This window comes from Rhynchophorus ferrugineus, unplaced genomic scaffold (genome assembly GCF_030347505.1).
Source record: "Rhynchophorus ferrugineus isolate W39M unplaced genomic scaffold, kcgeb_rfMv2 rfM4, whole genome shotgun sequence".
Taxonomy (NCBI): Eukaryota; Metazoa; Arthropoda; class Insecta; order Coleoptera; family Curculionidae; genus Rhynchophorus; species Rhynchophorus ferrugineus.
Window position 1 is genome coordinate 20,527,869 of NW_027472583.1, and position 251,245 is coordinate 20,779,113.

Genomic DNA, 251,245 nt, shown 5'->3' on the forward strand with positions numbered 1-251,245 from the left:
TATATATATATATATATATATATATATATATATATATATATATATATATATATATATATATATATATATATATATATATATATATCCATTTGAGATTTACGTAATTTTACACATATTTTCACGTTATCCTGCATAAATAGCATATTGTTGAGTATTATTATCAAAATGTATTTGATGAAACAATCAGTGACAATATCTAAATCTTGCTCTATGAGTACTTTACACACATGGAGATTATTTTTGTGACATGCAAATTTTAGATTTTCAGTATCATTTCACATAGTTCCTGATTGCTAAGAAGAAATGAGCGATTGAATGAATTGAAATTGACGAAGAATGGAGAGGGGAACAGGTTCTTTTTTTTTAATATTTCGGAATGAGAGCAAAATATATCTAATATATTTTGCTTTTTACATGGCGATTCCAGGAGATCATATTTTGCTATTTACTCCCAAAAAGGATAAAATACAGCACAAACTTATCGAAAATAGTGTGGGTTTTATAACACTGCTGAAATTAACACAAATGTTTGATGAATGCGAACCTCAACACTATTCCATTTCCATTTAGGTACAGGTACATTTTTTTCTTGAAACTCTAAATATTATTTCTCTTTTATTTTACATTACTTTATTGATTCATTTTAGTTACTACGAAAAATATCATTTTGCTATTATTTAGTTTATATTATTATAAAAAAATAGCATAGATGGAGATGTGGAGATGGCAAATATTGTTCAATGAACCATATTAAAAACAAAATAAATATGCAGCATTTTAATCAACTTATTCATAAAACGCTAAAAATGCTAGTTTATTGGTTCAACTTACCCATTCGTAATATAATCAAATTCCTACTATACTAGTCAGAATATAGGGCGTTTACCTATAGAGCGCTTAAAAGAAATGAAGGGAGCTTCTAAAGACGTAGAGAAAAACTGACTAAAATTAAATTAACATCAAAATTATAATTTTATATAGATAATATTTAACATAGGTGCTCAGTCTAATATGAATAAAACTTTTGGAATGAAATATTGTCTTTCAGAACTTATTTTAATTTATTTAAAATAACTACAAGACGCTCATCTGCTAATTATAACGCTACCAAATACTTTATAAACTAAAGGAGAATTTTGAAACAAAGATTTAAGAGTTATAAATAATGCAATTCTATTATATTGCTTATTATCACAAACTACTCAAGCGATGAATAAATATTGTCTGTAATTTACAATTAAGGGTTGGAATAAATTCGTAACGTTTTACTACCCTCCAACTATTTCCCGCAAAAAAAGTAATTAAACCTCTATTTCAATACATTTTATTTTTTTAGCTATATTAAATATAATATTTTTAGCAGTTTTTTTTACTAATTTAATATGATATATAAAAGATGATCAAGAAAAACAGGCTAAGTTCAGTAATAAAGAATTGGAGGAATCCCTAGAACACTGGCATCACAGATTTGGATGTAGTTCATTTATTAGTAGCAAACAAATGCCTAAAAGGACGGGATTAATAAATAACTTAAAGGAAAGACTCCCTTGTGATTTTTTTAAAATTTTTTTCATTATATTTTAAAATCTCCTTTTACCAACTATGAATTTATCTGGACTGAACCTACAGTTTAACGTGGGCTCCGAACCACCGTCCTCAGCATTAAACCTACCGACTAGCGTGTGACCAACTTATCCCAGAAAACGTTCCGTCTTACCCAGCCTGGTTACTGGCGTTAATGGGATCATTTTCCTTGTCGTATTTTACACTCTTGCCTAGGACAATCACAAATTTTAAACAACCACAAACATAAATTTACGACCATGTCTAAGCAAGATTCGAACCCGCGGCTATCGTAACGGTAGGAGGACCGTCCTATCGCCTTTACCATTGCGCCACCAAGCCGACTCCCTTGTGAATTGAAACAAGAACAAAATTGTTTGACTGAAAATTATTTTAATAATGAAAAATGAATCTATTACAGCAATCCCAAATATAGGAATCATGTCCAGCAAACCAAAACCAATTACAAATCTAACATGTCTATTTGATAGGTTGTAATTGATTATGAAATGTTGAAGTCAAATCAAATTGTCACTGTGAAATCCTATCCACCACTGGCATTTATTGCGAATGAACCGCGCATTGATGAATAATAAGCCAAAATACTCCGAAAGACGGTACTTAATCCGATACAATATAGTCCGCCTGAAAAATTCATTTCTGAATGATGAAGAGGTCTCTGAGGAGATGAATAGACAATACTCATTTCAAATAAACTCTTTACTCATTATTAAAAATGCTACAAATTAATCCTAATGCCTCCTAAATATATTTCTAATAGAAAAAATAAACCCTATTATAGATCCCCTTAAATCGTCTAATCTTTTATATTTAACACACCCCTTAACGCGTGATTTAAGCTTAATCACTATCTGGACAAGGTTATTGAGTGGCCAGCACCCGATTTAAACCCCTTTGTAAAGTCATCATCGATTACTCATTCTGTTTAGACATCAGGTGGTATCATCGCCAATAATAGAATTAACCTAAATAAATACAAACATTGTTCAATTGATGTCAGTTTTACATTACAGACACTTTAGATATTTGTAAAAAGTAGTTTTGTTATATTTCAAAATTGGTATAATCCATAATATCAGTATATATAACATCGATTTACAATTTGTATAGTCGATATAAACATCTTCGTTGTTACTTAAATATGTACATTTACATATTTGTCTAAAAATGGCGCCAGACATTAACAAAATTTATCTTTATATAAATAAAATTAGTAAATTAACGAAAGATAGCAGAAGATCATTACTTATTTTTATAAATACGTTATGTAACACTAATTTATTAATATATTAAATTGTAATTAAGGGAATATTCATTTTCTACCACAATTCACATAAGAAAATGTATTTTTCGTAACAGACAGTATTTATTCCACGGGGATCGTTATTTTCATTCACACTTACAACTTGATGAAATATTGATCCACTCTTTTACGAATAGGGGAGAATTCTTTGGGTTTTCCGATTGATTGCAAACCATTGTTGTTTTTAACGTTGAGCAGTAGTAAACTAAAGGAATATATTAAGTTCTACTTAGAAGAAATCAATTTCAATCTTCACGATATATTAAACATATCAAAAATCTTATCAACTACGATTATAAATAATTTACTAACATTAATAATAAAGTAGAATCAAGAGCAATACCTGATAAACATATGAAGGATATAACCTTATGAGGTTTTAAGTAAATTTATTGATTGCTATTTCTAATTTTAGTGTTTTAACTTAAGATTAGATCATTGAATTAAAGAATAGCACACTTCTGATTTCAAATCAGATAAAATTAAAACACAAAAAACTACTTACTAAACTTTATATAAATAAATATTATTAAGTAAATCTTAAATTAGTGTGTTTTATCATATATCATTTTATTTATTTTAATGAAACTATACAGTATTTATTAAACAGTCAACAAAGATCAAACCTATAACGTGTTTTTTTTTGGCTGCTCATGTATATACATTTTGTTTTGTTTCTACTGTAAAAATAAATATACTGGGGTTTAAGTTAGTACACAGAAATAAATTAAGTTCTGTTACATAGAGAGAGGTAAAATAAACATCTTGAAAGAAACTCGACCATTACTTTGTTCGTGAAAAATGTTTTTAAAATCTCAGTCATTATTAAATAATCATGTAAGAATGGTATCAGTTCAGTTTCTTAACAGCTGCCATATTAAATCAAATAAAATAAATGGCTTTTTATACTTATGTTTATTTTGAAGCAGCATCAGATATACATTTTATACAAAAATATGGGTAAGCCTATTTAAAACTACTGTGTACTTCAATGTACCGTTTAATAAAATGCATGCACAAAAATCCGTGTATACTAGAAAATAATTAATCAAAACTTATAAGATCTACTCATTCTATTACTTAGTGAACTATGAAAGGAAAAAGAGTTTAACATTGTGTTTTACTTAATTATAGATATTTAATTAAGAAAGAAAAGTATCTGAAGAATATTGACAAAATATTTCCAGACACTATACAATTCAGAAAACCTCCAGGAAACTTAATGAAACTAAGAGCTCTCCAAAAAATTCCAAAAAATCGCTTTTATTAGAAATGTATAGATAAAGTAATTAAAGTTACAGCACAAATAATGCAAACTAAAATGTAAATAAAGCTAAAAGTAATAGAAGAAAAGCAGATAATATAAAATAACCTTTTAATCTGACAAACGAAAGAAAAATCAACAAAAGAAATGATTAAACTATGAATAGAATTATGGTACGGGTTTGTATATACCTATATTTCTAGGCATCGAGATATTACTTATATATGTTGTTTTTTGTCCAGCATTACTACAAACATATTGAAACGTGCATATAACAAAACAGATCTTACGTCCTTATAAAGAATATTTTAGTTGTAATAATAGTTCACACATTTAAAATCTTTATACAAACTTTTTGAAATCATAAAAAAATTACTTTTAGATAAAAAATAAATATCGTATTGTATTCTCTCATAGTTTGGTGTAATAAAATTACTCAAGACACGGAATATCCAGGCTTTGGTTTATTATTTATTCATATTGATGTCCAAGTAGCACAAGTAATTAATAAAATACTGAAATTTCGACCAATATTGCTACAAATCAATGATACAAGTAAAAGTATACTTTGGTTTTTTTATTTATGTTATATGGCATTTGGAAAATATATTAATAGACCATTCTCTATATAATAATGAATAAGTAATGAGGGAAGACTCTTAGTAAGAGCTAGAACAGTTCAATAAAAATACCCATCCAATGAATTAAATATATTGATTAACATTTTTTAGGGCTAGCATCCATATGTACTGAAATAAGTACAACTAGTATGTATATACTGAGTCTTATGTCAGAGATAATGCTACTAAAGCTTTAAAAATGTTTTTATACATATAAGTAAATATTTCTCAACATTAACATCATAAATTTCAACTCATTTTGTGGCACAATTTGTGATAAGTAATAATGAGACATTAATATTGAGCTGTGATAATATACTTATGTTTCTTGGAAAAAAATCATGAGATTAAGACAAATTAGGATTTATTTTGGCTATTGACATGTGATGGATATCACATAAAAATAAAACATCATAAAATGATAACATAATAAACAATGGTGGTATGAGATTTTGGACACTTCGGCAAAATATTCTAACAGCTTTTGTACTAAAGATGGCTACAACTATTGCTATATATCATATAACTGTGAAATATTCTAAATGAAGTTAAACTAGCGCTGAATATATGAATAAATCATTAGTAACTAAGTTTCGAATTCAAAAACAATCTAACAAGTATAATGTAAATTATGTCACTTGTATTTTTTATAAAGTCCTATTTTAATTATACAAAAAATATTTAATCTGTGATTACCTCCCACGATAGACAATACAGGAAAGGTTATACTAGACGAGTGTTATTATCTATTATAATGAACAATCTTCAAAATAGACAGGAATAAAATCAAAACTTTTTATTGACTAGTTTATATCAAATTATAACAAATACAATAAATGGTAATGATAATAAAAAATTTCAGATAATTAAACAAACGGTAATATTTTAAATAAAACACTAGGTAACAGATATAAACTATAATTTATTAAACATTCAGTATACACTCGCGCTAGTCATTCATCCATCCTTTCCTGCTTCTTAATACTGTGTACATGTATATAAGAAAAAATATGATATATAATGATAAATCACATTAATAATATTTTAACATTTAGTCAAAAAAAAACAAAAACAATAAATAAATATTCCCTTTATTACTGCCTCATCTACATTGATGTAGGTGACCAAAAATTCATCTCTCTCAGTTCCGATGGTTTCGCTTTGAACGCTTGATTCTTCAGTTTAGAGGCTTCGTCCACACTAACCGTCGATGATGCCCTTTCCAGATCTTCCCTCTTTTCTTCACCGATAAAACCCATCGACTGAGATATCTCTCTTTTGGCTAACAGTCCCGATAGAATCCATCCTTTTGACTTATCGCTTTCAACGTAGGGGCTGGTGAAGTATCTGTTCATCCTTCTTTTTGATTTAGGAGAGGCCAAAGGTGAGGCGGGTAAGGATTTGCTTCCTCGACGACGATACGGATCGAATTTTGCTAATAACTGTTCGCATTCCTCTTCGGGCTGTGGAGTATTCTGCGATACCGATTTACCGGAGATGATCTGACTGGCAACGCGCAAGATCGAGTTTCCTACTTGAGCCGTTTCGCTCTTAAAACCGTCGTCGGTGCCCTTGGGCCGGGTTTTGATGGTAGCGTTGGGACTGGTGGTGCCTGTTGATTGTGGATAAGACAACTTCACTTGTGCCGGTGTAGTCACGATTTTGACTTCTGTCACGGGTTTTTTATCGTTCTTGGCCGATGGGTAACGGTAGTAGTACATAAAACTGTCATCAATGTCCGATGGAGATATATTGCTCTGGTCCAAATCAAATCTGTAACAAAAAATAACGGAAATTAACACACCGTAAGAACCAATAACATTAACAGTACTTGATATATCAAGTGTTACAATAAACTGATTAGTTTTGAATTGTTTTTCCTTGGGAAAATTCCCGTAGCGCTCAATTGAAAACTAAATACACGTCTCCCGTTCAAACCAGATAGGAACTTATCGAAAAAAATCTTATGTCAAACAAATAATGTTTATATGAACTATTGATAAGCAATGGAGCTCATATGACTGATAAACATACAAAAAACTGCCATCAGGTTACAGAAGGCGTACCAGCGTACAATGCAACACCAACTACGACAGATAAACAACCTAATGCAATCAATATAAAGTGAAGTAATTACTGATAATAAAAATATAAATCATTTCGTAACCTATTGACAATAATATGTAAGACATAAGCAACTAAAGATACTCCAATCACTAATTGGCGTCGATTAGTGTTAGTTATTACAAATAAATAAATTCCTATTATTACCGTAACCGTTTGGACTGATTGATTTGATGCAAAAACTGTCAAATGCTAAAAAAACAGTTGCAAGAGAAATACAATCATTTTTCATTAAAATTCACCTGTCCACCTAACTCCAAAAAATGTAGCTAAAAGAGGTGTGAATTAAAATTAACGAATTGTTTCAATATTCAACTTATTCAACAGATTTAGCCTCATCTGATTTCTAGCTTTTACCATTAATAGACAACACCCCGGAAATCAGAAAATTAAAGAACACGAACTTGTATAGCCTATAAGTATTAATTGTAGCTTTGGTTAATGTGGTCTAATTTAATTTTAATTTGAGAACATGTATTTATTTATCTCGCCCTCGTTTCTGCCTGTGTATTTTGGCAAGTACAACAAAACAATGACAATAAATTAATTTGTAAATTAGTATTCTACTACCATAAACATCTATAATGAAAGATGTGATAAAAAATATATAGATAGCATGATACCGAAAAATTGGATATATTCGTATTACTAGAGGTAGACAATATTAAACAATATTTCATCAAATGTTTCGTCTAAAATTGACCGGTATAGTTTCTCAGGAAAACATATTTAGCACATTTTTGACGTTAGCGCTATATTTTTTATTATTTCTATTTAGGTAGTCGTATTTTTCAATCAATTTTGATCCAGATGCTTTATTTTAAGTTTAACTAAAAGATGAGACTTTTTTGGATTCGTACGACTGCGGTCTATAGACAACGTGAACAACGAAGGTGACGTGAAAATGGTATGCTCGATGTTATTGTATGCAGAATATAAATATCAATACAAAATTGTACCAAAGTAATGAGAAAGTCAAAAAATTTAGGACACATTTAATTGAACAGTTTAATGTATAGTCAATTAACATTTCCATTCATTTTATTCAATCAATTAATATTAAATTGTTTTCTAATTAGTTTTCCACCAAACCTTGTAGATATATTGGTCAAATTAATCCATATATCATCCTTAATATATTCTCTCTCACTAATCAGACAACGACTACTATTTGTTTACCTAAGAATTAGGAAAGCATCGAATAATCGAGTTACCTTTATCAGTTCCGTTGGAAACTCTCAAACAGTTGCTATCAACAAGTCAAGTCAAAGTTTAAACACAATTCTGGGATTCCGCGTGATCAACGAATGACCATATCAGCGTTAAGTAACATAATGGGAGCAAAGATTATAATGCAATTAAGTTAATAGTACGAAAACAAATTTTGAGAGCCAATCCACCAACCGATAAAAAATATATTCGCCCGTATTGTAATTTCGTTTTAATACGAACGAGACTGTGAAACGAAATATGATAAAGTAATATATATCATAGGGGGTCACATAAAATGATAAAAGAAATCTTTTGGCATGTTGCCTCAGAACTGTTCCAAAATAATAAATCAAAATATAAAAAGTAGGTAATTACGTCGAATACTGGGAAATTCTACGCCACTAAAAACCAATAAAGGTAATTTCTTCTTTTATTTATTTTTATTGATCAGAACAATCATGATTTTATTGATAATCATAAAAAACCTAATATGGCACAAAAAAAAACAAAACTAATATTACCCAATTTTCCCGATTTTCCACGATTATTAAGAAATTCAATGTTTATTGTCTTAGATCTCAGATGACCACAAAATATTTATAATCAGGCATCAATAAAACAAATCAGAATACTACCAATGGAAATTTTTGGCCCGATAATGGCCTGAGAGCTTGGGGAATTATTTGTAAACAAAATGTATCAACAAATAATATTAATTATATATATGCATTAAAAACATAAACATTATTTGATCTTATGATAATACGAATCATTTTTGTTGTTAACAAAAAAAAACAAGCATCTTTAGTAAACACTACTCCCACAAGATATTTAACACGCACTTACATGAAAAATGGTAAATATAATCAGGTTTCAGCATCGTCACTATTCGCTAATTTAATATATCATTGTTTGTGATCAATAAACACGAGTAAATGAACACAAACTTGATGAATAATTTTAAACAATAGCTGGATTACGGCTACTGTATTTCTTATATTAATTACAATTACTTATATTAATTACAAACATAATAAGATTATGTATCAGATAAGTGACCTTATAATAATAACAATATTTTATATATAATTCATGTAAAGTTGATATTTTTTCATACAAAACATATCTGCAAAATATCAGAGTCTTTAAAAAATGCTCTCTATCACTTGTAGAGATATTACGACAAAAGAAAAAACACTGTGTGAAATCGGTTTGATTGCTTTCAGCCATCCAATAATTGAGAAAGCTAATGAAATTCTTGAAACAACTCAGCAACGTTGATATTACTGTATAGCCAGGAATTTAACTATTCTGAAATATTTACACACAGCTGGCTACTAAAAGAAACTCGATCTATGAAGTATCCTCAAAGGAAGCAAAAAACAATACAGTTATATGCCCCAAACATTACCAAAACCAAGCAATTTGGTTGATACAAATTATCTGTCATACAAGAAATCCGGTAGAATTTTACCTCAAAAAATGAAAGACATTTTTCCTATACCTAATATATATTATGAAATCACGCCGAAATAAACTGAAATATCTTCAATAATCTAGGCTGCTTACAAGTTTACTTAAAACGCGCGAGTTTTCACTTTTGGTGATATATAAGTTAGAGCTTCGCATTTTAGATAGGACATGAACATATTTGGCTGCTTTAAACATATATGTGAAATATGTGCACTAGTTTCTATTAAAACAAATTGGCCGAAAGCCCAGCTAATAATAACATGAACGAAATTTATATCTTGGTACAGTAGGTCTTTCAAACTGAGTTTTAGTATGTTTAGCTGTCACCTGCTGGAAACATCATCAATCGAATTGTTCAAAAATTGGTTCAGTGAAGAACATATAGTTTTGGTATACGAAAGTCACAGAAACATCCGTAACATATTAGATTGATTGAATTCATAGTGACGACTACAAGATTTTTTATATATACGGTTCAAACAACACAAAAAAAGTAAAAGACTGACAAAATTCTAAATGTTTCCTTGGCACCGTTAGACTATGTTCCCAAAGGTTACATGAAAAGCAGGTATGTAGAAATCACAATTGATTGATCGATCAAACTTATTCTAATCAAACTGAAATGACGAAAACACGACAAAAATATTAAGCTACAAAGCAGTATAATTAATTACTCCAAATTTTAGACATACGTTGACAATAAACCAAATATATCTAGTTGATATTCATTGTTCGTGGAAGATGTTAGATCAATTCGATTAAAATTGAATCAAACTCTGATCTAGCAATCAAAAAGAATAAGAAATATATTAATAACAATCGAAGTATATCAAATACAAGTAAAAATAAAGTTCAAATCGTGGCAAATAAAACTACAACCAACCTAAAGAAAACATACCTGCGAGTTACAGTTGTATAACTGGGAAACCAAACCATGATGAACCAAAACAAAACTCTTCTTCACTCGGAAAAAAGCACAACAAAATAAAACGACACTGCTGAGTAAACTGATCCAAAAATCGAGCAGGCGCACCTTATATTAAGGACGCCACTATCACATCGTAACGAATCAACAACCAGCTACGTCACAGTGACATCATAAACCTCGTGCCATTGGCTGTTCGAGAAAGGCTCGGCGTTCGAGCGACGTTGCCGTGTTCCTCGATTTTCGAAATGTTCCCAGCTGTTATTACCGGAAGTTATTTTTGTATTTTTCACAGACCAGGACAATGTGATTAAGGCAGATGTAGTTTAATTTTTGTCCATCATCCGGGGGAAATCTATAAAGTATGGTAATGAAAAATAAATAAAAAATTTGTAAAAACAGTTTATAAAGAAAATAATAAATAGAAAACTAATATTAGAAGAATACCTTAGTGTTTTATTTTGGGATTTACATTTTTATTTATACACTGATGGATTGCATAACTACTGTTTTTCGATTTTAACTTAAATTCTGAATAATCTTTAAAACTACAACGGTTCATTTTAACGTACTATTAAAGTGACATTGACTAGTGTGTTAATCGTATATTTAATTACATTAATTTAGGAAGGGAAAAGATTATGCATTTTCGTCATTACGAAACCATATATTTAAAAGTTTCGCATCTAAAAAATTAACCCTGGTATGCAAGGTTCAAGTTAAACGACCCCAAAAAAAAACTCCCAACCATGTTTCGACTTTAATTGATTTTAAAATCCAGGATCCAGGTTAATCCAAGTAAAAAAAAATTGAAGACGAGGATTTGAAGGCGTTACTCGATGAAACCGTCAATAGGGATCGCTATCGACTACTATGAGAGCGGAAATACGAGACACGACAATGTTACAAATATTGCAAATCGATCAAAACAAACTTGGAACATTAAAATGGAAAGCGCTACCCCATCCACCATAATCTCCAGACCTTGCTCCTACTGATTACTACTTGTTCTGACATATGATTCATTGACTCGTCTGAGCAGCGCTTCACTTCTTATGATGATAAAAAATGAATCGATTACCTCAAAAGACACATCGTTCTTTCGATATGAAATCCATAAATTGTCTGAAAAATGAAAAAAAGTAGCCAGTAGCCATGGACAATACTTTGAATATAATACATTGTGCCGATATTTCACTTCACAAGGCTTTAAATTTAAAAAAAAACGATCCTTTAAAACCAATTTATAGACCCTTATGTAGAAATACGCACTAATTTTATCCATATTTATTTACTTTTATGTATAAAAATCACACAGTATATTATATTAGGGAGGTATTAAATAATAAAAAGTTTAAGAATTTTTTAAAAAGTGTTTGATGTCATATATATTTGCATGCCTGTTTTATATATCTGCAAAATACATGTAGACTGTCTTTAAACAACTCTGATAACAAAATCCCACAATATGCTCTTAATTTTTTAAATTATCGCTAAAATGCCATGGAAATGTTTTAAGAGAAATCAAATATTTTGTCATATTGTTCTAGCAATCTGCTTAAATATTATCTTTTGCAAAATATATATTTTAATACGCAGATTGGATTGACGCAGGGTTGTTAAAAAATAAAAAATGCAAATATTTATCATTTAGAAAAGATTTTGCATAAGCCAAAATGCAAAAAGTTCCAACATATACAAGCTTATAGTCTTCCTTTTAATATTAGGGTGAAAGAATTTGTTTTAAAAACAATTTCAAGTAAATGTAGATAACGTAATACTACAAAAAAAAAAAAACAACATATCACGGTCAACTTCAGTTATTCTATCACACAGGTATGTTAACCACTATTTTATCTAGCATAAAGATAAAAGTTTGCCCGAAAAAGACCGTAGTCTGTTATTATTATTATTTCCATTAATTCAAAATTAATTAAAAATGAACTTCTTTTTGTAGTTGTAATAACCAATTTAAGAACGTTATTCGATGAACAAAGCTTTGCATATAGCCAAGATATTTAAAAGTAAAATCTAAAACATACAAATTGATTCAATGGGTTCTATCATATTTTGCTAGCATGATAAATAAGACATATTCAGAATGGTGATGAACTCGACAAGACTACAATGGCAACAAAATTTAAACTATGTACCTCATCACTTCAGGAAGCTTTTCCTATTCTTACATAATATGCTGACAACACTGAATTATCTTAGACAACATTGGGAGAAAAAATTATTGAAAAAAATCAAACTGACTTGAACAAAGCATTTCAATATCAACGTTAATATCGAAGTAGTTCGAAAAAGCGATAGTGAAAATCCAGAAACATTTGCAATTCATGTCGTCTATAAGAATTGTGTAATTGTAAAGAAACTGTTTACGGCATAAAATTGAATTGGCACAAATACATAGCGAAAAGGGTTCGTTTAAATGGATTAAACATCAACAACTGGAGGCTAATATTTCGCACGAAACCAGCATGTCTTGATGATTTCGTTAATCGTCAAAATTGCCATATTTGATAAAACGGTGCCACAAACCTTAAAACATGTGAAGTTGTATTGTTGCTTCCCTATATGTTATAATTTAATAGAAATTCTATTTACGGGGTTGTTAAATCACACATCTACGAAATTACTACAGCTACCTTTATACAAAATAGTAATGGAATATTTCCTCAAAAGAGTACCTCGGTGACATACATAACCGTCCGTACCTTTATACTTTATAATTCAATAAAAAAACAATTTTCATAAAAAAAAACTGTATTTTAACCTATCTTGAGTGAATTATACTTTCTAACTACATCTTGTATAAATTCAAAAAATAAATTACTAACGAAATTTACTAATAAAAAAAATTGTATATCCGAAAAAAGAATACACAATTCTGTGATAGAGCTAGTGCCATAAATACATTTCAAAATAAAGAATAAGGGTAGGTCAAATAATACCACAATAAAGTTCCAGGAAAGAACCAATAGAATTCATGGAGGCTATACAATTCTACGACACCAATACATAATCTATTCGTATTTGTTTTGTCACAAATAACTGCATTTCCTTCTCTACCTGAGCCTAATTTAGGGTAAAATATACCTGAGTACACACATCTCTTTCCACTTTTCTCAAATAAGAATTCCCAATAACGATAGCGAATACATAATATTTCCATTAAAATAATATTAGAATAAAAGCACCTTCATATCAACGACCTTTGACCATTTGTATTGCAATGAACGGATTTACTTATGATAAAATCGAGTTGACTATTGAAACTACGATAAAAAGCGCCATTCAAAGGTCAGCAAATGCGCCAAGCCTACATAGTTATATAAAATATCCAACTGCATTGCATCAGAAAACAACGGTAAAATTTCATTTTCAAACCGAGTCATTGTGAACTAATTTATTCGAACCTTGAATTTTTGGGAGGAATTAGAAAATAACCTCATTGTTAAAATAGTTTACCTGTAGAAACATTAACTAAAACTAAGGTGTTCCACATTTCGATTTGGAGCACTTCTATTGTCGGCACCTGCATGAAGCAGAGGTTCGTACGTTTACGCCATTGCGATTTAACTTTATCGATGACCTTGAAAAGTTGCTTCGCAGCGTCCTCAATCCAGACGAAACTACACCTTTCAAGCCGTTTGATTGATTTGTTTGAACAGTCATACCAAAAACCGAGAAGGTATTTGACTGACACATATATTTTTTGATTAAGTAAGTTAGTAATTTAAGATTAGTAAGTTTAGAAATTCTATCAGATATCACAGTTTGTTTGCCATATATTTTTTTAATTAAGAATTTTAAACAGGATAAAATGTTAAAAACAATACACATTAGTTCAATATATTTTTGGATTAAACATCCTAGAGTTTTAACAAGGAAATACTCAAATATTTTGTGTTAGGAAACAAAAACATAGAAGTTAAAATTCCATTAAATTGATGACACTAAAGAAATATGAAAAGGGAAACTGATTGAAATTAAATTATATTTACCGCGCAGCTATATTGTTTATTTTTGTAATTGACCGTATATATTTATTTTTAGAATATTATATTTATATTTTATGATTTTAATTATATTTATTCTACCTTCTTATATTTATTTGTAGATATTTTTATATTACCTTCAAATAAAATGTAGTTTTTTAATTCAATTTTATTAGTTCAATTAACAAAACACTATTAACCCCTCATAGTCACGTACTAAGGCATCACGTGACCCATGGCAGTCCCAATATAATCTCTTCACAGGAATATATTTTATTTACAAATGCCGGTAATGGAAATTTAAAGGCAATCAAATTCCTACAATGGCGATTAAAGTGCCATCTAGTTTTTGAATACTTCCCCACCCTCCCCCAGAACTGATCCCCCGCTATTGAGAATGTCTCTCTGTTACTCCATGATTTATACAAAATTTGTTACAACGCTCTAAAATATTTGAAACTATTTTTCAAACCATGGAAATAAGAATTCTGAATAAGATAAGTCGGCCTTGGAAATAACATCAAGAAAACGTCATAAAGTCAGAAAAAAACAAAGCGTACGTGAAATAAAATTAGATTAGTGACGAACCAATTTGCGCGGATATGTCGATATACAACCACACGTGTTATTAATAGAGTTCGCTAAAATTTATTACGATAATTAAACTAAATGATATATTGATAATAAGGGTAGGAAAATTTGCTGTTATATAGCTACAGAGTATATTAGATTTTCGAATTAATTCGTAATATGGTTTTACCGAATGTGAGAATGGGAAAAGATAGGAAAAGGTTGACGAACAATATATTTTTATATTAGATTTTAAATAAACCTATGCCTAATAATATTGAATAATTATTTACAATGTGCCTATTGTAATCTATAAATGGAGTTTTCATGTTCTCCATTAAATTTAAATGTCTATTCTTATTTAGTTAAAACATAATTTTGTGAAAATTGGGGTATTCTTTATGCACAGTAATGAACTGATACATATATAATCTTATTCTGATCTTAATCTCAAAACTACACAAGTTACGTTCTACCAAAATAACAGCGTTATAGATTTATACATTTTAGAAAATGTTGAGTTCTGTGTCTGAAAATCTGCCTTTGCACGCAAATCATTTTTTTCGCACCTTTTTTCATCAAAGTCAGAAACAAAAATTCCACCGAAAATCAGTTTGCTGATAGACGGTGAGCCATTAGAACATATAAAACGCTGTTTAGACAATGCAAACATGGCAATTTCAAAATTCAAATGCTGGTAGGCTGCAAATGTTTGAAGAAGCGAAATCGCAAGAGTTATTGGGTGAAGACCAAAAGAAATATCCAAAAAATTGGAAAATGGGTGCCATATGAATTGAATGACTGAATAACACGTCTAAATGAGGCTTCGAAGGTATAAAAGGAAGCCAATTCTGCATTGAATATCAATAGGTGATGAAAAACGGATCTATTTCTAAAATCCCAAGCGAACAAATCATGGTTATCACCTGGAGAACCTGAAACCGGCTTATCAATTGCAAGGCCAAATCACTTTAGTGGTAAGACCATGTTCTGTGTATGGTGGGACTAGGTAGGTATGGTATATTGTGAACTATTGAAACCTGGAGAAATAGCTAATACTGATCTTTTGTATCGATCGAAAAATGTCCACAATATGCCCAGATGTAAAAAGGTGATTTTGCAACATGACACCGCAATCTGCAATAACAAAACCAGCCAGAGAAGTGAAGAAATCACTTGCATAGGATGTCCTTTCGCACCTACGAAAATTTCCAGACCTGGCTCCATCCGACTACCACATTTTTGCTATCAATGGCGTATATGCTTGTACAGCAGCACATAGTCTATTTAAACATCTTAAAAGAATGCTCAATGAATGGTTTAGCTCAAAAGAACAACTGCCCTTTTGAAATGGTATCCATATGTGTAGAATCAAATGGCCAATACGTCCAATAAATAAACCTTAACTATCCATTGTAAATAACGTGCTTTCTTTGGCGAAAAAAAGCAGAAAGGAAACTGGTACACCTGGTATATATTAAAACATACAGTTTAGAATAATTATGGGCATATTTGTTGAATGGAAAGCGAATTAACTCCTCCCAGATTTGGAAACGACCTCCTGAAACTAAATGGGTCTCCTGGGTGGATGACAAAACGATCATACCAAGAAAAATCATGAATTGAGATAACATAGAACGATCCGAAGTAATCTTCATTATTAGAAGAATTAACATTAGATATTGAGGGCATCAAAGACTAGATTGTCAGCAGTAGCGAGACTTGGTAAAGTATGATCGGAGTCTTGTAGCCCCTTGATAGTCATAAAAATTGTTTGAAACTCTCATTCATAACACCGTTATCATCTATTAACAAAACTTCTATATATATAACTCCTGCTTAAATAGATAATACATTTTTCAAATCAAGTCCGCTCATAAAGCGGAACCCATACAATAACAACACGAATATGTACATTTATCAAATATATTTTTAGTTAAATTTCCGCTTATTCCCAACCAAATACTCGACACTATTGATTTATCTCTCGATTAAATAAACGTCTACAAATTAATCGCGAGGATGATCAGTAGAAAAACCAGATTTTTAAATAATGATGCAATAACAACATATACGACTACGACATACAACAAAACCCAATATATATATATATATATATATATATATATATATATATATATATATATATATATATATATATATATACTTATTGGTAAACTTTATATATTTTTAAATAACTGAACAATAGAAAGTCCCACCTGTCACAGAAAAAAAATCATGGATATCTACGCGAGTTCGAATGTTGTTCACGTGATTTAATAAATTATCATATCAATAAAAACGTAATTAAACCTGTCTGATGAGATTGTATTAATACGTTTGTCTGATCCGAACGTGTTTACCTGATAAGTACAATCTTTCTACGACAAAGAAAAAGGAACCTTTAACCTGAATTTTGGGGTTAAAGGGGTTAAATCATAACTTCACTAATTACGGAAAATGTGATGTCACTAGTAATATATGCCTTTGGAGATAGACCATCAACCCCGATCCCAAAAGGCAACAGTTCTTGGAACCGTTCTTTCATATAATAGGTCCATTGGAAAGTCCCCGGCCTACCATAGTAAAACACATTTTTTTGCCAAATTAGTTTTTTTATTCACCATAATTCCCTCCAATGGTGATACACTGATTATAGCAACTCTCCAACTTTCAGATACCATCTTTGTAGTACAATTTGTCCTTTGCTTCAAAATAGGAATTAGTTTCGGCTCACCTCACCTCTTCATTCGACGAACATTTCTTCCCAGCAAGCATTCTTTTGAGATCTGACAACAGGAAATAGTCAGATCTGGAGAATACGGTGGATGAGCAACTCAAAGCCCTATTAATGGATTTTTGCCATCGTTTTCACTGACTTGTGACATGGTGCATTGTCTTGGTGAAGCAGCACTTTCTTTTTCTTCAAACGCGGCCGTTTTTTTTGGCGATTTCGTCTTTCAAACGGTCCAATAACGCTATGTAATAGTCGCTGTTGATGGTCCTTCCTTTTTCAAGGTAGTCAATGAAAATTATTCCACGCGCATTCTACAATACAGACGCCATAACCTTGCCAGCTGATTGATGCATTTTCCCACGCTTCGGAGCGGATTCATCGTGTGCAGTCGACTCGGATGACTGTCGATTGGACTCCGGAGTGAAATGATGGAGCCATGTTCTATCCGTTGTCACATACCGACAAAAATTCGGGTTTATTACGCTTGATCATCTTCAAACACTGCTCCGAATCAAGTCGTCGTTGTTTTTGGTCAAAAATGAGCTTTCTCATAGCCAAATATTCGTGAATGATATGATGTATAGTGTAACTTATGGTGATGCTACTCCATCATATATTAATTGTCGGTTTTGGTTTCAACGATTTAAAACTAGTGATTGTGACGTCAATGACAAAGAAGAGCTTGGAATCCCAAAACAGTTTGAGACTTATTGAACAAAAATCCATCACAAACTATCAAATAATTTTCAGACGACTTAAAAAATAATAGCGAGTAACAAACTCAAAGTCAGCATTCTTGCATGAAAAGACTAGGCCACATGTTACCAGGGAGAGATACTGTTGCAGCTTGTATGGGAAGTTCTGCCTGATCCGGCGTACTCACCAGACATAGCCATTTCAGATTTCCACTTGTTCAAATCGATGCAGCATAATTTGGCTAGCATACGATTTCAAAATGTTGAAGAAGTGCGAAAATGGATCATCATGGAACATTGTTCTTTCGATCTTATATATTTATCAAAATATTTATATTAATATATATTTACTTACCCATTACACCAATTTTTCTCAATAAATACCTTTTAATATGAACAAATAATGATGAAAAATATTATCATACATACTTTTCTTGTTAAAGTTTCAAAGCTAAATAAGCGTCATTTGTGGGAACTTTTTATCTATTTCTTTAATTTGTAGAAATATCCACATGATCTGCATCGATTGTAGTATGACTGAGTTTAATTAAAAAATGTTGTAGCTGGTATAAAAAGTTTTTAAAACGGTGATTTTGATGTCAGGCACTCAGAGAATGTACCGTAAACTCGTAAATATACAAAGACTGAGAATAAAACTCTTAAATAAATGTAACAATGACGGTAGGTTGTTATACCTTGCAATTGGTACTTCGAACAGTAAAAGTACAATCGAACACTGGAAGAAAAATTTTCAAAAAAAAAGTAAAACTGCGATCAAGAGTACCTAAATATTGCTCCTGCGACATCTGTCTAACAACATCTAAAAAAATGAAATATCCCTTTGGTGTGATACCGTAAGTGGTAAAATTAGTTATTAAATTATTAATTATTTAATTAAATTATTATTATTTAAATTAGTTATTAAGACTAATACTGCATTAGATTAATCAGAGGCCAATAATAGCAAGAATAATAAATTGAAATTAATAATATTTTCTAGTCAGAATTATTTTCACATATTTATTATCACATCACACTTTTTCCAAGCCAATGTGTTAAAAATATAAACTAAAAATAGATAATAATATGCTCATACAAACATAAACAAAGTATTACGTGATTGAATATTATTTTTAAAAAGCTTGCACCACACCATTACGCTTAAAATATGAAGAAATTGTTAGTAATACGAAATGTTTTTTCGAAATATGAAAATAAGATAATATATGTATGATTCTAATATATTTTTCGATATGGTTATAGAATATGCTTTCAGAAAATGAACACAAGCATAAACAAAAACCTATATAGTAAAAACTGTTAATTCAATGACCTATTCACAAAATAATTGCCTAAAAGTCTCAAAAAAAAATAACTTAAACTATTCTAGACCCCAATTCAAAGCACTAGTAATGAGACTCTAATACTTGCCAAAATCATGATGTGCAGCCTTTGCCAACAGAATTACCAAATTCAACAATGTATAGCAGTCAGTTACGATGATGTATTAAAACGCGTGTATCTTTTTGTGTGGGTCTATAAAGGTTGAAAATACTAAAAGGTTAAACTGTTGCATATCTATTACCAATATGATAATACAGATAACATGATAACGATTAAAATTTAAATTAGTACTACCGAACGAATGCTCTAGCATTTATGGCTGTCTAGACTAGCATTTATTCATCAATAGTGGAACTGAACATTCGACGCTATTTTAATATTTCATTTAATAAGGATATAACCAAAAGTTCACCATTAAATCAAACTTAATTTGCAAATGATTAAAACAAAAGATTAAGAAAAGCACATCAACCTTTGTACATAATCGGTGCCGATAATAACAAAAAAAAAACCTTCGCTATAAACGATCTCAATTATTGTTTGACAATATTTAACTCCCTCTAACTTCTACTTCCTGACACTTCTAAACACTCTTTCATCTAAAGCGATTTTCATCAACCGAAGAGGTATATTTTATTAAACAATCTTATATAGCCAAAATAATGACATTATATTCATATTGTCATCCGGCATGTCATATTGTTTTGTGATTTTGTAATTTATAACAAAAATTGATTTTGATAAAAGATTGATAATAAACAATACATTATTTTATTTATATATATGTTATGGCCTCATTAGCCTCTTACTATTATTAGGACCGAGTACAATTTTAGTTACAATTCATAGGAATAATAATAAAGGAGTATAAACAAAATATAACAATTAATAACAGAACGCAAAATGTATAACCAAATGGAATAATAACGTATAAACAAATAATAATAAATAGAATATATAAATAAATAAAAATAAAATTATGTAAACAGGCAATGCATTTAACATGATTTTTTGGCAAAATTAGTTTTTTTTATTCAACGTAATACCCTTCAAGGGTGATACACTGATTATAGCGACTCTCCAACTTTTCGATGCCATTTTTGTAGTATGATTTGTCCTTTGCTTCAAAAAAGCGTCTCAGTTTCAGCGATCACCTCTTCATTCAACGAAAATGTCTTCCCAGCGATCATTCTTTTGAAATCTGAGAACAGGAAATAGTTGCTGGGGCCCAGATCTGGAGAATACGGTGGATGAGAAAGCAATTCAAAGCCCAATTAATGAATTTTTGCCATTGTTTTCACTGACTTGTGATAAGGTGCATTGTTTTGGCGAAGCAGCACTTTCTTTTTCTTCAAATGCGGCCGTTTTCGGCGATTTTGTCCTTCAAAGTGTCCAGTAATGATATGTAATAGTGGCTGTTGATGGTCCTTCCTTTTTCAAAGCAATGAATGAAAATTACGCTATAGACGCTATAACCTTGCCAAGCGACTGTTGCGTTTTCCCGCTTCGGAGCGGGTTAATCGTGTGTAGTCCACTCGGATGACTGTCGATTGAACTTCGGAGTGAAATGATGTTTGGCCATGTTTCATCCACTGTCACATATCGACACAAAAACTCGGGTTTATTACGCTTGATCATTTTCAAACAGTGCTCCGAATCATCAACTCGTCGTTGTTTTTGGTCAAAAGTGAGCTCTCGCGGCACCCACTTTGCATAGAGCTTTCTCATACCCAAATATTCGTGAATGATATGATGTACACGTTCAGTTTATATCTTTAGAGTGTCTGCTATTTTATTCAATTTCAATTTACGGTCATTCAAAATCATTTTGTGGATTTTTTAAATGTTTTCGTCGGTAACAACCACTTTTGGGCGTCTACTGCGTTCACCGTCTTCGGTGCTCATTTCACCACGTCTAAACTTAACTGCGGCGAACTGAGACTCTCCAGAGAACTCATGGAGTCCGTGACAATCACTACTTATCTACTATCTGGCTCATTTTGAATGGACAATAAATCTTTATATATTGCTAATAGTTCAGCTGTGAAAATACTAGAGAATGAAGATGAATAACTAATACATTAAATTCAACAACTATTCGCCATACTTTGCGCCCTGTATTTTCTTTTTAACACTAATAATATACGAAAATTATAATTGAATCGAAGTAAAACTTAAAAAGCGTGGATAAAGACAATCACGAAATGTAAATATAAATGTGTTAATCATTTACTTAAAATTAAAATACAAAATAGGAATTATTATAGTAAACGGCCAATAGTTTTTCCAATATCCAATGTAAAAAGAAAAATAATTTAAACGAGGTCATCACTAGGCCAACATGGCAACACGACAATTAGAAGTAGAGATGAGCTTAGCACCGACTTTTATATCACCAGTATACCAGTGACGATCGCTTATTTTTATAGCAACCCAAATCATCACTTTCTTTGGTACTTGGTACCAACTTCTGTATCGCAGCTTGTGCATTCTTTCAAAAGAGTATTAATTAATTATTAATTACGATACTACGGTTTTCATTAATATATAAATAAAATAGGACATGTATTTCCTTTACAACATTAGTTTCTCGTTCTAGTTCTTATATATCCTTATATCTTCATATCTTATATATAAAATATCTTTTTAGATCATTACAATTTAACAAAAGTATTTTTCAACACATTTCAAAAGATTCAACAATTGACCAGTTGCATAGAATCACAGGCATTATTTAAAAGCCTACAAAGAGAAAAAAGTTTTAATTCAGTCATGGGGATGTTCTACGAGAAGTAGCATCAACATAATACAAGTATTTCAGAATAAAATTCTGAGAAGAACAGTGGATGCACGCAAATACGCAACAAGACATTAGGAAAGACTCCACTCTCATGTAAAACCGAAGTGCTGCAGCTCTTAGACAATATTGAACTTGGACGCAGAAAAATGCTACTAAGATTTATTTTATTAAAAACCAAATGGTAAGGCTAATTGGTCATTGTAGACTCATTTTAGAGTTTTGTAGTAATTGTAGATAGAAATTTTAATTTAGTCTCCAGAAACGATAGTTATGACTTATATAATAACGAAACACTTATAACTAGCAGAACTTAATATTATATATCTCTATAATATTATATTTACACATCTCTAGTAAAATTACATTAAAATAAATGAAATAAATGCGAAAACTGAAACCGTATAATCCAAAATTTGCACAAATCACGGCAATTTTATTTTTAGGTTTTTTCTATGTTTACCGAACGAATTATTTTTCGAACGTTAGTGGAAATGTATGCAAATATTTGCAAGCTTCGTTGGAGACATCAATATTTATATAATAATTTAGTTGAAATCATTTAGTACAGTGTCACTAATATAATTTCGCTCAAATTATTAAAATATAAACAATTATCTGTACTGACATGAAATCATAACAAAAGTTTATAAAACATACAGAATACGAATCGGTTCATTGCTCTAACATAATGGTAATGGGTATATGATGACTCGAAACTAATCTGACGGCTTGGTTTTTGTTTTTTTGACTTGACATTGACTTCCCATTTCAGAGCTCTGGAAAACACTGTTCCATCGCCTACCTCAGAAAATATTTTAATCGATATTCGCTACCACTTGTCGAATATGTCAAAAGGTAACTTTAACAATAACAACTTTGTCTTGCTTTTATGTCTAGTCGTCTCACTCAAACTGCAAGATTATTATCATAATTATACGCCTGGCTACGAAGACTGTCGATTCGAAGGAACGAGGCGGTGTCTTTATGTTAAGACTGAATGGTGTGATGAGTGAAACGTCTACAGATAGGATAGTATTGTCTTATTTCCCCTCAATATTGTTTTATGGTGATGTCGAACAGTCGCAACTTCTTTTCGTAAAATAAAATAGTCTTTAAAGTAAAATAGAAGTTTTGTCATTTTAAACGCTTCACAGTTCATAACTGAAGCAGTCGATAGAATTCCGGGGAGATTATAGACTGCTCTCTTTTGAATTCATTGAATTAACTGCAATCGAAATAATGATAATACTGTAATCATAATTATTATGTTTAATAAATAATGCATCAATATTTAACATAATCGACAGAAACGGTATTAGATATGACCACTAATGATGTATGGCGGCTATATGTATATTAATTAATATTAATAACGAGAAAATAAATAAAGGAGAACAAAATAATATATAATCTAAAATATTTTTAATAAAAATTTAAAAAGAAACAACATCCAATATTACCAGCAATACTATTAGTAATTATATAACGCTAAATATGTCAAATTTTCGCATCCAAACAAAAGACTGTTTTTAATTAAATGCATAGTACCAATAGGATGCATTTACTATTATTCTAATTAACACAAATACTAATCAACATGTTCATTAGAAAACAATAATAAAAACTACGATATCTTATTTCTTGGAATATAGCTGTGTAATTTTTGTTTACATACAATTATAAATAAATCAGTAGACCCACAAATTGAGACGTTTTATAGAGGCAAGACAATATCTCGTGCCCCAGACTCTAACAAAATTGAATTATTATACTGTCAGTAGGTCTTTGAGATATGTTCTATTTTATTCAGCGATTTTGCCACGTCGATAATATAACAAAATTTTTGTCAAATGTTTAAAAAAAAGTGTACATTCCATAATGGTATTTCGGATAAAAAAATAAATATTAAAAGTACTAACAAGGTGTGCTATATATTTTTGAGTAAAACAAGTGAACAGAATATTAAGAGGGTAAGACTCAAATTTTGCTTTCGGTATAAGAAAACAAAAAGACAGAACTCTGATAGATCCTATTAAAGTGATGGCATTAAACAAATATGAAAAAGGAAAAAGAGCGAAAAGATAATTTTGATTTGCAATGCACCAAAATGTTTTTCTTATGGTTATATATATATATATATATATATATATATATATATATATATATATATATATATATATATATATATATATAATATTTATATTTTATAGATATATCTATTTTTATATTATATTTTTTATTTTCATTCACTTGTCGAATATGTCAAAAGATAACTTTAACAATAACAACTTTGTCTTGCCTCCAGGTATAGTCGTCGTCTCACTCAAACTGCAAGATTATTATCATAATTATATGCCTGGCTACGAAGACTGTAGATTCGAAGGAACAAGGCGGTGTCTTATGTTAAGACTGAATGGTGTGATGAGTGAAACGTCTACGGATCGGAAGTATTGTATATTAAGTATTATATAAATATTCTTTTCGTAAAATAAAATAGTTTTTAAAGTAAAATAGATTTTTTATCATTTTAAACGCTTCACAGTTTATAACTGAAGCAGTCGGTAGGATTCCGCGGAGATTATCGGCTGCTCTCTTTTGAATTCAATGAATTAACCGGAATCGAAAGAATGATTATACGGTAATCATAATTATTATGTTTAATAAATGTAATTAAATGCATACTACCAATAGAATGCATTTACTATTATTCTAATTAACACAAATAATAATCAACATGTTCATTAGAAAACAATAATAAAAACTACATCTTATTTCTTGGAATATAGCTGTGTGATTTTTGTTTACATACAATTATAAATAAATCAGTAGACCCACAAATTGAGACGTTTTATAGAGGCAAGACAACATCTCGTGCCCTAGACTCTAACAAAATTGAATTATTATACTGTCAGTAGGTCTTTGAGATATGTTCTATTTTATTCAGCGATTTTGCCACGTCGATAATATAACAAAATTTTTGTCAAATGTTTAAAAAAAAGTGTACATTCCATAATGGTATTTCGGATAAAAAAATAAATATTAAAAGTACTAACAAGGTGTGCTATATACTTTTGAGTAAAACGAGTGAACAGAATATTAAGAGGGTAAGACTCAAATTTTGCTTTCGGTATAAGAAAACAAAAAGACAGAACTCTGATAGATCCTATTAAAGTTATGGCACTAAACAAATATGAAAAAGGAAAAAGAGCGAAAAGATAATTTTGATTTGCAATTCACCAAAATGTTTTTCTTATGGTTATATATATATATATATATAATATTTATATTTTATAGATATATCTATTTTTATATTATATTTTTTAATTTTCATTCACTTGTCGAATATATCAAAAGATAACTTTAACAATAACAACTTTGTCTTGCCTCCAGGTATAGTCGTCGTCTCACTCAAACTGCAAGATTATTATCATAATTATATGCCTGGCTACAAAGACTGTAGATTCGAAGGAACAAGGCGATGTCTTTATGTTATGACTGAATGGTGTGATGAGTGAAACGTCTACAGATCGGAAGTATTGTATATTAAGTATTATATAAATATTCTTTTCGCAAAATGAAATAGTTTTTAAAGTAAAATAGAAGTTTTTGTTATTTTAAACGCTTCACAGTTTATAACTGAAACAGTCGGTAGGATTCCGCGGAGATTATCGGCTGCTCTCTTTTGAATTCATTGAATTAACTTGAATCGAAAGAATGATTATACGGTAATCATAATTATTATGTTTAATAAATTTATAAATGCATACTACCAATAGAATGCATTTACTATTATTCTAATTAACACAAATAATAATCAACATGTTCATTAGAAAACAATAATAAAAACTACGACATCTTATTTCTTGGAATATGGCTGTCAAATGTTAAATATTTGCTGATTATATTAAATAAAACTCATCTTCGTGTTGGTCTGAACAATATTTGCGCTTTATTGGCAAAGTCAATATATAGATAACCAATTAGCTGGTACCTGAAAGTGGTACTGTGGGGTACTTAACGCCTTATTAAAATATGTTTTCAAAAAAGGTTGGTATTAATACTTAAAATATTTAAATTTTCAAGTCTGTTCATACGTTTTAGTAGGTAGCTAATTAATTATTCAATTCGGGTATTAAGAGTGAAAATTAGTTACGCTTTATAAAAGAAATCGCAAGGTGCATAAAGAAATTCTTAAAAAGGTTTAGTTCAGTTTTGTTTTATATCGCCGATTAAAAAGTCGCGACTTCTTTCCATGAAATAAAATAGTTTTGTAAATAATAGTTTCGTTTGTTTTAAACCCTTCTCATTTCATAACAGGTGCAATCGGTAGGATTCCGGGGAGATTATAAGGCTGTTTTCTTTTAAATCTATTTAATTAACTAGAATCAAATTAATTATGATGATGATACGTTAACGTTGGATTGACAATTGTTCAGTAGTTACTCGAACCATTCCTTGATGTAGTTAAGTGAAGCTTGGACGGAAAGCATCGCAGCTAAAGCTCTAAGATGACAACGGAGTGAAGGTACTCAAAGACCTCTAGCCAGAAACATAACAAGCTATGAAAAGCAGCCTGAGTCCTCGAATTCTCGGTACAAGCATCACAATTCAGGATATAAGCCCACCAGGACGGCCCTCTTGACGTGGCCCTGGGATCGCCTGTTGTAAACATGGTAACTGGGATTTGGACACAGCTTATTACGCTTGAAAAAATACCTAACAATTGTGTCACTAAACTCTGAATATCTTATACCGTTAACAGTTAAAGCAAAAGTAACAGAAAAAGTTTCTTTTTATGATTTATATGGAGTAATACTCAACTACTTTTATTATTTATTTGCAGAATCCAGAAGGTAACTCTACGTAAAGATATTCATCTTGTATGAAATGTCAATGATGCAACAAGAACCTGACGTGTTAAAACAAATATTTTTTATTAGTTATAATAAGAATCAATATTTTCGATCGATATATTTCTTGCAACGTAATTACATTTATGTATATTCATGAAAATTGTTTAATTTTAAGTTTACGAAAATTATAATGTTTTTTATTTTATATAGTTTAGCGGTCTAATCTATTAGACCATTTAACTGTTTTTGTAATATTTGTGATTTGTGAAAAGGGTTACGACTTGAAACGGTAGAAAATATGGCATGGTATTAAATGTCTGGGGAAGCTAGGCCAAGATAAAAAAAAAGGCACCGAGAAAAAAGAAAACAGGTGTCTCACAAAAAAGGATCTCGAATTCTCAGCACAAGCACCACAATTGGAGTCCACCAAGACGGCTTGAAGTTACTGTGAACATATTCACTGGAATTTGGACAGCACTTGTAATCGAAGGTATACCGCCCTCAATAGCCGATTATAATCACCAACCGAGTTTCACTTTCAGCGAAATAAAGTAGTGTTTGAAGTAAAATAAACAACAATTTATTCAGAATCAGAATTTCCATCGCTGAAACCAAATAAAATCATGTTAGAGGTCACTAGGCAACTCAAGCGAAGGAAAAATCACAAGAATATGGTGAATTTTAACTAATTACATAAATGAACTAGTATAAAAAAATTTAAATTAGTGTCGACACCTAATCAAATCTAGAAATTAAAGTAAAAGTTTAGTTTAAAAGCAATAAACTGATTTATTTTTTAATTGCGATAGTTCTACTCTAGTTCTGTAGAAAAAAACTGAATTAAAATGAAACAATTAAAAACATAATTAAAATGAAATTAAGGTTCTTCGCGATAGTAGCTATTACAAGGCTACAACATTCCATTCATTAAAGATTACAAGGTTTTGTAGAACTAAAATAAACCTCTACGTACTCTCAACACTGTTACAAGGATACAACGGCTGAAAAATTATCGGTCTGACCACTATTGCCCCCCATAAATAATTAGAAATTAAATCAGAATACCATTTATAAGAGAGAAAGAAATAAATGCTTAATAATTAACGTGAAAACTCCGTTAGAAGAAAAAAACATAAATAGTATGTTGAGTTTATCGATCGGTCCACCATTTTTACCATCTTTCTGGGAATATTTGAACCTCAACTCGAAAAAAAAACCAATAACAGGTCAATTGAAAATTCCCCGGCCTGACATATATATGGCGCCTCGTCCATGTTTTTTAGTTAGACCTATCACTCAAAAGATGCGTGTATAAATTGAACAGCTGTCGGATCGTTAGTTTGTGAATTATAGCATTTTGAGTGAAGCAACTTTTATTATTGTGAAAAAAATGGATAAAAAGGAATTTCGCGTCTTGATAAAATATTGCTTTTTGAAGGGAAGGAATACAGTTGAAGCAAAAACTTTTAGTTTAGACGTGGTGAAATGAGCACCGAAGACTGTCAACGCATTGGACGCCCAAATGAGGTTATTACCGACGAAAACATTTAAAAAACCCACAAAATGATTTTGAATAACCGTAAATTGAAATTGAATGAAATAGTAGACACTCTAAAGATATCAACTTCACGTGTACATAATATCATTTACGAATATTTGGGTATGAGAAAGCTCTGTGCAAAGTGGGTGCCGCGTGAGCTCACTTTTGACCAAAAACAACGACGAGTTGATGATTCGGAACAGTGTTTGAAGATCATCAAGCGTAATAAACCCGAGTTTTTGCGTCGATATGTGACAATAGATGAAACATGGCTCCATCATTTCAGTCATCCGAGTGGACTGCACACGATGAACCGCTCCAAAGCGTGGGAAAACGCAACAGTCGGCTGGCAAGGTTATGGCGTCTGTATTTTGGGATGCGCATAGAATAATTTTCATTGATTACCTTGAGAAAGGAAGGTTCATCAACAGCTACTATTACATAGCGTTATTGGACCGTTTGAAGGACGAAATCGCCGAAAAACGGCCGCATTAGAAGAAAAAGAAAGTGCTTCGTCACCAAGACAATGCACCGTGTCAAAAATCCATGAATTGGGCTTCGAATTGCTTCCTCATCCACCGTATTCTCCAGATCTGGCTCCCAGCGACTATTTCCTGTTCTCAGATCTCAAAAGAATGCTCGCTGGGAAGAGTGTTTCGTCGAATGAAGAGATGATCGACGAAACTGAGGCCTATTTTGAAGCAAAGGACAAATCGTACTACAAAAATGGTATCAAAAAGTTGGAGGATCGCTATAATAAGTGTATCACCCTTGAAGGGAATTATGTTGAAAAAAAATATGTTTTAGCATGGTTGACCGGGAACTTTTCAATTGATTTGTTACATCAAAAATAGTATTATATAATTATATATATATATATATATATATATATATACAATATAATTAATTGAATTTTATTTAATAAATTTATTTCAGAAAAAAATTGTTTTTTATTTAAATTTCATTGGTCAATTAAACATGACGTCAAGGCTGTCACGTGCCAAACGTTACTAATGAGCCAATCAAATGTCTTCACAGTAAATTATTTTTCTTACAGGTGCCTATAATGGATATTTAAATTGGCCTATCAAATTACTTGAATGGCCCGTTATGGCGCCCTCTGGATGTTGGGCAAAGCAAAACTTTGCACCAGAGTCCCAGAGATTGGGTTGCATCTCTATTACTCTAAGGAATCTAAGTCCTAATAAGCATTTTTTAAAATATAAATCAACTACGCATACACCTGATCAATTTAAAACTAATAATACGAAAATGCGATTTTAAATAACACATTTTCTAAAAACGAAACACTTTTTATGTTCTAAATATCCGGGGCATTGGCGACAATCCAAACTCGAGAACGGAAAGGTCAGTCGCCACATGATTGCTCGTCATCGTCATTTATTATCGGCTTTCTTTATTAAAGCACGGGTTCGGCAAAGGCATGCATTCTTTCCGCGTATCCAATAAATAAACAGCAAAAAATGGGTAGTATAAAGTTCAAGATAGTTCATCAGCTGATGAAACCAGGCAGACAGACCTTCACATTTAACCGACTGTTAAAGCCGTAGAGTCTATTAAAACAAGTCAATTAGATAAAGTGGTCGAGACATTTTTTCGGATCATTCAACAGAGATACGACTTCAATCCGGTTCGAGCTGGTTGCGTACAGAACGACGATGCGAAATCACCTCAGGCAAGGTGGCAGGGTCAGGGCGATTGCGAATATTTAAAAAAACCACCAAAACGATGCATGTTTGTGACGATTACCTAACTACCTCACCTCTGAACCTGATTGACAAAGCCGGGCGTTTGTTTCGGCAAACGACAGTAAACACAACCTCGTGTATGTAAACATAGCTATCTACAATTCTCCGAATCGACTCAGAAAAAAACAAAAACATCTGTCAGTATCGTATTTGGATTCTCGCCCTCTCAAAATTAATTATGGCAATGATATTCTTATCACAATTTGATGTTATTCAAACATGCATTTAAAAATTGCACTAATTAACAGAACGGACAATAGCGATGACGTTTATACTCATAACTTTCAAATTCCTATATAGTTTATGAAACAGAATAAAAATAAAGAGAAATATAAAAATACAAGTATTGATCAAATATAGGCATACATCAAAGTATTAAGATGATCAATAATTGGTGATTTATTTTGTTAAAATAAAAATAAATCAGAATTAATAACCTAACTAGCAATATTTCACATAAAATCAACAAATTATCAAATATATATCACTCAATTGGAACAATACTCCCAATAAAAATATGTTTGATTAATGCTGGCAAATTTAACGCGTGTTCAGACGTCAGGCTCATTAAATGACTCCATAAAAAATATATCTTTTGACAGAATTTCATCGCTGAATCCGGTTAAAACCAGAATTGAATTATAAATGTTATCTTAAATGACAGGCATGTAATTATAGTTAATTTAACCTTCAAATAAACCTAATATATACTTTTAATTGGCTAAAAAATTGGTTAAATATACAGTTTTTGAAAAATAAAAATAGCTTCATTATTACTACATATATGTTAAGACATTACACTGATAGTATTTTATTTGGAATAATACATGCAATAATAAGACAATATTAACCACATAAAGTATAAAAATATGAATTAGCCACAAATAAGTAAGTAACTTAATTATAGTCTTAGAAATAATAGCCCTATTTGATAATACTATAATAAATCAACATAGACTATTTGACATCAACATAAACAAAACTGTTCATATACAACAATAGTTTAACAGTTAGAGATTTTAAATAAATATGCAAATTTGAAAATATAAGCAGTTCGATGGATATAAATTGTAAGTATATAAAATTCAATGTCTAATTAATTTTAAAAATACTCCACTCACCTGTCTGACATTTTATTCTTCATCCATTTTGGTAATGACATTCCAGCAGACAATGATCGGTCCTCTTGGGTGGCCATTGTTTTTAACAAGCAGCAGCAAAATTAAAATTAGCTAAACTAAATTTAGATATTTTTCTTTCCGTTAAGAATAGTTTACTTATATATTATTGCTATTACTTAAAGTTATTTAAATTGTTTTGTTAAAATATCAGTAAAATTGTATTAAACATTTACTAACTAGTAATTATTGCTAGATTTTCAGGAGTATGCTTTAGCCATGGTTGAAATCTGAAATATAAATAGATTATATCAATGCATTGAATTTGGCAACTATAAATTTAATACGTAATTACAGTATAAAAAATAATGTAACTAATTGTGACGTTAGTTAAATGCTTTGATATTTAATAAGAATCACAACATTGGTTAATTACAAAACATTTTAGGATCTTTAAGATTTTTAAGATGTTATTAAAACTACTGCTTCAAACAATGAATACTCTCGATAATTCGGTTTCATGATGAATATTAAAATAACTGATTCGTACCTTTAATATCCTGTTAAATAGAGAAAATTTGATCAAAACCGTACCCATCTTAACCATATGATAATATAACGAAAACTGAGACAAGATGGCGATCTATAAGGTTGGCAATAGTTTTTTATTCCATATTTTAATGTGCAAGCATTATATTAATTAAATTAAATGCTAAGTATTATATACCCTATATTAAATTAATTATAATACGTTGTAACATATTTGTCATTGCACATCTTTGTTATTTACGATAATGAAGTACTGATACGCTTTTAGTTTTAAACGCTCTTTAATAGATGGCTCTCGGTACTCCCAATCTGATTCCAATCACGCTATTTAAAATATAGCTTTAAAGGTTATGTCTTTTTTTCTATGGTTCTGTATATTTTTTTAATTTATATAAGAATTAAATATATTTTATGAAATAAATTATAATTTGGAAATGGCGATAAACATGGAATGTGCCGATTTTAGCGAGTTCCAGGTAAAAATTAAATGACTTTTATAGATTGTCGTTAAATTTTGATGCGATGCTTCAAATATTTCAGGATGCCCTGAAAGCAATGCGAAAATCTGACGATATAATAGTAAATACAATAAATTCCGTAGTTCCTACCGGTTCTTTCCGTGCTGACGAATCAGCTGCATGTAAAGCTATTTACGAACAAATTCAAGATGGTCATTTAAAAAGGGAAAATTTAATAAAAAACTGCATTACCTTTACTACAAATAATGTTAAAAGACTTAAAAATGAAAGAGAGGCAAAGGCTGATGATATCCAATTGTCAAAAATATTAAGGGCAGAACAAACAAAAGTGAGTTTTGTTGTGGTTTCCAAATCTTTTGTCTAATGTAACATATTTTTCAGCTAAGAATGTTACAAGTGGAACTTTCTGTTGAAGATCTCATAAAAGAAAGATCTTTGAAGGTCTTTAATGAGAAATGTAGGAAATACTTTAAACCTTCCTCTTGATAGGATATAATTTTATACAATTTGTTAGTAGTTTTTTTTAAATATAGTTATACTATAAATAAACTTGTTGAAGTTAAATATTTAGCTTAATTGTAAAAACACATTTTGTATATTTGAGCCCAAGATGGTAAATTTTATATAATTATTTTCTTTTAATTAAAATATCTAATTACATTAATAGAATATAAATTATCATTTGACTATACATTACACTAGGCACTCTTACATTCAATAACATTACCTACAAAGTACTTGAGATGATGTAATTTTTTCTGTGGCAGACTTACTTGATTGTAACAAAAACTAAGATAATGTTATTTGGACAAGTACTACTAAGTTAATATCTCTGGACATTTATACAAAGATGGCAATACTTGCAATGTTATAAAAACATTATTATAACTCTTAAAAAACTAGTAAGAAATGTTAATCGAAGCCATTTAATCTGAAAACTCAATCTATTAAAACTATCGAATAAGTATACTCCTTGTTAGTGTAAACTGGTTAAGAGAACTTTTTTGTTAAAATAGTTCTAGGTTTATACTTAAATAAGAGTTATAACATTTGAGAATTGAAATGATTGCTATTAATCTTTACCATTCATTGTACTGTATGATTATAAATTTATTTTGATATATTATTATTTTATTTAATCAATATATAAAATAAATATATTCTAAACTAAAACAATCAAACAAATGTACAAATCAGCTGATTCATATAAAAACTTTGGTCCATATAATATAAATACTATTAACAGGCAATAAATAACAAAAATTATTATATAAAATATAAACTAAATGCTACAATGACCGTAAGCTCAGCGGATAGAGCGCTAATCTTAATGATATTATTTGGACGGCGCAGGTTCGAATCCTACCAAATGGGCTGTGTTTACGTTTTATAAACGAAAAGTATTTCTTTGTTAATTAATATGTTAAAATCACATCCGTTTTCTAGAATAAATTTTTACAGGAAATATCATTTTACTAGGAATTCATAATTTTATTAAATACAACGTAAACTTTAAATCGGATAAAAATTATTGTATTGACTGAAAAAAAAACTTATTCGTTTTTAAATTCATCAAAGAGAAGGTTAAATATAGTAAATACAGATAAAACCTTACATGGCCCGTTAGCTCAGTGGTTAGAGCGCCAGTCTGATCGATTCAATTTGGAGGTCGTAGGTTCGAATCCTACATGGGCTGTTTTTTTTATTGTATAAGAATTATTCTTTTAATTATAATGGTTGCAACATTTTAGTATTAGTAACCTTAACTGTTAATTAATTTCTTATACATCTAATTAAGTAAAATTTCTTCAACAAGTATGTCTTTAGTTTTAGAAACAAAATATATCATCTAAGCTAGGTTTATTGAGAATAATAAGCCTTTATACCTCTAGTACGAGCTTCTGCATTTATTATATGATATTATGATGCATATCATCTCCAAAAGTCGGAGTCCTTCAAGGTCTCTCCTTGCACCAGCCCTATTCAAGTTAGTTATTCATGACCAATCTCCCAATGAGTAAAAAAGTTAAGATGGAACTCTTCGTTCTAATCACTCGATTACAAAATGTCACATATCTTGGTTTACACTTCGACACTAGAATCAAGTGATCAAACAACCAATTTGTACATGAAATGGCGTTAATCTTAACCTATTCTAATATAATGTAATCTGTAACGTGATTACTACACGCATTTCTTAGAACATGGCAAAGTAGTAGTTAGTAAAAAAATTATTTGTAAGTATCGACTGTATCTTCGCTCACCAGTTTACCAATCATGATTTTATGAATTGCACGTTTTAACTTCATAGTATAGCTTGTGCGGAATGGTTTCCTAAGTCTTGACGTCACCAAATTTCAATTGGCCATGGTTAAGGAATTGAACTTCTATAATCCGCCTTTGATAGTTGTACACCTTAAACTACACGCTTCTCTGGTATTTTCGGCGTCCTATGCCTATCCATCGTTAATATCGCTCTAGTTAAGGCATTGTTTGGCTATCAGTACTTGTATCAGTATAACTTGTAATTTTGTTAATAATATATCTTTTGGACAATGATATCAAGAACAAAAAAAATTAAATTTCAAGACAGGGTTGCAGGCTTTGCATCGTTATCAATAATCTCACATATCATAGAAAATAAATAACACTTAAATCATACATAATATGTCATCAATGGGAGCAAACTGAAGATCGTATTCAAATTTGGGGAAGTGAGATTTCCAAAAATTAGAACATATTAATAATTATGAAAGAACTTCGATATGTTAAATGGTGAAGAATATTAAATAATTGCAACAGTTGCAAAATGTCTGGCCCAGAGTTTTAAATAAGGATATATAAAAAAGTAGCGGCAATAAAGTTAGGCTTGCAGTATTTTTTAGTGGATAACTGAATGGATAAAGAAATTGTAAGAGAAGGCAGTTAACATTAAAAGAATGCTCAAAATTGCCAAACTATGTTCAGTATACGACCAAAAGAACCTATTATTTAAAACAAAATAAAATTACTTATATTATAGCCCATTCCACTTATTCAAGGAGTTTGACATTGTACAGTGGTTCAATAAAGGATTTTCATACTACTCTTAAAATTTTTATGGAATGAACAGTAAGTCATATAAAAAAAAAATTTACTTATTATTTCCCTCAATAATCCTAGTATGATCATTATGTAATTCACAACTGTTTACTAGTCAGGAATAATTAAATCTGAAGATTTACATGTACGTTACAACTTGTTTATACCTTACAGACTATTCTATACCTTTCAATTCTAATAAAGAAGATATTTAATCTAATTCTAATATTTCCAAAATGAATATCATAGGGTACAATGAATTTGACATAATGGTATACTTAAATGATAAACATCAATATTTTTAATTTTTATTCTTATAATCAAAAGATAAAAAATACATAACTTAACGCTTTCTGCGTAGTTGAAGAGAGTTCCTTCTGAGCCAAGCTGCTCTTCTGGAACCACCCTTGGTTTGGGAGAATCTGTGTCCTTTTCCTAAACCACGAGATGACCTGCCAGAAGATGTCTTTCCACGGAGCTCACGGTGTTTATGTACAGCATTTACTATCCAGTTAACTTTAGGGTCACGTCTAATAGCCTAAAAAAATTAAAAAGTATTTTTAGACTGTTTAAATAGCATTACAAATAATTTACTTACATTATGAGATGGATCAATTAAGATAATTTCATAATATTTATAAGAAGAGTCTTGGCCCACCCAGTATGAGTTGAGGACTCTCAATCCTCCACAACGTCTTCCAACGCGTTCCTCGGCAATAGATTGAAGGTTGCGAACAGGCTTCAATTCATTTACACCATGGCTCTTTGGTTTGCCATAAGTTGCACCTTTAGGAACTGGACGCTTACGACCTCCACGTCGTACACGAATACGGAAGATAACGAAACCTAAAAGTACAAAAATTTTTAATTAAAACATAACATGAACACAAAAGTATTATAACACTGTTTACAAAAATTATTATAAAAATGTAGCAGAGTTCTAGATAGTTTTTAACAAGGATTATTAAAAACATGCTGGCCAATGCATATAATTTTGCACCATTGCAAAAGTTTAAACAATTATAGGACTCAATTGGAAACTGATCTATGGTGCTTCAGTACAATAACTACAGAATATTTACATACCTTGTTTGGCCCTGTAGCCTAACCTGCGAGCTTTATCTGGGCGACTTGGTCTAGGAGCTCTATGAAGTTTAGTAAGTTGACGGTATTGCCATACTCTAACTCTCAATAAAAAGCGAAGGACATCACTTTGTTTCTTCCTATAAAGTTCTTGAATGTATTTGTAAGCTCCCATGGCGGAAACCTAAAACGATTATAAACTTACTATCAATAATAACCTTAAAATATATTAGTAGAAAAAAACATTTCTCAAATATTGGCACAAAAATATTATACACTAAATATAACTAATATCACAGAGATACCTTTAGGAGTATATAAAACTATTTTAAAACAAAGATGGTCGAGAAATTATAAAGAAAAACAAGAATTACTCGCTTCTACCTACCTACAATTCTTGATTCAACTTGGAAAAGAAATTGGACAGCTGACAACTGACATTACTTCAATTACAGCCCGAAAAAGGAACAAGCTTGATTTTATGATTGGCTCGTGGTACGCATGCGCATTTAGTTGAAACGAATTACTTGGTTAGAAGTTTGGTTATGTTTTATGGTTTATTTTTTTCTATGGTTTTATTTTCATAAGTTTTTATCCTCCATATTTCATGAATTTTATAAAGTAATATTTCAAAAATCAGTTAATTAACCATGTTGATTACATTATTATTTATCTCTCTCTTTTAAGTGAGATTACATTCATTAATATTGGATACCTCATAACATACTATGCGAAATATTATTGGATTACTTTTGAATCAAAGTGTAAACAGGTTATTTATTTTTTCAAATGTGGTTTGTCCACTTTCAAGTAATGTTGTTTAGGAACAATGCATTTATGTTAATGTTTTTTCTGGTCTTAGTAAGAGTTGCGAATTCCATTCATAGAAAATATTTTCGGATTGGTCATTATAGGGTTTGATTTAATTTTCAATTTCCAAAATATATTCAAAATATTTTAAATCAACTATATCAGAAGAACAATGTTGCACAATAATTATGATATCATGATTGTAAAAAGTTTACTGTTGCAAATAGTTTCGCTTAAGTGACATTCAAATTGTTTTGATTGACAGTCATAGAGTATTTTGTAATATTGCTCTATGCTGATAGTCTGTTCTGATGGAAAGAAATTTTTATTATAACTTCTTCATAGTAGTATACAAGCATACAGTATAGTAAACTTATTTTAATATACATTTAAAATAAAATAGTAGACAATTATTTCACTTTCCTTTAAATATATATAATTCTATAATTAGATAATATTTACAATACAGATTCATAACCAGTATTCCATTTTCTCCGTAAATTTCTTCTCAGTGTATCACCGTCCATTCTTTCTGGTAATTTTGAAAACTCCTCAGTAAGTTGTAACTGTTTCTCAATAGGTTGAATAGTTTTAATTATCCGTAATTGTCCTCTTTCAGTTAAATAAGTTCTATCACTTTCTTTTGGAAAGCCATCAGGAAAAGTAATTGGAAGTATTTCAACTAAATGTTTCACCTTCCATAAGCGAGCATTATTTTCAGGAATATTCTTAACAATAGCATAGTCATTTTTCTGTAATAAATTAATTGTTAATAGTTGATATTCCATCCACCAATCCATTATTTAATAAACCTTTCCAAGTAAACCAAAGCCTTGTAAAATATCTTTCTCCCACTTAGACAATCCTTTTAAAGGTGTCAGTCGTGATATTCTAAACAATTTTGAAGGTTCGTATGGATTATCTTTAAAATTCTCATGCCTAAAAACAATCTGATTATTGGATACGTCTAGAAACACAATGAAACAGGAATACCTAGGATAATATTTAAAGCCAGGATACTGAATTCCTTCATTATACCAGTTATATCGGAACTTCGCTATACTACGCTGATTAACAGTAAAAGACTTGGAAATTTGTAGCAATTTTTTCGCCAACATATTCGAAACTTTTACTCTTAGTGAGGTTATATTCTATGTTTGTTCTAAAAGGCAACTTAAAAAATTAGCGATGGGAAAAATCGAATGAACGATATTAAACAGTCGATATTTGAATGTAAACGGTAATTATCAAATTATAATTTTCTATAAAACAAATTCATGCCTTAACTATTTGCTTACAAGAATTAGATGAAAGTTATGGGCTTTCTTTATTTGTAAGTTTTCTTTCATTCCATTTTTAATTTTTATATAGAGTTGTATTTAGGTTACCCCTGAGAGGATATTTCTCGGATCGTTAATAATTTTACCATTCGACATAAAAAATAATAAGTATTTTCAAAAACTAAGGATAGTACAAATAGCATAACTAAGAAAATTTTCGCTACATTTGATTTTGATATAGTTTTTGGACATTCCGGTTTTTTCAGCTAAAAAACTGACAAATCAAAATTGGGCCCTTTAAAGTTTTTCTTTGAAATTTATGTAAAATATGTAAATAAAAGAAACCAGGTCCAGCTAATCTTTAATATAGGTAAATTTAAATATCTGAAACGTTCAGGATAACGGCAAAGCAAATATATGTATGTCAATGTCAGTTTGACAACACTTTTATGCGCTATAACCTAAATTTGTTTTATCTCTACTAGAAATTATTATAGCCTTTTAAATATTATAGTAGTTGTAATATGAATACTGTGTTATTAATTATTGCACTATGATTCTTTCTTTGTTATTTGCTAAATTAAAAGGTCTATTTCTTTTTATTATAAACTTATTTAGAAGGGCTTTATGTTGTATACGAAAAAGAAAACGGAACTGTTCGGAGTCAGGGGTCCCTTTAACGCAGGTAGTGTCTAGTGTTGAACTACCTAATGATATACAAGATTGGACTGATTGGGGTAATGATGCACTAATCGATAAAAAACCAAAAACTGTTCAAGATTACATTGCTCTTTATCGCCAACAAACCTTTAAACCACACAATAATGAAGTGGAAGAAAATGTAGAAGAGCAATTGAATTTTTTTGAAGATATGACACCTCAAATTACAAAACAAACAAAAGTACTGATTAGAAATAAGAATGATGAGGGTAGTTCAAAAATTTTAAATAATAGGTTGAATGCAATAGATGATTCAGTAAATGTCATTGTATGTATGGTGCTGTTTTCATGTTGTCTTGTTGTACATATTGATTTTTTAGCCTTCTGCAGAATTAGGAGAATGGAATGAAAACAGTGGTTGGGATGGAGAACAATTATTGGATCATGAGGCTCAAAGAATTTTAAGGGAACAGAAAAAATTAGATAGGGAAAAGCGATTATGGGAACAGAACCAGAAAAAAATTGAAAAACACCCTAGGTTGTTGGGCTCAAAGCTAATGACGTAAACTTAATTTAGTTTTTATTTAATTTTAATTTATAAATTATTGTTTTAATTATTTGGAATAGATATAATAATAATAAACAAATGAACTGTGAAAATATTCAGGATACACATTGTACTTGATACATGATATCTATAATAAATATTTTAAAGATAGTACTTTATCTTTAAGAGATTCAACATTATATATTATGCATTTTTGGATGAGTTTATTGACGGATGCAACGCTGCTTCTTGGTAGATCTATCAATTTCACATTTTTCATATGAATTGCATTTAACATTGCCACAATAACTACCAGTAGCTGATTCTAAAAAAAAATATACATAAACAAAACAAGCTTAGTATGAAATTATTTTGTACACTACTTGAGTTTTGATTTTTATATCCATCATACTTGCTATTTGATTCACGAAGATGATCTGGTACACATGATTTTGCATTGCAAATGTTTGGACAACATTTTTTTCCAAAACATTCGCTGTCGTCCTTGCATTTAGGTGAACATGATGTCATCTTGCTTGAGAGGGGACAATTATCTGAAAATTAGGCACACAGTGGCAATCTCACAGCAATTTATATATTAAATTTACTTACTGTCAACAGCAATTACTACATTTAAAACAATAAATGCTATCACTATAGTGCAATAGAATTTACCTAAAATATAATGTGTAATGGGGATTACGTAAAATAAAATAATTAAATGCATTATACATACTCATTTTGAACTTATTCTAACTTGTACCAAGCTACTAAACACACGTAACTGAATAATGTTACTGTGGTACCTCTTGTTTTAAGTAATTTGTTAACGTCCAGAATAGATACGTATCGCAAATTTTATATTCTTCAAGAACGCTATTAGGTAAATACTTACCGTTCTTGCGGTTATTGAGCAAAACATAATATAAAACGCTTCTGTGTATTTAATAGTCACGTTAACAATATTAAGTTAAGACATATTATTTTACAACAACATTTTAATATATTAATATTAATTAACAAGATATAATTTAAATATACTGAACAGTTTTATATGGAAAGTGGTAATTGCCAGTTGAAGCGATAAGTGTCTAAGGTATTTTATGATTATCGATTTAAGTTTCTTATAACTATCTTGTATCAAGCTGTCTAACAGGTTTTAATTATGTTTGACGTATTACAGTTCTTAATGTTAATGCACCAGTACGAGTTATTTTTTAACTTTTACTATTTGCTATATTCTCAAGTTGTTTACACATATGAGTACCTTAATTTAGCTACTTGATACATCTTATTAGTTACGCATAGTTTGTAGTGTTTAATGCACCTTCGATGAAATGATAATTAGTATGTGTTATGTAATTTTGCTCTATACATTTAAAGTCGCTTAACTTGCGATAACTACCTAATATGCTTTATTATCCACATAAGACCTATTAATATTTCTTGTAAATCAGTAAAACTTGTTTTACTGGAACTTTTTTATATGATTCGTGATAAATATAAACTGCATTATTTTAAATTGAATATGAGAAATACTAAGCGGAAACATTAATATGTTCTAAGAATTTCAATTTTCTATTTATATTTTTTTTAACACTCCTTCATAATCATTTCATTTATGTGTTTAAGTTTATGGTATGCAATGGAATCATGAGCAATGCTAATTATTGCTTTTAGATCTTTTGGACCTTGCTGCCTTTCTGCTAATGAAATAATTTACTAATATTGAATTAAAACTAGTTAGCACAATTCAACACGACTCACATAATAAAATACAGTATTACTTTACAACACGTTATTTAATTGTATAAAAATGTACAAAATATATATTTAAAAAACTATTGTGTTACACACAGCGAACAAAAAATAAATAAATAAGGTACATATACTTAGTTTTAGTTATAAAACATAAACTTAGAAGATAAATATATTTGTAAAAGATAACAAATCTTCAAGTTACAATCAGAAAATGGCAATGTTGTCCATTTAAAAATAATGGGACATTGCCAATGGTATGTATATACACTTGGGCTTTCGCACAATTCTTGACCTTGTTCATCGAACATGAGTATTGAGATCTGGTACTACATTAATAAGGGCAATCACGGGGATGCGGGAGCCTTATAGTTGATGTATTCATGGTTATCGCTTGTCGTGGGCAAATTCATATATTCATTTTTTGAGGAATCAGCAAAGTCTTTAGAGTCTTTTTCATCAATCAAACCTGGAAATAAAAATATAATTTAATAAATTACACGGATATAGTACAATTTGATTTTATGAAATAATGATAAAAAATTATGTAGATCAGTACTATGCATATAGAAATGACTGTGGATGATGTAATTCCATCATGACATGAATTTTAACAATATATTATGATTTTTTAGAATTTTATTTATATTCAATAATAAAAATTAAGCAAGTTTACCAGCTATTGGTTGACCATTTGGTGGAAATTGAATGTAGAACTGATCATGTTCCAGTGGAAGTGAGTCTGGTCTTTGGGATGGTTTGTTTTCTTCGATAGTTTCAAAGTGGTGCATTCCTGAAAACTTTACTGGTTTTGGTACAGGTACAGGAGTATAATTGAGCTGTAAAATGGCCTTTGTTAGCTCATCTTTGAAGTCATCATTTTGGCTACCTCCTAACATCATCTATAAGAAAATATATTAATACCATGATTTGACTCTATTCAGCTTATGTTACCTTCCTCTCTTCATTATCTGAATGGGTACCGCTATCGCCAATACTACAGCCACTGATAGTGCTCATTCTTCCGCTAGAGCCACTTGATGAAGTACTTAGGCTACTGATAGGTCTAGAGCTTTGATTTAGAGCAATTGCAGGTCCAGAAATCACCGCCAACGTCGTTACCTCTTCTGTTCTCTCGTCATTAACACCGTTCTTGTTCCGTGAGAACAATCGTCGCACTCTTTCAAAAGGCGTGGGTTTTTTAGTTGCTGCTTTAATCTCCTGCTGGATCTTTTCGTATCGTTGACGCATCTCCGATAATTGTTCCCGCTTTTCCTTGAAAGATTTCTGTACATCATTGCGATTTTTCCAGTCTTCCACTAACTTTTCCACTTGAGACAACGAGTGAACGTTGTTTTTGAAGTCCATTATTATTTCAGCAAGCTCTTTCTGTACTTTGTCTTCTACGAACTCGATTTGGCTTTTTGAATCCGACTTTTTGTGGCTGGGCGATGGATCACGAGAATGATGCCTGTGTAGCGGTTGTTTTTTCCGTTCTTGCTCTTCGGGTTTCTTGTGGAGGTCTTCGCGGGAAAGAGCGATAGCTGTTCGGTCCATTGCTAAATAGAGCGAACTGCCGCATTCACTGGAGGGCGTAATTGGCGTTGGAGATACTCTGGTCAATTCGGGATTGACAGGTCGAGGCGGTGGACACATTTTGTAAAATTGCTCGACGATTTCTTTCGGTTTTAGATAACCCTCTTCATCTGAAAACGATTTTGATTTTAAACAGGAACCTTTTACAATGTCGATAATTCTACCTTCTTCAGTTTTCTCTTGTAAACTGAACTCTTTTAATTTGGCGTATACGGTAGAGACTTCGTTCATTTTCATATAACCCCTTAACAGATTTGATAGTTCGTGGTGGCCATTAGACTCGGCAATTTCCGGAGGTGTCATATCGAAAATGTTTCTCACTTCGTAGGCCACATCAGCTCCAGGACAATCTACTAATTGAACCGCTAACTTTTCTAAGCCGAATTTAGCAGCAAAATGAAGCAACGTCGGAAACTCTTCGTTACCTGAAGGTGAAATCAATTATTTTACGATCATACATGGAAGAAAATTAAACTTACTGTGCTTGTGAACTTGAACAGTCGCGGCGAATGGTGTGGAGTTATTCGATAGCAGATTGAAGTTTGGTGGTAAATTTTTTTGGAAACTGTGCACCAACCAATTGTCGAGGTGGTCTCGGTCAGCGGGACTAAATCCGAGGGTCTAGAAAAGAAACAACGAACATGCTGTTATATTGAATGAGTGAATAGCTAGCGGGATAACAATTTAGTTAATATTGTTATCGAGTTTTATTGGATTCCAGTTTTTCGTGAACATGTGTTCTCCATTATAGTATAATAAAATACATTACTTTAGCATAGTATAAATTAAAGAATGATAAACGTAATGAACTATTGATTAATATATTGTATCTCACTTATATTTAGCCCACATTTTAACAAATTCATATAGTATATATTTCTAAATATTACTATCATGATTTAAAAACGATCAAATTATTTGAAGTCACAGATAGTTGGGCGGAGAAAGTGTTATTTGTTGGACTGATATAGGTTTTGAAGGAAAGATAGAAATAAAATTAAGTTTTCGGAAAATGAATAGTCCAGTTATATGAAATTGTTCGGCGAACAATAGGCTAGATGGCTATTGCTGAAAAACTACTTCATGACAACTCTATGTATTTACTTTACTTAGAATAAAAATTATTAAAAAAATGAATTTGAAAGAACAATTGACGTTTGAAATAGTGTAGTTTTACTTTTTGTGTTGTAGTTACTACCGACTATGCAAAATGAACATTTTGGTAGCCCTGTCAAATACACTTGCATCTATAAAATCTTTCATTTAGTTTGTCATCAATACAAGAGTGATTTGTCTTAGCACATATAGACTTGATTTCTATAATACTATTCTCACATTTCCCATATGGTGATTGTGCTATTAATGGGTACTCTTTAGTGTTATTAGCTACATTTATTAATTTTTGCCAAGTCTTATATGATAACATATTTATATATTTAATGTTTTTCAATACTCTACCATATTTCATGTTAGTATCTGGAATACTCATTCAATTATGTAAAACTTATAGTATTCTATTTCCACTATGGTCTCATAGTACATTCATTATTGACATATATTGTGAAGTTTTAGATTTGGTATTTAATTATTTAGGCTTTATAATATATTCTGTAACGAATATTTTGTTAACATCTAAAGAAGTTAAATGTTGCTAAACATATAAATACTGATAATTTTATTATTATTTCCGTTAAGAATTCAAAGCTTGGATTTTCTTAAAAACCATCATTTGAAATATTTTTCTGAAGTGTTTGTTAAAATGCATAACAATGGTAAATTACTGGATATATATTTTGAGTTGACCATATTTGTTTTGAACTTGAATAAATAAGGTACATATAATTAGTCAAGGTACATATATTTGTAAAAGATAATAAATTTCCAAGTTACAATCAGAAAAAATGGCAATACGGTAAATTTGAAAATAATGTAACATTGCGAATTCTTAATTTTATTAATTGAACATGAGTGTCGAGATCTGGTAGTACTTTGATAAGGTAATCGTGGGGATTCAGGAGCCAGATCGTTGATGTATTCGTGGTTGCTGCTTGTCAAATAGTCAAAAAAAGCCGCTGTAGTCAAATTCATACATTAATTCTTTGAAGAAGCCTTTTTTGTCAGTTATGCTTGCGTGCATCAACAAATATTGATAAATTAACTCATTAATAGAAAAAAGTAAAAGGCTTGAATTGTTTAAAATCTTTTGAAAGTTTTGTTTGAACAGTATTTGTTAAAATGTATAGTGACTGTAAATTATTGGATAAATATTTTGAGTTGAAAATGCTGAATTGTTTTGAGCTTTACCATTAATTGTCAGTTGAGAAACTTAAGTAGACAAATAAGGAAGTATTTTTTTAAACGTGTAGATTATATTCCGCACTAATATTATAGCCCTATTGAAACGAAACATTCACTCTATATTGGAGGTATAAAAAAGGTCTTTGCTGGAAGGATAATAATTCATTCTGTCAAACCAAATAATGAAGTGGAAATGTCGTGAATCTGTTAGAGAAGAATAATCGAAACAATTGACTTCCTACTTTAAATGTTAGGAAGATATTTAATTTATTTGCTGCGAATTACATTTATAGGCATATGTGAATTGAGCAGAAAAAATATCAGGGTAAATTTTATTCTCTAGAAAATTAAATACCATACCCAAAAATTGTAAAATATTTTTGTATCCTTACCTGACACATAAAGTCGACTGGATTATTGGTAGATCGTAGTATCTGTTCGAGTTCTCTCAGTTTACTTTCGCATTTGATTGGTCTACTGCCGATGATGCTGCCGTTTTTCTCGACTAGAATATTGACTATGGCGGTAACATCAGTCAGGTTATCCGGTACGGTAATTTTTATTATATACGGATTGCGCTTCTTGATCGATTTTACCTCCTGCAGCTCGCCGTTACGCTCAATTGATATTTTTACGATGTCTTCCTTTTGTAGCGGGTACGTCAGCAGAATGAAAACGCTGTTTTGGCCCTAAAGATATAGATCGTTGAGGTAATGCTGGATTTCGGTTTTCGTGCTGTTTTAAATTACCTGTCTGATTTTCTTTGGGGTTACGGAAAAGTATGACTTTTCTTGGGCTATGACTGAGCTCTGTTGTTTCCATATTTTGGATAGGATAGTCATGGCCTGTGCTAAGAATTCCTTGGTGAAGGTTTCGTCTTGATCTTGACCGACGCTTTGTCTTTGCCATTGGTAATAAGACGGAAGTGCTAAAAAAGGTAATTAATTAATTAATTAAAAATGCAGAGAACTGGTAGGTACAGAGAAATCAGTTGAAAAAGAAAACCCGTATATTGCAGTACGAAAAGTGAATGAATATTAGAAAGTTTTTGGGTGCCAGAAGTGTAACAATTATTTTTTTAGTCTTTAATGTCAGTTTTTGTCAAAGCTAATTCAAAAAAAAACTGCAGCTAAAACGTCTTAGGTCTATAAATTAATTTTAAATGATTAAAAAAAATGTTACTGTGCATTACATCACATCAAACAAAACAAAAATGTATTGTGTTGAATGTCTACCTAGTAAATTGTATTTTTGGGAAATTTTACTTTTTTACTTCAATTTGATTCAACATTATAAAAGTGGTTATTTGGACGTATTGCTGCAACTTATTGTTACTGGTGATGAAAAATGGATCCATTACGAGAATACAAAGTGAAAAAAATCATGGGGACTACCTGGTGATGCATCAATATCAACGGTAAAGCCGAATATCTATGGTTTCAAGCTCATGCTCTGTACTTGGCGGGATCAGCAAAATCGGTGAAGATATAATAAACGTAAATTGTTTGAAAAACGAGAAAAAGTAGTGTCTATACTTTGAATAAAATATATTGCCGTACAAATTTTGTATTAAAAAATATCCTTTAAAACTAATTTTTAGGCCATATATCCTTGTTAAACTGCTTTCTCTAAAAATACTCTAATGGGCTGAATAGTATTATAATAAATAATTATTTGATCAAATATAACCAGAAAATATAAATAAATGACAATAAATTCAATCTAAAACGTTTTAACACGAATATAAATATTAAAATAGAGAGATTCTTTATTTCCTGTAGAAGTACAACCATATAATGTTTTTTTTAATCAGTCATTATTCCAACTGTGTTCACCCCTCGGTACTGCTTTTAAGTATGATTAGTAGAATTTCTTTTAGACAAATCATTAGTTTCGACAAAAAATAGCGTAAACTTATTCCAATACGGAACAAATACGCTTCAAGCTTTTTCTTATTACGATTACGAACCTTTTTTATGTATATCATTCAAATCACTGTCGTTTACACCCAAAAGAAGAGACAGGGTTCTGTCTGGTAGCAATATCTTCGATAATATGCTGACTTCTTCAGGATGTTCTGCGATAAACTCCAAAAAAGCAGGACACAGAACGACCAGTTGAAGCTTCACACCGGTGGCGCCTTCAACGAATTTAGGTTCTTCGATTTTGGGTGTTAGTGCATCTTCCAGGAATAAATTCTGGATTCTACGAAACGAAACATAAATAAATTCAATAATTTAAATAATAATACTATTAATTATATATTTTTTAATAAAAAAAAAGAAAAATGAAGCGGCCCTAATGATTTGTGTCCCTGTATACTCACTTGAACGATTTCCTGTTGGCCGTTTTGCTAATTTGCTGGAAATAGGAGACGAAGTATTCCACCCAGAGGTTGGCCGGTTCGCTACCTTTCAGCGATACAATCAGGATGTCGTCCATGTTGGCGTGTTGTTTTGACAGTGTGCCTGGAAAGCGAAAACAAAGCTATAGTCGCCGACTCATTCCGGATTCCGGAAATTCTGTTCATCGCCAGAGTTTAGATACACGTCTAGAACATTTGCCGTCACTTTTACACGAAAACACCTTGTGTCTTTCTTTTATCTTGGTTTTTGACAATATTCATACCACGTTAATGTGGTATGGATGGTATATTTTATTTTTTAAATAATGTATTTACTATTATATTTATTTATTATCTTTTTAGTAGCTGTATCAGTCATCTATCTGACTGAAATTAGATTGATTATATGATTATATGATTGATTAATATGGGTATAATATTATTATGTCTAAAACAAAGTCATTTAATTAAATATTTATAAGCATTCATTATTTCACTATTGTTGTTAACAGGTCAATTGAAAAGTCCCCGGTCTACCATAGTAAAACACATTTTTTTGGAAAAATTAGTTTTTTTTTATTCAACATGCAGGACAGTGTTCGGAAACTCAGCATCAAGCCAAGTTTTTGCTTCAACTGTATGTTTTCCCTTCAAAAAGCAATATTCTATCAACACGCGAAGTTCCTTTTTATTCATTTTTTTCACAATAACAAAAGTTGCTTCAGTCAAAATGCTATAATTCACAAACTAATGATCCGACAGCTGTCAAATTTATACACGCATCTTTTGAGGGTTAGGGATAACTAAAAAATGGATTTAATTCTAGTAGCCCTATATATGTGTCAGGTCGGGGACTTTTCAATTGACCTGTTAGAGTATCTGATATCAAAATTTATATTCTAGAGAAAAATGTTATATTGTAGGTAATTATATTGTAATATATTAATTAATAAAAAAAATTAATGAATTAAGGAAACAAAATATTTAAAAATACATTTAAATTCAACAATAATATTTACTGTTCAATATGTCTACGATACTGACCTTCAAACGCACATGTCAAAATTTAATGTTATTCCAATTATAAATTGATAGGTTACAGTAGTTTTAGTGAAACAATTACCGATATTTTCACAACAAATGATAAAAATGAATTTCCTGTGTTGATAAATCCTTGTTTTTTGATGGGAGAAAATACCGTTGAAGATAGTGGTTACATAATCATTATAGAGATTGCACCATGAAAATAAACTACCCGTATATTGAATTTACACCGAAAATAAAGCAAGTTTGGAGCTGTTCAAGCCAAACAAATATTCTATTACTTAGGTATATGACAATGGGTAAAAAGAGATCTACATTTTGTTTTTTTTTCTGTAATATTTATACCAGGGTTACCTTTATTATTTCGGTATTTACGATTATTATTAATTTATTACAGTTTTCTTGTTATAAATCTATTTCTTTGGTTGTGTAATATTTATACGAGAGTTGCCTTTTAAATTTCAGGAACTGCGATTAACATTAATTGGCATTGCTTTTATTTTGATACCCTGTACATTAATGGTACCCCATTCAATTCGAATAATATTGTTCTTACAGTTTCTTGTTGATAATGTGGAAATAAAAAGGTATCTCAATAGAATAATTGTCAAATTGTGATGTACAAAAAATCATTTGTTATACACAGTATTTGTGTCTACATATATTATTAATGTTTACTGAAAAATAACTAATCATTGTATACTTATAATACCACACAATCATTAGATGATATAATAATTAATACAATGAACTTTGTTATGTGTTAAAATAATACCAGACAAAAATTGGCAAAATATCTGTACGCTGATCATTACGAAATAAACTAGCATATATTGTACATATCTTATGACTGCTAGTAGTAACATGTGTGTGTATATTGTTCTTGAGAGAATGTGGATCACATTGAACATACTCTTCTACAAATTTAGATTATGACTTTTTCAGGTTTTTTTTCGAGTCGCAAATAAACGGAAGTAATTATAACAATGTTGTTTTAAAGCTTTTTTTTATGTAATCTTACTTAAATTTACTAAACAGTTGCAAGATTAATTGTTTTCAATCTACCAATAAAATTATTTTCATTCTTGTGAATAATACAGGCATTTTAAATTATCATTTGTATGTATTTAGTACCACTTTGATTTATTTATAGTTAATTAGCATCAAAAAAATATAAATAACAAGACAAAGAGATCTTTATAAATATCTTGAAGAAAAAACTATAATTACATTAGTATGACGTATGGCGATCAAGCCACACATTATGCCAATCTCTTATCTCCAATGATTTGGTAAAAAATCCTCGTGTAGTGACCGATGGGTTTCAGAAAATAATGATAAATAAATTTTTACCGACTATTTCTTGGAAGACGTAATGTCGGCATGCGTAAGGTTTGTTTTAAACAATTTCGGTATTTACCAGAGTAGTGTTTCGCCCGGGATTTTGTGGAGGTACCTAAACGACAATCATCCGAAGAATCTGACAGTCCCTCATCCTTGTCTTGCACTAAATTTCGCGATTTATTCTTCAACATTGCATCGGATATCACCAAAACTATACACTGCCACGGCGAATTTGTTTAATGCTTTGGGCTGGCATACGGCCGAAAGCTCGGCTTTTTGAATATAGAAGCGGTCGCGTCCCAGGCACGTAAAGCACATCCGTATTTACGGATGAAGGAAACAGTACTGAGGTTCGTTTCTATAATAAATAAAGACTACCACGACCTTATCGTAGGAGATAAGGCGGGTTCCAGAACCGTACTTCGAAATTTCCAGTAAAATGTAAGTATTTGTCTTGTTGATATTTTATGTTCTAGGCGCATGTATTGGATAATCCAGCTTAATATTAAATTTCTTTTAGCTAAAATGTCACGGTAAATTGATTATTTTCAGTACTACTATAATATTATTCCAGACTTTTAATTGTTATTCACCCTTCTTAAATGATGTAAACTCATATTCAAAACTAAAATATTAGTAATTAATTAATATAAGTGAAATTTTAAAATAGTTTTTTAAAATGTATAGCTTAAAACACATTTATTTTATACGAGGTGTGTTCAAAAAATCTCTACATCTACATTAATTAAATATTTAAAAATATTATGGTAAATTAACAATTATATACTATAATATTGTATTCCATATAGTTTAATTTTTAATATTTGTAAGTTATAAATGGTATAAAAGTATATCTACAATATATTTAAAATAAAATGTTTAAAAAATGATAATTAATTAATAATTTTATTTAATCATGTACATTAATTAATTATATAAAAATCTCATGGTAAATTAACAATTATATTCTATAATATTGTATTCCATATAGTTTAATTGTTAATATTTGTACGTTATAAATGGTATAAAAGTATATCTATAATAAATTTAAAATAAAATGTTTAAAAAATAATAATTAATTAATAATTTTATTTAATCAACTACATTAATTAATTATTTAAAAATGTCAAGGCAAAGTAATAATATACTATAATATTATATACCAGATGGTTTAATACAATATCAAGAAACGTTTCTTTGTTATATTGTAGATATGAACTTTCAGCAAATGACAAAAATGTAAACAACCAATAAGGCTGAAAATTTATAGATACTATGTAAATATGCTTGCCAGCACATCATCAAAGAACTATACCAGCCGAATCAATACAGTTCTTGAAATTTCTAAATTGCTATACTTTTGAGCAAGCTTTGCGCATCCAGTCTGGTGACTGAGATCGTAAGAAACTACCATCTCGGTCACCTCAGTAATCAGGCTTTGATAATATCTTTTGGAAAGGTCTCTAGGACTCTTCTTCAGAATCACAAGTAAGACCTATTAAGATTACAGAGAATTGCCAGTAAAAAAGAGACGAAAATATTACAAACAAAATTTTTTTTTTATATTATTACCACAGTTTTATAAAATATTTAAGAAATATAGACATTAATATTATATACACATTATCTATAAACATAATTTACTTTTTAAATATTTATAAATGTTATCATAATGAGATAACCATTCAGCCTAAACAAAACTTTCTCATTATTCATTTGATAAGCAAAGTAATAATGGCCAAATTCATACAACTTCTCCTAAGTTCAAATCAAAAGTTCCAGCTTAATTGTTCTATTATTATGCTCTTAACGGCTTTGTGTTAAACCGGCATCTTTTTTTGTTCAGCTTCAGCCCTGATAAATGGGTAGCAATTGAAACGAAACGATTTGGACGAGACAACTTTTTTCTCGCTCTTTTAAAAGGAGAAAATCCTTATAATTGGATAGTGGTTGAATGGAGGCTTTTTTCAGGCGGGTAAAATAAATTGAATTCTTGGATTTTGTAGAATGATGAAATTCGGTGTTCACGTAAATAAATTTACAATAAATGTGTTTTGATTTTGGGGTTTGTTCGGTAATAGCGAGTGTTCTATTTATGGAGCACGATGTTTTTAATGGTTTTCTAATCGGGCTAGGAATTTTAATCATCTACGTTAATTAATTACATACTATAATATTGTATTCTAGATAGTTTAATTGTTAATCTCTTTGCGTTATAAAAGATATAAAAGTATATCTTCATTAAATTTAAAATGAAATGTTAATAATTTTATTCATATTATTTAATATCATCTACAGTAATTAATTATTTAGGAATATCATGGCAAAGTAGTAACATACTACAATATTATATATCAGATGGTTTAATACAATGAATTTAAATTAAAATAATAAATAATTTATAATAAAAATATATAAATTGATTGATAAAAACATTTTTTTTTCATATAGAAGGCGCCTTAAAAAATAAAGGAAATTCTTGCTTTTTAGAACTACTTTTAATTATTCATCTAAATTATTGTTAGTACTTTTATTGATTCTGTGGAACCATCGAATTCTGTGTTCACGTAAATAAATATACAGTAAATGTTATTTTATTTTAGGGTTTGTTCGGTAATAGCGAGTGTTATGTGTCTATTTACAGAGCATGCTGTTTTTAATGATTTTGTGTTTCGGGCTATAAATTTTAATTATCTATATTAATTAATTACTTAACAATGCTATAGTAAATTACATATTATAATATTGTATTCTGGATAGTTTAATTGTCAATATTTGTACGGTATAAATGATATAAAAGTATATCTACAATAAATTCAAATTAATATGTTAAAGATTATAAGTAATTAATAATTTTATTCAAATTATCTATTATTATGTACATTAATTAATTATTTAAGAATATCATGACAAGTTAATAACATACTATGATATTATATATCAGATGGTTTAATACAATAAATTTAAAATAATATATTTAAAAATAAAATAATAAATAATTAATAATAACAACAAAAATTTATAAATTGATCTTTAAAAACATTTTTTTCATATAGATGACTTAACAAAATAACGGAAATCCTTGCTTTTTAGAAATATTTTTAATTATTCATCTAAATTGATGTTACTGCTTTTATTGATACACTATAATGAACGAATTTGGTGTTCACGTAAATAAATTTACAATAAATGTGATTTGATTTGAGGGTTTGTTGGGTAATAGCGGGTGTTCTATTTACGGTGCGCGATGTTTTTAATGATTTCTTCTTTCGGGCTGGGAATTAGTGTCGCCGTTTCGTTATTAATTGGAATTAGCTGATATTTTCGGCGAACCAAAACTATGGGGTACCACCTGAACGGCGCGACCAATCAATATGCAACCGAGCGGGCCGAAGGACTTCCGCCCATCGGGGTTCCAGGAAGCGAGATGGCACGTGATCGGGTTAACGAGACGGTCACTGTCTTCATCGTCCATTGGCTTTTTTCGTCTTTAAAGGTCGGCGAAAATGGCGGAAAAAAGAGTGGGGGTGCGAGCGGCGACCGGTTGGGGAACGGGGGGCCGCTGTTAAAAATAGAGATTGACGCGCGCGTATCTAAAAAATCAGTAATAGGGGGTTGGGTGAAATCGACCCTACATGAAGGATGAAAGAAACGCGATCGCGGCCAGGTGTTGTTCGGAGGGAGTGCTTTTTTTCTTCGCGTGAAAAATGATCGACAACTGTATTTGGGGATGTTTTGGCAGATGCAAATGTTCCTCAATATATTACTTTACCTCCAGATTCACGTCAAAATAATTATCTTAATAATTAGCCATCAAATATATCGCGTATATATTAATAGTCTGGATATAATGTAACACGATATATAGTCTATCCAAAGAAGTTTTGTACATACGTCATCAAGATGATTAATGTATTGCCTGTCGCAGTTTGTAAATTGGTTTTAGAATCAGAAAAAAATTCCCTTCTCACGTTATTCTAATTAAAAAGAGACGCAATGCTGTCTGATAAGTTTGAACGTGTAACAGAACTAGCCTGTCAAAGCCAAACTTATGCAAAATTCTTTAAAACAGTGATAAGAGGTTATAAAGCGTCAAACGTTATTTTACTGCTTGGCTTGTTTTGATAAATTTCAAATCGCTGCTTGTTAATACTCTGATTGAAAATGCCGAAGACATACCGAACAGATTGCGTTTCTAATCAGTTACTTTGAACAAGAACGAGATAATGGAGGCCCCCTCTTGTCAGTAAAATTAGTTAGAGAGGTAAGCATTTTTACTGTTAATACTAATTTTAGCGTGTTGCAGCTGCACTGAATCATAATATGAACACGGTTACTAAAATATCTCAATAAGAAAAATATAATCATGAATTTATCAAAAAAAATAGTTGATGGATGAAGATAAACATTGGAATTACAATTGATTAGGCTTAATTAGTCATAACATTTATTAATAATTCACTGTAGATATATTGTACTTCATGCTGAAAATAGGAATGCTCGGTTTGGATGAACTCGAACAGATACATTGAGGAAGTAATTGACAAATGATGGAATTGTGAACAAATGTTAGATAGAATGGAAATTAACAGCTTAGTTATTCATTTGAATCAAACTTTTTGGATATGATATGATTCAAGTAAAGGTGAGTATATAGTTAATATATGATAATTGTAGGAAATGTGTGTAATTGTTTAGAATATACATGGTTAAAATGTGTCAGGAGAGAAAGAATAGTAACTGTTTTGCATACACTGATTTACAATACACTGATTAAATGTAGTTTTATCAAGAAAGATGTATACAGGTATTTTGCTTCAAGGCAGAATAATTTTAGAGAAATGTCTTGTAATTAATATATTAACAATAAGTCAATTTGAATGTAAATACTTACATTGAAACACTACTACACATATATTACTATTATAAAAATAATATTTTTGTAATTACGGGTAACTGCAAAAGTTACTATCTTAAATTATCTATTCGTTATACCAAGCAATACCAATATAATATTGTTATGTAATCATTATGTAAGTTTTAATTCAAAAGAACTTATCTTAGAATGGTAAACCTGTTAAATTGCCATTTGAAATTGCCATTGCAAATGATTCTATACTATACTACTAATATATATCTAAAATATCTAGAATTCAAGTATATATAATTCTAATTGGTAAGTTGAAGAAACTGTAAAATCGTGATTTCCATAGCAATAATTCCATAGTACCCATAGCCTATTACTAACTCAAAAGTTATATGCTTCAAAAATGGATATTCTAGAAGGTTATTATTTATATGTTTTTTATACAAGGAAATGCGTTATGAGAAGTCTCTACGGTACTAAACATCCAAGACTGGGTACCAACCAAGGGCGAGTTATACCAAGCGTGTAACATTGGATTCAAAAGGGTCTTGCGAAGATCACTTGGTTCAATCTTTCCTCAACATCTGAAATTTCATTGAGGAATATATATTATTGACTAGTATCATTGAGGGACATAAAAACTCGAAATTAGTTTTTACTTAAATTATCTATTGAAGAAGTGATATTGAAATGATTTATATCAAAATAAGATTCATGCTTTTTTAAAATTAGGTGCAAATATATTACTCTCAACTGTCCACCTGATAAATAACATTGAAAATTATATCTGTAAATACATTTAATTGCTTTATTTTCATATTTATAATGTGGTTTAAATATCTTCCTTAAATGTAATCTATAACTGTAGGAGTTTAAATATTTATAATTTTTATGTAAATAATAAGTACATGAGTATACGCAGTAATACTGTTAAATATTATTAATATACGGTTTGTGATAAAAATGGCAACGTTTTACTTTTATTTAGTGTACTGTATTTAATGCACAATATTTTGATAATGAATTTTAATAAATGAGTGGTCATGTTAGGTACATACAATTGATATGTTATTAAATTAACTCCCAGTTGTAATGGACAAATTATGATTAGTTATTTTGATTAGAAGTAGTAACGCATTTTTTCTAAATCATTAGAACTTTTTGTTTATTATCCCAGCTCAGTCATTACTAACAGAGTACTTTCGTTCTGAGGTTTTCTTAACCAGATTATATTTCTTCAAATTATATTCATTTTTTCAGTTTTTTCAGTTTGGCAACGATTGAAATACATTTGTAATTATAAAAAATAATTACTTTTAGTAAAACTATTTAATATGAAGATCAGTACATATTAGAAAATCGTATAATAACGAAACCATTACCGCGAGTGAACACGTAATCGTTGATCGCAAACATGTTGTTTAGAAGAAGAGTGATTTCCTCCCTTATTTACTTTGCTACTTATTTATTTTCCCCTTAGAGAAAGCTAAAAAAGCGTCAAATGGAATAAAGACAAGAACAACAATAATTTTCAAAGCTTTGTCCTGCTATACCATACTTGAAAGCTTTATTTTCAAAACCGTTAATGGGAAACTTTTACTACCGTTTTTAAAACGAAAATAGCAGCAATTGTTGGCGTAACGTTGGACCAAAATAAACTGGATGAGTGCGACAAAGAAATTTTACAGGTTTAATTGATGGTACAGGTGTTGGTATGGTAGTTTTTTTTAAACGGGCTTTTTATTTTGCATTATGTCATCGAAATGTCTGAAAATCTGCAAAAAAATCATTGTATTTCTATAATTAAACATTGAGTGAACGATAAACGGAAAACGATATTCTGAAAAGAAATGTTTTGTCTTATTAATTTATGAAAAAATATGGGTAAAAACAAAGTAACGGTTTCATAAATTGCTTTATTTTGATTATTTTGATTTACATCGGAGAAAAAAGAAAATATAAATTAAAAGTAAGAACATATTGAAAGTTTAGACTATGGTTTCTATGATTTAACATATCATATCGAGTGTGAACTAATTAATCTGAATATTTTAAAGACCATATGTCTCTTAATCAGGTTGAATGGTAATATTAATTTTAACTTCATTTGTTTATTAATAGGTCAATTGAAGAGTCACTTGCCTACCATAGTAAAACACATTTTTTTTGCCAATTTTTTTTTGGTTCAACATAATTCCCTTCAAGGATGATACACTGATTATAGCGACCCTCCAACTTCTCGATACTTTTTTGTAGTACGATTTGTCCTTTGTTTCAAAATAGGCCTCAGTTTCATCGATCAACTCTTCATTTGACGAAAATTTCTTCCCAGCGAGCACTCTTTTGAGATATGAGAACGGGAAATCGCTGGGGGCCAGATCTGGAGCATATGGTGGATGAGGAAGCAATTCGAAGCCTAACTCATGGATTTTTGCCATCGTTTTCACTGACTTGTCACATGGTGCATTGTTTAGGTGAAGCAGCACTTTTTTTCCATCAAATGCGGCCGTTTTTCCATTGATTTCGACCTTTAAACGGTCCAATAACGCTATGTAATAGTCGCTGTTGATGGTCCATTTTTCAAGGTGGTCAATGAAAATTATTCCATGCGCGTCCCAAAATACAGACACCATAACCTTGCCAGCCGACTGTAGTGTTCTCCCACGCTTTGGAGCGGGTTCATCGTGTGCAGTCAATTCGAATGACTTCAGAGTAAATTGATGGAACCATGTTTCATTCATTGTTACATATCGACGCAAAAACTCGGTTTTATTACGCTTGATCATCTTCAGGCACTGCTCCGAATCATCAATTCGTCGTTGTTTTTGGTCAAAAGTGAGCTCGCGCGGTACCCACTTTGCACAGAGCTTCCTCACACCCACATATTCGTGAATTATATGATGTACACGTTCAGTTGTTATCTTTAGAGTGTCTGCTATTTCATTCAATTTCACTTTACGGTAATTCAAAATCCTTTTGTGGATTTTTTAAATGTTACGGTAACAACCTCTTTTGGGCATCCTCTGCGTTCACCGTCTTCGGAGCTCATTTCGCGACGTCTAAACTTAGCATACCACTCCTTGATGTTTGATATTCCTGAGACAGTATCAGGAAACTCGGCATCAAGCCAAGTTTTTGTTCCATTATTGGATTTGTTGATCCAATGTTAATATAGAGGAAAAATGTAAACAAAACGTTACTCCATGGAGGTTCATTTGGAGAATAATGTATCATGTTTAATGTGTGTTTTCATAAAAAAAAGATATATAGATATAAATATTTGTTAACTGTTAAATTGATTCTGAATTCAATCATATATTGATATTTATTATCGACAAATTATCAACCAATTAGCAGATGTAGGTCAAAATTAAATAATATAGCTTACTTGGTATACTGTATAGGAATAATAAAATGGCTACCTTGCATGTGATGCGCATGCAGCAGCGAAGGCCTTAAATTAATATTAATATGCAAATCACCAGGAAGTTAACCGGTATAGGTCCAAGTCCATAAATCTCTGGGCCTAAAGAGGACACCTTCAAGTGTTAACCGTTTATGTGCTTGTCAATTTAAATAATACTTATTTTCAATTTACCCCATTGCACTCCATCAACAAATAAATTGCCGGCGACTATTATGGCTACATATTACACGGTCAAAATTATTGATTTAAATAATAAAATGGTCGGTATTTCTTTAATTATCGACCGAGGCATAGTTTGTAAGGTTGATATGATATGCAATTACAATAGATATGATTATAATTGTAAATACACTAATCGATTAGTAATAATTTGCAATAAGAGAGAGAGAGAGAGAGAGAGCACACGATCTTGCTGAATTTTTAAATAAGTTAGTTTAATTAGAAGCTATTTCTTGGGTTCGGGATATTTGGATTTGTTTATCTATCGCGAGAGATGAGTGGGTAGGATTTTGATCAGCTGATAATCGTGTTGCCAGGTGCCAAGGGAGAACCTCACACTGAGCATGTTCGTGAAGCTTTTCATGAACGAATTACCCTGATTGGAGATAGTTGTTCGCGATCGTCACAAACCGTGGGGCACTGACTAACGCGCAGATATTTTCGGATTGGCAAACTTGAAGTAGTGCAAGTTGCCTCCCGGGGACGTACTTGTACCACACCTGTGCTCCAAAAAGAAAGGCAGACGGACCAGTATTTTATACAGGGTCGCTATTTGGGGGAATGGAAGTTTACTTTTTCTGCAGAGTAGTAAATATAGAATGCCATTTGGATTTGGACTGACTATTGGAACCTGTGGTTGAATTGAAGACCGACGTTTGACATTTTCTGGAGTCAGGAGCATCCGATGATGGGTCATAATAACTTGAGTTTTACTCGGGTGATCTGCAGTCGCCAGAACTTGTACCACGCGACTACCTAGTTCTAGGTTCCATGTTGCCATGTATTACTTGAACAGGTCCGGGACTAATGGAGAACTCTGTCGAACTCCTGCGGAGATTTGCTTCCGAAAGGAGACTCTCACTGATCTTAACTTGAAAAGACCTATCTTCCAAGTGTGAGTGAATTAGGATTCAATTAAAAGCCTTGTGTATATTCTAGTTGTAAAGCTAATTACATTTTATCTATAAGGCCTGAAAAGTCCTTAGAACTGAAATTAATCAGTCAGTTCTAAATAATTTATTTCAATTGAATTCGTAAACTATATACGTTCAGTTAATACTTCACTTAAGAAGTTTCTGACGAAGAACAATGTTCAGGCAATTGTGTCTGAATAAACAAGTGTTACGAAGACCTGAAAGTAAAGGGAAACAAACATTGTCGTACACATAATATAATGTATAATGTGTATAATTAATATATAATGCTGAACGCTGTGGCCTCCTCAACAATTTTCCGGAAAATCAAAAAAACCTAAAAAATAGTTTAGAATAGAATAGAAGAAAGACATTTTACATTACATTACATTTTTTATTTGAAAGGATATTAACACGAAAAGTGAATGAGTTGAGATATTATTACATGATTTTATTTAATTTTAAGCAAAGTTGTCTAAGATTTTGATTGACTTGTTTATTCCTGTCATGTTGGAACTGCTAAAGAGTTACGGTAGTTAAGATTTAACGATTAAGATGATCAAATAAAGTTATATTTTACATTATTTGTAGGGACAATAAATTAATGTATCCATTTTACCCGAAGGTATATTAAGCTGTGAAAGAAAAACACGACATATATGAAATTTCATCTTACTATAGTTTAACAAAATTCCAGAATAACAAGAATCGTCTGAGCTCTTTTTACAATGTATTTAGATTTTCGCAAACAGCTTGTTCAGATTCATAATATAAACATCCAACTATTCCATTTTTAAATTTAAGAATTTCAATTAATTTACTACCTGGTGAACTTAGAACAGCTAAGAAAAATTGTTCTTACTTAGCAACTGGTAGTAATTGATAAGGTTCTGGAGATATAACATAATGTATTAAGATAATTGTAAATTTTATTGGAATTAACTTCTAATCTAATCTATTTCAGGTTTCAAGAGTTAAAATGAATGTTTTAATTTTTCATTTGTTGGTGAGTTTTTATTCCTCATGTGGGATAGTGTTAACAATTACTATTAACAGTAATTTGGTAAGTATTTTAAACCGTTGATAAATATTACGGTCTTTAACGACGAATGCAATAAAAGATGTAACTATATGACAATTCATGTTTTGAACCATTTATGAACTATTGTAGTTATTTACTTTGTAGACCTAAGTTTTGAGAAGTAAATAGTTCATTTAATAATTATAAATACATTACTTTAATATAATTTCTGTATTGCAAAATATAAAGCACCTGTGGCCATTCCAGTACCTCCCACCCTAATTCCGATATTATATCGAACGTGAGACGCGCGGTATGAGGGCGCGTGTTATCCTGGAGAACAATCGCACTTCGTGCTGGAATACTCCTCTATTTCGAGCGATAAGCAGGTTTCAGGTGTGTTTTCAGAAGGTTAGAGTGGTGCGCAGGAAATCGACGCAGAGCATGCCCCGCTGGTCCCAGAACACCGTACACAGAACCTTATCTGCGGATCTGGTTGTCTTCGCTATGACTGGCGCCTCCTTCTTTCGCCTTACTCTTTAGACGACATCTTTCTTTCGAAAGTGTAATAGTGTACCCATGTCTCGTCTGTAGTGAAGATTCGCGTTAAAATACCGTCCCCCTTTGCCTCGGCGACAAACTTTCAACCGCGTAAATTTTTGCTCGAAGTTTAACAGTTTAGGAATCCATCGCGCTGTTATTTTGCGATATTGAAAGTGTTCGTGGATAATAGACTCTACACTACCAATACTGATGCCGAGTTCAGCCGAAATGTCTCGAACATTCATCCTACGGTCCTTCAAAATGAGTTGTTCTCCGCGGTGAATGTTGTCTGGTGTGATGCTGGTTCTCAACGGTTTCGCGGCCATCGTTGAATGCTTTGCTCCATTAAATATAAATTCAGCAGCTCTATTCAGGCACTCACTGTCGAAATGATTTCTCAAACGCAGAAAACTTTCTGTCTATTTAACGCCTTTCCACACTAAAAACCAAAAACCACTCATGGTCGAACCACGCGCGTGAAACATGCGCTCCCGACCAAAACATATCACACTGTCATAAGGGTCTCAGCTATCACATATTCAAACCACGACCTTCAAAACATACATGCGCGCCATCTATAGTGTTTGTTTCCATCATATTTGAACCACCCTCGTATATTTTAATGTATATACATTTATTACTGTAATTAATTTGTACTATAATCAAATGCATTTCTGATTTTATATTGAAAATATTGTTGAAACAAGTTTTAGTAATGTTAATATATCATTTTTAAGTTATTCTCTTTAGTCTATTATGAATGAGTGACTTTAAAATTGTGGCCCAAAAGTATTTAACGAAATGAAAGTATTCGTACGAGACATACCTCTGAGTCATTTGATAGGCAAATTATCCAAAAACCCCACCAATGTGTAAACACGTATGAAGCCGTCTAAATTCGGTGCTTTAATGTGTAAAAATTTATCGGGGTTGAATCTACGGACCATTCGTCTCAATAATTCATCGAAGGCATCGACCCGGGCCATCCGAAGCGTCGGCATATTTTTACGACACGTCATAACGCTGATATATGGGTGTCGTGCGCCGTCGCCGCCCGAAATAGCCGCCCCAAAGGACGCCGTTCCCCAGCCGATCCACGACGAATTCGTGAATTAGGAAAATGACAGGGAGATTAGCGCTAAACGTGCCACGATCGGGCCGTCATTTTTCCCGTCCTCCAAGCGATCGCCGCTCTGCGAAGCACGTTCCTTTTAATCTGCCGCAGGAAATGAACTTAGGAACGAGATTTTCCCCGTATCCATCTAGCATTCCACAAATTACAACGATAAACATCAATGGGCTTTTGTTGAATTCTCGAGACACAAATATGTCGAGCGTTCAGAAGTAAACAGGTTTTTTTTGCAAAATCAAATATCAAAGACTAATATTTTTGTGAAACTAAAACATTATTTAAGTGGAAGTAGGTATAGCTGCTACATCTATACTCTACACCTAAATCGGCAGTCAAATAACTATAGTGAAAATGAAGAAGAAGAAGAAGAAGAAAAAGTGAAAGAAGAAGAAAAGAAAGAAGGGAAAGAAAAAAAGTAATAATGAAGAAAATTAAGATTTATCAAAAGATGTTTAGGCGGTCATAATCTAAATGCAAATGAGTTTCAATTCAGTTTGGCGATTGGCTTCAAAACATTTGCATTCTGGTTTAGGATTCGTTAAGGTCTCGGCATATTTAGCTGCTTGCTTATTTAATGAAGGAACTACCGGTATTTTAACCATTCTGAGCTTAAATTAGAGCTTAATATTACCGTTGGTAGCAGAAACTTCAATTATGCCTTAGAAGTTGATAAATAAAAGGGCAGCAGCAATCCAAAATGACATATATAAAGCCGACAAAGGATTCTAATATGGTACTGGGATAGCTGATTGATTAGTAAGTTGTTTACGGTAATTAATTACTGCCGTAAATATACTTCTACTTCTACTCTAACTCTGTTTTTAGAGTTTTTTAATCAATCGTTATGAAATTTTACAGATATTTTCTTTGTATATATTTTGTTCCTCCGTGAGCTATAAACGAAGAAAACATTTCATTTTTATAATTGTTTTATTGTATTTATAAATGTAAAAAAATGGTAAAAAATCGTACTTGATTGATATTAGTTCGTATAGAAGAATACTTTAAAAACAATTTTTTTTGAAAAATATGTTTCAGATGAGAGTTGTGACCTCCAGAATGTACGCACCTACCTGGATGAAGACTCACAATGCACAGCAGCCGATATATTCATTATGTGATTAAAAACTTTTGAAACTTAAAATGAACTCTTGCATACATGTACAATTTGTTGAACGAATTGTACATGTATTGACCACGAATTGACCCATTTTTTGGTATCTTCATAAGAAATGAAGCCCTACTCGGATAGGTCATGTCTCATATGTCGGAACAGCGGATGGGACAGCACTTGCAATTTTAATATTTACAAGTTATGTTATGTGGCCGAGTGTTGTCATACCGAAGAATAAACTCGGCTCAAGCGCACCAATTCTATAATCGATAGCGATCCTAATTGATTATCTAGTCTACCTAGTCTCATCGAGTAATTCCTTCAAATCCTCTTCAAATATTTTTGGCTGCTCCAGAATGCTTCTTGTCTCTGGTATCATCACCACTTTCAGAATGCCGAAACATGTACTCACATGTTGAAATCGATGGACTATGATTATCGTAAGCTTCATACAGCATTCGATGATCTTCAGTCGTATTTTTCGTTAAGTCGAAGTAAAAAAGTAAAACTTCCCGCAAATATGACTTCCTCGATACAAATTCAGACATTTTCAATATACTGAAAAAATGTTTGTACACACTTCGAAGCAATGACTTACACTGAAAAGTGAATCCGAGTGATAAGTAAGTGAGGCTTCAATATAAAGTTGATTAAAAATATAGTCGATGCGATTTAATACACATTAACAGTATCTGTTATAAACCCGTTATATTTATATGAGCTTTTTTATAAGCTTTTCCATATATTCACACACATATTCTAGACATCTCTCATTGAAGCTGTGAAGTTTAAGAATACAGTCCAAGACGAGCAACTTGGATTTCAAGTCAAAGCTACGAGGTTGAGTAAGCAGCTCTTTTCACGATAAGAATCTTATATAGGAATCTTATATATCTTATCTAGGGCGATTCGACTTATTATGGCGTTATGGTCTAATTTACAAGGTATTGAATCTTGTAAACCTTTTTAACCTATTTAAGAACCCGCAGATGGTAGGATTATAAAAAATCTTACATGAAAGATCCGAAATTTTATTAGATCATAAAAATACCCAGTTAGATATTTCATATTTAAAAAAAATGTTTTCCACAAATTGCATTTTTGCTATATCTTTACATAATGAAGTTTATACTTTTAAATAATGTATAAATTCTATAATAATTATAATTTAGTATTTGCCACAAAAAGCTTTTTTACGATGACATTGACATTCTTATATAATAATCAATGCTGTTTTTTATTGTATTTTAAATTGGACATTCTTTCAGACATGTATGTGTTTCTCAAATTAAAATTTAATCAAACTTAAGAGTTTACACATTTATTCATTAGTCAAGTTTGTGTGGTTTGATTAGCTACAATCTTCTTATTTCCTATTATTATTGATTTAAAGTAGCTGTGTTTTAGTAACTTTATTTCATGTTTGAAGGGGAAATCTTAGATAACTTCGTAAATTCACTTGCTTTCGTAGCGATAAGCATTGGTAATTTTTCGGAGAACTTTTTTTTGCAGCGTTGGTTTTACTAATCAATTTAATATTTTAGTCCAACGCCATATTTACACCCATCAGTCCAAATAGGTTTTATAATTGATTCATAAACCACTCCCTTTAATTTTAGGTTAAGTTGAGATTATTTTCCTACTAATCAGTACAGTTATTTGATTTTGAGTATGAGCTGCTCTGCTTTTGTCTAACATGATATTTCCAATTTAAGTTAAGTTAAAAGAGAAAAGTAGTGTCGGAAATTATCGATTGAAATCCACTATCGACTGTTCAGTAATTGATTACTTTTTACTATCGACTGTTTCAGTCGCTATGTTTGGTTCGACTGATTTTATTACTTTTTACCAGTGATTGCTTCAGTCGCTATTTTCGGTACAACTTATTTTGTTACTATGTACTATCGACTGTTTCAGTCGTACTTTTAATTACTATATTTAGACAAAAGCGTACCCTATTTATGCTTAAATAGATTTATATGTAATTATATATATATATATATATATATATATATATATATATATATATATATATATATATTTTATTATGATTTCTTTGGTAGATTGCTTGTAAATAATAATATATTGTATATATAATATAGAAGCATTTTGGAACGATATTTTTCAAGATTGTTAATGTTAAATTGGGAATGATAAATAGTAAGCTATTATTTATCTGTTACTGTTACTGTTATAAACAATAAAAAGTAAAATTTCGATTACTCTCTCGATTTTTGTTAAAAAATATTTTCGTTTAATAAATAAAGCATTTATATCATTTCATTCAGATCAATTTTAATTATATCATGGATTAGTTTTTTTTCTATGATTATGTATCTGTTTAATTTTTATATAGTATTTATAGTTATTATACATCTTTAGTTTTTAGGTTTTCTTTGAGTTATATTGTATTGTCTATTTTTATTATAGAATATTATTTAAAAATAGCAAATAACACATTAAAATACAATAAAACATTTATGGGGTATTATTCAATTCCATAGGAAAATTCCATTCCCTTTTAGTTAGTGAGGAATTTATACATCTCCGTCTCGCTTATACTACTGTTGAAAAATATAAACACATAAAATTAACTGCCCCAAGCATTATCTCCGTCCTTTCCTCTCTCACAATTTATGCAGGAAAGGATTCGTACATCTTCGTCTGACATCACGAATTGAAATAAAAAACAGTCGAACCGTGCAAATGCACCAGAAATAGTAGACAGAAAATAGTAACTACTATTTTCAGTCGTTAGTTTTTTGACTATCGACTCTTTCGATTGTTTTGCGACTATCGACTGTTTCGACTGTTTTCAGTCTATAGTTCCCAACGGTAGTGAAAAGTATAATCGTTGAAATACTTAATTATTTTAGGATAGATTAGTTGATGATGAATAAAGAATGAGATCACGGCAACAGGGTTTAAGTTAAAAGCAATATAATATCTTAATTAGAAAATCTCTGTATTTCTTTATTGCAATAATGTACACTTAAACATCCTCTTTGACCGTATTGTTCGAAAAGGATAATTAAGTAGATTGCTAGACATTAGTCGACAATAATTCTTGAGGCAGAACTATCGTAAATCTTAACAATAAAAAGTGTCAGAAAAAAAAGGAACCGTAAAGAAGAACATTCCAAGATTCTCAGAGTGATTTAACGAGTAATTGATTCGGGCGCATCCTCTTTCCGTTTTTCGTTTTAATTATCTTTTATTGAGTTAAATACGTCCAGATGAAAGTACAAAGAACTTCCAGAACGTCAAACAATGAACGCTAATGGACAGAACGGCAGCGGCAGCCTCGGCAGTCGACCGGATGCCGCCGCCATGGGACCCGAAAATCTTCCCGTTAAAAGTTCGGAATGTGATCGTTTTTCTCTCGCCTCACGAAACGTTCGGATTTCACTATTCGGATTCAGGTCAGATTTAGACGAGATGACGCTGACGAGCCACCAGACGTGTCGATAACGAAGCACAGGCGCCTTCATCCAGGAGGGTTCGGTTTCGTTTTTAATGATTTCCACAGAAAAGTTCGGTGCTCGGAGGTCAGCAGGTCGGCCTAGAGGTCGATCTATGTGCGGATCGAAATGGATTAGTGGCAAATTTGATTTATCGTCGACGATGGGTTTTTGGAAACCTTTTTAAAGCTTTTGAAACGATAGCGGGGTTTAAATACGTATAATGTAATAGGATTTTGGTGTAAAACGTTGATAGTCTCTATTAAAGCCCATCGATCAATATAGATATAAAAAGCACTACAGTACTAAAAATAACATTTCAAATTATAAGGGATAATTTAATCTTCTAATAAAATGTGTCTATATTTTGCCCTAGATTTGAATTTGCTTTGGTAAAGTTTTATTAAAAAAAATAACAATTTAGGGTTAGTGTTCGGGCTAGAATTAGATATGTCAAATGATGGTTCAAGAATATTTGTTAATTTCTGAATAACTCTAATATTATTAATATTGAAATAGTTAATACTGAAAATAGTTAATATCGAAGTGGTCTACCAGAATATTGGTGAAATTTCAGGAAAATCAATTTGGCGTCGTGGACAAGAATTGCAAATTTTCGCTAAGGATCTGTATGTGAGCATCCATCCTTTATCAGAACAATTAGCGATAACAACAATCTGAATTGGTCTTAATATGGTATTATTGGTAAATAATATACAACGATGGAGCTGGACCTATAAAAACACCGACACTGATTCAGACGGTCTCTATTTCTCCGGGCTCCCTCGAGTAGTTATGTTGTCAACTGTAAATTGTCAATTACTCGAATAAACCATAAATAATCCCGTTAGTTTCTATCATTTTACCATGTGCCCACCCTCAATTCTCACAGGTATATCTACAACCAGGGTTGGACAGTACTTGAATTACTTGTAAATAAAATACGCAATTAAAATACAAATACATGTTTGGTATTTGTAATTTAATTACTTCTTTAATAATTAAATTTGTAATTGACATTTCAATTGCATGACGCTGCGATAACAGGTCAATTGAAAAGTCCTCGGCCTACCATAGTAAAACACATTTTTTGGCAAAATTAGTTTTTTTTATTCAACATAATTCCCTTCAAGGGTGATACACTGATTATAGCGATACTCCAACTTTTCGGTACCATTTGTCCTTTGCTTCAAAATAGGCCTCAGTTTCGGCGATCACCTCTTCATTCGACGAAATTTTCTTTCCAGGGAGCATTCTTTTGAGATCTGAGAACAGAAAATAGTCGCTGCGTCGATTTTTGTCATCGTTTTCACTGACTTGTGACACGGTGCACTGTATTGGTGAAGCAACACTTTCTTTTTCTTCAAATGCGGCCGTTTTTCGGCGATTTCATCCTTGTGCAGTCCACTTGGATGACTGTCGATTGAACTTCGGAGTGAAATAATGGAGCCATGTTTCATCCATTGTCACATATCGATGCAAAAACTCGGGTTTATTACGCTTGATCATCTTCAAACACTGCTCCGAATCATTAACTCGTCGTTGTTTTTGGTTCAAAGTGAGCTCGCGCGGCACCCACTTTGCACAGAGCCTTCTCATACCCAAATATTCGTGAATGATACATTTCAATTAACGGTCATTCAAAATCATTTTGTGGATTTTTTAAATGTTTTCGTTGGTAAAAACCTCTTTTGGGCGTCCACTGCGTTCACCGTGTTCGGTGCTCATTTCGTATTTCGTATCAATTCGTACAGAATGTTATAGTTATAAATTCTTCTACTCTGAGAGATTCTGTAATTCACGCGGGCTTATCTGATCATCATCTCAATACTATGTTACATAAGTATGCGAAAATATCTCTATTTGATATATAAATTTAAGCTTCTAAAAAATTTGTAAAAATCTATTTATAAATCTAATAATTATATTCTTATATATATTAAGGATAAAAATAAATGTACGCTTTCTATGATTTAAGTTGTTATTTATAACTACTTAATTAGCATAGGAAATTTCATTCGGTTGCATGAAACAGAAATTATAAATAATTGATGGTATAAATAATAGTTAGACATAATTATTTGTTGTTTTTATTTCGATATTAACAACGATACTATGCATAGCATTGTTTCAGACAGTAACAATTGAAGTAACACAGACCGAACCAAACTTGTCTCGAATATTTAATAAAAATACCTTAAATTCGTTATATAATATAATATCCTAATGCAAATTTCAGTTTAAATATAAATTATCGATGTGTAATGTGGAAGAAGCACATACTTGCTAAATGGGAAATATGATTTCAACTAGTGTTGGGAACTATCGACTGAAATTGACTATCGAGTGTTTCGTTTACTACTTTCTACTATCGACTGTTTTCAGTCGCTATTTTCGGTCCGACTGATTTTGTTACTATTTACTGTCAACTGTTTCAGTCGTACGTTTGGTTACTATTTTTGGTTCTACTTGTTTCATTCAATATTAAATTAAAAAGCATTTGTATCATTTCATTCTGATCATTTTTAATTATGTCATGGATTAGTTTTTTTTCTATGATTAGGTATATGTTTAATTTTTATATAGCATTAATGGTTTTTGTACATTTTTAGTTTGTAGGTTTTGTTTAAATTTTATTGTCTATCTTTATTATAGTATATTATTTAATAATAGCAATTAGCACATTAAAATACAATAAAAGATTTGTGGGGTATTATTCCATTCCATAGAAAAATTTAATTCCTTTTTACAGATCCACAGAACATTCAAATATAAAAGTAATTCTACTTCGTTTAAAATTAAAAAATTGCATGTTATGTATTATTATTATAATAGTATTCAGTAATTACTTCTTCTTTTTCTTTTTTAAAGTTAGTTCCTGAAGGAATTTAATAATAATATACAGCTCTGTCTGGCTTATACTACCGTTGGCAAATATAACCACATATAAAATTAACTGTCCCAAGCAATAATCTCCGTCTCTTCCTCTCTCACAATTTATACAGGAAATGATTCGTACATCTTCGTCTGACATCACGAAATGATAAAAACAGTCGAATCGTGCATTTAACTGAAAATAGTAATTATTATTTTCAGTCGCCAGTTTTTTTTCTATCGACTGTTTCGACTGTCTTGCGACTATCGACTGTTTCGACTGTGTTCAGTCGATAGTTCCCAACGATAATTTAAACTAAAGCAAATCTAGTGGTTTGTCGGACGCAAATGAAATGCATCCTTGTGGTAATACGGAATCCAATGATGGGATAATTCTAGCAAATCTAAAATAACCATCATTCAACGGTTCCAATATAAAGTGTTGTATGATAGAGACGATGCTCTGTACTATCTATCTAATGAAGTGATACAGCGTGATATACTAAAATCCATAACCAGTATAATTCAAAATGTTAGTGTGAATTACTCTGAAAGAGTGTCCATGTGATATTATCACAAGAAATATTTATTTCCTACTAGGCAGATTATTGAACTAAGTTTATTGTTTTATCAATGTGGAAGTTATTTAGTGACAAAATTCCTTTTGCTTGCTAGAAACGTAACGCTTTTTGAACACGAACACATTTCTGAGAACCGCAGATGACTGCTGGTCCTTTACAGCTGAAAAAATATGAAGAAACCATTGATTTTTTTTAATATTGAGCCTAGCTTTGTTGCTTGCACGCTTTCTTAAAAATAAAGTTCATGAAAAAGTCAAAACTTACGTAACATGAGGTGAGAGATAATGAAGTAAATTTTAACTAAGTAATAAATTAAAAATTATCTCTTTTATATTTACGTCCAACTATATTTACTTTTATGAATTTTCGTTCAAAGTTTAAATATAGTGAACGATTCACCCCGCATTACTCCATTTTAAGTGCGCATAAAATCTTCATCGATATAAGAGGTACAATTTTACGGACTCTCTAAATATAGAGACGGTAACGGGTTCTATAAAGGCCAAAAAAGCGTCGATGAAAGAGTTCGGGGATGTTTGTAATAAGGAATCAAAATTTACTCGGAGGTCGTTTGTTAAGACGTCCGGAGAGTCAGGAAATCGACGTCGCAACGCTAGCGTCGTCGACGTCGTATTTACGACGGAAATCAGAAGGAAATTAGGGAAAAAACATCGCTAGTATTTGTCAATTACCGGAAAAAGGTATGTTTATTTTTAACCGTCCCGTCCGTGAAAGAGAGGATACATTATTCCTCAGTCATCACCGGTTTTGGCGCATGTGCACTATCCTGCATAGAATAAACTATAGAATAGTATAAACCATATTGTCTTCCTTTTCTAATAGCGTACTTTTTTTTTAATCGATCGGTAGAGTCGATCAAATCAAAACAATAAAAGAGACTAGGATATTTAGATTTTGTGTTACATTAACAATTCAATAGTAATAATAATTAAATTGTTGTGTTATTCTTGGTGTTTTAACATACACTGGTTTTAAAATATTTCAGAACGAGGCTAAATGCAGAATGTAAGGTTATATTTTTAAAAGTTATAAAATCCAAACAGCATCAATTTTATTTATAGTGGAAATGTTATCTGCCAAAATCATCAAATCACAGCATTTTCAACGACATCGAATAGGTATCAACATATGCCAAAATTTAATGATAACAAGAGATAACAGAGAAAAAAAAGATTCTTGTTGTGCTGGATGTAGTCAAGTCATAAATGAGGTTTGTTCATCAAGAATAGTAGCAAAAATTGTAGTAACTGGTAATAATTAGATATTTATTTTAAACATAATATATTTTAGTAATGATTTAAATTTTATTTTATAGGAAAGATGTAGTTAGAATTTGTCGAGAGTGATAGTCGAAGAATGTGAAATTGACAGAAGAAATTAGACGGCATGGTGGAAGATGTAAGAACAGTGTACAGCGATACTATGAAATAATTAAATCTGCTAACAAAAATAAATAAAATATAAAACTATTAACAACACCCTAATGATCTAATGACAAGGAAAATACAGTGCATTGTTATATAAGAGTATAAGTAAATAAATTGTAGTTTTGTAAAAATAATGATGTATTGACTGAGATTTCTTTCGACTTAAAGGTAAAATAATCCATTCATTTTAGGCTAGTAAACGACAATATGTTAATCAAAAGCTCGAGGTAGTCAATTCATCAATGGGGCTTTGTGGATCAAGAATAGTAGCGATCATATTTGGACATTTTTAGGAGAATTTCACTGTTTTTTTTTTAATGGGGCTTTTTCATTTGGTTTTAAGTATATTAGCTGGGTTTGATCTAAACAATTTTAGTTTTTTTATGGTAATGTTTATTTTCTTGGATATCGTGTTAGTTGTTCAAATATGTAAATTAAATTAAATATGGCGTTTCTATAAAATTAGAAAGGAATATAGAAATTCTATATAGAATTCTATATAGAAATTATATTTATCAAATTTGTGTGTATTTATTTGTAAAAAATAGTGATGTGTAATATGATGTTTTTATAAAAATGGAATGGCTGGACATATATTAATAATATTTTTATTATTTCGTTTTATTCAATACTTCTTTAAATAAAATGTGTATTTTCCAAAAATTTAGCACTTTTATTTACCTCCTGAACCTATGCTTCAATTTGTTTAAGTAAATAAATCGCATGCGCCAAACCCGCAGGCGATTGAGGAATAACGTATCCTGTGAAAGAGAGTTCATCCTTGCGGGATTATGGTGGAAGCCCAACGACAGAAGGCACCACTGTTTTACGTTAAAAGTGTTGTTATTTGGTCTCAGAAGCGAGTTCTTCAGTTTGTTATCTGTCAATTATTCCACGCTTTAAGAACCCGGCTACTGATAAGGAGTTTAGTCGTTCCGTGCACAGTGCCGTATTCAGATTTTTATCAAGACCCGTTAATAGACCTTTTGAATGGTTCCGTTTTATTTCGGTACTCATCTTACAGGCTTGTCCATGCTTAATATACCCCGATTTTAATCGCGACCACTTGTTCATATCCATCTGTTTCCTTTCGTTTTAGAAATTTCAGAAAAATTGTTGCGGTTTTTAAATTCCTCTTTATATTGTCTTTTTAAAACGTCTACTTAGTACTAGTGTGGGGTAATATGTCAGTATATATTTTCTTATAAACTAGATATAAGTAAAATACACTAAATAAATTTACGTGGTTTCATTCACATCGATCTTCTGATTTTCTGCGTGTTGTTCAGTAGCTGTATCGCTTTTGTACAGTGATTAGTAACCTTATTTCATGTTTTCATATAGTATTTCATGTAATATCATGTAGCTTTTCAATTAAGTAGCAATAAATATTGGTAATTAATCGAAGAACTTTGTTTTAGCATCGTTGGATTACTAATTGTTTTAGTGCGATTCCATATTTGAACCCTATAAGTCCAAAGAGGCTTTATAATAGATAGTCTCTCTTTAGTCTTAGGCCAAGTTGAGAGTATCTTCCAACTAACCAATACAATTCTTTGATCTTGAGTTTCATCTTTACAATTTAAACTGCCATAGAGATGGATGCTGAAGTATTTCTCCGATTCTGCTTGAGGTATCGGGCATTCGCCAAGTGATATAATTAGGAACTTTTCATTTCGCTGCAACGCCAAATTGATATGGACATTTTTGGAGCTCTTAAGTTATATCTTATAGTGGGTTTTATGAGCTCTGTGATGACGATGATGATGCTTTTCTTTTCTTTCAAATTCTTTTCAAATCTTTGAATCACTGGCGTTGTTTTCGAAGTTGCTAAGGATTTTAGACTCATTAATATTTGTTGGGAATTTCTTAGGAATTAAACCTGTTGTTGATAAGATTATTAGGACGGCGTGGATATACATTTTACACACCATTCCTTCTTTTAAGATCTTCAACATTTTCAGATTTTTTCATTGTTCCATAATAAAAAGCAACACTTCCCACAAAAGGCCTTTACTGAGCTGTAACTGGTCATGTTAGATATATATATCTCATCTGGAAGGTAGGAATATCTGATGATGAATTGTGGACAAATATTATGCCTTGACGTATCAAATTATCGTTCACCATTTTGAATTTTTTAGTTGACATCTTTTGTGAAACGTCTGGTTTCAATACACACGCCTAATATATTTTAATTATGATTAATTGCAGACTAACTGCCAAGAATATATCTTGATTAGAAAGGCTGCTTAAAATGTAATAAAAGTGGAGATTTGAAGACCTTGAAATTAAAGCTTCAATTTTCTTATTTAAATGTATACCTTTTAGTACTGGTAACATTATCGGATTACAAACTGAATTACTAATAAAGTGGTACTATAAATTTATTATGAAAGAGAGTACTAAAGAAACAAATATTTCTTGATATTAAAAGTTAAAACTCATCATTTAGAAACAATTTTTTATATTATTGATTTTATTTTGCATTTGTTTTCATATTGTTTATACGTTGGAGTGAAAGTCTATTTCGAAATCATGAATACGTCCTTATTGTTTACAAGATTCCAAACACAATCAAAGTCGAAAATAGACAATTATGAGGTAATTCCTGGCGTCACGTTGTTGCTGTCGAGGAAAATTCAGAAGTAAACATAGTATCCGGCACGAGCCACTTCCTGTAAGGTTTATTTGAAAATTTCTTCGTCGTCCGGTGTTAAGGCATAGTATTTTTTCTATACCATATGCCGTTTGTATGTATACGTTTCAGTTTCCGATGCGGAATAAGATCTTCGCACCTTCAATCGTATTTTGGTGTACATAAAATTCAAAGTTTATAAACAATTATTACCATTATATAATATTTTTTCGTACATTTATGTTCACGTTTGGATTATTATTCACGCTTACTATTGTATGCGAGGTATTTATATAGATCTTAATGTTAGTGTCCATAAGTAGAGGCGTAACATGCGGATGTGGACATACTATTAAAGGTTACACAAGGTCCACTGACTGCCATTTAACGTTTAATAGGATTCTCAATTCATCATATTAAGTTTAATATGTATCTAATTATTTGTGATGATTTCTGATAAATATGTAACACGAGTGAATTATACTATTTAACATATTATCGTTAATCACTCAACACGTTTTAAAATGATGGTACCTTCGTTTCTCGACGTATTTGCCCTTTTCTTCCATTGTTTGATATACAAGTATCTTGATTTAATGTGATTTGTTCTTTTACGTGATAGTATTACTATCGATAAGGCATAACTATTTTCAATGTATTGCTGGTTCAGACATAACTATCTTAATCGTCAATCTACATGAATCAAATGTAAATAGAGACTAAGGCCTATAAATTAATTGCAAAAGATTTACAACACATAGTGTTATTGTGTATTAAATCGTTTAGTCGGTTCATGTATCTTCACAGACAGGCTTCACATTTCAGTGTACCATTTAACATAGTCGTTAAAAGTTTGAATAAAAACATTTTCAGTGCGTTGAAAATTTTTGAATTTCTACAGAGTAAATGTAGCTTTTGAGGGAAGTTTTTCTTTACTTCAATTTAAATAAACCATTATGGCAACCATTCTCCATCGATTTCAACATGTTCTGGCAAAGCAAAAAAAACTTCAGTCTAGGATTTGATGATGATTCTCGTAAAACATTATGAGCTTCTAAAACTTAATGAAACTCTTAATGTACAAACTAAAAAACTGCCGGAATACGAGTACGAGTAACAAAGTTATTCTTCAACATGGCAACCCTTGACCACATATTGTAAAACCGGTAACAACTTAAAACTTGGAAACATTGAGATGGGAAGTGTTACCCCCACCCGCCGTATTCTCCAGGCTTTACACCTACTACTTGTTCGACATATGAGTCATAACCGGTTTGAGCAGCTCTTCACTTTTTATGAATATACCAAAAAATGTCGTTTTTTTCGCTGAAGTCCAGTTAGCCACTCCAAAGCGTTACGGCAAATCGAGAGCACTGTTCCCTCTCCTATGTAAGTAAGCTACCAGTCTCTTAAATACTTATAAGGCTTTCTGGATCCTCAAACCGACTAAGATCAAGGAACAGGTGTTCCAAAATAAGATGTTGTGTATGATTCTGGATGCACCATTGCATGTCAGAAACAATCAAATGCATCGAGAAACGAGGGTGGTAATAGTCTCAGAATTCACAAACACCGATATTACCGAAAAGTTCATATAAAGAACAATAAGTTAATTCGGTAAATTCTACTACCGTAGTCATACTACCCGATATGCAAATATATACCTATTTGTAATTAAGGAAGGTCTTCATACTATTCCCGGGGTTTCTCTAGAAATTAAAAAACGCCCTTACCCATCGTCCCGAGTTTTTTATTACAATCACGATTAATAACAAGACTCAAGAAATTAACTAGAAAAATTAATTTGTAAGAAGTTACCCATTATATTATTGATTTAATAATATAGATTAATTCATAAAAACAAATAAATTAGTGACCTTTGATCTATATCAAGAATAAGAACCGGGTGGTCAGTAATGAATTATTTAAAAATAATGATGTACAACTCCTTAGCTTCCAAATTACCATCATCAAGCTAATTACGGTACAGTAACAACGAAAAAGTCGACATATCATTACTGGCCTCCAATAAATTTCATTAACACCCTGTACATAAATTAGTCCCGTTTATTTTCGTGCGGTAATTAGAACGGCCGCTGGGCCCGTAAATTTCTATCGGAAAATGATGCATCTCTGGCTGGAGGCCGATAAAATCCGACGTAGCGGCTGGATATATTCGGGGCATCCAAAATATTCGATTCTGTGGTAACACCGCTGGATGGCCACCGAAACCGCTCTAACATCTCAATCCCGTCAGAGATAGTGTCAATATTTTTTAATTCATAATAGGTCATTGAATCTGATTTATAGTTCTTGGAATTTTACCAGGGATTGTTGAATAGTGATGGAGCCGGGACCACCCAGCGGGTATTATTTGGTGGAGATTAAAACGTGATTTGAAGACGAAAAAAGCGTCAGGATGTATTTAAGGTACCCAAACAATGTAAAAGACTATTTATGACAATGCAACACTCGATTCGTTTCCTTTATCAATCAAAATGGTTAATGAATATTCAATCCTTTTATATTAATTAATGGGTGTTAGTTAATGTTTCCTGTAATAATTAAAAAAATAATTAGTACATGGTCGATGATACGTCGTCTACTGTTTATAAATAAAAATGTCTAATGAATCTAATTAAATTGATTTCACTCACTGATAGGCATTCATTTTACAGTGTTGAAAGCGTGTGCAATATATGAATTTTCAAAAATGTTTTAGTGTCTTATTACAATTTATTTGGAATGAATTTACTGCTTAACGTGTATTCTGAACCAACGTAATCATTGGCTTAATTGAAATAGATGTTCTTTGTCAGGTTAATTCGAACTATCGAAATCAGTAAGATTGCAAGAAGTCCCCTTTTACCATCGAAGGTTTATCTGGACTGAACCTATAGTTTATTGTGGGCCAACTTAGAAATCATCCCAGAAGACATCCGGTCTTTACCAGCCTGGTTACTGGCGTGACTGGGATCACTTTCCTTGTCAGATTTTGCACTCTTGCCCAAGGACAATCACAAATGTTAAACAATCACAAAGATAAATTGACGACCATGCCCCAGTAGGACTCGAACGCGCGACTATCGCAACAGTAGGTGGACCGTCCTTTAGTCTTTACCACTGCGCCAACCAAGTCGGTATTTTTCAAAATTATATTAGTCTAAGCTTTTTCTTAAATTTACATCTAAAATATTTCCCTTTATTTCTTTGTTCTGTTGTTTTTGTTGGGTTGTTGATTTATTTGTTTGCTGACTATAACTGGCAGGTATTATTGAAGAAGTTGACGTCAATATATTTCCTGCGGTATTTTTTAACTAGTTGGTGATATCAACAGTGCTTTGTTGTTATCTGGATGTCTTTTTCAGTTGCAAATAGTCATTCTGTGAGATATGTGTCCTGTGTGGTGAAACAATATAGGAATTCCTTTACAGGTTTGGTTTCGTTTACAGTTTAGACATGTGGTCAGGAAATTAATACCACAAAATGCATATTTCTTGATTATTAATAAAGTGATTTCCTTGTGGGAAATAAAAATCATCGTTAGCAACGGCTAGTATTCATTAACAATGCTACTGTTTTCAACTTTGGGCCAAACCGCATCATTCCTTTATGAAAGAAAATAGCTTCGCATGACGCGTCCACAGATTCCCAGATTTGAAGAATTTTTGTCCACAATAATCATCAGAACTTACTATATTTCTAATTATAGATGTCTTCATTGTTGAATTTATCTTTCTTAAATTTAAAACACATTTTATAATCATTAGAGGGCGAACATAAATATGTCTATTGTATTAAAATAATATACGAGATATGTTTAACAAATTGGAGGGATTTTAAACAGTTACTAGCCCGATTAATAGTAATTCTTATGATATTGGCAAATATGTCTATGAAGTATCTATAAATGTTATATTATATCTACAATTACAATATTATAATACTGTTTATATTATAGAGTTGTTTATTTATTGTCTATTGGTAATAAGGTCGTAAAATCTCAAATCTCGAGTTTCAAAAATGTTTCGGGGATTGGAAGAAGGGCTATTGTAAGAGGTGTGTCTAATGGAAGCTACTTTGAGGATAGATGAATATATAAGATTCTTTCTAAATAATTAAAGTCCCAATTCAAACTAAAGTTAAAGTTATTTTTAGAACACCTTTCGTATATTAATGATATATTTTTATCAATACACATATTGTTTTCTATTTTTCTGAATTTTTACAAATATAAAGTAACAATATATGATATTATGTTTTTAAGATACTGCTGAACAGTTGGCAACTCGATTGCTTTTGTATATAACGTTGTTGAGTTTTACGTTCTATTTAGTCGTACTAATTGGTTTATTGTTTAGTAATTATAATCAAGAAAAATGTTATTCTAATTAAGAATATCGATTAGTACTAAAAAGAAAATAAATAATTTTTTTCGGTAATAATAATAGTCTTAAAATAACTTTTTCTCATTACCTCGATTCAATTTATAAAGAAATATTACATTTTGGTTATGAATGGATTATACAAAAAAATATAGGAGAAAATTCTCAAAGATTTTCCAGGCAATTTAATTACTTTGAGATATTAAAACAAAAAAGTAATTGTCTCATTGCTGCGGATAAGTTTAAACGAAATGGGGCATTGAATAGTAAATTCCATAATAATAATTGTATAGGAATTGGCAGGAGTGACATTTGATCAATTATCAATGTGATTTTCAGATTAAAATAAAAAATACATTTTAATTTGGTAATTATTTTGTTTCTATTTGTGATAAATACGCCAAAAACTTCCAGCTCCAGAGATATATACATATCGTCAGTAATAAAGGAAGCACATATATTGGTAAAAGAATATAAAAGAAACTGAAGAAAAATTTTTCAAGAACATTGTCAATTTTATTCAAAAAGTACTATTTTTTTTAATTCCAGACAATTCGAAAATAGTTTAATATCATAATTGATTGAATTATTAAAATCTGTATTCTTTAATTATTATTAATTTTCTTATTGAATATTGCGAAATTTCGTTTAATCCTCGAAAAATGCGAAAGTAAATTTGTTTTATATGTAAAGGAGCAGAGGTTTTATTTTAAAATCACGCTGACAAAGACAAAGTTCATAGTAATGGAGCTAGATCGAATAAAATATCTAATACTTTAAATTTTAATAAGGTTGTAAGAAGCTTGTCTTCAATATTATTGAAAATCGATGGTTTTGACTGAATTTCCTAGCTTTTCAATCTTATCGGTTGAATAAACGTATTCTAGAAGACTCTAAAAGAGTTCTCACTGTAATCTGCATTACTGCAGGACCAAATGTAAACCAATTTACATTTATTCACGGGATCGACTTCTCCGCAAACCTAACATTACTCTGTTACCATAGACAAAGTTCATAGTAATGGAGCTAGATCGAATAAAATACCTGATACTTTAAATTTTGATAAGGATATAAGAAGCTTGTCTTCAGTTTTATTGAAAATCGATGGATTTGAATGAATTTCGTAGTCTTTGAATGTTATCGGTTGAATAAACATTTTCTAGAAGGCCCTAAAAGAGTTCTCACTTTCATCTGCATTACTGCATCACAAAATGTAAACCAATTTAGATTTGTTGACGGGATCGGCTTCCCCGCAAACCTAACACTGGCGTAAATCATAAAAATAACAAACCCAAACACAAACAACAGGGTAAATGGTCGGTATTCAGTACGGATAACACGTGCTGCCGCCAGATGAAACGTTTAATTGAAGGCCGAGAGAACGGCAGGCCGCCGAACGAATGAAGGAAAAAAAGGCGTTAAATTTTTATGACTTTTCGATCGTTGACATGTTCATTTAGACGTCAGGATATGAACGATGGCGGGCAAATATCGAGGAACGGACGTACAGACCGATACGCGGCCCCGCACCGCCGAGAACAAAACGTCAGCCTGTTCGAAAATGACATCTGGTTTAGGTGTAGTCCCGGCAGGTCATCTAAAATTGGTCTTCGGGACGTCGAAGTTCACATCTGGGGACCATCTTTGATTTATGCAGCTATTTACTCGAACCGCTTCATTATTGCTGGCTGGCTATGACGTCGAGGGTCGGGACGCCTTCTTAAAACTACCATCCAGAAGATGTTCGGCTTTTGTGCTCGTTTTTATACGATGCGAAAATGTTGTCATAAACCGGATGCATATAAAAGATTTTGGGACTGAATCTTGTAGAATATATTAAAATATTCTCTTGTATTTTTCATGCTCTTATGATATATAAATAAGCATTATTATCTATTATATATATTTAAATTTTGTTACCATAACCGTATTTGTTTTCTAACTATTTTCTATATTTCTTTCTTTCTTTAGCTATAACATGTTTAACGTTTGTTGATTACCTGGTTCCTCCGGTTTATTATAGTTGATAAATGGATGCTTTTACCTGATCTTAAGATAGTTTTAGGTAGAAAATTCAAAATAAATATCGAAATATTCCTTATCAACTCTTGATTGTATCATCATTGTTGTTTAGTGTCCCTTTAGGGAACCATGGCGTTGTTGATGGAATGGTAATATTATCAAATGATGAGATCGGCATGAGATGAATCGGTGGAAGTTTTCGAGTTCTTAGACAAGATTCTATCAAATATATACTAAATTATTTTGCCAAAAAGTTCTCTTATTTTGAATTAGTTCCTTTTGAAATACTATACAAAATTACTATTCAAAACTTCCAAATTCTTTTAAATGCAAACATTAGAATGTAATATTTTCTATTATATATCTCTATATTTTGTTATTACACCCATATTCTTATTACACCCATATTCTTCATTACAATCAAAATATAGGGCTATATTATATCTTAATAAAGTCCTTTTAGATTCTAATATGTAGAATAGAAATGTTTTTGGCTACTTTTTTCTCTTTTGATAATACAGTTTCATCACAATTTGTCATTTACGCCATTTATTATAGTCCATCTCGATAAATGAACGCTTTTATAGCTGATCTTAAGACACTTTTAGGTGAAAAATCCAAAATAAACATCGAAATATTCCCTATCAACTCATGATTGTTTCATCATTGTTGTTTAGTTCCTTTTGAGAACCAAAAAGAACAAGTCAAATAATAATATTGATTCTTTGGTATTGATGATCGAATATGAATATTACCAACCGACAAAATCGTATGAATGATCGAGTTCTTAGTCAAACTTCTATTAAATATAAACGAATTTATTAGTTGTCTTGTTTTGAACTAGTTTCATCATATTTGAAATTCCGTAAAACAGATTTTGTGAAACTTGAGATGGAACGATCTGGCCACATCAGAGCTTCCATTTATAATCATCTGAGAGTTAAAAGTCTTAATCTAAATGTGAACAATATACGATGCGAAAATGTTGTCATAAATTGGATGCATATAAAAGTACTTGGGAGTGAATTTTGTAGAGTATATTAAAATATTCTCTTGTATTTTTTATGTTCGTATGATTTCGTTCGTTCAGCTCGATAAATGGATGTTTTTATAGCTGATCTTAAAACAGTTTTAGGTAGAAAATCAAAAAATAAACATCAAAATCTTCGCTATCAACTCTAGATACTCTCATCATTGTTGTTTGAACACTAAACAACAATGATGAACCAAGAACCAAGAAGTAATATTCAAAAAATAATATTGATTTTTTGGTGTTCTAGGAATGTGAATATTACCGATTCATGAGATCTTATAAATCGGTCAAAGTTTTCGAATTCTTATTAGTTCTTAGCCGAGCTCTTTTTTTGAACTAGTTTAATCTTAATTGAATTTTTTAAAACAGATTTTGTGAAAGATCTCGACACGTCAGAGCTTCGATCTATAATCACTTAAGACTTAAAGGTAATCTCAATGCGAACAATCAGGTGATGGTTACCTTAGACACCTGGACCAGTCTGCAGAATACATCTAATATAAGAACCAAAAAATAATTACACAGCAAAGATACACACACACAGTGTAGCCCTATATATTGAGAGTCAAATGAGGTTTAACAATACTTCTTTCAATATTCAATATTTAATATGATTGATGTAAGTTATGAGGTATCATTTCAAATCATGAGGAAATCTCAACTCATCTCAAATGTCTCAACAACAATGAAATTACTCGAATTTTGGAAACTGCAAATTAATCCACAATATTTTAAACATATATAGAATTAGATTTATTTTCTTCTTACACATATTGCAAATCAAGTTAGTAATGATTTTAACATAACAAAGATTTAACAAATATTTTAAAACTGTTTTTCAAAGCCAATTGATATAACATTGACAGAAAACTAAAACTCAATGATATTTTTAATTTAAGAAAAACCTGAACATATAATGGTATTCAAATTATACCTTACTTAAAATTATTAATGCTTTTAAACTAAAAATTAAATGAATTAAAAAAAGTCATTTGTATAACTGCAACTAAACATATATACAACTACAACTAATTAATAAAAATATTTAAGCTTTGTCCGAATATATAACTTTAAGATCAAAATGCAAAATGTTTTTAGATATTTTTGAGATGTACTTAAGAATAAAATTATTAATAGAGTAAAACAAAACATATCTCAGGTGCGGTAGCATTGTCAATGTCGAAATTGTCGAAAAAAAAAACAATTATTTTGAAAAATTTAATAATTATTAAAAAAATATGTATCTCAGTATTAATATATAAATGAACATATTAATAATAAAGTTTCAACTTAATTTAAATATTTCCCTAATAATAAACACAGTCTAATTAGAAAGTTATTTCAAAATTTAAAATGTTATTGTAATGGTTCCGAGAAACTTGCATCATTAACCAACACATAATTCTTACTCATAATTATGACCATCAAATAATAGGTTAATTGAAAGTGTAGTATCAACTGTATTAAGTTATCATAAGCGACTAAAAGATTAAAACGTCTAAAAATATACGCTCTTTTGTTTTGTGTTGTTTTGTTTCAAACTATTTTAACGTACTACGATTAGTGAGATGACCCCTGTGTAAGCGATAAGAGCACAAGTACGATAACGAAATTACTTTTATCCCAAACAAAATAACTTCGGTTAATGAGAGTGAAAAAACTACGGGTTAATTATATGTTTTGACTAAGCAGACACTCCAGAAATTCCATCACAAACGTAGGCGCTTTATGTGCCGCGACGATTCTCTATTTGCAACGTGTAAATTTCCCATTTTATGGTCGGTTAATTTTATTCTTCATCCCTACCTTTCTGGACAACTTTCTCGATAGCGTTAATATTTCAAAGTGTAATACTCACGAATTTTATGTCACCTGTCCCGAAATATGTCACACGAACGGAACGTTGAATTTCACACAGTAAAAAAAAACTCTCACATCTCTCGTGTTTCTGTTTTTAAATGTATATAAGATCCAGATAGTGTCTAGGGAGTAGGTTAATAGAATAATGTTTCGTGTTTTATGAATGCGTAGGTTTAATTTTAGCGTGAGAATGTCGAAATTTAATATAATTAAGACACCGAAATTAGTATTTGGCGTTTTTCCATCATATTAATAAGTTTATTTCCATACCACTACGTTTTGTTACACTAAATTAATATCATAGTGCACTTTGGAATGGGAATTCCATTAGTAAGTCATTATGAATTTTTTACGTATAATTTGACATGACAACTGACATTTATATTATTTTCTAACCTAGTTTTGTGTCGTTAAAACATTTAATATATTTAATACATTGTTTAAATGAGGCATAAAGTTGTATACAAAAACAAGGGTACACAACACGTGACATTCCTCTAAATATCCGCACAAAAATTTTGGTTACAACGACATTCACCGAAACTGTACTGTCATCTGTTTGACATCCATCAAAACTAACCCCTGTTTTATGCCTCTTTTTGTTGCATTGTTACCGTTGAGACCTTCAACCGTACCTCGAATATGCTAAAATTGTCATGTATCAGTTTCAAACTCGAATAAAACGAGACTTCTAAATAACGTCGGAATATGTTAATAGGATAATTTTCCGTAGTTTATGGCGTTTTAAGGTCTTTATCGTGCGTGGGCCCGGGCTTTAGCACGTGTTGGGTATGTTTTCGCGTCGAGATCTAATTCAATTAAAAGTGTTATTGGATTTTTAGACCTTTTTCGCACGAGAGCCGAGTGGATGGAAACGGATTTTGTAGTGTCATGACTTCAGAAATGTATATTTGTCTTGTAATGGGGGAGGGAAATTTTATAGGTTATAATAAACTTAGTTTGGTATTATTTTACTTCAAGAGAACAAATTAGGATTTAAATAAGTATAAGTATATTTATGATATGGCATTATTATTACTAAGTAGAAAGTAAGTTAAAAGAATAAAGTGATAAAATGTTGATTAAACTGATTAGATTATTGACTTATAATTTATTTTTTAAAGCTTTTTAATTGAAGCATCGTTCATTCATTGTAGCTACTTTTTGCCATTTTTCAGACAATTTATGGATACCATCTCGAAAGAATGACATATGTTTTGAGTAGTATCCTCATAAGAAATGAAGCGCTGATTAGACAGGCCACGACTCATATGTCGAAACAGGTAGTAATCAGAAGGAGCAAGGTCTGGATATAGCCATGAATATTCAGCTTTGCTGTTGATGTTAACGCATAAACAGGTAGTCCCCATGATTTTTTTGTAGCTTGGATTATTGTAATGGGTCCACTTTGCATCGCCAATAACAATACGATGCATAAACCTCTTCCATTTTGCCGCTGAAGTAGCATTTCACAAATGACTAAACATTTTTGAATGTTTCTTAGCTTCAATTCGTACGGCACAAAATATCTAAGATTTTGGATCATTCCCATGTTCCTCAAGTCATTGTAAAAGGTTACTAAGTTACTCCTAACAATTTCGCATATTCTTTTTACGGTTTACATTGATCATCATCGAGTAATGCTCTCAAATTCTCGTTAAATTTTTTTAGTTTCAGTGTTCAAATGTTGAAATTGATAGAGTATGGTTGCCATAAGTATCACACATCATTCAATGATTTTCAGCCGCTGTTTTCTTTAAAATGAGGTAAGAAAGTAGAATTTCTCGCAAATGATATATAATCTTTACAAATTCAGATATTATCAACGCACTGAAAATAATTTTGTCCACACTTCGACGAAATGACATAACAAAAAGTGAAGCTTGTCACTGAGGCTTCAATGTATTGCCTGACGCAATTTGTAAATTATTTTAGAATTAGACAATATTTTCCTTCCCATTTTATTCTAGTTAAAAAGAGACACAATGTTGTCTGATTAGTTCGAACACGTAAACGAATGAGCCTGTCACAGTCGTCCGGTTGTCAGACGTATGCAAAATTCTTAAAAGCCATCATGATAAGATGTTATAATTCTAACTCGTAAACTATTGGGGCTGTATAATTAACTGTAGCTTTTAGATATACTATAATGTTAAAATAAATTATATTTGATAACATTTTGTAAACTACAAATAAAATTGAATAGTTAAAAAAATTCAATAAAACTCTCAGTTTACTTGTCCAAAATGATTAGGCTAAGTATGAGTGAACAAATTTTATATTGTAATTAATTATGCATGTTTTAAAACCTATATACCTAATATTTATAATTCGAATTATATTTTAATTCATATTATTATTTTGATGTACATAAAAAAACGATTGTGAATAGAAATATATAAAAATATATTGTTTAATTGGAAGAAAGTCTCAATTATACTTTTAGAAAATACAAATTTTTCAGAAGAAAGTCCTAATAAGTACCATAGATGCGTTCAGATACTGCTACAGGAATAATTACCTTTCCCGAGACCGTCAGATATTTACTGTCAGGAACTCAGGAAATTAAGAGAATCGACATAAGGGGACCCTCCACAGTATTGCAACTCTTGGTTAACGCTTAGGATCAAGCCAAAGATCATTTGAGCGACTAGTCCAGTGAGGTGTATTTAACAGAAAAAACAGCAGTGTTTATTAACATTATTACTACAGAGACTAAGTAAGGGCTGATGGTTTTTTTATATATAACTACAACCACTAGCAATAAGATATTAATTAATAAAAAATATTATAATTTGAGATAATTTAGTGCAAAATGAGTGCTCTTTTATTGGCGGGTATTTTTTATAGCATTACGTTTTATATTACAAACATAATATAAATATGAGTATTTCGACGAATTATTAATTATTCACAAAAATAACTGTCTTTGATTAAGAATATACTTTATTCACAACAAGTTCGTTCAACTTTAAACAAATGAACGCGATATTAGTGACTTTTGGTGACGGAATTAGGCCTAATTTGTTTACCTTCTAGATGTGGAGGGCGTCGTAGAAGTGTGTCCCCATGCGACGGAGCAGCTTGAATGGAAATAATTCGCTATAACTAGAACGAACACCTCAAAACCTATTGACACAATGTAGAACCCAGAGCTGCACTGAAGGAATACCTAATTGTCAATGCAAAAAATTATTAAAGAAAAACAATCGAGCGAAGTGGGGATTTGGCGTCAGCATAGCGACGTGCCCGACTTACAAAGCGGTCCCCGTAGTCGTCAGCGTCCATATGTAGAAAGAAAGAAACGGGACAACAACAGCACCCCGGGTACGGACTAACGAACGGTACCATTCGTCGAGGCCCACCAACAAAATCCATCATCGCGAATCGCAAAAATCTACAGGGTTGTCGCAGCAACAGTCAGTCGGACGGCCTTCCTGTCCTCCCAGGGGCAGGTAATAATTCTCAGCGCTGGCTACTGTTAACGATGGACGTAGACGTACCATATGGATGCCGGTCACGTTTTATGAAAATAAGAAGCTTCAAATTTTAATAGATTTCAGCTGATAACACGGACGAAATTTATATTTTCCGATGGGCATGCCGCGAATGGATAAACGCGCACGGCACCGAAAATGGGGTGTATTCGTATGGATAAATATCGTGATAATGAAGGCGCCTCAAGGCTTATTCGATTTAAATTGTTACACGATAAGCAACCGTTAATATTAATATGTTTTGATTAGGCCCCAACTATTAAGTCATGTCTTAATTAAAACGCTCAATACATTTGAATCTAATTAAAAATTATGAGATTTAAATACACTTACACCTAAACTGAATCAATAAATATTCGATTAAATTTGGCGTCTTCTTTTTTAATTGTTAGTTTGTTTAAGGAATATGAAATGATATAATAATTACTATCTAATGTATTTGGCTACTTTATATTTTTAGTTGTTTGATGTCAATAAGATTAGCAGTAATATATTTCAAATTAAGTTAGCAAATAAAATTTTAAAAAGTGTTTTACAAGTCAAATTATATTAAAGAATAAATTAGTAGGATTGGCCATATATGTGTATTTATTATTCCATTTAAGCAACATTTTTATATATTTTTAAATATGTGTTTCCAATATTTTTTTTATATTTTAAAGTCCCCTTTTTACCAACGAGAGTTTAACTAGACTGGACCTACTGTTTAACGAGGGCTCCGAACCACGGTCCTCTAACTCGTGGTAGTTACTGGCGAGACTGGGATCATTTTCCTTGTTGGATTTTGCACTCTTGCCTAAACAATCACAAACATAAATTTACGACCATGCCCAGCAAGATTCGAACCCGCGGCTATCCCAACAGTAGGTGGACTGTCCTGTCGCCTTTACCACTGCGCCAACCAAGCCGGCATTTCCAATTATTAGTGGAAAACGTGTTATTTTTATTTCCATTTAATTCATGTTAGAAGTTGGATTAAAATTGAGATTTTCTACAGATAGGGAAATTGTAATTTATTATTTTTTGGAAATATTTATATAAGATTTTAATTAATTAAAAATGATTAAGTATAATTCAAGTGTATTTGATACATTATTCCTGGAGAAAGTGTTGAGTTCTGAAATCTTATATCATAACTTTAAGAACAATACGAACGATTAAGAATAATGTGTGCCATATGCATTTATTATACAAACATATGCATAATTAAACAACATTAGTTCATCTACTGCACATAGTTTAAATGAATGTTCAATTAATTTACAACTTTATACTGATTTGAAATTGATTTACAACTAATATGAAAATTTAATTTATTATTTCTTGGTTTAATTTTGGTTACAATACTAGTTCCATGTCACAAAGAAAGAGATAGTGATTATTATAAAATTTGTAGTTGTCGTCAAAAAAAAAAAAATCGACAAAACCTCATCAAAAAGGCTACTAAACTGTTTAGGAAAACCAAATGGAGTTCTGTGAAATAGCTCAAACCCTATTGATATCAGGGTGTTTATAATTTTATGTTTTTTAAAAATTTGATAAATGTAAAATGGTTTCACTGAACGGTTAGAGACTGTTCCTGTGAACTAAAACCTATTTATTATATCAGTATGTCACAATGAATGAAAGACGAATCTACTATTACGCACTTGAATAAAATATTAACAGAGTGAATAGCATCTGGTAACATTCGTGTAAAGAGATTACAAAATAGGAGAAATTACAAAAGCATTATAATAAAAACTGTGATTCTTCTTGAAGATTGAATAGCTGATGAATACAGTCCAATACCTAAAAAGTTTGAAGTTTACTGAAATACGTGCTTAAAATCGATATCGACAATCTTGCTTTTACTGTTTGTATTTAGCAAATCTGACCTATATTTACACAGTACTCTTCCTGATAACTGAGCAAAGTTTAGTCTGTTTATCTACACAACAAAGCCTTAGACTTTGTCCTACCCCTGTGTGTGTGTGTGTGTGTGTGTTATCTGCTCCCAAAACTTACTATATCAAGGGTTGCTAGGTAATGTAACAGCTGATGCAACTTCAAGTCAGGCGAATAAGGAATACATTTTTCATTTAAATTTTCTGAAGTTTCACTTCCAGGCGTGAAAATCGCGAAATTGTAATTTGAATATAAATCGACGAAAATATTCTGTCGATTAAAGTTAAAACGAGAAAGTTTTGCGAAAAATATTTTTCTTGTTGCAAAAATTACCATGGTTATATTAGAAATGGTCTATAGACAAGTTATTGGGTTTTAAATCTGTTTTGAAGTGTATTTGGACTAGGTTCTTCAACAACTTCGCGGAGCGGAGAACAGCAGCTTTAAAAATCCAATGCTGATATTGTGTTTTTCTGTAACTTTTGATCTACATTCCAAAAAAAGCGGAAAGCCATCAAATTCTGGATTCTGTGGAAAGCCTCCTGGAAATTTAATAGTATAAATAAGTGAATCCAGACATGGACAATAAAGGTCGACAACTAAACTGTTCATATACCAATAAATATGAATAAAGACCAGACAGTAACAACGTGTAGTAATAAGCTAAGTACTAATACGCTAAGTATACTGGGATGAAATAACTTGAATTAAAATATAAAAAAATGTAATGGTTATTTGGAAGTATAGAGTATATAATAAGCTACTATATAAGCAGGAATTAAGCGGTATATAGACTTATGGAATTTTGTTATGGGAAGTAATACATAAGTACTTCAGAATAAAGTCCTGAGAAGTATTGTAGATTCAACCAAGTACTACAGGAACAATTACTTACAATGAGACCGTCGGATTTTAAGTGTCATAGACAAAATGAAGAGATTAGCAACAATGCGTGGACCTTTAGGACGACACTGAACATGATCGATATATCAAGAGAACCAAACCGTGATGTTTTCTTGCATAGTGAAGTACACTAAATAGTAAAGACACTCAAAATTATTTATTAACTTTATATTATTAGAGGTTAAGTAAGGGCCAATGGGTATCTAGGATATAAGTACCTGTTTTTAAGTCACTGTAGGGACAAATTGTAAGTTAGTCGGCACAACTAATAATAATATATTAATAAATTTTAAAAAAGTTACTAAATAATATCTATAGATAGTTAGATAAAAAATTCTTTGAAAATGTTATTAATGAACGGGGGTCATACGATAAAACGTAGAAATTACTTAACAGTATCTTACCTATTAGATAATTAAAGTTCGGACTGTTTAATTACTTCCATGACAACAATTCGCGATCTGGACTGTCTATTATCTATTCAGTTCGCACCAGGAGGTGAATATCCCTTCCGAAAGTGTAGATAACTGTCTCCACTTGCGTGTCGACTATTGCTTCCGAAATGAATTAAAGGCCCCGACGTGGCACCAGCCTGCAAACGCTACTTCCGCACTCGACGGCTTTTTATCAATGTTAATAAAGGCACGAGCAGCGAGCGGCAGTACTAACTCCTCTCGCTACCACCGGGACGTGACCAACACGTCCGTTTCACGACTGAAGAAGAAAAAATGAACTTTGCAATATTCCATTCCACACCATGGACATTCTTCATCCAGCAATAAAACGATGCACGTGCAAAATCGTTTATAGTTGTTTATACCCAGTGGCCGCGAGAGTACTGGCGAAAGCTTTTAAAAAGTTTTTATAAAATCAGTTAATTTTTAATTCTAAGTATCTTTTTTATTATGATTTTATTACTTTATTTAAATACGAATATTTGGCATTAAAAATTAAGCTACATTTTCATATATCAATAATACAATGTAAATATTATGTACGTAATTCCATTGAATAACAAAAGTGGCTTTTGATAAATATAGCAAATGTTTTTGTTATATTTGAGAATTTCTTTTTTACCATCTAGGGTTTATCTAAAGTGGATTTTCTGCTTAACGGTGGTTTCGAACCACGGTTCATGGCATTAAGCCTACTGATTAACAGGTGGCCAAGAGGCTTCTCAGAGGACATCCTGTCTTACCAAGCCTGGTTACTGGCGTGACTGGGATAATTTTCCTTGAGAGAATATTATTTGCAACTAAAAATCAGTGTTTTGATAAAAACAGTTAGTTTTTATCTCTAAAGATTTCTTTTTATTTATATTTTATTACTCTATCTTTAAATACGAATATTTGGTAGTAAAATTTAAGACATATTTTTATTTATTTAATAATATAACGCGGTAATGATGAAAGACTATTAGTGCATCCCAAAGCACTTGCCAAACAGCTAAATGTGTGCGATGACAGTGTAGTGCATAGGCTCAAAAGCAAATCGTACGAACTGATTAATAGACACATAGAGTGAGATTTAATAATCTCTAGAATAAGTTTATAGAATACTTTTTAGAATAAGTTGGGATATATTTTAAAATAAGTTAGAATAGTATTTAGAATACGATTCAGATTATAAATTGTAGAGATCACTTACTGAAGTGATCTTCTACATGTCAGGATGGTTATATTATATAGCAGAAATCATATAATAATTCTTATTGTCCACGGGCAGATTGTTGACGTTCTAGGAGATTAATAAAAAAGTAATTTTATGTTATTTTCGAACATTATTTTGTTTTTAACATATAATAAAACCGTTACTATTAATTATATGTTTATACAATTTAAATTAAGTTTAATTATTAAAAAAAAACTAGCTAAATTATTAAAAAACAGTTTAATATGAAATAAAGAGTCATTCTGGATTAATAATTTGAAGTATATTAAGTAGTTGTAAATTTACTTTTCCCAAAATAAAGCCACCATCAATTAAAAAAAGCAATTCATTTAATTCAAAATATAAGACTGATATGAATATTGTGATGATAACAGTTCGAAAATCTACGTAATCACAAATTAGCACTAACCTTAATGATTGAGGTAAAAGTTCAACTCTTTTCAAAATAATTTCTGCGAATAAATCTGTTTTTTAATGACAACGGTCGTTGTAAACTGACTCATGCGCTTAGTAGCAGACGACACGCGACCATTTAAATAAATATTGTTTATTTTTATAACAATTATTACGCAAATCGATCGCAACACTTTGCGGTTTTCGTTGTTATCCATTGTCCGAAATGGAATTCGACGAAAATGTAACCGGTCGACCATCCAAACAGGAACAAAGGAATCTATGCAGTATATGTCTTCAATTTCCTTACGAGCGAAGGCCCTGTCGCATTACGGCTCGTTTGTCTCAATTGCTGAATCAAAGTTCAAGACACTTTGCCCTCAACATTATTAATTTGATGGGTAAATACGATCTGCTCAGTCGAAAGGTTAAACGGTTGAGTTCTTTTTTGATTGAAGACCGACCGTTATAAGCGAATCAAGGTGATCAGATGTTATTAAGCTTAATTGAAACTGTCGGCGTCCATCTTTCGCCAATAACAGACGGTTTAAAAAATATTCCACTTACCTTTCGAACATTTCAGGCATCGTTTTCGCGGGTATGACATGTGTCTGAGGGAATGCTCATCAATGGCTGACGTCCCAGCCACATCGGACTCCTGCAACATTTGTGGGAAATCGTCTTTGAAACTCTTGGAGGAGGAGGCGACACTATTTGTTCTGTCGCGAGCGCCATAGTTCCCGACAGATTGTCTCCTAGGGCTCGATGTTCCCGCTAAACGAGCAATTTCGTGTAATCTTCAGAAGTATTTCATTTATTATTATAATAAGTACCTCGCGGGCTAGTATTCCCATTGCTCACTCGCCTACCAGCATTAAAATTAGTATATCGAGCAGTGTCCTCTTCCAAAAACACCTCATCCTCCTGCAGAAGATCTGTGTCATCCTCTTCGGCCGCAGGTTGGAGGAATGGGATATTTTCGTTAGTTCTTTTCAAGGAGTTGGATCTGCTGGGATGTTTGAAAGCAAGGTCAGGCGCCATGTCACTCAGTCTAGGCTCTCCCATTATTAGTAACTCCTGATTGGAATCGGCGGAATTGCTACTAATTGATCTGCAAGAAAAACAAATAACTGTGAAGTAACATACTAAATATATTATTTTCAGTCTCAAAAATAAATGTTTTTTAATAAAGTTTAATTAAATATCAATTGTTTTGTTGTACTTGCAGTAGCATACAAACAAGTAAATACATCAGTATGTATTTAAAATTAAACACTTATACATTGTATAAGTTCATGTGGTTTTGTTTGCTACAATCCTCCAATTTTCTGTGTGTTGTTCTGCAGCTTTATTGCCTCTAAATTGGTGTGATATAATATACTTACTACACGTTTTAAGCTGAAATCTTCGATAATTTCGTAAATCCCCTTGATTTCAATATCATCGTGTAGTTCTTCAGTATTGACATAACGATAATCATTGGTAATGAATCGAAAACCTTCTTTACAAATTATTATGTTATGTATTAAATAGTTTGTCTAATTTTTCAGTGCAGTCCCATATTTGAAACCTGTAAGTCCAAACGAAGTCTGTTTGATTTTAGAACTTTTTCTTGATTCTTGTTTTGAACCACTTGGAACAATTTTTTTATGTTTAGTAATATTGGATTAGATTTTATACGGATATTTTGGACATTTTCAACATTTTGTATAGTTTATGAAGATGAGTATTGAAAATGTATTGACTGCAGTTTCTTATTAAGATTTGTCTAAAACTTTCAGGTTTTCAACGACCCAATCCAGTTCCCAATTGTTCCTTGATTTTAGGTCAAGTTGGGAGTATTTTTTGACTAACTAGTACAGTTCCTTGATTTTGAGTCTGATCTGTTTTGCTTTTTGACTCATCTGACTATATTCAATTAGTTTTGATATTGGTAGAGCGTTTGTTAAAGCGTTTATAATGTTTTTCTTACTCACAATAGGCTGGGGAAAAAGTAATTTCGATTTTGCCTAATGATTGACTTAACACGAATCTCATATCTCAATCGAATACCTATTCAATGAAGCCATACATTTTTGATGCTGATATAGACAATGAAAAGTGAATCAAATAAAGATAACAGCATGTGAAAAGTGTTGTGGTTGAAGTCCAGGAAAGCTTGATAAGGCCGACATTGACGCCAAGAAAAGTTTTTGGATAGTTTGGAAACATCTGGAAATAATTCGACGTTCTACTATTTAACTAACGAGATGAAGTAACTTGGCAAAATTTGAGACTAGACTAGACTGAGATTAGACATTTTAATGCATCCACCTTGAAGCCCAGACTTTGCGCCGTCCGATTACCACTTATTCCTGCGTCTGCAAAAACTATATTGATGAGATAAAATTGGCTTGAACACAAGTAAAAATCACTTGGGTAACTAGTTCTACAGTAACGGGATTATAACTTTACTAGAAAAGTTATCGATCAAGGCACATATATCACTGATTAGTGTTTGAAATTTACATGAATTAATTTGCTTAAAAAAAACCTAAAATTACTTTTTCCCCAACCTATTATTTTGAAGTCTCCTTTTACCACACCTTGGTCTTACCCAGCCTGGTTTCAAACTGGATTAGGATAGATTTGTAGTATTGTAATATAAAAAAGAATCATAGTTCTGATGACATTCAGTTTAATTTCATTTTTTTATACTATATAAAATAATAAATAATGTTTGAATAACAAAACAGATAAAGATAAACAAAAATACATATATAAATCAGAATAAAAAATAAATCTATTTTATTTTAATATCTTCCATTATTAATTTATGATTTCCGCTATAAAAATGTAAAATTTCTAAAAAAGTTTACAAATAACAATACATTAGAAAAATATCCTATAAATATCAATTAAAATTGAGATAATGTAAAATAAAAATTAATAAGAAAACAATTGTGTATTTTATAATTGAAACAGAAAAACTTATTAGTATTTTCATGCACTATGTAGAAAAAACTCACCTGAAAAAATTTCTTAATTCTTTTCGATTATTGCAGCGTGGTGGTGTGAGTGTGCGCGTGATTGACGATTCCGAATTACTTTCCGAGATGCATCCTCGATTTTTGCGTCTGATTTGCGATGGTGCACAGTCGGGCTCGTCGGTCGGCACCGAAAAGTAACTGGGATTATCTGAAGCAAAACAAAACAGCGCCTTTAGAACGTCCAAATAATAGGTTCACCGTGTCGACCACGCCAAACTATCACATACCGATAGGATGATTTAAATCCGAAAAAAATCGGGATATTGTACCCGCGAACATTACCAGGCAATACGTCGAGCCGAGACGAACACTATACAACTACACAACTAAGAAACGTTACACATATCTAAGCTTGACAGTGTAGAATACTAATATTTCGGAAGGTCGTAGTCGGCATTGGGTGGACCAAGAATCGTGGTGGGGGTAAGGATGGGCATATGCCTCTGGGCAAAGGATCCCGACAGGATGTTCAAGGAGAAACACTGACGCATTTTAAGATGTCCTGTAGATGTTCGAAACAGATACATTCTTGGAAAGATGGCCTTTGTTGGTTAGGTCGAAGTAAGAAGATTCCGAGGCTCTTTTGTACTACGTACCGTACAATGGGACATTAACATTAAAATGATCAGCGGCTCGACGACTTTTATCTTTACGTCATTATGTAATATGTAAATCGCTATTAAGTTTGATAAAACCGCAGCCGTAACCTAAATATTAAATAGGTTGGCGGCCATTTGTGTCCTAAATCGAAGATCATGTCGGTTTTGTTTATGTAAAGGTCGAAGTTTTTGAACCATTTAATTGGTTTATTAGTATTGAAGAGTACCGACATTGGAAATGGTAATTACACAAGAAAAATGAAATCATCATAGCTCAGGTCAATAAGTTAATATTAGTTTGAAAACTAGAATGATTAATCGCAATGTTTATATATAAAAAGACAATTTTGAATGAAAGTTGTAAATAAATAAAACAATTTTGGTCAATCCATGTTATAACGAAATTTATTTTTATGACCATTTATACAAGGGGTATTTAATAACGCAATTTTAGATAAAAATAAATTCTGAGTATTGTGATTTATTCATTGATAATTTTGACATGTATACTTCCTTTTGATTTTTAGTAAATATTAGGCTAATTTGTGTTAGTAAATTGATTTGTTCCTACTTTAAATATTTTTGTATATTTAATAAATTGCATATTTTTCTATTAACAGTCTAAAATAATAGATTTTAAAACAGTATTATAATAATAATTTATTAATAAAGATCGTGATTAATGCAATTTATTACAATTTATATGCTTGGAAAAGTAATATATAATGGAATAATTCATGGTTCAACGCCATTTCGTAGGATTTTATAATAAAGCAGTTAATTACTTAGATAATCCACTAGTAAGAAAAATTTTTGCCTGTTGACAAATCTCTGATGAATTTAGTTCAAACTCGGTTTTTTTTTGTGAAAACTCTAGACTGCTGGTGTATCTCTAAACGGTTTAATAAGATTCCGAGAACCTTGTTTTGAACCACTTGGAATAATTTTTTTATGTTTAGTAATATTGGATTAGATTTTATACGGACATTTTGGCCGTTTTCAACATTTTGTATAGTTTATGAAGATGAGTACTGAAAATGTATTGACTGCAGATTCTTATTAAGAATCCAGTCAATCTACGAACATTTTCTTCTTATCTAGGATTTATCGAAGTTATTTGACTTGATACATTTTTATTTGCTTAATTTTTGTAGATATTATTTTTATTATATTCTATAATTTATACGCTTGGATGGACTGGAGACTGACTACCATTTATTCTGGTCTTGAATTTATTCTTGGCTATGAAAGTTAGATCTTGGACTGCTAACTAATTTGTATAAAGTTTTTTCAAAATCAGGGTTTGCTGTGTGTTGTTATTCAAGCATTGTCCACCACTAATATCGCATTATTGCAATGTTTTCTTATATTTTTTTTATAGCATTTGAGTTTTATACTGTAAAGACAACATTATTTTCCATCTTCTGTTCAACTAGATTATGTAGTATCGATGGAATTTAGCCTTAATCAAAAAGGGCCGTATTTGATAAAACTTTTATCATATAAGCATAATAAGCAATATAAGCAGAGTAAGCAGTAACTTTCGAGGTATCTTTCTACATGTGGTCAAATAAGCCGTTCTTTATCAACTATCAATCGAAATATTTATACACAAATTTTTTCGTCATGAGGCATGTTTATTGTAAATTTCCAGTATTTGTTGTTTTCCAGCATTTCTTCAAATGGTATTTGCAAAATTTTCGGAAAACATGTTCACTGTTCTAATAAGAAATACGGAAAGTAATGTACATACTTATGACACAGATACATTACAGAAGCATCTTGTCCGGTATCAATTCACAGTTATATTCTTATTTTAAAAGATTAGTAAATTTATTTTTATACCTTTGTCAGAGCTTTTCGTGACACATTCAAATCATGTTGTCATGTTCTCCTATCTTTCTTCTGAAAAATATTAGTTGATTTGGTAGCGATCCAATTATAGGTCCATTTTCACCTTTCTTCAGTATTTTGAAATTGTATGCAAGTTATTTTTCATAAGTGGTAATCAGAAGGCGCCCGTCTGGTGAATATACTGGACGAGTCAGAAACTTCTATTGAGCTATAGTGTACCAGCAAGAATTTAACTGTGTGTGGTTGAATGTTGTCATGCGAGAGTGTGCTGTTGCGCCTCTTATTCGCTATTGCTGATATTTTATGCAACAATATCATCACTCTTTTTAATTTTTAGTGGATTCCTATCTATTTCTTGAAGTCAGTTCAATTTTTTTGTTAAAAATATTTTTCAACACTAGATATCGCTGATTTAAATACATGTAAGGAGTTAATAAGACAAAAACCGTAGTTCACAAGTAAACAAGGTTATTTGTTATAATAAGCAGCGAATTATTTGTGTATCATTTGTCACTTTAAAGAAATCACCTACTAACCTAACCGAAACCATGACAAACTGGTCTCGTCCTCAATATAGTTACAAGCTGAATTCCGATCGAGTCGATTAGCATTTAATCCGACATCGACCATTTTTTCCCATCATTGTAACAACCTATCGAAAATTTCACGCTTGCAGCATAAATATTAATTTGTCAACTGCACATCCTGTCATCATCTGATGCATTGCATCTGCAATAAAATTCCTCTTTTTTTTTAAATCCTTTTATTTTAGCGAAGCTGCTTTGGTTTTCGATTGTTTATGTTTCTCGATATCGGGGATTTTCTTATATAATCACAATAAAACGACACTGAAATATGCATTGTAAAATAAGAAATAATCGATACTAATACTTGTAGCTTATTTTACATTTTGATCTCAAAATTTATTTTAAAATTTTGAATTTTGATGTATTATTAATGTTTTTAGTGATTTAAAATTTACCATTTTACCTGGGAAAATATAGGGGTATTTCCATATTTGATATAAGATAGAGCAGGTATTTTTTTACCTTATCTGTATAGCTGATATAAAAATTATCATAATTAACAATTATCAGTACCTTAGATCATTGGATAGTAATGAAGGCAAACATGAAAATAGATTAGATCAAAGGACAAGGAAAAGCATGCATTATATTTCATGAATGAGGTCATTGAATATTTCATACATAAGATTTCTAATATTGTATTCTATTGTATCATAGCAAGTTTGAACTTCTCCTGGAACCAGACTATTTAAGATTGGATGTCTATAGTTGGTAATTAATCTTTTGAGATCTTACACCATAATGGTAATCCGAGGCCATGAGTTAATAAGAATAAAGAGAGAAGTTAATGTAATTAAAAGTCTACAAAACGCAGGAAAAAGGAAACAAATAAGTGAAATTATTTTTGGAATATTTTTCTTTTAAATAATAACCTTTACTTAGTAATTATTAAGTGAATAAAAAAGTACGACTGAATTCTTTTTATTCCGTTTAAATTCTTTATATTTACCTTTAATGCGTCTTGAGCTTCAGACTTTACGACAATTATATTGAAATCGTATTTATTCTTTCAAATAAAAAATATATCAAAATTCTCTTTTATTAAAAATTTAATATTATTCAATAATTCAATAAAGATATAATAAACTAAAGGAATATATCTATAAAATATTACAAAAATAATTATTAAGTATAAGTTTGTAGAAGTGCATAAAATATAATATTGTTCTATGGTTTTAAAATCCATGTACATAAAATAACAGTTTTCCAATTAGAAATATTGAAAAAATGATCAGAATACATGCAAGCACCATATAATTCGCCATTGTAACTTCGATTAACTAACAACGTTACTTGGACATTTAAAAATGGAATTGACCATAGTTTATACACAATATTTTTAAATTTAGAGCGGATTTAGCTAAATATAGTTCTAAAGATTTTGGTTTATTGGGAACGCATTTATATCAGTTTAAAATAAAAAATATCTGCACCATTTCGAAGAGAACTCTCTTCGAAAAAGGTATCTTGTCTATTTTAATTTTCCATTCCAAATAGAAGTTACCAAATCCTGTTGTACTATCGGAACAACTAGTAACCAGACGGTACGGTATTTGTGTAAATTAAACCACTTCCGAATATCGTTTTATAGAATTTTTTATGCCTATTCAGAATTTGACGAAAGAAACTTTTTTCTTTACTTTTTAAAGTTTCTTCATTTTTATTCATAAGACACTCAATGTGCTTGTGCTATTTCAAACTGCCCTAAACGTGCTATTTCAAACTGCCCATTGCGTAAAATGATTATCTAAACTCGATCTGCAATTTACTAGGATCTTCATCCAGTAATGATGAATCTACAATATAATTTTATTACACCACTTCTCCTAAATGCTGCTGAGTAAAAAATTGATATATTCGGTATAATAGCACAGTGATTTTGTATGGAATATTACGACTGAATTCTTTTTATTCCGTTTAAATTCTTTATATTTAAATACCTTTAATGCGTCTTGAGCTTGAGACTTTACGACAATTATATTAAAATCGTATTTATTCTTTCAAACAAAAAATATATCAAAACCCTCTTTTATTAAAAATTCAATCTATCATAAATATTTCAACTCCATCCACATATTATTTACGATGATTTCCGGGGTTTGCAAAGATAAGTTCAGATATCATCAATGACAATTACAAGTGACACCAGCATAAAAAATCTGCCTATATTTTTTTTAATTATCTACTTAAGTTTCTGGAGTTATTATTAGGGAGAACCAGATTTCTTGCGGATAGATATAGGTATAATTGCTTTACAATACATTGCACCCTCTAGGTCAGCCCCTGTGGTTTCATAAATACCCTTATTCAGATAATTTTCAAGAGCAAAATTAAGAAACCGTGTAATATTTTTTGTCCTTTATATGGCTGGTGTTTTTTATGTGAGACTCACTTAAATTCTATGTTACAGTAATTTAACAATAGTTTTCTGATTAATATTTCTGAATATTATATACTAATTACGTAAAGATTAATAGCGTATATTAGTTAGGCAAATTAACTATTAATGTCTTATTATATTAAAACCGATATTTTTTCCGGCTTGGTTGGCGCAGTGGTAAAGGCGACAGGACGGCCCTTCTACTGTTGCGATTGTATAACATTTGTTATTGTCCTTAGACAAGAGTACAAAATCCGACGAGGAAAATGATTCCAGTCACGCCAGCAACCAAATCTTCTGGAATGATTTTTAAGTTGGTTACTCGCCAGACGGTAGGCTTAATGCCGAGGACGGTGGTTCGTAGCCCACCTTAAATAGTAGATCCAGTCCAGATAAACCCTCGTTGCTAAAAACCTCGTTGGTTTTTTTTTTGCCAACAAATTTGGATGAAATTACTTAATATTTACAATTTTATTTAATATACAAAAATATATGACATGATTGTATTGATATGTTGAAAATAAAAGGGTAAGATAGCTTATGTATAACAAATGAATATATCCAAGTTAGCTTATATTATACAGATTTGGAATCGCAATTCAAATATCCTATCATTCGGAAATGTTATTACATATATTATATATGGTACAATTTTAATTTACAAGTTATTTTGTTACTATTGTTCTGTTGTAATTGTGCTATGTTTCAATACATAATCAAGACGAGTGCGAGATATATACATCAATATGTATTTCCAAAATTAAAATTAAATTAACATGCTTAAGTTACAGCTAAAAGTAACATTTATATACTATAGTCTATTAAAAGTTTTTTGTACATGATGTTTAATGTATTGCTTGCCGCAATTTGTAAATTCGTTTCAGAATGAGACACTATTTTCCTTCTCATTTTATTCTAGTTAAAAGAGATACAATGCTGTCTGATTAGTTCGAACACGTAAACGAATGAGCCTGTTAAAGTCGTCCAGTTGTCAGACGTATGCAAAATCCTTGAAAGCAATAGTGATAAGAGGTTATAACTCTAACCTATAAACTATTGTGGCTGTATAATTAACTGTAATTTTTAGATGTGCTATATTGCAAAAATAAATTATATTTGATAACATTTTGTTCAATTATTTTATTTAGATTAACATTTTTTTGTATATGAAAGCCCAACTGAACTAAAATACAGAGTTGATACGGCTACATAGCGACGTTTTGACGTCACAAATTTATCTGACGTATCTACAAAATAACTTTGAATAGACTATATGTGGATTCGTGTGGTTTGGTTGGCTTTAGTCTTCTTATTTTCTGCGTATGGTTTAGTAGATTTATGTTAGTTCCCCGTTGCTGTGATTTGTTAAGCTTGTTTCATATTTTAAGAAGAAATGTAGGATAATTTCGCAAATATATTTGATGGGGAAGTCATTGTGCATTTCTTCGATGGGTTACGTTACGATAAACATTGCTAATTAATCGAATAACTTTGTTTTGGTAATGCTGGATTACTGGTCAGTTTGATCCAAATAGTTTTTGGTATTAGCTGATAAATTTATCTCTTTGACAATATGTCAAGCTGTCAAGCGCCTCATTGTTCTGCTGTTTGTTTAATGTGGAGTTGCTGTATAAGAGGGCTGTCCAAACTAGATAGGATTTAGGGCCAATAAAAATGACTAAATTCACCGGGGGCAGCAAAATATTTGTAAAAATATGCAGAAAAAATATCATTAATTTATTATTAGATTACTTTTTCATTAATTTATATTTTAAAATTCTGTAAACATCAACGTTAATATTGGTAGTAGCTAAGTGCGTGCTTAAGTGATGTGTCTGTCAATGAATACCTGTATTTCGATTTTATAAACTTTATTGTTGAATATGCACTTTATTGTTCAATATGCACAAAGATGGGTACTGCCCATCATTGAACGCATTTTTAGGCTAAAATTCGTCAGTTTAGTGAAACGTTTAACAAGGTTTAAAACATTCAATTACTGATTCTGTTCTTCCCTTATAAAAGGGTTCTGATTGCAGGTCATACAGTTCTAGTTGATAATCTTCATATTTTCAACTGCGACCGTTAATGGATGAGTGAAGAGTGCTATATCAATGTATTTATATGTTTTTGAAATCTGCGAATCGCTGCTCAAATTCCATAAATCTCTAAATAATGTTCTTTAACTTGGAAAAGAAGAAATATCATTCTGTTATAGAGACGTTTTGAACAATTTCATTTTGGTTCTAAAATCGTTCACATGACGGAACAAACGTTTTTTGCCTTGCAACTTCAAATTTCTTCCTTGATGTTTACTTGTCTTGCTTCTTTAACAAAAATCTAATTCGTTGAACTATTGGGTCGTATTTGTTAAGAATACAGGATCAGCCATGAACTGAGGTTCTTGCATTTTGTTTTGTAGTTTGTAAGTCTCAAATGCTATTTAATTTTTTAGAAATAAAAGTATTTCTTTTCTTAAATCGAAAAAACACTGCAAGCACTGTGCAGTTAACCATCTGCTTTCTGAATGTAATAATAAATCTCCATAGGTTGCATCAATTTCAATTAAAAAGTCTTGATGTGTCAATGCCTTTCCACCTCTATACAAATTGGTTATCCTAACAAATTTCATAATAATCATGATGATGCAGTAGAATAAAGGGCAATCAATGTCATTTTATTTTAAATGTCCCGTCAATCCTGTTACTGCCCCTGTCACAGATTTTGCTACAAGAATATTTACGAAATCCTCCGTACTCCATAATAGTTTTGTTAACTGCTTCAATCACTGCCTTCCTTGCTGCTTTTCCAAGTAATGGCATTAAATCCAGCATTTCCTTCGTGATTGTAAAATCTTTCGAGATGCAACGCATAAAAAATATTAATTGACTAATATCGATCTGGTCGGTGCTTTCATCCAAACATATTGAATAGTAATCGCAATCTACAAAGCGACCGCATATACTTTTCAAAATTTAATCATCCATGTCATCTATTCGTCGCGTCACAGTTTGATGAAATCATGCTACGAATTGAAACTTTTTCGCCAATTTCGGCTGCATGAGGCGTTTAGCCATTGCAACTGCGCATTTTTTATTAAAATTCCATCACAAAACGTTTTCTTAGCTTTGGCTAATTGTAATGAGACTTCATAGGAGGCAGCCAATCTTTGTTCATTATCTGTATCTACTTTAGAAAACATATTTGTTTGCTGTATTAGTGTTTTGTACTCAGTTATCATAAATTTTCCTGCTTCACCAACATTTTTTTTATATAGTTCTTGATGTAAAGAAGTATAGTGTCGTTTAACATCATATTCTTTGCTTACAGACAAAACTTGCATATAAATAAAACACTGAATTTTATTGTTATTGTTGAAGATGAAATAACCTAATTACAATATCTCATTGACTGCATGGTTTCTTCGCTTTCGTTTCTTTTTCCTTTCTTCTCAATAGAGATAAAAAACTTGTGAAAAACATCAAATAATATGGGATTGCAAAAAAGATCAAATCATAATATCCTCTGTACAAAATTTTTTTTATTTAAATAAAGAAAATAAAAATGATTTGGCGGGGTATGGTTTGGACAGGTCTGTTGTATAACATTATTCTTGCTCAAAACTAACTCAAAATTGATAAAGTCTTTGGGAATTGTCTTTCGTCGCCTTGTGCTACACAAAAGTGACAGTAAAAAGTAGAATATTCTAGTAATAAGAAATATAGCATTTCATATATATCATCTTTATTAATTTATCTGCAGAAATAGATTGTTATACAAGAAATAGACAGATTTATAATTTTCACAATTTTCTTATAAAATTTATCTTTCTTTTAATACATTATTTTTTTTGCAAATAGGCTACAGATTGGACATTCTTATTACACAAATTGTTTTAGAAGATAACCAATAAGGTTCTTCAATAAGAGCTGAACAATGTTTTTAGCTTTTTTGAAGCTTTTTTTTAGCCACAAAGTACATTTCTGGATGAATGGTTAGCAAGCACTTTATAGCAATAGATGAACTTAAAGTCTACTTTATTTTAAAAATTATTTATATATTATTACTAGTGGTTGTATGCTTTGTGTTTGTAATACTTGTATTTGGTCTCGCTTTTTTAATTACTCCTTATTAAATTTTGTCAACTCCTATTTCTACTAGAGTTTGCTGAGCCACTCGTCAGTTAACGCCAGGAACGTTATACAAAATATTATATATTTATATATTATTTTTCTAAAAATAATTTTAGCTACAGATAAGTTAGGTTAGGAATAAAATTTGTTTTCGAACAAATTATTAATGAGGTTCTAATATTAGCAAGCGATCCTTGTTGAGCTAGAGTTGTTAATAATATATGGTAAATAATTTACAGATTTATAATACTGTTGACTACTGTATATTAATTATTATATCTGTCGAATCTTTTAAGACGATAATAAAGTAAACTAATGGTATTTTTAATCGATTTTTCTAGTGCCAGGAGAGAGAATTTCTTAAAATTGCTCGTAAAATATGGAGAGTTTATTTCTAAAATCTATTTTTGGCAGATCGTTCGGAATTAAGCAATCAAATCACACGCAAAAACCAATAAATCAGTTGTCATATGTTCCGTCTGATAGTTGTTAATAATTATACATTAATAACCACGCCATCTATAGTAAGGACAATGCCTTTTAAGTGTTCGAAACTTCATCATTTCATTGTACCATACATTATTTATGAACCAAGGTGAAACAAAAAAAAACCATCAGATTTACTGGGTACATATCGGAAAAAAGAGTCTTAAGAAACGCTGATTTGCATTCAAGAGATGTTTCTAACAACTTCATTTGAGATGATAATAAATTTGAATAATATAAATATTAAAAGTTGTCATAATCTTTAGGAGTTATAGCATAGTCGGCTTTACGGTTTTCAAAAACGTACAGTCTGGTAAAAAACTAACTGGTTTTTATTTAATTGTGATGAAATAGATCAGGTATAGTAGTCAGTAGTAGTTGGTAATGATAAATAATATGATCTTAAGTATATTGCACGAAAACAATTACTGGTTTTTCATCAATATATATATATATATATATATATATATATATATATATATATATATATATATATATATATATATATATAGAAAGTAACCGGGACTATATAGTTTTGATAACGGTAAAGGAAAAAAATAATTATAAAAAGTAATACATAATCAGGAAGTGTATGGATGTGTATAAGCGATGGAAACTGAATGTAAATATTTATGTAAAATTACTTCCTCCAATATGTGACATCGTTTAACTTATTGTTGGGGTGTATTTATAATCGTGTGAAGTACATTATTTAAATTTAACCGACGATTTAAACTAAAGGAATATATCTACAAAATATTACAAAAATAATTATTAAAGTTTGTAAAAGTGCATAAAATATAATATTGTTCTATGGTTTTAAAATCCATGTACATAAAATAAAAGTTTCTTGGGCCTTAAAAAATGGAATTGACCATAGTTTATACACAATATTTTTAAATTTAGAGCGGATTTAGCTAAATATAGTTCTAAAGATTTTGGTTTATTGGGAATGCATTTATATCAGTTTAAAATAAAAAATATCTGCACCATTTCGAAGAGAACTCTGTCTTTAAAAGGTATCTTGTCTATTTTAATTTTCCATTCCAAACAGAAGTTACCAAATCCTGTTGCACTATCGGAACAACTAGTAATCAGACGGTACGGTATTTGTGTAAATTAAACCACTTCAGAATATCGTTTTATAGAATTTTTTATGCCTATTCAGAATTTGACGAAAGAAACGTTTTTCTTTACTTTTTAAAGTTTCTTCATTTTTATTCATAAGACACTCAATGTGCTTGTGAATTTTTTCCAAGGATTTAGAACGTGCTATTTCAAACTGCCCATTGCGTAAAATGATTATCCAAACTCGATCTGCAATTTTCTAGGATCTTCATCCAGTAATGATGAATCTACAATATAATTTTATCACACCACTTCTCCTAAATACTGTTGAGTAAAAAATTGATATATTCGGTATAACAAAACAATGATTTTGTATGGAATATTTAACCTCACTTAAACCATTGAAAGTAGTTATAATAAAATATTTATAATAACCAAACTCATTATGCACAGTGATAAACGTGTTTAGATTAGTCAGAGGTCAATCGTGTTGATATAATAAATTAAATTTATAATTTATAGTAAATTATAAATAAAAAAAAATTTAATCAAATTAAAATTTAAGGGGGACCCATCGGCCTTATCTTAGTCTCTGGTATAATGTTTTGTATTAACGCTGCTTCTTTTCTATTAAATGCAGCTCACTACATACGCAGGATCAATTGGTTTAATTATTTTGAGTCTGTGCCCGGTTCTGTTATTATCCAGGAGTTGTATTACTTCGATATTGTCTCTGAGTCTGTCTTCATGTCTGTTTACAATTGACTACTCTTAATTTCCTGAGTGACAGTCGGTGTAAGCTATTCTGTACTATCTCGGTGCACCTATAATGTTTCTCAGAACTTTGTTCTGGAGAACTTGTATTTATATTAGTTTTTGCGGAAAATCCTCATAATTGGATTCCGTCTGTTCATATTGGTTTCAATACATGCTTGTATAATAACAATTTATTATCTGTATTGATAATTGTATTTTTTTCAATTAACCGATACATAGTAACACATTTTCCTATATTTCAACTCACTACATTTTTCTTTTTTATGATGTCCTTAAACGAAGTTTTGCATCAAGATTAATACTTTGTTACTATATGAAATGATAGCGATTCTGCGATCTGATTATATGTGAACTATACATGCACAGATTTACATTTGTTAATTCTTATTTTCCAATTTTGGGACCAATTATTTATATTGCCTCTTGTCTGTTGTAATTTTCGTATGGCTGTCTTTTTCTTCTTCTATCGTACTCTTTTTCTTTTGTGTCACATCACATGTATAGAACAGATAAAGAATCAGCCCCAACACACTTCCTTGTGGTACATTTGCTTTAGCTTCTTTTACTGCAGAATAGGGTTCTTCTTATTAGACTCTAAACACTCTGGTAAGATTTCAATAGTTGAGTGTGTTGTTTCGGTAACGTATTTCTGTAGCTTTAGTAGATGTAGTTTCAGTAGCTTTTAGATCAACATGGCTGTCATGCCATATAGAGCATAATATAGCTGAACATAATTTTTTACCTTCATAGGTTTTTTTCAATTTCTATGCACCTTAATTGTGGAACTACTAGCAGCAATGAAATAGTTTGGGACATAGGATATCTGGTAAATTGAATATTTGCAAATCGGTTAATTCTATTATTAACCAAGATGATGTTTGGATTATCACTTCATGACCTACAATTAAGAGTAGGATTGGTAATCATTATGTTGCAAAACACAAACCAGTCAATGTAATTGTAATCTTTATGTATAATGTGTCTTTGTAATCCGGTTTGAGGTAGAGAAATTAATGAACAAGGTTGTGCCTTTGTTTAAACCATACTTTTGGAAGAGAAATATAAAGGCAAAGAGGTTTTGATTCCACGCATTTCTTACTATGATTCCAAATGGCATTCTATGTGATTTTAAACGATTATAACTTCCAGTGGGGCTTATATTTGCAATGTCGTAAATCGCAAGGGCAGCTGTTAAGTGGGATAAATCTCGAAAGACGTTCACATGATCTATTGTATGTCAAAGACAATGAATTACACGACCTATTGGAATAAAACCGAGCATGTTGCAACTAACCATGTTGTGCATCAAAAAGTTTTGTAGTAAACACTGCAATTTTTTGAAATATTTATTCCAGTACAGATTGAAAATTGAAAGCTTAGATAGGGCAACGTCTGTAGGGTCAGCTAGTAGTAAATAAATATATAGGCTAAAAGTACAAAAGTAAATTATCATAGATCGTTTTAACAAATGAAGTATCGAATATTGACTGGTAGTTCAATGTTGTAGTATTTTTTCTTGAGAAAGTAGATAAAACATGTTAAAAAATGCACTTGGTTTTCGGTAAATTAAAATCATACAACTTGATGAACATAATGCCCTGATTTTGTACTAAAATTTGAAAAATGTTGCCATTATTTTTACAATATTTTCTACGTTTAAAATTTGATTTTATATTTTCAGACCTAGTACTTTTAAATTGCAATAATTTTAGCATATTACATTATTAATATATGTTAATTTTTTAAAAATCATGGAGGTAACACACCAAAATAAAAAGAGGATTAGTATTTAAATGAAACAGATGGCGCCAACGATAACATCTGACACCGAAAAAAAAAACAAAGGAAATAATAACACGCAAAGATCCTACGATATGTGTGACAGATTACTATCCCCTAAAACTGGTCGGGGTCATAATCTACTCACCAAAATCCATTGTCTTTGTGACGTTTCTTTGGCCGGGCGGTCAATGAATCTTGAATTTTCAACAAGACGTGAGTTGAAACTCCATTCCAACTTCCGTTCGAATTTCGGATGTACGCGCTGTCCCCGCTGAAAGAAAAAACGGATATTTTTGTTATTTTTCCTTCTTACTCTAATGTTGTTTTAAAAAGTTCTTGGGGTGAACAACTACTATTTTAGTTCGGCACGTGCAGCACGGTAAATAAGTCAGTGGAATGCTTAAGCGTAAAGGTAAACACTAAACAGAAGATTTATGGTTAAGTGATGTTAAGAGCAAGGGCTGGAACTGATCGAGTGTCAGAAAATAGTATCGGAATTGTTGTCTGCCCTATGTTAAGAATATTTTTTGAATTATTGATTTTTCGTGATGAAAAATAGGAAATGTTTGATTATTTAGTTAACGAGCATTTATATTTAGAGGTATTAAACAGCTTATATAATTATTTTAGTTCAATTTTACTCAATGACATTGCTGAGAGAATTTCTGTGCTTTCAAGTGTTCAATGTGATAGCAAAGTTCCATCAGCAAACAAAGTTAAGGATGGTTATATAGGTTTAGTTAAATTAACAGATTCTCTTATTGTATATTTGACTATATATTATAATAATACAAATATAACAGGCCAGTTTATACTACTTTTATTATGTTATTGAGTTTTAAGTTTTAATTTTAAGTTAAATAAAATTAAAATTCAAAAAATAATTAAATTTCACAATATGTGAAACTGTCTTACTATTTTTTAAAATTTAAAAAATACATGGTACAAACATGGGATAAATAAAATAATATGAACACCTGACATATACATAATATTTATTTATTAGTAAGCTGTTATTTGCGGTGCGCTTCTTCACGAAATAAATTCGCAGAGTTCCCAATGGAATTGTTTGAAATTCAAATCAAAACATCCCTCAATTGCTTTAATAATGTTGAATATGAAAATGTTCTGCTTACTCTCTGCACAATATTGTTCAGAAAGTCCAGATATAAGGTTTTAGGCTCAAAATTGATTAGCGTTTTATCGATGTACCCACACTGGTGTACTACACATAAGTCCACATAAAAATGACACAGTTTTTCACACATAGCTGAACTATATTAATTTAAAAGACACTTGTCTGTTCAACCTCCAGGTAGATTCAATGTTGTCAAGTAGTTGTAGTACTTCAACGTTTTTGCTCATAAAATCTCACTTTTTTTTTATTAATTTCTTTACTGGCCGTATTTCTAATGTACTATGGTAAAGTTATGAAAACTTCGAAGAAATTTTTGATAATTTTCTTTCATATTGATATTACAATTGTTTGTTTCTTGAATTATGGATTTCTTGGATATTGGTTGCTGGATTTCTTCCCATAGGTTTTTAAAGGCTTTTCTGAACATTGTCCAAATACTATTTCCAGAGTATTTCGTCTATATAGAAAAGTAGCGTTACTGTATTACAAAATAAATAAAATCAGCTTAATAGACTATGGTTGGATTTCGTTACATGGATCGCTGGTTCATTGTTAATTAGCTTTCTATTGAGTTACGATCTTTTTTCTACTCTATCAATTTAGTTGCAGGTCCGATTATGATTTTACTGGGAGTTGATCTTTTGATTTTTATACACAAAACACTTTTTCTTCTTATTAATATTAGGCGAATGTCTTATTTTAGAGTCTCTCTAATATTGATGATATCTTTATTTTCTTATGATTCTTTTGTTAATTTAATTAGGTTGAAATGAACCACTATCATTTGGTCAATAACAGTTCCAGTCTTAGTTTGTAGAATATTGGAATATAAACCAACGTCTTCGCTAGGCAGAATTATTGCCACACCTAATAATTAATCCTTTAGGAAGAAGTAGATTTACATCTTCAACATCAACGACACAATTAGCGTATATTGTTGTACAAGATCAGTGCATTTCGTTTGAAATTATTCAGATATTGTACGAACCTATTCCACGAAGAAATGTAGCTCTTTCAAAAGCATTTAAAACCTTTTTGTGTTAAGGGATTCAAATTCTTCGAGCTGGAATAACTCTTCCATTTGGTACACTAAAGAATTTAAATCCAAATCTGACAATTTCACATTATAATCTCTCAACAATGTTTGAACTGTTTCATGATGGCATCGCTGATTTATGCAAGGATCTTTCTTGATAAATTTATCGTAAACTTGCTCCAGTTCATCTAACGCTTTATTAGAAATCATAATGATCGACCAACATATTTTTATCATAAAGATTGACTTGAATAAAAAAAACTATATATACGAGGACATCAATCAGGAGAATACCGAAAATTGTCGTTAGGGTAAACAGTAAACACAAAGTCGCAATAAGATTTTTTTATTTATCAAAAAATCTTACTAAAGTTTCATCATTATCGAATTAAATGTTTATGAAGGCATAGAGCCCCCAGCCTTATTTAACCTCTTTATTTCAGATATGCCGAGAAAAGAGCATATTGACGTCGCCTTTTACGCTGACGACACTGCTTTCTTCACGGCCGCCAGGTTCGAAGTTACAATTCATGAACGTTTACAGAAGCAGCTCGATCATGCGGTCAAGTGGTTCAAATTCTGGAGGTTGCAAATCAACCCCCTGAAAACCCAGGCCATCATTTTCCACAAGAAGCGTTACGCACTGCGCGTCTCGCAAAAAGGTTTGGGGATAGCAAACCTGCTATCTTCTCTGATTTGCCCTTCTAGCAGACTTCCCATCTCCATCAAATGCTTATTTTACAAGATGTTAATTCGGTCCGTACTCCCCTACGGATCTAATGTCTACTTCAAGTTTGCTACACCCAACCAGGGCTTCAAGTTTTCCAAAATAAGCTCCTCAGGAGAATATTAAACGCTCCATGGTTTGTCAGAAATAATCAAATTCATAGGGAAACTGACACTCCAGAAATCAAGCACTTCATATCCCAATTATTCCACAAACAACAACTCAGCTCAAGTTCTTCTGAAAACGCGCTTGTTCGCGAGCTGGTCGACATGCTGGGAGCTTAGCACCGCGTCACCGTTAAGCTCTCCCCCTTTTCCAGGCTGAAACGACCTCATCCGTCGCTACAGTCATAACTTTTGCCCCCATACAACAGTACCCAGTTGTGTGTTAACTCAGGTTCGCGAATCAATAGAATCGCCAGGCCCTCGTGCCCAATAACGGCTGCCCGATCAGCGGGTACCATATCCCCAAATTTAATGCATTAGCAGTAGTGATCCACAAGGGTCAACTGTGAGGCGGTTTCGGTTTAGTGTATTGATAAGCCCAGAGGCATAACCCGGTCCAACTTGTCACTCCAGGGCAAGTCTCCGCGACCAGGTATCAGGTATACGTCATACATTCCACCGCCTGGTTTTTAGGCAAGAACAAAAAAAAAGAAGGCATAGAGCACAAACGGACAAACAAATTAATTTTATATAATAGATTTCTATTTCTTTTAATGGTAAAACTAGAATGTAAAAGCAATAGGAATATACAAATGTCAAAATAGAAAGATATGTCGGATAATTTGTATATGAGATCCACTAAATATCTCCAGAAAGACAACAAAATACACTACTTATAAAAAAATTTATTCAAAAACCCGTAATAAGACTTTTGTAATTGAAAAGCAACAAAAAATTAAAAATTTAAAACTAGATGCCTTTTATAGTCTAAAATATAAACTTACAAAATATTTTTTTATTATGTAGTTTTATAAGAGTAATCAGTAGTTCTATAAGAAGACAGACAGTCAAATACTAATTTTTACATAATAAAATATGTTGTTTTTTTTTTTAATGGGAAAATCATATTGTAAAAGGACTTATATAAAAAATATGTTACAGAATTTGTAACTGAAATGCAAACTTTCTACCGAAAGACAAAAAAATACATTAGCTAGAAAAGAAATTCATTCAAAAATCGTAATAAGAGTTGTGCCAGTGTAACAGAAACAAAAAAAAACTAAAAGATTGACAGGGGAAAAAAGTGCATATCTCAGCTTCTGTATCAACTAATTAGTTTCGAGATTTTTATAATACGAAACACGTGTTCCAACCCCGCGTCAGGCCAGATACTGGACCATATGCAACGCTTGGCGTCTGACTGAAGATAGAAAGTGAATAAAAACCGTTTTAACCTCAACGCATTACCCTTTTCTCATCCAGAAACCTCTATTTCCATTAGGTCAACGGGTAAAAATAGCGCTGCTACTTTATCTTAAGAGTATTGTTTGTCTATGAGAGCGCTCTTGTGAGATTATTCTATTAAGCTCTTTAATTCAAGGTCAGAAAGCACTACACATTGTTAAGTTTATGTTCATTAATATTTCGAGATGGATACGACTGGTATAAAATAACTGGACGATATAAATTAAATCAAATAAAGACATTCCTAATTTTTAACTGTGATATTGTTAGCGATGTGATTTAAAAATAGGTTTTTAGTACTGCGAAACGTTTAATTTAAATTTAATTCATTGCACGATAAGAAATAAAGATTATTAGATGATGTCCTAGAGGCAGATGGTTCTTTCTTTAATTTCTTTTTCAATCTATAGACATATTTATAGCATTTTTATTTTCCATGAACAGTAAAACTAAAATAAAAGCTTTCTGGAAATTGCAGGAGGATGTCTTTTTAATGGAAGTACATTGTTAACAGTCGTTTTAATGTGCGTGTTTGTTCTTAATGTCCAAGGTTCATTAAAATTTCTTTGTTATATACTTCTTTTAGAGAAGTTGCTTGCTTTAGAGAAGTTCTAGAACTAGAATAAGAACTTTTGGTTTTGTTATGTAAATTAAAGTACGTAATGCAAAGAAAATTTTCTAAAAGCAGATTATAAAGTTTTGTAAATTTTACATAATATAATAGAAAATTAAATCACATTTGATGGACTTCTGTTAATTTGATGGCAGCAGATCTGTTCTTCTATCAAACAATAAAAGTAATAAATGTCTAAAATATAATGTTGAGTGTTCCATGGTATATTCCCACAACAAAAATTTAGCACACATTTTTCATTACAATTCTTAATAAAAAGAAATTTTTAGCTTTTAGATTCTATTATCAAAGGCGGTTAGTCATGGTATTCATATAAACATTACAAAGAGATAGCTATTGTTTGCTTATGAGCTTTGTGTAAAATCATGCCGTACACAGCCCGCCGCTATAGCACAATTAAGTAAAAAGAACTGGTCAATATATTAAACTTTTAAGTCAGTAATGGGTACATTCTCATTTATTTTTCAGAATTTCAATCAGTGTTAAATTGTTTACCATTCGAGTACTCAGCACGTGCTAGCTACCCGAACAATGTTTAATAATATTCAAACTAGAGGTCCGAGCTGGCCACTCAAAAATTTGAATATTGTGTTCTGAAAAATAGTCTTTAACAAGTTTCGCAGTATGGACAGCAGCATTATCTTCATTGTCTAAAAGATATAATTCTGACTGGCAATTTGCGTTCAATACTTTACTAACTAATGTAATTGAACCTATACTGTTAATTTCCCCAGAAATGAATTTTCTTTCTGTCTTTCTTTCAAAATCTACAGAAGTCCAACACCAAGCACGTCCACCACCCAACTATGTGCGACTAAAAATCATCTGATCTTTTCTTAAATCATGATAATATTACTTATATTCATCAGGACTATCCGATTTGAATCTAATACTAATACTAGCTAATACAAAATTTTTTTTATTAAGAGCTGTAATAAAAAATATGTAGTGTGCTAAAGTTTCGTCGCCGAATGTACGTATATTTTTTACACTGAATAACTCACTGAATCACTAAATAGAAAACTGTTCTTTCATTTAAAGGAATATCAAAACTATATAATTTAAAATTGTTAGGTTGCATGTATTGATACTTTATAATGGTTTGTTTTTAGTGAGCCATGAGGCTTACTTGGCAAAAAATTTTGTTACATGATTTTATATTCATTATTGGTTGATGCAAGAAACTTCCGTTTATTTACAAAAATGTAGAAAATGTGAGATTCTAATTGTCATTAAGCACATACATATTTCAAAGGTTTAATAAACGAGATCAACGCTGAATTAAATATTTATATTTGCGGAAATTAGTTTAAAGATCCACAAATCATGATGGAAATTTGGTATAAGTAGTGAAAGTTTAGAGCAGATTAGTCTCGAAATGATTTAGAAAAATCAAATTCAATAGTCTATTTTGTTACGGTCATATCGCAAGATAGATTATTTCTATTTTTGTATTAATTATAAGTTGAAAAGAAAAAATTTCGTTGAGTTTATTTTCGTTACGTAGTAAATAACCTGATTGATTGGAGAATAAAAGTGAACGAGAGTAAATTATGAGTGTATAATGAATTTAATCTACAAGAAAACTGTTCATATACAAATAAATATGAATAATAATTTTATCCCATACAGTAACAAAACTAAGTTCCTTAGGATGAATCATTATTAAAATTTGTTAGAACGAGCATATCAAAAGGACAAGGATAAAACCTGAGTTGTAATACAAAAAATATATTGGCTATTTGGAAGAAAGTCAGGAGAAGTATTCTGGATGCACCCAGATACTATAGGAACAATTACTTACAGTGAGATCTTCGGGTTACAACTGTCATAGAGGAAATTAAGAGATTCGCTACAAAATATGAGGAAAGATTCCACTTCCATGTCAACAGTGAGGTGCGGCAAATCTTGGATGCCACTGAACCAGGACACAAGACTCAAGAGAGCCTAACCGTGTGATCTTTTGTAGTTGTGTAGAGAAGTGTACTAAATGGTAACTAACACTGAAAACTTCTACTAATTTTAATTGAATTTAATTTTATTAGATACTAAGTAATTACCAATGAGTCTTCCTATATAAGTTAGTCGGATAAAAATAGTAATAATTAATTAATAAAAAAAAACTGATTGACTCTTGATTTTTTTACTTATGTATATAGTTATAGACTGATTAGCCTCATGGGCTTTTTAGGGCAATCAAAAAGATAATAAAATTGTTAAAGATTTAGATTATCAAAAATGTGAAATTAAGGTTTCCATTATTACAATATTTTAACATCCTATTAGACAAAAAGCAGAACAGATCAGAATCAAAATCAAACAACTGTACTGGTTAGTCGGAAGATACTCTTAACTTGATTTAAAATCAAAGAATTCGGTTTATAAGTCAATCATAGATCCAGTTTGGACCTATGGGCTGCAAATATAAACACCAATGTTTAAGGCTACGTAATCAACGCAGATCTACACGATGACCTCGAATTCAAATGGTTCTATGAAGTTATCTATGATTTGACCAAGATTTTTTATTTAAACTTTGAAATAAGGTTACTAAATCACAACAATGTGAAAGCAATATAGCTATCGGATAATACACGGCAAATCAGACGTGTGAAGCGAACCAAAGCACATGAACTTATAATTTATATACTTCTATCTTATATACTTAACACGTATAGTGTAAAACTGTAACCAGCTTAAGTAGTTATTTAATTTTAGTTTGGGAAATATATATTGATGTACTACGTAAGCAGTAAATTAATTTGTAAATTAAAATTGTAATAATCATAACTAATATAAGATGTAATTAATAAAAAAACTATTTAATCTGTACTATTTAATCAATAGATTCAGTAGTTAGAAGAAGTATTAATGAAAACATCATGTCATTAGTTATCAGATATAACCTTTCCAGTGTGGCTAATTATAAATAAACCTTTTTAGTCCTTAATTAAATTAACAAATGACATAAACTATCATTTTAAAACTATAAGTTATCGTTTGTTAAATGGTGATGCAACTGTTGAAAATGTATCTAAAAAAACGTAAAAAAATTATCTGTTTATATAATTTACGTTACACAAATGATTACATCAAATAGTTCGCAACAAGGAATTAGGAAATACTTGATTCTAATAATGAAGTACTGTAATTCTTGTTTTATACTGAAATAATAAATTTAATGTAAATAGAAGATGAAATAATAAATTTAGTTTAAATAGAAGAGAAAAAACTAAAATTAAAGTACAAAACAAGTGTCGGATATTTGGAAGAAAATTTAAATTATTCATTCATAATAAGTTGCAGCTGTATAAGCAGATACCAAAATCTATATTTACCTACGGAATATAATTAATGGGATATTCTGCGAGAAATAATATCAATATAACACAATTATTTCAGAACCATAACAAGTATCACAAATGTATCAGAACTAGAATGCTGACTCAAGAGAGCCAAACCGAGTGATCTTGTACACTTGTGTAGTGAAATTAACTAAATGGTAAAAACACTGAAAAGTGCTACTAACTTTTATTTTGTTAGAGGCTAAGTGAGGACCAACGGGTATTTCGAGACAAGTAGTCGGTAACGCAAGTAATACTATTTTAATAAACAATTTAAAAAATAGTTAGTGTTATTTCTTCAAAGACTAAAAATCATTTTAAGTCACTATCTAGTCGATTTAAGTCAGAAAATGCATGTTATAGGCTATTCGATTACGATTAGTAACAATGTATTACTTGAAAAAGAAGTGAGAGTGAAAAAATGTGGACTCAAACTATTCGAGTCACGTTCTCTAAGTATCCAACATATCGCATTTCAATTTAGTATGTTTATTGTCCAGTACGTCGTTATAAAATCTCTTATTGCCCAGGTTATTAAAAGAACCGACATGCTCTATGCCTGGTTTCATTCAAAAATAGCAAAATCGCCAATCAATTGAGCAGAGAACGCAGTAAAAATAGATCGTACGTGCCGTTTGGAGAAAGATGAATTGATTTCCGTTCGCAATTCCGATTCGAATAGCATTTAAGGAATGGTGCGAAAGAGTAAATCAGTACCGTGCCGCGTAATCGATCGTACCGCTCGCATTCCCTAAAAATAGTTGCGTCTGAAAGCTGAGGTTACGGCAGGCAGCTCAGCTCGACGTGAAAAGAACCAAATTAACGAGGCAAAATAAACCGATTCGAATTTAAAAATAAATTTTCTTCTTCTGTATTGTGTTTCTTCGATGTTTTATTTTGTAGTAAATGCAGTTAATTACTGTTAAATATACAAAGGTAGCACGGGCGGTCTCCCGTTCTGGACTCTCTATTGTTTTAAATCGGTATACTTAGTTTACGTTGAAAAAGAAAAAAAAACCTAATATTGACAGCTTAACAGTCATTTATTTATTTTTAAGTTTGCGGCAAAAATAGTTGTTTGTAGGATTGAACGTGATAGATGTGGTAAGCAGGCGACTGTCGTTTTTGTTGATACTGGCTCTGCTTTTGACTGACCTTTATTTTGGGTAACTTTGCTGAATATATTGTTAAACTTGTTCAGGCATCTCAAGATGGTTCCATTAGCTGTATGTCTTTCCACTGCTTTCAAAGCATTAGTGGGTGCAATTTTTTTAAAAATTAAGTACATCTTATATTAGATATGCTAATTTGTCACTAATGTTCTGCTGTACTTGCATTAATAAATAAACAAGGAAACTACGGGATTAATACATCAGTATGTATTTCCCAAATTAAAATAAAACTAACTAAACTACTTAAGCTAAAGTTAAGAATATAACAAGTTTGTGTGGTTTGGTTCACTTCAATCTTCTGATTTCCTGCGTGTTCTCCAGTAGCTGTATTGGTTCCACGTTACTGCGACTTAGCAAACTTATTTCATATTTAAAGCGAAATCTTGGCTCACTTCGTATATCCATTTGACTTCGAGGTCATCGTGCTCGTAGAAATTTGTTCTGGGCGTGTTGGATTATTAGTTGGTTTGATGTTTTGATTGATTGATAAGCTAATCTCTTGATTTTAGGTCAAGTTGAGAGAATTTTCCGACTAACCAGTACGATTGCTTGACTTTGAATCTAATCTGTTCTGCATTTTGCCTAACATGATGTTTCCAATTTAACCTACCATCGGGATGTGTTCCGAGGTATTTAGCTGATTCTGCTTAAGGAATCGGGCATCCGGCAAGTCTTATATTTAGGTTTCTGTAATTTCGCTCCAACGCAAAATTAATATGGACAGATTTGGTTAGTTGGATTGGATTGCTACCTTTTCTGTTCTTTTTCTACAGCCTTAGACAGAGATGCATCTGTTGCCATGATAACTGTGTCATAGGCAAATGTTCCAAGTATTGTTTCTTCTTTGTTGTTGGAATATCAGTAGTATAGAGCTGACACCGGATTGTCCCCCAGACACTATCCTGTCGAACTCCAGTTGAAATAGGTTTACGTGACTCTAAATTTTCTCTGGAAAACATATGATTCCAGCAGGCGATAGTAATTCCGCGGTAGCAATTTGCTCAATTTGTAGATTAATCCGAAATGCCATACCCGGTCAAAGGCTTGTTAGACGGCCAGGAATGTTACGTTTCTTTTCTTCGAATGCCTTTTCAACAACCGCTGATACTCTGTGTACTTTTTACTCTGTTACTGTGTACTTGGTCGTTTGTCGAGTGGCGATTTTGAAATCCAAACTGGAAATCTGGTATGTCTATAAATGGTTTGATACGCTTTTTAGCAGTTGCTCAAATAATTTTGATATCGTAGGTATTGATGTTTAGATGTTTATCAATGCAATCTTTGGAATCAGATTGATAAAAATATTTGTTCAAAAAGTACTTAGCTATAGAAGAAAACTAGAAACCAGTTCTATCAAATGTTAACTTTGGATAAGTAGAAAACTATACCATTGTTATAGGAATGTCAATAATTGAAGCTAATTCCTGTTGCACTTTGATTTTAGAATGTTGGATATACGTGTTTTGATACAGTACTTTCGTGGGTTTACCTCATTTTATTATTTGTTTTTTACAGTTAAATGCTTTGATGATTATACCAATTAAATATTCGTCAGATAAAAAAATACAGTTTAGTTGCATATTTAACAAAAATTTAAGATTTTTTGAATTATAATTCCGGATATATATCAATGAATATGATAAATTCTAGTTTTTAACAGACCTGCATAATGTTTGGTGATATCATATGTTTAATATATTTCAGTATATTTCATAAACATATTTAAATTCATGTATAAGCAAAATAAGAAAAATAAAAAGTTAATAACATTTTATGACAAATTTTAAAAGTTATGACAAAATATATATTAATACATATTTTATTACTTAATTGAATTTTAGTGAATGAATGAAGTTGTGACAATAAACGTGTTTGATTTAGGCCGTTAAAGATTGAAACAAAACATTTCTTCCATGCTTAACAAAACATGTCCAGTCGAGACAGATTGTTATCGTGGCACAGTGAAATGTTTGGTATGTTTCAGGAATTTTATTACGCGTCAGATCTAAGTAACAATAAACTCAATAATATTGGAAAATGTGTTTTTTTACAAGATTGGTTTATTTGCTCTCATTCATCTGGATGTGTTGTTTTCGAAATTTGTTATAACAAAGAAACTGGCAGTAAGTCAACGACTTCCCCACCCAAGAATGCATGACTGAGAAACGGCACTGCATTGCTAATTAAACCAGATTTATGATAAAATTGCCTTGAAGTAGTTAGGAAAGAACAAATCGGCGAATTGGATTTTAAGTTTAATTGTCGTTTAAGATGATTTATTGGATCAATTAAGCGGAATAAATTATAGTATTATAGAGCAGGTTTAATGTGAGTTTCTATAAGATGATTTATCGTAAAATATTACCAGTTAATTAAAGTTCCTTCCACTAGAAATATTTCATTCTAGTTTATATAAAGTGAAAAAACTGTAAAATTATACTATACTTCCATGAGATAAAATATATGTTATATTAGAGGCACTTCACATGACTGAAAAAATTTCTTGGAAGATGTTTCATTCTTTACAATAAAATAAAACTTAAGATATATTTTACTGTAAAAATTGCGGGATGATTAAAACTCTCTGTAATATCTGTAATAAATGGAATGAAATTTTATGGTTTTCAATGTCATCTAAAGATAATTAGAAAATAAATGAATTAATGGGCTATTCTAGTTTAGAAATTTACAAAAATCAATAAAAATTTGGATTTTTACTATTTAAAAAAAATCGAATCAGTTGAAAAAAAAATGTTTTACTTTGTTATTTCGAATAAAAAATAATAGTAAATTTTCTATATAACATTGCTTCTATTTTAAAATAAAACAGTAAAACTTTTGAAATCATAACCAAGCCTTGATTTTATTTTTTCCAATTTACAAATATTGTCATTTTAAAGTAATTTTCCTTGCTATATCCGTTTATACCGATGCTTATTTCAGTCTCTGAAACAGTTATTGAGTTCAATGTCTGTAAGGGTTTTTAAAATTCTCTTCAAATAAAACTTCTTATAATAATCTTCTTCTGTATAAGTCTTTAGTTTAGGATAGTCCAACGGGGCTAAATTCGGCGACTAGGTTAGTTGAATGGCGACAAATGATTTCGCGAATACTCAAACATATTTATGTTGTCAATAATACATTTTTTATTCATCGTATCGTTGTATCGATTGGGGTGAAAAAGCAGATAAATCGACTCGTTATTTACAGAGAATATTTTCAATGTAGCTTTTATATTTTTCGTCGTTAATTTTGATTTTTATGACATATTTTTTTAATTAATTATTTATATCTTATATTAGATGTGATTAGTACAGCCATTTACAAATTAATTTATTAACACTGTTCTGTTGTACTTGCATTAATACACAAGCAAGGCAAGTACGGGATTAATACATTGGTATGTATTTAGCTCAGCGTAAAATTAACATGGGAGATTTGGAACTATTAAGCTGTATTTTCCAGTCTCTAGTCTATTTGCAGGTCTTGTTGACCGCTAGTTGTACTTCCTCTACTGCGCTAGATAGAGATACAACTTTTGTTATGATAACTGTCTCGTCGGCAAATGTTACGAGTACTGTTTCTTTTGTTTTTGGAATTTTAGAAGTACGGGGTATATGGATATAGGAGTGGTCCCAACTACCCTATGAAATTCCTGCCAAAATAGGTTTAAGTTTTGAGAATGTCCCTTCATGCGATATTTTTTTATTGAAAACATATGGTTCCAGCGGTCGAAATTAATTCCGCGACAGCAATTTGCTCAGTTTCTAGATTAATACTAAATGCCATATCCGGTCAAAAGTTTATGATACGCCGAGGAATAGTGCATGGCAGACCTTTTCAAAGCTGCTGTTGCTCTATACATTTGGTCGATTGTAGAGTGGTGATTTCAAAATCCAAACTGTAAATCTAGTATTTTTATAAGTGGTTTAATACGTTTTAACAGTAAGATTTACATCTACATTGGGCTGATGAACATTATTATATCTATTATAGATTCTATACCATTCGGTTGGAATACGTTAGCTAAATGTTTGTAAAATAATTTAGATTTTTCATCATTGCGCCCAACCCATTCATTTCGATAATCTTTAATAAGCGGTACTATATTAATTGGACTTTTAAATCTCAGAGTTGTTTTTCCTAGCAAGTAGTCTTTGTCTGCTTCTGGGCTTAATTCATTTACGTATTTTTGAAATCTCTGTTTATTTATGATAAATATAAATAAAAAGTTTATTTTGAAGAATTAAAATATTATATGTCCAAATATTGAATATATGAAGGATTAACACCTTAAATTGTTATAACAGGGAAGGTTAATTCATTTCTCCAAATAAGTTAATAAATATGGATGTTATAATGGTTTATTGAGACTGATAAATTATTTAATTAAAGTTTACGGCTCCGGCCGCATAATTTTAATCCTCAGGCCATCGTTCATTGTGGGGCCTTTATTATTTCAAGACTTCGTTGTTTGCAGCTTATTTTTATTTAAATTGGAATGAAATATTGATCAGATGCTCTGAAAACTAATTAAAAATGAAATTGTAAACGTTGGGATTTCAGGTTTTCAAAAATAATTACGAACAAGGGTAGACTGAAAAGTAATGAACACATGTTTGTGGAAAATGAACTAAAACAAAAAAGAAAAGCTGGAATAAATTACACTAAAGTTAACACAAACATTAATTTGAAAACTACAAAACCATAAAGGTATTTCTTAATACAATTATAGTTAAGACATATATATGAACATAGTTCGAATATATATATATATATATATACATTCAACTCCAGTCAATTTTTATTGTATCAACTTCTTAACTTCTTCCTTGAAGAGATTCTTATATTTTTTAATACTCTTTGAAAAATAATTGAAGACTGATTATCCCAAATCAGAAGAATAAAGGAAATTACCGAGAATGCCAAAAAGTTACTGCCTTTTCAAGATACTCGATTAAAACGATCCCTTTGCACAAACTCATCATTATCTTTCCTCACGCCGAAAGAGCTAACCAAAGTTATTAAAATAGACATTAATCCCAGGAAATTACCAGGCTATGATTTAATAACAAGAGAATTACTGCAAAAACTACCAAGAAAGGAATATATAAATCTCACCAACTTGATTAAAACATTAAACAAACAGGAAGATACCAAACGAAATAAAAGCCTATAGACTGCTCTCAGTAATATCTAAGGTCTTTGAAAAACCCCTGTTGAAAAGAATAAATTCGATCATAAAAAGAAAACCTAATCCAACACACCAGTTTGAGTTTACTAAGAAGCATTCAACAATTGATCAGGTCCACAGAATAACAGATGTTATTGAAAAAGCCTACGAACGTAAAAAATATCTTCAGTCATGTTCTTAGATGTAGCACAAGCCTTCTATAAGTTTTAACATGAAGGCCTTGTTTATAAACTATAGAAAATATCACCAAAACAACAAACCGAACTACTAAAATCGTACATTACAGCCAGAATGTTTAGAGTTAAATAAGAAGAAGCTTACTCTACAATAAAAGAAGCTAAAGTGGTTGTACCATAAGGAAGTGTACTGGAGCCCATGCTTTATCTACTCTACACTTGTGATATACCACAAATTGAGAATATTACGATGGCTACATTTGCTGATGATACTGCGATTATAGCTGTCGGAGACAATAGTGAAGAAGCCTCATGAAAATTACAACAGGCAAGTGGCAATATAAATAATTAGATACAAGCCTGAAAAATAAAAATTAACGAAAATAAATTTGTGCTTGTGCAGTACACTTACAATCAGACCGTATAACATTAAGCCATATTACCAATAACATTATAATATAACATTACGTCATTCAAAATCAGTCGAATTATGGTTAAATTGGTCCAAAGATTGCAACAAAATTCATTTGCGAATTATTTTTTGATCGATATTCAGAAAATACGGGATCCCTCTTACGAAGAACTTTCGCAACTCCAATTTTTTTGTTCTTTGATTCGCACATTCTCTTGCGTTATCCTCATAGCTTCAGCTATCACGCTCACTGTCACTCAGGAAATCATCGAGTCATCGTCTGTCGTCGAATACGATATCATGCATTTTTCGGCGGCTTCCAGTGCGATTATGGTTTTTTCATCTTTCATGTGGTTTGTTTTCAAAAGACGTTTAAATTCAGCTGCTCACTTCTTAACAATTGACATGGAAAGAGCAGAGTAAGGGTGAGAAAAATATCGATATTTCGATATATCTATATCTATATATCGGAGATAAAAAAAATATCGATATTTTTTCACAAAATATGTATTGATATTTTTAATAAACCCTTACAATGAAATACTAAAATTACTAAACCGTTAAAAGTACCAATTTAAAAGGTTTATTAAAAATTATTAAATGGTTTTTTGTAATGTTTAAGAAATATATTTATTTTTTTGAAAAAAATATCGAAAAATATCGGCTTACAACTATATATATTAAAAATACCGTAATTTTTTAAAATATATCGATATTGACATTTTTTCGGCATCACTAGAGCAGAGTCAGTTAAGGTTAATCGATCCAAAACGTTTCCATGACTTCTACACTCAGACAAGAAATATACATTTTAGTTTGTTAGAATGTCATCTTTGTGTCAGCCTTTGAAGTTTTCATGTCACCCTCGTTTACATTGCGATAAAGGTTAGTTGAGCCATAAAGACTTCAACCATAGAGCAAAATTATAGAATATATTTAGAATCTTATATATTTTACAAAATTGAATAGCAATTTCGTAAACTGTGAACGAAAATGTCATCAATTTATATATTCTCTACTAATAAAAAGAACATCGTAAATTTCAAGAACGATGCTTGGATGTAGAAGTTACCTAGATACCTTTTCGGAAATGTTGGCACGAATATATGGCTCATATATTATAGCAAACAATTCTCTCCGAATAAAATGCTAAAAATTTAATTCCTCTGAATCAGTAATGGTGGCGCAATCCCCTTTCCTTAAATGGCAGGATGGTAGATGTCGTTTCATTTAATTATTTAGTTCCTTGTTCGGGTTGGTTTGTATAAAGAATATGCTTAAGGAAAAAACATATAGTTTCCGGAATGTAAAAGGCAGGAATGTGAAAGGTGGTGTTTTCGGAAAATGACAATTAATCATCTTGTAGAGGAAACCAGAAAATAAGAAAAAATGTTTTTTATCAAAACATATTAAAGGAATATATTTGGTCGGTTTTCGAAATATTTCGTGAATGTTGACACAAGTGTACCCATCATTACCGTGAGTCTAGAAAAAGTCTCATGAGAAAATCTATACGCTAGAAAATATATTTATTAATACATAATTAATACGGATGTCATATAGATTTTATAATCTTTGTGTTATTTGAGAAACGTTAATGTTGAACTAAAATTCCTGGAGATTGTTTGGTAGGTCTATCCTTTTATTGTAATCAACTAGAACATTTATTCTTTTTAATCTATTTCGAAAAAGTAGGAGGTTCTATGTTCGGCTGTATATGTTTTTTTAATGTATGTTCGTCGATTTCTCCATCAATTATGCGCCGATTTTCAAAATTCTATTTTCATTCGAAAGAGTCAGGATTGAGCCCAAACAATACAACAATTTGGGTTTGGTTGGATTCTTAAAATTAAATTACGAACAAAACAAATCTGATTTGCTGCTCGGTACCGACTTCAAAATGATCAGTTAATGTTGTTGTTTATGTTAATGTTTAATAAGTTTGATTATGTTTTAATTTTTAGTGAGTTCCTTATTTTGTTGAAAATATTTTATTAAAATGAATTTTCTTTATATATTTTGATATATAAGTGATTCTCATATATTAAAATTGAATACGATATGTAGACTTTTCAAATTGTAAAGATTAAAAGTAACAAGATTTTTGAATAAAATACAAATTAGTTATTTCAAATTTATTTCGTTCTCTTCAATATGAGTACAATGTTTTTATACCAATGTTTAAAGGGAATAGAAAAATGGGATTTCTCAATTAGTTGTATTGAAATAAAAACTTCTTTGATTCTTTTTTTTATATATATTTTAAAGTCTCCTTTTACCAACTATGGGTTTATCTGGATTGGACCTACAGTTCCGACGTGGGCTCCGAACCACGGTCCTCAGCATTAAAGCCTACCGACTGGCGAGTGACTCACTTTACAAATCATCCCAGAAGACACCCGGTCTTACCCAGCCTGGTTACTGGCGTGACTGGGATCATTTTCCTTGTCGGATTTTACACTATTGCCTAGAACATTCACAAATTTTAAACAATCACAAACATAAATTTACGACCATGCCACAGCAGGATTCGAACTCGCGGCTATCGCAACAGTAGGACGACGGTTCCATCGCCTTTACAACTGCGCCACCAAGTCGGCTCTTCTTTGATTCTGTTTTAATCTCTTGGATGGGCTTAAAGCGATGTCCTGGAAGCAATCTAAGAAATAGCCGGAAGCTCAATAGAACTAAATCAGGCAAATAGGGCGCCTGTAATTATATGAGTGTGAAATGCGATGTAATCATATGATGAAAATGCGTAATATACGTTAAAAATCAATAATACGCGAGGGATCATTACCATGTTGAAAAAACCAATTGTTGGTCCTTAACTCTGACTCCTAGAAACTGCGATAATATTTCTAAAACTCCAGGCTTTTTCTGGTCACAGTAATATATACGAAAAAAATTCTAGAAAACTATGGATATCAGGTTGAATTAAAACTTTCGCGGTTTTTTGGAATGCGTCCAACATTTTTGAACTAATTTTTTGAATGATTAAAAATAAATTTTAGGTAATTTTGGCAAAATATTCATTTTAATCATAAATTCTCTAATCATTACCATCTAAATTCTAAATTAAAATGGTTCCTGCTTTGTTACTCAGCAGCCTCGAGTTTCTCTGCGGCATGGGGTTTGTTCTTGTTTATGGGTTTACTGCAGTAACGAAGCTGTGAAATACTGGATGCCTCCAGATCTTGGCGTAGCCATTTGTGAGTTAAGTTAAACATTAAGATATAATGCTGCTTTTAAAGAAACAAATGTTTCAGAAAAAAAGGGAAACCAATCAAATTTTATCATGAAAAAGATACTCGTATGGAAATCAATAAATGTATGTTATTATAATATTTCCCGCAAATATACAATTAAGTATTATGTTAAAATATTTTTTTGTTTTTTATGTACAATACAACAAAATAAATCGTAAATATATTTTTTTGGAATAAGTTATACATGATGGTTCATAATATAGGTTCAACATGATGAAACCGTTTACAGTTTAATTGGAAGAAAAAGTACCAATTCCCCTGGTCAATTATCGGGAAAATCAAAATATATGGGAATAACCTGCGACATAATTAATTATCATCCAAAAATATTAGGCCAATTCTCTAAAAATCATTGGAAAATAAAAACTTTATGGCCTTTAATTTGTAGAATTATGAATTGAAACAACAGATGTGTTGTCACGAATATGTTTTTGAAAGAATCTACTGTGATTACTTATGCAATTTTAATAAATGGGAGACGCTATGGATTAAGTCCAACCTTTAATATGTTTTAAGTGATTCTCATACCGTTATCTACAAATATTTATTATTTATTACTATATTATTGCTAGTCTTTGTCGACTAACTTACAATTTGCCTCTACAGTGACTTAAAACTAGGTACTTATCGAGGAAGACGTTTTTAGTGTTTTTACCATTTAGAACACTTCGCTACAAAAGATCACACGGTTTGGTTCTCTTGAGTCTGCATTCTAGCTCTGTATTGTCTAAAAGTGCTGCATAATTGTTGATGTTAAGTTAGGAGTGGAGTCTTTCCTCCTGTCTTCTATCGTTGGGAATGTCTTAAATTCCTCTATGACAGTTGTAACCCAAATAATTGTTTCTATAGTATGTGAGTGGATCCTCAATATTTCTCAAGATTTTATTCTGAAATAATTGTATTGTGTTGACATTACTTCTTGCATCCCCATAACTGAATTTAGCTCCATAGATTTTAGTATCTGTTAACATCAACAGTTGTGCAACATCACCTTATTATGTACGGATATTTAAATTTTTTCTCCAAATAACCAATACACTTTTTGTATTTTAAGTCGAGTTGCTTTCTTTTCTTTTTGATATGTCACTTCCAACAAAGTTTTGCGTCAAAATTAATTCCAAGGTACTTAGGTACAAGCATTCTTTCATATTTATTGGTTTATTTATTGAACAGTTTGGTTGTAGGTAAATTCAATATGCACTATCATTTACATTTATTCTCCTTGTCTGTGTCCAATTATTTATATTATTACCTGTGTGTTGCAACTTCGCTTGTATCCAAGTATCGCTGGGTCATCAGCAAATTTAGCTATATTAACATTTTCTGTTTGTGTCAAGTCACATATATAGAGTAGGTAAAGAACAGGACCTAAAACACCTGCTTTTGTTTCCTTCACTACATAGTAAGTAGCCTTTTCTTTATGCTGGTTAAGATGCTACGCCTTATCGAAGGCTTACTCTGCGTCCAATAATATAACTGAGCAAAATGTTTCCGCTTCGTAGACTTTTTCAATAATGTTTTTAATTCTATGTACCTGGTAGTACCTATATTTGTTGAATGTTTGTTCACAAGCCAAACTTATATTACCATCATAGATTATTTCTATCTATGATTGGTTTTAATCGTAAGCCATTTTCTAAACATACCGAAGATCTTTTAATCGGAATTTAGCCAAGGCGATTAGTTTTATAATTACTTTTTTTGGCAATTGTTTGGTTATTAAGTTATAGCCTGGTGCTTTATTTGGATTGATGTCGTTCTTTATAACTTTGGAAACTTCTTTTGGTGTAATAAGTTTAATCGGAAGATTTTCCCACTTGTTGCTAGGTAGAGTATGTTTGAACTCAGTTTCATGCAGTATGAAGGTTTATTGTAAATGAAAGGAGAAGGCTTCAGCTTTTCGTTGATTATTGCGTGTCCAATTTATCTCTAGGTATCTTATAGGTGGACGATTCAAAATTTGATAGGTATAACTATTTATTGGCCTTCCAGAGTGAATAGTTTTTTCCTTGTCATGTGTTAGTCATAAATATTTTCCTTTTATGTTATATTGTTTTCTAGAAATATGATCAATCGGTAGAAGCAAGATTAATTAAAATGGTTAATTAAAAAGGGGTTGTTGAGGATAATTAGTTATTTTATAGTGAGTCAGCTATAGTGAGCTATTATTCACCAATGGATCTTTTTCTTTATTAATAAAGAATAGTGTAAAATAACTATACGGTTATTATAACATTAACCAATATTGTAAAGAGTATGACCATTTTCAAATCTTGTTTTGAAGCCTACTGTTGTTTTGTTTTATTATATGTCGATGCCACTTCCTTGCGTGGCTACCTATTGTTATTAGGTATGCTACATAACAAATACTTGATCTGTATATGGTCACTAGCGTCAAACTGTTCTGCAAAAATTATTTTTTTTTTATGCGTAATGTGTACTAGAACTCAAACGTTGAATTTTGATGAGGCCGCTTTTAAGGAAGAAAAAAAATATGTCCTTTGGTAGTAAGTTTATTATAGCAATATCATTAGATAACTGGACGTATATTGTGACTGAATAGATTATCAACAATAATAGTATGAATATGTAGGAGTCATTAGATCAGAGAGAAAAATCGAATGTTGATTTGTGATAAAATGGTGCTAAAATTATATTCTGTTATTTAAATTAAAAGTTAGTTAGTTAATAGTTAAAATACTGTTAACTGATACTCTGTACAAACATATTTACCTGTAAACCTTGAACTTTCTGTTATAATATGGAAAGTGGGTACGAATTGTTGTCCATAATTGATCCGATAACTTACAATAACTATCTAAGTTATTGATTTACGAGTTTGGTGGCTATTTATCAACAAATTTTCTTTTGAATCGCAAAAAACTTGCGCTAACACTATAATGGATGATTTATGGTTTCTTGTTTTGTGTCAGGCTTTTGGTGGTAGAGTCAGATGTTATTCATAGTGAACAAAAAACTTTTTTAGTCTTTTTAAAGGTCTTACTCGAGTTTATTTCGTTCCATTTAATTTAGTCATAAAATTTTGATTACGTTTTTATGAAAATGAAAAAGGTGTAATTTTTTTAGTTCTTCTATTGACGAATAGATGGTGCTTCTCGAACTTACTGAACAACTTGGTTGGCGTAGAAGTAGATTCTCATAGTAACTATTTCAACATTTTAGAAAAACATACTCTAATGTTCTATGGATATTTTCATAAGCATTTTTATATGTAAATGTTTATTTATATTGGTAGTAGCTGATTTATCCAAATATTTTAAGGCATTTTGGGTCATTAAGAATATTCAAAAATACTATTAAAACACTTGAGCTTGTTTTAAAAATATAACAACTTCCTTCATTTAAGTTTATTTTGTCGTATTTTTATAGTGACAAAATCAGATGGCGACGACCTTGAAAATGTAATATGATACTTTTTTTTTAAATGACCCTCATCTTCTCATTTCGCATCATTCATATATCAGTAGGTATAATCAACTATCAATAGGTATAATATAGCCATAGTTTGAGCTAAAATTAAAATTACCCTTATTATCTCATTATTATATAATATTAATGGGTAGAATTATCTAATATACGGATAATGGAATAAAATAAACTTTGCAAAGTCTTTGTACCCGGTCTTTATTTAAATTAATAAATAGAATAGAAAGTATGAATGGACATAGTAATTTCGTACACTATTTCTGATATTTCGTATTTTAAAATTAGGCTCTAGAGTCACCGGCCAAATTGCAACGTTCGATGGAACCAGAGGAAAAGATGTGAAACTCTCCAGTCATATTAAACAAGGTAGAACAGATGGCGTTTATATCTATTTAGTTGGCAAGGGAACAGTTAATTTTATATGTCTTTCATCAATCTTAATGAGGTGTGTAGCAAATATAATGATGTAAATTACACATTTCTTCTCTACTTATATAATAATGCATACATCAAATATCATAATAGTAACTTTTTCGTATTGAAAAATAACATTTTTTGTAATAACAGCAATATATGTATCTATTTGTTTAACATTAGTTTTAAAACAATCCAAAATCGATGATCCAACGTTTAGAGGGGCATACAGAAAACATTTCTACCAAATTTAAAGCAAATTCTAGAACTTAGGAAAAAAGAAGTCTCGAGAAAAATAGGTTTTGCGACAAATTTTTGGTCATCGTAACTCATCTAACAATAATAACAATTAGTTAATCGTCGATTACTGATCCATATATTCATCCTCCTTATGCTACACATGTTAGCAGTTTCTGAAGTTTTTTCAGGCAAGCGAGCTGTCCTAGCTTTTTTAGAAAGAGCAGAAACTCACAAGTTAGAGCGCTCTGTGACTCTGTGATCTATGACCTGGCGTGTTTATGTTTTGAGGCAAAATTTAAATGAATTTAATTACTCTACAGTGTTTTGAGTTTCTAAGACTACATGAAATATAATGGAGCTCCTAGGGAGCTTATACTCACTTATACTTTCTTTTTTACACATTTGCACCAAAATATCCTATTTTTATGTTTGTGAATGTCTGTAGTGGACAAATAAATAGGCTGTGAAGCTCTGATGTCTTTGAGAAGGCCCTCCTCTATATAGCAGTAGATTACATTAAGGTTTTGCTTAATTTATAAAATGGTGAGTAAAATATTGTTGTAAGTAAATGGGAAAGAAAAAACAATTGTATGAAAAAATAAAGAAAAGTCTAAAGTAAAACATTTCAAAAGTTTTTCTTATAGATTTGTAGAAGTAAAAGTAAAAGTAGAAGTAAAATCTTGAATAATTTATTACAAGAGAAAATTTCATACTAAGTATCTACTCAACTGAAGATGAAGATTTAGTAAAATAAGATCTGTAAATTTAAGTTGTGATTTATATTCTGGATTGATATATTGTTTCTCATGTTTTGTTAACTTTATTATAATATTATTAGGTTCTTGCATGACAAAATAGTACTTTAATATTTTAATATTTTAACCAAATATTTTGGATCAATTTTATAACTCTTCCAATTTTTTTCGCAACATGGTGCTGGTAAACTTTGTTTAAATGATGATGTTGGTTTAGCAGCGATCCAATCATCAATACATTTTTGCGCTTCTTCAGAATTTCGATTTCGTCAAATAAAACAACAAACCTAATGAATATAAAAATTTGAAAAGGATTTAAGCATATAGAAACTATTATTTTACTTAAATGTTTTTTTATTTTACGGAAAGAGGCGACTCGTTGAATGGCGATACTAAGGGACACCCAGAATCTGTTAGAGAACAGATCAACCCTCTCACTCGTTTACCATTCAGGTAATTGTAAAACAGATGGCCGGCTAGTCAGGGTCGTATCACTATTATTTTATGTAGAGAAATGTCAGAAACATTAATTATAATATTTAGGTTAGTTTTTTAACTGTTTAGATATCGATAATCAAAATACATATAAGCATCTAATACACAATGAATAATAAATGAACTGAAATAATTGATGACCCCAAATTATTTTAAAAATATTATGACTGTTACTTGTATTCAATATGGTGATGGTAAAATTTTAATCCATCTGGTGTTTGCTGATAAGAGTACAAATTTATTAACAATAAATAGATAAATTCCAAATACTGATAACAAATATCCATGACAATCATATAAAACTAAATTTTGAACTGTTTAAGTTAATGCAGCTGATCCGGCTTACTTTTTCAAGATGGTGTGTACGGATAAAGGAACTTATTAGAGCTAGGTCTGAAATCAGGCCCTTTCAAATGCCCCCCATGGTAAATTTTTGTCAATCAGACAAACAGTAATAATGATCAATTTATGTCATTATTTAATTCTAAAATATATACAAACCAATCAACCTTGTTGCTCCAATGTTAGCTGTAGCGTCCAGAATATTTCGAGAAACGTGCATTAAAAAAACCGAAGCATCTGTAGTATAATATCTAGACCGTAACATAATTATTCCGTTCATTTATCATTTTGAATGGCACACTATATCGTTCAGTTTGCAATGTCTCCTCTCCCCTTTCTCCATCACTTGCGGTTTCTCCCCGTTCTGGATTAATTTGATTCATAGAATGTGGAATTTATGAATGGACGCACGAACGTTAGCCGTTATTTGCGTCTTTTTGTATTTAAAATTAGGATTTCATGTCAGTGGCCAAGACCGCCCGTTTGATTAAATCGAGAATATGCAAGAAAAAGAGAAGTCGACACTTTGGTAAGCACATTAACGGAGGTAAACTAATATCTTTTATATCTATTTCTTTGGCAACTGAACAAGTCCTCCTTGGACATCAAATTCCAAGACAAACTTATTTGTTGTATTTATAGTGTTTTGCAGTTATGTTCGATCTTCGATGTTCGATATCAGTTTTGATTTCAAGGACTAAGAGATTATTTTGATGTCAATAACAAAGAACTAGTAAAAAAGCTCGAGAATTACAAGATTACAAGAATTATTACAAAATCGGATGAAACTATAACTACCAATTTTTACGACGTATTGACGACGTATTGTTGCTAAAATGACTAGCAAGTAACAGATGTTCGAATTTGATTTTCTGCCACACCAAGCGTACTCAGCAGACATAGTGTTTTCTGATTAATACTTGTCCTGATCAATGCAACATAGTGCATGCAAATGATTTCGAAAATTTTAAGATGTGCGAAATGGGTTGGATCGCTGCCAAAGCGACATAATTCTTTTGACACCCTATCACCATGTTACTAGAAAAACAGGAAAAAGTAGCAAGTGATCGAAAATATTTTGATTAATATATATTGCTCTAATTTTTCTAAACAATTCAATTCATCATTGATTTTTTGGTGAATGACGGCAAAAGGCGAAGAGAATATTATTCGGGTTTTGGTTAGCTCTTATCTGTTTTTCCTCTATATCTATATTTAACACGGTATTGTCAATAATGCTATGAATTTGTTTGTAAAAAACTAATGTGTAAACTATTGTAAGAATACGTGTTCTATATTATATATCAAATTATTATCTATGACTAATTATTACTTTTGTATTTTGAAGTTAGTATTTAAATTTCGTTAAAATTTTCTGTATTTTTCTTTGAAGATTTAAGAAGTAATTGACGCTTTGTTCATTCAGAAGTCTTGCATTTTCAAGTATTTTCAAGAATGCATGTTTTCTTTTATTTTTTTAAGCTTTGTTATGCTTAAGCTCGTTTCATTAGCGATTTCTGTGGCTGAGTATGTTCATTAGAATTCAGTGATACTTCAAGAGTGATACAGTGATTATAGCGATCCTCCAACATTTCGCTACCATTTTTGTAGTACGATTTGTCCTTTGCTTCAAAATAGGCCTCAGTTTCGGCGATCACCTCTTCATTCGACGAAAATTTCTTCCCAGCAAGCATTCTTTTGAGATCTGAAAACAGGAAATAGTCTCTAGGGGCCAGATCTGGAGAATACGGTGGATGAGGAAGCAATTCGAAGCCCAATTCATGGATTTTTGCCACAGTTTTCACTGACTTGTGACATGGTGCTTTCTCTTGTTGAAGCAGCATTTTCTTTTTCTTCAAATGCGGTCGTTTTTAGGCGTTTGCGTCCTTCAAATGGTCCAATAACGCTATGTAATACTCGCTGTTGATGGTCCTTCCTTTTCCAAGGATATCGATGCAAACACTGGGGTTTATTACGCTTGATCATTTTCAAACACTGCTCCGAATCATCAATTCGTTGTTGTTTTTGGTCAAAAGTGAGCTCGCACGCCACCCACTTTGCACAGAGCTTTCTATGATGTACACGTTCAGTTGGTATATTTAGAGTGTCTGCTGTTTTATTCAATTTCAATTTACGGTCATTCAAAATCATTTTGTGGATCTTTTAAATGTTTTCATCGGTAACAACCTCTTTTGGGCGTCCACAGCGTTCACCACGTCCAAACTTAGCATACCAATCGTTGATGGTTTATTTTCCTGGGATAGTGTCCGGAAACTCGGCAGCAAGCCAAGTTTTTGCTTCAACTGTATTTTGTCCCTTCAAAAACAATATTTATCAACACGCGATAATTCCTTTTTATCCATTTTTTTCAGAATAACACAAGTTGCTTCACTCAAAATGCTACAATTCACAAACTAATAACCCGACAGCTGTAAAATTTATACACGCATCTTTTACGAAGGTTAGGGCTAACTAAGAAACACATGGATTTAATTCTAGTAGCGCCATCTCTGTGTCAGGCTGGAGATTTTTCAATTGATCTGTTATATTAAACTTGATTTGGAGCTTGGTCATATATTTGTTCTGAAACCGTCCAATACCCCGTAAAATTCACCTTTATTACTTATTAGCTTAAATAGGCAACTTCAACAAAATCCCACAAGAAAAAGTCTGCCGAAATCGAATCAGACGATATTAGTGACCAATTCAGTTCTGTTCAATTGCGTAAATTACCTTGTTGATTTGATGACTGAATTATAAGAAAATTAAAGAACAGATGCCACCAAGACAACACGGCCGTAAATAAGTTGCGAAAATTTCAACTAAGGTGAAGAACCGAAAAATTGAAGAAAAGTATTGATTAACGTGATTAGATTTTGTAGTATTGTTTATAGACAGTCAGAATTATAAAAACGAGTCCTAACGTCTCGACCACTGCACTATTAAGCCAGACATAAATAATTTGTATTAGTGCTATTTTATTCTAATCACCAAAACAATATTATAAAGCTACAATAGATCTAAGTGAAAATATATTAATAATATAATAATATTAATAATAGGTATAATACATCATCCTCAATAATATATTTTACTAAGTATGGACGAGCAAATATTTTATTTACATTGGTTACTTCTTTATATTTATAAATCTGATCAATTTGCTTTAAGACGTATATGATACATTTTTACCATACGAACTGATTAATAGACACATAGAGGGAGATTTAATAATCTCTAGAATAAGCTAGAATAGTTTTTAGAATAAGTTAGGATATACTTTAAAATAAGTTAGAATAGTATAAGTATATACTATAAGTATATAGTAGAATAAGAAATAGGTTATAAGTACTTTAAATTTTCGCATACAACCTACCAGTTAGTACGTTTTTAGTTGCTGTCTACCGAAATTAAGCTACAATATGATAAGTCTTCGGCCAATTTATAATTTTGACTGACGCGTTATATTGACTTTGTCAGTTCTCATGTAATGTGTTACTATACAAAACATTTACTTGGTACAAATAATAATAGTTAAAATATAAAGTATTTTGATTCCAAAAAGTAAAATAACAAAGTTCTTTATTAGACATAAATATTCAAGACATATCTCCATTTATTTTCTGCGTTGTCATCTGAATTGATTCAATTCCCTTTTTGCAGAGAATATTCTGCGACAAAGTAAAAGAAACGCCTTCCCATAAACACCTCGATCAATATGTTCGCTCTCGCATGCTTTTATTTTCGGGTTATTGAATTTAGGGAGGTTTCGATCCGGACTGAAGGTAATTTTCTCTTTCAATATGTTCAACATAAAGCTGAAAATATGTGCCTCTACATATACAACTAAAATAAAATATGAATACATTTCCATTTCTGTGCATTTTTATTTTACATCTCTGTGTAAGTAATGTGCAGCTAACAGACGTCGATTGCATCAATAAAAACATATGAACACTCTTTCAGGTATTTTATATATAAAGATTCTATACCTGTAGCAAAAAACACGTAGAGTCTATCCAAAGTTTTTTGTACATACGTCATTAAGATGTTTAATGCCGCACTTTGTAAATTCGTTTTAGAATCAGACATTATTTTCCTTCTCTTTTTATTCTAGTTAAAGAGAGACACAATGTTGGGTGATAAGTTTGAACGTGTGACCGTACTAACCTGTCAAAATTGTCCGGTTGTCAAACGTATGGAAAAATATCCAAAACAATATGGATAAGAGATTATTAACTGGCAAGCTTTACAAACGAAATATCTTAAAAAATAAAAATTCACTGAAAAAAAAAAACAGTCATCATACGAAGCGAGTAACAAATCAAGATCAGCTTGATGTTAGCTCTATCAAAGATTAAATATATGAAATGTATAAAAATAATGAGTAGTTTTTCAATACAAACATTTGATGTATGCCAAAGCCAAACTGAACTAAAACTCAAAGTTGACGCGGCAACATTTCGACGTTTTGACGTCCAAATTTAGATGACGTATGTACAAAATAACTTTCGATAGATTATATAAAAACTACATAAATAAAAGTAACGAAATCATTGCTTGGAGAACTTTATAAACAACCTCTGATGTTTATAAAAACATGATTATATGGTATTTCACTTTTTACATTTTAGTCACTTCATCTTTTATCAAGTAAGCGATTGATTAGATTGATTTTTGTAGATAAATGTCAAAACCGTTGAATTTAATAGTTAGCAGTTGTTTATGTTGTTATTTGGATTTTTCACCAACATATATTGCTAATTAAGATACCTGCAATTATTTAATATAGTCCCACACTAATCCATAAAAATCGTTCGATGCTCTTGAATAATCATAGCATAAAAATGAAAAAGACTGATCTGAAATTATCAAGAAATTTCAGAACTCATTTTTACTTCATATGAGAGAAAAAAAATGCTATTAACTTGTTTTAACTCAAAGCCAAAATGGAAGTTTTATTAAATTGTGAACGGTGCATTATTTTGATAATTGTAAAATATATGATATAGAATATGTAACATTAGGTTAATATTTAATATCGTTCCCAGATGTTGTCTTCGCACTTACATTATAGGTGTTCGTACAATATAACACTTTCACTTGTCTCTATGACCTAAATGCAGTCTATTCAGTCTGTGTTGACAAAAATAGTGAGGATATCACAGAAAGAAATATTATTATATTTAGTTCTATATTTCTAAGAGGAAGTAAGTTTGAAAATCTGGCTGAGTTATTATTTTGCAAGTTTAAGTTTTTTTATATTTTAGAGTCTCCTTTTACCAACGCGGGTTTATCTGGACTAGACGTGTACTGTTTAACATACCAACTTAGAAATAATCCCAGAAGATATCAGGTCTTACCCAGCCTGGTTACTGGCGTGACCGGGATCATTTTCCTTGTCAAATTTTGCACTCTTGCCTAGGACAATCACAAATATTAAATAATTACAAACATAAATTTATGACTATGCTCTAGCAGGATTCGAACCAGCGACTATCGCAAGAGTAGGTGGACTGTCCCGTCGCCTTTACTATTGCGCCAACCAAGCCGGTAAGTTTAAATTCGTTATTAACTTTATTATTTAATAAATATGTTCAAAATATGTAAAATTAAGTTATATGCAAATTAGTTTTATGTTTAATTTAAATGAATACCATAAGTTTATATTTCTAAGAATGATGTTAATAATTTGTTATTTGGGATATTCTAGAAATTTAAAAGGCTATACATTTCTTTAAATATGACTTTGATATACGACCCCACATATATATGTATCAACTCCGGCAATAAATTCCTGAATAGTGTTTAAATGACATATTAAGTAGATTTATCATCACTACCAGAAACCTTTATCTCTTAACGTCTCAATGTGTCAAGGGAGCTCTTCTTTTTATATTTTAAGTTGTTCGATTTTTCACGTGCCGCAACGGAAAAACGTGAAACGGCGAGTTTTTCCGAGAATATTATAACGTGCAATATTACAAATCATGCGTTTCTACGTCCGAAAATAACCGTGGCCACATTATTTTTACTTTTAAAGTACGATGACACAAAACAATATATAGATGCGTTTCCAGATTTATCAGTTTTCTCCTGTCTGACGAGTCGGGTTTGTGTAAACTACGGACCGGCCGGTGTTATTATTAAAAATTCGATCGTAACCTAATTTTCGATGTTATCGCTCGCTAGATCTGGTATCTATTAGCGAAGAACCAATAAATATTATCGATTCTTATGTATGAGAAGTTACTCATTTGTTTATAGAGTTTGGTTACGTGCAACCGAAGAAAAACATGTTGCACATGTTTTATCGAGAATATACAGGCTAATAATATGCTTTAATGGTTTTGTACTTCTTGCAACTTGAAGTCAGCGTTATATTAAATAATTTTTATATTATTTTTGACATTGTCACGTTTACGCCTAACCTACAATTTGTCTTTACAATAACTTATTTCTAGGTAAGTTACAGTCGCCAGATTCCATCCTCGAAGATAATTTTCAGTATACAGTAATCTTCGCCAATTCCACTAACATATTTGCTGTTATAACTATGGTAGGGCTGCTTCTATTATATAAAAAAAAGCAGACAACATGAATATGTTTACACACTGTTTACACTACCTTTGATATAATTTTCAAGGCATTGACAATTATTTACATTTAAACATATTTTTCATGTGTAGCAGCACACAACGCAGCATCGCAAACTACGTCTTATTACTCAGTGTTTTCATATTATTTAACACAATATAACATGTAAATTAACAAAAAAATACCACCTAACTACTACTCTAATAAACAATAATACGTGGGCACTAGACATGTGAGAATGCACAAAAATATGGAATGGGTGAAGATTACTGTATGCTCTAATTTTGTCCCCTGTCATGTTTTTTTTCTGCTAAATAATAAAGTCCGGCCATTGTAAAAAGTGATGGCGAAAGGTCGGTTCTACAACAACTTAATAAAAAAAGAAAGATATGTTTATGGAGAGTTTTTAACTAAAACATTCCCGGATTTGATTAAATATTTATATACGTAAATGTCTAATATGATCGAAACAAACGTTCCCTATATGAATATTGTTCTTGGGACTATATTCATAATAATATTCCACACCCATTTTCACACACCAACAAGAAGGTGGGAAATTGATGGGATATATAACAGATGGTGTTTCTGTAACCAACTTCATGTTGAAGCCTCACTGACAGGCCTTACTCTTCAGTTCGTCGAAGTGTGAACATAAAGTTTTTTCAGTATCTTCAAAATGTCTGAATTTGTACAAACATGTTATTATATTTTAAACAGTTTATGACAAACATTTTCTATCGATTTCAATATGCGGAGACAAAGAGCGTTGTGGACAACCACAGGTTTGAAGACGTGGGTTTAAAAGCATCGATTGCTGTGACTACATCTGAAGTTTTTGAGCCGAGGACTGCTCGAAAAATGGCCGAAATAAGAGACAAGACACAACAATGTTTTTCTTCAACATAACGACGCTCCACCAGATGTTGCAAAACCGATGAAAATATACTTAACATGAATATGAAATGAATATGAAACATTAAAATGGCCAGCTCCACCTGCCCTTTTCTCCGGGCCATGCTCCTTCTGATTACTACTTACTTATCGTCCTTATACTCTTATCGTCCTATAAGCCTGTGTTACCTGTGAGCTCTAAACTTTTCGAAAAACCATCAATACACCACATGGCAGTGTTCTTGGCCCATTGTTATATCTATTAAATACAGCTGACCTATCGACCTCAAGAAATACTACTGTTGTAACATATGCTGATAATACAGCGGCTTCATCATCACACAAAGATCCAGTATCAGCCACAAGAAACCTCCAACTTCATCTTAACAATGTCGAATTGTGGTTTAAAACGTGGTGTATCAAAGCAAATGGGGCACAATCTACCCATATGACATTCACCCTATGTAGAAGAACTTGTCCCTCAATAAAATTAAATAAGCTGGCAATTTTGATCGACGTTTGACGTGGGAAAACATATAGTGACAAAACGCAAACATCTTGGGCTTAAACTAAACGAAATGTATTGGCTTATAAGGTATAAATCTAAATCATTAGATAACAAAGTTTTGCTGTATAAGTCGATACTTAGGCCTATTTATACCTATGGTATTGAACTGTGGGGTACAACTAGCAAATCTAACATAGCCATTCTCCAGAGGTCCCAGAATAATGTATTGCGAGTCATCATCGATGCCCATTACATAGATATTACATCTCCAAGAAACTGATTCAGCGCGTATAGAAGTACTTTGAAAGACCAGTAGTGCATCCTAATGCACTCGCCAAACAGTTAAATATGCGCGATGACAGTGAAGTGCGTAGGCTCAAACGCAAACCGTACGAACTGATTAATATACACATAGATTGAGATTTAATAATCTCTAGAATAAGTTAGAATAGTCATTAGAATAAGTTAGGATAGACTTTAAAATAAGTTAGAATAGTATCAGAATAAGATTTAGATTATAAGTAGTACAGCAGATCACTTACTGAAGTGATCTTCTACATGTCAGGATAGTTATACTATAAAACGGAAATCATATAATTATACTTATTGCCCACGGGCAGATTGTTAACGTTCTAAGAGATTAATAAAAAATGTTTCCTTATAGTATCTTGATGCCCTTACTATTGAGAAATTTGGGACAAAATACTTGTATCATATTTACGTTGTTTTTCGCGGAACATCCCCATAACTCAATTTCGTCTAGGTTTAAATATTTGTTTGTATAATAGTAATTTATTATTCCATCAAAGTTGTGCATTAATGGCCATTGCGAGATACTTAGCGTTGTTGCTATATGGTATAATAGTATTATTTATTGTTATTAATGTTCGTGTGGTATGATTATAGATGAACTGCACATGTTCAGATTTACTTTGTTTAATTTTTATTTTCTGGGCTTCGTTCCAATTATTTTTATTGTCACTGGTCTGTTGTAATATATAGGTTCCTTCTTCGCTATTGTGTCCTACAGCAAAAATCAGAATGTAGCCATTGTGATATCTTTCATTTGTGACATATCACATTGTAACCTGAGCAAAAAATTGGCCCCTTGTGGTACAGCTTTAGTCTTTTATATTGTACAGTAGGTTTCCGCTTGTTCGACTCTGGCTCTGATGTAAGATTTTAATACTTCAATATGTTGCTTTGGTATAATTTTTTGTAACTTATGAACGAAGTCGTAGCGTGTTTGTGTTTGTGCTACATCTAAGAATATATCTGAACACACTTTTTTATATTCATTTACTTTGTTAATAACATCCGTTATTCCATGCACCTAATCACTTGTTGAATGTTTGTTAATAAACCCAAACTAGTGTGTTGGAATTAGGGGTTTTCTCTCTATAACCAACGGGAAATTTTCAAATATTTTAGCTACTAACGGTAGCGCTTAAATAGGTCTATAGGCTATTACTTTATATGGAGATTTCCAGGTTCTTATAAAATATTTTAAAATTTTATGCTATATTTTTATACTGACGAGTGGTTGTTCCTTCGGATTCATATATATTTTATACGTTTAGAGTAGTTAGACTATAAACATAAATTAAATCCATGTTCTGATGGAAATTGAAATCTGCCACTCTGGCAGCAGTAAGAAGGTGATTATTTAATTTTTTCTTCAGTAGTTCTTGATTATACATTTTCAGTCTGTTGCAGGGAAAGTAGAACTTAGAACTTGAAAGACAAATGCTAATCGGAAGAGGCTAAGTTTGGTTATTAGGGCGGTTGTTTGCCTAATCGTGCTTGCTTTTCCTAACATCATTTTCTCTATTTTACGTGTAATCGGGCGTAACAGTACAAAATCATTTTGTTTTCTCAATCCATAATTCGATACCCTCAACATTGTGCTATTTATATCCTATATAAGTTAAAATGGTTTAAATTCATGTATTGGGTCAATTCGTATCATTATCCCTCTTTTTGGATCTTTCCCCTCGTATAAATGTCTTGAAACGATTGATCCCATCAAGTGTTAAGCTGTCTGAAACTGCTTTGAGCTGGGTTTCTGCCCATCTCTTGCATTTTGCAGCTTTCGAACCTTTTTCTTCTCCTCATCGTACTTTATTATTGACATTAAAATCATCACTTTTGAAAAGGTTGAAAACTTATTATACAAATACAATTAAACGCATTAAAATTATTGACATTTTTTTTAATGGACATTCAAAAGAAATATCGTAATATATGATATTTACAATTTGCACTATTATCTATATGAAAACATAACCAATTGAATCATTAAATATTTGAAAGGGATTAGTTCGGCGGAAGATAAACAAAAAATAATAGCGTCATACATTCTGTTAGAAGTACGGTAATTGGCCAATAAACCGTGAAATATTTATTATTTATCCATTACGTCATCAAAGTAGGCCCCTTCTAAAACAACACGCTTACGCCAACAAACAATCCAATTGTCAAAACATTGTTTTCAAAGTTTTTATACGTATTCTCTGAACTCGACATCAGTTTCGGTGTTTTGAAATGGTAATTTGATAATTGGAAAGAGAAAGAAGTTGATCCAAACCATATTAGGTGCATTAACTGGTATTTGTCGAGGTGACATAACCCTGCTAGTTATTCTAATATAAAATCCAAAATTTCTTTTTTTTTTGGAGAATTTTCATTCGTGACAGTTGACATTCAAACTGCGCGTCATTATGACAATATATAAATATATTCTTTATCTCAATATATTCTTACTCAATTTTATGGTCAGTATAGATGATGGATTAATTAAAAATGAATAAAAAATTATTTTTTATACATTCGTCCAAAGTGTGTCCATGAAAGGTTAAGATTAACCTCAATACAAAATAACATTAAATTTCTTTCAAAACGTAGCAACATTTTCCAATTGCAATGGTAATTAAATTTAAATTGATCTATACTTTGGCTGTTTTCTTTGCGTAAGATTCAAATTATAAAGAATATAAACAGTTACAAACAGTCGCCGCAATTAACCTATCAAATGTAACCTAATTTTCCAATATTAGCGTTAAGTGTAAGCAAAAATTTCCGTTACGGTAATAGGAAATTGTAAATATTGTATCAAAAATCTAAAAATATTATGTACGAGCCATGCTATTCGTGCATCTCCTGTATAAAAACAAACTCGAAAAAGGAATGTCGGTTCGTGGACCAGCGCAGATCCGTATCGGGCTGCTGTCGCACCCCAGTTGGACCCATTTTTTTTTAAGTTTATGCCGCCTGTCCACTCAGTTCCAGGCTTACTTTGTGAGATTTTTTTAAAAATATTATGGCTCTTTCGCTACTTTTAATTGTTTTAATATGTGTATCGTTCATTATTTTCTAGTTGTTTTATTCATATATCATTTAATACATGTGATACATTAAAATATAATTTTTTTGCAGTCATCAATTTCCAAATTCATCAAAACATTTTTATTATTACTTTTTAAATATTTTAAAGTTTCCTTTTTACCAACGAGGGTTTTTCTGGACTGGACCTACAGTTTAACATGGGCTCCGAACCACGGTCCTCGTCATTAAACCTACCGACTGGCGAGTGGCCAACCAATGTAAGAGTAACCAAATCACCAAATCATTCCAGAAGACACCCGATCTTACCCAGCCTGGATACGGACGGGATCATTTTCTTTGTCGGGGCACTCTTGCTTAATGTTAAACAATCACAAACACACATTTACGACCATGCCCCAGCAGGATTCGAATCCGCGACTATTGCAACTGTAGGAGGACCGTCCTATCGCTTTTACCACTGGCCACACCCAACCAAGCTGGCAAAACATTTTTATTATGGTGCTTTATTCAATAATTTAAATATGAATTACCAATTTGGATTTCGATTTTAGTGTATGGAGTATATTCGTATTGAGCAAGTAAAATATATATAATGAAATATTTATACAGTGCAATAAATAAAAACGAACAAGCCATTATATAAAACCTGTAGTGAATAGTGAGCAGTAACCATTCAGTTATGGTCAAACTATCCTTTTTAAAAACGCATTATTTGTGTTTTGATGTATTTATTCTGTACAAATGTTCAATATGGATTAGTCCTTCAGCACGTGTTTTTATTGCTAAATTTTATTTTTCAGTTAGCCCAAAAGGCTAGAAAATTATTACAAAAATGTTAAATGACCATAATTAAGATAGGCGCAGTAAAGAAAGAATGACATTTTTCATCATTCTTCCTATCTAACCTATTTATAGATGAAGAAAATAAAACTACTAACTTGATAAATTCCCCAAGTCTAACATATGTTAGTTTTTAGCCAGGATAGGATCGAAGGGTAATTAAAATTAACAATGCGATCTGATACCATCCCCATGATGATACCTGGACAACTGTTTGTAATCTCCGTGCTTGACCTTATAAGGGGGGTGGGACCATCTATGAGGTTGGAGGGGGTGTCCACCCAACATGCGAAGGTCTGTATTTAACAAATGGATCTACCGCATGAAAAAATACTCTCAAGAACCAGAAACCAGAAATCAGAAAAGGGTATAATAGAATAATTAATAACTTGTATAATTAATGCTATATTACAAATTAATTACTTTCCTTGTAGTTGGAAAGTGGATGAAATCGTTACGGTTTTCAATCCTGAAAAATATAAGTTTATTACCTTAAATGTATATCGATAGTTTTTGAGAAACTATACGTCAAGAGGCTTAAGGTTAAATTAAAGTAGCTTTTCCTTCAACTGTAATTTTAGCTAGCGAAATATTATTTTACCGAGAGATAGTTTACTCTAAAATAAGATGATGAACACACTGAATTACTTCCAATAAATTCAGGTGTTTCGCAAGATAGTGTACTTGTTTCTTTATAGTGTACAATGGGAATAATATATCTTGTATAACGATTTATTATCTATGAAAATCACTTCTGTAGTTATATACAACATGACAGTTTAGCAATAATAATGTACCAAACATTGTGGCTTGGGTTGAAAACTTGGCGTATTAAAGCTAATGAAACAAAATCCACCCATTTAACTTGCCAACTACAACAGGTGGAAGTGGATGATTTTGCTCTAACTCGGGCATATACTGGATAAGCGAAAACATCTTGGATTTAAACTAAATTAGATGCTTGCATTTATATAGTCACTAACAGTTTCAAAACTAAGCATGAATTCTGAATTCTATATTTTATTTGATATTCTAGTGAAATGATAAAGCGCGATATCTTTTAGAGCCAATCAATATAAAATCAATAGAAATTAATAGAAATCTAATCAATAGAAAACAACGTTAAGAATTAAAAAACCAGTTGTTACATTTTGTCAACCATACCTGTAAACTCTTAAACTCTTTGTATTATTTGGTCATGTAAATATTGTATGCTCTTTATTCATTTTGATAGTTCGAAAACAGGCCGAATTTTTAGGACGTGTTGCTATTTCGATGAAAGTGGAAATGGTATATCTGTAAGGGCCTGTAATGATATTTTTAAAAATAAGATACATATTTTTTACAATGATATTATAAATATGATATTAAAAACCGCTTAAGATTAATTTTCTTTATCTAGTATAAATACCGAAAACTAGACAATATCATAATTATTTATGTTAAACAAATATTTAAATATAATTTATAATATTATTTATAACATCTTTATTAGATACGCTTAGTACAATCTTAATATACAATTAATTTATTACAACTTTTCATATGTACTTGAATCAATTCGCAAGCAAGACGAGTGCGAGAAAATACATCAATATGTATTCCTCAATTATAAAATTAGAATAACTTATAGCTATAGATTACACTAAAGGTATACCCTTTATACAAGTTCGTATGGTTTGGTTCGCTTCAATCTTCTGACATCCTGCGCGCTGCCCAGCCGTTGTTCGTGTTTCAAGACGAAATCTTGGATAACTTCGCAAATGCATTTGATTTCCAGGTCATCGTGCAGTTCTTCGTTTGTTACATAGCGATAGGCATTGGTAATAAATAGAAGAAGCTTGTTTTGACTGCGTTGTATGACTAGTTGATTTGAATGTTTAGCGCAACCCCATATTTACACGTCATAGGTCCAAATTGGCTTTATAATTGTCTTATAAATCAATCTCTTTGATATTTGATCAAGTTGAGAGTATCTTCCGACTAACCAGTATAGTTGTTTTATTTTGGTTCTAATGTGTTTTGCTTTTTGTCTAACATGATGTTTCCAATTTAATTTACTATTAAGATGGATTCCAAGGTATTTATCTGACTCTGCTTGAGGAATCGGACATCTACTGAGTTATATTATAAAGGTTTTATTATTTTGCCGTAATGCAAAATTAACGTGGACAGATTTGGAGCTATTAAGTTGAATCTTCCAATCTTTCGTCCATTTGTAGATTTTGTTGACAGCCACTTGTACTTTTTCTATTGCCCTAGGCAGAGGTATATCGTTTGTCAAAATAATTGTGTCGTCAGCAAAGATGCCAATAGTGTTTCTTTTGTTGTTGGAATGTCAGTAGTGTAGAGCAGATATAGGAGAGGTTTCAAGACGCTACCTTGTGGAACTCCAGCCGAATTAGTAGTTTTAAGTGTCGAGAACGCCATTTCGTGCGATACTCTAAATTTTTCTCCGAAAAGATATGACTCCAGCAATTGACAGTAGTTACACGGTAACAATTTGCTCAACTTACAGATTAATCCCAAATGCCAAACTGGATCAAAAGCTTGTGAGACATCCAGGAATATTGCAGGGCAGTATTTGTTTTCCTCAAACGCTCTTTCAATAGCCTCAGTCACTCTGTGCACTTGATCGATTGTTGAATGGTGATTTCAAAAACCAATCTAGAAATCTGGTATTATTACAAAATTTTTAATACGTTTAAATATTAGTTTCTCAAATAGCTTTGATAATGCAGCTAGTAGCGAAATAGGCCTGTAAGATTCGACTTGTGATGCAGGTTTGTAAATATTTAAATGTAAAAATAAATTTCTGATATTGTTTGTAATGTAAACATACTTGTTCAAACATACAAGACAAAGATTCACACTGAAATCACCGAAAGGGTTGTGGAATGATGCGACAGTTAATTTGGACAGTCGTCGAGGTGCGAATTGAAATACGAAAATAAAGTCAGAGTAGATTTAGACATCAATCTCTATTATCTGTAATTATATTATGATATTATTAATATGATATTTATAAAAATATGATACATATTCTTTACAGTGATATTATAAATATGATAATAAAACCGTTCCTTATTAATTTCCTTTATCTAGTATAAATACTAAAATCTAGACAATAACATAATTATTTATATGTTAAACAAATATTCAAATATAAATATAAATTTCTGATATTATTTGTAGTCTAAACACACTTGTTCAAACATACAAGACAAAGATTCACACTGAAATCACCGAAAGAGTTGTGGAATGATGCGACAGTTAATTTAGACAGTCGTCGAGGTGCGAATTGAAATACGAAAATAAAGTCAGAGTAGATTTAGACATCAATCTCTATTATCTGTAATTATATTATGATATTATTAATATTATATTTATAAACATATGATACATATTTTTTACAGTGATATTATAAATATGATAATAAAACCGTACCTTATTAATTTCCTTTATCTAGTATAAATACTGAAATCTAGACAATAACATAATTATTTATATGTTAAACAAATATTCAAATATAAATATACATTTCTGATATTATTTGTAGTCTAAACACACTTGTTTAAACATACAAGACAAAGAATCACACTGAAATCACCGAAAGAGTTGTGGAATGATGCGACAGTTAATTTAGACAGTCGTTGAGGTGCGAATTGAAATACGAAAATAAAGTCAGAGTAGATTTAGACATCAATCTCTATTATCTGTAATTATATTATGATATTATTAATATGATATTTATAAAAATATGATACATATTCTTTACAGTGATATTATAAATATGATAATAAAACCATTCCTTATTAATTTCCTTTATCTAGTATAAATACTGAAATCAAGACAATAACATAATTATTTATATGTTAAACAAATATTCAGATATAAATATAAATTTCTGATATTATTTGTAGTCTAAACACACTTGTTCAAACATACAAGACAAAGATTCACACTGAAATCACCGAAAGAGTTGTGGAATGATGCGACAGTTAATTTAGACAGTCGTTGAGGTGCGAATTGAAATACGAAAATAAAGTCAGAGTTGATTTAGACATCAATCTCGATTATCTGTAATTATATTATGATATTATTAATATGATATTTATAAAAATATGATACATATTTTTTACAGTGATATTATAAATATGATAATAAAACCGTTCCTTATTAATTTCCTTTATCTAGTATAAATACTGAAATCTAGACAATAACATAATTATTTATATGTTAAACAAATATTCAGATATAAATATAAATTTCTGATATTATTTGTAGTCTAAACACACTTGTTCAAACATACAAGACAAAGATTCACACTGAAATCACCGAAAGAGTTGTGGAATGATGCGACAGTTAATTTAGACAGTCGTTGAGGTGCGAATTGAAATACGAAAATAAAGTCAGAGTAGATTTAGACATCAATCTCGATTATCTGTAATACGACCCTGTGCTACGGAGTCCCTGACTATGTACATCTGGATCGGGATTGACTCGCGCCAAAGTTATATTTATATCCGTCAATAATATATTGCAGGCATTCCTAGGGAACGTTTGATGGAAATGCGGTAAAAATGTTGTTCTAGGCGTTTTTGCGAGCGACAAAAACAGGGAACAAGAATGGTCGGCCCCGATTTGATTAATGAATCCTTCGAAATTCTATGGATATAACGTTATGAAAACAAACCGGCAAGGCCTTGGCCAATATCGACCAAGCTGTCGATGATTTTTTTGTTGAAAATAAAGCTGTATAAATAAATGATCGGTCGGGAAGGTGAGAGGCAGATCTTGTACTAATAAATTTCAGAAGTTGAGGTAATGGTCTATCCTATAGCACAAATATTTAGTTTAAGTGTAATTGGCATGGCACGAAAATACCATCGGGTTTCAGTATCGTGCTGTGTTAACTTTAAAATTCAAGTTGTTGAACTCTAATTCTCTTCAAACAAATGTGTCTTGTAAGAACACGTTTCAAATTGTATCGGTAAATTATCTTTTTTGAGATTAAAATCGTTATGATTGATATTGCTTTACAAGTATAATGGCAATATTAATATCTCAGAGAGCAGTGTTTGTGATATTTAAATTTAACTAAATTTGTTGAAATGCTAGTTTTTTCTCTTAGTCTAAGTGTAATTCATACCGCACGAAAATGCCAAACATGGATTTTAGTAGCCTACTGTAGTAATGGTAAAATCAAAGTTGTTAAACTGTAATTATCTTCAAACAAATATATCTTGTAAGAACACATTTCAAATCTCATGTATTTATATTTGATACAACAAATTGTTTTAATTGATATAAAAGAAAAACTTGGATTAAAATTATGATAAAAATACTAACAGTTCAGAGTAGGGGTTATGATTGATATAATAAAAAAAGCTTGGTTTACAAGTATGATGGCAATATTAGTATTTCAGAGAGCAGTGTCTGTGATATTTAAATTTAACTTGGTTTGTTGAAACGCTAGTTTTTCTCTTAGTCTAAGTGTAATTCATACCGCACGAAAATGCCAAACATGGATTTTAGTAGCCTACTGTAGTAATGGTAAAATCAAAGTTGTTAAACTGTAATTATCTTCAAACAAATATATCTTGTAAGAACACATTTCAAATTATATCAGTAATTTATCTCATGTATTTATATTTGATACAACAAATTGTTTTAATTGATATAAAAGAAAAACTGGAATTACAATTATGATATCAATACTAATAGTTCAGGGTAGAGGTGTCGGCCACCAAGAAATTTATCGATATTTCCATATATATCGTCTTCAATATATATCGATAAATCGAAAAAAAATATATCGATATATTTTTGTAAAATATATATATCGATATTTTTAATAAACCCTTAAAAAATAACTTTCCTGGGATCATCTCTAAGTAAGTGACTCGCCCATGTTAATCAGTAATAGGCAATAATAAAGCTGTTTGAATTTAACAGGTCAATTGAAAAGTCCCCGGCCTACCATAGTAAAATAATTTTTTTTGGCAAAATTAGTTTTTTTATTCAACATAATTCCCTTCAAGGGTGATACGCTGATTATAGCGACCCTCCAACTTTTTGATACCATTTTTGTAGTACGATTTGTCCTTTGTTTTAAAATAGGCCTTAGTTATTATTTTGAGATCTAAGAACAGCAAATAGTCGCTGGGGGCCACATCTGGATATTACGGTGGATGAAGAAGCAATTCGAAGCCCAATTCATGGATTTTTGCCATCGTTTTCACTGACTTGTGACACGGTGCATTGTCTTGGTGAAGCAGCAATTTCTTTTTCTTCAAATGTGGTCGTTTTTCGGCGATTTCATCCTTCAAACGCCATGTAATAGTCGCTGTTGATGGTCCTTCCTTTTCAAGGTAGCCAATGAATATTATTCCATGTGCATCCCAAAATACAGACACCACAACCTTGCCAGCCGACTGTTGCGTTTTCCCACGCTTTGGAGCGGGTTCATCGTGTGCAGTCCACTCAGATGACTGCCGATTGGACTTCGGAGTGAAATGACGGAGCCATGTTTCATCCATTGTCATATATCGATACAAAAACTCGGGCTTGTTCCGCTTGGTCATCTTCAAACACTGCTCCGAATCATTAACTCGTCGTCGTTTTTGGTCAAAATTTAGCTCGCGCGGCAACCACTTTACACAGAGGTTTCTCATACCCAAACATTCGTGAATGACATGATGTAAACGTTCAATTGATATCTTTAGTGTTTGCTATGCTATAAGGTCCAAACATAACGGTGCACCAAGATATCTAATCGACTAGCAATGGAATGCTATTAAAACAAAGTTCTTCTATTAATTACTAACGTTACTTAATCAATAAAGAACTGTATGACAGAATCAAAATATTAAAATGAAACAAAAATGTATTCAATATTACGCGACAAAATATGAAAGAATGTTGCTAAATCACAGTGACGTGGAAGCAATACACCTACTGGACAACAAATTAAAATTTTGAGACGAACCAAACAACTGAACTTGTATAATATATAAGTCTTTACTCTTAACTTTAGTTAAAGTAGTCGAAATGAATTCACACTCGTCTTGTTTGAGTATTAATGCAAGTACAACGAAATACTTTCGTTGCACAAAATCCTCAATAATTCAGGAAAAAATTTAAAAATTATTAATATAAACGAGAAATAAAGATTTTTATTATCCACCAGACCAAACTTTGTATAAAATTGATTACTGAAATTGAATTTTATTTAAACAAATGTAATATCTTAAGTAGTGTTAAAATCATTTTATCTTAAAGCGAGTAAAAAATAAACACCATAAAGTCGCTACTAGTATGTCGCGCAAATTTTGTATCCAAATATAGCATATAAACAATTTTTATTATAATAACAATATAACTACTCACAATTTATAAGTTACGGAAATGATTAACTTCATATCGACAATAACCATCATAACGTTGCTGACTGTTAATAGTCATGTTTATTATATATTTATTATGATAAAATTCCATACCAATTTATTTTTTATATTTTAGAGTTTCCTATTTATCAACAAGAGTTTATCTGGAGTGGGCCTACTGTTTAACGTGGGCTCCGAACTACAGTCCTCGGCATTTAGCCTATCGACTAGCCAGCGAACAGAAACTTAAAGCACATCCATGCCACAACATGATCCTGTCGCTTTAACCACCCTGCGCCAACCGAGATGGTTAACCTAATATTGTTTAAAAATTTTTTTTATTTAAATAATAATAAATAAACAAAACGATGTAATATCAAGAAAATATGACATTTTGCATTTATATATTTTGTTTATTTTAATTTATTCCTCCGTATCTTAGGAATCTCAGCCACTGTCTATGTATGTGTTAACAAAATAGTCGTTATAATAATAGATACAATAAAAAGCGTTTCAGTAGTACTATAGTGACAATACAAATAGATTGGCGCCCTTTTGAATCACGTATATTTATTTCATGGTCTACCACATTGATACGTGACTATACTTACTATAATATTCAGAATATAAAGAACTGAAGCTCTTAGGAATATCAATATGCTACCCATATTAGGACAATACTATCTCAAGCGTAAAATAAATCAATGATACAAAGTTTTGTCTCAATTTCTATATCGTTATCTTAATCTTTTAGTTTCATCAAAATATGTTGATGTTAATATTGAATTCTTTTTGATATTTCTGATGAATAGTGAAATAGTCTATAGAATTCTGAAATATGGAAATTGTTTTTCTATGTAAACATTTAAATGTGATCCTTCTTTTAGATATTATAGCATACGTAATAACTCATATTTAACTACAAGTGAATATTTTATTTAATATGGAACTACGTGATAAGGGTTTGACCCTTTCTCTTGAAAAAACGTGAAACTATTGTTAATTCTATAGGGTGGGTAGAAAACAATTTAAATTTTCATATAACTTTTACTTAATGGTGATATTATGACAACAAAAATGTTTTGTCTGGGCAAATGTATCGAAAAATTAACAATGAGCTTTAAGAGGCTATATTTCTTGATTTGACTTGATTTATATTATTATCACTTATTACTATTCTGTATAGGATATTAAAAATAGTTAGATAGTTCCAGTTAAAATATAGATGCTATAAATTTTAATATTCTTTAATACAGCTGGTATATAGTAGGTAATTAATCCTAATATATACCTCTGTAGTGCTCCTTCCTTAATTATAATCTTAGTTCTCAGTGTGTACTATTTGATAGTTTAATATTTATAGAATGTTTTTCTAATGCCTCAACACACAATAAAATTAATTGGATAGAAGGGTAACAGAAAGCCCTGGAAAATTATCTTTGAGGCTAGATTATCCAAAAGCAAAATTTCAACTGTTTTTTTATAACTAAAACCTCTCTAAGAATCTCTAGTGTTGCACAGTTCTTTATAATAGAATCCATATAATGTTTTGCACTTAATCTTGGTTGTTTGAATTGAATTGAGATGAATTCTTAATGAAATTATTACCACTCTTTGATTGATTCATTCCTAATATTTTTTGGAACGTCTTAATGTAATACAACTAAGGAGACATGACTAAAGGAGAGGATAAGATAAAAGAATAGGATTACGAAAGCTTTATACTATTTATACTGTGATAAATCTTTCTATTTAACATTAATATTAATTCCTGTTGCCAATACTTTTGCAGAAGTTATTATTATTGCATTCGATTTATTCTATATAATCAGCATTATTTTCTTAATATTTCAGTTTTTTTGTAGCTTATCATGAAAACACTCAGCTTAATGGCAATTAAAAACACTATTTCTAACAAACTTATTTATGTATTTTATGGATATTTTATTTTAGAACATATCTTATTCTATTTTAATCTCTTGGAATATAAAATTAGTTATGTAAATTAGATTTAGTTTCGAAATAAATATCACGTTAGACAAAAAGCAGAGCAAATCAGGTTCAAAATCAATTAACTGTACTAGATAATGAAAAGATATTCTAATTTGGCCTAGGATCAAAGATATTGATTTATCAGTTATTTATATCGTCTATTTGGACTGAATTAACAAAAAATTGTAATGATTTCGAAGTTAAATGGATCTGCAAAGTTATCCAAAATTTCATCTTAAAACATGAAATACGGTTACTAAGTCACAGCAACCTGGGGGCAATACATCTACTTGAAAACGTGTAGGAAATTAGGAAATTAAATGAACCAAACCATATTTTAAGTAGTTGAATTTAATTTTAATTTGGGAAACACGTACTTATGTATTTATCTCGCATTCGTTTTGCTTGAGTATATATACAAGTATGCAAATGCGACAGAACAATACAAATAAGTTAAATTATAAATTAATATTGTATTAGATATAATAATTAAAAAAAAACAATTTCGATATTATATAAAACTTTAGTGGTAAACTGAGAAATTAGTGAGAAATAAAGTAAAGTAATATCTATGGTAGAATAACTTAGCTAACAAACACGATATTAGGTTAGTTAATACAGGGGTTGTTAATTTTTCTAATCCAGTGGGGCATCTCCAAAGTTTCTAAATCGAAATGTATTTAAAAATTTTTTGTTCGAATCGAATGAGAAATAGTGAATATTTGTGTATTTATTAACTGTTAAAACCTTATACTTATTTACTCGGAAATGGCCTTAAACAGTTGAGTTTTCAGTTGATTGAAATATCAGAAGGCGAATAAAAAATAAACACAAAGTAAATCTTTACTAATCGTCAGCAAACGGTGGCGTTTTTTAGATTTTGCGTAAACTCGAAGAGGATTTATTAGCCTGCCTTCGGGCGATTTGTGGGAAAATTAAATAAATACGCCCACAATTTTCAGGAAACACGATTTCCATTTCTCCCAAAAATAAAAGCACACTCAGATCTTTTTCTTCGGAGAATTTCATCCGAGATGCTTTTTTCATTATTTATTAACAACAAGTATTAGATTCAAAATAAAAACTCGACCGTATCTTGGCTACTGTACTCACCGTCAATGTTCCGAAGTGAGATCGATCGAGATCCGAGAACCACCGCTGTCGTAAAACACCCGAAAATTACCGCCAGTCCTGAACGTTGTACGAGACGATAGTTCGGACGTGGAGCAGTCGCGGATTGACTTAAAGTCGGTCAGAGTCTATGGAGATGGAGGCGAGCCAAAGCTTGGATCGGACTAATGCAGTAGACGCGTATTGACGACGCATTTCGGGAATTAGATGCGGGTGTGTGGCGCGAGGAGGGGACTCGACGGTGAGGGTGGAGGAGGTGAGATGTCTGTGGTTCGCAGGTAAGCGAAAACGGCACAGGATATCCGTGCGTGTAGTACGAAGAGAAACACGGGTCCTGAATGGCGTGTGTTAGTAGCACGCGACGCGTACTACATCCGGGCGTCGTCTTCTAGGCGGTACTCAATCGCCGATAAAAATAATTACCGCCTGGTTTTTTACCGCGCTACTGTAGCACGTGCTCATTTATATATATATATATATATATATATATATATATATATATATATGTATATATATATATATATATGTATATATATATGTATATATATATATATATATATATATATAGATATATATATATATATATATATATATATATATATATATATATATATATATATAAATGATTTTATCAATTTTTTTCACAATAACAAAAGTTGCTTCAATCAATATGCTAAATGATTTTATCAATTTTTTTCACAATAACAAAAGTTGCTTCAATCAATATGCTATATTTCACAAACTAATGATCTGAGAGCTGTCAAATTTATACACGCATCTTTTGAGGGTTAGGGCTAACCAAAAAAACCATATGGATTTAATATAAGTCCACCTATATGTCAGGCCTTGACTTCCTTCCTTGTCTATCACTTCTCAATTGACTTGTTACTGGTTTATTGATCCGACAGGTAAGACATGACAATTTGTTCCCATCAATGGACCAAAGAAGACTGCTCTGGAACCATTCCATGGTGCTGAGCTAGCTCATTTATACTGACTTAGTGTCTGTTAACAACCAGTTGCAAATGTTTTTGCTGAACTAAATTTATAATTTTATGGAAGTGATACAATGAATGTAAAATAAATATTATATTGGATACTTTATGAAGGTAATAACACACAAAAACATTATTCATCAGTTTTCTTATCACCAAGCGGGTTCCACTGCATAGTTTTTGTTGGTTTAGCCACCTTCGGTTGTAAATTATGCGGTGGTAAATCAGACGCATCCAAGGAGTTTAAACACTCAGTTGGATAATTAGTGGCTTAGTCTTCGTTTGTTACACAGTCAATAGATTTGAATGAATGCAGAGTACCAACAAATCTTTATTATTATAAAGTTCCGAGAGAACTATTCAACAACTGCCACTGCAACGTTAAACTATCTTTGCTTCCTGTTAAGTAAGAATTCCGCTTGAACTCAAAAAGTCAGGGTATGTCGATTGAAAAAACAATATATAACTAGACGTAGTGGCGGAGTTAGTATTTAAGTTCACAAGCACAATCACAGAAAAGGTTGATTAGAAAGGTTGATTGATAACAACGTTTTGCTGTATAAGTCAACAGTTGCCTATTTGGACCTATGATACTGAACTGTGGAGTACTACTAACAAATCTGACATAGCTATCCTTGGAAGTGTTAGTGTGAAGTACTTCGAAAGACTAGTAGTTCATCACTACTAGTAGACATGCACTTGACAAACAGTGTAGTACGTAGGCTCAAACGCAAACTACCATACGAACTGATTAACAGACACATAGAGTGAGATTTAATAATCTCAAGAATAAGTTAGAATAGTCATTAGAATAAGTTAGCATAGTATCTAGAGCAAGATTTAGATTATAAATTGTACAGCAGATCACTTACTGAAGCGATATTCTACATGTCAGGATAGTTATAACCAGTAGTAGGCAAGAAGAATAAATACCAAATTAGCTTTAGAAAAACGCCATTGGACAATTCCAAACACAATAATGTAATTATATTTAAAATTTTCTACGGACTGTAAACTTTCAAAAGTGTTATAGTATGGCTTCATTAAATAAATATTACTAAAAATAGACGACTGTTCAATCTAGAATAAAAAAATTTACTTTTTCCTCAGCTTCATATATTCCTTCATGTTTTATAATATTATAACGGAAATCATATAATACTACTTATTTCCCACGGGCAGATTGTTGAAGTTCTAAAAGATTAATAAAAAGAACTAACGGCCCTTTCCACCTGTATATTGCACAATGCAATCGCAAACAATAAGACTCATAAAAAAACACATAATTTCGATGAGCATGTAGTGAATGTATCTATTTTTGAAAGAAAAAAAGCAATATATGACGAAAATAACCTTCGAGGAAATTTAATTTCAAAGCCTAATAATGGCTAATAATAATTCAAAGCGCAGTAATAAAGGACTTCAATGACTTATTACTAGTGATATGCCATTTTTTAAAGGCATCTATCATGAAAAAATTAAAACTAATTTTTCTTCAACCGATATATTAAACTTAGTGCACAGGCCTATGCATTGAAGTTAGCGATAATTATATTGAAAAAAAAAACAAGATACTTTGCAAGTATAAATCCGTTTTCACTTGCGTTCTGGAATGTTTATATTTGGTTCCAGTGAATTATTTGATACTTGACGATCTACTATAACATAAGGAGGAACATAATCCCATTTGAATAGTTATCAAACCTATTAAAACTATCTGGATATTTCCATTCTGTCATATAACACATCAATTAGGGTATACTTTATTAATATAACTAAGATTTTCAACTCAATGTATGTAATTTAGACTAATTTACGGTAATTCAAGTTAGATATAAATAACTGTCTCATTTTAATGTCTAATATAGAATTCAATTTGCATTGCATTTAGAGAGATCAGTAATTTTAATTCATTATATCTCTCTAAAGTAGTTTACATCACTAAATACGAAAATATAATGAAATGTTGAATGTCATCAATTTATCTTAAAATATATAGTTCGAATAGAATAAATGGTACAAACTACATCCAGAATATTTAATCGATGTATTATAATGAGAACATTATAGTAAGCTATGCCCTTTATTTATAATATAAATCAAACGTAGTGAGCCATATCAGTTAATGAAATGACAAAACTAATGAAATATTGAATCTATCTATCAATTTACGTTATCACCCAGGAATATAAAATACCTATTTACATAAAAATTTAGTTTAAATTCTCACGCAGTGCCATTTATTTACATAAATGGAATATAAAATCTTATACTTCCAGCAAATATTATAAGACATGAAGGAGTATATAAGGCTGAGGAAAAAGTAAATTGTTTTTTTTTTATTTTAGAATTAACAGTCGCCTATTTTTAGTAATATTTATTTAATGAAGCCATAGGATAGCACTTTTGAAAGTTTACAGTCCGTAGAAAATTCTAGATATAATTACATTATTGTGTTCGGAATTGTTCGATGCCTTTTTTAAAAAATATTTTGGTATCCTTCTTACCTACTACTTCTTATCTGGACTAATCTACTTCTTAATGTGACCAATTTCGATATCATCCCAGAAGACATCCAGTCTTACCCAGCCTGGTTACTAGCGTGACTGGGATCATATTTCCTGTCAGATTCTGCAGCCTTACTTAATGAATAATTCAAAACAATCACAAACATAAATTGACAACCACGCCACAGCAGAATTCAAACCTGCGACTATCGTAACAGTAAGAGGACTGTTTTCTCTTAGACAACTAAGACGGGTTGATAACATTTTAAGTTTTCAAGTCAACGCTGTTGTTAGAATATACGCGTTTTGATTTCAAAAATATCGATGATATAGACGAACCTTGCCCTTGACGGCCAATTGTTGAAGAAGTGCACGAAATTCTTAAATATCGATATTTTAGAACCTATACAGACTGACCTATTTCATCTCGTGAAAGCTAGCTTCAACAGATAAACATCAATCAATCCATTTTTAATTTTAAGCATTTCAATTAATTTGATATCTGATTAACTCAGAATAATTGAGAAATTGTTCTTGCTTAAGAACTGGTAGTAATTGATAATGTTCTGGAAACATAGCCTTTCATTGAATTTAAGGTAATTGTAAGATTTATTAACATTTATCTTTTAACTCATTTTAAGTTGCATTAGTAAATACCTTTAGAAACAAAGTTGTAACCTAATAATTAATTACAGGCAATAATTAAATTAATTTGTGTATCAAGAGTTAAACTGAATCTTTTAATCTGTTGTTTGTTGATGAATTTTTAGTCCTCATGTGGGACACAAAGAAAAGTAAAAAGTTGTAGTAAACTAACGAAAGCCATTGAAGATGCCATAAAAATCAGTTATCTCTAATGATGCTACTCTTTTAAAGAGTGAATAAATAAGTAAAAAATGATACAATTTTATATAAAAGTATAGGTTCCGGCTTGGTTGGAGCAGTGGTAAAGGCGACAGGATGGTCCCCCTACTGTTGCGTTAGTCGCTTGTTCGAACCCTGCTGGGGCATGGTCGTAAATTAGTGTTTGTTATTGTTTAATATTTGTGATTCTCCTAGGCAAGACTTCAAAATCCGACAAGAAAAATGATTCACGTCAGTAACCAGGCTGGGTAAGACCGGATGTCTCGTTGGTAAAAAGGAGACTTTAAGAGAAGAAAAAATATAGGTTATTTACAAATTATTCTTTTATCAGATAAGCTGGATTTTTTATTCAATTCATTGTTTGTTCAAAAGATAAAAATTATATTAATACATAAATGAAGTAATGAAAATATATAGATAAAGTGAAACTAACTGCATAATTTGCCTAGATGTTAGAAATATATGGGACAAATAGATTAAATTATGAGTTATTAGCAGTAAATTTTTTAAACCGATGTTATATATAAGGGGGGCGAAAGTCCCGCTACCACTGACGATAATGGAACGATTATTTTCAATAAATATTGTCACTACTTCTGCTCATTCTTGTGGCGTATATTTATCCATAATAAAATTTGGAAATCTGCACAACACAATGGTTAAAGCGAAACTGAGCTAAACGTCACATAACGAAGATGGCGCGCAATCGAAATCGTAGCGGGACTTTTGCTCCACCCTATATTAAAATGTTTAACGATTAATGCAATAAAATATGTAACTAAATGACTAAATTTATTCTTAGAACCTTTCAATTATCTAAATTATTTAAGTCAATAGTTTATTTAATGATTATAAATACTTATAATTACTTTAAATTAATTTCGATATTGTAAAAAATGAAGTACCTAACTCTGTTCGTTATTGTTTTATTTAATATACGAATATGTATTACTTTATTTAGTATTCCATTTAATGATTATAACATAAAAATAAATAAAAATTAAATATGCTTACATTTGATGTTTTCAAGTATCAATGTTCTTCTATTCTTATTATAACATTTACACTTATGAATACTTTGTTGATTATTAAGACTTAATGGAAATTAAATTTAATTAAATTCCAATTAGAAAAGGTTAGTGAATATTAGTTCTTTAGATATTTTGAATGTATTTTAATATAGAGACGTTTGTTACTGTAATTAATGTTAAATATCATATATATAACATGTTAAAATTAACGTAAAAAAGCACATTTTCATTTTTCCACCCAGAAAAATTTTAATTTTGGAAAGAGCTTTTTTATCGTCAGCGATTATTTTCAAAGTTATTTATTACGCTAATAAATTACGATAAAGGCTATTATCACCAAAAGACGGCTGCAATATCAAGCCACATACTTAATGAGTAGTTCGGTTAATGTGTTTGGAGTTCTTTAAATTCTAATGAATTTTGTACGAAAACATAGATTTAAAAATACGACACAAAGAAGTCAAGAACTTAATGATCACGCGTAAAAATATTGGTGGCTATGTTACATGTGCTGGCATGAGCTCAAAAACGGAAAAAATTAGAAAGAACAGTTTCCTCATTTTAGTTCTTTATTCCTGTAAATATAGAATGAAAGCGAGTAGTTAACGAAGCAGTTGAAGAGTTTCAATTAGCAAGAGTATAAATGGAACAATCCATTATATATAATTATCTTTTAGAGTAGTAGTGGAACATGAATAAAACATGAACATTTCCGTACAAATTTAAATTAATAGTTATCTTAAAGCAACTTATAACTATACTAAATCGACTCACTGCTATTTTACCAATAAGGAATATGATTACAGATTATAACAGGAACAGGAATATGGCTGTGGTCACTAATCAATATGAAAATTTGCATGTCAATGAATGAAAACATGAAATGAGGGTATATCAATGGACATATATAGGGGATGAATAAAATAATATGAACACCTAACATAACACAATAATTATTTATATTTATTAATAGTGTTTACCCTCCTTTTGAAAGAGCTGCAATTCGTTACGGAATCGATCTATTGCTCTTCGTCGATGATGTCTTATATTATTTTGTGTATGCTGTATATTAAACAATTCAGCTGTTTCCGTCACAGGCACTCCTGCTAACCAAGCACCAACAACATTCTGGATCACATATTTCACCAATCGCTTTATCTTGCTTGGAATAGGATACGCATTGTGACAATGGATGAAACATGGCTCATCAAGAAGGAAAGACCATCAGCATGGACTATTACATAGCGTTATTGGACCATTTGAAGAAGGAAATCGGCGAAAAACGACAGCATTTTAAGAAAAAGAAAGTGCTTCTCCACCAAGGCTATGCACCGTGTGACAAGTCAGTGAAAACGATGACAAAAATCTATGAATTAGGCTTCGAATTGCTTCCTCATCCGTGTTCTTCAGATCTGCCTTCAGCGACTATTTTCTGTTCTCAGATCTCAAAACAATGCTCGCTGGGAAGAAATCTTCATTGAACAAAGATCGCGAAGATCAAGAAGAACGAAGTGATCGGCGAAATTGAGGGTTATTTTGAAGCAAAGGACAAATCGTCACCCTTGAAGGGAATTATGTTGAAAAAAAAAGTTTTACCATGGTAGGCCGGGGAGTTTTCAATTGACCTGTTAAAGATATATTCGTTTGTTTACTCAGTCGTCACGCTCATTACGGTTTGAAAATGGCATTTTGCGAAAGTCATTTTGTTTTTGTACTTCTGAAGAAGGAAAAATGCAGCACAGACTCATTAAAAATTTTGTGATGGCGATGAATGTTTAAGTGAACATGGAATTTTTATTTTCGATCTTCGACGTTAATCGTTGAAAAAATGGATGAAACTCTTTAAAATTTGGAAATAGACTAACATATTTCATCTCGTGATATCGCTGTGGAATTCAGTGACTTTTTACTCTCGATGATGTACGATATAGCCCGGATTTTGCCCATATTGATATCATTGATTATGGTTGAAATTTGCATTAAAACTGAATATTTTTTCAACAACTCAAATTTTAAAAAGCATTTTTAACCAATTTTGAATTTTATTTTATCTCAGCTACTTGATTAATTTTGTAAAATATTATATAGAGTTTTATTTACATATTTCGTGGTCTTAATGTTATCGCTTGTTTTAAATTGTATTTTCGGCCATCAAATTATATGTTATTCCCTTTGTAGGATATTTTTAACGTTATGCTTTTGTATGTTTTGTATTTGATCACATCAATTTTTTTTTCGTATCTCGTGATCTTAATGCCATCGCTTCTTTTAAACTGTATCTTAAGCCATCATGTCATATGCACATGTTATAGCCTTTGTAGGATATTTTTAACGTTATACTGTCGTATGTTTTTTATTTGATGATATCACTTCTCTGTAAGAATATTCACAGTTTTTGGTTATTGAACGATCTATTTTCCCGTTGAATCATTTTCGAATATTTTGCTTCTCATAAAGGCGTTGTAGTAAATAATTGCTAAAAATACTTAATTTATAGCTACAAACTGTATTATTATGCGTCAAGACTAAAAATAGTTTCTTACTTTATTATTTACACTTTATAAGTACCAACTAACGTGATTTTATATGGCGTGCTCTTAACCAAACCATAAATTACTTAATACTTATATTATTGATACAGATATTTATTTTGAAGTCATTGCCACCAAATAATATTTACAAATATTGTAGAAATTTTTTATATAAAGTTAGAAATTGTGTAAAACATCATACAATTAAAAATAATATCAATCGTTTTTAGCCATTCGTTTTCTATTCCCTTTGATGCTTTTCAAAATCGTTTCAATATAACAAACATAAAGACTGTTAAACATAATACCTTTCGTTCATTCTTGAAAAGACATCAAAACTAAAACAACATATATTTAACTTCAAATGTATTTCTAAACCTTGTTATATTTTATTATTCCTTGATACACGGTATAAGGTTATTGTTTTCTCCATATCTGTTAGTGACAGCCATTGTAGCTAAGAACAAAAACCAGAAGCTTTGAAACAACAGATAATTTAAAAACTTTTTAATAAGCTATGCAAAACTTAGTTGCTGCTTTACATTCATAATTTTTTATTTTAATCTTATTTCTATTTATAATTGATTTATTGCTAATAGATTTTGTTAGCCTTAATTCCTTGGTAAAATATATTTAAAATTAGTACTAAAATTAAGTTCGATATAATTTGAAACTAAAATGCCAATAAAGTTTGCTGAATAAACTATACGATATACATTACGCTATAAACCAGCTCCTAATGTCAACATGTCTTCCATTTCCGATTTTTCCTTTATATTAGTTACGTGTTCTTTGCGAAATATTGATATACAATATCCAATCTCTACTTTATTGCTGTACATATGATACAACAATAACCGTAAGGGCCACGAGATCTACATTCTCTGTTAAACTACCATTTATCGCTAGTTTTTTACTTTTTGCATCACAGAGCGAGTCCTTTTTGATAAATATCAATGTCAGGAACTATTTATTACACAATTTAATACTCTATTTTGGGATATAAACAGTTCTTATCTTTTTTATGAGTCTTGTTTGATCTTGTAATGTACTATTTATTGGTTGAAATGGAGATTGCGGCATTTAATCCAAATGATGGGTCAAGGGTATATATTAATTTCTTGCTACTATAATCTCGAAAAGGGTGTAAAGACCTTTCCTAGTTATCAATCGTATTGTTATACAATGTCATTCAAACATGACATCACGGTGACAGAGTAGAAATATAATTATTAAAGGATAATTGATTTTATTGAATCTTGTTCTTCAGACTTGTGGTCTGAAATTTACTGGTTGGAATCGGAATTCTAGTAAGAACTCAAGATGGATTCCAGGATGGATTAAGGGCGTTTATTAATCTCTGGGAAATACAACTCAGGAGAAATGCAGTGACAGAACAGGAATGGATCAAATTAAGATGTTGTTAATTAATGTTGGAAGTTCCTTTTATATTTTTTTTATGAATTCAGAAATTAATGATTTGTTTGACGATTTTGATGATATGGGATTGACCCTATTTTTCGATGTATTAAATGCTTGTACGCATCATATCTATTGATAAAAATATAGTAAAATCAATGTAAACAACAGTTAAAGAATCCAATTATTTAACCCAGTGGTTTCGATATTTATTTTTATTAAATGAAAATTCCCCATTAAGTCACCTGACGAAAAAAACTACGGTGAATCTACTACGACAATCCCAATCGTAAAAAGTCGTCGTAAGATTTGCTTGTGTTGCAGCAAAGTGTAGTGTATAAAAAACCATATGAAACAGTTAATGCAGAAGCATACCGAAGAAAATTGAACAAAATGAACAACGTACAAAAAAGGCAAGCACTAGCAAGAGGCACAATCATCTTCTTGAATAACAACGCTCGGTCACGCATTGCATGAGTTGTAAAGAATACATATAGTCTATTCAAAGGTTATTTGTATATGCGTCATCGAAATAAGTGACGTCAAAACGTCGCAATGATGCCGCATCAGCTCTTCAGTTGATCTGATCATGATTTGATGAGTCAGAGTTTTAGTTCAGTTTGGCTTTGACGTACAACAAAATTCTAATCTAAATAAAATAATTAAACAAAAATATTGTTAGAAAATATAATTTATTTTAACATTATAGTGCATATAATGAATAGTTGTTTTATTAGATTTACATTGAACTATTTTCCACACCACCCATGAGGTAGACTTCTAGGCACACACATTTTTAAGTAGTGATATCCCCCTGGAGGCCTAATCCATCTAATTAACAATTATATATCAAAGTAATATATTTTACTTTCATTCGAGATCATAGTTACCTTATTACGTTTAGTTCTTGTTTCCTTCGACGGTGTGTTTACTTGTCAAGTCATCTTGATATCATTGTATTTTTTTTCTTCTGCTACTATCTGTATACACCATTCTTGATAAAATTAATCACTGAATTCTACCTAATGCATTTACCATATCTACAAAACAGTTAGTATTCATTCACTCCTCATATATTCTAACCTAATGCTCATGTTTAATTCTGAACAATTACAATCATACCTGTGCACACAAATCTTTCACGCCCTACCATACCATTTTCTACAGTTATATTATATTAATTATGTGCATACCTTTAGTTGTCTCCGCTTTCATCACTCTGTCTCAGAAATTTCCAGCATAGCACGGCATTGTCACATATCTTGAAAGTTTCCTTTAGTCACTTTTACTTTTTGATTTGCTGTCCAAGTATTGGTACGATATATCTGCAATTAATTATTAATAAATATTATGATCAACAAAACATTTAGTATGTAAATTTAGTATATTAGTTAAACAGTCGGTATGAAGGGATGTCTTACATCCGTCAAAAAGCTGGATGTCCCTAACTCTTTTATGTATACTTTCCAGACTAACAATTTTCTCTGAAATAATTTTATTAAATTATGTTTATATCGATAAAATAATATTGTTCTTCATTTTGTAAGCGATATTTTTTATTTCATTTATTCACAGTACCCACACTAATATTCAGCACATCAGCAACACGCTAAAAATATTTTCAATAAAATTGCAGCAACTTATAATATTTAATATCTATTGTTTTTGACAGTTTGAAACAAAGTGATATACGGAGCGATTTAGAATTTATCAAAATAATCAAAGTGTTAAAATAACGTTTGCTGGTTTATAACCTGTAGTAATTATAACTAATATCTTGAATAATTTTACGCACGTCTGACAACCGGACGACTTTGACAGGCTCATTCGTTTACGTTTTCGAACAATCAGAGAGCGTTGTGTCTCTTTTCAACTGGAATAAAATGAGAAGGAAAATATTGTCTGTAAATATATTCTAAAACGAATTTGCAAATTGCTACAGGCTATACATTAAACATATTGATGACGCATATACAAATAAATTTTGAATAGACTATAGTCGTATCTCTAATCTCATCTTATTTTGAAACACGTTTTTTTTATCCTGGTGGGTTTGAGGAATCGATACGATTTTTGCGAACCATAAAGAAGAACGGAACGTCCTGATATATAAGGATTTTATGGTATAAATAAAATTGGTAGTTTATTTTTTCTACACAGGAGAGAAAAAAGAGTGCTCACAATACACCATAACTTTTTCAAGTGGTTTGTTGTATTTGATCTGACCACGTTAGACGGTCGAAAATGATCGGGTATTTTGTAGATTAATTTCCAGTTTCCGAAACTTGAGCTTGGCTTACGTGTTTGGCTCAAAATCTAAAATTTAAACTTGGACCACAATCTTGGATGATGTTTTTCGCTTTCGTAATTTCAATGAGAGCGTAAGTAGTTACTCTCTCAACAATTTCTGATAGTGAGCTCAGAAGACTAAATGGGCGTGTTTGGCTCAGTGAGTTGTTTCTGAGAACAATTTTGAAGTTGTCAGATGGTAATACCCGGTTCTTGTAGGGAAGTGAGCTACTGTATTATGGTTGCGATCATTTTTGGAGGTTCAACTTTCCCTCTCAGAACGTCACGTGGAGGAACGATACCTATATTGGCTATCGCATTGGTGATGTCTTGATTTTCGTTAGTGTCGAGAATTTAATCAGTATGGTGGGCCATAATGGAAGAAAGCAAACTTAAATAGTAACGAGACAAGTAGTCCCATGAGAAGCAAATCCTAATCAAAGTGGGCGTTTATTCAAGTAAAAATTAATCTTTCACCAACTTTTATACTTTAACCAACATTAATTCCTGAATAATCTGAAAAGTCTCGGCTTCACACTTTGTCAAACACTCTTGCTAGGTTCAGAAAGATCGCCCTAGCGAAGTTCTTGTCCTACCAAAGAATTGGCGAATGTTCGACTTAAACTTTAAATCGCTCGTATTGGATTACATTCCTAATTTTCACAACATTAGGAAAGTAGGCGAAAGCCTACTCTCTTGACGATTTTTAATATTGAGCTCAGGTGAGTGATTGGTTGGTAATTATATGGGACTTTTTCCATATAGAAGAAAATGCTTGCAGTAAATGAATTTAATGTAACTAGTACGAGGTTGGTGATTCCGTGAATGATATTTTTGATGATTTTATGATGATTGAGATTAGTTCGAGGTCAAGTTAAAATAATTGTTCTTGAAAATCTATCTTTTTAATTTTCCAAATAAGAACCTTATCAATCATGTTCAAAACGTAGATGTTATTCTTTCAACTAAGCAATTATACCAATAAAATGAGACAATCAAACAGATAATTACTTAAGGAGGTGAACTTTTTACTTACATTTTAAACATAAACAAATATATATGTAGCAAAGTGCATTAAATTAAAATATTATTAATATTTGAATTGTATACATAGCGCCCTCAGATTACAATTTATTCTGATCAACGCAGCAAGACTTGGCTGGCACACGGATTTCAAATGCTGAAGAGGTGGAAAAATGGCTCGATGGTTGAATCGCAACATACGAAATGAGAGAAAATATTTGGATTAATCTATATTCTCCCAAAAAAGCTATTTTAAAGTGAAAATATGAGCAGAGTATATAGAGAATAATAGATGGAATCAATGAAATTTGATACAGAAATTTTACTCGTAGAACGAAACCAAATATAAGGCTTGAATATGGTAGATACGAATGCACTAAAATATACATTGTTACATAGACAAGTCATTATTAGAACCACATGCGTATGAAAACCTAGAAATAATATCAAAACAATACTCGTGGAAGCCTGTATTTTAGCATATATAGAGAAATAATACGTCATAGCTAAATTAAATTAAATTAAAAAGCTATAAGAAAAAAATAATAATTTAGCAAGTAATTTTTTTACAGCCAATTGTATAAGAAAAAAAACTTTCTTGTTAACACATAATATACCCAAAAATATATTTTCCATAACAGATGGTAGCAAAATAGGGTTTGTTAAAATTAACAATAAGTTGATTTCAAAAATCAGCTGATTCTTGAAAGTGTTATATGTGGATTTCAAAAAGCATAATACAATACGAGCTATGAAAGCGTTGTCATAAAATATTTTGTTGAAATATGTGTCAATATTGCAAAAAATCTAACAAAAACTGTCAATTTCTGATGATTTTACTTTGGGACATTTTCTATCACCATATTGAATGACTTTTAAAGTTGAGCTTAACCCTAAATCTTTTATTAGAAATCACATCTTTTATTTAATTTTTTTTTAACGCTAGGACACGGCACGGCTAGCACAACAAAGCCAGAACGTTAAAAATCAGTCGAATGAAACTAGTAGAACCAAAGATAGTAACTAAAGGTACGACTGAAACAGTCGATAGTGAATAGTAATAGAATCAGTCGGACCGAAAATAGCTACTGAGAACAGTCGACTGAAATAGCACTGGTAAAAGTAGTAAAATCAGTCGAACCAAAAATAGCGACTGAAACAGTCGATAGTAAAAAGTAGTAATTTACTAAACAGTCGATAGTTCATTTCAGTCGAAAGTTCCCAACACTAGTTAAAATTATTGATTAAGATATTAAATTGCTTAAAAACTTTAGTACAAAGAGTAACAAAAATATAGCAATCATTTTACAGAAAAAAAAACCGTTATCCCAATTGATGGCAAAAATATAAGAAAGATAGCGATAAGTATAACGTTATTCTGTTTTAAACAATTCATAGCCAACAAACAAAACACCATTCAAGAACCGCTTATCTTATCGTGAACGGGAACATTGCAAAATCCATGCGGGGGGAACCTCGCTTCGTCGAATCATCGATTCCGACCCAGTTTCCGACTTCTGCGCCGTGTCCGCGGTTCGACCGACCGAAAAAAAAACCACTCCGCATCGGCGGTATTTTTCGCCATTCGTTTGGGTTTCCCAAACCGGCGAGACTTTCACTTCGGTACGACGTCGATCGACTACTCCTCTACCTCACAGTCGTTCCGTTTTCCATCGAGCGATTGTCTGTTGTTTTTATCCAGTCGCGTTTCGATTGTTCTTCGGTCGACGCCGAACATCCACCATCTACCGTCCTTGTTGTTCTGCGCGTTTTCCGAGAAACTCGGCCAGGCTCCCGATCTAGAGTTCGGGAACCAGAACGCGACCAGTAACGTTCAAGAACAGGTGGGATTTCGTTGCATTTTCCAGTCGAGCGTTTCGTCCGAAGATGTCCACTACAGTCGGGGACATTCTCAACTACAAGAAAAGCGACAAGGAAGACTATTACGCTATATTGGGTTGTGACGAGTACTCATCAGTAAGTTTTCATTTACGTAAAATGTGTCACGTTGTAACACTCGCGAATCGGATTGTTTGTATCGTAGTTATGTTGTAAGCTCGATGCGGGACCTTGAAAGATTCAAGTTGATAAGCGAATGTTTTTATAGTTTATTATTCACAATAAGAATCACTGTAGTACTTGAAATTATACACAATTACAAATATGTATCATTCAGTTTCGCGTTATAAATCTCGCCTTGGTGAGAGTATTTTTTCTTATATTTTAATTGCTAATTCGCATATCTGATTCTGTGAATCAGTATCGTTACCTTGAGGAAATTCTGTTTATACGTATACAAATAAATTCTATAGAAAATTAACATTTACATTAATATTTTCAGAGTGTTATGGCCAGGTGCACTAAAATTTCAAGGTTTTCACCGCATCAAAGCATTAGAGAAATAAACAAAATAATTAAAGAAAAATTATTTCATTTACGTAAATAAAAATAAATTGAAAAAATATCATATACAATAATATGTTTTATATATGACCAAATTTAAATTATAAAACAATTTGAGTATTATCAGTATCGTTACCTTGAGGAAATTAGGTTTATAACTATAAAAAAATTCTATAGAACATTACCATTTTCATTAATATTTTAATGTTATGACCAGATGCACTAACATTTCAAGGTTTTATGTGCATCAAAACATTAGATAAACAAACAAAATAATTTATTTCATTTACGTAAATAAAAATACATTTTTAAAAAATACCATATGTGATCATGGCAAATTTCAAATATGTGTGGTTATTTTAAATTGTCCTGGTTTGGATATTTCAAAATTCCATTTATTAAGCTACTTTGATTGAGATATATGTGGTGTTATTCTCGTAAGTTTTGCTTATTAAAACAATCCAATTAATGATCTCGGTTTATATTGAAAAATTATATTTTATAAAAGAGAAATTTTAAAAATATATGATTAAATTTATTTTTCACAATTTTTTCCATTTTCTTTTTGCATTTTTCCCGTCGGAATGTTTTCAGATTAATTACATCTTGCATTAGTTATTCTTAGTATATTTATCATGTATCATTCAGTTTAAAGTTATATATCTTACCTTTGTAAGGGTGTTTTTTTATTATATTTGAATTGCTAATTCACATATCTGATACTATGAATCAGTATCATTACCTCGAGGAAATTCTGTTTATACATATAAAATAAATTCTACAGAAAATTAATATTTACATAAATATTTTCAAAGGGTTTTGATCAGATGCACTAATGTTCCAATGGTTTCTATATATCAAAGCAAAGCGTAAAGAAACAAACAAAATAATAATAATTTGGATAACATTAGATTTGGCATCATTGGATTACTAGTTGGTTTGACACTTTAGTGAATCCCCATATTTGCAGCTCATAGGTGCAAATTAATTTTATGATTGACTGATATATTTCTATCTGAATGACGATATATTTTGTGATGCTATATGTTATTTTTGAATATTTCGATAATATAAGGGATAATGAGTCTGATGACTAGGATAGATATTCGCATTTAGTAAATTATCACAACGGTTTTATAACTTATTGTTGACAATTGGTTACAAAATGTTTTCGTGTCGACACATCACTAATTAAAATCAGCAGTAGCATATTAATATTTTTGTATTAATTTCATTCATTTTTTATCAGCTTATAAACATACTTCTAGGTACTATACTATCAGAGATATAGTCGTTCCACTAAAACACCCAATGCATGTCATCAATACCGTCGAACATTTTGCCAAATTCAGTTTATAAACACGTAAAATCCCTTTTAGACTTGGAGCATTTGTCTTCCTCATTTTACTAATTATCATCTAGTTAAAGCGACAGAATGAAGGCTGTTGCGTCCGAACATGTAACGAAATCAGCCTATAAAATTCGATTTGGGTTGATACTGGTCAACACAGTTGTAATATGTCAATGTAAATATAATAAAACAATTCTAACCTAGAAACTATTATGGCTGTTTAATTAACTGTAGTTTATGTCCTTCAATAAATATGCATTAGATGTACTATAATGTTATAATAAGTTATATAAATTTTAACGACGTGCATTGGCTGTTTCATTGGAAGGACTATAGAATGTTTTTTCTATTGAATATTAGAGAATATTAGAGTAAAGATACTTCTTTTAAAAATACATTTTCAATAAATAATACTTCTTCGTATACAAATCCTTTCACTACATCAGACAGTTCTTTTTTTTAATGATAATGAAAAAAATAAAATAAAAAATTATTCAAAATAAAATAGTTGAGTGATAATTTTCGGCAATTACCTTTATGTTACGAAATTGGACCAACATTTAAAACAAATCTTTACATTTCTGGGTTTGGTGGAATCAAAATAGCGAATTTTAGTACTAGCTCTACGTACTAGAAAACAACGAGAATTTAATCAAGGTTATCATAGTTAATTTAATTTTTTGCATATCGTTTTGTTTATTAACTTTCTCCTTAGTAACAACTCTATAACTTTACTTAATTAATTATATTATTTCGTCATTTCTATTTTATACATTTTATTTCGAAATACCTGAGGGAATATTGTCACAATACATGATATTTTATCTCGATGTAAAATTTGAACGTGAGAATAACTGAACTATTGCAAGATACAATTTATTTGCGAAATGAAAGTAAATTTAATAAAGTGCAAAGTGTTATTTTTATTTACACATACATTTTTAATCCTATGAAAAGCTTATCGAGAGCAAGTTATCCTAAGTTATTAAGGTATTAAACGATTTCCTGGTTTATATTTCAAGTTTCTTTGAACTATTCGTTTTATTGCAAATATTAATAATTTTACCAATATGCTCGCATTTAAATTTTATTATTAATTTAAAATATAACACAATTACAGAAGAAAATAGAAATACGTTATGTGTTATAAACATCATTTTATTTCGTATTGTGGAATTCAGAGAATATACGCAAGTTTATGAGTTACCTTGGCATATTTGACATAATTATGTGGTTAATGCTTTCACGGTCGTGTCGTTAAAAGTTACTTAATATATGTTGTTGTTTTTTTTCTTAAACACTTAGCAATAGTCAGAAATTTTAATTCAGTAGTTGAGATTTATTATGTTGGTCGATAGAATTTTTGAAGTTATTCGCCATTAATCAGTTCATTGTATTTAGACACTGATTTGACACGATTTGCCCTTTGCTTCAAAATAGGCCTTAGTTTCATGGATTATCTCTTCTTTCGTCGAAAATGTCCTCCCAGCGAGCATTATTTTGAGATCTGAGAGCAGGAAGTAGTCACTGGGTGTCAGATCTGGAGAATACGGTGGATGGAAATTCGAATTCGGCCGTTTTCAGCGATTTCGTCATTCAATGGTCTTTTTCAAGGTAATCAATGAAAATTTTTCCATGCGCATCCCAAAATACAGATACCATAACCTTGCCAGATGACTATTGCGTTTTCCAATGCTTTGGAGCGGGTTTATCGTGTAAAGTCAACTCGGATGACTGTCGATTGGACTTCGGAGTGAAATGATGGAGCCATGTTTCATCCATTGTCACATATCGGCGCAAAAACTCGGGTTTATGACACTTAATCATCTTCAAACACTGCTCCGAATCATCAACTCGTGGTTGTTTTTGGTCAAAAGTGAGCTCGCACCCACTTTGCACAGAGCTTTCTCGCACTGAAATATTCATGAATGATATGATGTACACGTTCAGTTGATATCTTTAGAGTGTCTGCTATTTCATTTAATTTCAATTTACGGTCATTCAAAATCCTTTTGAGGATTTTTTAAATGTTTTCGACGGTAACCTCCTTTGGGCGTTCACTGCATTCACCGTCTTCGATGCTCATTTCGCCACGTCTAAACTTAGCATACCAATACCAAAATAATAGTTGATTTTCCTGGGGCAGTGTCCAGAAACTCGGCATCAAGCCAAGTATCTTTTCCCTTCAAAGAGCAATATTTTATCAACACGCGAAATCCCTTTTTATCCATTTTTTTTCAACAAAAGGTGCTTCACTCAAAATACTATAATTCACAAACTAATGATCTGACAGCTGTCAAATTTATACGCGCATCTTTAGAGGGTTAGGGCTAACTAAAAAACATATGGATTTAATTCTAGTAGCGCTATCTATGTGTCAGGCCGGGGTCTTTTTAATTGACCTGTTATTCTTTATTGAACTATAAAATGAAGTTGTAAAATAAATACTAAATAACTTGACATATTCAAACTTCCAACTTTTGTTTTACAATGTTAGCACTTCCAACAATATTTTTTAAAACTCAACTAAGCCCTCAGCAGATTTGTTAAATATAAAACATTTAATATTCAAAAGAAAATCCACAAACTTAAATTTATATAGACCGAACAGAACGGTAGGAAAATATTGAACGAATTTTATCAGTTGGCAAGACTAAAGTTTAAACAAGGAAATGTCTTATTTGATAAAGAAAACTCTGAACGCTAACAAGCCATCAAATTATATTATGCCCGTGGATAGCAAAACGACGAATATAAAGGAGATAAAGACGGATAATAGAAAATCAAAAAGCCACGGATCTCCTTTCCACGCCAGGGGTTCTGTTTCGAGCTTGGCTGAGATATTTTGTGTACAGAATAAATGATCTTTGATCCTATTTTTGATACCTTACCGGTAAAGTTCTCGTGTGTTTGCTAAAATTGCGAAATAAATTGAAAAATTAAGTACCTAAATCAAAATGAACTTAAATATTATATTATGAATGTTGTCTTCATAATTGCAAAATACAGTATTTCATTCGATTTACAAAATAGGATTATATAGTTTATTCATTTTTTGAGATGTAAGAACTATCAAAAGTCAGACGGTACTGGTTCTATCGAAGTGAATAGATGTACCAATTCCTACTATATTTCACTCATTTAGGCATTGGTTTTTTTTCTAGCTCTATCAGAAATTGGTTCTTCCTCACTGTTTCAAAATATTACAATAATGATCGGAATTTAGTTGTCCTCGAAATCTCTGGCAAAGTCGCAATAGAATGCATTTTTCGTACCATTGTTAGTAATATTTTACATTTACTTTAACTATTACTACATGTGCATGAGTTTGATTCATAATATTTTTCAAAATAGCAATAAATTAAAGATATAAGAGGGCAAATTAATTTGAGTTTTTTATATTATATTTGGAATATTTTGTTATATAATAAATCTATAGGCATTAACATTAAAACGCATATAAGCTTACTGTAAGTTCTTGTTATACCTTCCAAACTATTGTAACTGTCGTAAAAATATAAAAATATATAGTTTTGATATTTAGGGCAATATAGTTTAATAGACAATAATGGTTTAAAAGGCTGATAGAAAACATTTTTAGATAACGCAACTAAGAAATTGTTATTAGTATAATAGAACCACAAAAATAAGTATGTTATAAATGTTGATACAATTAAAAAGTAAAATTTGTGTAGTATTTAGAAATTAGCCAAAACAAAATATCATTGTAAGTCATAGTTGGCTTGGTGAAATTTTTATTTTTGTTGTTTACTTCAACAATAAAAACATGAAGTGTGATCACGTAATGTTTTCGTTTACATTTTTTATGGAGACAACAAATCCGCTTTATCGGTTCTTGCTTAAGGAGTGATAATAATTGATACGGTTCTGAACCCATAGTATATCATTGGACTGGAGAAAATTCTAAATGTTATTAATATTTTTCTGTAAATTTTAGTGGCATTAACATCTGATTCATTTCAGGTTTCATTGGTAAATGCATTTCTTAACAGAACACTAACTGAATAGTGCACTGAATATATACGTTAATTTGTACATAAAATAATATTAACAATTATTAAATAGGTTCATTGAATTTTAATTCCTCATTTGTTTGTTGAGACGTTAGTTCCCATGTCCAAGATAAACTAGAACTTGCTATCTGCAAGGGCGAGATCGAAGAATGAAATAAGTAGGCAAAGAATAATACAATTTTATTTAAAAATTTAGGTAAAGAAATTATTCTTTTAATCAGTTTGGTGTATTTATTGTTTTTGTAATATATATTTTAGATTATATGGATACATAATTTAAGCAATGAAAATATGCAGCAGTTAAAATGAAACTTACTATATATAGAAGAAATTGTGAATTATTAACAGTTGATTGTTAAACATTTGAAAGCATTAATAAATAATAAGGTATTTAACGATTAATACAACAAGATAAGTATATTGATATTAATCTTGATGCAGAACCTCGTTGGAAGAAGTATATTAAAAAGAAAAGAACTCTAGATTACAAAAACATGTATTGGTTATATGGAAGAAAATCTAAATTATCTATACCAAACCATGTAAATTTTTAGCTATATAGTGTATGAAATGGTAAAAATATTGAAAAGTACTAGTAACTTTCATTTTATTAGGGAGTAAGTAAAGGCTAATGGGCCGTCCTAGACAACTTTCTAGCTTTACGTCATTGTAGACAAAAATTGTCAATTATCGGCAACGACTAGTGATGACATACAACGCGGGGTAAAAGTCCCGCTACCATTTTGATTGCCTATAACTTTGCTCAAGAAAACGATAAGTAAATTTGGTTTTCATAAGAAGTTTATTAGGTCCTTACATTTTTTTTTCGTTATGATTGAAATTCGTTATGATATGATGAAATTATATCAGCTAAATGGTGACCGCGATTCGCTATGCAATTTTCGGCTCTTTTTAATGAATTTTTCATGACATTCTGCAACATCTGAGGCTAAATTTATTTAATTTTGTGACGAATATTGTCTTTAAGATGTTCAATCGTTAGGGACTTATTCACATCAATTTTGATTTAAAAAAATCCCATAAGAAAAAGTCTGGTGCTGTTAAATCCGAAGATCTGACTGGCAATGATAAATCGCCACTTCACGAAATTAGTCTTCGTGGAAAAACGTCATTCAATAATTGAATTGTTGAACGGGCTATGCGTGCCGTGCTTCATCTTGCTGAAACCCCATGCTCTTTAGTCCTTGCTCCATCATTTCATGCATAAGAAAAATCATATCTTGATACCGTTCGGCAGTAATAGTAACCGCAACATCTTGGTCACTAAAAAAAGGGACCAATGATGTTTCCAACATGAATACCATACCATACCGTTGGTTTTAGTGGACGCAATGATGTTTCATGAATTAATTGACGATTCTGTGTTCCCCAAAACTGACTGTTCTGTTTATTGACGTGGCCACTGAGAAGAAAATTGGTTTCATCGCTCAATTTAGATGAAAAATCTTGAATTTCACAGACAGTCTTAGGTTTGTATTACCGTACTCAACTCATTGATTAGGATCTCTCACTAGCAATTTTTGGACTAATTGAATTTTTACGGGAAAATTTTCAAATCAGTTTTCAAAATTCGCCTTAGTCTCTCCGAATTGATGTCTCTGGAGATTCTGCAACACTATCGCGCACCAGGGCCACATTTTCAGAGTTACAAGACGTCCGTGATCTTCCAGAACGAGACCTGTGTGTTGTAGTACCGTACTGCTGGTGAATCACTGAATAATTAGGATATTTTTGACGCAATTTCCGCTGACTAGTAATAATGGAAATAAATAATGAAATTTTCAATAAATATTGTCACTATTTCTGCTCATTCTTGTGGCGTATATTTATTGATGATAAAATTTGAACGTCTACACAACACAATGGTTGAAGCGAAACTGAGCTGAACGTTATATTACCAAGATGGCGCGTAATCTAAATGATTGAGGGACTTTTGCACCTGACTCACCTGTTATTAAGATAAAGAAGAATTTCGTTAGTATATCAGATACAGTAGATTTTATTCCATTTTAATATTAACTCGACTTTATTGAAAAACACCATTACTTATTTACCTTAACATTAAAATATATAATTATTTCTTTGCTGGTATTAGTTATAACATCATCTTGACTTACTGGAGGTAACCGCTAGGCAGAGAAAATATTTATTATAATTTCGTTTAAAGTTACTATAGTGCAAATTTTTAATATAGTACAACGGATAATAGTTTGGTTACATCGCAGCCATTATACTGAAATAAATTTAAATTAATAGACTCAGGCAACTTCGTTCGCGTAACATGCTTTTACCATAATATTAACATCATATTATTGATCTTTATGAAAACTGGCTTAATAAAGATTGAAACTAATTGCGCATAATGATGGAAATATAGTTTGATTAATATAAAACATAATTTTCACGCTGTATATACTCAGAGGAACCTTCACGTATAAGAAGGTGTTTAATTTTAGACTCATTAAATTATAATATATTGCTTCGATATACTTCAGACATAACAAATTTGTTCGAAGCTAAAATCATAATATTTACGGCGCGTTTTGTGTGGAAGCATCAAAATGAAACCTTGAAAGATTTAAATTTGTAAACGCAGGGAGAATTACGTTTATGATATAAAGCAGCATGTTCGAATAAAAGCAAAAACCTGTCAAAGGTAAGAAAAAAAAGCATAAAGTTGCTTTATAAACTCGGTTAGTCACTTTTATAGACTCTCGTAGTTTGTCGACAAAGTTAAGTTTACACTCTTTAAATATATTATATTTTGATCTATATGATTAATACGAAAAAATGAGTTACGTTCAAATATATTTTTTACATTATTAAAATTTCAGTTACTTGATAGTTTAGGATATCTAAAAATTGTGATTTTAATATAATTATTTCTTGTCAAGTTAAATCAACCAAACCAATTTCTATTACTGATATATTATTACTAGTCGTTTTCTCTCTCATAATTTGTCTCTACAGTGACATAAAAGTGCGTACTTATCTAGACTAGTGGCACTTAATTAGTCTCTTATATTATATATTAGTCTATAAAATAAAATGAAAGTTAGTAGCACTTTTCAGTATTTTTACCATTTAGTACGTTTCACTACACAACTACACAAGATCACATGGTTTGGTTCTCATGAGTCTGCGTCCTAATTCTGTGTTATCCAAGAGTTTCAGATACTGTTAACATGAGGGTGTAGTTTTTTCTAATGTCTTTTTGCGAATGTCTTAATTTCCTCTGCCACAGGTCTCGTGTAAGTAATTATTCCTATAGGATCTGCGTACATCTACTATACTTTCCAAGACATTATTCTGAAATACCTGTACAGCAGCAACTTATTGTGTACGTATAATTTAAATGTTTTTCCATATAAATAACCAATACATTTTTTTGTATTTTGATTCCAAGTTTTTTTTTATTTTTAATGCTTCTTCCAACGAAGTTTTGAAATAAGGTTCATTCCAAGGTATTTAGCGTTGTTATTATATGGGATAATAGTATTATTCGTCTTTATTCGTAGATGAACATTTTGGTTGTGGGTTATTTAATATTTAGTATCTGTGGGGTTAACTCATTTATGCGATTACTAGCGTATTGTAGTTTTCTCGTTATTTCTTCACTGTTATCTCCAATATCGCCCATAGTAAGATTTTCTTTGTGATGTCACATATATAGAGTACGTAAAGAACAGGTACTAAAACCCTGTCTTGCTTCCGTAACATTTTATGGAGATTAAACAGTGTGTTAGCCACATACCAGACATTATTGAAGGTTTGCGCTACGTCCAAGAATATAGCTGAGTAAATTGTTTTCTCTTCGTAATTTTTCAATAATTTATCTGGTCAATTATCGAATGTTTGTTAGTAAAACCAAACTAATATGCAGATATTAGATTTCTTCTATCTATGATTGGTCTTAACCTCTCATTAGATTGATGTAGAGATGAGAAAAATATTTATACCACATGATCTGACCAAATTAGTTTCTAGAACAGCCAATAATTGCACAATTTAATGAATGATGAAGATAATGATGAATATTAATATCAATACTTCATCCTTCACAGTTTACTCTGTTTATGCTGATATTATGTGCCCTTTTAGTTTTAATTCTGGCTAACACAAAACTATTCCTAGAAAATACTATGTTTTAACTTTTATTAACAGGTTTTTAACAGTTAACAGGCCATCTAAAGACTATCTTCAAGTCTATACCAGATAATGGCTTACAAAACAACTTAAAACAATTCAACAATTCGTGTAGTATTTAACTTACTGTCATGGTTGATTCTCATGATCGATTAAGAGCTACAAGTGAGAGGGATCTAAATCTGGAGAATAAACTGGAAGTGACTGGAAGAATTTGACAACCTATTTAAATATTTTTCTTACAAAAACCGGGCATTTTTCACAAATTTTTACATCCAGTTATCCCAAGTAGGTTACCATTTTGGTGGTAATCTAGAACCAAAATTTCTTTTGCATCTCAAAAACCGAAACATTTTTTGATCTAATTTTATATAAGAACTCTCTTTAGAGCCTAGTTCACTCGTTAGTTATTTAATTTAATTGAGAATCATTATGATAGATCCAAATCTCGTCCATAGTAAAGACATTTTTAACAATATTCTCCTACTCAGAAATAGCCCACTTTCATATATTTTCATCTACTGAATTCAAAATTTGCTACAACAGATACCGGTTAGGTCTAGTTCAAAACATTTCTGCATTTTCAGTTTGTGGGAAAATCGTTTTTTAATGTTAGTACACCTAATAACTGTCAAAATACAAATAATTTGATCCTTATAAAAGGTGGTACTAGTACTGTAATTTTCATGGTATTTTTGTTATAATTTGTAAAGAACATATTGTTTTGAATGTTTTAAAAAGTAATATTTTATATATCTATGTATTAAGGAAATAGGTTGAATCAGTCAACAATTGTTACATTTGTGCTAAACAAACGTTTTTCTCAGAGAAATTAGTCAAGCACTTTTAACAAACTCCATCAACTGTATAGTAGTCATTTACGAATATTGAGCTTAATGTTCTGAGCGATATTTTTATGATGGAATGGTGAACCAGATCGCTGGAATGGGGAAATTTTGATTCCTTTTGTTTTCCTTTGATTTCCTGAATGATGAAGTTTTTATGTTCCTTTAGGTATATTCTTATATTCTGCATTTTTTTGGCCAAATAAAACAATTGCATAGAGTACAAATTGAATTGAAGTGATAGAAAAGAAGTAAAAACTTAGCCAAGAAATATTTTATATATTACAGTCAATGTGATTACAGACAAGTTTGCTGTTGAATTTATTCCTATATACTTATATTTTGAACCATATTGTAGTCAATGAAAAACATTTAGTGTATATTTGATCCCACAATAATATTTAAAAAACTAAACTGGCATAAAAGTTTTCATTATCTATTGTATAACACAAAAATTAGATCTAAAACAAATTCTTAACACAAAATTAGTAAAAAGTGAAATGTTTCCTTTGTAGAATATTATTGATTTTTTTGTTGGGCAAGGTTATTAGCAAATGCTGGAAGCACCCATTGTACAAACAGGATGGTGCCTTTCAAATATTCTAATTAAATTAAATTTATTCCTAAAATATTGTTTTCACCTATAATTGTTGTTTCTGAAATGATGACACTCCATCAGCTTGTTGAATAAAACTGCATACAAATATTAGTGATATATTGGGAGTTACAACAAATAATTAATTGACCTATGAGTTCCACAAAAAAATTCTTGTTAACCCATCTCAACATTTCCAATATAAAATTAAATTATCTTCGAACTTTTTCAAATATCCAACTAGTAACAAAGTTGTCGTTCCAATTCCTATAAACCTCGAACGTCAACGGAATTCATCACGGTTAATGAGGAAAACGTTCCTCGCTAACAACCTTGCTAATACGTTTGATAAATCATATCGTTTTTAACTTAAACTATTAGACTGAGAGAAAAATATTGTTGGAAATTATCGTTAGGAGAGCCAGTGGAAATCCGATTTCAGAAACTCGTTACGAACTAATTTGTCCGCTAGTTAACGAGTTATTCCGCAGAAGAAGAGCCGAGTGGGCTCAGACGAAATTAAAAATTAAATAGGGATTTTTTAAGAGGTCCCCTCCGACCGGAGTATTGGAATGTTTTAATTAGGCGTAACGGGAAAATGGCGGACGACGCTCCGGGACAAAACGGTGGGACAAAAACTTATGGAAGATAATTGAGCCATGATTAATACTTATTCCCCGACAGCTAGAAATTAACAATGCCAGTAGACGTTAAGGAAATTGTTTTATCCATTCATTGTTACAATCGTTATCTTCCTATTTTAACATTTATATTAGACCTATAAATTAGTTTTAGTATTTTGTTATTCTTTATTTATATTTAATTAACAGCAACTTTTGTTATTGTGAAAAGAAAGGATAAAAATGAATTTCGCGTGTTGATAAAATATTCCTTCTTGAAAGGAAAAAATACAGTTGAAGCAAAAACTTGGCTTGATGTCGAGTTTTCGGACACTGCCCCAGGAAAATCAACCATCAAGGATTGGTATGCTAAGTTTAGACGTGGTGAAATCAGCACCGAAGACAGTGAACGCAGTGGACGCCCAAAAGAAGTTGTTACCGACGAAAACATTTAAAAAATCCACCAAATGATTGGCGAGCTCACTTTTGACCAAAAACAACGACGAGTTGATGATTCGGGGCAATGTTTGAAGATGATCAAGCTTAATAAACCTGAGTTTTGGAGTCGATGTGACAATGGACGAAACATGGTTCCATCATTTCACTCCAGAGTCCAATCGACAGTCATTCGAGTGGACTCGCTCCAAAGCGTGGGAAAACGCAACAGTCGGCTGGAATGTTTATGGCGTCTGTATTTTGGGATGCGCATGGAATAATTTTCATTGAAAACCTCGAAAAAGGAAGGACCATCAACGGCAAGGACAAAATCATCGAAAAACAGCCGCATTTGAACAAAAAGAAAGTGCTGCTTCACCAATACAATGCACCGTGTGTGCAAGAATGCTCGTTGGGAAGAAATTTTCGTCGAATGAAGATGGTGATCGCCGAAACTGAGACCTATTTCGAAGCAAAGGACAAATCGTACGACAAAAAATCGTATCGCAGTATAATCAGTGTATTACCTTTGAAAGGTGTTATGTTGAATTAAAAAAACTGATTTTGCCAAAAAAATGTGTGCCAAAAAAACACTTTAATATTTTTTCATTTAGTCGCAAAAATCGGTACAATGTATTTCTTTTCCATTTTTTTCTGTTTTTCTACATCTTTCAAGCAGTTTACGGATTTCATCTCTAAAGAACGATGTGTTTTTTGAGGCTATGCACTAATCGATCCATTTTTTGGTATCCTCATAAGAAGTGAAGCGCTGCTCAGACAGGTTACGATTTATCCACGTCTGAAGAAGTGGCAATTAAATGAAATAAGGTCTGGAGATTATGGAGGGCAGGGTAGCAATTCCCAGTTTAATGCTTCCAAGTATGTTTACAACATGTGGTCGAGCTTTGTCATGCCGAAGAGTGTTGTGACTTTGCTCTTATTCTGGTCGTTTACGCGCAGTGCTGGGCTCAAATGCACCAATTCTAATCGATAGCGATCCCCACTTCCGCTTTCATCGGGTAATATCTTTAAATATCCATCTTCAATTTTTTCAACCTCCTTGACTTCGATGTCAAAATCACCACTTTTGAAACATCGAAATTTGTATTTATATGTTGAAATAAATAGAGTTTGGTTGCCATAAGCTTCACACAGCATTTGAACTATTATAGACTCTGCTTCCTACCGTTATGATTTGACTCACTCAAATCACTGGCCGGATTTCTCAGAATGAATACCTCGACGTTCTCAGTGATGAAGTTCTTACTACAACTAGCATATTGCTGCCAAACACTGCCACATTCTAGAATGATAAATGTACAATATCATCAAAAATCTTCCCTGGTCAGTACAATTGGCAGACGTGAATATAACTGAATCGTTATGAGGAGTTTTAGAACGGAAAGTGAAGAGTAGATTTCCATCACCAATATCAATGAGAAATTGACGGATGTTTTGTTACAAGAATGGGACAACATTCGGCTGAAAAATATTCAGCAACCCTTCGAATCTATTCCGTGAAGAGTTACAGCTGTTTTAAAAACAAATGGTGACTCAACGCCTTATTACTATTCTGTATTGCAGGTGTTAATAATATTATTTTTCAATATAATATTATTCTTTGTTAGAAAAAATGATGAGGCATGGGCAATTAATTACTTCTAATAGTATCATCCTTATATTTTGTAGAACAAAATTCCTGGATATATTTCATCTTAATTCTCTTATGTGTACTAATAATAATAGCTTTATAAGAAAGACCCTAGATTAACAGAATCACCAGGATTCTCGGAGTCTGAGACGTAGGAAGAATTAAATTAACGCCGAATCAAAATCAGAGCACAGTAGTGAGTCTCATACATATTATATGAATGTAGGAACAAGAATTTAAAATTGTTGAGTAATATTATTAGAATGTTTTTTTTATATATTTTAAAGTCTCCTTTTACCAACTGTGGGTTTATCTGGACTGGGCCTAAAGTTTTAACGTGGGCTCCGAACCACGGTCCTCAGCATTAAGCCTACCGACTGGCGAGTGACCAACTTCAGAAATCATCCCAGAAGACGTCCGGTCTTACCCAGCCTGGTTACTGGCGTGACTGGGATCATTTTCCTTGTCAGATTTTACACTCTTGTCTAGAACATTCACAAATTTTAAACAATCACAAACATAAATTTACGCCCATGCCCCGCAGGATTCGAACCCGCGGCTATCGCAACAGTAGACTGTCCCATCGCCTTTACCACTGCGCCACCAAGCCGGCATTAGAATGTTTTAAAGTACACATAAATATATAACTTAAAATATATTCATTAAATAAATATTAAGAAATAATAAAATAGTATAAATAATTTAGACTCCATACAAAATATTTATTATTTCTTATATCTTTTTTCATCTTGACTAATGTTAACAAATATTGCGATTTCAAACAATTCAAACTAATTCATTTAATATAATTAATATATAGGCTGAAGAAAAGCATTTTATGTTATAGGTGGGTTAGAGCAATTAGATTGTCAGCATTCAATAGGTTGTTATGTATCCTTTGAGCGAGTGCGACCTTTTTTCAGCTATTCAGTACCGTAGTTTGGTAAAATATTCCATATACATATTTTATTCTACTGTGCTCCTCAAATTGATGAGTCTTCATAAAGATGAACAAGAATGGTGTTCCAACGACATGACCACCAGTAGTTATGGCAGCGCATACTGAAGTTTTGTGTATTATTTGATCACTTATAATAAATAATAATAATTTATTTTCAAAATAATTGTTTGATAGCGTATATAGAACGATAACATATAAGCTTCTCTAGAACATCCAGAAAAAAATTAAAAAATACTGTTTGGTTCTGATTTTGTACCAGTCGCGTTATTGGGCCATATTTTTACGCTATATCAGTGGTGAGTGCTACAAATTATTTTGGCGCAAATTTAATAATATGGACTAGGACAACATGTAATCAAATGGAATAATACTATGAGTCACACCTCAAATAACACGATGGGCATTCCGAATGGACAATTTGAGTGTATGATTATCTTCTTTCAGAGACAACATAAATGACCAAGATTGTGCTCCATAGCACTAGAAGCTTTGTCAAATATAAGTTAGGTGTAAAGGTCTTTATGGAGAAATTGATATAATGTGAATTAATCAAATTTGTCCCCATTTTCCATAACTTTTTCATATCTTTGGCAAAACCGTTTCGAAACAATGTTGTTCTTTGAACAACGATCCATTCATTTTTGCACTACTTCAGAATATCAAAACTACGTGTCAGCTAAACCATGCTACGTTGATCTGATCAAATGGCAATCAAATCGAGGTATGTCAGGTGAGTACTCTGGGTGTTGCAGAACTTCTTGCAGCTTGTGGGCAAGCGTTGTCATGCAGGAGGATGCCTATTACTCGCTATTGCTGGTCTTTTTTGTAGCAAAATATCGTTCATTTTGTTCAATTGACATCGGTAAATATCTTCATCAACAATTTCATTCACTTTTAGCAGTTCGTAATACCCTACCACTACATCTTGCTGAAAGCACCATATACACCTTAAGATTTTATAGCTCCAGACCATATGACATTTTGTCGTGGTGGATACACTTTTCATCGCTAGTCACAGCGCGCCACTGAAGACTCTTTTTTCTGCTGGGCAAGCAATGAAGCCGCGATGTTGAAAGGTTAAAAATTACATTTTAAATAAATTGTTTAAATAATTGTTTACTTATCAATTGCTAAGCTGTCTAAAAGTTCTCCGATAGGTTGATAGGTTGAACTCAAATTTGGAGCTCTCCATGATCAGCGTCTGTATACACTTAATAACTCAATGATGTTTTATATAGATAAGTGTCAACACCATTGCATTTAACAGTTATTTAAAAAAATATCAATAAATAACTATAAATTATGTTATTCAAATTAATGATAACATTATTAAATTTAATTTAATTATTATAAAATTATAATTATATCAATTATCATATCGTCTCATTTTTTATTTTTATATTCTCGATGATGATGATGTTAAGAATAATCCTGATATATAAATATATAATTTGATTTCTCGATGATAACCAATGTCGTTGACTCTTCACGTTTTAAATCCAGAATTAATTTAAATGCTAATTAATTATTTATAATGGTAATTCCAAGTGGTTTAAACATGGTCATTTAGAAAGTAAAATTAAAAGTATTCTGAGCCCGTCATATGTTTTAACAACATCTTCACTAAGCGCGTCACGTACCGTTTTATTATATTACATAAGGTTTCTTCCTTTTGGTGCAGACTTCAAGCCAAACAATCGCTAATTAAACTGTACACACTCTGTTTCTAAACAAATCTTAACGCACAACAATATTAACTTGCATTTTAATGTTATGTTGTTAATTTTTACATCCGTTCTATGGTACTTTATTATAATCAATCGATTTGGATGTTGAGTACTAACTTTTTAAATATTTTTTTTGATTCGATAAAGGCATATTTTTTATTTAAATTCACTAACCTTCGCGATGACATTCAAGTCTATGTGAGTAGGAGCGTTATCTTCACAAACTAATAATTCGACAGCTGTCAAATTTATACACGCATCTTTTGAGGGTTAGGGCTAACTAAAAAACATATGGATTTAATTCTAATAGCGCCATCTATGTGTCAGGCCGGCGACTTTTCTATTGACCTGTTAGAACTGATATAAAGGAGGCATTAGCGCTAAATTGAAATCAGTATTTCGTTATTTGATAAGTATATAAGATTTTTGTTTGATAAGTTCTGTCATCCGATTTGGAGACTTTATTTTACGGTGAAAAATACATATACATCAAAAATACAGTATACTTTATGGTATAATCTATTCTCACTGAACTTCAGTGATGAAGAATCAGAAAATAGAAGGTTGAATTTGGTGAATTTGGTGGATCTTGCAACAATTCGTCCTTTAATTTATTCATTTCAACTTTCGTGTCAGTCAGAGTTGTGTCAGAGGATGTGTTGTGTTGTTAATAAAATAATAATAATAATAAATAATAAAATACAACATTTTCTGTAAATTAGGTATTTTTCTAATTGAATCTGAGTTTATTATTTGGAAATTAACAGGCAAGAATCTCTTTCGCACTGGACTCGGAGTAAGACGTCGACATCACTCTTTATCTTTTTGTTTTGATTTTTGTTCTTATGGGGTTAGATCCAAGTCTGTATCGCACTGATGTCGATTATTCAACACTGTTATCCTTAACCTCATCAATGGCTAATCTCGTTGTTTTCTACATTTAGAATAATTGGAGTTAATGCTTTAAAAATTTTTTTCTTCAATTTTGAATATCTCAGAAGAGTTTATGGGTAACTTCCAGTTATGTTTGATTTAACAATAGCTAAAATTAATAAAGAAGGTACTTAAATACGTCAATATATTTTCAGCATTTTATTTACAACTATAAAATCAACAACAAAAAGACAACCTGTTGAGTAGTTATTATAAAATAATATGTCTATCCCTGGAGTAAAGTAGATATTCAAAAGTCAAGACACTCAAAAAAATCTAGACTTAAATTAAACCAAGTTTATTGAGTTATTATTATGTCATATGAAGTTAGTGAAAAAGTAGTTTCCGTTTTTACTAATAAATGGCTTCGCATATCATTCGCGTATATCCCATTATACTTATTTAATGAAGCCTATAATATGCATGTGCTGTAGCTAAAGCGAGATAGACCGACATATTTCATTTCGCGGCATCGCTATGATACTAAATATCGACCATAAAACAGTTTTGAACCGTTTATATAAGACTGATTCAAGTTCCAAATGAATTAACAATGACATAGACAATTCAGTAGACCGCGTTTCTATTTGCTTATTTCTGCAGAAATTAATAAAAATCGAACCAATTTGAAGATGAACTGCTCATCTTACAGTTCTACTGTGGTTGGATTGCAGTTTTGACAGAAAATTAACAAAAAACATCCATCAAAACGCTTCATATATCATTGATTAGTGTTTAATTGACTTGCTATGAAAAATAAATACCCCAACTTTATATATATTAATTGATAAGGGCATCAAAATATATCTCTGATTTGAATGTTAGAAAAAGCATTAGAAGAAATTTAAAGACTTTTACTCGAAATGACTAATGATGTTCTCTAACAGGCAGCGCAGGAAAGCGCAGGAACGACAGAGGTCTAAGATAATTAACTAATGACCCTATTTGTGTGACTAAAGATTAAGATTAATTACCTGGGTATGATTTTCTACCTGAAATCTGAGCAAAATAAACTACAGGCGGTCTATACACCATTGTCCTAATTGGATTTTTTGTCAATATACAAAATAAGTTAAACATTTACCTTATAAAATCATTGTGGATGTTGGCTATAAAACCCATAGTCTACTTAATCATAAATATATATCGTAACTCAAAATTGTAGATTGAATGAAATATTATAGAATAGAATATTAGATAAATGCAAAAAAATCATGTTCTTTAAATGGTATTCTTAGTAAATTTCTATAAATTTAGCCATATACCAGGTTGTTAAATAAGTTCGTGGAGTACCATATATTCCCCAATATTATTATTTGATAACTTTAATATTTAAAAACTAATATTTCATTTTTCATAAAAATTGAATTACATTTTCATCATAAAATTTTTATATTTTAATGTCTCCTTTTTATCAACGAAGGTTTATCTGGACTGGACTTACTGTTTAACGTGGGCTCCGAGCCAAGGCTCTCGGCATTTGTCAATATCACTCATTATTAAAAAGTGGCTACCAATTAAAGTTCGATACTCTATTTCAAAAACCCTAGGTTTTTAATATCGATATTCTCATCTGTAACTCGTCGTCTGATAATTTCTTTTACAACTGTCAACAACTAAATATAATTTTTGATCAAAAAAAATAAAAAATTATCGATATATTGGCATTTTATTGTCGTTTTTTTAATATGTTAACGAAATTTTGTGTTGGGAACTATTGACTTAAATCGACTATCGACCGTTTAGTAATTGACTACTTCTTTACTATCGACTGCTTCAGTCGCTATTTTTGGTTCGACTGTTTTTACTACTGTTTACTAGTGACTGTTTCAGTCGACTAATTTTGTTACTATTTACTATCGACTGTTTCAGTCGTTTACATTTAGTTACTTTTTTTTTGTTTCTATTAGTTTCATTCGACTGATTTTTAACGTTTTGGCACTGTCGTCATAGCCGCGACCTTGACAAAAATGTACCCAATTTATGCTTACATAGATTTATATGTAATATATATAGGTTTATGAGTTTTTTGGTAGTTTGCTTGTAAATAATAGTATTTTGTATATTAATATAGCAGCATTTTGGAACTATATTTGTCCAGATTGTTAATGTAATAGAGTAAAAATATTAAAATTTTGAATTGGTTATCCAGCAAACTGATTATTATTATAGCATGTCATAAAACAAAGTCAAAGTCATTTTCTTAATCTATGAATGCTAGTTATAAATCTTTAGAATACATTTCTTATCTCTTATATTACACTTATTATTACAATTTATATTTCTTTTGTTAAATTTTAAAAACTTTTTCAAGGTTTTCTTTACTTTTTGTACCTACATCTTCTCCAAATTGTATCTGCTTTTCCTTCTTTGCATTTTGTATAGATGCTTTCTTCCAAATAACATTTCAAAAATAAACCTGAACTAATACTCGAAATAAATTATTTTATTCGAACAACAATAATGTCATTTATCATTAACGTAGTTGACAATTGATATGTAATAAGTATAATGTACCCATTGAGTTGAGAAATTAATAAATGAGGGTTAATAACAAAGTAGAACGATAATGGAACAACGTGAATCGATTAAACGTTGGTTTTTTCAATAGAAATAATATTACTTTGATGGAAACGGGCATCAAAATCGACTATAACGTATCGATTACTATAAAAATAGAACGAAATGATCGCCACCGGACGAATTAATTCGCCATTCGACTGTTGCCAACAGATAATAATAAGCTCAGAGTTTGAGCTTGTAGGATTTTCTTCTTCCATGCAACATTGTTTAATCGCATTAATTTAATCCGCCAACATCGAGCGTTGCATTTTAAAGGGCTTTACATTTTCAGAACAATATCCGCCTTGATTAATGTTTGCTTCCTTTTAGGTCGAACAAATCAGCCAGGAATACAAAGTGAGGGCTTTGCAGTATCATCCAGATAAGAACGCAGGAGATAAAGAGGCAGAAGCTAAATTTCAACTACTGAATGTAAGTCAATTATTTCTTCTTGTTATTTCGTTAAATAATCTTTTTTTTAAAGAATATAACTACATTTTTTATTACTGTTTGAGATCAGTGGAGAATATTCTTACATATTAGATAAATCAAAATGCTTTTCAAGTTTCTCATAGTTTTTCCTATGCTCGTCATTGACATCAATTTTGGCCAACTTTGGTTGACTAGAATATTAGTATGTATGCACTAATATATAATATGGTCTTGTTAGCGCCAGAGGAATATATATTGTATCGAATCGCATTGTTGAAGACGCAATATGGTAAACCAACTACTATATACTGTGTATTTTAAAACTTTCAAAGAACAATGATATTGGAATTGAATTATTGAACAGTTGAAGTCCATAAATTTAAACGAATTTAAGAATAATTTATGGATTGAGTAAAAATTAATTTCCTTTTTATCTTACGAAGGCTAATCAATGATCATTTATCATGTATCATTTTGGTAGGTAACTCTTTGCCATTTTTCCATTAAAATCATTTCTATATAAATTCAACCAGTGGATATTTGTAGACGAAAAACTGAAGTGATGAGTTAAATGAGTGATGATGAACGTAAAGAGTTTAAAACTGTTATATGGTCGATGTTTAATGTGTAGCTATGTGAGAGAGTGTACCTGTTTGCTTGATGTGTTTAATAAGGATTCAACTGATTTTTCTATTTGACAGACAAGGTGAGGTTCATCATTAAGCAAAACAAAAATATGATGACAATGGCCTTCTAAAACCTCTGAAGCGGAATAAATTTTGCCTGAGGAAACAAACGATGCTACCTTTATACCTAATATTTTCGGTAAAAAGGTAGCTAATTGTATCTACACTGCGGCCAAAAGATAAGAAGACAAAAAGATCGTAGTGTTCATATATAGTTCGTCTGTTCGACCAAACGAGAATATTTGTCAAGGAATATTATTTATTTATTTTTTTTAGTTTTGAGTTTTGAGTTTTGAATTCATTCATCATTTACGAAGGAAGAATATTTGAATTCTTACCAATAGGTTCATTTTGATCCTACTAGATTTTTCCCCCGCGATAATGCATATTCTCATTCATATAGCATTCATTTTCAGTGATTTCAGTGACTAAATTCAATTACAATTTCAAATCCAAAAATCACAACATACTTGGTAGCCTCTGGTTATTACTATTATCAGATAAGTTATCAGATGGAATGTTCATTGGGACCATGTCTTTCAAGAAAGTTATATTGACTTTATGTAATTCCTTCAACCACTAATGCATTTTTAAGTAATGTCTTAAGAGCATTCCTAAAACCACTCTATCCATTCTCCATTCCACTTATAATAATAATAGTGCCTCAGAAGGTTAATCGCGAGTTCGAACCCCGTTAAGGTATGGTCGTTAACGTTTTCCTTTAGGCAAGACTGCAAAGGAAAATGATCTCAGTCCCTCCAGTAAGCAAGCTGATTAAGACCAAATGATCTGAGATGAGCTCTAAGTTGGTCACTCGCCAGTCGGTAGGCTTAATGACGATGCCAGTGGTTCGAAGTCCACGTTAAGATGTAAATCCAATCACTAGAAAATCCAAGAGGTTAACGTGCCTAAAATACATTAAAAAATAAATAAAAAGGGTTATCTATATATAGAAGATACAATATTCAATTTTTTATGTTCTTTTTATAATAATTCTTCTTAGTAAATGAGGATTTTGATGTTTCATTCAGATTATATCAACTGCATTTTTAAACTTGAGGTCTTCAGGGTAAATATATTATGTGCTTGTCACGCTAAACTGGTTGATATATTTTTCGTTTCCTTTCCTCTTTCTGTTTGTCTGTTTCAGAATTTTAACGATCTATATTCTTAATTTTTTGGAGAATTAAAGTTGAGTTTTTCAAATATTAGAGAAATTGCTACAACATTATGTATTAATTTATTAAAAGTAATAGAAATAAAGAATATTTGATATTCAAGGATATAATAAGTAATTGATAGCTATAATATAAAATATGTGAATAATCGTTTTGAACAAAAAACAAAAATAGTTTTTCATTATATTAAATATTTTCTACTATGTTTAATCAAAGCAAAAATATAAATTTTCCAAATTTTGTTCCATTTTCTGTAAGGTACACCCTTTTCGTTGTTCGACTACCATGGTACAATTATGTGAATAGGATGGTTATATGAGTTAAGTATTTTATTCGAAAATCTGGATTGGAATAATCACACATTTATTAACATTTACAAAAATATTGTATTTATCTAATGAAGTCGTATTAATAGTTTTATAAGGATGCAGTTATAATTATATATGCAGATATTTAGGTCGAAATTGATCATTTAATTTATAAAATATGATCAGAAAATACAGCATTTCGGCCATGATAAGCTGAACACTAATCAGAGTTAAAATATATATGTTGTTATATAAAGATATATATTAAAGATTTGCTACACCAAACGATCCTTGATTTAGAAAATGTATCATATATTTATACATAATTATATATTTCAACAAGTCTTTAATTTATAGGTTTTTTGCTCATTTGATCGTATAATCTGCGTTTATACAGGGTTACAGAACACTTATTTACTTGTGAATTCATAATTAATACACTATATAAAACATTTTGATGATTTCGTGTACAATTTAATGTTTACTAACTGTATACTGACGTCCTATGATACCGACGAGACTTGTGACGCGAACCTTGAAAACATTTATTTTCTGTAGAAATAACATCTTTTTACGAAATAATAAATTAGTAAATAAACCTTACTACATTATAGAATTGTTTTTCAAAATTAGTTATTATTCTAATTATTACGTCTTATTTTTAGAATCTATTTTTCTGAAATGTGTTTCGTTTTTATTTATAATATGTACGTAAAATATTATGATTTGTTTGAAGCTCGTGCCTCATGTATATGAAAAACCTTTTTACACACACATGTTTTGGTAAGTGTAAATTATATTTATCAATTTATATAGCTTAGTCTAATAAATTGAAGCAATATACAAATTATATCCTTAAACAAATAAATACATTTTCCTTTATTTAATTTAACAATCCACTTTAAACCGATTTCGAAAAAGGAGGGAAAAAAAGGGAAAAAGGGTGCTATGTTCGGCTGTATATATATTTTTTAATGTATTTTCGCCGATTTTTCCGCCAAATATGGACCGATTCTCAAAATGTTAATTTTATTCGAAGGAGTGGTGGTCTCGTCCGAACCAGGTCAGGATCTGACGGGGGAAGGGGGAAATCGAGGGAAACCCTCAAACTTCAAAGGCGCGTACAAAGTGTTCACATATTCTTTTATCTAAAATAATCAGATATTTGTGTATAATGTTATTGCTGAGTTGATGTGACGAAAAATCGGAAGTCGTTCAGTGCAAAAACCATTCGGTTTGCTTTTCAAGCACTAATCATAACATATAAGACCTCATAGAAATAATGTAGACAACTGCTTCTATGGTATAATGGTTTAGGTACTAAGCGGAGGTCGCAGGTTCGATTTCCATCGGGGACTTTTTGTTATAGTTTAGTTGGAACATTTATACTACAAACATACATACACTTTGTATACCTACAGTAAACTTATTCATTTACTTACAATATTATTTTAACTGCTACCAACTGGTCATTTTGAAGTCAGCAACAAATTAGATTCGTTTTGTTCGTAATTTAATTAAGTGTATATGTTATATTATTATTTTTATATTGTTTGGGCTCGGCACCACACAAATTGTGCGTATATAGTAGAATATAAAATACGTGTAGTAGATAGGTTAAATAAGGTTTTTATTTATTTTTATTTAGTTATAACAACGATTATTATGTACATATTTTATTTTGAAACGTTTCTTTTTATGTTAAAAATCTAAGTTTGATTATTTTTTACTGTTTAGAGAGTTCCTTATTTATTTTTTTAAATCGGTTCAATTTTTTTGTTAAAAATATTTTTCTGTTAGCTGTTTACCAATCGTTATATTAATGTATCCGCTTATTTCCTTCCGAAATTAAACCAGTTACCTACAAAAGGGAAACAAACCTTTTCCCAATTTGAAATAATGTTTTTCATTTTCCCTTTATTTCAAACAAGTCTTTGATGTATTTTGATGCTACGTTACAATATTAATAAATTAATTTTAAGCAGTATTACATTTAGAGATGAATTTAATTCCTTTAATATTATAATTATCTGTTTACAGAAAAAATTCTGTGTTGAATTTATAATAAAGTTAATTCTGGTGAATCAGCAAGAAGTTAAAATAAATTATGAACCGCAGGCGGTGCTTTTCGATGAAATGCGATTTTAATCATTTTTCTGGTAATTGTCCTTTTGAAAAAGCCATTTTTTCTTATTTATTGATTAGATCTTTAGTTAAGCTTATTAGAATTTGTATTTACTATTATATTAATGATAGTCTAATGTTTGTATTCCTTATAAATCGGTAGAAAAAGTTGAATCTAAAGGGCCTATTTTGCTGGTACCTGCAATATTAAAAGTGTTTAAGAAACTATTGTTAAAACGTATTAAACCATTTATAGAATGACTAGATATGCAGTTTGAATTTCGTAATCACCATTCGAAAATCGACCAAATGCACAGAATAACAGCGGTTATTGAAAAGGTATTCGAAGAAAAGATATACCATGTAATATGCCATGTAATATTCCTGGACATCTCACAATCTTTTGACCGGGTAATCTACAAAATAATCAAATTGCTGCCGCGGAATTACTGTCGACTGCTGAAAGAAAGAAAGTCTAATCTTGTATGGAGGGACATTTTCTGTATCTGTTCTATACTGCTGATCTCCCAAGAACAAAAGAAACAGTACTTGGAATGTTTGTCGATGATACAGTTATCTTGGTAAAAGATATATCTCTGCCTAAGGTTGTGGAAGAAATACAAGTAATGGTCAACAGGATCTACATATGGACTAGAGAATGGAAAAGACAGCTTAATAGCTCCAAATCTGTCCATGTCAATTTTGCTTGACGGCGAAATGACAAAACCTAATTATATCATTTAACAGATGCGTGATTCCTCAGGAAGAATCAAATAAATGCCTCAGCATACATCTCGATGGTAGATGAAATTGGAAACATCATGTTAGGCAAAAATCAAAGCAGATTAGACTCAAAGCCAAGGATTTGTAGGTCTTGTTGACCGCCACTTGTACTTGTTCTGTAGCCTTAGCAGAGATACTTATTTTGCCATTATAACTTGTGTTGTCTTTTCCAAGTAAGCGACTTTTCCAAGTACTGTTTCTTTTGTTGGGATATCAGCACTATAGAGCAGATATAGAAATGGTCCCAAGACACTTCCTTGTGGAAGTCCAGATAAAATAAATAGGTTTAAGTGTTGGGAATTCCCCCTCATCGAGACTCATCAATTTTCTTTGGAAAGGATATGATTTCAACGGTCGACTGTAATTCCGCGGTATCAATTTGCTCATTTTGCATTTTAATCCCAAATGCCATACCCGGTCAAAAGCTTGTGAGACATCTAGGAATATTGCAATGCAGTATTTCTTTGAATGTATTTTCAACAACCTCTGTTACTCTGTGCACTTGGTCGATTGTCGAATGGTGATTCCGAAATTCATACTGGAAATCTGGTATTTCTATAAATGGTTTAATGCATTTTAACAGCAGTTTCTCAAATGACTTCACAAGATGAAATGGTTTTATTCTCTTGATCCTATGTACTGTTCTGATTGTACATATCCTAAGTTATTATGTATAGAAAACCCAATGTTGCTCAAATAATCTAAACAAATTCTTTAATTTCCGTATCAACAATGTGTTTCTTCTATGTACCTTTAATATCAAAAATTAATATCAAAGTTCGTATATTTTCATTACTTTATTGAATAATATTATTTACTTTAATTATATCTGTTCGATTATTAATAATTATATCAGCGATATATATTCTAGTTGTTGTATTTTGAATTATTTTTAAATGCTTTTAAGAACTCAGGGTGATACTACTCAGTTTTAGTCCAATTGTGGCTTTTTACTTTACCGAACATGATTTTTGGTTTTTGAACGATTTAAATGTGGTAATTTTGTTGTCAATGACAATGAATGGCCTGATAGATGAAAGAGTTCGACAACGATGCAATACTTGTTAGTCGAAAACCTTCTAAAACTTTTTGAAAGACCGCCTTTCTCAATAACTATATGACTTTCTTTCATACCTTTGAAGCAAAATTTCTGATTTTTTTATATTTCCAATTTTTCCATCGTTTATAATTGTTCTGCCAATTGTTTTTGACTTTATATTGGATCTTCACCCTATAGCATATATAATTCTACTGGTCTGGTCTACTACTGGTCTACCAGGAAGTTGTTTGTCTTGAACGTTGGAATCACTATATTTGAATCGTCGAAAGTACGTTTCATATGTTTTTATGGTTGGAGCATGCCCACCGTAAGTCTCTACCAACAAAGGGTGATTTTCAGTGACTTTTTTCTTTTGATGAGACAAGAAAAGTAATGCCTGCTGGACAACAAAAATTAATAATTTCAAAAAATTATAAATCTATGACGTTGTTACTTTGGTTAAATGTAACTTGTGTAGTTTTGAGGTTAATGTTAATAGAATCAAACAACATATGTATCAAATAAGGAGTTTGCATTCTTATGGCTAGTGAAACTATTACAAAACCGGAGTGTAATTATTTAAACTTCAGGTACATGCGATGTGAAAGATCCAAAAGAAGGCAAAACACGAATTTACTGGAGATGCAATTTCCAACCGTTTCTACAACGCAATTTTATTGCTTGCCAGGCAGAAAAGGAAGAATAACGAAATTAAATGATCAGAATATATGCAGGCACCTTATAATTATAATTATAAAATCATAGATACTTATTTTTTCCAAAGCATTTTTGATCCAGTTACACGGTGATATTTGTCGATTTTCAATTACACCTCTCCAGACCTTCCCATCTTTTACCCAAAGATTCCTTCAGAACTTGTTAATTATATTGAAACTTGTAGGTGTTATAATCAGGAAACTTAGGTCCTTGTAAACACGCCGACGGATATTTAATTAAAGGAATTGTGTGGTTTTGTCACTTTACTCTTTTAAACATTATAGGGATTGTTTGAATTAATCTTTATAAATTCGTTTATCAAGAGTGTTATGAACAGTTTATTCAAAAGTGTTAAATGTTACATCCCTTCCAAGAGCTCGCATAATAGGCAATTATAAACTTAATTAATCAAAGCAAATAACCCTGAAGCTATTTGTAGATGGACTGAGGCATTTCTAAGTTATATCAAGTAAACAATACTATCGATCTATTTAATTGTAGGAAGGCTAATAGAGAATGATAATTTCTCGCATAAATATTATAAGGGCATTGAAACTTGAATAAAATTTACAGTGACACTACTAGACTTCAGTATCTGCAATCATTGAATGAACTCATTATTGTCAGAAATAGGTGTTACTCCTACTCATTCATAGTGTATCCTTCTCGCAAACCTGCCATCTATTATATAAATATCAAGCTGTGAAGTGCGAAGGCTAAGTATCATCAAATATAGGTACTTTGAATCCAAGTAGCCAAACAAGTTCCTAAATCTGAGATATAAGTGCTCACGTTTGTTTCGATTTCCCTTTTAGCTTAATATCTAATCTAATTTTGAAAAAAATGGCCCTACTGTCCGCTATATACAACGTACGTAACATCATTCTGTTGTAATCACATGTCCATACCATTTAATTTGAATCAAACTAAACTGGATTTCACCTTCCTAAGGTACTCGATAATGACAGCAATGGTTTCACCAATTTCTTCTGTTTCCTGCTGTTTTTTTCTGAATATGTAGACAATATGGACAAATGATAACTTTTTATATATCCATTACCACCTGATGTGGGCTCACGTCGTTTCATATACGGATAACTGATTATAGTATAACTATTTTTTGGCATCATCATCGTCAATACAAGGGTATGCCATACCTACATAAATGCATGGGTATGCCTTTAGCACTTGGCAAAGTTGCTGTTGGTACCGCAAAACTTCGAATATTCTTCACGAAATTGTGCTTCACGCACGAAAGTGGTCAGGTCTAGAATAGTAATATGTCAATAATGTTATATCGCTATCTATGATTTTGACTCATGTTTTGTTTGAATCACTCATTGCGTCTTCAGTCCAATATATCTATTTTGAGTATGTTCCAGTACTCTTATACTTACAAAGTGTCCAAGCTTCAAAGCTATATAGAGGAATTGGAAATATAGGCGTTTTTAAGAAACATGTTTTAGTCTTGCTCCTATTTCCACATACACCATCTTAGAGGGGCAAAAACCCCTAGAGCTTGGCTGAATCGGCTTTTTTAGCCGATATGTTAGCTTGACAGTCGTGGATGTCAGAAAAGCAACACAGTGCATGTTACAGGTCACTCCTTGAGATTTACAATAGTAGCTAATCCCTCAGTTGTTAATACTTTGGTCTTACTTCTTAATTAATTGTCACAAATATTCAATAACATCATCTAAGAACCTCCAAACACACATTGATAAAATACAACTGTAGCTGAAGTCATGGCGTATTAAAGCAAACTTTCACTCTGTATAAAAGAACATGTCCATCAGTGAATATCAATAATTGTCAACTTCCCCAAACCGAGGATGCTAAATATCTTGGTATGCATCTGGACCGACGCCTATCCTGGAAGAGACATTTTCTTGCTAAACGAAAACAACTTAAACTATATCACATGCATTGGCTTATAATGTACAAATCCAAGTTATCATTAGATAACAAAGTATTTGGTCATGAAATCCAACTATGGGGGACTTTGGGCTTGGTACCGACTTCACAGTGATCAGTATCTATATCTGGTAGTAGTTAAAATAATATGGTAAATAGATAAATAAGTTTAGCTAGGTATTAAGCTAAATTGTGTATATAGTAGAATATAAAATATGTGTAGTAGGTTAAATAAGGTTTCTGTTTATTTTTATTTAATTATTACAACGATTATTATTTACATATTTTATTTTAAAACGCCTTTTTATGTTAAAAATCTAAGTTTGATTATGTTTTACCTTTTAGTGAGTTCCTTATTTATTTTTAGAAGTCGGTTAAAAATATTTTATTTTTCTCTTTTTAGTGTTAGTTATTTACTCAAAAAATTACGTAGTTATTTTATTAAGTATTACAATGAGGAAAAATGGGAATAAAGAAACAATAATTGAAAATCAGGAATGCTTTAGGCCCCAGGATCCGCTATCTAGCCTAAGAGATTCGAGAAATCTTCTAACCAAACTAGATCAAGAAAAAGTTGTTGTCCCCGCTCCGGGAACCGAACCCGTGACCTCCGCATGTGAGCTGAGCGCTATAACCATTACATTGTAAATGCTGTTGCCCGCAGTATTTCTACGACTTGTCATATGATATAGTTAGTGCTATAAAAACAAACAATGGCTTTTGCACTGAACCACTTCCGATTTTCTGTCACATCAGCTCAGCTATAACATTATCCACAAATATCTGATTATTTTAGATAAAAATATATGTGAAATGTGAAAACTTTATACAAGCCTTTGAATGTGTGTATTTCTCTTCATGAAAAAAAATATATAATAGGTTTTTTATGGTTATAGGCCAGTTCTCTTCTAATAAGTACTGTGGTTCTCTAATGACAGCTTATCAATTACTTCAGGCGCAACAACACTTGTAATTGAATAATTAAACAACAGCTTAGATTTCACCAAATCAACATGACCGGTGACAATATCAACCCACCCTTATTGAAATACGTTATATTATAGAGACGAGTATTGAGTTGAAAATATAAATTAAATTTATACAAGGAACTGCACCGCGTTTGAATTGTTTTTCATTCTGAAATTGCTTTTAACCCTGCTGAGAATATTACTTTTCTAAAATGTCCTTTCTATAACTCTACTAAATTACTTTATGACAAAATATTAGCTTGACAAAGAAATGAAGACGTCTTCTTTTGTTTATTTTAAACACAATTTATTGAATGAATTTTCTTATTCAGTTGCATCCTTTATAGCTGTATACAAATTAATTTTCAGTTCCAATTTTATATAAAGATTATGATAGAAATTATATAAATTGATTAAGATATTAAATTTTTAGTGCTAGTGTTGACTAATAGAACGTGCCCATTAAGATGAAAGAGTTGTAGGTGATGTGAAATTACACATAGACTATCCATTAAAAATCACCATAAAACAGATAAATTTTCTTGCCGATGTCATCTGGTCTAATAGAATGCCTTCCAGTTACCAGATATCTTCACCGTTTATTATATTTAAGTCGTTATATATGTTGAAAACCTTTCCTTCATTTTCTGCTTCAGGATATTTGACATTAAACGAAGTCAAATAACATAAATCTGCTTTACAAAGTACACAAAAACGACCAACAAAATAAACACTACAAACTCTGTACTTTGTATAAATCAATTCTGATTATATGTTATTCGTTTTAGGATTATCGATCCGCTATATCCATAATAACCTTTAATAGAGAATCACTTTATCCATATTCTCCGAAAATAATACATTTACATAACGAACAATAAATAAACATTTTACCATTGTAATAACATCTCTTTGAATAACAATTTAGGGGTGTTGGCCGTCGAAAAAATATCGATATTTCAGTATATCGATATTTTAAAAATTAACGATAAATGGTTTTCAATATTTTTAAAAAATATCGATATATCGAAAAAAAAATATCGATATATTTTTTGCAACAAGTATAAAAAATATTGATATTTTACAGAAAATATATCGATATTTTTAAGAAAATAAAACAGCGAAATATTAAAAAAATATATCGATATATCGAAAAAAAATATCGATATATTTTTTGCAACAAGTATAAAAAATATTGATATTTTACAGAAAATATATCGATATTTTTAAGAAAATAAAATAGCGAAATATTAGCTTAATTTTTTTTATAAATATTTTAAAGGGTAGTGATATTTTTTATGGACATTTAAAATTAAGTACCAAGTTATATATAATTTATTTTGAAAAAATATCGAAAAGTCTCGGGTAAAAAAAATATTGATATATCGATATTTTTTCTACATCCCTATTACATAGTGCTACATTATAGTAGTTAGCCATTTTTTTAATGGACTATAAAATTCAACGACCTTGACAACTAACAACAAATCAAGTGATTCTGATCTAATGCCTAAGAGACGTTGAATTTGACGTCTATCGATTTTTTATTGATATCAACGCCTCTGGAACCACCTGGTGAATTCCTATGGTTTTGTGTCGCTCCATGAAGTTCAGTTAAGCCGGTTGACATTCACCCAAAAATATACTTCGACGATATAGATTTTTAGCCAAAAATTGTTGCTTTATCATTTAGACATAGTGTACAAACAGCTCAACAAACAACAACAGTCATCGTTAGAATATGGCCGCTACAGGTTCCCACTTCTACCCGTCCTAATTGAAAACTATCATCAACATTATATTTTTGAACGCATTTAATTTTACGAATCACTTATGATTCGGGACGGGACGGAATTAATACACCACTTATGGCCTTGGAACAAAAGAGAAACTTTACTTTGATCCCTGGTAATTTATACCCACTCGATACAAGTCACAGCGCCCTCTACTAACTTTTCTTCCTCCTTTCTGTACTGGCTCTTGTATCGAGACATATATTTAACACTCCCCTTCAATTTAGATGTACTATATAACTTAACCTAATTAAGATTGTAAACAAAGATTACAAAAGTACATTTAAATTGCCGGAACAAAACTATTACATTGTACATACAAATTTGTTGGAACTTAGAACTATTCTATTTCCACATTTCGAGAATTTTGTTTTTAATTAATAATTTTATCAAATGAATCTACCCAATTATGTGATAAACAAAGGTAACAGTAAATCTTCTACTTAAAAAAAAGAGTTCTCTCTTTGAACAAAAAAAAACTTTGAACAATCATAGAAATAGTCGCCAAAACACTGTCCAATTTAATATCGATTTTATAGTTTGTTCTTGGGATGCCAAACATACACATGTATTTCTCTTCAAATGAATTTCTTCCATGCCTCTGGGTTGTTTTTATCAAATGGTATGATCCATTAAAACTTCCTAGTTATTATTCCTATTACTTTCAACTCAATCATTCACTAACATTATTCTGCTTTATGAGCTTTCTTCTGTTCTTTATCTCTATACTCTAAATCAATTATTACTGGGTGTTCACTTTTGTTTTTTTTTTCTTTTCTTTAACATTCTTCACAGTTCCCTTTGTTTTATTCTTATTTTCATCTAGATCAGATTCATCAGAATCAAATCCTAATATGTTTGTTATTTCCATTACTATCAGATTCATTATCACTCCATTTCCAACTCGAAATCAGAATCTTTTTAATATAATCCAGAACTATCTAAGTGCTCTTGAATGCTTTTTTTTTTTCATTATCACTCAAATTCTTGATTTCTTCTTCCTGTTGCAAAACTATATGCATCGGTTTACTCACAGATTCTTCTTTGGTATTTTCTATGCTCGCCTTATATTAGTCTCTCTATACATTTTCTAAACGGTATATCTTTAATTATTTGTTCACTATTATCCATATTGAAGTTGACTTCCATTGGCGCACCAAATTGATCTGTTTAGATGCGATCTTGTAATTAACAAAACCTATATCCTTTAAATTATAACTGTAAATTATTTTCCACACTTTTGCTGGTGTTAATATTCATTTCAATTGGTGTAACAACCTTCTACGTAGAATTCCTCAAGCAGTCATTAAATTATGTGTTTTTGATGAATCTTAATCTATTCTATCGCTGCTTTTTCTATTCCAATAAATTGTTTAACTTCATAAGATTTTCAATTAAATCCAGTATTTATTCTTACTGTCCTTAATAATAAGCCATCATAGAATATAACGAGATGAACATTATCTCATTTCGTGTTCCAACCTTTAGGTGAATTTCTCAATCCATACAATGCTCAATTTAATTTATAGTTTCTCATTTCAGAATTAAATCCTCCGATTTCCTGATATAAATATCTATATCTATTTTTCCATTTATAATATGATCGAGCGTCAATTTGATTTTTCTTTCACTTTGGATCCAGTTGTGTTGAATTGATATTTATATCAAATTCTAATGCTTTCTAACTAAATGCTTCTTCATTGGGTTCAATACTGGCTCTTTACGCTCAATACTTTCTATACTGGCTCTTGTATCGAGACAAGTCATATATTTAACATTTAATCATAAATTACGTTATGCAAAGTCGAAAACGTTTAAATATAATAATTGAAGACAAATAAAATGTAATAATAATTACATATTATAAAACCGTATTTTATTTTTAGATATATCACCAATTGATAAATAAAATTTGAAACAAAAATACTTCTATTAATTGTATACTCGGTCTTTTTTATCGCTTTTGTAAGTTGATTGATATACGTCAAAAACATCAGGAGCAATCAGCCAGACGTATGAGGAAGTTGAAAGGAAATTTACTTTGGTCTTATGTTTCTGACTGTTTTTTTTTATCTTATTTTCTTTGAAAAACAAGACAAACATTAAGAAAATATTTGTTTTTAAATAATATAAATGTTTCCATTCTTTCTCTCAAAAAAAGATATGATGTCAAGAAATAAATTAGAAAATGAATTTTAATTATATATTCTCAAGAGATTTTTAACAGATTTAACATCTCATAATTATTTTTCTAGATTTGTATCAGGACTATTTAAATGAAAAGATTTAATTCAATTTGTATCTAACAAAATTTGTTTTTTTTTATAAATATTAAAATAATTTGGTTGTATTCAACTATATAGACATGGCACAGGCAACATACAGGCTTCTTCACTGAATATCATGCTACATACAGCACCTAGGATAACCACAATATTTCTTGAAGTCTTCTTTATTTAAGTTATCATTCACCATTCTCTGAAACTTCTCTCATGATAATTTCATTTTATTAAAACAGAAACGTACTTACTGAGATATTCCTCAAAAACTATTTACCAAAATTTTACAAGTTAAACTGGCATGATACAGAAACATTTGAAACAAAAATCTATTTGTTTAGTTAACTAAATATTTCTATGTAGACAAAATTAGGGCGTCACTCAAACTATGCATCGGTATTTTAAAACATATCGACATATCGGAGAACCAAAAATATCGATACTTCTTTTTAAATATATCGATATTGTTTTTTGCAACAGTTAGGAAAAATATCGATAGTTTAAAAAATATCAAAAAAAAAGATCCTACTAAGACAATAACGTTTATTCCTTTCTATGTTTTATCAAATATTTTTAAAAATTACTTATTAACTTATTACTTATTAATTTCAAAATAACTATGACTTAAACTACTAACAACAACTACTTAAATTTTGTGTAAAATTGTATTCGGTATTTTATAAAATTAAATAATAATCTCATGGAGAAATACCTTAAATATAAATATTCTTTTAAACGTTATTCCTTCATAATTCTTCAAAATCTGTTCATTTTCCATTAAATTAATTAGTCGGTCAATAAATGGTTATTCATCTGATGCTTAATAATTAAATAATTCATAACCAGCTTTATTGACAGTAGGGGTATCGGCCACCGAGAAAAATATCGATATGGCAGAGGAAGAAAAATCGATGCTTTTGCAATATATATTGGTATTTTAATAAACCCTTACAAGTAAGTACCAAATATATACTAAAGCTTCAAAATTAAATTAAGAACCAATTTAAAAGGTTTATTAAAAATAATTAAATGGTTTTTTTATAATATTTAAGAAATATATATAATTTTTTTGAAAAAATATCGAAAAATGTTGGCTTAAAACAATATCGATATATCAGTCAAAAAGAATATCGATTAAAAATATCGATATTTTTTTCTACTGAGGCCTGAACACCAGTTATTACACTAGTAACCTAGCTGGGATGGTCTCTAAATTAGTTACTGGCCAGTCGGTTTGCTTAAAGCCGAGGACCTGGGTTCGAATCCCACGTTAAACTATGGGTCCAATCTAGATAAACCCTCGTTGCTAAAAAGGAGACTTCTTTAAAATATCTAAAAAAATTATTAGGGTTTTTTCATGTTTTAAATAGCTAGAGGCCAATCAGCGACATTAAAGCACGTTCAAATAGTGACCGACAAGCTGCACAAAGACCGAAAATATCCTCATAAAGCTATAAAAACTAGTTTATCTCTTTGAAATCCTGAACATGTACCTAATACTATATTATTAGTTTTGAAATCCCCATAGTTATACATCTTACTCTTACAGGAAGCCAAAGAAGTTTTAACAAACCCTGAAAAGAAGGCCCTCTATGACAAGTGGAAGAACAGCGGCATTTCTATGGGATACAAACAATGGCTGGGCATGAAAGATCACGTTCAGCAAGTAAGTAATCTCTACCTACCGTATTGACGTCAAAACATCTGTGTTCCATATATTTGCAGTCGATGCACTGGTCTACTCCTAAAACCAAAGATCGAATGCTGGAATCCGGAGGAAATTCCGGCCCTTCGAGCTTGGGCTCCAGCAACATTACGGCGGCCCAGCGAAGAGCATCGGAGGGGGGCGCCAATTTACACTGGGGCGGCCGAGGTGGTACCGGTTGGAGTGCTAGCGGGGACGCCCACAGCGAAGTTGTCAGTAAATTCAGAAATTACGAGATTTAAATGGCCCCATTTGTCTATTTGTGTCCTGACGTCAAACGTAGATTTTACAGATCGTTTAAATCTACGTTTACAATAGAGTCGTTTCGAAAGTTCCAAAGTTCCAAACGGTTCTATATCGATAATCAAATATCAGCATATCCTCCCACCTCCCGTAAATGTTGGATGTTAATGTTTCATATACCTCCTGTGTAAAAATCAAACCAAAGTCCATGAATCTTTCAAATTAAATCTCGTATCTGTGTGAAAAATATCGATAACTTCGAAACGCAGAATTGAACAAAATAAAAACCGATGCTAACAACTTTAAAATACAATTATAAAAGATAAATTCAACGGGTTATACGATTGAAAGAAACAATACTTGACGTATGATTTCTCGAAAATCTCTTACGTAAAATATTAAATACATTTTTAATAACTATATTCAACGCTCGTGCCGGGCGTAACAATATATTTGTTATTACAACAATAGAGATTACTTAATTAAATATATCTAAATATAATTATTTATTAAATGAAACTTCAAATACAAAAATTAAATTCAAAACAAAGTATTTTAAATATCCCAATTCCTAGTGTACATAACCTTTCAGACAATCAATCTGTGATGATTATGACACATTATTATTCAAGGACCAATATATATAATAAACGAAATTTATTATAATCCTATTATATCAAATGAAATAAATCAATGGCAAATTAAAATGTATTAAATTGAAACGTACACGTCAATAACATAAAACATTTTTTGTTACTTTCTAAATCAATATTTTAAATATATTTTTATTCGATGTAATACTAATCTTTATCACGCATAATAACCTTTAAATAATAATTACATCGCATTAATTAATAATAAGTCAATTCCCACCCATAATATAAACACAGTTGTTTTTCTCGGTTTTATTTTATTACAATTCTGCGAAACTAACCAGTCCAATTACTAGTATTCTACTGACGTATTAATTTCCGATTCACGGGTATATTAATCAGGCCCAACTAGACAGATTCTATTTATTTATCGAACTGACGTATAAAATACTACAATTTTTATACACAGCAACATATTTTTCTAAACACATTTGAAACACGATTTTTTCTAAAAATCTGAGAAACTTATATTTATACCGGTAAAATGGGTACATTTTTATGTGGCATTTTATATCATTGTCTATATTTGTGAATATATACATATGTTCATTTGATTGCATGATGTATTACAATACATATGAGCATTGAAATGACTATAGGCAACCACCGATACCTATCGGTTGTTAAGTCCGAAAGAATGACCGTTAACAAAAATTGGCTTCAAGTTGTTGGACATTTACTATTACTGTAAGTGAAGATAAAAGAACATACATAAGAAACAATACTTTTAAAAAATGTAAATGTCAAATGACCGCCTCTATGTACTTGAAAGGTATCAGTGTATATGCATCATGTTTTCTGATATTTTGCACAAATGAATTTTATCCCTCACACCATAAATGTATCCCCATCAATTGTTACCTATTTTGGAATGATTTATAGTTTAAGTAATAATATATGGTATTATCAAAAACTACATAAATATATATATTTTATAGATGTTAAGACTTTAAAATCTATATACTTAATTTATAAATGTCTATCACCAAATAAACTGTCGAAAGTGATCCCTATTGAGCATTATTTGAACAAATTAAGAGTAAATTACGGTAAGTAGCTGTTTTAATATTGATTTATTAGACTTTTTTGTCTTCGTCGCGTTTTTTTTTTGCATGTTTTTCCTAACTTAACGTTCTGCTTGGTTACTGTATCTGTCTTACACAAAGCTATTTAATGTAATTATGATGATCCATGGCATTGGTACCCTCCTGGTATGTTTTTAATAAGCAAAATGTTCATAAATATTCATAAAGCTATTGATATTAAGTTCAAAAATGTATAAAAGTTAACACATTGGTAATATATAATTAGAAAAAATTGTTTATATCGATGTGCAATATATTGTACAACTACCATATGCTACCAAACACGTGGATTGTCTGCCCAATACCTTATCTAGTATTGAATCAACATTATTGTGGAATTATATCTACATTCTGTTTTTTCTATCACATAGACAGCCCTATGGTCGCCATCAAAGGCTAAAAAATCGGATCCTCACTCTGGCGGATCTGGTCCATCAAGTCTGACCGTGGGAGGATCTCCCGGCTCATACAGACGAGCATCTGAAGGTGGAGCAAATTTGTTCATGAAAAGTCGCAAGAACATCAATAAGCCAGAAGAAAAGCCTCATCAAATATAAACTGGATTTTTTATTTGATTTTCTCGTAACTCCAAAAATATATGTTATGCGAATTTTCGAATTTCAGCAGCATCTTTTAGCTACTGTATATTAGAGGGATGCTTTCAGCTACTACTACAATTTTGATGTTGAAAAATATCTGTATATGTTATTGCCGTGCTATTAAGCCAAGTCTAAAAGCTTCATTGTAAAAGTTCAAATACATTTTTGACGATTTTAAAGCAGTGGCTCAAAATCTCTCTAATTGTAATCCATAATGAATATTAATGTACCAAAAAACCATTATTTATTTGAAATAAAATACTTAAACATATTTTGTTCTACGCAAGTTCATTTTACCAAGTTGTGTTAAGCTATGTATTGTGACATTTTTTATAAAACAGGAGAAAATATTCACTTCCGTTAACTCAAGTCTAAATTATATCATTTCCCAAAAGTATTATTTCCGCTCTATTGTTTCTTCTTTTTTTCTCGTCACTTTGTTGTCCTGAGTCCTAAGTCTATATTATCATCTTAGGCAGTTACGTCCAGTGACGGCTCCTGATACAAAACATTTAAGGCGTTTTTTAAACAATTTTTGCAAAAAAACTTATCTATTTTTTATAAATTTAAGTCCATCCTCCGTTCTTTTCTGTTCGCAGATTTGGTAATAACTTTGTCATTAAAATTGTATATTTTGGAGAGAAACTGTTTTTGAATATATAAAGCAGAAATGTTCGGTGATCAAATTTGCTGTTGTCTAGACGGTTGCGTTTATTTTCTGGTGGCTCATGACTTATATTCGATGTTTTACTAATGATGTTATTAATTTATTTCCAACTTGAATAATACTGCGTTCCAAACTTTCGATTATTCATGATAAACTTCAAGCATATACTGTAACAGACCTCTATATATTCTTTGGAGGTGTCTTTAAATACTGAAGCATTAGTTATGAGCTCACTGAGAGTTATATCTAGTTCAGCTGAAAATTGTATAAGTCTCTTTTTAAGCATTTTATTTTTTAAGCACAAAATCCAATGCAATTTATAATATTAGATAAAGCATACCTATTCTTTGACACATTTTTATTATGTCTCTGTATATTTATCCAATACGCAGAATCTAATTGAGCTATAATATTAGTTGACCCTAGTAATGCAAATTCCATACATTTATGAAGATGGATTTAAAAGTTTTCATGCTTTTTTATTTTCAAACTTACGTGCTCTAGATTGGTGACTCCTATTTCCGTTCAAGCTTTATCGACACTAAAAAGTAAGCAGGGGAAACAGTACAAAGGCATTTTTTTGGTTACATCCACAAATCTATTCATTTTTTAAATAAATGTCTTCTAATGTGTCTACGTCAGAGTTCTCAATAATAATATCTGGTAATAGCCTACCTTTTTCTTTATATTCCAACTTTTCTTCCTGACAATATTCTAAAAATTTCTTTACATTAATTGAATTAAAGACCACTTCCATAGTCACAGTTATTAATACTGTGTTATTAAAAGGCCAAAAGTCGCGTAAAATTTCGATACGCGCTGAATTAGATGCAGCGAAATCTCCACTTAAATATCGGCCCTGTTTTCAACCGATTGGAAGATATGATGACATGATGCGGGTGTTTGAAGAAGCTTGCAGAGCACGATTGTGTGGACCCGAAAAAAATAGCGATAGCGTGAGCCGGTAACCTACCGACGGTAGATTACTTCACTGGTCCATGTCCACTTCCATTCCATTTGTTTATGATTTATTTTAACAAGAATTGGCGAATACTGAGTGGGATTTGCTTTTTGTTAACTAATAGCAAATATTTTAGTATTTGAGTGAGATTACATAATTATTTATCGAGAGCTTCTTTAGTTTTTTTTTGGGAGCTCTGCAGCACTGCAGCGCTTATGGTTGTACCTAATTGTATCTCTAAATTTCTTTCATTAGAAGCTAAAAAGCTAATATTTGAAGAACTTAGTTTAGTTACTAGTCTCTAAATCTTCCAATATCAGAATGATTATTTTATCCGTGAGCTCTGCAGCACTGCAGCGCTTATGGTTGTACCTAATTGTATCTCTAAATTTCTTTCATTAGAAGCTAAAAAGCTAATATTTGAAGAACTTAGTTTAGTTACTAGTCTCTAAATCTTCCAATATCAGAATGATTATTTTATCCGTGGACTTATTATCCCCTCAGTTTCTATGTAATATAAAATTTTCTACAATCATTGGGGTCTTTAATGTACTTGTTGAGCTCCTTCAGCATATTGCAATACGCCCTGTTATTACTTCAAGAAAAGTAAGGACTGATAGGAAAACATTTTTGGTTTTCTCCTGTTTTATTTTTTTAATAATAAGTGAATATAGGATCATATTGTTCTTTGGATCCATTTTAAGCAAAGACACATCTATGAGTTATCTAATATTTTTTAAATCGCCAAGTTATAACAAACAATAAAGTTTTAGACAAGTATGAAATTTGTATTTATCAAATCGTTGAACAACCATCCGATTTTTTTAGCTTTTTTGAATATGACCAACGCCTCTCCACAACTTTTGAATCGGTCCTCCTACTGTTGCGATAGCCGCGGGTTCGAATCCTGCTGGGGCATGGTCGTAGTTTATGTCTGTGATTGTCCTAGGCAAGAGTGTAAAATCCGACAAACAAAATGATCCCAGTCACGCCAGTAACCAGGCTCCTGAAATGATTTCGAAGGTTGGTCACTCGCCAGTCGCTAGGCTCAGTGCTGAGGACCGTGGTTCGGAGTCCTCGTTAAACTGTAGGTCCAGTCCAGATAAACCCATAGTTGCTAAAAGGATACTTTAAAATATATTTTTAAAAAAATCAATACACATAACTTAAATTTAGATTATTTATTTAATAAATTATATAAAATATGTACAAAACTATCTTAATGCATTCTTAAAATATATGAAGATATATCTCCAATCACAAATTAGTACAAATTTGGTATTCATCCATTATAATAGGTAAAACCGCATTATTTCTTATTAGAAAAAAGGGGCGGATAATCCTTACAGTAATATTGAGAACAAAATAGATTTCTTATAAAAACAACTAAATCATGAAAAATAGTTCCTTCTGCTTTGTCACACTTTAGGTAAGGGTTCGGGCTATTAACTAGGGGCACGTGTTGAAGTCATTTAGGCGGTCAGGTCCTCCGGTGGTGGATTTAGCAGGCAAGGTCGAAGAAATTCTTGCCCCGCTTCATGGATCCATTTGTTAGATACTATAATAAATTTAATATAAACCCTGCCTATATTTGATTGTACGTGCGGTTACAAACCCCATTTAGAACCAGCTAGAACAGGGCAAGCAGCGTGCCTTGTTCTTTTATCACCATGGCCACTTTCGAACAGGTTAAACCAAAATGCTGCTGTTCCTTTCTTCGGCCATAAGGCTGTTTTAAGCACAGGGAACACAGTAGCGCCGCCTTGTTCAACATCACTCATCTAAAAAAAAGATGTAACACTGAGTTATAAAATTATGCTGAACTTATGTACTCACATAAAATAATACTGTAGCTATACGGTTTCCAGTTCCAAGGTTCCTGAAAGCATTTGTTTCTTCTTTCTAAAATTTAAAGTGTCATTTTAGTTATAAATTGTAATATTATCGAGTTTGTAATCGTACTCTAGCAAAATCAAAGTGAGGTTCGTAATGTCCACCAATTCCATAATTTACCACTTGAAGTTCTTCCGCCGTCGACATAGTCAGTCCTGTCATGTCGTTGATTCTTCTAGTAATTACAGAAATGCGTTCGTCTTCATCTTCTTTCAACCAAGCTGATTTACTAATTCTGTATTGAGCTACTTCAAGCTCTCCTGTTTTGGAATTCTGGACGGTTGCTCTCCTGAACTGTATTAACAAAACTAATATCCAGACATTTCTATAGGTAATTTAAACTTACTCGGGGTTGGGCTAGTTTCTTCACAGTTTTGATTTCATCATCAGACATAACATCATGGAATATATAAAGATTAGGATTCAAATAAGCTTCTTCAACTTTGAATGGTGCAAATTTTAAAAACGGGTTGCCTTGTGACATATATCGGCATTTTAGATTGGCTTGTACCTCGAGTGGTGTTTCAATTTCTCCACGACAAAGCGCTTCATATAATTCTTTACTAAATGGATCATCATATGGAGACTAAAAATATAATAATAAGAGATTAATCAGTTTTCTCTGAAATGTATTGTGGAAAATAAATGATATAAAATGATCGATAATGATTGAGGAAAAATTACTTTTCCAAATTTTACCCCTTCAGTTTCGATATCCTCCGAACCATCGTCGCCCTTTCTCTTATTATTTTCTTTTTCTTCCAGTTCTTTCAATTCTCCTTCGTAATAAACTTTGTTGCCTAGGGCTCTTTGATGTGTTGGGATGATTTCAAGCAGCTTGTTTGTAAGATCTAATGCTAATGCAACATTTCCTATAATGAAACATACATAATAATTTACAGTTCTTCTCGTAAGGTCATGTTAATATATATAAATGTTATATGGATGGAAATATTATTGATGGATCTGACTGTTTCTAATAAATTAAGCAGCATAGGAGGATTTTATGGACTGTTTTAAACAATTTGAAGTCGCCTGTTTGAACTAGGATTGTGTTTAATTCAAAGAGCTGTAAAAAAAGATGCAGAGGGTAAGAACGTGATCAATAAGCATTTTTAGCGGATTTTTTGTATCACCGCAATATAACATTGCATTTTTGCTATTTCTGACATGTCGTAAATAGTCTAGATAAATCCTCTAAATACCTTGTTTATATATTGAGAATGCCAAGTATTCTAAAATATCGCTATGTTCTATTGTTTCATTGACTTCATGCCGATATCTGATTTCAGCTTCTTCCATCCATAATTGTGTGTGATAAAAATCACCATTATTGTAGGACTGACGACCCAATTCAAAGCAATCTGCTGCAGTGAGTTCTGAACTATATTTGACTCCATTTAGTTCCCCTGAAAATTGTAATTTCGTTAATATCATGAGTTGCTTTTTAAGGAATATAAATTACCTCTAGCTAGGGAAGATGTATCTAAGCGGTATGTGTCTTGCAATCTGGTTAAGGCAACAGCAGCGCCATTTAGATCCTCATCAGTAGGAAATTTCATATGTTCTTTGAAATAAGTTATATTTTGGATAGCATCTAAAATACAAGTTACTGATGATGTAAAATTAATATGTTTGTTGATATATAATACCTGTATTGATATTTGTTGAAATAACGCTTTCAACCTGACCCCAGTCAGTGGTAAGCCGTTTGACCAAAGTATATGCATTTATTGGATTTGCTAAATAACGCTGAGGATCACTTGTAGCAATTTCGTGTTGTTTTTGATAAATATCTATGTATCTGGAAAACATAATTAAAAATACGGCACTAGGATATTGTATTATAACTGTACCTTTTAAGTAAATCTAATTTTTGTTCTTCGGCCTTCACGTAATTTTCCAAGGCATATATTAATGTGGCTTCAGTGTCCAGTAGATCTTCCATATCCGCTATAGCTGTATATAGTTCGGCTCGCGTAACAGCAATAAGAAAAACATTGAGGGCATATAATACCCAGCCATATTTGGACATTGTGAGAGATTCGTACCTCTAAAGATAATGGACTGGTTGAAATCATCGCTCATAATACTTTTTAAATGCTATGTTGATTGACTTGTTATAACTATACGGAGATATAAACATAAACGATCTATCGCAAAATGTCATGTTTGAGTAACAATAATTTGCAATGTTGACAAAACCTTACTAGTATAAGTTTATCGTAACCTATTTATACGTTAAACGTTATTGTTGCTATATGATAATTATCGATTATTGTATTAAGAGGAACATCTAGTAACATATTCCCATGGTAAATTGATATATCTATAAATAGATATTTCTCTCGGTGGTCAACACCCCTACTGACAGCATTCTTTCAACATACCTATTGTATTTTCCGGACTTAATCAGTGTTGTTTCTTATTTAACAATGGAATTATTGTCTGGCAAATTAATTTTACGTATTTCAATAACTAAATCATATCATATAAAAATTACAGTCACATTGAAATAATTTGATTTTTTTATAAATAAAAAGTAGCGTCTGGTATATTATAAACAATCATAATCAATGAACTAAACGAACGTGGGAACGAATGAACTAACGTGGGCTCCGAACCACGGTCCTCGGCATTAAACCTACCGACTGGGGAGTGACCAACTTAGAAATCATCCCAGAAGACATCCGGTCTTACCCAGCCTGGTTGCTGGCGTGACTGGGATCATTTTCCTTGTCGGATATTACACTCTTGCCTAGGACAATCACAAATAATAAACGATCATGAACATATATTTATGACATTTACGACCATGAGCAGGATAAGAACCCGCGGCCATCGCAACAGTAGAGGGACCGTTCTATTGCCTTTACCACTGCACTACCAAGCCGACAAACATATAAAAATTGAGTATGGCCATTGGTAAACGCAACCACTGCTGCCAGGCCAGCCTGATGGGCAGGGTGCTGACCGAGAATGTGAAAGAGATCAAATGTCAAAATATTAGCTTACCCGAAATTCTTGTTTTCTCTACGTTGCTAGCTCCCTTACTATTTGAAAAAAACATATTTACGATGAATACAGTATAAAAATACATGTTGCAAAACCAGTAATATTTTTATCAGAGAAAAGATATAACGGGTCTAATTTATGCACATCTGCATAAATGCAGTTTAATTTAATATTTAGATTAAGAGACTGGATGCAAGACGATAAGAGGGAATAATATGAGTCTGATATCAGTCTGAGTCAGTAATTATGTGATCTTTTCGTGATTTCTTGCTCTGTTGGATAAATGCTGAGTCTGTTAGTTATATATAATAATGCATACCATTAATTTTGTATAGATTATAAAGTAAAACAGCCTATATTTTTAGACATTTTTGTTTTTTTTATTTTACTGAATACATACATAAATAACTGCTCGTTAATGAGAGTCTTTCACGTGATATTTATAAGTTTATTAATGGCTTTGACATTTCATGTTAAACTTACTGTTTTTTGAGTATAAAACGTTTTTTTCAAGCGCCTTTTACACATTACAAAATTACAAGGAAAAAAGTCGAAAGGCATCTAAATCGAAAGTTAATTACCGATAGAAAAGATCAGCGTTGCCTCGATAATAGACCTACGGAGGCGATATTAATTATGATGATTCGAAAAAGTTTCTAGTCGGAAATCTAGAACTCCATCGTAACAACGAAATCTGAAATCTCGTTACGTAACCTGAACGATAACATCTTCGCGGTTCTTGTAGCCGATGGTCCACTTTATGCAAGGCCGATCAGAGCACGAGAAAAATACAATTTTTGTTGCATGTGAAAATATGTTATTAGTGTTGCGAAATTTGCATTAAACCGTCATTTGGTTGCATCCGGTATTATTATAATTTGTAATTAGATTAGTAATAGAAGAAATTAAATGCGATGCCACCATATAAAAATATTTTTAACAAAAAAATTTAACCGACTTCAAAAAATAAATAAGGAACTCACTAAAAATTAAAAAATAATCAAACTCAGATTTTTAACATAAAAATAAAATATAAATAAAAATAAACAAAACCCTTATTTAACCTATTTAGTACACGTATTCTACTATTTACACACAATTTAGCTAAATACCTACCTAAACCTATTTATTTATTTAAAATATTATTTTACCTACTACCAACCGATCACTGTGAAGTCAGTGCCGAGCAACAAATTAAATCTGTTCTGTCTCTAATTTTTTTTATATATATTTTAAAGTCTCCTTTTACCAACCATGGGTTTATCTGAACTGGACCTACAGTTTAACGTGGGCTCCGAACCACGGTCCACAGCATTAAAGCCTACCGACTGGCGAGTGACCAACTTTAGAAATCATCCCAGAAGACATCCGGTCTTACCCAGCCTGGTTACTGGCGTGACTGGGATCATTTTCCTTGTCGGATTTTACACTCTTGCCTAGAACATTCACAAATTTTAAACAATCACAAACGTAAATTTACGACTGCGTAACCAAGCCGGCCCTGTTCCTAATTTAATTTTCTGTATGTCACAAAATTTAATTATTATTTTTGTATTGTTTGAGCTCGGCAACTTAATATGTTTGATTATAAAAATGTTTCTTCTTAGTAGTATGTCCGATGTCGAATATAAAAATTGTCCATTCCTTCTATATTTGGTTTTCATTGTGAATGATTTGTCGTTAATTAGTGATCCTGACAGTACATATTTAATGTGCGATATTAAACGATTCAAGTGAGTAGGTGAAAACGTTTATTACCATCCGATCTGTAATAGACACCCAGAATAGTTTTTAGAATAACAAAATAGTAATGAAATTAAGTATAATATTACTTTATAAATTTATACGGAAGATCACTTATTGAAACGATCTTCTACTTCTCTGATACTAAAGATTGTAAACATTAGTTTAAAAATAAAATAAATTTTCAACAATGTAGATAAATATTTAAGTATGCAACTATGTATAGGGTGAACAAATACACAAAATAATACATGAATATTTCGATGTTGAAATGTAACAAGTATATTATCAATTTCATATTCATTTAGTCTTCAGTTCAAATAATTCTTTCTTACATTTATGCTTTGGATATTCACTTTTAATTCATATAATTATATAAAATACTATACGTATTAACAATCGTTACAATATGAACATAATTTCAAAAAGAAACTGAAAAATAACAAAACTACCATAACCCAAAAACTAAATAAACCGAATAAAACCGAAATGTCACTCTTCATATTTAAGTTCGCATCTGAGCAGTGAACCCATTATATATCGTACTTTATATAATTATAAAGTTATTTATATATATCGACAATTTTTATACTTTTGAGCACTTATCTCTATGTAAGAAGACATAAGAACTATATAACACTCTATCAACCAATCTAAGATAAAATATAGTCCTTCCAATAAAACAGCCAATGCGCGTCATTAAAATTTATAATGTTGCCGCACCAAATTTAAGTTTTCGTTTATTTTGATTTTGTCAAAAAAATACTAATGTAAATAAAATAATGAAACAAAAATAACGTCATACTTCAGTTAATTAAACAGCCACAACATTTTGCAGGTTAGTGTTTTTTTTATATATTTAAATTGACATATGAGAGCGATGTCGACCACTATAAACTATCTCTTTTTAACTAGGGCAATGTTAATTAGTAAAGCGAGAAAAGAAAAATGAAATGATCCGAGTTTAAAAGAGATTTTACGTTTTTATAAATTGAATTTGGCAATACGTTCGACGGTGTTGATGACGTGCATTGGCTGTTTTATTGGAGGTTTTTTTCCCATCCTACCTTAACTTTAACTATGGATTATGTCGATGTTCTTAAGAAAAGTTACAATATTATTTTACCTACTACCAACTGATCACTGTGAAATCAGTGCCGAGCAACAAATCATGTTTGTTTTGTTCGTAATTAAATTTTCTGTATGTGTCACAAAATTGAACACAAAGCAGTGAACCAATTATATATTGTACTTTTTTTTGGTATGCTCAATAATTAAGACAATTTTTATACTTCTGAGCACTTAGCTCTATGTAGGAAGACATAAGAACTATATAACGCTCTATCAACCAATTTAAGATAAAATATAGTCCTTCCAATAAAACAGCCAATGCACGTCATCAAAATTTATAATGCACCGTTGCCCCACCAAATTTAAGTTTTCGTTTATTTTTGATTTTGTCAAAAAAATACTAATGTAAATAAAATAATGAAACAAAAATAACTTTATACTTCAGTTAATCAAACAGCCACAATATTTAGGTTAGTGTTGTTTTTTATATATTTACATTGACATATGAGAGCGGTGTCGACCAGTACCAACTATCTCTTTTTAGCTAAGGTAATGCTAATTAGTAAAATGAGAAAAAAAGTAAATCATCCGAGTTTAAGAGAGTTATTACGTTTTTATAAATTGAATTTGACAATACGTTCGACGGTGTTGATGACGTGCATTGGCTGTTTTATTGGAGGTTTTTTCTCCCATCCTACATTAAATTTAACTATGAATTATTTGGGTTAAGATATTTTATAAAAATTATATCGATATTCTCGAAATATTTTAAAAAATATGGAAATGTTTAACAAAAATTTAAAATTAAGTAACAATTTTAAAGGTTTATTAAAATAAAATGTTTGTTTTTATAATTTTAAAGAAATATCAGTTAACAAAAATATCGATACATCGGTCAAAAATATCGATATCTTTTTGAAGAAATATCGATATTTTTTCGTTACCCTACAGTACTGGTTATTGTGGTAACCACAGTCATAGGCATTAAACCACGATAAATGCTTTCCCCCGAAATCCTCAAACAGATTTTTTCGAAACATTTATAACCGGAAATAATTTTACTAAATATAAATAAAAACTTCTGTATGACTTTAAATAAAAGAAATCGATTTACGACGTTGCATAACTTTTTACATGTTACATGCTGACGTGATATGTTAAGCTATAGTAATAGATGTAAACTATTCGACATAAAAATACATAAGGTTGATTTCATACAACAAGATCACGATCTGATGCATCTTAGCAGAACTGACACAAAGACCGTGTAGTTTATATCACCAGTTGAAATCACAGAGGAGACAACCGATAGCCTATAAACCAAAATATTACGCAATGGATCGCTTAAGCACAGAATCAAGTAGCCTTGAAATATATATTTTTTTCTGAACAATGAACAATTTCATGCTTGTTTGGCTGTTTTTTTAAATATCGTTGATGAACGGTGACAATAACTAAAAACAATTGCCAAATATTATTTATATGTGATGAAATAGTGCCTGAATAGTGGTTAATCCTTAACTCCTTGTTTTGAAACGCAAACCTTATTCTGGTTCGACGTAATTACCATCGATAATAATGTGTCGTGTTAGGAGACGATTATTAAAACATTAAACCGTATGTAACGTATAAATTAGCAGGTAGAATGTGTGTAGATAAAATATTAGTGAATCACTTTCGGTAGATAATTTGAGCCTGAAGCAATTTAAAAATACTTAATAGATTTTCGTGTAGTTTTAAGTTTGTTTCCTGTTTAATTTCATCGCTTCATTTTTTTATTCGAAGGTATCTTGATGTGGTCATAATTTTCGTGATTAATGTCAATGTTACTGCCGATAATAATTAAATTGATGATGTTTTAAAAATAATACTATTTTACAAGTTTATTGTTTATTGATTATATCTTATAATTGAAGGCCTTCGCGAAGTTTTTTCTACGTAGAGTTGGCTTCGGTATCAAATGACATTCTTTTTTAAATACAATACTTTGAATCTTTGAATAAGGATGTTCTTTCGTAATTATAAAATAATATTTTTAGTAGTTTTCGGTGTAAGTACGATATTAAAATATAAATGGTAATTAAATAAACAGTTTTGGATATAATATGGACAAGACAAATATTCCAAATTACTAAACTGGATTTAGAAAAAGTCAACTACATCAAGTTAGAACGATGGTTTTATTAAGTAATATATTAAGCTAAAAAGAATCAAATTTAATGTCTTAATATTTAAGAAAACCTTCAAACAAAATGTTAAGAATAAAAACTAATCCATATCATTCAGACTTAAAAAATTAACGGAATTAGATCAATTAAATGTCTACTTACTTAGTCTACTTAGTTTTTTTTTGCGCTCGGAAATCTTTTGCAAACAATTTATTGATTAAATGCTAAGCTGTCTAAAATTCTTTGAGGATTTGGGTAGAATATTTGTTCAATAAATTTTGCAGTGTACCGTCTTCGAATATTTTTGGTCTTTCATGCAGTTTTTTGTCATTGATACTAAAGTTACCCCTATTGAATAGTTGAAACTAACACCGATAATTGGAATATGACGGAGCCACCTCAGTCTCAAAAGTAATTAAAATTAGGATATAATTTTGCGCGTTCCATTAATATCGCCTGTATATGCTGAATAACTCAATATTACTAAATAGAAATTTGTTATTTTATATAGGAAGATGTTAAAAACATCGGATTTAAGAATTAGTTTAGCTTGTTTGACGGTTTACATTGATATCTTGTCTTTTGGCAAATATATATCGTTGATCAAAATACATGCAATAACCTAATAAGTTCAGACCTTAAGATATAGTTCTAAGCAACAACTCATTGTTTTTATTTAATTAATGATAAGTTACATTAGGATTAGAACAGAATCCCTTAGAAAGTATCTTTCTTTAAAGATCTAAACATAAGTACACAAGTTTTGTTTGTACAGCTGTCAAAAACAGACGGCAATTCGTCTAGCACATGCGCATGGTATATTAAGAATGTGTATGCGTTTGACAGTTTGTTAAAAAAACCAAGTTGTAGTGTTGAAAGCAAAAGTCTTGATAATAGTTACTAAACCTTTAGTATTGTTAAAGCAAAAATAATACAATGGTAACAGTATCAGTCTTTCCAAACATAATTTACATAAAACTGAAATCACTTTCTTGTTTTATTTTTCTATTATACATATATGTTAAATTATGCGGTATTCTTTTATCGACGCCTACTTTTTTATATTATAGGAAACAACTGATCTATCGTATGTAAAGTTATGCTAATACTGTGTTAGTATAAAAAATATATAATAATGCGGATGCATTGAAGATGAGTAGGCGTTGTGTTACGTAACACTATGTATATGTTATCGGTTAAGAATTTTTATCATAAATATCGTTTCTTATATTTTTGTGGTGATAAATGAGGCTATACGGAATTCATGAAATTATATATAGACACCATAGATCATTCGAATTATACCAGCTTAAATATTCATATAACCATTAAGGTAAAATATTGCCATATATCAGTATTTATTTGCTAATTTTGTTGTAGTTAACATATCGAGCGTATTTTAAAAAGTAATTTGTCTTTGTGTGTTGAAGTAAAATAATTCTTCTCTTATGCTGGTTGGATAAATTGGTAAATATTATTTAATGGCCGAAATGTTTATATAGTATTAATATTATTATTATTTTATTAACTCCTTATAAGGGGAATATTAACTTATCCTAAAGAAATATATTTAGAAGTAGTAAACGGATTAAGCTTGGAGGATATTGATAAGCTACTCTGCTACTGTTCTCTATATTAAGCAGATCAGAGTATTTACTCTCTTAGAGGATATTGATTAGTAAGTCAGTTACTGTTTTCTATATTAAGCTTCGGACCAGGGTATTTTCTTTTCTAGATTTCTAACATTATAATACGCATTATACTTTCACACTGTTAATTTTTTTGCATTGTTTTACCTGCGGTGGTGGGCGTTGGCTTCCTGCACAAAATTATCAACGACTCTTGATCTTGCTTCGCTCCTTTGTGTATTGTTTTGCTCTGTAGTTATTTGGGCGGAAGAAGGAACCTGGGCTGTAGTGGGTGTAGAAGATGTGGAGTACTGGTTATGCAATATAGTACCACTGGAAAACCTTTCATTTGATTTTTTTAACCACCGGCCACAATTATATTAGCATTATTTTCATTATTATTATTATTTGAATTTGTTATTAACTGGACTAATTATATCGTGGGTATTAAATAAGAAGACCCTTGTCATTAACATTCTATTTTGATTTCATACTAGATTGCTTATTATCACACCTCACCAATACATTTTATTATTGGACGCAGTCCTGAAAGTGTTCTGCCAGGTGCATAATACGACTCGCTTTCGCTCATAGGTTTAACCGACTTGAATCTTGTTCCTTTTAATCCAGACAATTCCAGTGCCACTTTAAGAAAAATAAAGAAGTTAATAATGGGATTTTGTATTTTGGTGGAAGCTTCTAAATATATTAAATGAAATGAGCTGAGCCATAGAGTTGGAAGAAAACCCATGTCCTTCAGCAATTCGGATCGCATTCTTGTTATTCATTCACAGAGTTCAGCAGTTGAGACTTTGAAACTAGTATCGTTCATTAATATTTTGGCCTTGAGAAATCAAGTAAAGGTAAACAACCTCATAAATATCGAAAAAAAGCATCGTTATTGCTTTGAGTTCGTTCGAGCTTTTGTAGCTCTTTGTTAAATTGGGTTCCTTCAGTAGACGGATTAACGCCTCTCTTTTTGAGCTTAAGCAGATGAACATAATTACTAGTTATCATACTTTTCGATAAGTTTTTCCAAAAAAATTTGAAAAATGTCGGACTTTCTCTGTAATGTTACTACTCTTTATAAAAAAAATGGATAAAAAGGAATTACGTGTGATTATAAAATGGTGCTTTTTGAAAGGAAAAAATACAGTTGAAGCAAAAACTTGGCTTGATGTCGAGTTTTCGGACACTGCTCCAGGAAAATCAACTAACAAGGATTGGTATGCTAAGTTTAGACGTGCTGAAATGCGTGCTCTGAAGACGGTGAACGCAGTAGACGCCCAAAAGAGGTTGTTACCGACAAAAACATAAAAAAAAATCCACAAAATGATTTTGAATGACCATAAATTGAAATTGAATGAAATAGCAGACACTCTAAATATATCAACTGAACGTGTACATCATATCATTCATGAATATTTGGGTATGAGAAAGCTCTGTGCAAAGTGGGTGCAGCGCGAGCTCACTTTTGACCAAAACAACGACGAGTTGATGATTTGGAGCAGTGTTTAAAGATGATCAAGCGTAATAAACCCGAGTTTTTGCGTCGATATGTAACAATGGATGAAACATGCCTCCATTATTTCACTCCAAAGTCCAATCGACAGCCATTCGAGTGGACTGCACACGATGAACTCGCTCCAAAACGTGGGAAAACGCCAACAGTCGGCTGACAAGGTTATGGCGTCTGTATTTGGGGATGCGCATGAAATAATTTTCATTGACTACCTTGAAAAAGGAAGGACCATCAACAGCGACTATTACATAGCGTTATTGGACCGTTTGAAGGACGAAATCGCCGAAAAATGACCGCATTTGAAGAAAAGGAAAGTGCTGCTTCATCAAGACAATGCACTGTGTCACAAGTCATTGAAAACGATAGCAAAAATCCATGAATTGGGCTTCGAATTGCTTCCTCGTCCACTGTATTCTCCAGATCTGGCCCTCAGCGACTATTTCGTGTTCTCAGAACTCAAAAGAATGCTCGCTGAGAAGAAATTTTCGTCGAATGAAGAGGTGATTAAAGCAAAGGAAATTAAAGCAAAGGACAAATCGTACTACAAAAATGTTATCGAAAAGTTGGAGGGTCGCTATAATCAGTGTATCACTCTTGAAGGAAATTATGTTGAATAAAAAAAAACTAATTTTGCCAAAAATAATCCTGAAGGCAGAAAGTCATGGGTGAAGCCCGAAGAATTATCAACATCAATTGCTAACGCGACTACTAGTATTTGGTGGGGCAAAAATTATCTGACCTGCTATGAACTCGTAAAACTAAACGAAACCATAACTACGAGCTATTATTTTAGCTCTTGAAGGATTCCTTGAAAGAAAAGCGACCGGAATATTCTGAAAGATACGATAAAAATGTCTTGAAACAGGAAATCCTAACCCACCCGTGGTATCCAGATGTTTCTACATTCGACCAGAACTTCTTTACATCAATGAGTCGGGGCTGTTCATTCTTTATGAAGATGGATCGATTGCTGCCAAAGGCGCGAAATTAGTTCTTTTACAAATCATTGTATGAGATTGTAGACGAGAGAAAGATAAAGGTAGGGATAGATAATATTTTTAATATTATTTTTCAATCTCATTTTAATAAAAAAGTTATGAATTTCGAAAACTTAAATTAAACTTACTCAACTTAAATACTAGATGATGTTTGATATGTGAACCAATAAAAACATCATGACCTATCAACTTTTATTTAGCATTGACTTAATTAAACAATAAACTTAGTTAAACAATGATTTTAACGATTTTATCATTATATGGCGACAAGACACAAAACTATACAATTCTGTACATTGTATATAGAAACTATATCTGAATCTGTAGAAACTATATCTATATCTGAATCAATTTTATCCTTTTGCATCTTCATAGTTTCTTTCATTCTTCTCATTTCATATGAACGCCTGTATAATTTTCAGTACTAAAACGCAAACTTAATAGTTCTATGATGCTTAGAACATTATTCCATTTATTTCTTCCTATTATACGACAAAAATTAACTCTTAACATAATATATAATACTCACGATTATTTGTTTACTCTTGTTGTGTGGGATGTTCACTATTATTTATTCGTTAGTGTTGTTTTTAATGAAATATTACACCATACTTTTGATGTCTAAAATATTATTAAAAATATTCTGAACACTTGAATCTTGAACAGGGTCGTATCAATTAAAATGATCTTATTCTTAAATTATTTTTGAAACATATTGCGGACAATATCATTCTTCAATTGTCGACTTTTATTCAATGTAGATTGGCCTTAATATGTTAGTATGTCTATTCTAAAATTTTAATACAAATACTAAAGAAATAATAAGACGCAATGTGTTGTTTAAGAACCGAATATGGGCTAACAGTGCTTGGTTTTTTTCATCACGATAATGGTTCCTTTTCCGGTGCTTGTTTTTTTGTGATTTTTACAACCAAAAACAACTCGTATCATTGCGGAACTGCTTTATTCGCTCGATTTAACTACATCAAGTATCTTTGAGTTTTTCGTTGTGAGATCATTGAAAAGTTTTAGAATTTTTATTAATTTAGAATGAATAAAAGAAAGTTCTAATTTAATGATCATTCCAAAAATTGTATTTAACAACTGTTTCGAAAACGTGTTTATAAGGAACAATGTAATTCAGCTAAATGTGCCTAACCGAATTATACTATCGAATAATTTAAATTTAATTTAAACCTAAACCGAAAAACTCCCTGTAGATATTATTCAAGCCACTTGTAATAATGCCCCAGAAATTAAGAGTAGAATTAAAGGAATTCATTATCCCAAAAAATTAAGTAAATGGTAGGGGAAATAACGAAAAAATAGCAACAAAATTGTAAACCTGAAAATAAAAATATTTTAACCATTGTAACCAAAGTTGAGAAGGAAAATATAAAGTATTAAAATATAAAGTTAAAATCAAATCCATAAATAACTATCTGCGAGATCTATGTACAAAGAAGGACAAAGGCAAAACTCACCAAGAACTAATGTAGAATTTCAACTAATATACGTGAAGATCCTTGGAAGATGAACGTGGATCAAGAAACCTACAAACTCCTATAGATCTGTAATGGCTAAAAACTGCCGTTGAAAAGACTGAAACCTATATGGGCTTAACGAATCTATTTATGAGAATATTCCAGGGAGGAAGAGATATGACAAGAGGACTCCATTTTCATACAAAAGTTAATGCTGAAGAATATCAACTCAAAAGAATCAAACCATTTGACCTTGTGTTGTAAATTGAAGTGTTTTAACAGAAAAAACAGCAGTGTTGTTCATAAATACATGGACATTACTACATCAGAGACTAAGAACAGATGAGTTCTCCCGAAATATATCTACTTTTAAATTATTGTAAAATAAAACCGATTAATAACAATGTATTAATAAACAAATTTAAAAAATATACTTAATTATTCAATAAAAAATAACAATAAAAAAGCTGTGTTTTTTATTTAATTACAATCTTGTGCAAATATTCGGGCATTCTATATACTAAATACATCTAACAATATAAAACTACTCAATAAAAAGTTAAGTAAATATTTAATAACAATATCCGACATAAGTACCAGATTTTGCTGTAAGAGATTAAATCTAGTATAAATTCCCCCTAAAATGTGTGTGAATGAACTCGATGTTCAGATTGTTAGGATTAGTGCACGACTATTTTAAACAAAACAATTAAATGTACGGAATTTTATAGCTTCGTGTATTGCAACTCTAATATTAATGACTTCCAGTTACGAGAAGGACAGGCTATTTTCGTTGTACAATGATAAAATGCTTTAAAATAAAACGCTGTTTGGTGTTATGCAATTTTACTGATAAATTCAGGCGGCATGCAATTTTGATAACGTTTTTTTGTTTATATTTGTTCAGTTGTCCATATTATTTTTAAAAGCGTGTAGAATAAATATTAAATTAATTAAAGTGTTACATAATATATAAAATGATGCGATACTTATTGATGCATACTTTGGATATGTTTAGAATCATTTTGATAAAGATAATTTGTTAAAAAAATGTGATTTTGGCTCTATGCCATGGCGGCTTTGAAGGGAAAAATTAGAAGTTATATTTAGAATATATTAATTACTCATATGCTTGTTGAGCACGAACAAAATGTATAAGGAAAATATATCTTTATGCATTCAAAAATCGGTTTCTTTTATGTTTGCATTGAGAAGTTACAATTGAAGTATTTCTTGTTAAATGGTTTCTTTATACCGGAACGTATAGGAATCAAATTTCAAAAATTTTTTTTTATTCGTATACGTTTCTTAAGAGGCCTAGTGAGTGGGATTTCAGGGAGATCATAAATCTGTTCTCTGTTGAATGAAATCAACTTTACTTCACAAGAAAAGAAAACAGGTTGACGGTGAATTGACAATTTATTCCGCCAAAACATTTTTTAATATATTTTATTCTATTCGGCGAAAAACATAGTAGTATAAGCTGTAAAGCCACCATAGGTAGTTTGAAGCTCAAAGTCTGGTAGCAATGTACTACAGGGATTAGGAAATATTTATACTTTAAAAAACACGCATAGTCTGTAGATTCCTATTACAAGCATCGCAGTTTGGAATGTAAAGCCATCAAATGTAGAAAGTAGTTGAGTTTCTCGACCGTGGAATACTGGAATTTGGAGATACCAAAACTTCAACTTCAAGGAAACCTTTCGATACAGGCAGTGTCTTGGAAATTTCTGTAGAAACAGAATGGCAATACAATTGATGATAAAGTCCACTCATCAAGTCAAGCAACAAAGTAATTAAAATAGTTTTCATCGATATGAGTTTTAATTTAAGCTAGTTTGATAAGTGCTGTATATGCAAATACATACGATATTGCCAGTTTGGTTGGCGCAGTGGTAAAGACGACAGGACGGTCTATCTACTGTTGCAATAGTTGCGGGTTCGAATCCTGTTGGGGTATGGTCGTCAATTTATGTTTGTGATTGTCCTAGGCAAGAGTGCAAAATTCGACAAGGAAAATAATCCCAGTCACGCCAGTAACCAGGCTGCGTAAGACCGAATGTCTTCTGGGATGATTTCTAAATTGGTCACTCGCCAGTCGGTAGGCTTAATGCCGAGGACCATGGTTCGACGCCCACGTTAAAGAGTAGGTCCAGTCAAGATAAACCTTCGTTGGCAAAAATGAGACTTTAAAATATAAAGAAAAACATACGATATTACTATAAAGTTGGTATACAATACATTTTTTAATGATTGTCGTTGGCAGTGGTCGTCAGCGGCCTTCTACTTATTTTATGAACAATTATTGCATTTTTAGGCCCGCAATTATTACATTTTGGGGTTCATCGATTTACAGGCACCTATCCATATCATTGTCTCTATAAACAGTCTTTAAACGCTGATAAATTTCAATAGTTTCAATAGAGTTCTTTCTTCCAAGAGTTATAATAAAAAGCAGTTCTAGGGGCACTTGCTTTTCTTTCTACAAGAATGCGTGAATTACTTTTAAGCCTCCCTATATTACTGCAATGGCAGTCCATTTCATGAACCTTATTGGGAAAATTTTTTCTAACAACTAACCAAAATGTGCGATGCTACAGAAATGGCGATCTAAACACAAATATGGTTACAGAATAACTTTTTCAATCATTTCTTTCTACAAGAATGTGTGAATTAATTTTTAGCCCTTCCACGTGTTACTACTATTGAATCTTATTGGGCTATTTTTTTATGCATTACATACTGGACTAAAAAATCATTAAAATATAAGTTGCTGCAAAAAGACGCCCTTAATACAAATATGGTCACTGAATTACTAATGTAACTCAAAAGTACAATCAAGACAGGGTTACACAAGACAAGGCCTAGATTAAATTTAAATAAGGCCCTAAGAAGGGCTAGCCGGCAGTATCGTTTTGTACTTTTCGATTCACGTCACCAAGTCGCCAATTCTTTTCGAAAAATAAAATACTTTTAAAGTAAAATAAAATATTTTGTTATATGAAACCTTTCACATTTTATATGTTATGTATATTATTATAAATGTAACCAATCACTAATCAAGTATCTGATCTGGCACGCAGAATTCACTAAAGAACGAACTCTTCAACGGTTATGTTGTAGTAGATATACAAATTATTTATTGAAACTTTGATGAAATAAAATGGAATTTTTGTTATTTTTAAATTACTGGGTGTACATAATTTGTACTTACTCTGAACTCTATCGAGGCCCTTAAACCGTTATTGATATGAATGATGGAATCTAAACGTGGTGGTATTAACACCTGGAACGCTTTAGTATTCATTATAATGTGATTTGGAAAACGTAAAAGTTCACAAAATAATTTGGAAAATCGTGAAGCTTCATGAAACATCGCGAAAACGAATGTTCCTTACATCACTGTTATCTAGGTTATTACTTAAATATCACTGTTACTTCAATTAATTAAGTTAATTATAGACGAAAAGGGTTCGTTAGCATGCACTTTCTGAAAAATTGGTTGGAGAGCTTCAAGTTATCTTAGCGAGTTGTGCAAAAATTGTTTCAGTGTTTATCAGTACTTAACTAAATACTGTCTGTAACATTTATATAGAGTAAAAGTATTTCTATAAGAATTGAACGAAATATTTCTATTAACAAAGTATTAGTAACCAAATAAGATTGAAATGTCGTCCCTTTTAGCTAGTTTTAATGACGACTATTGAGAAAATGAATATTATTGATAAAATTGAATTAATATCTATTACCATAAATATATACATCATGTGAGTAATATTGCAGTAAATTAAGTTCCTCAATGCATCCTTCGAAATTAAACGAAAGTTTTTAGATATGAAAATGAAAAGACGAATATACAGTTGCAAACATTTTTAAGGCTAAATATTTTTTTCAGGATAATTTCATTCAACTTCAATATACTCTTTTCAAAAGTCCTCCAATTTATCACTAGAGTGGTTTTTCTGAAAGCCTGTAAACAACTCTTTCCAGCAGCCTATACAACTTTTATTGCTTGATGAAAACGAAGTGATTATCAGTGAATGAATCTATACTAACCCTGCCAAGGAAGTCTTAGACAAGAATTTGGTGTTGGAACAGAACTGTTGAAATTTGCATAATATTTTTTAATTACCACCACTATTGTAAAATAAGCATTCATCTAAAAAATACAATTTACTCACTATTGTTTGTTAATTAGTAAGTAATTTCTAAAATCTAATAACAATAAAATATGTACAGATAAAAATAAACGAAGTAATTGAAGAAACATGATATTCCGACAAAACGAATGATGGTAAGTTTATTTATTACAAATGGGCAATTAAATCAAGAATTATCGCTAAAAGTGAAGAGCAGCTAATGTGATTATTCCGGTAAAGCGGGATTACAGAAACAATAGCGTAAACCTTGAAGAATGTCTTGAACAGCGCATAATTTAATTTCGCAAATCACGAAAGAGATATACAATTCTAATTGGAGACATTTTAAAAAATACTTATGAGTAATTAAAATACTTAAGACATATCATTATCACTAAAATTGTGTAAGAATTAAAAATAAATTTTAAAAATTATTTTGTTAATTGTTTTAGGATTCTTTAAGAAAATTTTAATGAAACCCTTTAGATATATTTTAAATTGATTAATATTTGTTATACGAAAATGTTGTCAATAAAACGTTCGTTGTTATTGTTACCGGTGGCAGCATTAGGTATAATTGGTGGGTGGTGATTGGTCCAATAAGGTTCAGGAAGGAGGGAATAATATTATTCGGAATATAGCAAAGGAGAATTTAATGTATTTAACTTTTCAGATTCAAACTTTATTACAACTTTTAATGTGAAGAATGAAATTTACTTTAAATTTTATTGTTTTATTAGTAACAACCAATCTCGACATTAATTAATTCTTATAAAGTTAAGTTGATAAACCCATTTTGCAATAAGTCATGATAAAAGAGAGCGAAGTTAAGAGGTGCTAGTTCATTGCTTATAGGATATTCACTCCTAACACTAACTCAAAAGTCTAATATCGATGAAGTTCGGAGGTTTATGAATGCTTGAACTAATCGCTATCCCTAAAGATGTCCTTACCCTGAAATGAATAAGATAAATATCAGGGCATTGTCCAAGCGTCCAGTTATACCATTTCCCATCTTCATATTCCTGTTGAAAGCTGTTATAGGGAAACACGGCGTTTCACAAAAGATGGCGCCAGTGGAAAACGAAGAAGTCATTTTTTTTATCCTGCTATTTAGCAATTTGTTTCCTTGAAACAATAATCTAATACATTGTGAGATTTAAACTGATAGATATATTTTTACTTAAGCTATTCTCCCACTAATGCCATCCTCACCTTCTGCCTGCGAAACGTGACGCTGGCTCTGATATACTATTTCTCTTGAGCAGAGAGTAACTTATGCCAAATCCATTCAGTTCAGTAGCTAATTGTTGGTATAGTCTGTTCGCAGATTCAAATCTAGGTATATATATTTATTATACGTTACATGGTGGAACATTGAACATATTTCTAATCGTCTTACTTTGAAACCTTTCTAGAAGTTCGATGTTACTGTAGCTGGTTGTACACCACAGCTGTATGCCATATAGGCTTCAGTATATCTTTATAAATGGCCATTTTACTGTCGTCTGACAACTGTGTGTTGCATCCAATCGTCAGTACATGCTAAGTTATTCTATTACCCACTAATGCCATCCTCATCTTCTGCCTGGGAAATTTGATGCTAGATTTGGTATACTATTTCTTTTGAGCAGTTGAACTTTTGAGAACTAACTGTTGGTCTAGTCTGGTTTGATATTTCTTGCTGTATGACTCAATTTCTTCTTTCACTGTTCTCAGATTCACATCTATGTACACATATTTATTATATGTTATACGGTGACATATTGAACATGTTCATACACATGGTTTGATTAAGTGAGGCGCCGATCAAGATGCAAACCCAAGTATTTAGCGTCACCTGATTGTGGAATGTCTCTAATAAAAAGTTTCACAGGTGGACAGGTTTTGAGTGTGAAGCTTACTCGAACAGACTTATCTGTATTAGTTTTAATTTGCCACTGTTCGATCAGAGTCAGCTGTAGTTGGAGCCTTTCGAATGCGGAGTGATGATTCTCATGTATTGAAAGGATTGCGGTATCATCCGCACATGTCGCTGTAGTGGTATAAGCAATGCACCCAGTATACTGTCTTGTACTCCTGACTTAATTTTGTGTATTTGAGACGTGTTGGAATTATACTTCATTTCTCAGTTTTTTTTAAATAAAAAACCAACCCAAGAAAGATAACCTTTTAATAATGGGGAGAAAGAGTGGTAATATTTTTAAAATTTTTCGGACTAGACCATTATTGTCACACTTTGTCGAATGCTTGGGTAATGCCAAGGAAGGCTTCGCAATAATATTGTTTGTTTTCCGGTGCTCGACCAATGATGCCAACCAAGTGATAGACTTGCTCGACGGTACATTGGACTTAGTATTATCTGCTAGATATTCTCGCGTTATATTTAATATGATATTTTACAGTAGTTCCGAAACTACCCGAAGGAAGAGTTAAAACGGAAAACGGGAATTTGATATATTTACGAATTAGAAACAGCATGATATGAATCTAAGTGAGTGAAGATGACTTATATTGAACCCAACAAGGGCCATTTGCGGCTTTCTATACTTATTTACAAAAAACTAGTATTAAGCGCGTAGAATGATAATAGGGACATATCAACATAGTGGCGAAATATGGTGACGGATGTATTGGTGAAAGAACGTGCCGGGAATAGTTCCAGAGTTTCAAGTCAGGAGATTTTCGAGTAGAAGACAAGTAATGTGCCGGAACAGAACAGAACTTTGAAGATACGGAATTGGAGATAATAATGTATGAAATTTGCTGCCAAATTTGCCTATTCATTAGAGATTACTCAATAAGCGATTTACAATATATTAAAACTGTAACATGGACCGATGATGAATTATTGTTTGATCCACGTGACGTTTGTTGACAATACGTTATATCAGAGAGCTACTAAACAAAATTATAGTTATGATCTCAGAACAGGTCTCACAGATTCAGTTATTAAAAGAAAGGCTTTAACTGAATATGTTTAGGGTTTACAGGATACTAAAAAGTAATAGAGGATGATTAACCTTTAAAAAAATTTAAATTATTTATACTAACATTTTTTTGCGAAGATGTCTAAAGCATCTCGACGAAATAGTTACACTAAACTATCACGTACAACCATTAAGCTCAACGATCAGGATTTCTTCGGCGGAATGATATTCCACGTATAGCAAAAACATGTTGGAGAAGAATAAAGTTAAGAAATCCGTCAGAAGTCAAATATAAATTGCGTTAAAACTTTTTTGTATATTATTGCATTACAGTACGTTGCATAAATATTATATAAATACTGTAATCTTATCTGTGTTTGTAAATAAAGCAAGTTAACATTCCATTTATTACATGTTAATAATAAAAATAGTTACTTTATTTTATACCAAGCCTTGACATTAATTAATACATTTTCATTATTGAGCAACATTTAATGAAAAATACGATCAGTATATTGATTTACCTTCGTTAACTAATAAAATTGCACCTGATATATTTAGAAATATCGGCTGAGCGTGATGACTTACCCACTGACCCTTCAATGACAACCCATTGAAAGTTTTTTCACTTCCTGTTGTCTAGGTTATACTTCCTACGAATAAACCAAATCTCTGGATTGTCTGAAAAGGCGACGAATTCTCTTAGTGTGGAATCCTCATGTTATGTGCTCGGATAACGAGAAGTCGTAGTTAACTATGGGCAATATTTTGAATACAATACTTGCAATTACACAGCTATAATATAAAAATAAATAATACAAAATACCGCTAAATCTTACTCTATTTTCGTGGAAGTATATGGGAAGTATAATATAGCCGGATCAAAAGCTGCGAAAGTGGTTTGTGCGTGACTGTTACTGATAATGTTTTTTGAGTTGACTTATCAACACTACTCAAATCCCCGAAAATCCAGGTGATAATAAACAACGAGAAAAATTAGACGAGATAAAATCCAGCGACATTGATATGAACATTTATTTGAGACCTGTTTCAGTAAGAAAAAATGCCGGCTTGGTGGCGCAGTGGTAAAGGCGACAGGACGGTCCACCTACTGTTGCGAGAGTCGCGGAATCGAATCCTGCTGGGGCACGGTCGTACATTTATGTTTGTGATTGTACTAGAAAAGAGTGTAAAATCCGACAAGGAAAATGATCCCAGCCAGGTCAGTAACCAGGCTGGGTAAGACCGGATGTCGTCTGGGATGATTTCAAAGTTGGTCACTCGCCAGGCGGTAGGTTTAATGTCGAGGACCGTGGTTCGGAGCCTACGTTAAAACTGTAGGTCCAGTCTAGATAAACCCCTAGTTGGTAAAAGGAGACTTTAAAATATACAAAAAAAAGAAAAAAGGAAAGATTTTTGCCGATGATCAAGAGTATCACCGATGATTAAACATAGACCTCTTGGTTCCAATGATACCATCAGTGGCAAAGAAAAAAGTAATTTTGAAAAACATTGCGAATTAGTATTATAGCTCTTCATACATTAAATAAAGTCCATTAGTCATACAAGATTGGACAAAGTTACTTTTTCTGGTACAGCCTTTATATCTAAAAAATAAAATAGTTTATATACAGTAGGTATAATAAATGTAATAACAATGTCATAATAAATAAATCAAATAAAAAATATTTTAAAATATCATTGATAAGTAATTGATAACAAATTGAAAAATCATTTTGAAAATACAGTTTTTATCACTTGGATGTCCTGTTCGTAAATAAATAACAGACTGCAAACATAGACTCGCCCTTATTGAAAAAAAAACTGTGTAATTACCAGACAATCTAAAGAAGAAATTATCCAGACTTTACAAACCAACATTATCATTGATACTCTGATTAAAAAGTTGTGAAATCAATTAATTACATTAGAAGATGCCCCGGATGTCCATATTCAAGACACTGTAAAACCCATTAAACATTTTTGTATGTTCTAAACTATAACTAAGCGACCACGTAGACGGATGATGTCTTTACCAAACTGAAAGATGGTTATTTACTTGCTTTTATTACCAGAATGGCCTGATTTGAATGAGAGAAAGGCTCTCAAGAAAGGTGTTACGAAAGCTATTATCTTCCTTCCGTAGAATCAAGAAAAAATATATAACGACTTCTTATTTAGACGCTTAAGGGTATATACCTATTAGGATTAAAAAAAATTAGATCTGCTTTAACATAATATATTTTTTTTAAATTTTATTATATATCATTCAATGTAGTTTAACTTAACATTATAAAGACTTTATTAACTTGATAATAATAAAATATAGTCGATTATAATATTACATCTAGTACCATATGAAACAATATTGTCATAATAGAAAACAAAATTATTGTATAGTATTGAAAATATATATCAAAATAAATTAATAGAAAATAAAGCAAAACAGTACATAAAAATTATTTCCTCAGGATTCTTTAGTTGTAAAGATGTCTTAAAAAAATGTAAGTAATAAAATAAGATTGACTTAGAAGATGTAAAGAATGGAGAAGAAATACATTTTGAATAGAGGATCACAAAGAATCATAATAATCAAAAAATTACAGAAAATCCGGAAATTGTACTGATACTGTTGGAGTATTTTCACAGTTTCCAGTTGGATTATTTCAGTTACAACAAATGATATGTTTTGACACAATTTGTTCAAAAAGGTTTCATTTTTATATATATTTCATATACTAAAAACTAACATTTAAATTAAAACCGTATATTTATAATAGGTTAGTTAGTCTTGTCGGTTATTTCATAATTATTAATAATGTTATTTATCTAATTAAAAGCTGAATTTGACTGATAATTGTGATCCGTAATATATCACCGAAAAATAGGTCAAATAAATTGTGTTTTATATGTTGTGCATTGGGACTTGCCTATATATGAAACATTAGAATTGTATATTGATGATTGAAAATGATTTCTTCAATTATGTCGATTATAACAAACATTAATTTGATGAATAAATTCGTTGAAACCACTAACAATTGTAATTTGCCTTTATATGTTATAAGAATAGTATATAACACATTTTTGCTAAAAATAAATATAAATGAAAGAAATGAATAAGAATAAATAAAAATTTGCATAATTTTCTATATGTTACTCTAAATTATGTAAGATCACTAACATCTGAAATCAACTTAAAAAAGTGAATCTGCGAAGACATTGATGATGTAATACTGGTGTAAATATTTAAATATTTTCTAACAATCTATTGGTAAAATGAAAATATGTGTGTTAATATTATTTTAAAAAATTTCAAAGTTTAATATAAATTTTAAAATTAATTAATAATACAGATATCAAAATAACAATATCCTATCTACAGAATTATCACGATTGCTCTAATTTATTTCAATTATTATAATAAAAGTAACTAAATCATGTAATTTCTAAAAAATATTATTAAACCATGTACAAATCTAAATATAGATTTGTTAATGTTACTCATTTTGATTAGTTTGTGGGCTTGGGATACGCTTGCCATTCAGTCACGTAGGCATACAATATTCTCCAGCCTCAATTTTTGTTTTATATCAAAATTATCGGTATAGTACCAGATCAGTAGGTCATTATTATAAAATATAACATAAACATCTTGTTTTTGTTCAAATTATCTCATAGTACTCTTGGAATAGTTATAATTTGACATGAACTGTTTAATAATTTCTATAATAATCGACAATGATGTTTTGCGACCACATTATAATTTAAAATAAATTCGCCGGCACTTTTCCAATCTGTAACTTGTTTGTTTATCTCCTTTTATGACCGCATACATAATTAAGAATAATTTTTAATATTTACTCTAATAACTATGTATATACAAATTGTATTATAAAATGTAATTTCCTTAAAAAATATCTATTAAATTACTAAATAATATATTAAGTAACACATGAAGAATGACAACACAATAACATGTAAACAAAACCCACCAAACAGTCACACACACATTGAACGTATCTCCCTCTATAGGAATATTTAAAGAAACCGATATTTTAACCCTCGGCAGCTTTACTTACCTATTTGTTTCTTACTTAAAACTAGCCACTAGCAGAATTCGACTATCTTTCGGCCGAACCGAATATCTGAACCAACCCACCCGAACACTCGGATCACACACTGCTTAACCGCTTTATTAGCCTGATCTAATATACACATGTTCATACCCACCATGTGTTTGACGGAATGACTGCAGGGCGCCGTTGCCACCTTAGCAAGTGCATCTTGATCAAGCATTTTATCATTGGAATAAAATCTTAAAACATGAAAATGGCAACGGAGCATTTTAAAAGAAATAATTGTATCATGTTGTAGGTTGCGCCATCTCGTATTCGAAATATTAAACATCCAAAGATGTCGCCGTGGGCATGTGTATTATGGGTTATCTAAACATGGTTGAATTTCAAAAATATTTCTTGACAATATGATGTATGCAACTTATTCATTTATTATAAAAATGTGGGATTATTAAGCCTAGTTTATTCGTAGTAAGTAGTATTAATACGAACCTTTACATTATCAATTATTAAATGGCCATTTTTTCTCAGAGAATGTGTGATTAATGATTTATTTTACATTAAAAGAGCGAGTATATTTCTTTATATATTTTATTATTGTTTCTATAAAAATATATAATTGACGATGCATTTTTAAGTTTTCTACCATAAAATATTTCAATTTAATATAGGGATTCATTCATAAAGTTATTTTTAAATCTTATTATTTTAGATAATAATGAGGGTTCACTAGACAATGCAAGAGATGTCGAAGATGATATTTTAGCTTTGTAAGTCTAGACCGAGATAATTTAAATAAAATGCGAGGAAGATGAAAAATACCGAGAAATTATTCTAAGAGGACTAGTAATAAAATATAATTATTTTAGTTAAGATGAAAGAGAACTTCTTTAATTAAAATTAAGTGGATTTTAAAACAGAACTAACAGAAATAATGTTGATTAAGTGTTTCAGAATATAGCATTTCTAACTGTTTTGTTTCTATTTTACATGTAATTAAACGGTATTTACTGGCGCTTGAATTTATATTAAAATAAGCAGACACTTTTAGAAGGTAAAACATTGTAGAGTTGCTTCTTTTAGGGTTATACTGCATTAACGTTATACAAATATATTTAGGTATATTAGGACAAATAAAATCAAATATCAATTAACCTTATCAAAAGGGCTTTCTTTTTTCTTCAAAAGAATTTTTCACCGTGTGACAAAAATCTATTTCTTTTAGAATATATTTTAGTATTTGAATTTCACGTCCGAAAATTGAGAGTAGTGGAATTTCGGAAAGAATTAGGAAGGCGTAGATTAATACGTCTTGTTAAAATCGGTATATTCCCCTGTATCTCATTGAGTGAAAATTGCAAGCTTGTTGGTCCACCCAAAAGCTGACGACGTTTTTGCTACGATATCCTATGATCTGTATTTTATACCTCAAGTTATAATTAAAAATCTTTCACCTAGTTGATTATGAAGATTTTTACGCGCGTGATAACAGTCTTTAATGGGATTCATTTCCAGAGTAATTTCCAAATATAAGCTTTGAGTGAATTTATGGTGGAAACAAACTTTTTCCTTGTTGACAGTAAGTGACTATTTTGTTACTTAAATCACAATAAATTCCAGTAGCCCCCAATGTATCTTCAGAAGCCATCATAAATTATTCATTGTTTCATTCGATAATTTTCCACTAATTTTCAATCACTCAATATGTCACACTCTACATTAGGGATGCAGAAAAAATATCGATATTTTCTGAAAGAAATATCGTTATTTCTTTAGCCGATAATTTTAAATATTTTTTCAGAATATATTAAATGTAATTTAACAAAAAAACCTTTAAATTTTAAAGGTGTGGCGAATTTTGGTGCTTAATTTTAAAGTTTTAATTTATTAATTTAATAAACTTTAATTTTTTAATTTAATATTTCTTTATTTTTATTTTTTCTTAAGAATATCGATATTTTTTGTAAAATATCGATATTTTTTATATTTATTGCAAAAAATTTCGATATTTTTTTCTTCTGATATATCGATATTTTTTTAAATATTGATATATCGAAATATAGATTTTTTTGGGGTAGCCAACACCCCTACTCTACATCATGAAAGTAAACGTCATATCACCCCTTGCTAATGCAACAATAATAAGTTAAATAATTTACAGATAATAAATTATAGTTTAGATGTTTGACAAATAATACTTCGTCCATACAAAAAATAGAAATAAACAGTAATCAAACATGTTTTACTATCAATATAATAACTATAGTCTATTCAAAGTTTTTTTGTATATACGTCATTAAGATGTTTAATGTATTGCTGCCGCAATTTGTAAATTCGTTTTAGAATCAGACAATATTTTTCTTCTTATTTTATTCGAGTTGAAACGAGACACAATACTGTTTGATGAGTTCGAACACGTAAGCGAATGAGCCTGTCAAAGTCATCCGGTGGTCATACGTATGCAATATTCTTGAAAGCAATAGTTATAAGAGGCTATAACTCTAACCTATAAAGTGTTGTGGCTGTATAATTAACTGTAGTTTTGAGATGCACTATAATGTAAAAATAAATTATATCAGATAACATTTTTGTTCAATTATTTTATATTGATTAGAATGTTGTTGTATGTCAAAGCCTAACTGAACTAAAACTCAAAGTAGATGCGGCAACATTGCGACATTTTGATGTCACAAATTTAAACGACGTATGTACAAAATAACTTTGAACAGACTATTTATATTTATTGATAAATAAAGAAAACATAAAAGAGAAAAGTTAGAAAATTAATTAACAATTGCAACCTTTCTAGTAGATTGAAACCAAAAAGAAAACAAAAAAAAATAATATGAGTAAGAGTTGCTATCGTACAAAGTAAAAAAATATTTTCAGTAAATTGTGCTTGTTTGTTTTTAAAATTTATAAAATTTTTAAAAATATTAAAATTTTGTTATGGTTTTACTTTGTATGAAAGAATAGTGTTGACTCGTAATTAAAACACCTATATTTCATTTCAAATTTAGACTTAGAAGATTAGATTTAGAAGGGCTATATGATCGAGCGGGGTATTTTAGGTACTTCAGATACGGTTTATTTTTAATAACTTTCCATGTGTTTTTTTTCCTTCTAGTTAATCCTAGAAATTATATCACTATTAGCCTATTTTTAAACAAATAATTGAATTTAGTTGGACTTTGCGACGAAAAACTGAATTTAATTACGTGCGGTACCTTCATTTGTCCGCACGGCCTGCAGCGTATCGAAATCCTAACAGCTCAATTGAAAGTCCCCAGCCTGACACATAGATGGTGCTACTAGTATGAAATCCATATGTTTTTTAGTTAGCCCTAAACCACAAAATATGCGTGTATAAATGACAGCTGTTGGATCATTAGTTTGTGAATTATAGCATTTTGAGTGAAGCAACTTTTGTTATTTTTATTATTATTATTTATACACTAAAACAGCAAACCAGAGTTATTGTTCTTGTAAATTATTCGAAAATTTTCGAATAGCTGAAGAGCTATCATTAATATAAAATCTTGTTTCTTTAAAGTAGGATAGGTACCCAGAAACTAAGATTGTGTCATATATAACATATATCCTGTATTTTTCACCGCCTTTACCCATGCTTCAACACTTGTAGGATTACTTTTATATTTTGTATCTCTAGAATTCAATTGGATAGCTGAATATTGTTTATGAATTCCAAATCGATTACGCTCAAATTTAGATGTAGTAATATTTTTGCCAAAATAGGACAAGTTGTAATGTCTGTTGTTTAATTTTAAAGCTGTCGATTGATAATATGATCAATGAGCTGTGATTTTGATGAGATATAGTCACATAAATGACATCAAGTCATATTTATTTATACTTTTATTTTCGCAGGGTCAACTATGCCTAAGATATAATGTTTTTGGTATGGAATAGAGTCCAATTTGCAAAAAATTAAATCGATACGCATCTAGATGGAATGTCCTCATATGTCTGTTCAGATTAAAAGTGTTATAATAGCCTTTTTGACAATATTCACAAATCAATCATTTATCTATTACTGCCGGGCTTGCAGATTAAACTAAAGAAACTTGTCCCTCATCCGGACTATCAGTTACCAAAATCGTACTGAAATTCTTAACCTTATTGAGCTCCTACTAATGCCAGCGTGAAATTCAAAATGATTCTTGCAGTACGTTGGATCCTACCTCTCGATTGATTTGTAAATAGCAACGTTCAGCAACTTTAACAAAATCAGGCGGAAACTACCGAAGTTTACCGAATACCGGTAGCGATTGTCCAGAAATAGCCACTACTCGTAAAATACACTGAAATATAACCAACAGGACTTAGCATGTAAACTGAGTAATTTGCGTTGCATTATTTACGTTTGCATTATTATCTAGACTTTATTCCAGTTATCTTGTCCATACGTCTTAATTATTTCAACTGAACGGAATCATAGAAAGATACTTTAAGTATATAGAATATAAGGGTAATTTAATTTCATGAATAATATAAACCTTACAGCTAGACTTCAGAGTAATAAACGTAAGAAGCAAATATATTTCAGAAATCATAAGTCTTGATTTGCAAAATATGCTGAAATAATGCAAGTGTATATAAACACATAAAGGAGTTTATGGCTTGAAAAACTATAAATAACGAACCATAAAATTCTGAATCAAGTAACATAATAAAAAATTGACTGATAACGTTTTAACAGGCATTAAACTCCAATATCTAGGCCTACTTTTATGTAATGATCTTCTCACTCGTTAAAAAGCGTTAAGATTTATCAATGTTATAATCCACGTAGGATCAATATAGAAATAACTTACAAGCGAGGATAACAGAGATAGTGCCGTTCATAAGGTTAAAAAAGTAATATCTAACTTTCTTAATTTTATTGTGATTTTGTTAAGAACTCTAAATATATAAATTCTTTTCTTAATTATTTATAAACTTTATTACCAATTTAATTACATAATGACTACCTTGAAAGAGGAAGGACCATCAGCAGCGACTATTACATAGCGTTATTCGACTGTTTGAAGGGCGAAATCGCTGAAAAACGGCCGCATTTGAGGAAAAAGAAAGTGCCGCTTCACCAAGACAATGCACCGTGTCACAAGTCAGTGAAAGTGATGGCAAAAATTGTGTTCTCCAGATGTGGTCCCTATTGTGACTATTTCCTGTTCTCAGATCTCAAAAGAATGCTCGCTGGGAAGAAATTTTTGTCGAATTAAGAGGTGATCGCCAAAACTGAGGCCTATTTTGAAGCCAAGGACAAATCGTACTGCAAAAATGGTATCTAAAAATTGAAGGGTCGCTATAGTCAGTATATCACCCTTGAAGGGAATTATTTAAAAAAAATAATTTTATCATAAAAATGTATTTTACTATGGTAGATTTGGTTATATTTATTATTTGTTAATTCTATGATTATGTTATCACTTACTTAATACTCAATATTAATACCATAGTTCGTGTGGTTATTAGAAAATATGACGTGTAAGCACGTGCATTTGATAAGAATATGTAAGGGGTTTGTACTGATTCATAGAAGAATCCATACAAACAAGGAACATTTAAAGTACATTAGTGATGTGAAAAAGCGAAACAGGTCAATTCAAAGTCCCCAGACTGACACATAGATGGCACTACTAGAATTAAATCTATAGGTTTTTTTAGTTAGCCCTAGTTGTTTCTTAATTATTTATGAGCTTTATTGCCAATTTAATTACATATTGACTAATTTGAAAAAAGAAGGACCATCAACAGCGACTATTACATAGTTTTATTGGACCGTTTGAAGGACAAAATTGCCGAAAAACTAATTTTCCTAAAATATTAATAATTGTAATGGCATCTTATTGAATTGTTTTGTTCGAATTGAATTGTTCAAAGAGAAACAATATAGTTAAATTTACTTATCAACAAAATATAAGCCTGTAAACTTTGAACAGGTGCTAGATAATCCAACTAAATCTAAATATTTTATTTTTAAATTAATTACATTAATCATTGCAGTTTATTGAAGTACACATTGGCTCAAATAGCCTATCATATACTACTTTTTTATGAGTTCCCTGCAGTCTTCTCTTACTAAGTTTGTTAAAATCAACTTAAAATAACTTTCTTCTATATAGATATTAAACCTTAAATCTGACTATGTCAAGGACATCAGAACTTCCTTGCAAACCACGGATAGAAATATTGCCAATCAGCGTCTAACTGACATATAATAACAAAGTCTTCACATATGAAGACGCAACGAATACATTTTACAATATAGAGTATAAAATATATAAATTAGACAGTTTAGAACATATTACTAGCCTGTCAGTTAGGTTATTGATATATGGAACTGATTAATGCCCTGAGATTTAGTTCATTGTGCCATGATTATTTAATCACTTGATATAAGCATATAATTAACGAGGAAGTTGATTACTATACTTGCTCCACTGGACGTGCAGCTTGTGTAAATTTATCATATATGTTCAGTATTTAATTTGCTGAAGAAACAAATTTACATAACCTTGTGTGTAATAATTAAAACGATTTTGGAAAAAGGGTCAATTTTAAATTAGGCAATTAGTGAATATATTCATATCTATATAATTTATTTATTATTATTATTTTTTGATATGATATAAAATAATTATTATATAGTTCTGTACATGGTTTTTAATAGTTGTAGAACAAGTCGTCTCATTTATCTTACGTCGTTTATAATATCATAACTTATTTGAGGCCTAATTTCTTCAAATTTTATTTAGTTTTATTATAAAATTTGTTCTTTTCTGTTTAATTTGACATTCCAAAAGAGAAACTACGCGAAGTTATTTATATACATTGATTATTTATTCTCCTTTAGTTAGACTTTCTTTTATTTACTTCACTTAGTGCATCGGTTGAATGAGAAAAAAATGAAATACTGCAAAATTAATTTACATATTTTCATAGAATTCTATCTGACAATAGTAGAGTCAACTCAACTCAATTTATTGTGTCAAAACGTTACGATGTTGCCGCATCAACTCTGAGTTCTAGTTTATTTTGGCTTTGGCATATAACGAAATTGAAGTCTAAATAAAATAATGATGACAAAAATGTTATCAAATATAATTTCTTGTAACATTATAGTATATCTAATGCATTTATTATCGAATAATTTAAGCTACAGTTAATTATACAGCCACGATAGTTTATAGGTTAGAGTTGTTTTATTATATTTACATTAAACTCTTTTCCATACCACCCCTGAGGTACAGTTATAGGGGCGTTTTTTTATGTGGTGCGTATCCCCTGGAGGCCTAATCCACCTAATTAGACTTGTATATTCAAGTAATTTACTTTACTTTCGTTAGAGAGCATATTTACCTTTTTACGTTTAGTTCTTGTTTCCTTCGATGGTGTTTCTGTGTCAAGTCATTTTGATATTACTGTATTTTTTGGTTCTTCTGTTACTACCTGTGTATACCAATCAAATTAATCACTGAATCCTTCCTAATGCATTTAAAATAATTACAAAACAGGAAATATCCATGTCTCATCTAAATACAAAATTTGAAATAACAAATCTTCCTTGATTTATGTGCTTTTAAAAATTGTATTCCTTTAAAAGCAATGTCTGAAAGTTCCATTAGACCTTTTCGTAGGTTACCTCTACACCATTTAAATTCTGTATTACCTAAGACTCTACGAAGAAATGTCCTACGTGAATTAAAAATCATATTTCACAGCTCTAAGCTATCTATGGATACTTTCCTGACAGTTTCTTCTGAAATAATTATATCAAATTATGCTAACATCGAAAAAACCACTCACTGTTTTATAAACTTCATCCATCCAGAAGTCGCATAAGTAGTTCGTGTGATTTATTTTTACCACTATAAAGTGATGGCAAATAATGAATAATTCAATTAGGACAATCATTAAAATAAATATGATAAAACTAAGATAAAACGAAATGTGCGAAAGACAATGTTAGATCTTATTTTGTGTAAAACTTGAACACAGTTAATTTTTTATTGCAATTTTTTATTCAATGAGAGAGTGCAATTTTATTTCCTATTTGCCTTCAACACATTTTGTTATAAAAAATTCCCGTGATAATTTTGTATAAGTATGGCTGAATTCAACACCGCTCATTCTACAATGTACTGTATAAAGAGAGATAAAATGGGGTTAAAGTAAAATCCAGGGAGCCAATTTTGGCTACAGAAACATGATGGTGTACTACCAGGAAGTATTTAATGTAGTAGTTTAATTGTAAATCAGCTTGATCAGAAATAACTCAGTTTTCATGTCGCTATGTTGAACGCCAATTACTGTTGGACAAACCCCATTTCGGATTTTAACACTTTTTACATCATTTGTACGAATTTGGTCGGCATTTTAAAAATAAGAATTGATAACAATAGTGGGAGCGTATTTCGATAACTTTCCGCATTATCAGTTCAGGAATTGAATCTATAAATTAATTTAGTGCAATAAGTCTCTTGAAATTCAGAGAGGCAATCTGAAATACAAAATGATTAGAAATAATTTATTCTGCTCAACGCTAGGATAAATTATTTCACGGATTATTAATTATATTTTCAGCCTTTTTAATACTAAGTGTTGTTAGACTCATTCCGACATTTCCAATTGAATGTTAAATCTTTTTAACCACAACCTTCTTCAGAACGGTTTGTCAGACCAGTCAAATCCAATATTTGGGTTTTTCGAAATAAATGAACATGAGTAGAACGGAGAATTCCGAAGCTATGCAACTATTTATTACCAGAAGTGGTTCATGAAATACGAAAAAGAAGAGACAACGCAGGCCTCTTACTCATCATGACAACGCAGGCTATCACACATCGGTTCAAACAACCACCTAGTTGACTCAATAAAGTATTGAACTGATGGGTCATCCTCCGTATAGATTTGTTTTGGTACCAAATGTCTTTTTAATTCTCGTATATCAAGAATAAATTGCGTGTCCCACTTTTCCACGCCTGAAGAACCCGTTGATACATTTAAAACCCATGTTCTGGAGGTTCCTCAGCCAGAGAATGGAAAAAGTATTGGTTCAAGCACATGAATATCTAGAATACTTCGAAAAACAATAAAATGATTATCGTGAATAAACTACAGTATTTTTATTTTTAGGCCCCAAATTTAAGTAGCAACCCTTGCATGTGTATGATGTCTATGATATGTATGATATTTCTTCTTCTGTTTGTAAACTAGTTCTGTATTTTTACGGAATTTAAAAAAATGTTCACTACATCAAAAGGACTTATGAGTCGTTAGAAGGAAATAAACAGAAGCAATTTTTTTCGTTTATATAACAAAGAATTATTTTTTAGTACAACCCTTTTGTATAATTTCATATAAATATTACGAATTCCAACCATTCCTCGGGGGTTCAACCTTGACAAGATAAAAAAAAACATTCTTTCACTTTAATTGATTTTCACGTTTTCTACTTTTTCTCCTGCGTTTCTTTTCCAAAATATACGAACGAAATTTAAAGGCAACATCATATATATATATATATATATATATATATATATATATATATATATATATAACCATTATTACTATTATATCAATGAATTAATGCCAATATGGTATTAAATAATTCTTCGGAATACCAAATTGGCATTAATTCATTGATATCTGGTTAATATTCGGGCTAAAAATACACTTAAGAAGTTTAAATTTTGAGTCAGGAGTGATTAAGATTCGTGTGCCTCAATAATTGAATTTCAATTTATACTGTTAATTTTTTTACCAGTTTGCGATGAATAAAGAATAAATTAGGTATCTTTTTGATATTTTAAAAGAATGTTTTAATAACCTCTTTATTAATTCAAACCTCATTAAATATTACACTTGTGTTGAATTGTAAACTAGGGCTGCTTTATTAGTACCTGGCCTTGGAGGAATGATATTTTTTGAAATTTTATTTTAGAATCCCTTTCTTATCAGGTAAGGTTTATTTGGATTTAATTTAGGCTTTATGGTGGGTTCCGAATAAAGTTCCTCGACATTTATATGGTACATTACCTATCTTTTTTTAATTACATCTTACATTGGATATGCTTTGTGTGAGATTGTAATAGTAATTTAAAAATAAATTTATTACCACTGTTCTGTTGCACTTGCTTGTATGAGGCCAATTGAGAAGTCCCCGGCCTACCATAGTAAAACATATTTTTATGACAAAATTTTTTTTTTATTTAACATGATTCCCTTCAAGGGTGATACACTGACTTATAGCGACCCTCCAACTTTTCGATACCATTTTTGTAGTACGATTTGTCCTTTGCTTCAAAACAGGCCACAGTTTCGGCGATTACCTCTTCATTCGACGAAAATTTCTTCCCAGCGAGCGTTCTTTTGATATCTGAGAGCAGGAAATAGTCGCTGGGGGCCAGATCTGGAGAATGCGGTGGATGAGGAAGCAATTCGAAACCCAATTAATGGATTTTTGCCATCGTTTTCACTGACTTGTGACACTGTGACACTTTTAACACTTTCTTTTTCTTCAAGTGCGGCCATTTCTTGGCGATTTCGTCCTTCAAACCGTTCAATAACGCTATGTAATTGTCGCCGTTGATGGTCCTTTCTTTTTCAAGGTAGTCAATGAAAATTATACCATGCGCATCCCAAAATACAGAAGCCATAACCTTGCCAGCTGGCTGTTGCGTTTTCCACGCTTTGGAGCGGGATCATCATACGCAGTCCACTCGGATGACTCTCGATTGGACTTCGGAGTGAAATAATGGAGCCATGTTTTATCCATTGTCACATATCGATGCAGAAACTCGGGTTTATTACGCTTCATCATTTTCAAACACAAAATACCCAATATGATTCATTAAAAACACTATTATAACTTGTTGAAACATTAATAAAGTGGTTGCTACATGTAAATTGAATCAATTTAAAATTACCAATTAAAGAAAACTCTAACGTATTTAGAACGTAAATTGAACCAATTTATTTGAAATAAGAAAACCTATAGGCAACCATTCAATTATAACGTCAATTTGAAAATGTCTATTCAAATTATAATGACAGTGACAGCGGAAATTTTGATAGAGGGCGCAAATGACTACATGTCCATAGAATAGAAAAAAATGATAAAGTCTGTATATTAAAACCTGCCTCTATTTGAATGCAATGTTCTTACTTCTATAGATTTTATATCAGAGCACATATATACAAATTATTTTCTCTAAAAACTAAAATAATATTTATAACTTAATAATGCAGGCTGGGAAAATATACTGGGACAACCCTGAATAATATCTTAAGTTTTCTTTTTAAATAAATTATATGAAAGGCATTCGTTGGATTTTAACATTTAGGTAGTTTATTTTTGCACATATTTTTTATAATTCTTTGTTTGAAATTTGAATGGAAATACGTTATCCAAACTCCACCTAAAAAGGCTCTCACTTTATTTTCCTTTCCAGTATAATAAACAGACGAGACATCTCAAGATTTTTTCTTTTGGATTATGATTACATAGTCTTTGGTATTTTGTATAAAATGCCATCAAGGTTAAGTGCTAAGTAGACTGTTTCAAGAACTGAACATACAAAGGTGAAATATTCTTTTTTGATATTGACTGATTATTGTATTTTAATTGTATATAAATTTTTTTCTATTTGTGATTGGTTTTAACCTTTTTAACAGGAGTTTTTCAAATACATTGGATGTTAGTGGTAGCGGTGAAATTAGATCTATATAATAAATGGAATAACGTTATAGAAGTTACTAATTCATGTCTATAAATACATGTATATAAAAAATAACACTTTAAAACTAGTATTTTAAATGTCACGAAATATTAGTCAACAATCATTCCACCCTTCCCCGTTTTTATGGAAGTTCAATAAAATTGCTGCTCTATCTACATCGTCCCTGATTCGGTAAAATGCGTCGATAGAAAGAATAGTTTATCCTTACTTATTTCCTCCATTTTTTTACAGTTCGGTCCAATATATTGGAACAGTATTTTGCCTTTATTGCTTTACCCTTTTACTAATAATGGATAAAGCCTACTGTTCATCGTCAGATACAAGAAAGCACGAAATATTTACATACGTTTCCTTATTGTTAATACCTTTAAATATTTTAGGCAGATATATGGTAGCCATGTGATTTTAACCGAGACGGTTGCTTAGCTATTTTGATTATATTATTATATTAGTTATATTTGATCGATAAATGGGTAATTGAATTTAAAAAGTCTATTTTTTGGTCATATTTTCAAAGCTTAACCCTTTTGAAAGGCATACCTGTTTTAGTGATGCAACATCAAACAAAGCAGCAAACGAATTTGAAATTGTTTCCATTATTTTTCGAGATGGGACGCACAGAAAATTGATAAATTCGCTAAATCGCCGATTTTTAGAAACCATTTCGCATTTTGAATTACCCCGATGAGTTTCCGAGATATCACGAATTGACAATTAGTAATTTTGCTAAATCTCCGAGTCCGTCTGGCATTTTTGAATTGCCTCAATTAGTTTCCGAGATACGGTGGATATAAAATTGATAAATCTGCTTAATTGACGAAAGGGAGGACGTCGAAATTATACAAGAATTCGAACCGACAGGAACTAGTGAAACTCGGGTAGTTTACATAAAAATATGCTTCTATTCTTTTGGTGAAAACCTCAAATCCTCATCTCTTACAGTTTTCGCGTAAATGTCAAAAAAATTGAAAGAAAAACGGCGATTAAGCAAATTTATCAATATTCAATGAGTCATATCTCAAAAACTAATGAAGATAAGTCGCATTCTTAATCCGTGTATTTTGGAGAACAAAATCGTCCGCTGCGACTTTCGTATTCTGTCCGAAACTGCAATTGTTGTGATGAATTAACGATTTCTATCATATTTCATAATGTATATTAAGTACAACGCGGGGCAAAAGTCCCGTTATCATTTTGATTACCTATAACATTGCTCAAAGAAAAAATAAGTAAATTTGGTTTTCATAGAAAGTTTACTTGGCATTTTTCATAACATCCTGCAACATCTGAGGCTGAATTTCTTTAATTTCGTGAAGAACATTATCTTTAAGATGTTAAATCGTTTGGGGATTATTCAAGTAAACTTTTGATTTAAATAAATATTGTCACTATTTCTGCTCGTTCTTGTGGCGTATATTTATCCGTAATAAAATTTGGA

At 30.9% G+C, this 251,245-nt stretch overlaps 9 protein-coding genes and 1 non-coding gene across 19 annotated transcripts; 4 read left to right on the forward strand and 6 right to left on the reverse strand.

Annotated features, from left to right (window-relative positions):
- Positions 1-5,673: 5,673 nt before the first annotated feature.
- LOC143194843 (uncharacterized) lies at positions 5,674-32,740 on the reverse strand. 5 transcript variants are annotated; one of them, XM_076401576.1, is made up of 3 exons: positions 32,486-32,740; positions 31,939-32,225; positions 5,674-6,544 (listed from the first exon to the last, which is right to left on the reverse strand). In XM_076401576.1, exons 2-3 carry the CDS (start codon positions 32,013-32,015, stop codon positions 5,878-5,880), a joined length of 744 nt encoding a protein of 247 aa, XP_076257691.1. In that variant the 5' UTR covers positions 32,016-32,225; positions 32,486-32,740; the 3' UTR covers positions 5,674-5,877. The 5 variants fall into 5 exon arrangements, with proteins under 5 accessions (XP_076257691.1, XP_076257692.1, XP_076257696.1 ...); XM_076401577.1 differs by lacking the exons at positions 31,939-32,225; positions 32,486-32,740 and adding an exon at positions 10,479-10,634; XM_076401581.1 differs by lacking the exons at positions 31,939-32,225; positions 32,486-32,740 and adding an exon at positions 9,582-9,662.
- A 60-nt stretch (positions 32,741-32,800) lies between these two features.
- On the forward strand, positions 32,801-33,527 carry Ccdc58 (Coiled-coil domain-containing 58). The gene is made up of 3 exons (XM_076401588.1): positions 32,801-32,960; positions 33,025-33,291; positions 33,345-33,527. The coding sequence occupies exons 1-3, from the start codon at positions 32,919-32,921 to the stop codon at positions 33,447-33,449; spliced, it is 414 nt and encodes a 137-aa protein (XP_076257703.1). The 5' UTR covers positions 32,801-32,918; the 3' UTR covers positions 33,450-33,527.
- A 1,053-nt stretch (positions 33,528-34,580) lies between these two features.
- Positions 34,581-34,659, forward strand: TRNAI-GAU (transfer RNA isoleucine (anticodon GAU)). The gene is given in 2 exon segments: positions 34,581-34,617; positions 34,624-34,659. It is a non-coding gene; the product is annotated as a tRNA-Ile (tRNA).
- Positions 34,660-36,340: 1,681 nt separating this feature from the next.
- On the reverse strand, positions 36,341-37,629 carry RpL15 (ribosomal protein L15). 2 transcript variants are annotated; one of them, XM_076401585.1, is made up of 4 exons: positions 37,516-37,629; positions 37,131-37,311; positions 36,643-36,890; positions 36,341-36,582 (listed from the first exon to the last, which is right to left on the reverse strand). In XM_076401585.1, exons 2-4 carry the CDS (start codon positions 37,300-37,302, stop codon positions 36,388-36,390), a joined length of 615 nt encoding a protein of 204 aa, XP_076257700.1. In that variant the 5' UTR covers positions 37,303-37,311; positions 37,516-37,629; the 3' UTR covers positions 36,341-36,387. The 2 variants fall into 2 exon arrangements, with proteins under 2 accessions (XP_076257700.1, XP_076257701.1); XM_076401586.1 differs by having other exon boundaries at positions 37,433-37,527.
- Positions 37,630-38,346: 717 nt separating this feature from the next.
- LOC143194848 (large ribosomal subunit protein uL30m) lies at positions 38,347-39,330 on the reverse strand. Its single transcript, XM_076401587.1, has 4 exons — positions 39,236-39,330; positions 38,931-39,099; positions 38,750-38,876; positions 38,347-38,689 (listed from the first exon to the last, which is right to left on the reverse strand). The coding sequence occupies exons 2-4, from the start codon at positions 39,053-39,055 to the stop codon at positions 38,396-38,398; spliced, it is 546 nt and encodes a 181-aa protein (XP_076257702.1). The 5' UTR covers positions 39,056-39,099; positions 39,236-39,330; the 3' UTR covers positions 38,347-38,395.
- A 322-nt stretch (positions 39,331-39,652) lies between these two features.
- LOC143194846 (receptor-binding cancer antigen expressed on SiSo cells) lies at positions 39,653-40,595 on the forward strand. Its single transcript, XM_076401584.1, has 2 exons — positions 39,653-40,205; positions 40,258-40,595. The coding sequence occupies exons 1-2, from the start codon at positions 39,771-39,773 to the stop codon at positions 40,441-40,443; spliced, it is 621 nt and encodes a 206-aa protein (XP_076257699.1). The 5' UTR covers positions 39,653-39,770; the 3' UTR covers positions 40,444-40,595.
- Positions 40,441-41,295, reverse strand: LOC143194851 (waprin-Thr1). Its single transcript, XM_076401589.1, has 4 exons — positions 41,161-41,295; positions 41,037-41,099; positions 40,808-40,978; positions 40,441-40,749 (listed from the first exon to the last, which is right to left on the reverse strand). The coding sequence occupies exons 1-4, from the start codon at positions 41,162-41,164 to the stop codon at positions 40,649-40,651; spliced, it is 339 nt and encodes a 112-aa protein (XP_076257704.1). The 5' UTR covers positions 41,165-41,295; the 3' UTR covers positions 40,441-40,648.
- A 912-nt stretch (positions 41,296-42,207) lies between these two features.
- On the reverse strand, positions 42,208-156,458 carry stumps (DBB domain-containing protein stumps). Of its 3 annotated transcripts, XM_076401569.1 has the most exons (14): positions 156,275-156,458; positions 109,539-109,664; positions 95,707-95,875; positions 93,532-93,809; positions 93,266-93,472; positions 48,403-48,544; positions 48,046-48,281; positions 46,826-47,004; positions 46,469-46,765; positions 44,258-44,399; positions 43,943-44,203; positions 43,137-43,888; positions 42,859-43,084; positions 42,208-42,651 (listed from the first exon to the last, which is right to left on the reverse strand). In XM_076401569.1, exons 2-14 carry the CDS (start codon positions 109,546-109,548, stop codon positions 42,530-42,532), a joined length of 3,021 nt encoding a protein of 1,006 aa, XP_076257684.1. In that variant the 5' UTR covers positions 109,549-109,664; positions 156,275-156,458; the 3' UTR covers positions 42,208-42,529. The 3 variants fall into 3 exon arrangements, with proteins under 3 accessions (XP_076257684.1, XP_076257683.1, XP_076257685.1); XM_076401568.1 differs by lacking the exons at positions 109,539-109,664; positions 156,275-156,458 and adding an exon at positions 95,955-96,033; XM_076401570.1 differs by lacking the exons at positions 93,266-93,472; positions 93,532-93,809; positions 95,707-95,875; positions 109,539-109,664; positions 156,275-156,458 and adding an exon at positions 50,885-51,171.
- A 14,110-nt stretch (positions 156,459-170,568) lies between these two features.
- jdp (DnaJ domain-containing protein) lies at positions 170,569-209,822 on the forward strand. Its single transcript, XM_076401583.1, has 5 exons — positions 170,569-170,928; positions 191,566-191,667; positions 207,006-207,122; positions 207,182-207,373; positions 209,514-209,822. Exons 1-5 carry the CDS (start codon positions 170,839-170,841, stop codon positions 209,697-209,699), a joined length of 687 nt encoding a protein of 228 aa, XP_076257698.1. The 5' UTR covers positions 170,569-170,838; the 3' UTR covers positions 209,700-209,822.
- A 2,713-nt stretch (positions 209,823-212,535) lies between these two features.
- LOC143194840 (prolyl 4-hydroxylase subunit alpha-1) lies at positions 212,536-238,247 on the reverse strand. Of its 3 annotated transcripts, XM_076401573.1 has the most exons (12): positions 238,046-238,155; positions 234,552-234,717; positions 215,119-215,315; positions 214,915-215,066; positions 214,728-214,859; positions 214,468-214,671; positions 213,947-214,134; positions 213,609-213,848; positions 213,332-213,556; positions 213,206-213,271; positions 212,985-213,150; positions 212,536-212,927 (listed from the first exon to the last, which is right to left on the reverse strand). In XM_076401573.1, exons 3-12 carry the CDS (start codon positions 215,295-215,297, stop codon positions 212,842-212,844), a joined length of 1,638 nt encoding a protein of 545 aa, XP_076257688.1. In that variant the 5' UTR covers positions 215,298-215,315; positions 234,552-234,717; positions 238,046-238,155; the 3' UTR covers positions 212,536-212,841. The 3 variants fall into 3 exon arrangements, with proteins under 3 accessions (XP_076257688.1, XP_076257689.1, XP_076257687.1); XM_076401574.1 differs by lacking the exon at positions 234,552-234,717 and having other exon boundaries at positions 213,962-214,134; positions 215,119-215,313; positions 238,046-238,247; XM_076401572.1 differs by lacking the exon at positions 234,552-234,717 and having other exon boundaries at positions 215,119-215,313; positions 238,046-238,214.
- Positions 238,248-251,245: the final 12,998 nt, after the last annotated feature.

Coding starts and splice junctions, on each gene's coding strand:
- LOC143194843 (XM_076401576.1), bottom strand. CDS start 32,015: ATGGCCACCCAAGAGGACCGATCATTGTCTGCTGGAATGTCATTACCA. Junction 6,545..31,938: donor AAGAATAAAATGTCAGACAG/GTGAGTGGAGTA, acceptor TTTTTGTTACAG/ATTTGATTTGGACCAGAGCA.
- Ccdc58 (XM_076401588.1), top strand. CDS start 32,919: ATGGCGATAAACATGGAATGTGCCGATTTTAGCGAGTTCCAG. Junction 32,961..33,024: donor CCGATTTTAGCGAGTTCCAG/GTAAAAATTAAA, acceptor CAAATATTTCAG/GATGCCCTGAAAGCAATGCG. Junction 33,292..33,344: donor TAAGGGCAGAACAAACAAAA/GTGAGTTTTGTT, acceptor CATATTTTTCAG/CTAAGAATGTTACAAGTGGA.
- RpL15 (XM_076401585.1), bottom strand. CDS start 37,302: ATGGGAGCTTACAAATACATTCAAGAACTTTATAGGAAGAAACAAAGT. Junction 36,891..37,130: donor AGGCTACAGGGCCAAACAAG/GTATGTAAATAT, acceptor TTGTACTTTTAG/GTTTCGTTATCTTCCGTATT. Junction 36,583..36,642: donor TAATTGATCCATCTCATAAT/GTAAGTAAATTA, acceptor TAATTTTTTTAG/GCTATTAGACGTGACCCTAA.
- LOC143194848 (XM_076401587.1), bottom strand. CDS start 39,055: ATGTTGGCGAAAAAATTGCTACAAATTTCCAAGTCTTTTACTGTTAAT. Junction 38,877..38,930: donor GGCTTTAAATATTATCCTAG/GTATTCCTGTTT, acceptor GATTGTTTTTAG/GCATGAGAATTTTAAAGATA. Junction 38,690..38,749: donor GCTTTGGTTTACTTGGAAAG/GTTTATTAAATA, acceptor AATTTATTACAG/AAAAATGACTATGCTATTGT.
- LOC143194846 (XM_076401584.1), top strand. CDS start 39,771: ATGATTCTTTCTTTGTTATTTGCTAAATTAAAAGGTCTATTTCTTTTT. Junction 40,206..40,257: donor ATGATTCAGTAAATGTCATT/GTATGTATGGTG, acceptor TTGATTTTTTAG/CCTTCTGCAGAATTAGGAGA.
- LOC143194851 (XM_076401589.1), bottom strand. Junction 40,979..41,036: donor TGTAGTAATTGCTGTTGACA/GTAAGTAAATTT, acceptor CCTAATTTTCAG/ATAATTGTCCCCTCTCAAGC. Junction 40,750..40,807: donor ATATAAAAATCAAAACTCAA/GTAGTGTACAAA, acceptor ATTTTTTTTTAG/AATCAGCTACTGGTAGTTAT.
- stumps (XM_076401568.1), bottom strand. CDS start 96,006: ATGTTCGCGGGTACAATATCCCGATTTTTTTCGGATTTAAATCATCCT. Junction 93,810..95,706: donor GAATTAAGAAATTTTTTCAG/GTGAGTTTTTTC, acceptor TTTTTCTTGCAG/ATCAATTAGTAGCAATTCCG. Junction 93,473..93,531: donor TGGGAATACTAGCCCGCGAG/GTACTTATTATA, acceptor TTGCTCGTTTAG/CGGGAACATCGAGCCCTAGG.
- jdp (XM_076401583.1), top strand. CDS start 170,839: ATGTCCACTACAGTCGGGGACATTCTCAACTACAAGAAAAGCGACAAG. Junction 191,668..207,005: donor CTAAATTTCAACTACTGAAT/GTAAGTCAATTA, acceptor TTACTCTTACAG/GAAGCCAAAGAAGTTTTAAC. Junction 207,123..207,181: donor TGAAAGATCACGTTCAGCAA/GTAAGTAATCTC, acceptor ATATATTTGCAG/TCGATGCACTGGTCTACTCC.
- LOC143194840 (XM_076401572.1), bottom strand. CDS start 215,297: ATGTCCAAATATGGCTGGGTATTATATGCCCTCAATGTTTTTCTTATT. Junction 214,860..214,914: donor TTCAACAAATATCAATACAG/GTATTATATATC, acceptor CTTGTATTTTAG/ATGCTATCCAAAATATAACT. Junction 213,557..213,608: donor AGAAACTAGCCCAACCCCGA/GTAAGTTTAAAT, acceptor TTGTTAATACAG/TTCAGGAGAGCAACCGTCCA.